Here is a 204,667-nt window from a genome sequence, read left to right on the forward strand (position 1 = left end):
GTTTGACGCATCGACATCCACTAGCACTTCACAGGAGTAGCTGCTAACATACCTCAACTTCAGATCAGGTGGACTAGGGACTGATATACGCGCTTCGGTGAGCTTCCAAAATTGAGTCTGGCGGAAGTACGGTCTTGCTGCTTCTTCGATTTGCAACGTGTTTCGCAGAGCCTGGAGCGTCTCGACAACGTTGAAGTGTCCTTCATCACATTGGTTCTGGCTTCCAAATTGAAAGATCAGCATTATGATCGCAAACGCCAGGACCGCTAGCCAATTGTCATCGTTGACGCTAGGTGTTGTTTCTCGGAAGATTCTCGAGGCGAGGAGTTGGTGTTGGTAGGCAGTCGTTGACGGCCAACGTAGCCCACTGTCGGTGTGGTACTTCATGTGTCCTATTGCTTGCACACAATGCTGCAGGTAAGGATACTTGGGTGCCGCTTCTGCAATCGCTCCAGTCCATAAAGCTATCTCCGGAGAGGAAAACCAGGACCCAGGACCTCCCATAAGACTGTCTAGCAATTCGCGAGTCCTTACACAGTAAGGTGCCTTTTTCTCTGTTGGGCTCGATAGAAAGTCTGGGAGAAAAGGAGGAGAGGCAAAGACTACACAATCCGAGGAGGAGCCATGCGAGTCCTGGAACTCAGGTTGCGTTCCCAGAGCCCAGGAATTCGTGGATTCATAGTCCAGCCCCAAATCCGCCGGCGGTGGAGTGGCCGAGCCTTCATCTATCTGAGGCGGATACTCGCAGTTTTCGTTTCGACGCTGGCAATTTGCGCAGGTAGGCTGCTCCATGCCACACTATATATCGTCAGCACCGTGTGTCTTGCAGTCCCGACCCACACGAGATCTCGTACGTACCTTGACCCTTCTTCGTTTACATTGAGCACATCCATTTCGAGACTTGCGATGGTACACTCGTAGACCCTGTTTCTTTCGAGGCATGCGGACCGGCGACTGGGTCGTAGAGCGCTAAGAGAGTGAACGAAAACCGGAACGTAGCGTTATCGAGGACTTACCTGGAGTCGACAGCCATGACTTTTAAGGTACCTATGGTAAATTTAGGATGCTATCATTATCTCAAGACCTGAGTACTCCAACTCAAATGGTGTTGCAAGGCACGCAAGGCCAAGCTGGATAGAATAAATGCAGTGCTGGCCTCGGAAAAGGGAAAGCATGTAGGAAATATGCCTGTTTGGGGATACTACGCGAGAACGAACAGGGTTCATACGAGCAACCCTGCAGCCACGCAGCCACTCTGAGTGCGCATTCTCCGTCCATTCTCCAACCACCCACGCATACATACCGAAATATTGTGGACCGTCTCAGTTCAGCTTATAGGCACCTTTACCACAGTTTGTCTAGCGGGCAGAGCCTCATCGCATGACGCCCCGTCAATAGCCTAGCTGCCGTCGCCTAAAATGTCAATGTCAACCTCCGAACCCCCTCTTTCTATCGACTTGTCGCCACGAAGTACTAAAATAGAGCGATAACCGGCATCTTCGCCCCAATTGGAGCTCTCAGACCCCATCTTTGCGGGATGCCTTTGGACCCGCGCCGGAACTACTTTTGGCTAGGCGACATACACGAGGAAATCCTCCGGCGTTCCAGCTTATGATGAACGAATTAGCGGCCGCGACTGCCGATTACCGACTGAGTTATGGCTGTTACAACCGTCGTTCATTGAACGAGTGTTATGGACCCAGCATACGGCCGTAATCTACCAGTCTTACGAGACAACAATCTTGTTGATATATCGAGCAATGATGGCGAGTATCTATTAATTGCCTTGTTCGACGCGCTTGACATAGTGAGCTCGCCCATCATCCTGTATGTCGATCACACCTCTACGAACGGCCACAGAGTATTTAGTGCGAAAGAGGAACCTGTAGCACTGGTTACTTTGGGGTCGGAAGCGAAGTTCGCGCATCTAAAAATGTAAAATTTAAGACACTCAAGTTCTAGTATCAGTGACCCCCGTGGGTTTTACTGGGACAGCTTTCCGGCCACAGTCAACATCATAACATGGGTCGAAGAGACCATGAAGCTGACAAAGATGGGCCGGGCTTCTTTCAAAGAGGTTCTTCTTGGCCACTGTATGGGCAACCTCACTTTCAATGTCTATCGCTGGGACAGAACTTCCTCCTCTTCTTCTCGTTGGAGTGAAAGCATTTACCGGAAACCCGCGCTTAGGCTTAGCGGACGGCCTTCACAATGGCGGAACATTCTCGTTTTATTCTAAGACAATGACGTCTAGCCTTATCATCCGTACAAGGCTCAGTCGGGTTTCAAGGTACCTAGAGAGAAGAGCTGATTTGAACTGAGGTCCGCCAGCAGTGACTATTGTGCTATACAAAAGTTTCAAGCCACCTTTCCATAGCTTCCTCGTAGAATTTCAGCCAATCTGTGTACTGTAGGAGGCTGATTATTGGCCTATGCTCTTTGGAACACTTATTTTGATAGCTTGGTGCCCTATTTTAACGTCTACCAGGCCCAAACTGTATCATTTAACGGAATTTGGCCAATAATCTACCTCCTATACTATATAGATTCGCTGAAATTCTAGAGGAAGCTATTTTTGCCATGGAAAGGTGGCTTGAAACTTTTGTATAGCACCGATAACGACATGAACTGGTCTTGAACCCGTTATGCAACGGGACCGCGATCAAGATCATCTCCGGAGCATTAAATGACAGTGAGCCACTTGGGCGGGTGCTGTGAATCACAATCCTCGAATGTCTGGCATTCGAAACCGGGTCATGCTGTGTCGAGTGCATCGTCCTCTAATATATGCAGATTGCACGACAGCAACTCCTACTCGTGCGATTCAGGGTCCGACGGCGATCCTGCTCTGTGTGACTGAATGCCATGCTCCTGGCGTGAGCACAATATCTCCTGGCACTAGTCGCTCGCTTCCCCGCATTCACCTTATTTATATCCCTGTGGCCGTCACTATATTTCCGCAACGCAGTCGGAGCTTGGCGGAAGAACAAGAACATCGGATTGGATCATTTGTTTTCGAAAGAAGGGTTTCGAACACTGTAGGTTCTACGCGCTTTCCTTTTACGGCTATATAACGTCTGTTATATTCATTTGCATTTCCTGGTTGGTGGGATGCTGCACCTGCTTGTAACTTTCTTCAACGTCTGTCGGAATATCTTCATCTTGGTCCCGTCTGGGTCACATCGCTTAGTTCGCAGACGGAGGCTCACTTTGAAGCAGACGTACGATACAGCCGCATGGAGGGTGTGGTGTGTGGCCATATCTTAGTGGGATACTTCGAATGGATGGAAATACCCCTCTTCACGGTCCGACGTCACTACGATCCGGCGACCCTGTCACGAGAGGCTGCGTAGACCTGCTTTCTAGTTAGTCGAGAGTAATATGCGGCGGAATACGTACTTGTGCGCTACGCAAAACTGAAGCGACGATGGCACATAAAAGGGGGGCGAGCTGCCATTCAGTTCGGTACGGTCGGACAGTCCTCCTTGAATACAGGACATCGCCTAAATATGGTCTCCTCTTACGCTATGAAGGCCCTCGTGGCATTCTTCTCGGCATCCACTGTGTCCGCTTTCGGAATTGGTACTCAACAGACCGAGACGCACCCCAAACTGCAGTGGAAGACATGCACAGGGAAGGGCGGAACTACCTGCTCCAACGTCAGTGGTGAAATCGTGGTCGACTCCAACTGGCGCTGGCTCCACACTACCAGCGGCACCACCAACTGCTATACCGGAAACACATGGGACACGTCCTTGTGCTCCACCAACGCAGCCTGCGATTCAAACTGTGTTATGGACGGCGCTGACTACAGCGGTGAGTAATTGACCGAGCCAGAAAACACATCACATGCAAGAATCAGACTAAGAAGTCTTCGCTAGGTACCTACGGAATCACCACCGGCACCGATTCGCTGACCCTGAAGTTCATTACGAAGGGTCAATACTCGACCAACATTGGATCACGTACCTACTTGCTGCAGGACTCAAGCAACTACCAGATGTTCAAGCTTCCTGGGAACGAGTTCAGCTTTGATGTCGATCTTTCACAATTGCCCTGCGGTCTCAATGGCGCGCTATACTTTGTGTCTATGCCGCAAAAGGGACAAGGTACCCCTGGTGCGAAGTACGGAACTGGTAAGACGCATCCAAAAGACTCGCACAACAATCGCTTACTCAACATTTAGGATACTGCGATGCTCAATGTGCTCGCGACTTGAAGTTCGTCGGCGGCGCGGTATGTTGCTATATCCTGACATGACCTACAATGCTAACGTGGCAGGCCAATGCCGAAGGCTGGGAACCATCCAGCAACGATGCAAACGCTGGTGTTGGTCAGAAGGGCGCTTGCTGGTACGCCCCATTCCACACCACCTTACCAATGATTCACTAACCGACGCACAGCGCCGAGATGGACGTCTGGGAGGCAAACTCCATCTCCACCGCCGTCACCCCCCACTCCTGCAGCCCCGAAGCCTACTCCGTCTGCACCGACACAAACTGCGGCGGCACATACTCGGAAGATCGCTACGCCGGAAACTGCGACGCCAACGGCTGCGACTTCAACCCGTACCGCGTGGGCGTCAAGGATTTCTACGGCCCCGGTAAGACGGTCAATACCAACTCTAAGTTCACCGTTGTTACGCAGTTCTTGGGTTCCGGCACGACCATCTCGGAGATCAAGCGCTTCTACGTGCAGAGCGGAAAAGTCATTCAGAATCCCCAGCCGACGGTTAGCGGTCTTACTGGCAACTCGATCACCCAGGCGTGGTGCGATGCCGAGGAGAAGGCGTTTGCGGAGGACAGGTATCCGTTCAACGAGCACGGTAAGTTTCTCGGTTCCGTCTTCAGAAGGCACACCTTCCACCTCCATACATTTCTCGAACCCCCCCGAGTCCCTGGCTTTAGCGCTAACTTTCACACAGGCGGTATGGCCTCCATGGGCCGCGCCGGCGGCGCAGGCATGGTCCTCGTCATGTCTCTCTGGGACGACCACTACGCCAACATGCTATGGCTCGACAGCACGTACCCCACCGACGAGTCTGCCAGCACGCCCGGTGCGGCGCGCGGTACCTGCTCAACGTCGTCAGGTGTCCCCGCTGATGTGGAGGCGAACAGCCCGAATGCTCAGGTTGTCTTCTCGGCGATCAAGTTTGGCCCCATCGGGTCGACCTTTGCGCAGCCTTCTGGCTCGTAGGTTGGTAACAATGGGGACTGTATATAGTCGGTGGTAGGGCGGATGGTCGCGTTGGAGGATCGTCTGTCGTGGGCGTGGGGTTGTCGCTCGTTCGAGTCTATCGCTCACTTATCAATATATTCGAAGAGGCGCTATGTTCCATCGTGTTGCCCCAGCCCCAATCTGTTGATCGATCGCCTGATGCAACAATGTCGTCTAAAGGCCCGCCGCAGACTCTAGGTAAATTCAAGCAACCCGTGATGCAGTGCAGTAACCTCAAGGGCGCGAAGAAAACGAATATATCTTGACACAAGTTTTCGTATTTCGTCATTCCTTATCGTTACGTGAATTGCTGGAACGATTTCAGTGGCAGGGGTGATACCCCACCTTGTGTAATGTTTCCTAATGCTTGGTCCTCTGTAGGCATCAACTCAGCCACGTCTATCATGATGTATACCTTCTCCGATTCAACCGATAACTCATTCCAAACATGGCTTCCACGCCCCAGCCACCGGTCCGCTCAGGAGGTAGGGCTCTTGTGTGGACAGGAGATGAGACCCTCGATGACGATGGGAGGAAGACTTATTCGGTCGCGCTCACATTACCGAGGGCGAGCGGTGATTCGGAAGTCAGAGTCAATCTAGATATCTGCTCTTTCTGCAAACGTTTCGAAGATTTCGACTTGAAAGATATTGAGCCGTCTAGTCACCATTGCCCGTTTTGCCGCTTCATACTTCAAGCCATGAATGAATGCCTACATCCACTGGCCCGATCCAATCAGTTTCAACTCGATTGGTATATAAAGTGGGAAGTGGGCTCGATCAATCCTCTTAGTCTTGAAAATGACACTCCGACTAGTTCTGTAGGGATATGTATGTTTCTCTGTTCCAACTTTGCTCAATTTTCATTAGTAACTCTTTAGATCTGGAATTCGCATCACAAATTCTTACCCCAAATGAGGTCGTTGGAGGCTCACCGGCGAGCATAGCGCTTGCAGCCAACTGGCTTGAGCAGTGTTGCGGACGAGATGCAACGCCTGGGCATGCTCGCTGCCCCAAGATAGACACACACTCTTTCAATCTACCTACTCGACTTCTGGAAATCAGTGGCCACGGTCAGCATCTGGAAGTGCGCCTGGTGGAAACAAAGACCTTAGTAAAGCCCTCTCAGCAACGCACGCTGCTATACACCACGCTGAGCCACTGTTGGGGTCCAGAAGGATCGCCTCGCCTGAAGACTACACCTGGCAACTTACGAGCACGGAGATCAGGGATCCCATGGGACACGATACCTCGAACGTTTCAAGATGCAATACTGTTCACTCATGGGCTGGGGGTGAAGTTTATCTGGATCGACTCATGTTGCATAATACAGGATGAACCCGATCTGTCGGATTGGCGTGGAGAAGCGACGAACATGAGTGACATCTATTCCGGATCATATGTCACCATAATGGCTACCAACGCTGCAGATGCCGGGTCAGGGCTGTTTCAGACTGTGCCTTCATATCTTAAGTCGCAGCCGACGATGCCAGTGAGAGTAGGAGAAGGGTATGAAGGGGATCAGGTCGTTCTCTACGCACGGCACTGTCCAGACTATTGGAAAACCGATCAATATCTTTTGATGAACCGCGCTTGGTGTTTCCAGGAGAGATGTCTATCACCAAGGGTGGTGTCCTTTATGGAAGGCGAGATAATATGGCGGTGCCAATCAGTCGAAGAAGCTGAGCTGAGCAATGTTGGACGTCCGGACAACAAAGAGGAGAATTTCTTTTACTTTGATGGGACGCCCAGGCTGTTCCCGGCTAAAGACCTGCCCTTACTTATCAAACAGTGGCATAAAGTCGTTGAAGAGTACTCCGGATTGGACCTGACTTATAAGGAAGACAGATTGCCAGCTATTGGGGGAATAGCTAAAAGGATGAGTATCGATCGCCATGGAGGTTATTTCGCTGGCGTCTGGCAAGATGCAGCACTATATGATATTTGCTGGTGTAGGCCATACGAACAAAAGACTATGAACGCAGGAGCATGGCCCAAGCGAAACCGAGGTCCTTCATGGTCTTGGGCTTCTGTCGAGGGTCGGGTCGACTTCAACTGGACCCAAGACGATCTCCAGGGTCTCGTCACACTTCATGCTGAGGTACTGAATCTAAGTTGTGACTACGTCGACTCGGAGAAGCCATTCGCAAGTGAGGCAACTGGCGGCGTTCTCAAACTTAGATCCCGTCTTCTGTTGTGCCCGGTAGAGCTATGGAATCTACCTCGTGGGGAATCGGAGGGATTAGGTGGTTGGTATATCTACAAGGACCCGGGTGTCTCCATTGTAAATGTTTCTACGATATATCTGGTGCAGATCAGCCGTGACGCTCGATGGGGGAAGTTGGTAGGTCATGCTGTGAATCTCATCGTTCGGCACTTAGGTCAGGCTGATGACGTGTATGAACGAGTGGGCCTCGCCGAATATTGGTGTCTTACCGAGGAATGTCGAGAATATCCAGAATTTGGACCAGAGAAGACTATCACGATCATCTGATTCGGTGGTATCTCGGGCTTTTGTCCACTCTTCGAGCACTTCAACGTTCGCTATACCCTTCTATTCGCTCAGTTTGGATTTTAAGATGTTATGCAAGGCAAAAGCTTGATCGATTAGTCCTCGGTAGACAGTAAACAATCTTTTTGCGCCCAGTAAGTGATATACAAGCATTCTAGCGACCCTTAGAAACAAAGCAAAGCAAACCACAAACAACAGCGGCTCTTGCGAATCCTACAGTGCATAGTCCTACCAGGCCGCTTTGAGGCAAATCAGATTAGATGTACAATTTCAGCGACGCTTACGAAAATCACTCTCTACATTCCTTTTAGTCCACTTTGAAGCAAAGCATAGCAAATGAAATTCACAATTTCAGTTGCGCTTGCGAACACTACGGCCCAGTCCCTTTTAGTCCACTTCACTAGGGCTAAAGTTCACCCATTCTATTGAAGTCTCGTTTTTGTATGGCACAGAAAGCTGAGTCGCCTGATTAAAGTACAGTACCCTCTGAGATAGATATCATGTATACTTGATTTTACCCTTAAAGGTTACATTCACGTCCTTTGGGCACATAAGTACTTGGGCAGGTACAGATTTTGGCCATAGTGTTCTAAGCAAGGCAGACCAAACCAACAGTTCCAGCGGCCCTTGCAAACCTTGGAATACTGCAGCCTTCAGTCCTTCTCGGCCGCTTTGGAGCCGAATAAGACCAATTAACAAATAGCCACCACACCTTCTGCGTGACACAGCGGACCCCACCTTCGGGCGTACCTCATCCTGAGAGTCGAGCGCTGAGCGTGTCCTTGCCTCCCTGTTTTCTTCGGCTCAAGCAGGCACGATGCGATAAAGACCAGCATTGCCCTCACATCATCATTAACACCAACACACGTATGAATCGACAGAAATTTATTCCCATCAAATATGTACATCAAGTACACCAAATATATACAGCGAACACCCCACCCACCCATCCCAACCACACTCCCCTACGCACGACTCATACGGCTCCTGCTCGCCCACCCCCAAGCACCCACACTCCGCTTACTCATCATGCTCACGCTCTCCGCATAGTCGCTCGTCCCCTTATCAGGCTCCGCATCAGTAGGCGTACAGCTCATCTGCTCGGTGCCCAAGCTGCCCGTCACCGCGCTGAAATGCATCTTATCCTGCGTCGTAGCCAGCATATTCTCGGCGGCCTCCTCCGTCCACCCGTTGATGAAGTCGCCGTGGCTGCAGAACGCGTTGCCGCACGCGAGCTTGATGGGGGCCTCGCCGGACCAGCCGTCGGGGAGATCGCTGCGGAGGTCCCAGCGGATGGAGAAGCGCAGCTGGGGCATGGACTTCATGCCGGTGGGGCAGGAGCCGCCGCGGCGGTCTTTGTACGCCGTCTCGAGGGTGTCGAGATTGACGCAATTTGGGAAGTATAGCAACTGCTGGACGTGCGTGCTGCAGGTGCTGGAGGGGAAACCGTTGGAGTCGAGGGCGACGTCCTCGGATTCGCAGCCCCAGCTGCTCTGGGCGTTGGCGTCCATTTCGGCTTCCGATGTGGCGGTCGCTTTTCCAGCGACCATTTTCAGGTTCTGCGGGATGGCGACCTCGGCGGGGGTCTCGCCTAGGTTGTAGTACGCGGAGAAGCGGAACATGCCCATGGGTTGGTAGGTCTTGCCGCCGTCGGTGGTGTAGAGAGGGGTAGGGACCCAGTAGGCGGAGAGGTCGTTGGGGTTGTCGGCATTGGTGCATCCGGCTTGGAGTTCGGCGGAGGTGTTCGTCGACGCGGTGATAGCATCAGAGCCAAAGATGGAGTGCAAATGAGACTCGCTGTAAGAGCCCGGGAACACAATAGGGTCGATGTTTTTGGTCATGAACGCGCTCATGAGGTTAACCTGCGTATACGCAGTCGCCATCTGAGCGAGCGCCGCAGCGCTGATCAACTTCGAGAAAAAAGGCATCCTGTGCACTTAACGAATGGATCAATTCAAATGAATGAAGAAAAGAGTGAAGGGTGGGGAAAAAAACGAATGTAACGGATGCGCTGAAGAGCTGAGGGCTGGAGAAGAAAAGCATGTTGTGAGGCAGTGCATATCTTATATGGGAGAGTTGGACGGAGGCTTCCGTGGGGCTATCTCCACCCCATGAATGGCAGAGGGACGCATCTCGTCCAGACTCGTGGCTTTCATCTTGGCACTGTTTCGCCTTCCTCCTTCCCAGGTCGACTTTTCTGTCTTGAGATTGCGCACCGCGAGCCGTTCCCGTTCGCTTCCCACAAATCTTTAAGCGCATAAGATCTCGGGAAGTCTTGCTCTCTTTGCATGGGCGTTTGTTACTGGACAGGGTCTGTTATTCGTGGAACCTGCGTAGCGCGTCGGACGTTGACGAAGCGAGGCGCTTAGTTCCCGCGATTGACAGCGTTTTGAAACTAAACGCTAGGCCTGGCTCATTTGGTTTCAAACCGTCGAACAACTTGGCGGGCGTCGTGAAGAGATAATATTGTGGAGATAAGCTTATGCGAATGTGCAGCGTCGCGAGCCTTAATCTCGTACATGTAGACGGCAGGAAAGATAGCTGGAATTCTAGTCCGAGATCTCAGAACGAGAAGCTCCTTGCGGAAAGTGCGCGGGATTGTAGATTTTTCGTTGTACGATCGGTTGACGCTTTGTCCGTCTCCTATCAGGTTCGCGCCACAGGAGCTATTGTTTCGACGCAGAGATCCTTTTAGCTCATCTCCCTATTGAGTAGGGGGATGAGCGTGTGGCAGTAAGACTGTAGCCGAGTCCTGGGTTTGACCCAAGCATGTTGGATCTTTTGCGCGATACATGCGAGAATGACATCTCGAAGATTTCAAGAAAAAAGTCAAGGAGGAAGCTGAGCACTCCAGACACTCAGGGCCGCTGACCATATATATGAGAGAATGTCGCAATATGCGCTATCTCGCTCGAATATGCTCACGTAGTATTTCCATGGGATGAGCGGACGAAGCGGCCTGGGCTTCAGAACTTGTCGATGTAGCGCGTGTCAAGCCATGTAAGCCTTAGGTTGGCAGATCCAGTATTACATGTACCGCTTGTTTATTCGCCAGTCAGGGTTGCCGTTTAGCACAAGTATCTCGTGCCACCACGAAGATTGACCAGAGATCCCCCGGATGGTGGAGCTCGCGAAGTTGGCTCTCCAATGAGACATCTTGGAGTGACTTGGCTATGGTGAGTCTCCAAACTGCTACCCGCTAGTGTATCGCCGAAGTCCTCACTTCGAGGAAGTCAGTTCAGCTGGCGCCTAATCTAGGTCTTCGTACACCTCATTCTCAGTAAAATCATCCTCATCCGCCGCCGCCGCAGCGGCAGCAAGCAAGGCCTGCGCCTGCGCTTCCCAGAACATGGCATCCTCTTGAGCTCCATTCCCTTCAAGCTCCTCTGCCAGCACGTACTCGATGTCACCCTCTTCGGCGTCCATCCAGTCCTCGTCCAGATCTTCGTCCAAGTCGTCAAACGGATCATCCCACAGAACACCGTCATCCGACTCAATCATGACCGTGAACGCCTGCGGCTCGTCGTTGTCGCTTTCGTCAGGGTCTGCTTTTCGCATACGGTCCCACAGCGCGTTGAGCGAACGCGCCACGTTACCTCGCCAGCACCGGACATCGGAATCCGTAAGCTGATCTGTTTCCGGCAGCTCTCTTTGCTCCTCCGGTACGGTAGTCGTCAGCGACTTACCTTTATATTCATCGTCCGGTAATGGCCTTCCCTGCAACCAGGCAGAAGTTTGGGCATATTCAAGATCGTGAGCTCGCTGCTCTGCTTCAAATTCTGCGGCCCAGTTGCGGCGGAACCCAATCTCCTCCGCATCATACATGCAGACTAGTTCTGGGGGAGGCTCGCCATGGAGGACGGGAGGTATTAAGCCAGCCCTCCAAGTAGCCTCCAGAGTGACCTTGAGATTGATGCCATGTTTGAACAGTTTGTAAGCGATGCTGTGACGCTCCCTGAGGGCCTCATCCTCGGCGATGTGGTTTGCCCTTGCTATCGGCATCTCTTGGGTCGCGCCTTGCACGAAATCCAAAGTTCTCAAAGAGGCAAGATACGTGTATGGTTCGTATGGTGGAAGAATTTCGAAGAAATCTTCGTGTGTAGGAGCACCTGAATATGCAAAACGGGTGACCCTGGGGCGAGGGTTCCGGATCTGCAGCGTGTGTAGGTTAGGTGGAGCTTGTGTATATGAGAGGGCGATACTGCGATGCAAGAACGAGCATGTGTCGACACGCAGTACCTTCAGACTGTGAAAGGCCCGCATACCATCGCCAGGAATCGGGACAGGCTTATGGTAGTTCGCATTGAGCCTCCATGCCGGATCATGGTGTACTAGGGTTTCCAGCGAGTGAGCGACGTGCTTCAACGCTGCAAGGGCAGCTTCTGGGGCCCGCGTCAGCCTAGGATTCGCGCTTCTACCCTCGTTAACGTTGTAGACATTCTCGCCCAGTGTGAGGTGCCTGAGATTCTTGGGCGTCGCGAGAATTCTGCCCAAGCTCTTCGGCTCGAGCTCGCACTCATCAAAGACGAGTTCGGTGAGCGGGGTCGACTTCGCATACGGCTCGAGCTCAGGCAGGTCTGATGGTAAAGCGAGGCAGGACACGTGAAGGTGGCGTAGGGTAGGGTGTCGAAAGAGGCAGTGGAAGTCCCCGAGGCTCCAGAAATCGTCGCTCACACCATGTGTATGAATGACAACTGCTATGCGTTAGCGATGCAGCACCAAAAGGTATCTTTGCGGAGGCGAACATACGGCTCTCCAGTCTGGACAGTCCAACATCTCCCGGCTCATTCATACTCCCTGCCACGGCTTTCAAACTAGCCTTCTCCAAGTGCATCCGGAAGTTCTCCATGTCCTTCAAGACCCACTCATCTCCGCCCTCATCCCACTTGTAGTTGTCATACGGGCTTTCAATCTCCCAGCTACGCAGCGCCCGCATGTGCCCAACACACGCATTGAACACGGAACGCTCATCAGCGGTAGCGCCGAGGCCACCGTGGAAACGGTACAAGATCTTGAGCGTCTCAACGGAAGCGACACGATCGAATCGGCGCGTGAATGCCTCGATGATAGCATGGAGATCGTCTGTAGAGAGGAGCCCAATCTTTGTATATATGTGCTTTTCGGCTTCGATCTGGAAGAAACGGCAGGTGCGTGCAAGGGCGCATAGCGTTTGCGCGTCGCTGGCGAGGTGGGACACGACGTGGACGAGGAGCTCGTCGGGGAGGTAGAATAGGCTGTTGGGTTTGCTTCGATCGGTGGCGGCGAGTTGAGGCGAGGCTGACATGGCGGGCTGTGCTTTTCTATTGTGCGACAGTGATCCTGGGTTTTGTGAGCCTGGAAGCAGTGGCGCGCAGATGAACGTATAGTGGTGAGGGGTGACGCGTGCGGTTGGCGCGTGGGGTAGTCCGCGCCAAAACCTGCCAGCTTAAGCTCCAATCTAAGACAAAGCTCGGGACAAACGCCGCGCAGGTTAACCAAGGGGAGATCTATGCGATGAGTACTTCAGGGGAATTGTCACCAGCGCTTGGCCTTCGCTCTGAGCATGACCTTGGTTTCATCGCTCGCCAGGTGCTACTAATTACTATGATAGAAGATGACGCGAGCAGCATGACGGGAACTCAGAATTGCAATTACGCATGAGCGAAACATTCAAACAATTTGTATGGATTTTGAACACTAACTGCTATGGCGCTGATGCTAGAATGTGTCCAAGTAAACCCCAGATCCAACCAGTATGAAAAGTCGGGCGGACCTTGTCAACGCCTAGAATGCAACATGAACGCCGTGAATGATCCAACAGTGAATACCGATGGGATGCAGGGGTATATACATAAGGAAGGTTCGTATGAATGGGGTCTTCAAAAGTGCGGCCTGGCAACAAATTCGATCGGAGGCCTGTATGTGCTGTTAGCCTTGATCCGGAGATTTGTTGCTTGGTGATGAGCATCGCCGTACTTGGTTTATCTGGCGCACCCGTGATATTGCGCAGAGCAATATACCTTCTCCCTGAGCGGGAGTGAGCGCTGTTCTACCGCGACGGATTATAAGATGAGGCTTACCTCGTGAGACAGGTCCCATCAGCCTTGGTCCTCCGAGATTCCAGTAGCGGCGGGACAAAAGGCAAGGTGAAGGCAGAGACAAGGTAGCCAGTCATTAGGGTGGCTTTGAGTCTGTAGCGTGGATCGCGAGGAAGGTGTGTCGAATAACGACGGAGCTGGTTGAGAGCGTGTGTGGCGAACATGTTGAAGTCGAAGTTTGATTTACTACCGCGAACGGTGGTGGTTGTTCAAAGGTGTAGCTGTTTCTTAGGTGCAATGCAGATGTGGATGCTGTGAATGGTGGATGTGGGGCTGCACGCAAGTGGGGTTTCGCGCGTTGTTGATGACTTTCGGCTGCTCCCGAAGGTCAGATGTGAATGTGCAAGCAAGAGAGCGGCAGCAGCTCGTATATGAATGAGGGAAGCCGCAGCTGCCTACGCGGCGGCGCGTATGCTTTAAAGTGTGCGACCAGGGTCCGCAGTACTCACAAGGCTGAAGCGGAGAAGTGCGACGAGTCAGAGCGCAAGGCTGTGTAAGGGCGGTTTGATGCGGCTCTGGAGGAGCTCCTCCTTGTTGACTACGAAGTACTGCGTAAATGGTCGCTGGCGAGTGGCTTTAAATACGGCTTGCTGTGTAAAGCGAGTATGTGATTGGCAATCATACGTGACAGCACAGGCGACGAAAAGCAGCTGCCTTGAATATGTACTGTACTCGGTTGTTGATGTGGGTACATGTGGGCAGCCGCCGCAATGTCAGCCCACCCTCATGTGAGAAGCTGCCCAACTCGGCAGCTCTGTCAGCCCCGGCTCGAACGACGGGAGTCGCTGGTAGGCTGAGTACCTTTCGAGACCGTGCCATCACGAAATCTTAGGCCTTCTTGCGTGTGCGAAACAATGGGCCACGCGTCAGCAGCATTATGCGTCCTGTGATTGGCTCCGCGTTTGGGGGCGTGCGACTTCCATTTCAACCTCCACGAGCCTCGCGCAACATTCTCGTGTCTTGTTATTCGGTCGGCGGGCTGAGTTGCTGCCACGAACACGTTGCATGCAGGGAATAGTTACCGTATAAAGAGTGTATTAACCCTTCTAAGAAGTAAATGTGCCTAATGGAACCTCACTCTTACTCGGAGTCGAGTTCCATACCATGTACTCATACTTATCCCTTCCGCGGCCATTCAGACCAGCCCCAAGCCTCGATCCCACCCATCAGCCCGTCTATCTCGTTCTTGACCTCCTGGAACCGCTGCACTAGATCAGGCCAACCCTCAACGTACGCAGCATAATCCTCTAGGTATGGGAACCGATGGCTCATGTCTAGTCGCAAGCCAAGATTGAGCCAACTATCCCAGTTGTCGAGTGTAGGCTCCATTGTGTGCACACTCTCCAACCAAGCCCACAAGCCCAGCTTGTTGGCGAACACGAGAGCAGAGAGGACTTGCTGCAGTCTCACCCCCTCTGCGTTCTGGATATGAATCAACCTAGGCTCCCTTTCATCTTCGGGCTCACGGTCCCTGATTATCCATTCGTTGGGTGGAATGGAGATAATGAGATCGGTAACCATCGGTTTGAAGCAAAGATCATGCTGTAGTCCGAAGCACTCCGCGACCTCTATAGATTTCTTGAGCGACTTGACATGGTGGATTTCCATCACCATGTAATCATCCCAGCAGCTCCGCGGCACTGCATATCTATGCACAATGTTCACATCCAAGAGCAATTTGCCCCCACTTCCCCTCCAACAGGTATCCACGTCTTCAAGGAAGCTAAGCATTGGATGCAGAACCTCGCGCCGGAGACGGGTGTGAAAACCCTCGCACATGTGGCAGTATATTTCTTGCAGAGAAATAGGCCAACCATTAGGAATTCTGACGTCTCGAAACGAGAAGCGCACCCACCACACATCGTTGCGGTATTCCTCCATTGCCTCGTCGGCGCACTGAACACAGAGCACTTGTCCTGTGACGCGGTCAAGAAATTTCTCGAAGTATTGTTGAGATGTCTGGAGAACTGGGAGAGCTGGCAACCCTTGGTAGTGAGTGCGTGGAATGACTGCCGTGGATGCTGCCAGGCTAGCAGTCTCGAAATGCGGATTTGGTTCCTCCCCTGAGATGGGCGTCGGAGTCTTATATAGCAGTATTTGCAGCTTGGTCGAGCCTTCGATGAAGGCGCGCCACGTCTCGGATACCTGGGAACAATAGAGAATGTCGATATACGGCAACTGGACGAGAATCAATTCCATCAGCTCGTAGATGCCAGCTAGAGTTGTGCCAGCGGATGGGGGAACGTCATCGTGGATAGTCCTGGGAGTGGTACTGTAAGCGTCGTGCGAGAGTTTCGCTCGTTTGTTCGGCGGCATTGTAGTATGTTTGAAGATGTTAGTGGTACGAAAGATAGGAAGTTGAGGAGCGGAGCAAGAGCCATCACCTATATGTAACGAGAAATGAGAGCGTGAAGAGGCTGTATTGTGATCCACGTAGTGACTACTTGCGAGTCAAGTTACGCGCTCGATAGAAGACGACATCAGCAATTGAACCTGATGTATTCGAGTGGTGATATGGTGCACTAATTGCATGTTTGTTCCTCTTCCATTACTGTTGCAGAAATTCCTGGCTCCGGCGTGTTCCACCAGAAGATATCGTACCAGTTTTATCGGAGCTGCCGAGTGATGTGACCAAAATGAATGGGATTTCTCAGTTTTTACTGACAATTTTGAACTATAATTTTCGGTTGTGCAGATAGCATAATCGGTTTGCATGTGGTGAGTTGAGACGCTGAGCCGTGATCAACGGTACAGAGGTGTTTGCCTGCTGAGACATTTCGGAGCTTTAGTGCAACTTAAAACATTGAAGGTTGAGACTTCTTCGCGATGTGTTATTTGACATAGCTTCCGCTCCAATGTGGCAGGCACGTTCCGATAAGCGGTCTGAGATCAACGTTGGAGTGTCCGTAAAGACTGGGCCAGTGCAGATATCGGCAGTATGAATATATCCTTTTCCTAAATAATATCCTGAAGACGAAGATGGCAGAAGATGGTTCGCGAAGGGAAGGACTTCCGATTACGTAATCATCCCACAAGCGCAGATTGGGCACTAGCGCGGCAGTCGTCACCAAGTGTCATCGTTCCTACATACCTTCCCTCCAACCTCTGGGATTCTATCGCTTCGTAGTGTCAACTATTACGTCTGCTTAGGGCCGCATTCATTTCCATTCATTAGAATGTGACACGGTTGCGCAATCACTCTAGCACGAGAAGGGTATTCTTCAGGAGCGATGTCGTCATCCGCTCATGTTGCTACCAGATATTCAACATCACGATTTGATTCTACGCTCGTTCAATAGGCAGCCTAAACATCATCAGGACCTGCAAGCCCAAGCGCCTGCCTTCTCGTTGGAGCATCCGCCTTGAAGAAAGGTTTTTCTGCCAACGCAGTCACACGAGTACCGTGTCTCGGCTCGCTGCCTTCATAGTCCCAACTCGCATTGTGGATGGTGATCCTGTTATCCCAGAGCGCTGAAGAACCTGGAGTCCACCTGAAGCGCACCTGAATGTCAACATTCTTTTCGTACACATCGTACAGGTAGTTCAGGATGACGTCGCTCTCCGCCTTGTCCAAGCCAACAATTCTAACTGTCATCGCTCGATTCACCCACAGAGCTTTCCAGCCAGTAGCAGGATGCACTCTCACGAGCGGATGAATGCGCTCGATGAACTTGGGACCCGCCTCCGGGTTGGTACGATCCAGGTATGGATGTGCGGACCTGTACACAGCTTGTTTCCCATCGATTATTTTACGGAAGTCAGGAGAAAGCTTCTCATACGCAGCGTATCCTTCGAGCGATTAGCTGCAAGTCGAATTGTACCACCACCATACGTACCTGAAGCCCAAAGTGTGTCTCCACCAACTTTTGGAATCGTGTCATTATGGAGATGGGTCACACCGGCCGGTTGACGCTCGTGAACGAGATCGGTATGCCATCTCGACGCGCCACCGGTCTGTCTGAAACTCGCTGGAAACTCGGTCGCCTGTAACGCAGGCCAAATGACGGTCGTTCCAACGACGCCCGGTACCGAAGGAACTTGTGGCTAGTAGGTCGTCAGCGAGAAAAATCATAACAGAGCAGTGCCTCCTTACGTGGACCTCGATCTCTCCGTACCACTCGCCAAGCGCCTTTTGTTGTTGCGGAGAAATGTCTTGATCTCTGAAAAAGACAACACTCCTCTCTGCGATGAGCAAACCGAGCTCATCCTTTTGCTGATCTGTAAGATCCTTCAGCTGCAGGCCGACAATTTCGGTGCCGATATGAGCAGTGAGGTGAATAACCTCTTTAGCTGCTGAAAGCAACGCCTTTTTCTCGGGGTCTGCACGAGACCCTGGGTCTACATGCTCGCGGTCGTAGTCGCGAATCTTGATAACATCATCTAGATATAACGGCTTCGCTGGACGATATGGATAGCCGTTCGACAGATCGATACCCGCTTTCTCGAGCCTCTTACGCGCGGCTTCAGGGAGACCTAAAGTATCTTTCTTTGGTTGAACTGCGTCCTTGATTTCTTCTGAAATTGGCAAAATAAGACCTGGAGCCATGGTGATTGTGAGTCTGATGAGAAGTGATGATGTGTAGGATAATTCCTTGAATCAACTTCCTTGGATTACTGTCGCTCATATACCTTAGTAGTCATACATTGACGCGATCAATTCCATACACTAGCTTGCGGGGTAGCTCCCACGCGATTCCAAACAGCTTCAATCACATCATCGGCTGGGATTATTGCGCGCTCTATTGATTTTCAATCCTTATCTCTTCGGCCCAATGTCAAGTCGTATGCAGTCTACGAATCCGCGAGAGTGGCGTGAGGGCGGAAATGCCGGAAGTTGCCATCGATACTTTGGATTGCGTTCGCAGCGACGCACGCAAGTGGAGTCAATCTTTGAGCCACTCGAGCCCATGTTGGACGAATTGAGCACCATGGAACATCTGTGGTGCTAAAGAATACCTTTGTTGGAATCCGCTCGTGTTGTTACACAAAGTCGCTCAGGCGGGAGGGTGTCAGCCTCCAGTGGCACGTTTGTTGTGTCCTTTAAGCTTGCTGCGGTACACTGAGCAAGATTTTGGCTGTTTTTGCGCTGTTCACCATTACGACATGTCCGCATCAACAAAGCGCGTTGCTGTGATAGGAGCTGGAATTAGTGGAGTGGTGTCTGCTGCTCACCTGAGAAATGAAGGACTAGACGTAACAGTCTTTGAACGATCAAGTGCTGCTGGTGGAGTCTGGTAAGTGTCGTACATCTGGACATTGCCAGCTCTGAAGTTTATTTCTAGGCTTTATGATGAGCGAAGACCACTCGAACCCGCCTACCCTTCCGTTCTGGCGTCTAAAGGAGAGCTCTACGCAGATGATCCAGCCCTGAAACTTACTGAGGCCGAGACACAGGCGGTACGACATGCTCCACCTGGGTAAAAGCATCGCCTTCAAAATAACAACGAGCATTCTAACCACCGACCAAGCGCAGACCTTGCTATGTTGGCCTGAAAAACAATGTTGGTACACGCCTGCTCACGACCACGCTCAATCCATTCCCAGCTGGGACTGAAGACTACGTTAGCCATTCTGTTCTGAAGGATTATATCCAGGATACTGCAGTAAAGACTGGAGTGGAACGTATCACGCACTATGACACGGAAGTCAAGCAACTGTTCAAGATCAACGGCAAGTGGAAAGTCGAGACGGTAGTATTGGAGCGTCGGCCTTCAGGTACCACAGAAAGCAGATCAACAACCTCGGTATGAATCTGATCTCACGAATATAGGATGCTTTGATTAAGCTTATTGCTCTATAGACATTTGACACTGTTTTTGTGGCTTCAGGTCACTACCACGCGCCAAGGGTACCCGATATACCCGGCATTGATGAGTTGAAACGACGATTTCCGACCAGGATACAACATTCAAAAGGATATCGGACGCCCCAGCGCTTCGCAAATCGAAACGTGCTTCTGATCGGTGCGAGCGTATCTTCAACCGATATCGCTCGGGAACTTGGTCCGATCTCCAATACCATCTATCAGAGCCATCGTGGTGGTGCATTTGATCTGCCAGCCACTCTGCTTCCTGATAACGCAACCCGGGTCGAAGAAGTTGTGGCTTTCGACTTGCCAAAGATTAATACCGCGGTGACTGATGAAAACGAGCCACTTCCGGTGACCATCAAGCTCAAATCCGGCCAAACACTATGCGGGATGCACGACATCTTGATATGTACCGGCTACCATATTACGATACCTTTCCTACCTGATCTGCACTCTGACAGCACACCTGCCGCTGACGCATCTCCCACCACACTTGTCACAGACGGAACACAGCTGCATAATCTTCACAAGGATATCTTCTATATTCCAGACCCAAGTCTGATCTTCATCGGTGTTCCATACTTTACAGCTACGTTTACGCTCTTCGAATTTCAGGCCATGGTCGCAGCGAAAGTTGCCGCAGGCAAAGTAAAGCTACCGAGCGAGAAAGAGATGAGAAAAGAGTATGAAGATAGAGTCGCACTCAAAGGCTACGGCAAGACATTCCACAGCTTAAGAGAAAAGGAAGTCGAATACGTCAATGAGCTCCTAGAGTTCGCCAATCCGCAGCTGGAAACGCAGCTGCTTGGGCACACAGAGGTTTGGCATGAGGCAAGAGCGGAGTTGGTCGCTCGGATGCAAGCCATGCGTGCCGCCGGACCCGGTCCTGTGAAGGAGTTGGGCGTGACCTGCGCGTAGGGTCAGGTCCTTTTTAATGCGCAATGATGATAAATGTCTGCTGTTCCTTGTATCGACAACGCTTCTCGGTCTACTACTAAAGTGCAAGCTGCTCGATTACTCGGTGTCGGTCATTTATCTATGGTTATCCCCGGGCACGCAATATGCATAGACCTTTGCGCTACAGCGGTCAGTACTCATTGGTCGCGACTCAGTAATGCGGTACTGCACAACCACCACGTTCGCGTCGTGTCCCCAAAGCAACGCGCCCCAATCGTAGGGACTGTCCCCAGCTCGCACTTGTACCCTGCAATGACGTTTCTCGGCTTCGGCCCGTTGCCATTCACATGGTCGCGGGGTTGTCACGGTGTGGGGAAGACTGCCCGACCTCCAAAAACTAGAGTATTGAGTAATACATGCTTGCTCTTGCGTCAGTGGTAGTGGCGTTCTAGCCCGAATTCAATCCCTCGAAGCTCTTCGGTGGCGAGACCATCTTCATAAACATGAGCCGCATTCTACTATGTAGGCTTGACGTTCTTGGTCGCCGCCATTCAACTGTCAACTGACGATAGCCTACACTAAGATGGGCCACCCTTCATTCCATCCCAAGACGTTAGACTCACCGAATGAGCTACCTCTGATCGTGGAAGCCTCTGAAGAAGTCAAGCAAAAGCCGCGAAAATGGTACTACTATCTGTGGGACACGTTGGACAAGCCAAAGGAAGAAAGATGGTTCATGTTCAAGCTCGATGCAGCGCTTTTGACCTTCGCGTCGCTGGGTACGAAATCGCTTTTGTCTAGACCAATCAGCACTTACCATTTCCTTAGGCTACTTCATCAAATACCTTGATCAGACGAACATCAACAGCGCCTTCGTTTCCGGCATGAAAGAAGACCTTGGTCTCTACAAGAACCAGCTTAATTACATGCAGACGTGCTGGACTGTCGGCTATGTGATTGGCGAGCTGCCCAGCAATATGATCCTTACACGGTTTCGACCCTCGAGATGGATCCCATGCATGGAAATCACCTGGGCTGTTCTGACTTTCTGTCTTGCTCGGGCTAATAATGCGACGACGATCTACGTTCTGCGGTTCTTTATTGGGCTCGCGGAAAGCACGTTCTATCCCGGAATGCAGTACATTATTGGTATGTCTATTGTTCTTTACATGTTGTCAACGCACTCACGTGGTCAGGGTCTTGGTACCGGAAAGAAGAGTTAGCCAAGCGTAGTTGCATCTTCCACACCTCATCTGCACTAGGCACCATGTTCTCAGGCTACCTCATGGCAGCAGTCTACAAGCTCGGAGGCCGCGGCGGAATGGCAGGCTGGCAGTGGCTTTTCATCATCGATGGCGTCATATCACTACCCATTGCCATCGCCGGCTTCTGGTTCATCCCCGACGTGCCCGAAATAGCCAAGCCATGGTACCTCACCGAGGAAGAAGTGAAGTTCGCGCAGAAGCGCATGCAGCTCGAAGGACGTCAACAGCGCAAGCCCTACACGAAAGCAAAGTTCAAGAAGATATTTACATCTTGGCATATCTACGCTTTAACACCTTTGTACGTGTTCTTCAACAACGGTGGTGTGAGTGCGGCACCTGTGTTCCAGCAGTACCTCAAGGCTTCGAAGGACCCGAAGTACACCGTCAGCCAGATCAACGTCTACCCGACGATTCAAAACGGCGTGCAAGTTGTGTCAACGCTGGCGATGGCTTGGATAAGCGACGGCGTGCTAAAGGGAGCGCGGTGGCCAATGATAGTCTTCGGTGGCTGTGTGAACATAATGACTGAAGTATCGTTGGCTGTGTGGAACATCCCTACGAAGTGGAAGTGGGCTTGTCTTTCACTGACCGGAGTGGCCGGCGGTTTATCCGGGTTGTGCATGGCGTAAGTTTCCCTTCCACACACTCTACGCTGGAAACCCTGTATTGACAGTGAAATTCTAGATGGGCACATGAAATATGCACACACGACAACGAGGAGCGCGCCATTGTTATTGCAAGCATGAACGAGATCGCTTATGTGCTGCAAGCATGGTTGCCGCTGATAGTGTGGCAGCAGGTCGACGCGCCGGAATACCGCAAGGGCTTCATCACCGTTAGCTGCTTGAGCTTTATGTTGATCGTCACAGCGTTGACGATCAGAGTGCTACATGCTAGGGAGTTAGCGCAAAGGCGAGATGAGGATCTTTCTGATGAAAATTTAGTTCAGTCGGACAGGGATGAAAGCACCGAAAGAAGCGTGGATGTGAAAGTGTGAGATAGGCAATATCCGGGCGGGGAGATAGTAGAATGCTACCGACGAAGGGCAGTAGAGCTGCAACTGAAACAATCCCTGGGGTTATCTGAGCTTATTTTTGCCCGTCCAATGCTTGCAGTCGTTCCGATTATAAGCATTGGACTTGGGATCGTATATCACGGATACTGAAATAGAACACAAGACTTGCTCCGGGAGCGGGTAAAGCAAAACTTCAAGGTACGCGCTCGGATAAGTCGTCCGGGTCTTTTTGGGATCGAGATGTCTGAGTGCTTGTGTTGTAGGTCTGTTTAAAAAGGCATTTTCCTATTCTGATCAGTGCTGCTAGCATCTTAGTATTGCCGATGGAGGCCATTTGAGGTCTGCAGATGGGACTAAAGCAAAGCTTGGTGCTGCGGGAGTGTTTGCGACGGGCCTACTGTGAGTGCCAAACCTAGGTGATTCCGGAGGGCGTGAGCGGCCTCAATAACCCGCCCAATCTACACCGTCCGCCTCGCCGCGACCCTGAAAGCGGCTCAAATGGATGTAACCTACAAAGAATCTCCGGAAGCATGAATGCAGCCGCCGAGTTTGTCACAGTCCTCGTCTACCACACCTTCCCGCGCTTCGTGACGAGGGTACGCAGTAGAGATAGTGACCACCGCAATACATTGCAGTACTCGTCCGACTCTGCTCCGCCTAAAAGGGTTCAGAGCATGTGGGGCGAGCAGATGAGTACCGAGGCAAAGATTGGGCGTATAATCACGCTGTGGAAGAGGCAGAATAGCTTTGAGAGTAGTGCGTTGGAGTTGAAGGGGAGCCGGGAGAGTTTGGGGCCAGGGAAGGGGCCGCAGAGCGTGGAGGAAGGGGAAGTGCGGAGGAGCGTGGATATTGAGACGAGCTCGGTGCATATTGGAGAAGTTTGAGTCTGGCGTTGCTAGGGCGTCGATACAGGATGCAGTGTTTATTGACTGAGTTTGTTTCTCGCCAGGTTCACTTGCAAACGGCATCGCTCCATTCAACCTCTCTGCAGAATTAAAGGAAGGCACACGGACCGTTGAAGAACCAACCTGACGCGCACAAGCCGCACTCGCCGACGTCTCTCCTGATATAAAAGTCCGCGCGTAGCTGTGACTCTGTTCTCTCTCTCCACCGGTCTCACCTCACCCTCAGCATAACCTGAGTCTTTTTTTCGGATAAGGTACAACAAACAACTTGCGCCCACGACCCACCATGTTTCGGGTGCCATCGTCAACAACGCCGTCGCCTTCGTCAACGCCTCCGCGAAACTCGTCAGATGCGGACCCACAAGGCCGGCTTTTTGCGTCGCCTTCCCGACACTATGCTTCCTCGGTGTATGGTGACTCGTCTCCGCATCAGTTTACTTTCTCGAAGTTTGATGTCTCACCGCGGTCAAACAATACAGATCTGCGCCCTTCAACTTTCACTTCTACAGCAGGTCCACCCGCTGCAGCAAGTGACATTGCTTCACGTCGAACTTCGAACAAGGTGTCGAGCGGCGGCGATTCTCTCTACGCTTCTCCGCCTAGGGCTGCGTCTACATCCGCCGCGCCAGCTCAGGCAATGTATCCTTTCACATGTGAGATGGAGCTTTCTTCGCCTTGCTTTGTGAACACAAAAGGCTCTCCTCATTCTAGTGACTCTGGTGAACAGTACACGCCGCCATCTGCAGCGTCGGCTGAACAAATCTTTGACATGACGATTAGTGGCGGTCCGGACATCGACGAGGCTCCTGATCGACCTCCAGCCTTGGGTCTCAGCTCCATCACTAAAGCTAAGACTGCTCCTGTCAGCAAGAATGATGTAAAGGATCGAATCATGCTTGATGAGCAAGAAGTTGTAAGTACACCAAACACTGCGAACGAACCTTCATGGATATTAACAGCAGTAGCGCCTACATGGGGAACGGCTAATCCTCAATTCGAGAATGATTTCTCTGTTGAGTGAGGCTTGCACGAAGATGGGTCCCGAGGCCTTTGAAATTATTAAGATTAACATGCAGAGCCTGAGGGGCGAGACGCCTAGTACCGTGCAAGAAGAGAATGCGCAACTCCGAGCGGACATCGAATTGTTGATGGACTGTATCGGAACAGAGGAGGACACACAGCGCCAGTCTGAAAAGGAGTCGAAAATGAATCCCAATAGAGGGGTTCCGGATAACTCGTTCACTGGTGTCTCCTATAAACCTATCATCGGAGGCATTGCTGGCAAGCAGCAGCCCTGCTCGATACCAAAACGCGCCGTGCGTTCGTATCTATTCTCACCACCTTCCGACGTGGTATCGAACAACATTGCGCCCGAGGATCAAGTCCACTTGCAACTCATAGCCAAGGACATCCATGAGCTAAAGGAGCTTGCGATGAACGCGTTCGAAGACCGCCAGAAAAACTTCATCGATTCGAACATGAAGGCGATGCCGCGCTTGCCGAAGCAAGTTTCTGACGTTCTTGGAAGCCTAGACGCGACCAACAAGGAACTCATCGAGCTCCTCAAGCCGAAGACACATACGCAAATTCCTGGCGATGTTGCATCTGCAGGATCTGGTGTTGATCCTAGAGCTCGTGTAGAACCTGGTCCTTTTCAGTTTGGGAATCATAACACAGTCAGTGCTGCTCCAGCCCGTTTCACCTTCGGTGACATCACCCAGCCTAGCTTTGGTGCTTCTTCAGCACCGAACGCAGCAGCTCCCGGTGCTGCAGCAGGATCATCCGAGCAAGAGCCCTCGAAAGACGATCAAATCGCAAATCTGGAGATGCAGCTGCATAGACTGCGTCGACTCAAAGAGGATAACTACGAACAATTCAAGAATACCCAGCATGAGGCTGCGAAAACTCTGCACAAGATTATTAGAGAGAAGGATAAGGAGATCAACCAGAAGAATATCCAGCTCACGCGCAAGGATCTAGACATCTCTTTCAAGAATGGTGAGATCGCACGCATGAATGCTCAAGTCTTGAGCAAAGACAACGAGATAAAGCGTCTTCAGGATGAGCTGAAGGTCAAGACTCGCGAGCAGCCCATCCCGGTTGGGCTTCTTGGTTCTTCGAAGCACGTAACTGGAGCTTCTTCATCCTCTGACAGTGGAATCTTCGGCACTACAGCTTGTCCGCCCGGAAAACAACCAGCCTCCGGTTCGTTGTTCGGGAGTGGAAAGGCCGTCGGAGAATCTGTCTTCTACAACCCTAAGACAGGTTTCTCGCTTGGTCCTCCTAAAGACCCAGCACCCGGTTTATCTAGCAGTGCAGCTCGTCACTCTGAGCCGCTGCCTACCTCAGGTCCGCTTTTCGGTGCCCGTAAGAAGCCAGGGTATGGTTCTCTTTTTGCCCACGTCGAGTCTTCCTATGTTTCTCCTTGCGACAATGATATTTTTTATCAGCATCGTGGGCAGGCCACCTTTGCTCAGTTACTCTTTGGCAGCACTTGGAAGCCTTCGACGGGAAGCTCCTTTGCCACCCATGGGGGGCTCTTCAGCCATGTGGCACGTCCGTCTGATGGACAGTACACCCCTGGTTCTGTCCTTGGCAGTGCTGAGTATCGCGACTCCGAGCCTTTCCTAACAACTGGTAGGGCGCTTTACAACAGCCTATCTCATCCACCTGCTGCCCACCGTCCGTTCTCGATCACGGACTCGACAACGTGGCATCTACCCTCTACGGGTGGTGGCTCCCGATTATATGGTGGTTTTATCCCAAACCGTGCAAACCATCGAGAGCGTCACGAAGATGTTGACTTGGGTCACCAGAATCCTCGCACGGCTCAGGCAGAGAGCGGGGAGAGCGATGAGAATGAATTGTAGAAGCTGGGTTGACGGAATCTGTAGGTGTGTATGCTTTTGGCATGCCTTGGAAGCATAAGGCGAGTTTGATAGTCTCATGATCGGTGGGCGGTTGAGTAGCATTGGCCCGCCCGAGGATGGCATTTGACATGGTTGCTCTCATCGTAGAACTGTGCGTTAGATCTTGGCGAACAGGACGATGGCATCAAGAACGGTTTCAGTGATAGTCCATAGTAATGCTTTCTTGGTCAGGCGTTGAGTTTGGCTGCGGCATGAGATGAAATTGCGTAATAAATTTGATTGTGAAATACTAGAAACTTTTCCTCAAACAGAAACCATGAAAGCCGATAGTAGGATTGAATGTCACTCGATCGCGAGGTACATAATTGGACGACGCAGAGCCTCCATCCAATCAACATTGATATATTGAGGTTATCTCGCTTACTAACGCAACGGTCTTGGCACTAAAGCTCCGAGCTAGCATCATCTCCAATACCACCTCCGCAACGGCAACGCCAATTGCCTCCCACCCACGCCCATAATGCTCGCACGCACCCTCCGCGCCCGCAGCGCCGCGCGCGGCCTTTCCTTCTTCCGCGCCTACTCGGCGCCCGCGACCTCGGTCAACCAGGTGCCCGCCAACGACCCTACGAAGCGCGACGTCAAGCCCAATGTCTCTGAGACTAATGCTGCGCCCACCTCATCCGAGGGCTCCTTCGACAAGGTGCTGCAGGAAAGCGTAGCGAAAGGCGAGGAACTGCGCACGAAGCAGGCGCCAAATTACCAGGGCACATGGAGTACAAGCCAACAGCCGAGGGCTGTTGCTATGCAGGGACCGCGATTCGAGCAGACTATCATGGAGGATCAGGTATGCCAGATCTCATTCGTCCCGCGAATTGCGGTGCAATTGAGGCCCCAGCAGCCTCATTGGGGCTGTAGAGGGGATCATGCGGCCAGCAACAAACAGTGGACGAGACGAGCAAGTGACTGACGAGAATGCTAGCCCCGCCCATATGCCGCCATCGATTTGATCCACAAGCAACCCGTCCGCTGGACACACGACCGCGTTGTATCCTGCGACGGTGGAGGCGGACCTCTCGGCCACCCAAGGATATTCATCAACGTGGATAAGCCGCAGATCTGCTGGTGCACGTACTGCGGTCTGCCATTTGTATGTGAACCCCAAAATTATCATCTAAGTCGGTTGGCTATAAGGTGGGCATGTCTGACAAGATATAGGCTCACGAGCACCACCGCGCACATCTCGAGTCCCTCCCGGAATCGCAGCTCTCATACCCGCTCGCACCCAAGGGCGACCCTGCTGAGGTGGATGTGTCGCAGAGGATCACAGATGAGCCGCTTGGACAGCGGTAAGCGGACGGTGGGGTTTTGTCATGTGTACATAAATGTAGCAGCAAGGAAGGCAACGTTCCATTTCACCTTGATTCGGTGTATCACACCCAGACGCTAGCTGCGTATACTGACACCCCAGATGCTTCTTCTAGCGATATTAGTGTCCGCAGTACATCTCGGAGACTTCGCCAATCGAGAATATTCAGGTCTATCACAGTAATTCAGGGTTTACGATCCTCACTAGAATGTGGTCTGGCCGCCGGCTACCCCTTTCAGCTCTCCATCCAAGGAATTAACTTACGGTTCTAGAAATAGACATAGTGAAGAACGCTACTGCTTCGTCTTAGGACAACTTTCTCGGCAAAGCTTACACTTTCAATACGTGTTTCTCATTCGTCGTTGAATATCTCATTTAGACCACAAAGGTGGACCACCACTTGGCCACCCAACGGCTGCTACCGTGCTACCTTCGGCTGACACGATGTTCTCCAGGTCACATGTCGACTCATCCAGTAAGAAATAACGCTCGAATCCTTCACAGCTATAAGATTGGCTTCCCCAACATGTGACTGAACAACATCCCGTCGGCCGAAGGTACTATCAACGGACTACCCCATATTGGCAATTCTGGCAGGCCCACGCCATCACTTCTATGCTTCGTCATCTCGCTTTCGCATTCAAGAGACCCCAAGTATAGCCAAGCTCCGCGGGTATGAAATCATAGCTTCGCCGCGTCCTCCATGAATTCCTCAAGATTGCGTACAGGTTTCGCGCCAGTGCTCGCGAACAGTCCAGCTTTGAAAGCGCGCACGTCAGTAATGATGATGGGTTGCTTCGCATCCGACTCTTGAATGTCCACCTTTTCAGCAGGCTTAACCTCGCCTACGCCGCTCTCTGCAAGACCCAATGCCGCGGCTGCCTCGTCGGCGATCTTGGCAACCTCCTCTTTGCTCAACTTTTGATCTTCCGCGAGGTGCGCTGATATCGCGCTTGGCAGCTTCGATGCCTCGTCGACTCCTTCCAAGCGTGCTTGAAGCTTTCCAGCATCCACGGAAGTCTTCTCCTCATTTGCAATGGTCTGCAGCACAGCAAGGGCTTGTGTCTTCGTCTCGTCGAGGGTGGGCTCTTTGGGCTTAGACTGCGCGGTGAGGTGGACAGAGAGTTTGGCGCGGTGAGGCGAGGAGGGCGAGATGTGACGCGCATAGAAGGCGATCATGTCGTCTTTGGTGATGGTGGAGACTTGGGCGGCGTCGTTTTCAGCTGCGGAGAGTCAGTGTTGGGCAGTTTGAAAGGTAATCTGGCAAGTAGAACTTACATTGCAAGAAGTCATACGTATTCCTGAACATATGATTCCAGAACCTGTTCCCTTCTTGCCCGAGATTCTTCAACGTCTCCAATCTCTTGGAGATAACAGCACCCTTATGTTTCTCAAACTCTTCGTCGCTCATATCCTGCAAAGTCGTTTCGAACTTGGTTAGGAAGTGATCAATACGGCCCTCCAGATATCCGCAGTCCCGCTCGCTCTGGATCAAAATGCGGAACCCAGCGTAGGTGATGCCGGCGGTAGAGCCACTAAAGACGACATAACCGAGCTGCTCGATGGTGCGCAGCTGGTTGAATGCTGGCTCGTCGACCATTTGCGCAAGGATGAATTGCTTCGCGCGAAGAGCGTCGTCCATGCGGTTCCCTAGGTAAAGCGTATATTCAATGCAGTGGTTTACATTGGCAGGATCTTTGAGCGGTTGTGAGTAGATGAAATTGCTGCCTTCCGGTAGAATCAGGCTTCGCTCAATCGGCCATTGGCTCGGAGGGAGCTTTTTCGGTTTGATGGTCTTCTCAACAAGATCGGTGAGCTGGAGTGCGTCTTCCTTGTATAAGTTCCCGTGAGACAGAATTTCAATGTGACATTGAGAGAGGACCTGTGGGAAGAATTGTTGTACTTCCTGTGCAGTGATGGTGTCTAGCTCTTGCGCGAGTTCATCATTCATGAAAGCGCTGTCAACGCGGAACCAGCGAGAGTACGTGCCGACCTGGTGGAATGGCTGGCCGAAGTGCCAGTTGCGGAAGCTACGGCTCGTCTTATCCATCACGATCTTGAAACGGTCTTCTTTAATATCGAGATCCCGAATTTGCAAGAGGACTTTCTCTAGCAAGACATGCAGCTTGTCATTATAGCCAGATACAGAGACTGACAAGCCACTCGCATGGGTGCTGAAGCCGTACACCAGACCGGAGATGTCTGCATCATAGGAGTACTCTACCAGCGCATCGTCAACCAAGCTTGCATACAGCGAAGCCAGGACGGCTGTCCTTGGCGTGACGTAAGTCATCGGAGTGCGAAGGTGAATATGCACATTGGCCTTGGGTACCCAAAACTGGTCGTCCTTCTTCCACCATGACCGCACAGCGTCGTCGTTCCGAATGAGTTTCGGCTGTGTCGCAGGCTTCTCAATCTCCTTCTTGTCCACGTCCAATCGGTTGGGAATAAACTCGTTTCTGTGCGGGAAGTGTAGCTCTTCAGGTCGCGCCTTGTCCTGGAAGGCTTGCCTGACCTCGTCTACGAAATCTTGAGGAATCTTTTCGGCCTTGTATTCGGTACCGTACCACTTTTCTTTCTCCGGCCAGTCTCCCGGGAACTCCTGGCTGACAATTGTCATCCTGAAGTTGTCGGGTCGCAAGTATTCCATGGCCTCGCTGATGCGCTGCGAATCGAACTTCTTGATGACCGAAGGCCCACTCAAAATCTCTTTGCGGCTGTAAGGCTTCTGCATGACGGAGGCCAGTGCACTAGTCGTCCTGCTTGGTGGGCTCTTTTGCTTGAAGCGGAAGCCAACTTCGCTGATTTTGATCTGCTCATCGACGACCCATTCTTGGGGCGGCAACTCGCGGATCATAGCAATGTATTGAAAGATTATCTTTACGATCTCCTTGTAATGCTGCAGGCCGTCTTCCGTCAGTTTGAGACTGATGTTGAAGATACCGCTACCAGGGCAGAGAGACGAGCCTCCAGCACCTAAACCATTCGCCCAACCTTTCGCCTTGATGTAAGCTAGAATGCTACCGGGACCTTCATGACCGATCAGATGGCTAAGATAGCGCGACGGGTGCGACTCGTAGAACTCTTCCTCGTCACGATACAAGAACGAAAGTTCCAGCGACCTTGACTCAAAGACTGGCTTTGCAAATGTCTGGATGAGCAGCTCCTTATCCGTATACACCGATACATCGTCCCATCGCTTTCTCGGCAGGTCCTTGTTTGGTACTTTCGAAAAGATCTCTTCTACCCATTCTTCCAGAGTGTCCAAGTTCTCCTGGCCCAACACAACGAGCTTCATCCTGTTCGCCGAGTAGTGCGTAGCATGGAACTTTATAAATTCATCCCGAATCTGAACACCCCGCGCAATGGGCTCATCGTGCAACGTCTTCCAGCTACCAGTGGAAAAGTGGTTATACGGATGCTTCGGATTGGAAAGGTTCTTGTTCAATTGGTGTAACCTCCAGGTATCACTCTGGAGGTTCTTTTTGTTCTCTGAGTCAACAGCTTTGATCTCACGGTCCACGGTATCTTCCAGGAACAGAGGGCATATAAAAAATTGACCAAAACGATCGAGGGCTCCCCAGAGAGGTGACTGTTCCTTATCTATCGGCAAGTGCTCCTGTGTCGCGCTGGGCGTGGCACTGTTGCTGTTCGAAGGCGTAGATTTAGAGGTAGCGAGCTCAAAGTAGTAATTCGTGGAGGTGGATGCCGTATATGCGTTCGAGTGGCCCGAATATGACGTTAAGTACTTGTTGTAGTTGTTCTCTTCTGGGTACTGTTGGTCGTGATTAGCAATTGCGCAACTCACACATTGTACGACTATATCTGAGACACCACGCGTTTGTGGCAGCCGTGTAAACGTGCTCAAAGATCTACGCCGCCACGTACCTTCTTCGTGCCCATGAACAGCAAGTGCTCCACGGCATGCGCTATACCTGGCATGTCCTCTGCATCGCTGAAGCTCCCAACGTTGACGTCCATGGCAGCGCTGGCCTTGTCGGTGGTCGCATCGTGTATCAGCAGAACCTCAAGCTGGTTCGACAATGTGATTATGCGATACGAGCGGTCGTCGACCTCGGCGCGCTCTAGGTCCTCTATCCGCGGTCGTGCGACACTCCGTCCTAATGGCTCGGCCATGTTGATAGGCTGTGTTTCTCGGCGAGGCAGAGTCGCGAAGAGCCTCGTGGTGTCTATGCGGAAGACGGGGCTAGGCTGCAGCGGCGAAGGTTTATATACGCGGCGTTGGTGGGATGAAGTGGCGGCCGCTTTGTAGCCTGAGGCCGGTGCTAAGGGTAAGTTTAAAGAGCACCCGGTAGGCGGTGACACCCAATGCGCTGGGCTTCTGATGGCAGTGGCACTGAGTCGTGGTCGCGGTGCAGTCCCCAAAAGGTTGGTGCGAATGAAAGCGGGCATCCACGAAGGTACTCGCGGGGTGATTGAGGCGGCAGGGAGAGACCAAGCACGCAAGACTTAGTTCGTTTGACAAGCTCGAATCTCCCTTTGGTTAATATTCACTTTCTTCTTCTATAGAATGGCACAAACGTCGACAATGCCAGGCAGTCTGACAAACACGTAGAATGCGAGGAGGTTGGGCCAGGGCGAATCTGGGGAAATCGGCCGTGATGAGGCTCATGTAAGATGAGCCACCGGCTCGGTTCCGAACGATCATCTCGGCATGCATAAACACCGGGCCTTTCTACCCGAAGACATCATAAGATCCCGAGCGTCAAGTAATCCTGCAATGCATCCACGCTGATCGCCATCATGGTATCTAAACATTTCGAGGCAGGCTATCCAGATACAAAAGGTTTCCGAAAAGTTGTCAAGGTTACGATCATGGTCAAAAAAAAGGAAGGCATGTCCGATGAGGACTTCATCCAGGTTGCTCGCTCCCGGGAGATTTAAGAATGAATGCATGAATGACGCGTTCAGTACTACAATAATCACCATGCACAGCGAGCGATGCCTATATTGCAGCGACATGGCATCATCAGCTACAGTCTTGTAACGATGTCGCATTGGATCTCCGCGTATACTAGGCTAATATCGATAGACCTATCACTTGGGCCGCGATAGAAAGATGATACAGGATATCATGCACAACCAAGCACAGCTACTAGACTACGACGCGATCTGCACATTTGTGTTTCCCGATTACCTGGCTCTGGCCAGGTTCATGTATGACAAGGAAGGTGCAGCCATGAGTGGGGATCATGACAACTTCATGGATGAGAGCCAGATGCGCATGATGGTAGGAGACGAATACATGTTGATAGAGGATGGAGAAAAGGTCGTGTCATGAGGTTTGAGTAGGAACTATATCCTACGCCTCCAATGGGTATCATTCAATTCATCAAAACTTTCTTGGAGACCGCAGAAACGCTCAATATCGCATGCGACCGCGATCTCGACTACCGCGCATCCCTGGAGGACCGGACGGCCTGCGGCCTGGGTTTGGACAGTCGGCCTTCGTGTGGCCAAACTTTCCGCATCCGTAGCACTCTACTTTGCTCATGTCGCGGCCCGCATTTGGTCGACCACCAGAGAGGGAGGTCAGACCTGCAAGGTCCATGTCCTCGTCTATAGGTGCACCGGTCCGTCTAACGGGGGTCACCGCAGCAGCCTTCTGTGCCCTTCGCGCATTACGCTCCTTTGCCGAGACTTCTCGCTTGGTCTCTCTGATGAGCTCCGCTGTAGGGTCGTCGGATTCGATTTCTCCAGAGGACGACTCCGAGTCACTCTCTGATCCCGATCCTGAGCCCTCTACCTTGACCAGATCTGGTTTCGCCTGCTAGCCATTAGCAAAAACACCTTCCACTAGACTTACAGTTCCACGTCAAAAGATCGGACACCATATTGTATATCCTGGGCAACGCAGGCCAAATAACTTCTCCAGCCTCTTGACGTAGTACTGTGTAGAAAGACCACGCACCGCCTTCTTTTTCTTCAGACCGCCGCCAAACTTCATTCTGATAGGTTTGTCCTCCTCTTCCTCATCAGAATCATTGTCCGCGTCAATAACCGCAAAACCCGCCTGTCGAACCTGCATCATAGGCGCTCGCTTGCCAGCATAAGGATCCTTGTAACTCAATTCCCATTTGGTCTCACCAGTATGCGCATACGCACGCGCAAGAGCCTCTTCGCGTTTCTTCTCTTCTGCTGCGAGCGCCGACTGCATAATCTCTCGATCTGAAGGCGCACCCGGTGTGCTTGCCGCCGAACCACTGTTGGACATTCGCATTCTCTTCGACGGCGGGCCATCGGGCGTTGAGGGTTCCGAGTTTACTGACTTGGCGGCAGAGCGCTGCATGAACTGGGCGACATGTTAACTGAGTAATCCCGAATCTTGCACAAAACACAAACCTTCATCGTCATGAGCCGACTCGACATCGTTTTGGGCGTATTCGACGCCATGTTGAGCGATTAACAAGAGTTCACAATGCTGTATGGTTAGTGGGGTAAGTGAGCAAGATCGCACGTGTTGTGGTGTCGCGCGACAATTGTTGTGTGGAAAGCAAGCAATCCGACAACCTTCAATGTAGAGAAATTCGCGCACGGGCGCCGTAGCCAAGCCGGGCGTACGATAGCTCCGATAGGGCTTCACCGTCTAGCACCAGATGCCAGTTTCTCTCTCCGAAACTGTGTTACAATTTTTCGGCAATGTAAGAAGTATGTGGGTGGCTAGGGCTTAGCAGACTTTGCATCCGGGAATCATTGTTGACCCTTAACATTGGTTCCCTGATCAGGTCTGGCAACGAGTGGACTTGAACTTCTTCGTTATGATAGATCTCGAACTCATCATAACGAATCCTGGAATCCTGCTTATCTCACCGTTAGAAATTGGGAACGGCTGAGACATGTTCATGCTCCGAAATAAGCTCTGACTGAGAAGTGTGTACCTCTTACCCTTCGCAGCGATCAGCCTCCGGTACATTGATGAGCCGACGCCGAAGACGAACGTCATCTCATTGATGGTGAGATATAATCTGTTATGATATGCTGAGCAGAACTCAATTCACGAACAGCCACTAGTATCGCGACAAGAGATGCTCAGGAGACCATTTCTCCGAGCGTTCCGCCCACACAATGCCTACGTACGCGCCCCTAGACAACAACGTTTTGCGACCGAACCACCACCAATAGCTCCAAACTCTCAATCGCGTATTGAACGCTTCAATCGCCGGCTACCAAAATTCCTCCATAAATATACAAATGCACTCGGCTCAGCGCCCGTCTCCCACATTACCGCCTTCCTCATCCTCCACGAAATCACCGCCATTGTCCCACTCCTTGGTCTCGCAGCGACGTTCCATTACACGCACTGGTTACCAGGATGGTTCACAGAAGGTGCTTGGGCGTTACAGGGTGTCGAGCGGTTCGGGAAGTACTTCAAGAGGAAAGGTTGGATCAGGAGCGAGGAAGCTAGCGAAGCGGAACTCGAGGTGGAGATGCGTACCAGGGACAAGGCGTGGGACATCGGAGAAGGCGGAGTGAGGTTAGTCGTGGAGTTCGCGACGGCATACACAATCACGAAGGTCCTTCTACCGTTTAGAATCGTGGCGAGTGTTTGGGCGACGCCGTGGTTCGCAAGAAAGACTGTGGTGCCGTTGCTGGCCAAGTTCAAGGACATCTTTCGAGGAAGGAACGGAAAGAGAGGCCAGGCAGGCGATTTGGGCACCGGAGCTACTAAGTCGGACGCCATTTCCAAGAACGGAGGCAAAGGTCTTGGGTGATAACATTCCTCTCTGCTGGTATACCACAGAGCGTTGCAACTAAACCATTAAGTCCATCAATCCGTACGTACAGCACGGGGACACTAGTATTGGTCAAACCTGTATGAACAGCTGGTATACCCGTGTAGACTCAAGGCGTCCTTGTCCATTCCCGACCGCTACACCAGCTAGAACTATAACTGGGATTACTCCAATAGGTTGATCATCTCCTTAAATTTACACTGCATGGACGACTGACCAGGTCTTGTGGCGCTAGTTGACAGAATGGAGCGTGGGCTTTCACCTTCACCGTTTGGCAGGTCTTGCGCGGGGTTCGCTACAGGTAGGCAACGAAGGCATTTCTTTCGTGGTTTGTTCTGCTTCCACCACACGTCACAACTCATTAGGCCATTCGCTTGATTTTGACTTTTTCATTACTGCTGTCTCTAGCCCTCCCATCCCGCCAGATACCCACATTGAACACTGTGGGCCCTACCACCATGTGCTTCGACGACGGCACGAACCACAAGCTGGACATCCGCGAGAAATCTAAAAACAGCTACCGCGACACTAGATATGGCCCGACGCACACGTACTACCCAGCGCAATACTATGCTCGGCCTCCCATCGGTAACTATATGGGCGGCCATCAGCACCACGCGCTCCAGCACAGGCACCAGTACCACGGCCACCAGGGACACAATCATCGTCACTCCTATGCCCTCCCTTCCCGCCATGCTCTCGTGCCCACTGGAGTCAATTATGGGCCTCACAGGTATCATGCCGGAGGTCGGGCTCTAATGCCGAGCAGAACAGCAATGGTAAGCTACACTTTCTTGCTCGCTTTCGTTTGTCCACGCAAAACACACCGCCCGCTCCGTCATCGGTCGAGCCCCGCTTGTGATCGATAATTGAGAGCTTGGACTACAATCTCAGGCCATTGCTGCCTGGTTACCGTCTATTTCCTAGCCTTCACCTTGCCTCTCTCTCCACCTGCCCCGCGACTTCTGCATTTGGCAGTGCTCGTTCACTCTTGCGTTTCCCTTCCCACAACAACCTCCATTTCTCAAATCAACCTCATCCAATTGCAATAATACCGCACCCTACAATCGTCGCAATACAACCCACACGATGGACAATCTCGGCCAGCCCAAACCCCGCCATCAGTACGTACTTTACCCTCAGGCCGGCCGCCGTGGGATCATGGTACACAATGGACAGTATCCCAACGGTGCGCCTTACGTCGGCAGTACTGGCGGCATGGGAATGGGCATGGGTATGGGCATGGGCGCGATGGGCTACGGCGGAATGGGCATGGGGGGCTACGGCTATCCTGGGGTAAATGCTCACATCTCACCTCTCTACTACGGCCCGAACGTCTCTCGCAGCACGTACAGCAACTACGCTGGTTTCATGGGCGGCTATACAGGCTTGAGCTACGGCGTGTCTTCTTATCCCACTTATTCTTACTCTTCTCCCTACATTTCCCCTTACGCCTCCACCTTCGGATACGGGTGTGGTATGTATGCTAACTACTATCACCCGTATCAGAGGACCTACTACGGCATGAACCCCACCATGGCTGGCGGCGCGTATTCCTACTCTTACCCCGGCATGCAATCGACGATCATCCCGCCGTCCACCACCACGTACACGACCGTCACGAACTCTGCTGTTCCCGTCGCGGTGAACCCAATGGCCACGACAACTACGAGTACGACCAGGATGCGTTCGCAAATGCACTCTTCGCCTGTGCATTCGGTTTCCCGCGACGACGTTCAATACGAGAACCGCCGCGTCGCAATGGAGCGCGGCTCCTACGCCCCGAAGGCAATCAAGCCGGCCAGTGCGCATCCGGACGATCCGTTTTGGTGCATGGAGCGCACCGGTGAGTGGCACCTGCGGACTTACTACCAGATCGAGAACGAGTGCTACCCTGGACGCTGGCTTATGGATGCGGAGCACGGTTTCCTCGTCTTTCACCGACAAAGGTAGGCGGACCAAGACGACATGCTGGATCGGCAGGCGGAACTTTGTGATACAGCTTCCGCGAGTGTTGGACAGCTATCGAAATCGGCCATACTCCCTTCTTGCGACCTGGGTCTCGGATGGAGTCCAGGCTCGCTGAATCGACAAGACTTTCGTGCACCATGCAGGTTCAGTTCCTCGCCCGAGGGCACAAGATCCAGGATCTGCTTGGCACACGATGACGCGCTCTGCTTTTGGAAAGAATACATTTGCGGCTCGGCTCAGGATATTCGGTGGCATTGGCAGATGTAGCAACATGGCATTTGCCGGCGTTACGGCTTTATGGTTCGAGGCTCCTTCCACTGGTCCCTTCGAGGACCGTTTCTGGAAGACAGGGACTGGAATGGCATGGTTCTCGGAACTGGCATGAACGAGATGATACCCATTACGACAGTTGATAGACCCTGAACTTCTTGAATTATTTCATTTAGTTTCATAATCAGCCTCTGCCTTCGACCCAACGTTTCTCACCCTCTAGGACCGTCCTCAAAATCTGATCAGCGGAAATGCACGCTGCTCTTCTACTCAGCTACCTGATATCTTCTAATGTGCCGAACCCTTCAAGCCTCCAATATGCATCACATTCACTCAATTCGTGAACCGCCCTCACCCAAAAACACGCGCTCACATCTTCTCTCCCTGAATCGTAGCCACGACCTTCCTACTATGCCTCGCCGCCCTAAACTCCAAATACCAAATCCCCTGCCACGTCCCCGTCGCCAGCCTCCCATCCGTAATCGGAATGCTGATGCTGGCCCCTACCAAGGCGCTCTTCACATGCGCAGGCATATCGTCGCTTCCTTCAGCGTCATGGCGGTATAATCCGCCTTTCCTGTCCTCGGGAACAATACGATCGAGCGCGTCGCTCATGTCAGCCCGAACATCCTCGTCCCAGTTCTCATTGAGGGAGAGCGCGCAGGACGTGTGCTGGATGAAGAGGTGCAGGATGCCGGTTTTGTAAGTTTTTATTTCGGGGAGGTCGCGCGTTATGGTGTCGGTTATGAGGTAGGAGCCGCGTGATTTGGAGGGGAGGGTGAGTGTTTTTTGAAACCTGTGGATGGCGTTAGCTTGGGGCTTTAAGGCATTGGGGGACCGAATGGCGTGGGAATGTTCATGGATCTAAGAGATGCGTACCAGGACATTGTCGGCGGCGCGGTACAGATATTTGGCGCAGAGCAGTAGACGTCAGGCGTGCGAGGTGGCGGCGGAGGGAAGATGTAGTGGTACGGGCTCCAAGTAAGCTTCACAAAGAGGCTGGGAAAGAGTGCGAGGATGAAGCCGCAGCAAATGAGGAAGGTAGTGCAGGGCGAGATAGTGCTGTGTGGTCGTGTGGGTGGCATGTTTGTCGAGATGCGGTTCGCGGGTTGACGTCAGGGTGCGCGAGGTGGGGCAGGGTTCAAATGTTTTGGCGAGTATGCAAGTGCTGAGCCGCAAATGTCTTACAGCGCGTGCATTATTCAGTGTTATTTGACCCTAATGCAGGTGAGAGTAGACTTGAGGGTTGGAATGTTTAATATGGAGCGAAGCCCTTTATTAATCCCACAGAGAATGCTTCCTTGCTTGACCAATGCGCTTCACATTGCAATCGGTGCGTGTAACTGATCAGAGAGCCTTCATCAAACCCTCATGCTTCACAACCAATCCTTCCCCTTTTGGTACACCCGGCGCATCCCCCTTCGATCCCGACCACCCTCCAACCACATAAGCAACCGCGTACAAAAACCCGGCATTACCTGGCATAAACGGCGGCGGCGTTCCCCCATCGCCACCTCTGATCGCAAACCCTGCATCATCAAATTTCCAGTAGTCGTATGCTGTAAGGTGATACATCGCCCTCGACGGATTCCCGATCCTGGCGCTATTGATAGCCAGAACAGGGCGACCCCATCCGCGGATCTTGTCGTCTGTCCATACCTGCGCGACTTTTTCTGCGGTAGCTAAAGCGATTTTAGGATCCACGGCAGGTGTGTCGGGTAAGATGCCTTGGAGCATGATGAGGCTTCGTGGGTCGCCGGTGAGCTTTGTGTCATTCCACCACGAGCTATTCAAGCCGTTATACACGGCATACAAGCCGTCGACTTGCGGCGGGAGGGCGAGGTTCGCAGCGACGTGTGTCCACTTCTCGGGGATGCGTTGACCGAGTTTGTGCTTCCATTCTCGTGCAGCATCGAGACCGTAGCGCCAATATGCGATTTCGTAGGCAAGGTTGCGGGTAGAGTTCGGCGGCGTGTTCTCTGTCACACCGTATGAGGGAGGACCGAGATCGTATTTTCCGGTGCTGTTATTGAGGCCAGCATAAGAAGCCATATAGTTTGCCGTCTCGGTGAGAACGCGGTCCCAACGCTCCAGAGTTTTGCGTGTCGGAGATGCTTGGTATGCCAGGTTAGCGAGATACATGGGATGAGGCTGTTGCCATAGTAGTACGCCGTTGATGTCGCCTGGTGAGTTGATCCCATAGATAGGGTCGGTCATTTTGGGCCAACGAGCGCCTTGCCAGCCCATGGCTTTGGCTCGAGCGAGCGAGGATGGGAGCAGCCTTTCGTAGAGCTCTGGGAAGATGTTGTCGAAGTACTTTTGTTTGCCCCATGTTGCCCAGTGCGCATTATGCCATATAACCATCTCCATGTGAAATTTACCTACACAACCGTTAGTTTCAAGCCAACTGTAGACCAGATCGTCAGCCACGTACCATACCACCCATTGTTCATCAAACCACTCTCCTGGGGTGACTGGCCATTCGCTGCGCTGTTTACCCTCACATGATATTGGGACGTAACGATCCTGCGCAACTCTGTCGCATTCAGATTAGATGACGCAGTGACGTCGACAAATCCTCCTTCTTGCCAATATTTGTTCCACTCAAGCTTATTACGCTTCTGGATGGTTGAGGGTGGAGATGGATTACGCTGGTCAGGTGAAAATTGCGCCGTGAAAATTAGGCTCGACGACTTTCGGGAAGCGGGCTGGAGAGTATAACGATGCGCGGTTGTGGAGTTCGAGCCTTCAAGCTCATTACGTGAGAGTTTTAGAGCCGTTTGTTCTGGCCATCTCAGGTTTGCGAAGTACGACGTTTCCTGCAGCTGGTGCTTGATGCTTACGGAGCCCCCCATTGTCATTCGTCGCAATAGAAGTTGTATGGTTTAGAGGGAAGTCGTAGACTCCTGCGAAAACCTATGCATACTCTGAGCGCCAACTCGCTTGGAAGATCGCATTCGCTCACCTCGTACTTGTAAGCTGTTGTATGAATGGGCGGATACGGAAAATCTAGTTCCACACCCAGATCTCCGCTCTTCAGTAGCTCTGACTCTACCCTGAATGCTACTGCGTCTTCTTCAAAATCGCCTTGGGTGATGACTTTTACATATTTCCCGTCGATTTCGAATGTGGAGGTAATGATTCCATTCCATAAGTCCTGAACCTGTTTCGGTTGAGTGATCTGTGATGCAGAAACTGTAGCGCCTTTGTATGTGAGCCCTATACGTCCCAAGTTGATACGATTGGGGTTGCCAATTAGCCACTGCGTTGCTTGCTTGAGGTTGGGATCCGGCAAAGCGTCGTAGTAAACTTGGCGGCCGTATGTCTCGCGCGGTACGCCGTGGTAGTCTGATGGTAGTTCACTGCATATGGTCAGTCGTCGACCTGAATTGGGCTGTGCAGGGATCTTGCCGCACCCGTCCGCAGGTAGTGAGTCATTATGCCATGCCCAGCTTGACAAGGTGTTGAAGGGCAGGAATGTCTTATTGTAAGTCAGCTCGGTGGGTAACCACAGTCGTGGAAGGCTCTCACCTGCATGCCAGTGTTGTCGACATTGAATGCAAAGTTTCCGTTTCCGATTTGCAGAGGCGTTGTTTCGTTATCGATCAATTTTGTGCGGACAATGTTAAAACGTGATACTATATGTTGTCTATACACAGTCAGTTGTAATCATTGGTGGTAAACCTGTCCACTACCTGTCGATTCGCGCAATGGCAAGAGACGGTGCCAGCAACAGACAGTATCCTGCCGCAACTTGATTCACTCGCATCTTGTCTAAAGATACGATCCCAAAACAAAGGGATTGCGGACAATGGAATATGCGAAGAACCTTGCTGTACACAAGACTAGCTCCCATGTTAATGAGAGCCAACTACATGTAGTAAGTATCCGATCCGGGGTAAATGCGACCGAATGCAACCGACCCCTCATCGCTTAAGGTCGATCGCAGCGTTGCAGGGCTAGCTGCAAACTAATGACTCAATGAGACAAATATTTTTCCGTGTTTGTCCCAAGTAACCGACCCTCAAGCAAGGTCTACTTCGCGACCGCGTCTCCGAAGGATGACTTGAATGCAATCAAGCTTTAGGCCACCCATGACTTCAGCATCTTTAGCAGCCCAGACATCCTCAATGTCCCTTAAAACTCTTTTCAAGCTGGGAAATTTCCTCGACTCGTACATCGCCAAGAATCGCTCGCGGACGAATTGTCGTTGTGTTGCGTCCATGGCTTCACATCCAGCGGTGAACAGAGGCCAAACATGCGAGGACACTAGTGGTGAGTCGACTGGAACTTGCTCGATGAACGCAAGACATTCCTGCACATGCTTGACCGTGGTAGGATTTGGCGAACCCATGTCAAGCCAGACGCGGTAAAGATATATGAATGCAGCGTGGCGATAAGCTTCCACAGTAAAGTTGACGTCTTGAGGTTCAAATGGATTCACTTCGTCCAGATCGACAATCATGTTAAGCAGTATTTGCTGAAGTTCGGCGCCCATATTGAAGTTATCGCCTTGAAGTTCCGACTGACCTGAACATAGCCTTTCCGCTTTCGCTACTTCGTGGAACTTGCTGATACGTGCGACAACTTGCATGATCTTTGCAATATTCTTCATCCTCAAAGAGCCTTCGATTGCAGTGAAATCAGACCCGTGTATGTCAAGAGGCGAAGAGCCTCTTGAAACTGAGGAGAGGATATCGTGGTAGGCGAAAAGACTGTTCAGGAAATCCGCGCTTGACGAGGTAGTATTATTGGACCGAGCTCTTCTTCGTGCGATCATGGCTTTTGCGCCGATGAGATGGTTTACCGCATGCGCCTCTTCCTCGTCACCAAAGAGTCGTGCGGATATCTGCATCATCATCACAGTGGCTAACGTGGGATCTGCGTCAGCCAGGTATGGGTCCTGGATAGCCTCCTGCAACAGACGGATAGCTTCGTGCTGATGTTTGTATGCCTCGAATCGGAGTGTTGTATCACCAGATACTAAAGCGAAGTGCGTTGCGGCCATAGACAAGACTGTTGACTGTAGAGCGCCCCGCGTGTAGGTCATTGATGCGAGATGAATTGTGAAGGAGCTTATGCCTCCATCTTTTGGAGCGGCCGATATCAGGGGAGATAGCTGCTCCAGCCAATAATGCAGAAGTCGTTGGTTTGTATAAGACAAGTCTGGGTAGACGGATGGGTTCACCATGGGACTTAATGCCCATTCGGAAGGATCCAGAAAGGGCGCACCGCTTAATGGCGTTGGTGCAGAGACGACACTGAATACGGAGGCCGGGCTAGTGACAGATCCAGGGCTCTCAACAGATAATTTGTCGATGGATTTGCTCCGCTTCGCATGACGTTTCCGTAGAGCTGGAGCGGAAGAAGTCGCGATCTTCCATTTCCATTGTACTCCGTAACCTTTGCACTCTTTCTTCAATCTCGTGCATCTTCCACAGTTCGGTTTTTGCTCATCGCATTTATAACCCGCTTCTCGACACGTCCAGCATCCAGTTCGAGATCTCGTGTGACCAGCCATGATAAGGAAGTCGGTGTTTGAAAGCGACTGTCCTCATCAATACCATCAATTAATCATCATCTGTTGAGTCGTTCCACTGGACATTACATGCAGAGGGAATACGGCATAGCATTTGATAAGGGTGGGGGTCGTGGGAAGTGGAAGAGTGCACATGCGGAGAACTCTCGAAACTGATCTAAAAGCGGCAAGTGGACCTAACCACGCGACCTCCGTGCAGAGTCGGGCCGAGCAGATCTCGAACATCACGAAAGTCTAGATGACTAGGAATTGCAAAGATTTTGAACTTTACATGAACTTTAGCAGCAACAAAAAGGCAAACACAAAGCTACCAACAATTTACAAATTCATTCATGGCACTGTCGTTCACAGTACAAGGCACCGCACCTGCCATCGGTCCACTTCGAGAGTCGCAAGGCATGCTCATAATCGTGGTCCTAGGGTCTAATAGTCCTGTGAAGCCTGCGTCTCTCTGAATATTGAGTACTCCTTTGCTGCATAATCAAAATATTGTTCTACTTGTAGATCGCATCGCAGCACTCACTCCGTCGGTTCATGATACGCTTGAAATGCGTATCGTCGAAGATGACCAGAAAAGCTGCCATCGTATCGTGTCAATCTGGCAGTAAGCCGAACCATCAGCGTAGGATCTTCATGCTTAGTCGAATCTCGTGATTGCAACAAACAGTGTCACTTTCGCTGGTTTTTTCCTGCGTTCCCACTTCCACCCTAGATAACCTCTGCCTTGGCCTTGTGAACGATCTACTTTGGTGCGCGGCCTCGCCGTTTGAAGCTTTGGTCTTCGCGACTTGACAACTTGCTTGCAGTGCTCGTGTACTATCGCCTTGTTCCTCGAAGGTCGACATATGTGTGTTAGCTGGGACTGACATGACCGAGGTTTCGTATGAAGAGTACTGCCACTTCTAGTGAAGATCACGTTGCCAATGGCGCGGAGTCGGAGTAGTTCGGCAATGTTCGTAGAAGCTGTGATCGAGTTCAGGCTACGAGGCGAACAGATGCATGCATAAACGACAAGAATGGTATATCTATCTGTCAACATCTCTTCTCCACATGCGTTCAACGGGTCGCATAAAACACCACCCAGGCTCGTGAAGATGACATAGTCATCAGATGTGCTCCTCACACAGCCAGCGTACGTATTACATATCCCCGCACCCAATCCACCTACAAATCAAGTCTACCTTCTCTATTGCACCTGGTTCACAATCTCGCTCGCCTTGCTCAACGATTCCACCATCTGCATGCACTCCTTGCGCCGCCTAACAGTGTACTCAGATTCCTTCAGCAAATCATCAAGCTCCTCCGTTTTGTACATGTTCTCGAGCAACTCGCGCTGCATCTCCTCTTTCGTCCACGAAACAAGGTTAAGCATGATGGCCTTAGGGACCATGTCGATCATGGTGCGGCGAACGATATTAAAGTAAGAGGTAATGAGGAGCTCTGTCATACATTAGCATGTCGTTTCACGAGAACAAGATAGAATACGGAACGTACTGATAACCTCGACCTCCTGGACTTCCTTCTCGCTCAGCGTTCCGCTCGCCTTGAGCGTGGATGGTGGCGGCTCCATGGCCGCCATCTTCTTCTTATTCTTGCTGGCGAAGAAGCTTCCGAAAAACCCGCCACCCTCCTCACCGGCCAAGCCCAAGCTTGGGCTTGCCGCGCGTGGCGGCACTGCTGGAGGCAAAGGCTTCCCTGTCTTGGGGTCGACCTGTTGGGGCTTGCTTGCATTGTGTCGCTCATGTACAATTGCCATGGCTCGCGAACCGTTGATGAAATCTGGGTGACCGGTGTTGATGTAGCACGATTCCATAGCAACAAGATCCTTGACGAGCTTGTTCGTGGGGTCCATGGCCTTTTTAAAGAACATGACGACGACTTGGTGGAGCTTCTCTTTGAGACCTGGGTACCGTCTGAAGGTTGACTTGTTGAGGAGCTGGCCAAGGATACGGATCAATTCGTCGTAGACCAGGCTGACGCATTTCAACGAAGGGTCTTCTAAGCGCTTGATTTGCTGCTTTACAATAAGCTCAAAAGCAGTGGTGCCGACGAAAAGCGCAGGTGAAGAACCAGACGAGTTGTAAAGCACAGTTCGAATGTCGACATCCTTGACCTGGTCGAAGGGGTCCACAGCTTTGACACCGTTGGCGTATAACTCGTGGTAGACGAAGGAGATACGTGCGCCACCTGAGAGCTCAGATGCCGATAGCTCCTGGTTGTTGCCCTCGAGGACCCCCCTGTATTCGTTGCTGAATTCCGTGATCATGTTCAATACGATGTTTGAGCTGTTGCCAAGTAACGAGTCGCCCAAGGAAGCTAATTCGGCGGAGTATTTCTGGAGCGAGGAGGCAATGCGCGCTTTGATATCGGGAAGTGTTTGCTTGATGTGCATCATAAGGATCTAGAGTTAAATTAGCTTTCTTCTATGGCCTCGGGTATGCAGCTAGATGCCTACCAAGTTCAGCTTGCGCGCTAGATAAGGCGTACCACAATAGGCTGCCTTGTTCTTGTATGCGCGGTGATTTTCGAAGAACGATCGTTCGTGCTCCAGAGCAGATGAAATCGCCTTCTTATTTTCGATATCACGTTGCCCTCGGTTCACGACTGGAACGTAGCCCAACCGTAGCGGAATGATGCGCCCAGCCAGAATATCCACGACATCGGTTCCATCGTCCATCAAGTCGACCTTTGTGAGGACACCGATTGTCCGCTGTCCCTCAGGGTCCACTTCTCTCGCCAGCTTCAGACCGTCCGAGTTTGCCAAATCCGTATTCGCTGCCGTGACAGCGAGTATAATGGCGTTCGGCTTGCTGATTTGCTTCAGCACCATTTCACGGATTTGGCGCTCGATATCGCGGGGCTGATCGCCAACGGGGACCTTTGTGAGACCAGGCAAATCAACGAGCGTAAGCGTAAGGACGTTTGGCGAGTATATCCTCAGATTGATGGGCGCGGGAGAGATACCGGCATTGCGACCCGTCTTGGACTCGGTTTCGCGCACGATCTCCTCTCGTATCTTGTTGAAGTCGTGGAACTTCTGGCCGGGAATGTGTAGGAACTCGCCCCACTCGTCCACGTTGGACTCTGCATCCGACGTCTTCACCTCTTCCTTCACGCCATTTGCCTGGGGGTTTGCCGATTGCCGATTGATAAGCTGAAGGATAAGCGGTCTTCGGGTCACGATACCAGTTCCTCGAGGAAGGCTGTTGCCTCTATCAGCTTGCTGCCCAACTTCTCCAGCCTAAGGTGTAGGAGCTCCCAGCACTCACAAGTCACGACCGACTATGTTCTCCAGCACCGAACTCTTTCCACTCGACTGCGATCCTACGACAGCGATCTGAGGCAAATCTATAGGGTTTTGGACCTGCGACAGGCATCAGCTTGTGCGCTCTTTATCGTGGCGGTGGGGTTGCGCTGAATGGCATTTCAAGAGAGGCGACGTACCCCTACGGTGGTGAAGACATCCTGAAGCTTGTTTACAAGCGTAATCAGAGTCGGGTCATTGACGTTGATGCTGCAGAGCATTCGTTAGCTGTGGATCCTGTGGTGGTACTCAAGCTCCACTATGGGGGATACCTACGCAGTTGGGTTGACCGACATGCCGGCGACGTGTTCTCTAGTGGTGCCTTCTCAAGGTGTGTGTATGTAGCGGAGACTGTGCGAGTGCGCTGTGGTTTGTAGGAGAGCGTGGGAGGACTCGGGGGTGTTTGGGGTCAACTGTGTTAGGGTGCGCACGCCCGCGGTTTGCGTATCGAGTGTCGTAGCTGCCAGGCAGGGATGCGCGCCACTGTGGCGCAGCACACAGTCGTCACCGCGCCCGTGGCCGTTCACTGGTCGGTGTGCTAGCGTTACAGAGCCTAAGATAACTCGCCCTATAATACTTGCACAAATTTGTATCCTGAACCTAATAGTCTATCGCCGACGTTCACACTAATGCGAGAGCCTACAGGAGAACGTCCAATCACACAGGAAACGAACCTTAAAGGCATGAGAACAGCACCCGGTCGGCCCCCTGTTACCTCACACGGTCTGTTCATGTGTGAGCGTCGTCAGCCAAACTAGGCATCAACATTTGTTCATATACAGACAGCTCAATCTATATCCACCATTCCAGAAAACACGCTATGCAATACACGAAACCTTACTCGTCTACCACAGACGCGAACTTGTCCGTCATCCGCTGGAGAAGTTCCTCGTACTAAGAAATAGTTAGCGGGCTATGCATGTGAAGGCTTGCGCAACGTACCTTTTTCGTGATCTTCTCCTCGCCTTCACCAGGCACCTCGAACTTCATGCTGCGCAGCTGACTCTGCACCTCTGATGTGCTCTCCCGGATTTTTGCCCACGGATGACCCTGCGCAACTGCCTTCTGTGCCTCATCATGGAACGCCATCATGTTCTTCATCATCCATTCCGTCTTCCACAGTGGGCAAAACTGGTCGTAATCAGAGTATCCGTTTTGCTGCAAGAAATCTTCTTTGAGTAGTGTTGCAACGTCCAGAGTAATCTTGTCGCCATCACCTAGGGCAGATTTACCGACAAGTTGCACGACCTGGTCGAGATCTTCGGATGTCGTCAGAAGCTCCTTGATGCGGTCGCGCAGGCGAGGGAACTCTGGGTTATGTTTCGCGTAGTACTTGTCTAGCGGTGTCGTGTACTTGCTGTAACTGAGACTAGTGTTCACAGACGGGAAATGTTTTCGCTGCGCAAGCTTCTTGTCGAGACCCCAGAAAACTTGTACAATGTTGAGTGTACTCGTAGTGACCGGGTCTGAGAAATCACCACCCGGAGGGCTGACGGCACCGACAATACTGACACTGCCGTGACGCTCAGGGCTACCGAGCGCAGTGACGCGACCAGCACGCTCGTAGAAAGAGGCCAGCTTGGCACCCAGATAGGCGGGGAAACCTTGGTCAGCAGGCATCTCTCCCAGACGACCCGATATCTCACGAAGAGCCTCAGCCCATCGTGAGGATGAATCGGCCATCATAGCAACGTCCTTGCCCTGGTCCCTAAAATATTCGGCAACAGTAACTTTAAGCACGTCAGTATTGGCCAATAGAACAAAGATTACGCCGTCAGATCCACAGTGCAGCCAGGTTGTGCTCTAAGGACTTCTAGTTGGACATGGTGAACTTACTGCCAGTGTAGATGGAGGCTTCGCGAGCGGCCACAGGCATGTTGGAGGTATTGGCGATGAGAGTAGTACGCTTCATGATAGGCTCCTTCTTTCCGTTGATGTCGATGGTCAGCTCAGGGAAATCCATCAACACCTCAGCCATCTCGTTTCCGCGCTCTGTGCACATTAGCCTTGCGCATACACAAAGGACCACCGTGGGTGGACTTACCTCCGCAACCAACGTAGACAATGATGTCAGAGTTGGAGAATTTGGAGAGCGACTGACTGATGACAGTCTTGCCGCATCCGAAAGCACCAGGAATACACACAGTACCACCCTGGACACTGGGGAAAAGCGCATCAAGCACACGTTGGCCGACAACAAGAGGCTGGTCGGACGAAAGCTTCTCGGAACTGGGGCGCGGTACACGGACGGGCCATTGGTGCACCATGGTGTATTCAGTCTTGACGCCGTTGAACTCGAGTTCCAAGATCTTCTCGTCTACGGTGTAGCTGCCCTTGTCTGAAAGGCGAGTAATGGTTCCCTTGGCGCGAGGAGGCAATAGGATCTTGTGATCGCTAAGCAAACTGTTCTCGAAGACGCTACCGAAGACGTCACCACCGGTGATGTGGTCGCCGACCTTGTATTTGCCGGGTGTGAAGTCCCACTTCTTCGTGCGGTCGAGAGCGGGGATGTTGATACCGCGGGGAATGTAGATGCTGTTCGATGCGTCGGCAATACTCTTGAGAGGGCGCTGGATACCGTCGTAGATGGTTTCCATGAGACCAGGGCCGAGCTCGACGGAGAGGGGCTTGCCCGTCCTCACGACAGGGTCGCCGACCGTCACACCAGCTGAGAACGATTAGACGATACCTTCAAATTCTGATTCCATAGCATACCAGTCTCCTCGTAGACCTGAATGGTAGCCCTGTCGGCTTCAATTCGAATAACCTCACCGACGAGGCTCTCATGACCGACACGGACCTGCATGCAACATCAATATTTGAATATGTCCAGGTTTAGACTGCACATACGAGCTCGTACATAGCACATCCAATCATGTTAGCGGCTACGATGACGGGCCTTCACATATCAGTATGAATTGCGAAAGCGCGCTGCGGTGACGTACCCAGAGATGGAGAAAACGGTTCCTGCATAAAGGTTAGTATCGATGCTCCAATTTCAAGATATGGATGGCGCATTCACGTACCCGTCTGTTCGTCATCGTCGGTCTTCTTCTGCTGTTTCTGCAACCCCACCGTCGTCAGCCATGGCCCGTCTCAACGCCCCTCCAAACCGATCACTCACAGGTGGCATCTTGTCTATTTTCTCTTCTTGCTTCAATACGTCGACTGGCGAGTAAGGCGGTGGAGTCTCGACGTCGTCGGATTCGTCCTGCGGGAGGAGAATCGGGCTCTTGGGAAGCGGAACGAGCTTGGGGTGGGTGCCTGTCTCGTGGGAGGTGCTGGGGCGGGGTGGCAGCTGTTCTTCGTTTTTGACCTTGCGCACAAGATCTAGGAGGGAAGGTCGAGGTCGAAGACGAGGCCGTAAACCAAGCATGCAACGGCGATAAGGTGGGCGAGGAAGCTCGACAGTCGAAGTACAGGCCAAGTGCAGCAGAATGACGCCGGCAAGAGCTCCACCAAAATGGTCCGTGCGCTGTCTGTGCTCAAGCTATCGCATCGCTTGCACCCAGCACGCCTCAACCCTCATGGCAGTATGTCGGTATTGATGCTTAACATGATGATCATCTCGACACATTGCACGCAAATATGACAATGGTAGCTGAACACGCCAGATATTACTTTCGCAGACTTATACACCATCAAAGATAACCTGGGCATGTTCTGCGATATCCTACCATGGGTACAAAATTACCAGACACCACAATCACCCTGTTCCCTCCACAAAAGCAAGCGGATACCAACTTCAATTCACACATTCTCCTTCTTTACGCGAGCTCGATCCTCTCCCGCACCATCACTGCTATCCGTCCACACATACGCCTCATATCGTGCCTCCACGGTTCCTTCCGTGCCAGTCAACGATTCTGCCAGCGTAGCTATACTCATCATCCTGCGGATTCCACTGTCCCCCTGGTGGGCTAAGGGACTTTTTCTTACGCCCAGGCTGGGCATGAGGCGCGCAACGAGTGGCTTCATGACGAGCAAAGAGGAACAGATGATGGCTACGTTGATTTCCGCCGTAGACCAGATAGCGGCGTAGCTTCCAGACTCTTGTGGAGAGGTTACGAACGCAGTCAAACAGCATTTGAGAGACGGGTGTACTTACTGCTCACGTTCCCCTTCTTAGCCGCCCCATGCACATGCACGATCCTCAGGATCGCAACAACACAAACACTGCCCTCCATCAGCCCATTACCCCTCCCCATCATCTGCAATACTCACAAAAGGCCCAACCCAAAAGGTACCAACAACCCCACCTTCTGCCGTCCCTCCAACTTCAGCCTCCCCAATACCGGCATCGGCATAACCCAGATGAAGCAATCCAGCACAATTCCAAATAGCGAACAGCTCCAGAAATGGTCTTCTGCATCCATACACGTGCCTGGTACCTCGGCTTGCCAATACTTCTGCACGGGACTGCAGAGAAATACGATGCCGAATACGCCCCATGTCATTGCGCCTAGTGTGGCAAGGCCGACAACGTAGATGCAGAGGCGGAAGTACGGCATGTGGTTGAAGAGGCGGTGGTATTGGAAGAGGATGGAAAAGCGAACTAGGTTTACAGCGGTGTGGTAGAAGAGGGAACTAGCGAACATCATCTAGTGGTCATTAGGAGAGGTAGACGGAGAAGGGGCATGGAAGCGTGCCTTCATTATGGTGGTGAAGAGCGAAGCTTTGACTTCGTCGTGCGTGCTGTTAAGGTCGATTGAGAATTCTACAGAAAGCATATTAGTGTGCCGCTGAGTATGCGTAGTCGGTTGAAAGGTTGATGAGCCTACCGCCACCCACAATGCCTGTGAAGGCCATCGAGAAGATCTTGTACTGTCAGGTCTGAATTTGAAAGCTGGACTGTTCGCATACCAAAGCAAGCGTAACGATCACATCCTCCACACCGTATACACCCGAAAGCTTCGCCCTAGAGTACCATCGCAATATTATCGTGAGGAGAGCGAGAGCTGTCAGCACCACCGCCGGAATCAAGGCCTCATAGCCGATGTCTGCCGTCGCCTTCTTCGACACAATGATCCAACTCGGGTTCTCGTGCATATCGAATGGCGCAGGTATTCAATTCTGAACCACACTGAAGGAAAGAACGACCAGTAATCTTCGTAGCTGCCGATGCACCAGTCTTCCATATACATATCGTTCATTTCTTTGTTGTCAGTCTGCATGAGCAAAGTTGGCAATCACGGTGTTGAGCACAACAGGTTCAGGAACGCGGGTCGGCCGGTTACCATCCAGGCGGCATTCAAGGCTCGAGCAGAAGATGGTCCAAAAGCATCAGGGACGGGTCATTGAGCGGTCATACAACGAGGAAGTCTGTGGGATGTTCACCCATGGTGGTGGATTTAATTGCGCGGCCCACAGTAAATTGATTGTGAAGCTTAGCATGTGAAGCTTCCAGTCTGTTCGACGACGCACGTTGAAATCGATTGTAGAGTGGCATGGAAGTCTATTTGAAACTTGAAGAGCTGAATTGGTGGACTGTGTTAGCGTAGTGCGGTGAGCCAAACGTAAGAACCGTGGCCGTTTAGTGGGGCTGTGACCCGAATGTCAAGCATGTCTCCGTCGCTGACCATCGATGTCTAAAGATCGTTTGTGGCGCACGTCTAGATGTGAGCATGGCACGAGGAAGACAGAAGAATCGAGGTCTATCCTGTGGGCCTATGGTGCGCGTGCATAGGTCCTCGCCTGGTCGTGTCAATCGTCGATAGCATTCGTAGGGTGTTGAGAAGCAACATTTGTATCACTTGACGTCTGTGTCATCATATTTTGTTGTGCTCTACTGCTAGTTCGTAGTTCGTAGTACGTTGAAGGTTTATGGTACTCAAACATTACGTGTGATTGCGAGTGGGAGCTAGTCGATCTTTAAGCCTCGTACGGCAGCGGTGGTGTCGGATCGGTTATTTTGAACGCAGCCACGGTACTTGCGGTTTCGGTCCATTTGCATTTGAGTATCCCTGAGCGACACGTGGTATGTACCAATGTGGATGCTCTCCTACCTGGGCATGATCCACCAGCTATATTCCAGATGCTAAGTCTCAATAGCCGCAATCTGTTTCCGGGGAAGTGAACTGGCATTTCAAACCATTTTCCTCAAAAAGTGCAACAGTTTCATCCTTTCCTTCCCATTCAGAGTACCCGAAATTGAACTGCTCCAACCGCGGCACTGACTCTCTCCAATTTTCTTCCCCAACAAACCTCTGTATACTAGGCATGAGGTCTTCCTTGTCCTTTTCGCACGTGTCAAACCATTGAAGATCGTCTGCAAGGCCAATGGAGACGAGGTTCTGCGGTAAGACACTGGCCAGGGCTGGGCAATTGCGGTTGAGCCATCCCAGAAGAACGCAGGCGGGAATGGTCACTGTTTCCAAGGCGGTAAGCTCTTTCAGTGAACAGTGTCCGATGACATATTCATAATCGTCCTCCAAGTCTCCCCTACCTCCGATCAATGGGTCTTCGCTCGACCAATGGTCATGTGCAAACTTGAAGTGTCGGAGGGAGTCCTTGATACACCCCAGTGCAGAGGCCAAATCGTGGGCTTGCAACTTATCGTAGCTCCACATCTTGAACTCGTACTCCAAATGGGTGACGAATGGCGTGTACTCGAGACAATAGTGCAAGTGATTGGGTGGTAGAGTGGAATCAGGTAAACGTAGGACTTGTAAGGCTGAGTATGATGGGGATTCGGCTGGCCATTCAAGCTCTGACTGAACTCCCGATCTTTTTAGGAGTGGAAGACTAATCTGGGCTTGCTTGAGCTCTGGTAGGTAGAAGAGCGTAAGATAAGATTTTAAATCCAAGATCCAGTCTTGTGTATTTCTTGGCCACGATACAAGGATGTTCGACCTAACATACTCAAAACTGGTGCCGAGCCTGATATCTTTCAGGTGTTGAAGCCGCGAGACGCGTCCTGTGCACTCTGTCGGTAAAGCGTACCCATGGAGTATAAATTTCAGGACTTTGTTGCACGCGAGGACGTTAAGTCCAAGTGTGATACTAATGACGTTGGGGCACAGAAGGATAAGTAAGCCAACAACAATGTCGAATTCGTTCGTTTCTAGACCGGCTCGGAACGCTTTACTTAGCCGCGATTGGTCCAATCCAATGCGGCGCATTGCAGCCAGGATCAGACTGCGGTACTCATATGTGTCTGGAGGCGGAGGCAATTTAGGCTTGTTCCCAGAAGGCGTAAAAATACGATATCCAACGCATTGTAGATCAATCCTGCGAACAAAAGTACCATATTTTGGATATTCCAAGATTGAACGGAGTAGTAGATCGAGCCTTGGACATTCGCAACCTGGGTCCGTTTCTGTCACATTGGGGTTTTGTCCACGGACATACTCTGCCTTTTGGATAGCATGCGCATTTTGCATCTTAACTTTATCATTTCCGGTCCATAGCATGGTAACATTCTCGAACACGAGCTCGGCTGTGAGTGACCGGATTGCTTTAGATGTCCTCGAAAGACAGGAAATGTCGGCGCGATCTTGAATTTCACATACAATGCTGTCGAAAATCTCCCGAGGAAGGCTGGTCAATGAAGGCGCGTTGTTTAACGTCATGCTTGATCTCTTTGAAATGTGGCGTTGTTCACGGGGCAGTTGCCGCGAAGTTGGGGGAGGTGGCGGCTAAACAAAGGGTTCCGATGCAGATGAAGAACAGGTTTGATATGAAAATAGTTGAATATAGTAAAAATTGAATTGAGGCTGTAACGGTGAGAATGATGTGCAAGACGGGATGTGGAGACTATAGGAAGAAGTTTGAATGCTGATAGGCAGCAAAAGGATACACAGCCACACTACCGTAAGCTGACACCGGATTGGTCAAAGCTTTTGAAAACCATCTTTCGTACAGAGCTTGGAAACTATGCAGGAAGATGTGCCGTCCGTACCACTGGGCCCCAAGTATAACGGCGCGCTGCGTTGAAACCTTCTGCTTTTGTTAAAAAGAAGAAGCTTTGCACAGAACAGGAGGTGACATGCCAAAGCATGATGTGATATCGCAGAAGATGGGAAATCAATCGCAGAAGATGGGAAATCAATCGCAGAAGATGGGAAATCAATCGCTGAAAGGAGCAGAGGTCGAGTTATGGCAGCAGAGTGCTCTCCCGTGAAATAAGTACGGTGTGATTGAGTAGCTGCGTCATATCTCAGAGAGCCAGTAAATCCTCTTCATCACAGGAGGAACGCATGGTGACCTCAGCTATTAGCATGTGAGAGAAGGCCCAATTCGGTGACGAAGACCAACTGAGATGAGATCACTCGATCAACGAGTGGACGCAATCGATATGTGCAAGGCATCGATTCCAGATCTGTCTTCAAGGCGGATGGAAAACGCAATGTCCCTCGTGTAGTGAGCTTAGATCTTGCGTCATAAGCATGCAGGGCGTTTTCTTTAGTAAGCCGCTGCAAGCCTTGCATATTTTGTCAACATCCTATGATCGAAGGGTATGCACGGGTATGCTTGGAATCGAATTGGAATGTGGGGGGATGACCTATGGTGGCCTTGCGTGCTCGAATGTATGGAAAATCAAGTTGATCCCTGTATGCCCGTTGACCAACAAGCGGTCAACTAGTTGTAGTCAACTTCCGCACGAGTATCTCACTGAACTATCAAGCATTTTCCAATAATGTGCTTGAGCAGTGGCGAGCTTCTTCATGGACTTGAGACTGCTATGCATGAGTGAAAAGCATCCCTCAGAGACAAATGGTTTCTTGCGTGCAAGACGGAATCACGTAGAGAGAGATGCTTACAATGACTGAGAATAGTAGTGTATCTATGGGGCGTTGACGTCGGAGCTACTGCTGACCGGGGTGCGTTAGCGCGGTTTGCCGAGATGCACTATTTGAAATACTCGTCAACACCGTGCGAATCCGCCGCCGCGTTTCACACTGCAGGTGCATATTGTCGCATTTGTTTGACCCGGAATTTGTCAAATGAATCATCGGGTGGCCTCATGGTCCTGGTGACCCTGCGTCTTATTGGCCACCCCTGCGTTCATCGAGTCTCAATTTCTGAATCTGATGAGGAATTATGTTGGACGTGTCAGTTGCAAATACGATCCATGCGCGATATGAAATCAGCGAGGCGATTTGATGTATTTGCAGTAGTCGTTTGCAATGTTTAGAAGGACGGGGCCTGATCTTTAGATATAGTCATGAGTGACTGCATCATTTCGCTTGCCCCCAAACTCCTCGTCCTTTCAGCACTGCCTCTTTCTGAGCGCTCAACATGTCGTCCTCCGGATGTTCGGATCTGCTCTTATCAAATGGTTCTGTATCTTCTCGAGGCACAGCCCCGACACGCTCCACGCACCCCTACTTGACACCTGGTCAAGCATCAACAATCGCTTCCTGGACGACTTCCATCCCAGACCGAAGCCCAGGACCACGCATTCTTACCGATGATGAGGTGGCACAAAGAGAAGCCGCTTTCGAGGCTTATCGACAGCTGAAGCTCGCAATGTTCTCGAGATCAACCAGTCCTTCTAAACCGCGACCAGCTTCCAGTTCCTAGACGACTCTCAAAACGGCTATACGTATGCGTCATGCAACTTCATACATGTCCAGCAAAAAATGTCTTCTCGTTAGACCAGCAGAAGAGACGAAGACGAGCAGCTTCACTCAGTGCTGAGCTCGAATGCTCCGCCAAAAAATTGTTCAAACGACCTTTGACAGACCAAAATGTTGTCAGGTGGTCATGGTACCCTGCGATATTATTAGAGAATAGCGGCTTTCGAGGACACCATGCTCGGCTAAAGTCTTAGCAAGCAGAGGATGATGTTCGGAATCGGATTGCCTTGTCCGTTTCCTAGCTCTTCACAATCTCGGCATTGTTTGGCGCTTATGTTGGGATAGAATGGCGTTTAGGCGTTTACTGGGGCCTGTTTATAAGTGATTTGGAATATATACCCGTTGGCAAGCGAATGTCAGCTAGCTTAAGGCATCATGGCCTCTTCGTACTACTGTGCAGCAGTGCGAATGCGAAAAGCTATCCTTTGGACAAGACATGCCCCGCATATCGTACGATAGTTTCAGGCCTGATGACCTCGGGAGATCCACTTCCACGTGTGAGTGAAGCTTCCAAGGCTGGGAAAATGTTCGTTCAGTTCCGTCGTGAGTCGGAGGAAGGCACCATGGGTGCTTTCGCGCTAATCCCGAAATGCACCTCTTGGCGCTCTCATCTTCACAATTCTTGAGCGCAGCAACACCAGCCGACGACACCCATCACAGCAGCCATGCTGCTCCCACGGATACTTGCGCCCGTCCGCGCAGCAGCCAAATCGCCTCTGATACCCTCCTCGCGCGTCCTCGACGTCATCCGCCACGCCAATGGCTCCGCCGCTCACGCTCCTTCACCAACCCTCTCCTTCGTACGACATGCTACCCATCAGGCCCAAGGACGAGCCAACGGCGCGAAAGATGGACCAGGAAAGCGTTTGGGCGCGAAGAAGGCTGGAGGTACGCTTGCGTTACAGACACCACTGCATTGAAGAGAGGATTGAAGGCTAATGCATGGCTTGTAGGAGAATACGTGATCCCAGGAAACATCATCTTCCGTCAGCGCGGCACGGCCTGGTTCCCAGGTGAGAACTGTAAATTTGGACGCGACCACTGCATCTTCGCCACCGAGTCGGGTTACGTTCGATACTACAAAGATCCCTCGTTACATCCAAAGCGCCAGTACATCGGCGTCGCGCTCGAGAAGACCGACAAACTTCCTTACCCACAGAACGCCGCACGACGGAGGAGGCTTGGATTTGTTGCCGTACAAAACGAGCCCCAGCCCAAGAAAATTGAGGGACAAGCTGTGGTTGCGGATCTGCAAGTTGGCGATGCACCCGGCAGCGAGACGAGCATTCGTGCAACGGTACGAGATTCGCAGACTTTGACGATAGGAAAGGGATATGCGTACCGCGCGGCGAACTGGGACATTGGGCGGGTGGCGGAGAGGGCGAACGTGCAGGTCAAACAGTTCGTACCAGGAGACCGATGGGCGGCATGGCAGAAGTCGCAGGCACGAAAGAAGCGCAATGAGGAGGCGAAGAAGTTGCGCAATGCGGGCAAGAAGTCTGCGAAGCCGAAGGCAAGGAAGAGAAGAGGACCGTAAGCATGTGTATACTTTGGGTGTATCAATACTTGTACAAACGACGACGGCTTAGACGGCCCAATTTGACTACAAATCTAGAGTTTTGCTGTGTCTTTCAGCACTAGACCCCCGCTTTCGATGTCGTATTGCCGGCCTTTCGTCCAGCCCAGCCATCGCCCGAGTGTCTCTTCTCCGCCGGCTCCGGGTATTAGACCCTTCTCATCCCAACCGCTACCCTCGACGCCTATGCCTTGCCCAACAGCGGCTGGTCGCTCTGACTCTCCTTCTTGTATGGCATAACCAGGCGTTGATGTGAGTGTGACTGCGGGTCTCTGGTCGAAGCCTTGCGCTTCTAGCTCTGCATTCGTGTAAACAGGGGTACAGCACGCGTCTGTGCCGTCGAAGATGGCCTCCCACTCAGCGCGCGTCTTCTTCTTGAATACTTCGGTGAAGAAGCCTGTGAGCTTCGCCCAGTCCGCTTTGTTATCGCGATCGCCTGGCAGATCCGAGGGTTTGAGACCAAGGCCCTGAAGCAGCGCAGCGTAGAACTGCGGTTCGATCGCACCACTGACATCGTCAGTATTGTATCGGGCAATTTCCAAGACCAACTCACACAGCCATGTACCTCCCATCCTTGGTTTCATACGTATCATAATATGGTGCCCCACCATCCAGCATGTTCGTCCCCCTCTCCCTCTTCCACACCTCAGTCTTAAGTCCCAGCCGCGGCATCGTCGCCAACACCGCACTCCCATCCACCATATTCGCCTCGACCACCTGCCCCTGCCCACTCCTCTCTCTCGCTAACAACGCCAACAATATCCCCAGAAAACACATTGCGCCTCCGCCCGCAAAGTCCCCAACCACATTCCCTGGTGGATACGGCTTCTCCCCCTTCCGCCCAAACAAGCTCAGCACCCCACTTACAGCAATGTAGTTTATATCGTGGCCCGCCATCATGCTGTATTTCCCGTCTCGCCGGAAGCCCGTCATCCGCCCCACGATCAACTTGGGATTTATCTTCATCATGACATCTTGGGGAGACAGGCCGAGTTTTTCCAGGACACCAGGCCGGAAGGGATCTATCACGACGTCGATTTCTGGGAGGAGTTTCTTGACGAGGGCGATCGCAGCGGGTGATTTGAGATTGACTGTTATTGAGGTTTTGCGGCGGGTAAGCTGATCAGAGGTCGGATGCGACGCGGGGGAGGGGCGGTCGACGCGGAGGACAGTGGCGCCGTAGTCGGCGAGGAGCATGCCTGCGAAGGGGCCTACACACCCAACATTAATGTGTCTCCAATTAATCTTGCGAAAGGAATGTGTACCTGGTGCCAGGCCGGCGAACTCGAGCACGCGAATGCCCGTTAGCGGTGGTGACTGGTCTGCCATGATGTCTAAGGCCTATTGTGTGAATACTTCCCTGGGTACAGGTGGATCAGAGCGCAAACTAGTATAAAAGGGTGCATTGAAGCTATATACATAGTCGACGTCGACATGGCGGATGCGACGCGAAGGACGGTTAAGCACTTCCCGGTAGGCTTCAAATGAACCGAGGCGTTGGAGGTGGGGAATCTGGGGAAGGAAGAGCGATTGGTCGCGCGTGGCGTTTTAGTCAGCTTAGGAACTCCCTGCTTTCATCAACACCACATTTAGCTTTCTAGCAATCGTCTCATACTCTCTTCGTTCGCAAGCTGGGTTTCCAACATGCCTTCGTTGCTATACCACTTTCACGTTCGGGCTTGATCACGGCGCCCATCTACTGGCGTTCTTTCGGTGATCTGCATCCTTCCCCTGTCACAGATTACATGCCCATGCTGGTTGTTTAAGTGGTATCTCTGGCTAGAAAGGGTGTGTAAGTTATATTTTCAGAAATTCGGTTGCCGCGATGTAATGTCAATGCTCTTTGACGCCCTCTCCCGGTATTGCTATATCAGAAAGCAACAATACGACCTAACGAGCGCAAGTGATTTGAGTACATGCCTCCGGCGGGCCTCCTGTCCTTCACGGACACAACGCATCAGGGCTCACAAATCTGAGTTGTAGCAAAGATTCCCAACCCTCAGAGGCAACGACTTCGGCGCCGAGAAAAGCAAGCGGCCGTGTCAAGCACTGGAGAGAATGCCGTTTCTGAGAGAAAACTTTCTGACAGGCCGGTTCCAGGAGTGCTTGAAATGCAGAACAACGAAACCCTTATTCTAGCATAGTAACGCAATGTCCAGATGAATTGAACTGCAGGTACATGTCAATGTGAATGTGCCGATCCTATGACACCGCCCACGCAACCGTGAAAATGCGCGGCCAGCTCTAATGGAGCGGTTATCGTCCCTCTCCGCATTGCTGAATCGCAACCGCCCAATAAGGAAACTCTATGGCTCAATACAAAACGTAAAGAGATGGCGAGATAGGCGGTTGAACTGTCTGATGAATGCGTTGAAGAGAGGAAGAAGGTGCAATCGCGGAATTTTCTATAAGCGCGTACATCAGGCTAACTTGTTCCGGTGCTAGTGCGCAGCAACAGGCCTTGGCATGCGCGTGGGCACACCCGCATAGAACAGTGTTCAATGTGACATGCAATAAAGAGAGCTCGGTTTGTTCTACTGATTGTCATCGGCTCAGTTTGATTGAGAAGCAGCTATCCAAGTCCACCAAGATGGTGTGAATGACTAACGCGCAGTGATTAGTCAGTCAAGCATCTTCCGCATCGCATTACCAACCTTCTGCAGCGACACATTGGAAAAAAATATGTTCCAATGGCTTACACCTTTCGTCCGTGTCAGTGGCATGTTTGAGGCGATGACGTACCGGCAACGCCGAGATACGATGTTTCGGTGCCCAGTTTGTGACCTCTAGATATTCGCCACGCATACCGAGAGGTATAGTCGCTTGAGGCGAAGGCTCCTAGTATATTAGCCTCGCGATATGCTGCAGCCCAGGTCCAAATCCCTCATTATAAGGAATACTAGCATCATGGACCGTTCAGCAAAGACCATCTTCAACTTTGTCAACCTATCACACCCCGACGAACTCAAGGATGAGGAAACTCAGCTTCGAATTCGGCGGCTGGCGATGAGCGAAGTCGGAAGAGCTCGAAGAAAGCCCAAAACCAAACGCGAAAGGAACGAGATGGTGCTTGAGTTTCGCAAACCAGCGGCAACCTCTGCTACCATCGACCGGTTGGGTAGAGGAGAAGTCGACCCGTTTACGCCTTATCCCATTGCTCTGGATGAAACATCACGTGCACTAGTTGCTTCCAGTAAGTTTTAGACGTGCAGCGGTCGCGTAGAATTTTGCATCCTGACCACGGCTGCTGACGCATCACAGTCTTCCGAGATGGCAGTGCGCATTCGCGTCAGCTCCGTGGTGCCTGGTGGCTTGTAGGGTTGAGCGACAAGGCCACCTTCTACAACGTGCTCGCAAATGCCCGTCTGTATCAGCTTAAAGAGTTGACTGGTACATTCGTTCAGAAGAGTGACTTGCTTGGCCTGTCCATGCAAAATCATGCACTTCGTTCAATGACGGATAGGATAAAGGATTCGGAAGGCCATGCCAGTGATGAGATGATAGGGGCTGTTAGCTCCTTCATGTGTTATCATGTAAGTCATTATCTGTTCTGAAGCTCCAAGCTCATCATGGAATAGTACATTCTGGGTGAGTTCGAAGGTTGGGAAAACCATCGCAATGCACTGGCGCGGATGACTGGCTTAAGAGGTGGCTTTAACAACATTGCTCAGGAGTCGCTTCGCATCACAGTTTCCTGGTAAGCTTGGTACATGAGTCACGCAAGTTGAACGTTGTTGGCTGATTTTCTCGACAGGACAGATCTCGTTGGTTCTTTCTCCCAAGACATCCCCTCCATCGTCCCTCTACCGCAACTATGGCAAAATAACTCCCGATCTCCTCCAGGGTCCCCACGACCGTTCAATGATATCTCGCTCAAATGGAAGCAACGCTTTCCGGCTATGATGGACTGGATAACCATCTTCGATGATATTAACCAGCTCATGTCGCTTGACCGGGGCTTCACGAAGGAAGAGAAGCATCTTGCAGAGACAACGGGCTGCTGGATGGAGCCTACCATGGTCCGCCTGCTTGCTATACGACCGCTTATTACAGGAAGCAAATCAGAGAATGTCATGGAAGAGGTTTGTCGCCTCGGCACCATGCTTTTCTTAGCACCCATCTGGCGCTGGCTCGGAGCAAGTCCAGTGTGGACCTTCACCGTCACCCGAAATCTTCTTTCCGTGCTTAATAGCCAAATGGTCGAATGGGGCGAACTCAAACCATTGCTGGTCTGGTCTGTTTATTTCGCCGCACTTGAAACGCGCGATCCGCGAGAGAGGAGCCAGTTCGCCTTCATCCTCGCTGTGCTGATGAACGGATTGCAAATTCGAGAATGGAGTGAGCTGACGCAGGTGGTGCAAAGCGTGCTTTGGGCGGAGCGTATATTTGCAAGCAGCGATGGTAGCCTTCGCGATGATGTTATGAGCATTCTGCGCTTGCCGGGTACTGGAGATGTTACACCCGTGCTGGAGGAAATTGAAGATGAAGAGGCCTAGCCTAGCCGCTTTGAGAAGGACTGCAACCCTGCTCATGCGTCTGTCGTTTGTAAGCTTGACTGCATCACATCATGCATCGGGAATCAACAACATCCGAGCCAACGTACGCCCCACTACTCCCGATACAATGGAAGAAAGCGGGACCGCTGACATGAGGCACTCAAACCAATCACCCGTGCATCCGTACACATGTAGCAATCTAATCTGACCTGCGCTAATACCCATAGCGCATTTTTCGGCCTTCAGCTTTGTCTTGTAGCTGTGCCCCTCTGATAGGGAAAGTCTTGATTGGCGTTGCTTCTTCATGGGCATGCGGTACCTGTCGAAAGCTTGCATTCCGGAACAGGCTCCAATGTGATGCGTAAGCACACTGCGCATCTTTATCATAGGGCTTAGAGACAGATCGAGCCACCGTGCCACCTCCGTACAGCTTAAGTATATAACCGATTGTCCTCGCCATACAACTGCCCCGCCGCATCGTCATTTCACAACACCCATATATCTGAGTTCAAAAGCATCACACATCAACCCCTCTTTTCAACAATGGCCGATCAAACTCCCGATCCCGACTACTTCGTCAAGAGCCAGCAATTCACTGCGCACACGCACCGCGATGTTTACCCCGCTATCAACCCCACCAATTCTTCTCTCTCTCAAAGTGGGAAGGTTATCATCGTCACAGGCGCAAGCCAAGGATTGGGCGCAAGAGTAAGACGAAACATCTTCACTCGACAAGGCTGTATCGCGGACTAATCTTCGTATAGGGGTTCGTACAATCGTTCGCCGCCACAGGACCAAAAGCCATCGTCCTGGTAGCCAGGAACGCAAAGAAGCTGGACGAAGTTGCCGCCAGTGTCAATGAGAAATACCCCAACGTCGACACCCTGACTGTATCGACGGACGTTTCAGATCCAGCGAGTGTAGCAGCCTTGTTCGAGAAGGTCAAGAGCAAGTACGGTCACGCTGATGTGTTGGTCAACAACGCCGCGGTCTTCAACAGCATTGCGCCAGTCAAGGATGTCGACCACAAAGCGTGGTGGGATGAAATGGTGCGCACACTTTCCTCGCTCCTCGCATTGTTCGTTCAGTGCGCCAGTCTTACACTTACCACAGACCATCAACATCTACGGCACGTTCCTCGTCACACAATCTTTCCTCAAATTGCTCCCCGAGTCTGCGCCTGCCAGAATCATCACCCTCACCACCGGCGCCGCCTACGAAGTCTTTCCCAACCTCTCCAACTACGGGCTCTCCAAGCTCGTTGTCTTCGAGCTCATGGCCTACGTCACAGTCGAGAACCCGAACGTTGTCGCTGTCGCAGTGCATCCTGGCATCGTGCCTACAGACATGCTCAAGGACGCGTTTGCGCCGTTCGCTCACGATAAGCCGGAGTTGGTGGGCGGGCTGGCGACGTGGTTGGCTGCGTGGGAGGGAGAAGACCGCAGCTTCTTGAGTGGGCGATATCTGTCTGCAAACTGGGATGTGGATGATTTGGTCAAGAGGAAGGAGGAGATTGTTGACGGGGGCCTGTTGAAGCTCAATTTGATGGGGCAGTTTGGCGAGAAGCAATTCAAGTAGGGGAATTGCGATTCGCAATGGTGTTCGATAGAAGATGTTATGACTATTCTGTGCCGCAACGGTGCCGCAATCTCAGTTTCCTTCCAGAGTACCATATTGAAAGGGCTTTCTCGCACCAGTCTAGATATCCACATCCGCCACGGGAGCCCAAGCGTCTGCATCTCCAAGCCTCTCGGGTACAAGTCCCGCGCTTCCAGCAGGAGTATAGCCTGCTTCTAATTGACGGTGGTACGAAATTTGACGGAGGCGATTCGACTCCCTTGGGGTCAATTGCAGCTGTTTCAGTGTCAGGGGGTAATCGATGCTGCGATTGAGGCACATACGTAAATCTCTACACCTGTAGCCTGAATGGCCATGCCAAGCCACAGTGCCATGCCAAATGGTGCTCCCAGAGCGACGGCAATCTCTTCAATCCGAGAAGTCATACTCGCAAGAACGAGAACCTGTTGCCCGGAGTTGCTTCCGTTGAAGTACGAAGCACACTCTGGATAGTACTCTAATGTATCAGTAGCAGATTCGAGCATGAATTCGATATGTTCGCAGAGACGTGGCTGAAAGTAGTTGCCTTGTTTGCTGATGATCTGCGCTGCGATGAACAGAATGAAGCGAGTCGTTATTGGTGTTCCCATCTTCGTATCAAGTCAGTTTTGGCATTCCTGAAGAATGGGAGCGGCGTACCAGGAACCAAGCTCTCAACATCCACGCACGATGCTGGTCGATTTGTAGCTTCTTGATATTCCACCACGCGAGCGCCAGCTCGACTGACACGGCAATCGCCAGGAAACCTGTCCCGGCCTGGATATCTAATCCGCCGCCTACTGCATGCCTTGCAATCATAAACGCTCCGATAATGCCAGCGAGAACCAGCAAAAAGATAACGTAGCCGTTCACGCGATGAAATTGGATCCACTTTCGGCGAACGGCTGGGACGAATTGGAAGCACACCAATATACCGGCGGGTAAGACTCCGAGTAGATGCATGCGAATGCCGACTTCTGAAGATAAATATTTTTTGTACCAAAAGCATTCACCAGGCAGTGTTCCGCCGTCACCTCCGCCGCACATTTTGCCGTTGAAGTCGAGGAAGTGGAGACGCGCAAGTGAGAAGCCTAGCATAGCACCAGCAAATATGACGACTGAAAGATTTCCATGTTAGTTCGAGGTGAGATGGGATTGGTTTGGTGGTCGGGCCTTACACAATGTAAAGTTATAACCTTTAGAGAATCCGAGAGGGTGATAGACCTTCCGCGCCATCGTAACGAACCCATTTGCCGATAGTGGTAACTTTGAAGCCATTTCCGGGCTCTTTCAAATGCGTCGGTGTGCTTGAGCGATCAAATGCAAATGTAGTTACGTGGCGCAGCGTCCTGCTATTTATCTATCGCGTATCGCTTCGGATGAAGCATCCTGCCAGTTCATCCGACTCTGTCGTACGGCGCATATAGACCTAACACGGGATAGCGTTGCTAGGCAGCCATCTACATCTCGCATCTTGAATCCTATGTTTCGCAAATTCTATAAAGATTGCCCGACTGTGGCATGGCGCGCACATAGATCCGCAAACGGTTAGACCGCCACGGAAGTCGGTGAATGGCATTAGCGTGTTGCGGAGAGTTCTCATCGACTGAAGGTGGAGCTCCTCGGAGTCGACGCGAGCTGCAGTTGACGCGAGTCGAACATTTCGTGAAATGACTAAAGAATTTCGTCTATGCTTCACGAAAAGTTTCGTGAGGTGTGATAGCTGCGAAAGAGGACTTTCGTTGAGGCAAGGCCATCCGTGCATGCCGTGTTGGAGCGATTAGCGCATTCAATATCCTTGGCGATGGCGTTGCCCTAGTGTAGGGCTGGAGATCGATCATCGACTTGCTGCACACGCTCCACCTCATGCATCACTTCGCGATACGCGTCCTTCATCGCTTAAAATATGGTCGGTAGGCCAGGTCGATCCAAAGGGTGTTTTAATTGCCGTCGGAGGAAAAAGGGAGTAAGTTGGCTTCAGAGCAGGGCACATGGGTCCAGGCAACCAGTCCACTCATGACTAACAACTTGTCAGTGCGACCTAGCACGGCCACAGTGTGGACAGTGTATCAAAAGCAAGTTCAAATGCGCCGGATACGATGACAACCTAGACATAGTTATTTATACGCCATTGGGTTCTAGATCATATGCCAGCTTGCAGAGCACTGCCGTGGAAGTCAAGTACATTGACACTTTCTGGGAGTTATTGTTACCTACCATGTCAAGAGCCTCGCGGACTTCCAACGGGGACTGGACTCGGGTCATCAGGGACCGCTATACATCGGACGGTTCTCTCAGAAACGCGATGCTTGCCTTGACTCTTTCAAGGGTCGGCCAACATGGCGGCAATAGTAGTGTCGCGAGGTCTGGTGCTGTCCATTACAACGAATGCCTTCGCGAAGTTGCCCGGAAGATCAATCTACAGAAGGGCGCATGCAACGACGAAGTCCTCGCTGTGTGCCTCATTCTGAGCCTTTACGAAGTCATGTGTAGCCCGGCGTCGCAAGGAGTCAACTGGCAAAGCCACATACGAGGAATAGGACTACTAATGCAGCTTCGCGGGCCGCATGGGTTCACATCCGGGATCAGCCATAATCTGTTTGTTAGCGCCCGCTTGAATGTGGTTAGTCTTTCCGTGACAAGCCATTATGCACCGCTCACCTAAAACGTTTAGATCTTCGCTGCCCTAGTTTCTCGTACAGCTACGTTTCTCGACTCATACGATTGGATGACCATACCGTGGAGTACGGGCAACACTCCCAAGTCACTCTATGATAAGATCGTGGATCTGAGCGCCCAGATACCACGTGTTCTGGACATGCTTGATCAGATGCACATAGCAAGGTCGCATCAAACAGGCGATTCAGAGTCCCTACTGAGCGCCTGTTGGAGAATCGATAGCGAACTCCAAGACTGGCACCGCGAGCTAGTCGTAACCTGCGCCCTGACCCATGTCAGCCCTGCCGGCCCTCCTCACGCGGCCATAGATTTTAACGAACCACTCACAGCAGACACTGAGATCAACCATGAACATGCACAAGCACTGTCTATATATTGGATGACATGCTGCTTCCTGTATACCACCCTCCGACTTGTATGGCAAGCAAGCGAAAACCCGCTATACCTTCTACCGCATCGCATCGACCCTCTTCGATACGCGAGTCTCATCTCCAGATCACTACCTTACTTTTCCGCGCCTAGCGCAGGTGAGGGTCCCTTGGTATATTACTCTATGAGCATAGGCGCTGCACTGCACTGTCTTTCTGTCTCAGGCCAACTCGGGTCATTAGACTCACAACGACTGACGAAGATCTTCGAAGAGGATCCAAGGGGAATTGGAAATCGAGTGGGTATGTTCTTGAAGACACTGGCGGCGGCCAATGTCGAATGTAAGATCAGCTTGGAACCCGTGGACTGGAATTATCCCGACAAGGACGAGGTAGTAAAGCTGGGAAAGAAATGGTGGGGTGGCGGAACGGATGAGGTAACTTTAAGACCGCGGACACCAGCAGCCAAAGTTACTGTAGGACCATGGCAAGGGCCCGAAGAAACAGCGTCGACTGCTCTATAGAATAGAAAGTGACTGTACACGGGAGCGATGCCAAGTGGGCACTGGCTCAGTGTCACACAAGGACAACAATCATCTTCATGCGAAGCTAGAGGTGCCAAAAAATAATTGATAAATATATCTGCGACGCCGAGCCTTTGTACAAATTAACCCTAGCACGTTACCTGGACTTACAGAAGGAATCACGACTACAGAAGACATCAACATCGCCAGCTTCAACGCCAGTCGCACAAACACTCTCTACTCTGCCACTACACCAGCCTTGCTCTTCGTACACACGACCTTCGCTAAAGCCTGGATGCTTCCTTGGGCCAATAACTCCAACACCTGCAAGTTCGCCTCGAACATCCTCGTGATGAAATTGCGCACTTCGATTGCCGTCAGCGAGTCAAGCGGGTAGTTGCTAAGCGGCCGGGTCACATCCAACTCCTCCTTCTCCATCCCGATGACCTCGGCGATCTTCTCCACGAGCCCGTTGCAGACAACCTCTTCAGCTTCGGCGCGGGAGGCAGATGCCGCCGTCTTGAACGCGGCGCTCCACGAGATGGCAACCGGACCAGTAGTAGACATAGCAGCAGCCTCGGCTTCCGCAACAGATAGCAAGTGCTTGAACTTCGCGTCGGTCGACCAGAAGGGACGCATGGTCGCGGTGATGCGCATCCCGGTGATGGCGTGGTGGTTGCACGTGCTTGCCATCTTGCCGGTGATGGCGGCGCTAATAAGGGCAAGCACTTCGGCTTCACAGATTGTGTCGCTCCCCAAGTTGCGCGCCACTTCAGCAGCCTTCTCGGCATCCTCAGCGAGATAACCGGCATCGGAGACGGCAGTTAGGTCGATCGACGCCGCTGGCAGGCCGTGGGACGCACGGTATTGGGTAAGGCCGTTGAGGAAGGTGTTGGCGGCCGCATAAGCAGCCTGTCCTCTGTTGCCGACGGCGCCCGCAGCCGAAGAGATGACGATGAAGAAGTCGAGGGGCGATGAGGCGAGCGCGTGGTGGAGGTTCCACGCTCCCTTGACCTTGGACTCAATGACTGTAGTGTATTGGTCGAACGTCATCTTTTCAAAGAGCACATCCTGATTATGTGGTCAGTAGATGTAGCGTCGAGGCAGGGAATGGTCACTTACGTGCAGCACCATGGCACCGTGGACTATACCTCGGACAGGTGGCAAACCCTCAAGCCCCGATGTTAGCAGAGTGTCGACATCAGCGCGATCTGCAACGTTGCAGCGGCGGATCACGATGTTTGCCCCAGAGGCATTGAGAGCGTCGACTTGCTCTTTCGCTTTGCCATGGACTGCACCACTTCGCGAAAGGAGGACGATGTTCTGTGCTCCTTTCGATACCATCCATCTGGCCATGCTTCGGCCGAGACCGCCAGTACCACCGATAAGCACATATGTTGCATCAGCGCGAAGCATGTTCGCTTCTTCCTTAAGACGCGGTACCTATGACTTGAGTCAGCGAGTAACAAGCCGAGCAAGAAAGACCCAAAGACTTACCAGGACCGTTTCGTCCTCACGCGGTACGATGACAACTTTGCCATGTGGCTCAGCAGAGTGCAAAGCTTGGAGCACAGTCGTGCTTTCCGTTATACCATAAGAGGCGATGGGATGTACAGGCAACACTTTCCCAAACCGGAGCAGCTTAGCGACGTCGCTGAGGACCCGCTTGAGCTTCTGGGGCCGGTCATGCGCGAGCGCAAAGATATCAACGCATGATATCGTCGCACTCTTCTCGAAAGCTACATATGCGAGGTCGTTACAGCCAACATGGATGAAGCGGCCAAACTTAGCGATGCACCGCCATGTAGCACGGAGAACTTCTCCCTCGGCCATGTCATTGAGGATAACATCCACCCCGAGGCCTTTCGTCGCATCGATCAGGTAGTCGGCGAATGACTCGCTACCAGCGAAGTAGATACTATCAGCGGGGATGTTGTACAGCTCAACTAGAGTGGCTTTCTCCTCAGAGTTCCTTACGGTGGCAAATACTTCCGCGCCGAGCATTTGCGCGACAGCAACAGCAGCTTGACCTACAGCGGTTGCAGCGTGATGAATCAAAACAGACTCGCCTTCGGAGAGCGACGCGATGTTGGCCAAGCTGTGGTATGCAGTGCAGTATGCGAGCGGGATCGTTGCGGCCTCTTCGAACGACAGATGATCCGGAAGTTTGAGGAGAAACCGGTCGTGAGCACGAGTAACGGTGGATAGCGAACCGTTTGGAGTGACGGCTGCAACGCGGTCACCGACACTGACCGAGGAGATTCTCGACCCTACACTGGTTACCACACCACTGCACTCCATGCCAAGGTCATCGCCACGAAGGTGGCCCATGGCTGCTTCAGCGTCTCGTACATTGATACCAACGGCCTTGACCTGGATCTCTACTTGATCTTCGGGTAATGGAGTTCGTGATATTTGGTCATCCTCGAAGTGGATTGTGTCGAGGGCACCGGGTGTGGCGATGAAAGCTCGCAGTGGTCGCTCAGCATCCATGAAGTGCGCAGGGGCAGTCGCAGACGGCTGCACCTGTTGATGAACATATTCGTTCATGTCCTGATCGTTAATTATGCGGGGAGTGAGCAGCGAGCCGCGCCGTTCCATGAACTCGGTCTCCTCACCCTGCCGATTGACACCCAGTGATGCTTGCAAGACCTTCAGTATTGTCTTGACCGCATCTGCCTGAGGCAACACCATCTCACCATCCAAGTCTAGTGTGACGAAGTTCATGAGCGTGCCTTCGGAACGTAGAGTCCGACTGAAACCGGCTATCATGTTCGCGTCCGGGTTTTGCGCATTTTGGTACGCGCCTTTGACAACCCAGAGCATACCTTGGATCGTGGTGAGAAGCTTCTTTAGTGCCTCGAAGGTCTCTTGGTCTAAGGTCGATAGAACCGGCTGATCAATCTCAGCAAGGAAAATGCAGATTTTGCTGGTGCCATCGACTTGAGCCAGGGTTCCTGTAGTTGGCGTGGATCCTGTTGCGGTAGTCAAGATGGTAGCTAGCTCACTAGCTAAGCTATGCTGAAGATCGCTGTCTCCGTGTACAATAACAACTTCGGCATCGAACTGAGCTTGTGAATCTTCCTTCAACTCCTCCAGAGCTGGTTCCCAAGTCTGCTTATAGCAGAGCTCTCGGCCACTATCAGCCTCAGCATCTGTGTCTTTCTCGAGGATAGGTGCTGTTGTAAGATCCTCAATAGCGATGACAGACTCAACCGCGTCGATTGCTGCCAATGCGAACATGGAAAGCTTATTCGATTTGACGTTACTGAGCACCGTGCGAGGCTCGCAGAAGGCTTGCAAACATCCTCCGTTGCTGTGAAGTGTAGATGAGGCTCTCGCTGACACCGTGAGCTTTCCAATCGATGATGGAAGGTGAATGTTGTCCAGGAATCCATTGGTGATGTCCAGAACAGGCCAATATGAGGAGATGAGCTGTTCCAACATTGTGGGATGAATTATGTAGTCAGACTCGTAGTGGTTCGGCATGTCAGTCGTAGTGTCAGCCAAGACAAGCTGTGACACGGATCCGGCCTTAGACACTCGACCATTGGTAAGACCTTGGAAGGTGCTACCATAGGAGACGCCGAGGTCTGAAAGACGCTGATAGAGAGCTTCGTTCTGCACACCCTCTCCAGCAGCATCTGCAATTCTTAACAGCTTGGACCTCAGCTTCTGTCTCTGTGCGTCGACGAGTCGTCCACTTTGGACGTCATTGACTTCAGTTTTCTTAGTCTTCACATAGCCTGTGCAGTGCTGAGTCCAGCCTTTCGCTGTTGCCCAGGAGGATATAACGAACTCGGCTCGTAGCCCCTTTGCTGTTGCATGATCTGCTTGAGGGCGCAGAGTCGTGGTCATCTCTAAGTCATCCTCCGACAAGATGATAGGTGTGGTGACATGCAAGTCGCAGACTTCCAATGTGTCGAACTCGATGTTGTCCCAAGAAGCCTTCTGTGCCGCAGCCTCTAAAGCCATGGACGCAAAGCCGGATATTGGGAAGATAGTCAAGCCTTGTACTTGGTGATGACGTAGCCAAGGGAGGTCATCAAGGCGCACAATGTTCCTCCAGGTGGGCTCAGTGTGGTTCGAATACATAGCCAGTGCGCCGATTATGTCGGATCGTCGGTCGTTCTGAAATTTGTGAATGTCAGTGAACCTCGATTGATGGTAATACCGGGATTGGTGGTTCCACGGATATCGCGGTATGTCGGTAAGCACAGCCGGCGGGTTCGTCATAGTCTTGGGAAAGTTGATGGCGCCCATGTCAAGAGCAGCACCCTTGATCCATAGTGTGCCAGCAAGTGCAAGGGCTGTTTGGAGAGCGTTCTTTTTGCGTGCCAAGGCCGATGCATACGCAATCTTACTTGCGGAGGGTCCAACCTACTGGATCAGTATACTTTCGGTCCCTGTACAGAGCATATCTGGACTACTTACTGCCTTGAAAATTTGTTTAATCGGGCCTTGAAGCGCTGCATGAGGTCCCAGCTCAAGCAAGAAGTTTACGCCACTCTTGTGACCGTCGATCGGCTGACACATGCTATGCACCGCTTCATCAAAACGTACAGGGCACGTCAAATTCTGTACCCAATATGTTGCATCGAGCTCCGAAGACTTGGCTAGGCGGCCAAGTAGTGATGAGTAGAACAGCGTGGTTGAACCCTTAGGGTGCTTGACAAAGCGCAAGGATTCGGTATACTCTTTCGCAACTAGGTTCATGTGATGTGAGTGATAAGCAGTGTCGACCTGCAGCTTTCGGGCGAACATTCCCGGATGTACCTATCAGTTAAGACGACAGTCAGTAACGCTCACGTATAGAAGGTATTACGAAGCCTACTCACTTCTTCGATGATTCGTTGAAGCTCGAGAATGGCATCTGTATCACCCGACACCGTGACGCTAGAAGGACTATTAATGCAGGCAATCTTAGCTTCACCTGCGGAACTAGGAATGCGTTCCAACAGGGGAGCAATATCTGCTTGGCCAGCGCCCACTGCCATCATGCTACCATCCAGAGTAGGAAATCTCTCCTTCAGTATTGGGATGAGACGTCCTCTGTGATATGCCACAGTCATTGCATCATCGAAGTCGATGATTCCTGCAGCATAAGCAGCACCGATCTCTCCACTAGAGTGGCCGGCAACAGCTGTGGCGGTTATGTTCCACGTTCTCAGCAAGTCGACGAGAGCCAACTGCACTGCGGTACATGAAGGCTGGCTCAGATGAGCAGCATTGATCTTTGTGGTAGTCTCCTCCTTTTGGAGTTCCTCGAGCAAAGAAAAGTTCGCACCAAGTGAGAGTAAGTGTTTGTCAGCTCGGTCGATCGCCGATGCATAAACAGGGTAGCGCTCGTAGAGCTCGCGGCCCATGGCCCACCATTGTGCTCCTGCAAGTACGCGATGGTTAGTGAAGAGCACTCCACGACGTGTATCAGTCACATCTTCTTACCTTGGCCAGTGAAAATGAAGCCCAAGCGAACCGATTCCAAGTCTTGTTTGACTGGACGGACTTTGCCACTTGAGAGCGCTTCGACAAGATCGACAGAGCTTGACGCAGTCACGGCTAAGCGCCACGGAAGATGTGTCTTGCGCTGCCCAAGAGTGTATGCCAAATTGCTCAACAGATCGTTTTGGAATACCTCAGGACGTTGCTCAAGGTAGATGCCGTAATTCTTCATCACCTGTTCAGCAGCAATCTTGTCGTTTCCGCTCAACAAGAACAACCTTTCAAATGCCTGCGTGTCGATCTCTTCTTTCATGGTCTTTCTTTCGAGTGGACCTTTGGTCAGAACAATATGAGCGTTAGTGCCACCAAAACCAAAACCGTTGACGCTCGCCCATCGCTTGCCTATCGGCCAAGGTCGTTGATTGGTCGGTACCTTTAGCCCCCACTCGTCGAACGGGATCTTCTCGTTTGGCTGTTTGAAGTCGTAATTCGGCAGAATGAAACCACGTTCGAGCATAAGGGCAGTCTTGATCACGCCTGCGATACCGGCTGCTGCCTCTAAGTGACCAATATTTGACTTCACCGAGCCAATGAACAGTGGCTTCCGCTTCGTCCGTCCTTCACCAAACACGGCACGTAGTGCGCCGACTTCAATGGGGTCACCTACTCGCGTTCCGGTTCCGTGAGCCTCAACGTAGCCTGTGTCTGCAGGATCCATGCCTCCGTTTTTATAGACGGATCGCATCAGGGATTCTGAGAGCGGTGAGCTTAGATTGACACAGGTGACAAACATTCGCATACCTTGTGCGGAACCATTCGGCATGGTAATACCTGGTGTTCTCCCATCTTGGTTGATACCACTGCCGGTGATGACGGCTCGAATAGGGTCATTATCCTTGAGTGCTTGCTCCAGCGTCTTAAGAACTATGATACCGCACCCCTCGCCTCGACCATAACCAGTGCCTCTTTGATCAAAGGCAAAGGACCTTCCAGCTTCACCAAACAGCCTAGAGACAAGGTGAGAGTGTGGACGGGGAGCGACACTAGATGACATACCTAGACATGGAATAAGAGATCCAAAACTCCGGTAACATATTGAGATGAACTCCTCCCACGATGGCTGAGCTCGATTCGCCATTTCGAACGCTCTGGCATGCAACGTGCATTGCAACCATACTGCTAGAGCAGGCAGTGTCTACCGTAAATGAAGGACCTCTTAGGTCAAAGAAATGCGAGACGCGATTCGACTGCATGGCGAAAGCGCATCCTGTCGAGGTTAGCAGACACGTCAACGCGCTCCAGTACGTCTACTTACCGGTAGCCTGATGCATTGGAATAGTCTCTGGGTCTCTGAAAAGATCTGCCTCGTACTCGGAGAACGTGCCACCAATGAAGCAGCCAACATCCTGGCCTACGATGGAATGTTTTGGTATCCCAGCACTCTCCAGGGCTTCAAACGTGCACTCCAGAAGGAGGCGCTGCTGTGGATCTAGACTGGTGGCCTCTTGGGCCGTGAAGCTGAAGAACGGAGCGTCGAAGGCTTTAAGGTCTGCCTGTATGAAATTGCCACCATGTGCGTTTGTTGTACCGCTCTTGCCAGGATTAGGATGAACGAATCGATTGCTATTGAAGCGGTCTTTTGGGATCTCGGAGAAGCCGGTTCGAGCACGTGCGCAGAGCTCCCAGAATTCATCAGGCGTCGAAACGTTACCAGGGAAGCGACACGCCATGCCAACGATAGCAATCGGTTGGTTTTGCAGTTCGACATGGCTCTTGCTGTATCCTTCCGTGTAGCCTTCCGTGTACCCATTCGTATATGCAGTCTCGTAGGGGATCGCTGGGGCAGCTGTGTCCAGTACCAGTTGAGGTGCTTCGGAGCTATCAGCGTCTGGTAGCGTGACACCGTTGCGGTGGACATCGTTATGGCCATTTGCAGCTCCATTGGAGTGCTCGTGAGCCACATTTCCATTTGTTGGTTCATGTACACCATTGGTATGTTCGTTCAGTTCTGCATCCAAGAGACTTCCCCGCTCCGACGTGGGGGTAAGAGCGTATGGCGCCATGGCCCGCTTCGGTTTGGTTGGTGCCTGCAACAGTAAGTCATACGATATAGACAGTCTCCGTTGCATTTGAGTGCTTGATACTTACTATCTAAAGACTGCTCTTCAAGAACTTCACAGTTGAACTGACAAGCCAAGTCCTCTACATCTAGACTTGCAACCTTGAAAGTCTATCACTTGCTTGCGAAGAAAAAAAAAGGATCAGGTTTGCGACTTAGTAGCCTCAGTGTCACTGCACTCTGGTCTTATTTTCGGATCTGCCCAGGTCGCAAGCCGAAGCATAAGCTTGTGATACGGGATTAACCGGTTGCGGCGCGCGTCATTTGGCGTACATTCTTCAACCTCGATGCGAGAACTCGTGCTGTTCGGTCCAATGGGTGATTGAGATAGGACCCAAAGCGCACTGAGATCGGAAACCATCTTCTATCTCCCCGCAATGAAATTGGAGAAGCCGGTGGTCGTCATCGTTATCATCTAATCGCAACGGCCGCAAAGTACATGTTATGCCGACCCCAGATGCCGCCGCAGCTCATCACAAACCACGATATTGTCCGTGAAGCTCTAGAACTATAGTGACCGGGCGGGTACTGCAGGAACAGGTAAGGAGCCCGGTTTGAACCCGATGGGGGACTCCAGCAGGACGGGTCATATCGCTAGAAGTGTTCGGGGTAGCGGATCAACGTTGCATATGGGGCAACTGGATGAAAAGATTGGTTTGATATGAGAGGATATGGATCCCTAGATGATATCAAAGATTGCAACGTGAGACGAGGCGACGTCAACGCAGGCTCCTGTCAAGCCTGGCAGATCCCTGTCTAGTGCGTCGTCAGGTAATCGCTACCAAGTGGCCAGATCGGGACACACCGCCGTGCATAAAACCGCCCAACCACATGAAAGCTCAACGCTTTTGTGCACGGACAGGGATGGTATTACGTCGATCGGCTGAAATCCTCCGACGCGTAGCACGACAGCGGCCACTGCCGCCTATTGTCTCCCGTCTACACACCACGTCCATTAATCAGTAACCGCCTTCCCGTGCTGCACTATGCGCGCGGAACTAGGTAAGGAGATGAACCAGCCTATTGGATTCACGATGCATTTCTGAACCCCTTCGCAGTTATTGCACCCCGCCCTGTAAAATGCCTTCCTTCTAACCTAATTGCTACACCGACCTCTCCCTTGCACTGCCAAGCCCGATGTCAGTGTTTCGATGCCGTGGGATTTGTTGAGTGCATAAGATATGTTTGGGCTTTGCTGTAGCGAAGCGCGGCGTGGCCGAGAGATAGAGCCTCTGGAATCTGTGCTCATTTTTCCTCTAAGTTTCCGACTGTACAGTACTCGAGGACCAAGCATTCTCGTCCCCGGTTTTGTTTCTGCATCATGAAACTTTTGTGTTTGCCCGGCGCCTATGGCAGCATTGAGGTGAGCCAAGTCCTACTCGTGTACCTGAAAGCTTGGTTGACGTCTATCAGAAATTCAAAGTGCAGCTTGCACCTCTTGTGAAAGAGCTACAAGAGGACAAGACCGCCGAATTCCATTTCATTCAAGGACCGTACGAGGTAGCGCCACCCGAAGGCTACGAGGAGTTTTTCGGAGGGGCGCCATACTTTCGCTTCATCGTGCCTGAGGGCGAGGAGGCTGAGAAGGTGGACGTTATCGAGCGTATCAGAGATTTTCCACAGTTGGAGACACCTGAGATGACGATGCGCGAGCTTATGACCTACGGTGTGGCGAGGACGGACAAGAGCGCTGCACATACTCTCCAGTACCTGTACGACCTCATGGAGAAGGAAGGCCCATTTGATGGCATCGTGGGCTATTCTGAAGGCGCAACGATTGCCGGTACGCTTCTATTGCACGAACAGCTTTTGCAAGAGAACCATGGTCGAACACCGATGTTCAAGTTTGCTTTGTTCTTCGGCGGCTGGCCACCCATGAAGCCGACGCTAGACGGCATTGTACTCGCAGATGAGAGTGAATTGATGATTGACGTTCCGACATGCCATATCAGTAAGTAGACTGCTGTCATCTCCCATAATGAAGTGACGCTCACGAGGATAAACAGTTGGCTCGCTCGATCCTTATCTGCACGGAAACATGGCTCTGTACAACGTCTGCGACCCGGATTCTGCGTACATTTTCGATCACGCAAAAGGGCATACACTGCCACGAGACAAACACATGGTCAAGGAACTGGGAGACATTGTTAGACGTATGATCGATGAGGTTAACGGTGGTGTTTCGCCGGTTTGATTGTGATTGTGTGATAGAGATTCAGTAATTAGATTTCACGTGCGCTTTTCAAGACAATCCATGTTCCATTGCAAGGAATGTTGTTCAAGGGATGTTTATGTAACAATACCTGACCTTCGGCCCGCGGCCTGTACTCCAATTGTTTTCTGGCATTCTTTCTGTGCACCTTCCATCTTCGACCCGACTCCATATGTGCTCGTGCACCGGGTAAAAGAACCTCATCCTGGTCTCTTATCTGGCGATAGAGGCCTGCATCCGAGCAATCTACTCGAGCAAAGGCCGCAGGGTTCCCTATCAGTCGCATCCGTTGGCCAGCACATTTGCAAGTGTGTTCAATCCTAGAGACACATTCACTCGCAGACTGACAATGTCGCAGCCCGGTAACAGTGAGGCGGCTGAGGCCTCGAAAATGTCCAGCCTTCATGCGAGATGGTCGTCGTGGTACATTTCTTCCAAGAAAACGGCGAAACTGGTCATTGTAAGCTACAAAGAGATGTGTACGTTGAGCCAGTGGTTGACCTGTAGCAGAAGATTCTCTCGTATACGTCGCACAGAGACAAGGTCTTTCTTGGCGCCTCAGTTGTCGCGTCTGTCCTGGCTGGGGGGACACTTCCGCTTATGAACATCATCTTCGGTAAAACGCGACCCGACTACGTCATACCTCACAACAACGTGAACTCTCTAACACGCACCAGCACAACTGGTGAAAACATTCACAGCTTTTGGGACGACTCCCACTGAAGATGGCTCGCGCCAATTTATGCGCTCAATCAATCAATATGTGTGAGTGCGCCCACATTCGCGATACGCTGTGCCTTCCTCGTGCTTTCAGCAACTTGAGCGTTGCGCCTCAGGCTGTACGCAACATACGGCTTCTAGTCTAGATCCCGTGAATTGGTCTTTATGCTGATGCATGCCAGCTCGTATACCGTGTACCTGTTCCTTGCAAGACTTGTTCTGGCTTACATCGCAATGGTAGGTGCTCTTCACATGGCGTTTTCACACTGTACATGTGCAGCAATGCATCAAACAGTATTATTGCCTTTACCTATCAGCCACCAGCTAGTGATCTAGAGAGGCTGAAATTTTCGCACTGCTCAACTAGTGGTATACTGACAATACGTAGCTCGGGTTTCGCATGTGCAGCCTCCGAGTCTCAGCAGCAATACGCCTCTCATACCTAGACGCTCTGTTCAAACAGCCAATCTCCGTCCTGGACGCACTGCCTCCTGGTCAAACCGCAGCCATAATTACAATCACCGCCAATGTCCTTCAAAACGGTCTATCCGAGCGTCTCGCTACTTTGATTCAAGCTATATCCGTGATCCTCACAGCGCTGATCATCGCATGCTACTACAGCTGGGCCCTTACGTTGGTCACTAGTTCAGGCCTCGTGGTCATCGCATTTTGTTATGTATTTATGACACCAATTGTTGTCAAGAGGATCCAGCAGATCCAAGACGTGGAAAAGGAAGCTTCCGGTGTTGCGAACGATGCGTTCCTCTCAATCAGGATGATTGCCGCTTGTGGTGCTGAAAGCAAGGTCGTAGAGACCTATAATAGGCTAGTGGATCAAGCCGCTGCTTATGGACACAAGATGTCTTCGATCGCGGCCTGGCAGCACTCACCTGTCTTCTTCAGCATTTTCGCTACGTTCGCCTTGTGCTTCTGGTTCGCGGTCAAGCTTTATCTGGGCTTCCATTTCGCCAGCGTGAAGACGCTCGTCATTGTGCTGATGTCGGTAATGACCATACTCGCCCACATCACCGCCATCGCTGTTCCATTGATGGCTGCGTCGCATGCTTTGAATGCGGCAGCCATCTTTTTTACTGTCATCGACGCACCTAAACCCAACGCTGGTGGAAAGCGAGACTCCGAAGTCAAAATGAACGATGATATCGTGCTTGAAAAGGTCAACTTTGCCTACCCGACTAGGCCAGATGTCAAAGTTCTCAATGGGCTCGATTTGATGATCCCATATGGAAAGACAACGGCCATTGTGGGCCCATCGGGGTCAGGTAAAAGCACCGTAGTTGGTCTTCTTCAGAGATGGTACCAGCTCGATGGAGACATGTCCACAAATCCTCTGGTATGTTTATGTCCAATCTTCGGCCTCCATATATATATAGCTGATATGGATAGACTCTATTCTTCCGTAATGGAACCATCAAGACGGAAGGCATGAACATCCATGAGATTGACCTCACGTGGTGGAGGTCGCAGATCGGGCTTGTCCAACAAGACCCATTCCTATTCAACGACACAATACTCAAGAATCTCGAACTTGGGTTAGTTGGAACTGAATGGGAGCATGTAGGAACACTCGAGAAGAGACAGTTGATTGAGCAGGCATGCAGAGAAGCATATGCACATGACTTCATCACTGCGCTGCCTGAGGTAAGCCCACTCAGTACACCACTATTCTTGATTTTCTGATCATGGCAGGGTTACGGCACCCAAGTAGGTGATAACGGTATCAAGCTAAGTGGCGGCCAACGCCAAAGGATCGCGATCGCGAGAAGCATTGTCAAGAACCCTAAGATTCTGATATTCGACGAAGCTACTAGCGCACTCGACGTAGCGAGCGAGCGCATTGTCCAGGAAGCTTTGGAAAAGGTGTCACATAATCGGACCACTATCATCATTGCGCATCGTCTGTCTACAATCCAGAGAGCCGACAATATTGTTGTTCTGGCGAAGGGCAGAGTTATACAACAAGGGACACACAAATCCCTCCTTGCGGACACAGACGGCGCTTATTGGAAACTCGTACATGCACAACAGCTCGTACAGGAAGCGAAGGCAAAACCAAGCCTTCCACCTTGGGAAAGATTTCTCACCGAAAAGAGACTCTCAATCCGCACTAGCATAGTCTCCGATATGGAGCTGCTGACGCCAATGGAACTATTGACGATTTCCACAGAAGATGATGCAGACAAAGCCGGCATGGAGGGCCGATTGTTCCGTAGCTTTGGAACACTCGTGATGGAACAAAAGCGCAACTTAGGCTGGTATCTGGTGATGCTCCTGACCGCAGCTGGTGCTGGTTGTGAGTACTTCCATCCTGTGCGCTCTAAACTAGACTGACGAAGTCCTGCAGCGAGCTATGCCATTCAATCGTATCTATTTGCACGACTGATAACGTCGTTCGGTCTATGGGGAGATTATCTTCGCAAGGCGACGAATTCCCTCTGCTTGATGCTCTTTGTTGTAGCAATTGGGGTTGGGCTTTGCTATTTCGTTTTGGGCTGGGTTTCGAATATGGTTTCTACCGTAAGTCATAAAGGTTCTGCGGTCAAATCATATGCTTATCTGCATACAGGAAACCAAGTCGCTTTATCGCAAGGAGTACTTCCGTAATATTGTTGCGAAACCAATCTCCTTTTTCGATAAGGAAGACAATTCGGCTGGTACTCTGACTGCAAGGCTAGCGACTGACCCAACGCAACTTCAGCAGCTCCTTGGGATGAATATGGCGATGGTCTTCATCTCCATATTCAATGTCATAGGGTGCACTGCCATCTCGATATATTTCGGTTGGAAGTTCGCGCTGGTAGTCATCGCAGCCTCCATGCCAATCATTCTAGGAAGCGGATACTATCGCGTTCGCCACGAGGTGAAGTTTGAGTCTCGAAACAACGAAGTCTTTTCCGAAAGTGCCAAATTCGCAACAGAGGCTATTCGTGCGATCCGTACCGTTGCGGCACTCACACTAGAAAAGACCATTTGTTCAAGGTACGAAACGTTGTTGAACGAACACATCAAAAAATCGTTCACTGAAGCACGCTTTTCGATGGTCCTCTTCGCCGCTAGCGATAGCATGGTGTTGCTGTGCATGGCCTTCGCGTTGTGGTACGGTGCAACGCTGTTGTCAACGTTCGAGTACCATCCTCTTAACTTCTTCGTGATTTACTACGCTATTCTACAGGTATCTGAAATCCCTTCTGTATATCAACACTGCTGATAAGTTGCAGGGTAGTACGGCTGCTGGTCAATGGCTCAGTTTTGGTCCGAGTAAGTAACATTCATTTCGAATGCCGCGCCGGCTCCTGACGATCCGTAGATATTGCACAAGTGACCGCGGCAGCCACGAGGATCCGCAACATGAGAGCCGGAGCAACACATCCCCACTCAAGAGTCTCCACACGCCCCACACGACCAGATACAGCTGTTTCCAGCCGTTATAGGATCCCACTTGCCACGATACAAAAAGGCGCCGACATCTCGTTCCGAGACGTTTGGTTCACATACCCAACTCGACCCAACCCAGTGTTGAAAGGAATCAGTTTCTCCATCCGTCATGGCCAATTCGCCGCCTTTGTCGGACCTTCTGGCTCCGGGAAGACGACAATCATCTCATTGCTCGAGCGCTTCTACGAAGCTCAATACGGAAGCATTCTGTACAACTCGGACGACATCAGGTTTATCTCCTTGAAAAGGCATCGTGGGCAAATGTCGCTGGTAGCGCAGGAGCCATCGTTATTCCGCGGGACGATCCGCTCAAACATTCTACTTGGTGTTGATGAGGAAACAGTCACGGACTCCATGCTTCACAGTGCCTGTCGCGACGCAGGCATTCATGACTTCATATCATCACTACCTCAAGGCTATGAGACTGATGTGGGCACTAGTGGGGTTGCTCTCAGCGGAGGGCAGAAACAGCGCCTATCAATTGCGCGCGCACTCGTCCGGGACCCAAGTGTACTGCTACTGGATGAAGCGACGAGTAGCTTGGACTCCGAAACTGAGCGGGAAGTGCAGGAGGTTTTTGAGAGGACCGCAGGAGGAAGAACCATGATCGTTGTTGCTCATAGGCTTGCGACTGTGCAAAGAGCTGATGTAATATTCGTTATGCAGGAAGGCAGGATAGTTGAGCGAGGAGATCATCAGAGCCTGCTCGCTGCTCGAGGTTGGTATTGGCAAATGGTAAGTCCTCGACTACTACTACAAGATGCTCTGTACTCACATTATTGCAGTGTCAAGCTCAGGCCATGCTTTGAACTGGGTTCATACCAGATTGGAACTAGTTTGTGTTCCCTTTGCATACACGTCTACCACGAGGCGGGCGCATTACTTGTTTGCCAAGATCTCTGGAACGCTGTCACATGTAACGAATTCTTGGAATGCATTCCTTCTCAGGAACGTGATCGCGATTCTACTGAGCAATCAAGGGACGTCTATCCTAGCTCACAATGAGGAAAAGTGGCCCGATGTTCCACTGGTGTTCAGAGTGGGGCATCAATGAGTGTACAGCCAACTCACGGCTCAAACACCCCGACGACTAATCAGTCAAGCGAAGATGCCCACGATGTGACGCGGCTCTTCGGCAAAATGCAAGGTCCCGCTATCGGGTGTCTCCAACTATCCCCGCGTCTCACAGGGGTCCCACTGGGCCAGTCCAATTAGCCAATCCTTATCGCGAGTCTGGTATAAACCCCCTCGTCAAATTCTTTCTATTCCCCTCAATCTAGAAGTTCATTTCGATTAGGTCTAGACCATGTTTATTCCCTGGAACTTGACGCGTCGCGTCTGCTCTATCATGATTGCGCAATATTCTCAACACTACTATGCAACACGCACAAATCATCCAGTCGAGTACTATCGATCGGCTGGCTCATTGCAATGCTTCGAGGAAGACAACAACCAGGTTCACCTTATCTCACATCATTATCCTTATTTTTAGCCTACGCCTTCCAGATTGCGTGTATATATCAACGGTCCTTAGCATCTGCTTCTGTCACTCCACTGCCACAGCTTTCCCTGGTCTCCGGATACCATGTGGGCCCAGTTGACGAGGCAGCTCCCAGCGCTGCTCGCGCTCGTTGTCCCCTTCGCGCAACTGCCGCTCTCTTTAGCAGCGCCCAACTGTCCACTCATCGGCCCTGAGTTTCCTGCCCCTTACAACCTCGAGTCACATCCAATTTGGCAGGCCGCTATCCAAAACATCACCAATGTCTTCCAGTTTATCGATGACTCAAATATCACAGGAGTAGACCTGTTCTCCTATTCGCTGCAAATTTTCTCAACAAACCCAGGGTCCCCAATCCTATGGGAGAGACATCGTACAGCCAAGGATCTGCCGATCAATACCACCGGCGTAAAGAAAGTAGATGGTAACACAGTTTATCGCCTTGGTAGTGTAACAAAGGTGTTCACTGTGCTCACGTTCTTGGCTGAAGCTGGCGATGTGTATTGGACCACATCCATCACAAAGTTCATACCAGAGCTAGCTAAGTATGAAGGTCGCTCGAGTCAGCCAGACTTCGATCCAGTAAGAGAGACTGATTGGGACGATATTACCATTGGCTCCTTGGCGAGTCAGGTATCTGGTCTGGGCCGAGACTGTAAGTCGCCTATCGGCCTTGGAGAAAAGATGAACTGCACTGACTCGAGGCACAGATGGAGTTCTTGGTGAGATCACAGAGACTGAAGACGCTCCGCCTGCATGGGAAATTGGACTTCCCGAGCTGTCTAACTCGTCGTTGCCACCTTGTGGAGCATGGCCTCTATGCACAAGAGAACGTAAGGCCACCCCGTACTCGCGCTACCCCAGTCGTGAGGATGGAACTAAGTTTTGCAGAGTTCTTCAAAGGGTTGGACATCATGTACCCTTCTTACGCGCCATGGCAGACTCCAACATACTCCGATGTAGCTTATCAGCTTCTGGCGTACGCTCTGGAAAAGATCACGGGCAAGAATTTCACGGACAGTCTCAATGACCGTATCATAAAACCTCTTGGACTCAACCGCACATTCTACGACACGCCACCTGAGGAGTACGGAGTGATCCCAGGCACAGTCAAGGATACCTACTGGGCTGTCAGCCTTGGCGAAGGTTCACCGTGAGTTACCCCTAGCTATTAATAGCACATGGACTAATCTGTCGTAGAGGTGGTAACATGTATGCATCTGCAACTGACCTGTCAACGCTCGGTCGTGCTATACTGTCTTCAAAGCTTATCAAGCCTGCTCTAACCCGTCGCTGGCTCCAACCCGTCACATTCGCATCTGATTTCCTCGCGTCTGTCAGCAGTCCATGGGGCATTCGCCGCATTCAGCTCGACAAGATTAACCAGCCTCATCGAACATTATCCGTCTACACGAAAGCCGGTACATTCAAACGCTACACCGCCTTCATCACGCTGCTCAAAGACTACAATCTAGGCTTCACTATCATGATGGCAGGCAACCCACCATTGAGCAACTTCTACGGTGCAGATCTTCTTGGACAGAGCCTGATCCCTGCATACGATGCGGTGGCTAGAGATGAAGCAGACAGGACATTCAGCGGCACCTACGTACAGCGCGATGGCGTCAACGGCACGGGGAACTCGAGTATCAGCATCTCCACATCGGCCAGCAAGCCAGGCCTCGGCATCTCGAGATGGGTATCCAACGGCACCGACATGCTCAGCATGGCGCTAGTGCTTCAATCCGGATTATCTGCGGGCCTGCTCAAAACGCCCGAAGCTCGACTGTACTACACGCTGCTCGATATCAAGACAGCGAACGGCACGCGTCAGTCGTTCAAAGCTGTGTTCGAAGACACGGGTAGTCCTGCAGTCGGACAGCAGCTGTGGAGCACGGATTGTGGGTCTTGGGTCGGCGTGACGGGTGTCACGTATGGATCTATGCCGCTAGATGAGTTCATTTTCGAGAGAGATGCGAGTGGGAACGTGGTTAGTGTGGAGAATTTGGCGTTGCGAGCGAAGTACTACAAGGTTACTCAGGAGGCTACGGGTCCTTCTGGAGGCTGGGCCTGGGATGGTGGGAGGTGGAAGGTGGCACGCAGATAATGGGGTTTTTGCACTGTATATGTTATTTGGGTTGCGTCTGTACATACATAAAGTTCTTGTTATATATGAGCTTGTATTCACTCAGTTCCTATTCATAGTTTCGAGATCACAAAGCGACGGTTCAACGTGGGAAACTGCGCTATTGTGACTGCCACTTAACGCTTTTATCTTGGGTCCAAAGGGGATACTACATCTGTTCGGAAAACCAACGCGTACTCTGAGGCTGAAGAGGCGTGCATGATCATTCTATTGTACGCCACGGCAGGACGTTTGCAAGTTTTTTTCTCGTGTTACTCGAGGTCACGGCGCAGGTAATTGTGAGTACCGGAAGTCTTGTCCGACATTGCTTCGGGTCGGTACATCTTTTTGCATTGCATCCGCGACAAGGCTTTGCTTGTGGAGACTTTAATGTTCAGCTCCGGCTCCACATGTCAGCCGTCTTCTCCAGCCGTGGGGTATTCGCAAACTTACCCCGATCCGACGTGGTCCATATCGAACTGATGCTTGCGTACAATACGAGCTGTGTGTAATTCCACACAAACCATACATGGAACTCACCTGAAGGATCTTGTGTTGTCTGCACATCTCCCTCTAGCGCGAGCGTTGTCACCATTTGAGTTGGGGCAATGTGCAAGGATCAACAGTTCCCTACCACCTTTTCTCCACTTCGGTGTCCATGGCACGCCGCCGTCAGCAACTAGCCCCCAAACCGATGATTCCGCGACGGTTAGCCTCCACACCTCGCCCACTTATTTGCGGATGACGCCCCGCATCCAGAAATCCTCCAGCACGCGTCAGGGCTGTGCCCTGCATGCAATCTATCGCTCTTCCATTGAGAGCAGCTCGACAGCGCGGTGTGTGTGCGACCCTGGGTCAGACCTCGCAAAGAGATGCAGGGCTTTAAGATGTAGAGTTCTCCAAGATGTGTACCTCGTCGTACACTCTGCACCTCCTCCACGTTCTCTTTGTGCGCGCACGATGATGTCGCCCTTGTGGCCATACGCGTTGGCAGTCGCTGCGACTGTCAAGGTCACTGCTGCCCAAAGCTGTAAGCCTCACCTGGCGCAGATGCCGAGTTCTCCTTATTGACTTGCAATAATGCAGTTACGAGCACCGGATTCGCAAATGCTACGAATTCTGGCTCCCCTTCGACGGCCAGCTCGACTAGCACGCCGCTGCCGACATCTAATAGTACAAGTGAGTCGCCTGTTCCAGCTGTTTCATCAATCGCGTTGTCCATTTGAGCCATACCTGCCATTTTACAATCGCGTGGTCGATGTGTACTAATAAATTGTATAGACAGAAATCCAATTCAAATCTGCGACGATCTGCAATCGTCTTACTGGAATGCGTCTTATTATTACGAGCCGACATCTTGGACAACTTCAATATCCACCATATACTATAATAGCACTAACTACTATACCACATCGACATGGAGTTGCACAAGTACCTGCGCGGAAACCGCACCGTATGGCAGCAACATCTGCTACGCCGATAGCAAGACGATCCTTACCACAGGCTCCAGTGTGGATGCTGGTGTAGTCACATCGACCTACTCAAGTGGGGAAGATTACCCCGGTCCTTCTCCCACCTGCAGCGTGGCTTTGTCGGACTGCACGAGTCTCTGGAGTAGCTACAGTTCGGCCGACAAGGCGTGGAGCAGTGCCCAATCTATTACTCCTCCACCTGCGGGGATTACTGCTTCGCCCACGGAACCCTTCTGCGATACTTGCAAAGCAAACAGGTGCACGATTGATCGCGCCAATGCTGAATTGTACTTCTGGCCTGTGCCGGCGAATGCCACAAGTCGCGATATGTGCGCAATCAACCCCACATCGACCTGGGCTTCGCGGCCTCCGGAGTTTCCCAATACGACTTGGACAGAAGTCACCACTGGGCCGTACGCCGTGGTCAATGGACATACCTTCTTCTCGGGCAATGTCTACGTCTCCATTTCCTCGATAGAGGCTCATTGGCCATGCCAATCAACTCACACAAGCTATAACAATATTCTAACACTCGCGTCGACCGACGTCTTTACCCAACGTGGGTATCCCATCAATAACATACCATGGTCCCTGAACTATGCCGATTTCAACGAGCCAGTGCCTTACAGTGCCTGGTATGGCGAGCCCGAATGCAACCTGGGGATCCCAGCTTGTTCTGTTGTTTTCCCCGGCGAATATAGACCTCAGATGGTAATGCCTGCTGCCATAAGGCAGATCGACCCTTCGTGGGCGGACTGCTCGCTGGGATTCTTTGGACTTGACGATCCGCCTATTGCTTTGCATGGTGCCGGAAATTTCTTGTCGAGCAGCAGCAGCGTACCTGCGTTGCCTATCACGACGCCGAACGATCCTCCAGGTCCATCATCCACGCCGGCTACGCCTGCTGACCCGCCAGCTGATCCGACAAGCCGACCGACTGCGCAGCCCCCGACGCCTAGCAATGACCCGCCGAGTGATCCGAGCGACCCGAGCGACCCGAATGACCCTCAAGATCCCCCAAGTCCATCATCCACGCCTGGAAATCCGCCGGCTCAGCCAACGAGCCGACCGAACTCGCAACCCCCGACGCCTAGCAACGATCCGCCGAGCGACCCGAATGACCCTCAAGATCCTCAAGATCCTCCAGGTGATCCGAACGATCCGACCGACCCAGGAAGCCCACCAAACAATCCGCCAAACACACCAACAAGACCAGGAAACTCTCCAAGTAACCCTCTGAATAACCCTCCCAGCAATCCAAACAGTCCTGGAGTTTCTCCCAGCAACGGCCAACCTGGAGCGACCCCTCCTAGTAACAACGCCCCAGCCCCGATCACCATCACAGATGCTCCTGGCGGTCCCATCGTCGCAGACCCAACAGGCGGCGTCATCATCAACCCGGGTACCACGCTCCACCCTGGTGATCCTCCACTCGTGATCTCAGGCACCACCATCAGCGCCGCTCCCACAGGTGTCGTCATCATCGATCCTTCCGGCACAAGAACCATCCCGTTCCAGACTGATGCACCAGGCCAAGTAACTATAACAGCAGGCGGTTCGACTCTCGTTGCGGATCCATCGGGTATCGTCGTAGCTCCCGGGACGACACTTCACCCAGGGGACCCCGCGCTCGTCGTTTCAGGCACGACGTTCAGCGCCGATTCTACGGGCGTGATTATAATTGGCCCGAGCGGCACGCAGACAGTTCCGTTCCAGACGGGTGCCGGACAAGTAACTTTCACGGTGGGCGGTTCGACGCTCGTTGCGGGTCCCTCAGGCGTCGTTGTCGCACCAGGAACGACACTTCATCCTGGAGACGCGCCCATTACTATCAATGGGACGACCATCAGCGTGGGGCCGAGCGGCGTTGTGGTCGTGGGGCCGGATGGAGTTAGCAGTACGGTGGCCCTACCGAGTGGGAGTTCAGGAAGCAGTGTGTTGACGATTACGCTGGGGAACGGAGATGTGGTCACGGCGACAAGCTCGAATGGTCAGGTTGTGATCGATGGTGTGACATTGACCCTGGGAGGGCCGGCTCAGACGCTGCCTGGTGGGCAGGTGGTGAGTCTGGGACCATCGGGCGTGGTGGTTGGGACTGGCACGGCGGCTAGCACGGCTATATTTGCGGATCCGACGTCGACGGATGCGGGTGGTCCCGGTGTAACCAACTTCCCCGGGGAAGCTGGCAGAGTCAGGGGGAGATGGGAGGCTGTTATGGTGGTGATGTTGGGTGTGGTTGTAATGATTGTAATGTGATGTGATAGGGCCTTACGCTTAGTGTGTAGGCTATGATGATACCCTAATATGAATGTAATGCTGAATGATCAAATTACTTTTACATCTCTTTCTATCCTATGCTCTCTGATGCTCAAAGCGACCTCTCGATCTCCGCCAGCTCAGCCATGACCTTCTTCACGTTGTCCTTGACCGCGTCCCCAACAGGCAGATACGGCCTCCTGGGCAGGAGCTTCTCCTCTGCACCTTGGATACCCGCATCCACAGCGCTGAACTGACTAATAGCATACTTCGTGCTCGCAATCCCCGCCTTCACCGGGCTCTCCGCCAGCGCCGCCTTCTTATGCAGCTTCAGCGCCTCATCCACCTTCCCTTCCGTATACAAGTCATAAACCTTCTTAATAGTCTTAGGAAACACATTCGAAAAAGCCGCCACACACCCCTGACTCCCCACCGCCAGCCCCCCAATAAGAAAGTCAGACTGTCCTCCAAACGTCGTAAACTCCTCCGGCGCCAACTCAGCCGTGAGTCTAGTAATCTTCGCCACGCTTCCACATGTGAGTTTCACACCCACAATCTTCCCCTTATTTCTCTTTGCGATCCCCGCAATAGTAACGCTATCGAGGTCCACGCCATTACACTGCGCCGGGAAGTTGTAAATCACAATCGGCAAATCGGTCCCTTGAGCTACCTCGTCGAAGAAAGCATTCACCACCTCTTTACTCGTAGCACCGCCATAGTAACTCGCGGGGAGCAAGAGGCCAAAGTCTGCGCCTGCGTCTTTGGCATCTTTCGCATATTCAAGGGTTTGAATGGTGCTGTAGCCGGAGATACCCACGATGAGGGGGTACGAAGGGCCGACGGCCGCGCGGGCGATTTTGACGAGTGTGATGCGTTCTTCGCGCGTGAGTAGGAAAGCTTCAGCATTGGAGCCTAGAACGACCAGGCCAGTGACGTTTTTCGACAAGTAAGTGAAGTATTGTTTCTGAGCTTCGATGTCGATGCGGCCGGTGGAGGGATCGAAGAAGGTTACGGCGGGGGTCCAGACGCCTGCTTGGGGGACTTTGATGGCCATGTCGACTGTAATATTTCTTTGATTTCGTGTTGTATGGGTGTAGCTGTGGCAATCGTGCTTTGTATATGAGTCAAAAGAGTGAATTGAAAGCAAGGAGCGTGAGGTGTTATGTTGATGTTGGGGAAACAGCTGCCCCTCCACCCCACCTTCCTTCCAATCGCGATGTTGTATTGGCGGCTATTGACGGCACCGTTACCGTAGCGCGTCTAGCTGGCGGTAGGGCGTCCGTAGCAGTTCTCGTAAGACATTCCTATTTGTGCTGTTAGAACACTGTCTGCGGTTCCGAGTTGTCGGAGATCTTTCGCCCTACTTCTTACAAATTGAAACGACCTACGTTCAGCAAGCGTCCAGCATGACTGTCGGCCTGTAGGAGCAGACAATGATTGTCAAACTTTGCATCTAGTATTGCAGTATTTTTCCCTCATATTGCAATGGAAAATTATCTTCCACTGGATCACCTGTTCCAGGGAGAACGACAGCATCAAGAGACAGAGCTGTAAGCTGTCGTAAATCTACCCCAATGGTGATGACATCTTCTGAATCCCTGTGAAAAGGCAACCTTTCACCAGGTCTTTCCCATTGCAAGTCATCTCCCTCTCCAATCATCGCTGCTCGACCGACGAGTTCGGGAACACCAGTAGGTCCTAGTCTTAACACAGCTGCCGCATCTGAGTCGAGGAACTGACAGATCAAATCCCCTTCCACTGCATTGGATGGTACGACTCCTGTAGTCAGTCCTGTACCCACGAAAATATTCGAATCGCCTGAAGTACCGTCGTTGAGGGCGACGACATGACGAACCACTTGATCTGCGGTTAAACCTAGAATTGCTCGAAGACGAATTGCTCGAAGACGCTCGGCCTGGCCTCTGGCCCTTCGAAGGTCTGTTTCATTAGGATAAAGAGCTGGGAGCCCTGCTGCCCATCGCTTTAGGCTGCTTGGATAGCCAATGTAGTCGACATGAGAAGGTCCGATGGAACGGATCCGAGACACAATCATACCACGTAGCTGTATATGGTCAGTCAAAGCCAGTACCTCAGGGTTCCAGCTCTCAAAGATTTCCTGATCAGGTTCCTTCCAAAAGTGATAGACGTCTGATGCGGGTGACACGAAGAACGATTCCATCCATTGTCCTGCAAATCGCATCCAATCTAGAGTTACCAAGTTCCTGGTCGTGTTGCCCGACTTGTCTGCATCACATATTCACCATCTGTCGTCCCCGCATCTGCTGTAAAACCATGTCTCTGGATCGTTCTGGGTTCCCCAATACTGCAAGTGCTTCGGTCTTGCATCGGCTTCTCGTGTTATCAAGGCGCGTACAAGGCCAGCGAACTGAACCATGTCTATCTGCTTGTTGATCGCATCGAATATGGACAGGTTCTGCGCCACGACGAAGTCTCCATAGACCTCTGCTACGGATCTTCGATAGTCGATTACGAGATTGTCGTCAATGTAGTCGTTTGACATACCGAAAAATGCATAAAGCTTGTCATGTACGACGGAGCAGAAGTTGTCACTAAAGCTGTTGAGAAGATGGTGCAATGCATATGCGCCACCGTCGCGGTACCTTGATTGACGTAGCTCTTCCAAAGCAAAGACGTGGCGCACCGTTGGGTCGTCAACACGAGAATCGTACCATCGCACAAGCTTGATGAATTCGGTCCATGATATGAACTGGTGTCCAAAGTAGACCGAAATAGACGAGGCCATCCCAATCTCTTGAACAATCCAAGCACGTTTCCAGTACTCCTGGTGCACGAGTCGATAGATCCAGTACTCAACCGGACCTGGATACCGTTTCGCGTGAGTAACTCCATAGTCGTCATGCCATTGCAATGGTATTGAGTTCTCAATCCAACGCGGCGGTTTATGTTGACCCAGCCATAGCAAGACTTGTCGTGCGCGGGAGTACGTGAAAGACATCAGAGGAACCTGACTGCTTTTTTCGTCTGCATCGGCCTGATTGATGCATATCGCATCGACCCATATGACCTGCGCCAGGTCTTTTCGGCGTATAGATTGAAGCGCATGCCATAGATTTTCTCTGATGGTCATGCGCTTGCCATTAATCACGATCCACTTCGAGCGCTTTGATTCACCCCAGGTATAGGATAGTGCGTCGTATCGAGGAGCCTCTTTGAAGGTTACCGAGTGCATCTCTGCTTCTAGCCTTCGTGCATCGCTTCCAGGCTTGATGCGAAGTAGTCGTATACTGTCTTGCGAGTCACTCAAAGGGAGATAGTCTCGCTCCGACCAGGACCTTTTAAAGAGAATTGCGACGTCCGAGCGAATGATCAAGAGACCAATTGCAGCAATGATGGAGATTGTGAGGACGAACCTCCGGTAATGCCAAATGGCACGAACCGATCTGATTATTGCGTGCCAACATTGTTCCAGGATATGGTATTGCGGTTCCTGGCGCAGAAGTCGCAGTTCCCGCTGTCGCAGCCTTGTGCGTTCATTCTCCGTATAGTGAAGACGATGTATGCTGAGTAGCGGGAGACGATCCGAGTCATTCATCGCAAAGAACTCGGTCTGTCCTAGTGCAATTACAGGCTTTTTCGATAGATCGTTGGAGAAGTCCAGGTTACCAGGAGAACTTGATGATCCAGTCGTCTGCGAGCCCACAGCCGCCTTTTGAAAGTATTTGTGGCACAAGGCTGTGCGTGGCGTCTCATGCCAGCTGTTCAGCAACTTGTTATTGGCCAACTGGATTCGTCAGCCTGATGCGCGGGCGCCAACCTCTCACCGGTATTTAGAATAGTGCGATTAAAGCCTGTGAGGAGGATTGAGAAAGAGTGAGGTCTAAGAGTGAGGGATTGTTTAGGGTGGGCGAGCTGGCTCCTTCCTCGAACAAGGAGAGCTTCGAAGCCATAACCTTGGAGCCAAGCATACAGCGTGACTTCTAGTCTGTGTTGCCTAGTTCAGAGCAAGACATCGTACCAGGAAGTGTCGCAAAGGAAGGAGTATCAGTGGAATTTTGGATCGATCTGTCAATGTGATTTAAGATGACCAATAGGGCGGACAATGCAAAGAGAGATATGGCACACTGTACTTATTTTTACTAAGCACATCTAGCAAAGCCGTAGCCTGATCAGGATACAGCACACAACCAAGTTCTCAAATTTAGAGACACTTGAAGTGGCATTTTGTCCCATGTAGATTGTACAGCAGAAACAGAGAGATAACATGATAAAAACAAGAGCATGTTGAAAGGGGACCATCAACCCAATTCGAGGTCCATTTACCCGCAATCCAAATGCCAAATGTCGAAGAACCCACGGAAGAATTATACAAGAAAGGGAAGGTATTCATCCAATGTCGTCGTTCATTAATGTGTTTCCATGAGCGGCAGTCGAAGAAGGACATTCGTCTTCTGTGGGCAAGCTTAGGTATTCATAATTACCTAGTTGCGTCGACGCCGTGCGCAGAAAGGAACAGCAAAAGCGTTACACGACGGTACGCAAAACGATACCATTCAAGCGTCGAAACAATCATCAATGTCTCATGCACGACTGTGGTAGCCTGTTTTCCCTGAGGCTCAATTGAGCAATGACCAAAGGTCTGGCAAAGTACTGTTCTAGCCGAACGGCGCATAGGAGAACATGTTTGCGACGGGAGCAGCCACAAACTGAGGAAGCAAAGGCATTTCGACAGGTGCAGATGTAACGTCGTCATCGTCGTCGCTTTCACCCAGATTGTCGACCTGGGAGACCGCTGGTACGTGCTCATCAAACAGGGAATCGAATGTACGATCTGGATCGTTTTGAGCCTGTGGTGCGGACTTCGTCACTTCTCGAATCTCCTGTTGAATGTCGAGCGCCTCTGGGGCTTCTTCAACGGCATCATCGGCGGCAACTTCTTCGTCTAGCACTTCGATCTCAATCTCCTCAATTTCTTCTGTGATGACGACATCCTCTTCCTCATCGAGTTCAGTATCGCTGGCAGCTTCATGTGCAGCCTGGAGCGAGTACGTTTCAACTTTGAGGTTGCCCTCTTCCTCAAGGTCATCCTGTTCCTCGAGCTCATCCTCTTCTTGGACCGCATACTGCTGGTCGTCGTCAATATCGTCTTCGTCCTCAACGATACGATTGAGCTCTTGTGGTTCGTTGTCGTCGTCGCGGACAACCTCTTCGATCACAAGTATCGGCTCCTCTTCGCCATCGAGCTCAGCATCAACTTCTTCGTCAGCATCGACTTCACCATTGAGGCCGTCAGTGGGCGCAGCCTCTGCGTCTTCTATGTCTGCGTCTTCCATCACAATATCAACATCAACTTCGACGTTCTTTTCCTCTGGTGTTTCCTCAGCAGGTGCTGCCTCGGCATCGATCAGTTGTTGGAGGTGGTCGAAGATAGCATCGGCGAATCTGTCCGGTACCTCGATGGAAGTGTAGCCTCTCTTCTTGCGAGGCTTTGGGGTGGATTTGGTGACGCGCGCATCCTGAGTCTTACGCTCAGCTGGCTTCGCAGGGGCCTTCACTGGGGTTGCTGTCGCACTTTTTGATGGGCGGCCTACACGTTTCTTCTGCTTCGGGGCTTCTTTGGGCGCGGCCTTCTTCGTCTTGGGAGCTGCCTTTGTTTTCGGAGCCGGTGCTGCTGCTGCGGGTGTCTTCTTCGTCTGCTTTGGTGCGCGAGTGCGGGAGGCGCGGGGGCTGGAGCGAATGCCAACGGCAGGAGTCGCGGTCTTCTTCGAGGATGTACGCTTGCTGACGCGCGAAGGGCCAGCGACGCGATTGAGGTCTAAGCCGGACGTGGACGGGCGACCACGACGTTTGGGGGTGGCTGCTGCTTGGGCGACAGCAGGCTCTGCTTTGCGCGGGCGACCAGCACGCTTCTTTGCGGGCGCATCTTCAACATCAGGCTCTGGCGCAGGTTGGGCAGCCTTGCGGCCGCGCTTCTTCGGGGCAGGCGCCTCTTCAACGACGAGCTCTGGTGCAGGCTCGGCGGCTTTGCGACCACGACCACGGCCCTTCTTTGGCTGCTCTTCGGCGGGCTCGATGGCGTGAGCTGCCGTGATGTCCTCTTCGACCTTTGCGCGAGCTGGGCGACCAGGCTTCTTCGGTGTCGGTTCAGGTGCGGCGGGTGCGGCGGTCTTCGCTGCGCGACCGCGCTTCTTCGGCGTATCCTTCGCAATGGCTGCTGAAGCGGCTGTTTTCGCGGCGCGACCGGAGCTACGAGTGGGGGTTGCGGCGGTTGGTTTGGCTGCCTTTTTGGGAGGCATGGTGATTGAGTGTTTGGTGTGTCGGGTTTAGCTATTGAAAATTTCCTAGGATCTAGGTGCGCAAGAAAGGCGCGAATGTCCAATTGCCAAAAGTGACGGTGGAAAGCTGACGATGGTTTGTGGAGGTGTTGTTTCGCGTCGCGAATGTGGAGAGCTTCGAGCTGGCCCAATCGCGCTAGTCTGTGCTCCTTCCCCAACCACGCCCCTCGTTATCGATAGTCGTCGTCATCGCCGCGAGCTTTCACCTCTGAGCTATTGGTGTGTGAGAACAGAATAGGAGAGACACTGCCTAACAACCACATCGCGCCGTCGACAGACGATCACTCGCTATACCATTAACATCATCCGAACCACAATGTTAACGCGTTACCTTTCCATTACTCGCCATCATACTGAGACAATTCCAAGCTCCCCAGCTTTACGAAGGATGGACTAATCATATCAATGACAAGACGGGCTATACGCTCAAGGAATCGTATCCTTTTTGCATCTTCTGTCCGAGTAAATTGGATCAAAGAGGGCAAGCTGCTTTCGATAAAGTGCTCCGGTCTTTGGCATACAGTCTTCTCAGTCAGACCGGCGATTGAGGCGCTACCCTCAGGCAAAGACTTGCTCTGACATCCTTGCTCATTTTTCCTACCATGCTCATTCGTTCCCGTCTGTTGCTTTGCGTTAATTTCCATAGCTACCACGGAGCATGCGGAGTGCATCGCTTACTACGTTTTCTGCAGCCTTATTGCTGCGCATACATAGGCTTACATGTATTGTTCAGGGAATGTGTTCCAAACATCCAATAATGATATAGCCCAAGGCTCCATATTGACTCATCCAGCAAGACGCAAGTACCTGCAGGAGCTGTGAGCAGTTGAGGATCACCACGATGACTTCTCGAAGAGCAAACGCCCCGCAGATAGATGAAGTGGGGCTTTCCGGTCTGCCCAACTACCTGACAGGCTCCTGTTTGAGGGCATGAAAGCTAGTGAGAGGGAAGGTGGTGTGGTGTTGATTCGACAATTGGGTTTGTTCTCGAAGAGTTGCGAACGCTCTGGGCGAAAACGAAGCATGAAGCGCGCTCGCATGACTGCTTAGACAGAGAAGAGCCATGCTACGACCATATAATAGTCTCGGCCGTCCACGAACATGGGAGTTAAAAGAGGTAATCACGGCCCGGCATACACCCGCATATGGCCTGGAACGACAATTATTTCAGTTTCTCAGTCTTAAAAGCTCCGCATAAAGAGCATTCGACCTCGATATCTCATACGCCAGCTCCACCTACTCACTACTTCCACGATGCTCCTCCTTAAATTCGCGGTTGCCTCGACAGCTGCGGCCGAATGCACCCGCGCCTTCCTCAAGACCGCCGCCGCAGACTATCTCGCAGCCCAAACCTCTGGCAAACCCTTTCACATTTACCAACCATGCGGGACCAAATTTTACCTACCTCGAGAACAATGTTGCGCTCAATCCTAATTCCACCAACAGCACCCTGGCCTATCCCCTGAAAGTTGACTACAACTACAGCATCTACGACACCGTCCGCTGCGCAACCTTCACCGAGATCGTTGCTGCAAAAGATCCACATCGGTGCATCATCCACACGCGCATCGAGTACGGACAATATGACGGGAAAGCACATCTGCTTGAAGCTGTCGTCACCGATCGTGGAGACTGGCTGTTTAACGCAACGACCGCTCTGCAGTACATCACCGCCGAATCCTGGGCCCCGATCCCTAAGGAGAAGCAGGAAACCCGAGAATACTTGCAGAAGATTGGCGACCTATACTTCGACCGCTTTGGCAACAAGTCAGTCGTGATGCCGTGGGGCTTGCCTTGCTACAGGGTTGAGGGCGGGCTGTACGCGAACGGCACCATGAACTATACCACTGGCATTTGCGAGCAGGCAATGCCGAGCACCATCATCGTGCCTTACCAAAGGTACGTCGTGAACGAGGAGGTGGGCGTTTTGGATGTCTTCGTAGGATTTCCTGGACTCGATAGGACGCAGGTGAAGGATCCAATGCCGGATAGTCACTTGATGAGAGTGGAGGATCATAAGATCAAGTTTATGCATATCGCGAGTGCGTGCGTGGTCCCTGGGTGTGGAGAGTTTGACCCTGATGATCCGTTCAAAGATACTTGAGGACAGCAACGACAAAAGAAGGGAAGATACGAAATCTTGGAAGCCTGGCAACTCCGCAATATCTATGCTGAAGTGGAAAGGAGGGATTGAACACTGATAGCAGGAGACGTTGCGCAATGGAGCTCTCTCTCCTGGTACTCGCCGCAAATAGAGTCTGTTCCCTCTTTGCTTTTGTCTTCGCGAAAGGTACTGAGGCCTTCCAAGCTCGCCTGACAGAAGTCAAGAACAGAAGTTGAGTTGTCATGCTCAAGGACCCAAGGTGTTGATGATGCGAGGCAAGAAGTGTGCCTTCCTTAGCAGAGCGCACGGGTCTCGGGTTCAAAATAGCCTCGGTTTACCGCTGCAATGCACTCTCCTCGACAATACCCCGCTGCCCGAGCAAACGCGTGTCGTAGAGCCTGACAACCATCCCCACGAATACAAAATCGCAATGGCGTTTCCTTCGCGACCTTTTTGCCAAGAGACATCGGATGCCATACCTTTTACGAAGGTAGCTGCGAATCCAATAGCACCTTCGTCTGTCCGACTCAATATCTTGGGAGCGCTATTGACACTGAATTTTGCTCATGAGCGATAGCGCATCCTCATGCGTGGGGAAGCTACCCCGGATTTTGGAAGGCGACATGCAACACACCCCACCTAGACCCAGTTTCTACTCTGCTCCGCCCCTACAGCGTGTTATTGTCGGAATGCTAACCTATATGGCTGGTGTCTAAGTTGAATATAGAAGCTTGTGGTTTATCCGCAAATCACAACAGCCGGAAGAAATCACAAGCCGAAAGAACCGGGAGCGTGATTGACAGGAACCAGGAACAAATGGGTATATTAATCTGAGTTCGTCGACCTGCGAAAATGTGGGACGCGAAAATGGGTTTCCTCTCTCGCACAGTGACCATTGTGGCCTCGCTGCTATCACTAGCTAGCGCCGTCTCGATCTTGTCGACCAAGACGTACAATATCTCTAACGATGTCGAGGGCTCAGTGCATATGAATGCCCTCGCATTTCAGCAAAGCCCGTTGAGCACTTTCGGCGATTATCAATATGTAGCGTTCTACAAGACTGCAACCGGCTATGGAAAGCACTACGTTAATCTCGGTCGAAGGCGCATTTCACCATCGCTCGGCGATTGGCAATCATTTGCATTCACCGACTACGTTCAGCAGACACTCGACGAGCACAACACCATTAGCATGGGCATTAGCGGAGACGGCAAGATTCACCTGAGCTTCGATCACCACGATGTGCCACTCAACTACCGCGTATCTACGTCTGGCATCGCGAAGACCATCCCGTCGGACTGGAGTATGAGCACATTCGGCGGTTCAGTCCAGCATAGCCTGCCTGGATCCACAGGGCCATGGACACCCCTCACCTACCCGCGTTTCGAGCGCCTTGCAAACGGCGACATGCTCATGGAGTTCCGCATTGGACAAAGCGGAGCCGGCGACTCGTACATCCACCGCTACTCTAGCACGTCTGGATCCTGGAGCGCAGTCGGCAAATACCTCCAAGGCGAAGACAACAACGCCTACATCAACGGCTTCACCTCAGCAAGCGGCAAACTCTACGTGAGCTGGACCGTCCGTGAGACGCCCGACGCCAGCACAAACCACGACTTCTACTTCGCGCTCTCGGAAGACGACGGCGCGACCTGGAAAGCTACAAGCGGGAGCACCGTCGCGAAGCCCATCACGCCGTCAACAGCTGGCATAAAGGTCTTCACCATCGCACAGGGCAAGCAGATTATGAACCAGGAAGCGCAGACCGCAGATGACAAAGGCCGCTTCCACGCTCTTATGCGCGATAATACTTCCGGAACAGCGCGCTTCTACCACTACCTTCGTATGGCTACTGGGACGTTCACGAAGACTGCGATCAACGCTGCGGGTCTTTCTAGCCCGCCTTATCTTGCTTATAGAGGTAAACTCGCCGCCCGCGGGGACAGTTTGATCGCGATTCTGCCGGATGCACCTAAGAATACTACTACGCTGTACGGTGCGACCGCTGGCGGGAACTACCAGGACTGGAAACTCCTGGCTACGATTCAGAATACGGCTGGCGAGCCCGGAGTGGACGAGGAGCGGTTGGCGCAGAGCAATGTCTTGAGTGTGTTCATTAGGCAGGGTGGGCCGTTTGGGGATCGGAAGATTCAGGTTTGGGATTATGATGTGCAGTGGTAGGGAAACAGTAGCCAGCGTAGCCATTACAACATATCATGATTATTATCAGTATACCTCCCTATAAAATCATCGTGCTCACTGCGACGTTGCCATATTCCCTATGATACATATTTGTCGTATCCGTCATAAAAGTCGTCACAGTCATGGTCGTAATCTTCGTAGCTCATGTAGTCCTGTCATCATCGCCCATAGAACGCCACTTAGTAGAGAGTGGGATCGCAGACCCTCTTGTGGACCTTCCAATGCTTCTTCTGGCATGTCGAGCTGCAGTACCTCCTATTCTTGCACTTTGCGCACTGCAACAGCGCCGCGCCACTCTGCTGTGCCTTCACACCGCAGCCACCACACGCATCCGGTTTGGCATGCTGAGCACGAAGCTCTTTGATGATCGTAGAAGTGGAAGAGTCACCCATGCCGGTGTTGAAGAACCCACCTGGACCAATGACGTTCAGGCTCACGAAGCCCGAGGCACCTGGCTGGCGATCCTCGTCGTGCATGGAATTGGCAGTCTCGATAAGATCTTTCGACTCGAAGTCGTACGGAACGCCATTGGTGAAGCCATCCGGTCCGAAGAGAGCCTTGCGCATTTGCATCAAAGCACCGGACATCAAGCCACCCTCGGTGTAGACCTTCTTGAGCATGTTCAGGTAGTCGGACGGGAGAGTGCAGCCAAGGCCCATGGCGCACGCACCGAGAAGAACATACTCGTAGCAAGGGTCCCGGAGAAAGTCCAACCGGTTTGGTGGAGCAAGCATCTTGGCCTTCTTCTTCTCGATGAGGTCGACAAGGACGCCGGAATCAAGGTGATGGCGGACGACGTCAGGATGCGATGGGCCGTATAGGTTATAGTAGATTTGCTTTTCGGCATCTGATTCACCTGCTGCCTTGGCTTTGGCGATTGCTTCCTCCTCTAGCTTATAGAGGCCAGCGTCATGGGTCATTTCGGAGACCATGTCGAGATCATGGTCCGATTGGAAAAGGTCTGCAACCTTATTAGCATGCTCTATGACGTTCTTGTCAGACAGATTACCGTGTCCCCAAGCACCCATGTTTGCGTATGTACTTTAGGTTGTGTGATGCGGACCTGTGAGAATGAGCACTCAATTAGAGATCAGTGACGGCTCTAAGGCGTACTGTTTGTTGATTGTCTTTCGCCTGGAAACAGCGAGCGGTGTCGAAGAGATAGATCAAATTAGTGTGAGTGTATGAGTGTGCAAGAGCAGCGGATTTGAAAGACTGAGTTGTGTCACGCTGTGCATGTTAGGGAAGTCGCGATGACGCGCAGTCACGTGCCAAACGCGTCGCAGCGTGCAGCCTTTCACAGGTTCTCCCACTCCGCCGGCTCATCGCTTCAATTCATGTAGTTCTTCATATATGCTGTTTGAGCCCACATAAGTTCCTGGCTTATACGAGCGGCATACTGTCCATGCTAGAGAGCCAATGTTACTACATTTGCGTACCTATATCAGTCACCATCGTGATGCCTCAGACTATATCACCCTACCATCGGTAGACAATATTCCATCTTCTGATCTGAAATCTTCAAACTCTGAGGAAGTCCGCCACGCTTGGTGCACCAGCTCGAGGGATTGGTTGAGACATGTTGGACGTCTCTGTGCAGGTGAATTTTGGCTATAAGCTTTCCCGCACACTAAGCGTTAGCAAGTATAACGCGATATGCCGTAGCCTAGGGTAACCCGCGTTACAATGAGTGTCTAAAGTTGTGACCTGATAATGTAGATGGAGAGCCAACATCTGAGTTTACGAGAGAGGTTAGGTCGCTTAGTGGGGCTTTTCTCCGCTCGGATTTGCGGATTCGGTTACGACTTCTCCGCTTCACGAGCAGGGATGCTACACCTGAATTAGAAGGAGGGCCAGCCAGCGATGTCTCCTAAACCTCGAATTACAAACCACAGGGACGAGATGGCGATACAGGATCTTTCTTTGGTCCAGGTGGCACTCTATCTGAGTGGCGCGGTCAGTCTTACTACGTCCGCTTGCTACATAGCCCTGACTAACGACATCAGTATCTCGCATTCAGTGCTTGTCGGGCGATTTACAACATCTACTTTCATCCGCTAGCAAAGATACCTGGGCCCAAGATACGTGCTGCGTTTTACTTCCCACATAACTTTGAGCTCGTCGCCGGTGACGTTGTTCATAACTGGCACAAGTTGCATGAACAGTATGGCGAGGTTGTGCGCGTAAATCCGTCGTGGGTTTCGTTCACCGACCCTGACGCATTCCGAGGTGTGACGAGCTTTTGCAGTCGTCTACGTTGATGCATTGGCTGACTATGAAGACATCTATGGCTATGGAAACAGAAAGCCAATCCCGAAGGATCCGGCCGTATACAATACTGGAGAAATGAGAACTCGTGCAGCAAACATACTGTGTAGATAACTGCAATCAAGGAAGCATGTATCAGGACTGACATATCACAGCTTCGAACGATGCAAATCACTCTCGCATACGCCGCTGCATGAGTCACGCCTTCTCCGATCAAGCTCTCCGCAGCCAAGAACCCATCATCAAATCGTACATTACGCTTCTGATCTCAAAGCTGCAGGCCAAAGCAAACACTGATACCCAAGTGGATATCATGCGCTATATCAACTTTACTACCTTCGATATCCTTGGGGATCTATGTTTTGGAGAGTCCTTTGGGGCGCTGGAATCGGAAGAGTACAGCGAGTGGATGGCCAATCTCTTCAAAGGCGTCAAGCTTGTCCCCTTTGTCAGATTGGCCAGGATGTATCCAATCATCGGTTTACCCTTCTGGCTATTGACGAAAATATTTCCGCAGATAATGGCAGCGAGGACCATGCATGAGAACCATACTGTCGAGAAGACGGCTAAAAGGATGGACACGAAGACTGATCGAAAGGACTTCATGAGGTGAGTACTCTCACCTTTTTGTCAGCGAGATGGCTCATATGTGCAGCTACATTCTGAAACATAACGACGAAAGAGGCATGTCGCGAGAAGAAATCATGCGCACCTCAGGCATCCTCATCGTCGCCGGTAGCGAGACGACGGCCACCCTTCTCAGTGGAGCAATGTACTATCTACTTGCAAACCCTACATGGCTCCAAAAGGTACAAGAGGAGCTCGACAATGCGTTCAAGACAGAGTCCGAGATAACATTCGCGCCGCTGGGCCAGCTGGAAGTCCTCAATGCTGTCCTCACGGAGACTCTCCGCATGTACCCTCCTGTGCCTGTCATACTTCCCCGCGCTACCGTGAAAGAAGCCGCAATGGTTTGCGGGACGTTCATCCCAAAAGGCTCTACCGTAGGCGTCACCCACTACGCCGCGTCTCGCTCGTCGCACAACTTCAAGCATCCCGACGTTTTTGCCCCGCAAAGGCATCTCGGTGACCCGGAGTTCAAAGATGACAAGCGATCGGTTATACAGCCGTTCTCTGTAGGACCAAGAAATTGCATCGGCCAGGTATGTCTTGTAGTGTCGCATGAAATTATAAAACTAACGTTCCGAAGACCATGGCGTGGCTTGAAATGCGAGCCATTCTCGCGAATCTACTGTGGAACTTTGACATAGAGCTTGTGGATAAGTCGCAGAAGTGGGATCAGCATAAAGTATTCATCTTGTGGGACAAACCAGCACTCATGGTCAGGTTAAAGACAAGGACACACTAGCGAGGTACGCTGGGCGTAGCAATGAAAACCCTTCCTTCGAATCGACGTGTGGGGAGAAGAGGATCCTCTGGACGCGGGGCGCATTCAGGGGAGAGCGATGTTCTTACTGTGGTTATACGTGACCGCATTTTGGTACGGTAGATACTGTCAACCTTGGAACGGTCTCAACACGTTTTGTCCCACAAGCGATGCAATATGGTAGCGAGCTATTGAAACCGCCCACAATGAGGCACAGAAATGTGATGAAAAAGCACCTCGCTGATCTACTTTGATCCATTGCTCGCATGAAGCTATGCCTATACATATCGCTGACATAGCGCAAATTGCTTCAGCCATGACTGCGCGTTCTGGCGAGAGCCACGATGGCCTGCGCAGTCAGAGCAACCAGGCGAGCCGACGGCAAGGTTCCGGCGCCCCTAAACCGCGGGATCACCCAGTCAAAAGTAAGTTAGAGCCAGCCCTGTTGCGTTCTGAGTGTGGTGCAATGGGGTTGCGCAAGACCGTATCACTGAGCCACTGCTTACATGTACAGATGGATACGTTCAGAAGAGCATACGAAAGAGGAAGCGTAAGTAGCTCCAGCACAAGCAGCCTTTCAGAACCATGACTTTCTCCGCGGCTTCTGATTTCCACGCTTTCGTCACGACAACCCACTAACATCCATAGGTCCTGATCCAATAAGTCCGGTCATCGATATGGTAGTAGCTCGACGCCTATGCGATCGTCTGCAAACAGACAAGCTGAAACACGAATTCTTATCCCTACTCACGAAAGCACACACCGGCCCAGAAAAGGCTCAGATTCGGGGACTAGTGAGACAGGGGAGAATCCTATGGGTGAAGCACGGCGCCGAGCACTTCGAACGCGAGATGGCCAAATGCATCCGGAAGGCTACCGACAAGAGGCGCACCGACGACATCTATGTGCGGCTCACCAAAAGCTTCCTTGACATGAAGGTCGAGGACGCGGACGCGGACGCGGATCGTGCATCATCCTCGATGTCCTTAATCCAGCCAATAGAAGATATTGACATGGTTGATGTCCCGGAATCCGCCGAAGACAACATGGATACGAATTGGATGTCTGAGGCTTAACGAAACCTGGTGCAAAAGGCAAGTTCGACTCAAGACACTCTCCTAGCGGTCTTTAATGGTCTATGCTACGATGATAAGTTGGAGGTGGTTGTGCCAAGGACAGACAGCCTTGGCAGAGATGGTAAACGCTGGAGACGCTGTGCATACGTACGGCCTATCGGCGAATCGGGTCTTCTCCGGTATACGAACAATTCACAAAGATGGAAGGATTGAGCGCTCATTGGTCATCTTCCTACCATTTACAGCACATACTTTACTCTTATCTCATTGGGGGCTTTTTCGGGTGTAAGGCTGATGAAAAGAGCCTATCTCAAGACATTATATTGTTGGCATAGTCCAGTTGGAATGGAAAGAGTACCGAGCGAATGGTTCTAGAATCGGGAAGGGTTCTCACTTAAGCCGCCTAAAACGCTGCTAGCGACCGCATATCGGCCCATTATTCTGCTTGGCAGAGCCGCAAATCTATACCTACTTCAGCATAGAATGACACTAAAAACCCAAAGACGTCGTGTAACTTGGACGCATCCCTACAGAACGTTTACGTACTGAATCCCCCAGACGTCGTCCGCGTGATGGGGATGCGGGGTGACTCGCGCAGACGGAAGCGAGACGGTGTCGCGGTTTTCCAGACACATAGAAATGTGCTAGCTCAGCCCAATTACCCCGGAGTGCTTTTCCCGCTCTGGGGACGGGGATTTCGTGCCCAGGATTGTTATCTGGACTGTGGAGAATCCATGTCATGTTGCTGGTGGCGTAGAGATAGTCCAGATAAGATGACAGTACCAAGCCGTATGATAACTCCCACGGCTGGCTCTAGGCTTGCAGGGCTGGCTATAAAGATCTCTTTCATCCCGCGGGGGCGCAGGCAGTAGACATTGGGAGGTTTCAACAATCACTTCTTCGCTCTCGCCTTTGTACTGGACCCTTCGGTCCTACCTTCGTTCATCATGGGCCATCAAGACGAGCCCAAGACTGATATCTCGCAAACCATAAGCCGCCCTGATGCCGAAGTCGGCGACGTATCAAATTACAAGGTCCAAGAAGCTCTCAACCCTGGCTCTGCGCACACCCACCGTGGGCTTCGACCTCGCCATGTTCAGCTCGCCGCCATCGCAGGTGGCATCGGTGTTGGCCTCTTCGTTGGTATCGGCAAAGTGCTAGTCAATGCCGGTCCTCTCTCTCTTCTACTCGGTTACTTGATATACGGAATTGGCTTCATTTGGCCGTGCAACTTGTGCACTGCTGAGATGGTGACATGGTTACCCATTCGCGGCAGTGTCTTCGGATTGGCAGCGAGATACGTGGACCCGGCTCTTGGCTTCGCACTCGGATGGACATACTTCTATGCAGGAGCAATGTTCGTGTGTACGGAAACTAGTGCTGTAGCAACTGTAGTCCAATTTTGGGATGTCGATGTAAGCCCAGCCGTCTGGGTGGCTATGGTCCTGATTCTTTGCACTTTCTTCAATCTCGTCGCTGTCAAGTAAGTGGACATCTCCGACCGGCTCACGTGCATTTTTAACCAAGGTGTTAGGTGGTATGGCGAATCCGAATTCGTTATGTCGATTACGAAAGTCTTACTGCTTACCGGACTGGTCCTCTTTACCTTTATTACAATGGTTGGAGGTAACCCTAAACATGACGCATATGGGTTCCGTGCGTGGACCAACGGAAATGCGATGCATCCGTATTATGCTGATGGTGCTACTGGACGATTGCTCGGAATAGCAATCTCGATCCGTTTTGCCGTCTTCACCCTTGCCGGACCCGACTTCATCAGTTTGTCCGCTGGAGAGATCCAGAACCCTCGACGCACTATCCCGCGACTTGCACAACTCATCTTTTATCGCTTGGTCGGGTTCTACATCATCGGCAGTCTGGCTGTTGGCATTATCTGTTCGTCGCGCGATCCCGGTTTAATGCTTGCCATCAAAGGAGGCGAGCCTGGTGCTGCCGCATCGCCATGGGTTATCGGAATCCGCAACGCCGGCGTCACTGGCGGTCTCCCTGGTCTCATCAACACCTTGATCTTGGTTTCTGCCATTTCATGCGGTAACGCGTTCGTGTACCAGACCAGCCGTACACTGTACTCGTTAGCGCAGGAAGGTCAGGCTCCGAAAATCTTCCTGACTTGTTCCAAGAGCGGTATTCCCTACTACTGCGTTCTCGCTGTCACAGGGATCGGATGCATTACCTTCCTGGTCGCAGATAATTCTGCCATAACAGTCTTCGGGTGGTTTGTTGACTTGGCAACTTCCGGGCTCATTGTCAACTTCGTCGCCTTCTTCTGGGTATACTTGGGCTGGTACCGCACTCTCAAAGCTCAGAACTTTGATCGCAAGAATCTGCCATATCACTGCAATTTTGCCCCGTATACCGCATGGTTTGGGCTGATATTTGGGTGTCTCATCATCCTTTTCCTGGGTTTTGATTCCTTTGCGCCCTTCTCGATCCAGTCCTTCATCACCACCTACTTCGGCATCGCGTATGCTGTCTGCATGTTTACGTTTTGGAAGATCTTCAAGAAGACTAAATTTGCAGATCCAGCGACCGTGGACATCTACCATGGAAAGGCGGAGGTCGATGCCGAATGCGCTATCTGGGAGGAAGGAGGTTTAGAGGAGAACGAGAAACAACGTCTGTCGGAAATGAGCGTTGTGCGAAGGACTTGGGAGAAGATTTGGTAGAGTCGACCACGCTCTCATATTTACCACTCCTGCTGTAGGATACACCACAAGCGGCGCCTCCGTGAGAATAGATGATATGGCAATCATTGCATCCCACTTCGTGTGAAATTGTGCATTATTCCAAAGGTGTGCAAGAGTCTGTCCGTATGGTATATTGGATTATTGAGCAATGATGTTGAATACGTGAAGAGGAAGGCAGGTAGGACAACATTTGTGGAAGCCACAGCCGATTAGTCATGACGTCTATCCTGAAACGGCCGGCACAGCAATGGCGCAGTCATAACCTTCATCCTTGATCGCAATGCCGCTTGAGCGGCGCAGTCAGACATTTCCTGTTGAACACACAGAAATGGCAATAGGCTACAAGGACCCTGCGCATCTCAACGGTGCGGCCCGTCGCAACCCCTTTAAATACTCGGAGACCAACAATTCGAATATGCGCCCGTGAGGCGTAGTAAACGTTTAAATCGACGGCGAATGTTGGTAACCCATTGTCGACTGATGTACTGCAGTTTCTACCCAGCCAGCAATTGCAGGAAGAACTCCCCGCATACCATATAAATAAATGGCGGTTCACCTTGTCCTCGATTGTGTTTGTTCGAAAATGAAGCTCTAGCATCTCTTTGACTTGACTTGCGACAATTCCCATGAGCAAACATTCCTAAAAATGTATCTTTACGATCATCAAAAGCCTTACCAGATCGATCCCCACGTTCTTGCGGGTTTACTTCCAGGACCCTCGGCAAGTGCGGCTCTGTCAAGGTTGTAGATACATGCCGCAAAATCGTTGAATGTTGTCAAAATTGCAGACACCGCGATTCCCTTGCAAGCTCAGCGGAAGCGCCGGCATTTTGATTTCGTCACAACGTCATGAACAGGCCGTACCGGCGCATGGAACAGCCGCCAGTGCCCGTATGCAGACATTCAAGAGAGGCAAACTCTTCCAGGAAGGCTCTACGACTACGTGTCGATGAACACCTTGAAAGGTATTCCAGATCAAACAGCCACCCATTGCCCGTATGCAGACGTTCTAAGTTAGGCAAACTCTTCCAGGAAGACCCAGGCTCCGTGCCTACCTATCGATAAGTCCCTTGAAAGCCGACCCAAATCGCCTTCCATCAAATCGGTCATTGTTCCGGGATCCTTCCAGACTCGCGGGTCCTATCACATGGGAATGTTAGGAACTTGATGATCTGGATCACACGATGCTTACTTCGCGGACAAAGAGAACGAGCAATCGAACACACATGCAGACCGGAAATAACAAATTCGCAAAATACAGTGCTCGCTGTGGCGACGATTGTGCAGGAGCGGCGTACGGACTTGGAAATTGCGATCACCCTTGTACGCGCATCACGTTCGCCGAGACCAGGGCTCCAGTCCAGCCGACAAAGCAAAGCAACACCGCAAAAACAACACACACTCACTGCCTCTCGCGCGCGTCTACCGCCGCCATCCATCCACACGCAGCATATCCACCCGGCGCACGCAAATATCTCGTCTCGTTTCAATGCCGCTTTCCGAATCTCTCCTCCACTGGCTCATCCCTTCCCATCCCATCCCATCCCATCCCATCCCACCCCTCGTTTCAATCTACAGCGGTATGCTATCTCTCGCTTGCCCGCCTGCAGCCTGCCTCCCTGCCCGCATGCACGTTTCGCAATAGTCCGTCCGTGATTAGCCAGCCCCACACAACCTGACGCCCCGTTTCAACCGCCTCCCGCCGCCGCGACCTGTCAATCTCGAACCCCCGCCGCTGTTTGACACCTGCCAGCCTGTGCCAGGAGTCCGAGACAACCGCTGCCGCCGCGAGATGAGAAAGCTTGTCTCTGGGAGGCATGACGCAAACGCGCGAGATGAGAGGGATTATCACATGCAGGGTGGCGCGCGTGGCGCACGCGAAGGAACCGTGGTAGTACGGCGGTGCCTGGCTTTAGTGCGTGCGCTGCGTGGTGGGTGGGTGGGTAGTCAGGCACCACGTTGTTAGGGGCAGGGTAGCGTCCGTCGAGCAGCTGCGGAGACGCGCACTTGAGGCACCGCACGTAGACTTGCTCAATTATGTATTAGAATTTAACGACGTAGTGTCTTTATGTATGGTACGGGTATGCCAGCCTAGGCACCCTTTTGCCCCCAAATGCCATATCATATGACCGCATGAACGATGCAAGGTATTCGAAACACCCGTTTAATCCCCAATCAATCAATCAATCATTTTTCCTCGATTCGATTCAATATGCAAAGGAAGATCAGAAGTGCGAAAACGCTAGTAAGGAGCGGTAAGAAACATGTGAATGGTATTTGTCTAGTCAAGAAAGATGCGAAACGAAACGAAAGGGTTCGTAGCAGAGTCTAGTAGTTGTACTTGTAGCACATGGGCGAGGCGATGGTGTTCATGACATCCCTGACCTTCATGTTGGGCTTGAGGCCGTTGAGGAAGATGTCCGTGTCCATGGTGAGGGCGGCACCCCCGGGGCCGGTGCCGTCGATGTAGCCGGTGCGGGAAGAGTCGTCGTTTTGCCAGATGCGGAAGTGGCGGTCGACCATGCCGTGGTGGAGCCAGAAGATGGGGTCGCCGGGAGAGGCATAGACGTCGCGCATGACGCCGCCGATGCCGTTGTGGCCGTAGGCGTGCGCGCCCTGCTCAGCGCACTTGGCGAAGTCCTGGTAGTCCTTCAACGCCCTGCAGCCGTTGACGATGTTGTTGTTGGTGTTGGCCGTGTCGGCCGCGTTGCCGTTGCGGGCAAGGCAGTGGTACTGGTTGAACTGGGCCGTGCTGGGACCGATGTTCAAGGCCAGGTTGGCGAATTGCTGTGGCAGGTCAGTCGTACATCCCTCGAGAATTCAGTAGGTGTGCACTTACGCCATTGGTGACGCAGTTTCCGCCGAGGTTGATGGCACCGAGCCACTTGTCGGAGAAGATGGAAGACTGCGAGAACTTGCCCGCATACTTGGTCTCGTCGAACCAGGGGATGGTGTCGGTGAAACCGCACTCGTCCCTCATGACCTGCTCGAAAGCCCACAGGAAGGCGCGGTGCCACACGATGAACTTGCGGTTGTTGTGCACGTTGTCGGTAACGGTCTGGTGGACCTGCACGAAGTCTTCGTAGCGGTTCTTTGAGCCGGGGTAGTTGCCCTTGGAAGCCTTGCCAAGCAGGCACTTGACACCGTTTACAAAGTTTTGCTTGGTGGTGTCTGAGCTGTCGTGCCACTCGGTGCGGACCCTCACGCTGCTGCAGGTGGCAGCGGCGGCGAAGGTGTCGAACTCGGGCTCGGGTGTGGGAGCATCGGTCTGGTTGGCAACCATTTCGGTGATGTCGGAGAGGGAGAGGGTCATGATCTCATGGGTGTTGAAGATGTTGACGTCGAGCTTGGGGCCACCGGTGGGGATGGGCAGCGAGGGGATGGAGAGCACAGCGGCAGATGCGCCGGCCGCGAGGCCGAGGAAGGCGAACTTGGTCATGGTGGTGTGAATTGGTCCTCAGTGTCCAGGGTGCGACTTTCAAGGTCGAATTAAAAATTACCAAGTGAATGGTTTCTTAGATGGTTAAACGAATGGCTGCTCTGCAAGGACTTGCAAGGGCGTTGGACAAAGAGTGAAAACGGAAGCGGAAGGGGACGAGGAAATCTTATATCCATCCCAATCTCCTTTGAACGCTGCGATACGACGCTGGTCCATGCCAGCTCCCCAGGCCATTCCGGTCTTGTACCCCTAGTCGCGCGCGGGTCCAAAGCGCTGCGCATGGATTAGGCTTAGAGCAGCAGCTTTCGATATTGGCGTAAGAGCGCCACGACCTCACACCGCGTGGCGCTTGCCTGCGTCCGGCAGACAAGGTGCAGGGATCGCCTCAGCTTGCAGCGACCTGCGCCCTGAAAGCCCGGATGCAGAGACTCGGGTTGCCGGTTCGCGAGATTTGAGCCACCAAACCGTTCGAAGGATCCCCACTCCACATCTTGTGCCGTCTGGTAATTGCAGGGTATGCACTGCCCCGTTTCTCACACGCACTCTTCTCTGCTTCTCGAAGAGCAGCCTTCACTCAGGAGCGCTGCGGAAATAATCAGCTTCCGCCCGCACGTGCGTCGCCTGGTGGTGACCTGATCTGGCGAGCGCCTCGTCAGATGCAATTTCACTACACGATAGCGCTGAAGCCACGATGCAGCGGACAAGCAACGCTGTTGTCCTTCCGACTTCAGCGCACACTGCGCCGATCCGACGATCGCCGATTCTAAGGAAGAAGGCGTTCAGTAGGCGACGTCTGCGGCTCAGTCACATCGCCAGTTGCTCAGCGTCTCCCTCCGAGCTTACCGTCCAATTCACCCATACGAGCGCGACAGCAGAGTATTCTCCTGCTGCGTGCTGACAACAGCTGCCTCTCCCACAAGGCGGCCAATGACATGCCGCTACGCCAGAACAAGCTTTGCGCCCGGTACTTCCAAAAATACCAGCTGCTATCGATCAGCTCACCACTAGCCCCCGGTACCCTTGAATCGACACTGAACAAATGCAACGTGACAACGTCAAGACCCAACTATCGGCCACGCTGTAGGCGGCCAGTAGTAAGAAATGCCACGTCGAAGGATCCAATAATTATTGCCTAATACGGACGGCTCTCGGCGTTGGAGTTAGATCGTGAATGCACAAAGTGCGGGGTTGTCCTCGGTGGTTATCCTGAGTGACGTCGGCAGAACGTTTGTGGGATGCGCTGCCTAGGAGAGGCTACAGTAGGGCAAGAGGGTCATGGGGTCGGCCTTGCTCTCGTAGCGGTGAGTATCTGACGATGCAGCCCCTGCGCGCAAAGGGTGGTGTTTTCAGCCCAGAGCGGAGTCTGCGGACCCCGCAACATTCTGTGGACTGTCGTACCGTAAATTCAATTTGCATGTGTTGTCGGCCGGAAGGGATTCTTGGTTTTGCTTAGGTACCACTCTTGGTATGCATCATCTGCTCGTGTACGCGGTGGACGGCAAGACGGCTTGCTCTCCTGAGGTGCTCTCCTGAGATCCCACTCGGTGCCGCTGCGAACCAGGCGCACGATCGGCCAAATGTCCCGACTATTTTAGACCGGCTTCACGAGCACCCAGTTTTCGTTTTCGATAACAAGGTCCCTGTTACTGACCAGAGTCCTATTTGTGGGCCAAAGGGTCCTAAATCTCGTGTAGACATGGGGCTTGCCGAGTTGCCGCAGCCGAGGAGAAGTATCGTTGGCTCGTCAGCCGGGTGCTGGATGCTGGCATGGGAGCACAACAACGCCTGCGCAGAGAGGGGCTGATGCCGTACGACGAGCAGGCACGTCGGTCATCAGCCGTGAGCCACAGCTACACCGGGTGGCGCTGGAAGGCGAACGCAGGGAAAGACGCACAGCATGCTCGAGGTCAGGAGGCAGCTGGTAGCAATCAGACAAGGGACAAGTTCGAACAGGTGTAGAATCATTCTTTGCGTAGAGAGCAAGGTACGCGTATTGTTCTTATACACGCACGGTTGAGCACATTTGAGCGAGTTCACGAGTATCCACTGAGTGTACCAAGGCAGTGTCCAACAACGTCACGCTAAGAGCTCTGCGAGAAACACTTGTGAAAACACGACATTGCTGCGCTATAGATGGCAGGAAGGCGCAAAGGACGATACCAGCCAGCAAACTCGCATCAACCCGAGTATATCTATTGGTTCACCTTCGCCCTCCCAATCGCATGCTGCCACGCGCATTCGGGTCTCTCTGCTTGGATCTGTAGTCCACACGTCGTCAAAGCGGAGTAAAGCTGATCACATACCCACGCCCGCCTCCAAATTCTATAGTAAGACTGATTGCATCCGACTCACTTCCAGCAGCAGACACATCACCTGGATCATTCACGAAAACCATCTCAGTCAGCGAAAACAGAGCTGGACGCCTTCACACTCCACTCTACGCCCCTTGACACCTCACCTGCGCCTTCCAACCGCATCCCAGCCAACTTGCCTACTGTAGGCTTACTGAGTCACTCCAAGAACCACGGCTACTGTATCACATCAACCCCACCATAATTACGCCTCGCCATCTCATCTCTACAGCCCCTCAGCATAGGTCTACATGTGTCTTACATGTGTCCAAGACAACGCCCAAGCCTAGCACGTAGCACGACGTCGCACAACACACGCGCGCGCCGCGTACCACAACGCTGATGCGCGCCCCCATGCACGACATCACATGAGATCGGCGCCGCTCCAACGCCTCGCGCGTCCCGACGCCGCTTCGGACCCTCGGGATCTTCGTGACGTGAACGCCTCTCTGTGCGACGCAGTCGGCGCGCTCTGGCACGCGAGGTTGCGCAAAGAAAATGCGAGGACGACGTGGCACAGGGAAAGACTGCGCTGCTGCTACGCTGGAGTGGGACAGTGGAGTGAGCATTCGCGCAGTATGGCAGACGTGGAGAGAAGTGGAAGGGAAATGCAATGATGAAGTGTGCGTGATGTGAAGTGACCACGTCCGATGAGATGCGTACGTTCCCGCTCCGTAATGATGCCGAAGAAGCAAGCCATGAGAGAGAGAGAGCAAACGCAACAAATGCCATGCCATGATATGCCGCAGGTACACAAAAATCCCGAAGAACGCCCGCAGTAAGACATGCTCGTAACGAAAGCATCTCCCGTATCATGCGTGACCAAGAGATAGATCAAGAGGAGAGGAAATCAAAAGGATCCTGGAGATATTATACCACCCGTCGCTCCTATTCAGCTTCCACCGACCCAACCCCTTAGATTCCTTTTATCCAAAGAAGCGCCCAACACCGTTTCAATCATCGTAGTCCGCGACCGCCACGCTATCCGTGTCGCTGATGTGGGGATGGGAATGGTGCGGGTGAATAGCCTCGTGCACGGCGTCCTTGACTATGTTCTCCACCTTGATCTTGTCCACGTGTTCCTTGGGCACCCAGATTAACTGCAACGCTCCGACGACTGCGCACGCAGCTAGGAAGAACCACGCCGCTGCGCTGCCTCCCGTGGCGTACACAACACCCACAAGCGGGCTGGAAACGGTTCGTGCAAGACAGCACGCCGACATTGCTGCGCCGTTGACGCGGCCCAGCACGAGCGGCGAGGGCGTTGCATTTTTGAGCAGGATGAGAGCGCACGGGAAGACGAGGATACCGAACAAGCCCTGTAGGAAGAGCGAGAGGTAAACGCCAGGCGAGACGAGCTTTTCCGGGAGCGCGCTGATGAAGGGGACGATGAGGTAGGTCGTCGGGTATAGGACGATCATGCTGACGAAGGTATTCCAGACGCCTACTTTCTCCACGAAGAACGGGAAGATGACGCCCTGTGTGAACAGCGCGATCAGGCCGTTGACGGCGAGGAAAGTGCCTACGTCGTGGAGATCGAGACCCAAGCCGCCGGTGAAGTCGATGCCGTCCTTGGCGGATTCATCGAGGAGATAGACGGGTAAGTTGGTGATGTACGCCATCTGGTGGAAAGCGATGATGGTCAAGGCGAGCGTGAGCATGACGACTGTTCGGTTGAACGTCTTCTTCGGGCCCGTGGGATCGGGACGAGTGATGGGCGCGGGAAGGACCTCATGGTGCGCAATTTTGATGCTGTGCATCGTACCGAAAGAGTCTCGACGGATATCAAACCGCTGGTCAATGGCTGACGGCATACCATCTTCCATGAATGAAGGCTTCTTGCGGATTTGGCGCAGGCCGTCCACAATGGAGAACGAGCGGGCACGGAAGCTACCACCAGAGAATGCTCGTGAGCGGGAGGCGCGCGAGACAGAGGCACGGGTTAACGAGCTGCGATCGCGAGCTCGTCCAGCATCTCGAGGCAACGTCGAATGACCGTTCGAGAGCAAAGGAGCTCGCTCGTTGATGGTGGGTTCGATGAGGGCCGCTTGTGTCGTCTCTTCAGGCTCTTCCTGCTCGGGCAGCGTCTCTTCCAAGAAAAGGATACCCTGGACGATGGCCAAAACGATTCCGAGGGCTGCTACGACGTTGGGTAGCAAATACGGATACCTCCCAAAGATACCATCCTCAGAGAACGTGCCGGGGTAGTATTTCGCAGGCTGCGCAAGGAAACCACCCATGGCCGATCCAATGATACCACCGAGCGTCCAAACAAATGGTTGCGTGGCGTATGCCTTTGCTGTTCCCGATTAGCTTCACTTTAATCCCGCGTCGACGTCGATACTCACGCTCGTGCGCCGGATTCTTGACCATTTCCTGCACCATAGTCTGCATGATGGCAACATTTCCGTTCAACGCGCCGCCGACAAAGCGTGCCAGCAGAGCAACCCAGTACGTCTTCGCAAAGCCGAACGCAAGGCTGCTCAGAGCCACGCCCGCCAAGCCGACCAGCGCCACGGGCTTCCTGCCATAAACATCGGAAATGGCGCCCCAGCCCAGCGCGGTGATGGCTTCTGCAACAGCATACGCTGAGAGGAGCAAACCCGAGTAAAAGGATGCATCTTTCTCATGAATGCCCAAATCTTTTACCATGACGTACGAGTACGCCAGGATGGAGTTGAACGCAAGGGGCTCGGAGAATCGGCATATTCCTGTGCTCCACCTATCAGCTTCGAGCGGGGCTTGTGGCGCTGAAACGTGGAGCGATACGCACCGACGATGATGAGCTGCTTGTAGGGAAAGGGCTCATCTTTTGGATCTAGAGGCATTGTATGTTAGTTTTTGTCCGAGACGATGTTGAGGCAAGGGACCGCGCGACAGGCTTTTTGAAGAACGCACCGATAACGAGCTTCATTAGCGCCAGGCGCACGTGCCCTTCCCGCCCCGCTCGACTTGACTTCGCTTCCTTCACCGCGGGTACATTGCGGTACGGCGCGCGTTGACCCAGGACGCGCCGTGTATGTTTTCTTAGTTGCAGGATCTTGCGGAAATTTAGAACGACATCGATTTCATCATGTCTGCATCTATTGAGCTCTTTCTGCATACTCGACAGCCTTAAACAGCCTTGCCTTCACCGCCGCGCAGCCTGATGCGAAACTGGACGGGCGCACAAAGCTGCAGTCAGTTACATGGCGGCTCGCGAACCTCATTATGACGTCAAGTACATTTCTGACAGGCCGGCCCATAGCGCCAACTGCGCCCCACGTGCTCGCCTATCTGGACCTTGGAACTACGAAGGAATCGCAAACGGTACGCGTGATCAAGTACCTCCAACATTCCCTTTGCCTCAGTGTCGCAATTATCTATGTTTGCTTGCGCCAGTAGCGCCAGTAGCAATGTATTTCCCCAGAAGAGTGGGGCCCCGCGCTACGAGCGTCATGGGTGCAGACGCGGCTCGTACGTTGCTCACCGCCTAATTGTTGAGTTCGGATGGCGCAAGGATAGTTGAGGCAAACCAACAGATCGTCGGGATTTCCACATGGGTATTTCCTCAAGCTTTCGCACATGCATTACGCTGCGCGAGCCGTGTACACGTCCTTTCGATAGGCTATGTCACCCCACGAGACAAACACGAGCGCCACATTGTCCAGTTTCGCCTTCTACAAGCATCATGACTCAACACTTCATGACACTCACTCCCTATATCGTGACGACACGCCGTCCAACTTGAAGTACCCAGGCTGCAACACCTGAAACACGCCTTGGGGGTCGTACTTCTTCGCCACAGCTTTCAACCTCGCGTGGTTCTCTGCCCCATAACTCGGGATGACATCCTGGAACTGGCTCGCATAGTTCATGTAGATGTACTCGACAAAGAGCCCCCTCTTCTTCGCCTCCTCCACCGACCTCTCAATGATCCTCCGATGCGTCCTTAGAATCCGCTCATCGTCCGCCTCATCCGCCCACATCGTACTCGAATCGATCAGGAGGAACGGCCCGTCCTCCTTCGATAAGCCAAGTGCGTTACCGCCGTGTTTGGCGAAGTTGCGCAACATGGGGATGGTGATGACTTGTAGCGTGATTGCGGGTATCAGCGCGTCGGCGTCAGCGATGGACAAGACTTCTTCAAAGAACACGTCTTTGATGAACGCCGTAAAGTCCCTGTCTAGCTTGAAGGTCGCCGTCCAGTAGCTTTCGCGCAAGCCGTTTGGATTCTTGTTGTTGAAATCCAGGGTTAGATTGGCCAGTGTGCGGACGCTCGTAGTATCACTTGTAGCTGGGATAGCGAGGTACTCAGAGAAGATGGAGGCGTTCGCAATAGGCTTCGCGTGCTGCAAGTCTGCCGACGCGCTCTTGGTATTCTGATAATATACGAACGAGAGGATTTGGGCCGCGGCGACGTCTTGGGGTGAGTTGACGCCGAGGTTGGAGAAGGCGTCGATTGCAGCGGGGAATTGAGGTTCAAGGAGTATTCGTGAGCCTCCCCACATCAGGCTCTGCGGAATGGTCTCGAGGTTGAACCTGGTCACGATGCCGAAGTTGTTACCGCCCCCACGTAAACTCCAGTACAAGTCTGCGTGGCTCGTTGGCGAAGCCGTGATGATAGCGCCGGATGCTGTCACCACTTCAAAGGAAGCCACATTGTCGCATGCCCAGCCATACTGACTTGAGTAGAAGGATATTCCTCCACCTAGGGTCAGTCCTCCTACGCCGATGGCAGCGACGCGGCCCCCAATGACCGCGAGATTATCTGATTCAAGGGCGTGGTACGCATCGAACCATGTGTTTCCAGGCTCGATGCTTGCGATTCTCTTGTCCTCTGATAGTTTTATGTTCTTCATGCTCTCGAACGAAACTGTGATACCGCCATCGATGCTACTTGCACCTGCAAACGCTGCGTGGCCTCCACTTTTGACCGCGAAAGGGCATCGCGTGAGCCTAGCTATCAGAACGAGACTTGATACGTCTTTGGCTGTGTTGGGAGTGAAAATGCAACGAGGGTCCACAGAGGCTTGTTGTGCAGACCAGTACGAGCCCGTGAAGGTATCATAAGCGGAAGTGTTCTGCGTAAGGATCTTGCTGCCAAAAAGGTGTCGGAGAGATGTACACTGGAGACTGGTGTCAGTTCAATCCAAACAGTGCGATTGATTTAAGCTTGAACACTGTATGGCCTCCTGAGTTGACACACGGTATTTGGAACAGCACTGTAGGAAAATGGACGCTTACAGCAGTCTCGCATGCATTTGTTCCTGTAGCAAGTGGATATCCCGACAACGCCGGAACAGTCGACACGTCGACGCCATTATCCAGCAGCGCCTTCGCGACGTCGAACTCTGGTGGTCCGAACGCGTTTGGATCTGATGCATGGCCGGGCGTTCCGATTCCTGCAACGAGCGCAGTCGCTACCGAAAGGGTACCCCGCATTGCACAGACTAGGATCACGCAGAAAGCGACGCAATACTGCGAAGTAAAGTCGCAATCGCGGAGCTCCCGGATCTAGAAATGGAGGGTAGGAGGGAGAGTTTTGCCCCTCTTACATGTAGGCATTTCGTCACTACGCTCTTTACGCCCCCGTTACACAGCACCTTCGGAAGTAAGATATACCATATGCAGGGCACATCATCGTGCATACTGCTCTCAATACACCAAAAGAATGACTCGCCTACCAACTCTACGGGGTGTAGTACGTCTAGTGCTACCTTGGTCAATCTCTGCCCTATAGAATCGCTACATAAGAGGTCCTATTGGCTGCGGAGAGCTCCCCGTGATTGGCTGGGTGAATTGAAGCTTAGGGACAACTGCACCAATATCACCCTATCACCCAGTCAGGTACTAAATAGGGAACTCAAAATCATCCTACGCGCATAAACTTTGCCTAGATCGTGTGGATCATTACTTTCGACTGCTGGTTGTAGATGCTTGTAGACATGTTATATGACTGAGTAAATAGCTGAGCAAGTCAGGTGCAAGAACATCATTTTATTGTTTAGTATAACCTCCTATTATGTGACAGAGACCACCTTATGATACAACAGAGACCTTCACTATGAGTGCCAGCTTCGGCAAGTTGGTGTGTATCAGCTAGCTTGTACGCGCCTAGGGTGATCGCCTCCACTTCGATGCACTATCATGTGAGAGGATTGCGAAGATTGGGTTGGGTGTCTTCTCGAGCACCGAGATTTGCGGGAGACGCCATGGTCATAGATTTGTGGAACGGTCATTTGTTGCTGCACTAGAGATCGCGGTCGATTGAATGTCTTCGGAGCATCAACACAATGACAACACAATGAGAGTCTCGACAACTGTGTGTGTACGATACCAGAGTTCCATTCAAAGAGTACTAGTCTCAGCCTTGCTACAAGGCCATGCAGCATGCCGTCATTGCTGCCTTGGAGATGACAGCGCGTGCATAGGAAGAAGGCGACAGATCGCGTAACTTAAGTGGTAATTTTCGAAGGTATAGTAAGTCTAGCGTTGGAGAGCCAATATTGTCGGCCTCCGAGACAACCGGTGAACGGTGCTCGCTAGTCTTCTCAGGGTGTTTTTCGAGTTGCCCGGTAAGCAAGCTCAGGGCCGTTCGCACAGTAGTCGAACATGATGCTTAGAGGGATTATTTTGCTTAACGGGCGAAGGTGAAGGGTAATAGGAGTATGATGGCCCGAAAAAGTCCACGATAGAAATTATCGTAATAGCGTATGTTCCTGCCTGAATGTTATACATTGCGCCGATGGATGGCTCTTGGTGTGGTCCTCGACACTCTACTCTTACAACTAAATGCGTATATCCAACAAGCTATTGTACAGCACCCCTTACCGGCCTTTTTCTTCTGCTGACTATTCCTCCGACTCCTCTGTATCCTCCTCACAAGCCTGGATTGCTCTCTTCACGTATCCCGCATAGCTATTAGGATCCCCACTCGCGATTTCTGCATTCTCTCTGTGCCTTAGCAGTTCCATAGCATCCTCGCCCTTCCGAAGAACCTCGCGTAACTGCCGCTGCATGCGTTCTGCGTCGTCCGCCATGGGCATCTCGGTGTCCAAAACTGTGCGTGCAGTGCTGAGTGCGTTCCAGATGGGAATGAGAGTGCTCAAGTTGTTGTGCAATGTAGTGAGGGCTTTGGTCTGTAAGTAAGGTTTTCGGTAATCGGCTTCGGTCGTCGCGGCAGAGGCTTCTATCTTCTCAATATCGGCCTGCAATCGTCAGCGTGATGTCACCAGAGAGGATGGGGATTACCTACAGCCAAGAAATCTTTCTGCTTCAAGGCATTCATCAAGCGCAGAGCGTATCGCTTGACCTTGTCCGCGTCCCCCTCGTGCCGGTATGCAAGCTCGGCGGCCATTTCCAAGGGCACGGCAACGACGGCCGGGTGTGTACGAAAGTCTTCTTGTGTTAGTTTGGGGTTGCCCAGGTGCTCTTCATTGTCCATGAGCTCGACGACCTGCTCGGCCATGCTCAGGGCCTTCTTGAGGTCCTCCTTCTCCCAGCCCGCTTGCCACGCCTTGTCCCTTGCACTGCGCAGCACGGCGATGATGAGGTCGAAGTTCCTCAGCCTCAAGCCTGTCGCCTTGGCCCTCTGGACCAACTTCAGAACTAGATGCTGCAGGCCCGCCCTGTTCAGAAGTCGCACAACCATGGCCATTTGCTCCGCTCGCAGACGCAAGCCGGCATTGGCGTAGCCTTCTAAGGCGCGCACAACATTTTCCCAGTCCTCAGGCGTCTTGCTCGCCTTGACGATGGTGCGGAGGTGGACCTTGTAGGCAGGAATGTCCTTGTTACGGTCGAGGTGTTCGAGGGGGAGCGTGACGTCGCCGAGAGTAATCTCGATGGGCTCCTGCTCGAGCTTTGCGCGATTCTCGGGCTTGAAGACGAGCTTCTCTTGCTCCGGCGTGAGGTGATGAGGAAGAAGCACTTTGGAGTTCAGCGTAGAGAGAAGCTGCGAGAGCTCGGGCGACGAGGCTTCGACGAAGACAGGGAGTGCGCCGCGGTGAAGGGCGGTACTTCGCGAGAAGGCGCGCCGCGAGCCATTGGCAAGGAAAGCTATCTGGCTGCTGTCGAGGAGCGCCGCACGAAAATTCCGCCGTATTGAATGCATTGTGTTGTGACGGATGCTCTTACGAGGCACTGGCCGCGAAGTATGAGAACCGCCAAAACTTTTGGCCAAACGGAACAAACGCGCCAAGCCTGGAACATAAACGCACCGACATCGCCCACTCACGTGGCTTCCTTTCCGTCTCTGCTACATCGGACACATTGCCGCAGATTCGGTGCTAGTTTTGAAAACAACACATACCGCCACCATGGACAACAGTGAGGCTACCTCTTACGTCTCTCAGTTCATCGGCCAGCCGCTGCGCATCCACACCTCCGATGGCCGCGTCTTCGGCGGACAGATGAAATGCACCGATAAGGTAAGCCTCCTTAGAACGTAGCTTTTCTCAGCCACCCCGAGGATATCATGCATACATTATTACGGTCAAGTTTCTATCCATTATGCTCATCGCTCATCGCACGATAGGGCCGCAACATCATCCTTGCTCTCACCTATGAGTACCGCGCACCATCAGCAGAGGTCATTCGCAAAGCTGTTGAAGAGTCTGGGAATCCGTCAGCGGCGGTCAACTGGAATAGCCGCTATGTTGGCTTGGTCGTCATACCAGGCGCGCACGTGAAGAAGATCGAGTTTGAAGAAAGCCAGCTTCTCGGTCAGCGAAGTGGAGTAGTCGTATGAACCCTCAACAGAAGCTAGGGTGTGATTTGGATGTTGGCGAACGTTTCGAAGCATTTCTGGCGGTGGTGCCATCATTGGAAGCGACGTATCCATGAGATCTGCTCGCGCCACTTCATGTACACGGCTGGTGAGCAGCGAACAGGTTCCGCGATGCGATGGAGTCAATTGCGTTCGCGCGCCTTCCGCCCTTCATATTCACGTAGGCAGGCCCCACCACTAAGCGAACATACGACCGCGGGATTGTTCGACCGGTCGATTCACCGTACCATAGTTCCACTCATGGAACGTTTTGGGCTGGTGTCAGTTCACTTTCACTCACCTTCGCTCCCTGCGCCGTATGAGCACGAGTGGGTACCATTCACCGCACATCACCGGCCTGCTATTGTTCAGCACCGCATAATAAGCGATCATCTTCACTCGCAGCCTTCAACTGTCTTGCGATCACAACCTTCTCGTCAACCAGACCTCGTTCGCTTCTGCGCACCGTCAAGCCATCACAACCCTACCAATCTGTTACGGAAGACCACCAGCATGGCACGAACCGTAAAGCCAACAAGTCACTCCAGGAGCCACGACAGAATCCGCAAACCCGCCTTGAGCGATGCCTCAGCACTAAAGCCCCACTCTCCAAGTGGTGTCACTAAAACGCCTCTTCGTCGACGTAAGAAAACACATCCGAAGATCCTCGGCCCCGTCGACGCCCAGTATGGCAGCCGCTCCAACACTGAATCTCGCCTGCTCTCCCTTCCCCCAGAAATTCGCCTCGAAATCTGGAAATACGCTCTTACCAACCCCGACAAGCACCTTCGTTACGATACCGCCGCCTTGCGATTCGACTTCTCCCAACTTGGGACAGGACTGTTCGCGACATGCCATCAAATTGCGCTAGAGACGACGTACATGCCGTTGAGGTTGAACAGGCTATGTTTCGACGTGCAGGGATTTCTCATATGGCAGAGGAAATTGGCGGAGGTGGAAGGGAAGCTGGAGTGGGGACTAAAGGTCAATGATGTGTGTGTGCGGAAAGAGAGCGGGAGGAATCAGGTCTTCGGGGATGAGGAACAGTGACTTCAAGAGGAGGCGGACAGCATGGAGGTGCATGCATAGGAATAAAGTCTTAGGAGGATAGCTTGCAAGATGTATCTGAAATTTTCCTGAGCTTTGCGGATACGCTTAAGGCCGATATGGCGTTGAAGGTTCCTGCATATAAATTCCATGACGTAGCCAAATTGGGTTAGCCATCGACCCCGAACCTATGACTCCACTTCCCCACACTTTACATATCCAAAGCTTAATCTCTACCTGTCGTACCTCTACATCTTTCAGGCTCCTCAGTTGGAACGCCTTCCTTTGTCTGGTGTCTCATTTAAGCTCACTTATTGTTGCAACATGCCTCCCTCAACATCACTGCAACGCAACCTGAATGGCAAGACCGTCCTTATCACAGGAGCCTCCTCCGGCATTGGTCGCAGTACCGCCCTCGAATTTGCGCGCACGTCACCCGACAACCTTAAATTGGTTCTCACAGCACGCCGTCTCGACCGTCTGCACGAAGTCAAGAGCCAGATCCAGGAAGAAGTCGGTGATGGGGTTAAGGTGTGCATCAGAAAGCTCGATGTCAGTAAGAAGGAGGCTATTGATGCGATGTTCGAGAACTTGGACGAGGAGTTCAAAGAGGTTGATGTCCTCGTCAATAACGCGTAAGTGCGTTACTCGACTAAAGAGGTGTGCTGAGAGTGGTGGTGTAGGGGCTTTATGTCCGGCGTAGAACGACCACCCGACGTACCAATTGATGTAATAACAAGCGTGTACGCAACTAACGTAATGGGCGTGATTCACATGACACAAGCTATACTCTCGATTTTCAAGAAGCGGCCTGAGGGTGGGAAAGGCGACATTATCATGTTGGGGAGTATGGCGGGGAGAGAGCCTTATGCGGGTGGTACTGTGAGTGCTCTTTTACTAGCTTGAAAGTGGATGAAAGAAGAGCTAACAGTAGGAGATTTACTGCTCTAGTAAAGGGGCAATCAGGGCATTTACAGAGTCGCTGCGCAAAGAACTGATCGATACGCGGATCCGCGTCATGACCGTGGATCCCGGCCAGGTACTGACTGTACGTGCTTCGCTCCTGCACGCGATTTGCTTCGCTGATAACTTGCAGGAATTTAACGATATCCGGTATCGGTTCGACAAGGATAAGGCGGATGCAGTCTATGCGTAAGTTCCGTGACCCGGTTTTGAGCTGATTCTGATTCTTAACAGTGGATGTGATCCGCTCACACCGGATGACGTTGCCGAAGTCATTGTGTTCGCAGCTGGGAGACGGGAGAACGTAGTGGTCGCGGATACGCTGTTGTACCCTTCGCACCAGGTAAGTCCCCAATCTACAGGAAAGACTTTGCTCAACTAACAACATCCAAGGCATCGTCGACGCATGTCCACCGGCGACAGTAGAGTTTTCCTCCCTGGTGGTTGCGCAGATGACGAAGCATGCACGTTGATGTTTCTGTACCTAGGCACTTTTATTATTAGGTTTTCTCTACCGCCCTGTACCTTCCCAATGAGTAGACCAGGACATTTACGTCATGACGTGCAGCATCCCGTTTGCTCTGTCATGTCTTCCAACAAGTTCCTCTCGCGATACCTAACTCTCAGCAAACTCTACTTTCGACAACCCTATACAACCAATTACCAACATGCGACTGCTGCTCTGTACCTGTAAGTGATGAAACTTGGTCTCAAGCTTCCATACTTTGCTACGCGGTACTCATCGCGTGGCCATGTACAGTTGTAGTAACACTGTTCGCCTCGCTTCCCAATGCCTTCGCAATGTCGCCACCCAAGAGCGTAGGCTTCGTGCCCCGCGAGAGTACTGCTTCAACCGATCCTTGCGTCCTCCAAGGCGACCCAGGCCTTAACGCTAGCGTCAGCCTCCAGCTTTGGACCGAGTGCCAGGTAACCCGTAAGACACTCTCCCTGCATCTGCGAGCTGCGTTCATAATACTGACCTACCGCTAGGCCTCTTTCCCATCCCAAGCAACGGCGCCTGGGACAAAGCCTTCGCCGATACATTTTGTCCTTCGCTCTTAGCCACATTCAACAATACCCACTACGACTGTAAGAGACCTTAACCTGCGATTCCTCCACACGTTGCTCATCTTAATACGTTGGGTAGACAGTGGCTGGCTAAATCTGTACAAGTCCTTCAACGCCACCATCGGCAAGACCTTCGCACACTTCGAGCACGGATTGACCAGCACACTTGCCGTACCTGACGCTAATGGTATCGGTGGCCTTGCTTACCTGATCGGCTGGGAGGGCGGGTACCACAATTATTTGAAGAAGGATCTTTGGTGCGTTTAGTTGTTTCAAGCTTGTGCATGGGGCTAAGGTGATGATTGCAGGTTTTCGGATGCTGCTTTTGCACGGGTGGCAACGGTCAATGGAGAGAGACAGATTGTGGAGTTCAGGGAGAGTTCGAATATCCCGAATACCGCGCCTTTGCCAGAGCCGAGAGAGTGGACGTGCGCATTCAAAGATTGAATCCGAGTATGGGGTGAGGGATCAGATGTGCCGGGTGGCGTATGGTATTAGCTCGACTGGACGAACGTGGGTGATATGGTGTGCGGGTGAGCGAGCCTCGCGACGACTAAGAATAGACGTAGCGTTAATGACTGACTGTAGAAGTGATTCTTTTTACAGCAAGGTACGACTAGTATATTTCGAATGGATGCTTACTGCACCTACACATCACCTGCGGGTAGGAGATGTTCGATCAATCCAAGACATCATTGGAACGCCTCCCGAGTGCGTCCGTGACCTAGTCCTCTAGCTTCCACGTAGACCATGACATTGCATTGAATGATTGAATCGAATCAGCACCTAAATCTTCGTTCATGAGGTACGTCATGCGTCCGCGATACGCTCTGCCTGTTCCTTCTGTACCTCCTCGGTTCCCTCTCCCAACGTCTCGATCTTTGTCTTCGCGAACCTCCTCGCCGGGACCTCATTGGTAAAAAGAATGTCCAGCTCTGCGTATGTCCTCCCTTTTGTTTCAGCTTTACCCCTTGTCAGCATTGACTATCTTTTCGGAGAATGGTACTACTTACGCATGCGAAACCAAATCCAAGCATTGAACAGCAAATTCGTGCCAGCCCAGAAGAATGCCGCTTTCGCACCCCAATCCCAGGCCAGGGGACTGAGTTGGCGAAAGGAGACAATGTTCACGAAAGCGACGTTGATCGCGTTGTACACATTGCGTGACAGGATGATGGACTTCGCGCGAAGACGGGTAGAGGGTATTTCTGAAACAATGGTATACACGATTGGGCCGATGGAGAAGTCTGCCGTGGCGGATATGAGGAGCACCATTGTCCCTGCTGCCCATGACGTTGCTGTTGTCTGTTCTTTGGGAATCCCCATGCATCCTGTGATTCTGGTTCCCTTGTTCAGTCTGGATCAAGAGGGAATGGCGACCATGGACTCACATAAGCAGTACAAATATTACACACATGCCGCTGAACATGAGTGTCTTTCTTCCAATTTTGTTCAGGACAAACCAACTCGCGATGGTCCCTACAGCACCGAGGGCGCTCTGTCCCCAGCTCAGCTTGAATGCGTCACGGTCGGAGATCCCGGCTTGTTCGTAGAAGAATGCTGAGAGACCACCGAGAGCGGTGCCCGACATGGTTTGCGCAAGCCAGGTCATGCATACGATCTCGGTGCGGCGGAGGTTCACGCCCTTGAAGCAGTCCCTGTAGCGCGTGCCAGATTGTACTTGCTTCTCCATCTCGTCTGTGTAGAGCATGACTTTGCTGTTTAGTGACACTCACTGCGCGGTAGAGCAAAGACTTACGGGCCATAGCCGCATCTGCATCTCTCTGCGAGAAGCCCGAGCTTCGTGCGAGACGCTTTAGCGAAACTTCAGCTTCTGCCTTTTTCCCGGCACGTATATACCACCACGGACTCTCTGGAGCGAGGTATATCCCGATAGCGATCGGAATCGGCCATACCCACTGTATTGCGAAAGGGATTTTGTATCCCCATTCATCCGTTCTGTCCACAAATCCGACCAATACACCCGCCTTGATGAACTGACCGATAATCCAACAAAGGTTGACAAAGCAAGTAAGATAGTGTCGCAATGGAACGGGACAGACTTCCGCGGCATAGGCTGTTGTCATGGTCTGGAATACTCCCCACGGGATGCCCATGAGGAGATTGCCAACAAGGAAGGTGGTAAGGGTATGGGCATAGAAGGGGATAAAGATTAGCCCGGTCAAGACAATGAGGCCGAGGATAAGGGTCCATCGATATCCAAAGCGGTCAGAGAGGATGCCGGCGAACTAAATTCCTCAATGAGCTCTGTTCATCATATGTACCTGCAAGGGTGGTCTACCTGAAGGCCAATGATCTCGCCAGCGTTTCGTGCACCGCTTATACCATTCTGCCAATCTGGCGGGATCTGGTGTGTGCCGTCTTTGGCGAGGATCCCGAATCTATTCATGAAGGCTGGGTATGCCGCATCTGTTGCAATAGTTGTTAGGTGAACCCTAACATTGTCTAGGGTCCTGCTTACATGATCCCACTACCGAAGTATCATATCCCTCCATGATGAGACACGAGGATAGCACGATCGACCAGGCGATCGCTTTCGGGTACACCCTAAAAGCCGTTTTGAGAGACATTTCACGTTCGCGCTGGTTCGCAGCGTCTGCTTCGGCGACGAGCGTCTACACAGAGGTAGTACAAAGTTCGACCAGCAGAATGACAAGGCATATACCATGAAGTCGTCTACATTGGCGGCTACTCTCCTTGCGATCGTCTCATCAACGTGAGCGTAGTGTTCATGAGTCTTCGGTTCCACGACCTCTTCGACATGTTGCGACTGCTCCTTAGCGCTGGAGCGCGTCAGAACTTGTTCCACTGGCGGTATCACGCAAACTTACATAGCATCATTCTGATGTTCCGAAGGCGATGTTACTGCCATACTTGATCGAATTGTGGCTTTGACACGCAAAGATGCAAGAAGCCCACTGTACATACAAACCAGAGATTAACCTGGCGGGGTAGCTTCATTTAATCATCGTTGGCTGGTTATATGTGTTGTGCAGGGTGGTCTTGTGAGCATGGGTTGGGTGCGGGGTCTTGTGTGATCTTTGCCGGATTGAAAGAGGACGCTCGCATCCTCCTGCTTGCTGTGCCGCGTAGTCAGGTCAGCAAAGATTCAGTACGTTAGGCCAATGTATGCATCTTCGAGCCTCGACAAAGCTGCAACGAAAGGTCAGCATTGTTTACTAGTATACCGGTATGTTAAGTCAGCATGAAGTTAGCTCAATCTCAGACAACTTGGGACGACGATGAATTCAAGATGATGCGCTGAATGAGATCATGGATGGGCTGGATCTCAGCGAAAGTGGGCGTCGTTCAACTTTGTTGTACCTTACGAATGATGGATATTAGTGTGAGACGTTAAGGATTCCGAGGTGACGCGCTATCACGTGAGCGCACAGATGAAATTGGTGCTGAATCAGCATCTCAGAGTACCCCACGTCACATCCCACACCTTCTTTCTGGGATAGTTGTGACTTCTTGAGAAGAGCGAAATCGGATTCCCGGGGCCGTCAATTGCTTTACGTGCTGTTGCACCATGTCTCAGGACGCGCCAGTACCAGATCTGTCGCAGCTCCCGCCCGAGATGCTCGAATTCGCGCTCTTGAAAACCACGGGCGCGCTCGCACCGCGCTTGGGTCGCTTGACTGTGCCTGGGAGGAAGCCCATCTTGACACCAGCGTTTCTCGGGAACACGTCGCGTGGCGTCATCCCGCATATATCGCCGGATAACTTCCGTAAATATGCTGGCAACAACGGTGTATACGTTGCATTGGAAGACTGTACGTTCAGTCTATCTCAACTCATACTGCACGTACTAACATGTCCACACCACAGTCGTAGAGAAACATCCCCAGAAAACGCCTCCAATCTTCGAATATGACGTCCCCGAGGCGCTGCGCAAATTTGTCGCCCTTCCGCAAGATACGCCGCTCGTTCTGGGCGCTCGTCGCACCCCACCTATACCCTCCCCTGCACCGCATACGAACACCGAGATAAGCTTGTTGACGTCTGTGGGTAACAGATCGATAAGTTCCGAGTATTACACCGCCGCAGTGCGGAAGCTGCAACCGGACATTGTGGTTGGCATGGCAGACATTCCCTTTGGCCAGGAAACCATCGGTATCAAGAGGAAAGACAAGATGAGTGATAGGACTGAGGCATGGCTGCGCGATATGGTAGCAAAAAGGAATGCCATTGGGAAAGGCGAGCCGCGGTTCAACATTTTCGCGCCATTACTGCCCATCGAGCGGGACCTACAATCGTGGTACCTCGAGCACTTGCTAGAAGACATGGTGGACAGCATCAGCGGCGTGGCCATCTACGACGCCTACCTGCTCGACGACTTGCCCGACGCCTTGCACCACCTTCCGCGCCTATCGTTCCATGTCCCCGCTAGTCCGCACGAGCTGCTCCGCCAGATCAGCCTGGGCATGGACATCTTGACCGTACCATTCATCTCTGCCGCTACCGACGCCGGCATAGCCCTCGACTTCACCTTCCCGCCCCCCGAGAAGGTAAATGGGAATGAAAGACGGGCACTAGGCATCGACATGTGGCACGCCGATCACGCCGTCTCGGTGACGCCCTTGACGAAAGAGTGCCAATGCTACGCTTGCACTAAGCACCACCGCGCATATGTCCAGCACCTTCTCTCCGCCAAGGAGATGCTCGGCTGGTCACTAATCCAGGTGCATAACCATGCCGTTGTCGAATCCTTCTTCACTTCCGTTCGCAACTCTATTGAGGCTGGCACCTTCGATGCTGATGTCGCAGCCTTCGAAGCTTTCTACGAGCCGCAATTACCGGAGAAGACGGGGCAGGGCCCAAGAGTCAGGGGTTACCAGTTCAAGAGTGAAGAGCATGCCAAGAAAGAGAAAAAGAACGTGAAGAAGTGGAATGGGGAGATAGGTGGGGGTGCGAAGGGGAAAATCGTGCTTAAGGGTGCGCACGGACAGCAGCCGGAGAAGAAGCAAGAGATGAGGGATGTCATCGATGATGAAGCGCTCATAGGCCTTGTGGGAATGGAGGACGAGACGGGACCGTTACAGCTGGATGACTTGAAGATTGAGGACGATGGGAAGGCTTGATACCTTCACTCGATGGCTTCTTTGCAAAGTCGAGTTACCGCGAAGCATTGCTATTCGCACGAACCCTCTGTCACCGCTATTGGCTATCTTCCACCAGATATGGTGTACCTCTCCCGGCGCCATCACCTTTTACGCAGTCTAGATCCCGGGATTAGCTCCGGTACAGCCGATCCTCGTACTTCTGTATCTCAACGCCCAAACCTTGGGACATGCGGGCGCAACTGATACAAATTCGTGTCGCAGAAGGTCGCTATACAGAAGGGCCGACACTGGCTTTCCAGAATAGTGATCAGGGGCATGATGCTACATCGGATATGTATAATAGTACGTTTGTTTGCTCGTGGCTCCTCGAATTGGCTATGTGGTAGAACTACAACAGTCAAGCGTAACACGTAACAATTGATGGAACGGTGATGGATTTTGTAGTGAGTGTTTGAATATCTATGATACTACCTCGTCTCTATCCGAGGATAGGAGCTGGAGAATCCAGATACTAGATACAAGACTCCGGGTTACCAAACCGACTTTATAAGTTGATCTTGCCATAAGGCCATGTGCGCAATCTCAAGCAACGGTATCGTAGGGGATTCGAGCATCTGCCACGATACTGCGCACGAGTTGTAGCACCGCCATGAAAACAAACTCTTGTAGATACCTTGCCTTGTGAGAAGACCACGATCTCCCACCACCTTCTTGAATGGTTGCGCCATGTCTGTGCTGAACTCTTGCTGGGCCACTCAAGAGAGAGGGAGGGGACGAGCAATGCTGTTCAGCATCGCAGTTCAGGCGCCCCAAGCAGAAGCGTCTCTCCAACCACCACCATCTGGACCCCAACCACCGCCATCATCCTTTTTGCCACCACCATCATCTGCAGCACTCGCACTTGTAATCGAACGATCGCTAGCATGCTTTTCAATATAAGCGTCCCAGTGCGAGATAAGGTTGGCGAAGTCCTCCTTCTCGGTAGAAGCGCGAGGGCTGACTTCGCCGAACGGGTTGTTCGAGCGCTGTCCCTGCGCCCAAGGGTCACAACTAGCTTGATTGCCATTGTTGGAGTGTGTAGCGCTGTCATGTTTCTTGTCGCCTCCTCCACCAGTTTTCGTCGCCCCGCCGTGCATCTTGTGCGCTAGGTCAAACGCATCCTGCAAGCTGACCTTGTCCCCGAGTCCCTTGTCTTGAACCCACTGCCAGACGTCCTTCATTCCGGTATTGATGATGTCCTTCTCCGGTCCAGCGACTTGCTCAGGCTCGATCGGGATATGCATTTCCTGCTCCCCCGACTCGACGGTGATCCAATACGTTACGACTAGATCATGACGGACAGGGACCCGGGGAGGCTCGTTGTCAAGCAAGCGGCTCCAAGGGACAGGAGGAGGATCCATAACGGGCCATGTTTGACATTTGGATATGTCATCTTGGCTGTCGGTAGAGACGGAGGCGGCGCTTGGGTTTTGCAATGGCTCGGGCTTTGAGGGACGTTGGGAGATGGCACAACATGCGCACTCCCCGGGATCACACTTCTTGTCCCCAGCGGAAGTACAGCAATTACCCCAATGTTCGCCACTACAAGCCCAGTTGCGAACCGTCTCGTGGGCAGCAGTTGCATCGTCACTCGAGCTGACGTTGTCTTTGTGGTTGCCGACGACGTCACTAGAGCTGCCAGCATCATGACCAGCTTGATTGAAGTTCTGCGCATAGTCATAAGCGCCCCACGGTGTGGTAGCCCAGTGTTCACCGTTCCAAGTTATATTCGGCCGGGCAAGCGCAGCCTTGCGTGCCTCCATTATCTTGCGGTGACCCTTGCGATTCATGTGCGATTCGAGGCCCTCAGGCTGGGCAAGCGCAGCCTTGCGTGCCTCCATTAGCTTGCGGCAATCAGGGCATGGCTGGGACCCGCGATGTTGATGACGGCCGCAATAGTACTCATTCCCGTAAGATATGTCTTCAACAATAGCATCGTCAGCAGGAAGAATCGTGGCGTCGGCTTCGGACGTAGCATCGCCAAGGTTGAGCATTTGATGTAAGAATTTCTTGCTACGGAGGGCGTCTTTCCCGACAGGGCGGCGGAAGTGATCCTTGCGTAGCTCGAGACCCCCAGGCCAGCCTTCAGAAGGAGAGAAGGTATCGGAAGCAGCAGTGGCCTTAGACGTATCGGTTGAATTGGTTGTGGGGCTCGAAACGATATTGTCAGCACCTTCACCAGCGAACTGGAAGCCCATTTTCTCAGACTGCTTGCGAAGTCGTGCCACGTTTTCTTTTCGCTTCCACTCGGCTAAGGTGAGCTCCCACGGCAGGTGGTCCGACAACGCCTTGTGGGTGTCTGCAGGCGACTTGTCTTGGTCTTTCTGAACTTCTAGGTGACCGGTATGAGAGGAAGGCTTGTCGCTGGACATTGTTGCCTTGTTGGGGTCTCGGCTGCTGGGCGAGTCCACGAGTCCATGGAGGAAGGCTGGAACCCGAAGTTTGACGGCCGTCTCAACTGTCTTCTGCGTCAGCGAGGATTCTCCTAGTCTCTTACAATATAAGTTCCGTACCGTTGTTGACGTTCATATTAGCTTGCTCGCTTCCGTTATCTGATTGATAGAACGGTTGGTAATGGAAATCTGATGGACGCAACGGTCGGAAGACGGCAGGGTTGATTGTAGCGGCTTTCTCAGCAGTGGCAGTCTTGATCTGCTCGGAACCCAGTGACTCGACCTTCTTGTCTTGCGTCTGCGCAAGTCAGTCAACGTTAACGTGCTAGCGTCGTCATCGCTTACTAGATCGACAGCGGCAGGACGCTTTGACTTGTTCTTCCTGCTCCTACGCTTCATCTTTAGCTGGGGCATTCGTAGGCAACAGTCCTTAGAAGTGACGCCTTGCTGTCCGCAGAAGCTACAGTAGACCTCTGGCTTTGACGAAGCTGACTGCTTGTGACAGTCGCGGCTGTAGTGGCCTGGCATATCACACTTCAAGCATGTGGGATACTCTTTAAAGCCGTTGGGCGTCTCTGAAAGTGGCTGAGATAACGCGGGGTCGCTTGGTGGGGTGAGAATCGACTCTTCGTCGGAGAAGCTGTCCTCGTACGTGGGTGGAGGGCGGGTGGAAGGTATATGTTTATATTTGGATTTGCGGGGGCCCATGGCGATAGGCGAAAGCCAACAGCGGCTGTTCTGATGATTTGATTGCTAAAGAGGCTCGAAGCTCGCGTTGAGACAAAGAGAGAAGCTCAGAACAGGGCGGGGGAGAAAGTTATATGAGCGGAGTGCGCGAGGTTGACTAAGCGAGAACCGCGGTCACCGGTGTAACAAGCACCGTGCCTACTATTTCGATACTTCGAATATCTCTCACTCACTGTGTTTGCTGTGACGTTACTGGGGAAACCGAAGTGGTGAACTGCAGGTGAAGGCGAAGCACCGCATTCAACTCAGCAACGGCCGGCTCTCATCAATTGTGATCCTCCCCTCGCGACGCCTAAAGCCATGCATCCACGCCCACCAACTCCTCTCCCGCGTCCCTCCATCGACCTCGAGAATCTCATCCTCCCTAGGTCGCCCAGTAACTCGCCTCCACCATCGTGCCCAGCTGTCACTCTTCCTGACCCAAACGCCCTCTCTCCCGTCACCATAAACTATCCAGCCACCTTTCTTAGCTTTTAGCACGAAACCGAGCCTATCACCCGCATAAACGAGGAGGTAAAGAATTAGAACACCGAACAACGTGCAGAAGATGGTGACTATGGAAGTCAGGAAGGTGATGGTCGACACTTGGCATCCTAAACCGCTGGTACGCAACTCGAAGCGCTCGGGTCCAGTGGCGCATATGAATTTGTATCTGGTTGGGGATAGCAGAGGGAAGGCACGCGACAGAGGGTCTATTGGCAGCGGCAGACAAGTGCTTGACTGGTGTATGTTAGGCACAATACGGAAGAAAGACATGTGTACTTGGACTCAGTTGAGGATATGATCAAGCATATGATATCCGGCAATTGTACTGTGCGAACAAGCGAAGAAAGTGGCAGAAGTGAATCGAGCGAAGATAGACTCACAATCGCACACCATCCGCAATGACCTTCGCTACGATGACAATCTCCACAATCGTTGTATCCCCAACAAAGCTCTAGCCTCTCTCTATTGTCTTCAGGAGTGTCTTCCCATCGTTGCCGGAGTATCTCTGTAATGTTGATCAGGTCATCTTTGGACCGGCTCATCACAGGACAATTGGCCGCCATTGAGGTATGAAAATGCAAGCTCGAATGACAAACAGGTTCCAAGTAAGAACCAGCTGCGATGCGCAAGGAACTCTATTACAAGGCGTGCAATGTTAGTGAAAGGTATGATGTTGGAAGGAGGTTGGGATGAGTGGGGTAGCGTAGACCAAGAGTAGCTAGCGCGCTTGCCAACCTCCAGGGATCACGGTGCTTTCCAGAAACATGCCGTACTTTCTTGACGTTTTGAGCATCATCTGAGTAAAATTGCTTGGAGGTCACTCCTTTGTAAACATGTCTAACTTGTAACCCTCCTTCAATCTTCCAGCGCAGATGTTAGACTTATCAAGATGGCATTCGAAAGAGACATTGCACTGAGTTCCATAGCAGACTTCTGTGTTTCTTCGCAGAAAACTTACAACGAAACCCATCTTCGTAATTGAAAGGTAGATCATAGACCCTTCTTAATAACTCATACCAAGCTTGTAAATCCTTAGTAGAATCCTCACGGCGGAACACGAAAAACCCGCTACTATTTTCTTGCAAAACGATAAATAGCATGATTGCACACCTTCCGAATTTCACATGCAAAATACTCGCAAGGTTTGATGCAAGCGGCGTCATATGCGCGAGGATTTCCATGCATTTATGATCACTTTGGAAGACTACTCAAATGTTTTGATATGGAGCGCTCACGGTGGACAATAAACGCATCCATTGACTTCGCAATGACGAGAAGCAATGAGCTGCAGGGCTTCATTCCAGAAGTCTCAAACAGAGTGTCGGTCCTTTGATGGCGAAAGCATGGTGTTTGGGTAGTGACGCGTTCACCCAAGCAAGCAGCGTGGTGGAGACATACAGTAGTGCAAGTGGGCCTTATGCGTGGCCGGATCATGCTCACTCTCATCTAGTATCAGAAGTCACCACCCGAGATGGGCTGACATATAGTTGAAACCTCCCACACAGTTTCATCCTCTCTTCATAGCCGCAGCACCGAGATCACGCTCTCCCTTCGTCCGAGAAAAGCAGTTTCCACATCACACTCCGCAGATGGATCTTCTTTGAAGTCAATCTCTATTCCAATCCTACATATCGACAAGCAAAAACAAGAGTGATATATACAATACAAATAAGCTCATGATGCAGTCCCAGCCTCTACCCTATGCACAACAGGCCTGTGCAGCTTCTATTTGACAGTTTCGATCACTGTAGCACAGCTACCGTGGATTTCTCACACCAGCATTCAGTTTTGTAACTCGACCAGACCGTCTCATCATGAACTCAATTCCAAACGGAGAATTGATCGATGTGCACTGGAAGCTAAGCCATGGCGTTTGGGTTGATGAAGCGAGCGAGAAACTTGCGGCTCTTTTCACGCTTGTTGTCACGCTTGTTATTCCTGTTGCGGCCACCCCTGTTGTTTCCCTGCTGTTGCTGAGCAGCGCCACCGTTCTGACCATTCGCTGCAGTTTGACCATTCGCTGCAGTTTGACCATTCGCCGCAGTATTTCCAGTGGCTGCGTTCGCGTTATTACCTGCGTTGGCGTTGGCAGCATTGCCATTATTCTTGTTGCCTTTGCCGTTCGCGTTTGTGTTCTGCCCATTCTGGGCACCAGTATTACCCGTTGCGGCATTACCCGAGTTTGCATTGCCTGTGTTTGCGTTACCAGTGTTACCCGTTGCGGTGTTTCCAGAGTTGCCGCCTGCTGCAGCAGTTTGGCTCGCCGCAGGTACAAGAGCTGATGAATAGTTAGCAAAGCCTCATGAGTAAGACGTATCGAGGGAAAGCAACGCACCGGAAACACGGCTAGCATCCGCGTTTCCTCCCACTGCGCCAGCCGCTGCGATAGCTGCTATTGCTGCAGGAAGATCCTTCTTGTTCTGGGCAATCTGCTTATTGATGCCATCTAGGGTCTGAGCAGTGGTGATGGCTGGGGCAGATGAGTCATTGTACTCATGGAATGCTGAGAGATGGTTGAAACTTACAATCAGCCGTAGCATTGTTTTCACGGCCCGTGCCGTCAGTCTGCTGGACAGGGAAGCAACCGCCAAAAGGACCGGCGACGGCAGTGTTGCGGCATCGAACAGTGCAGATATCTCCCGTAGAAGCACCGACGCAGTTGAAGTTTTCAGGCATCTGCACGTTGATGGTGAAATCTTGGGCTTCAGCCTGCGAGAGGCCGTTTGCGCCTGGAACGTTGTTGGAAACCTGGAGCTTGACGAAGTTGGTTGCTGCGTTGCTGGTCTCGTCAAGGTCGCATTCGTAAGGGCCCGCGCCATCGGCGTTGACCTGGTGGATGGTGACAGCAAGCTGTGAACCCTGCTGGACTGTGGTCACCGCGTTGGCTGCGATAGCCTTCTCGGTTTCACCTCCGACATCGATGTTACCGTCAATCTCTGTTCGGCCGCAAGAGTTCACAATGTTTTGCTGGATCTCGCTGTCCCTGATGATGGTCGTATCTTGCTGACAAGGGCTGATGCCTGTGCAGTTGCGAGCAAGACTGTCGTCGACCTTGAATCCCTTGCTCTCACCAGACTCGCCAATGGCCGACTCGATGGTTCCATGAGCCTGAACGGAAGAGAAGACAGCGGCAAGCGCCAGGATAGAGGTCTGGTAACGCATACTGAGTTAAATGTTAAAGCGCACAGCGCGACGAATCGAATCGAATAGGCAAAAGAATAAAGAAAGACTAGAAAGAATGGATCTCCAGTATCCCAAGAAGTGAATGATGATCAGTGGATGGTTCTTCCACAACAGACCGCCAGGTATCTTATATTGTAGCCTGAGTGGTCTGTCGAAGTCTAGCTTGTGTGGGCCTCGGGCGCTAAACCACGCATACTTGCTCCTTTCACACTTCAATGTCCCAGCCGGGCCCACTCCACGATGCCACTAGACAATGGAGTGGGGGTTGTAGGTGCCTGCAGAATCCACTTCCTGCCTCAGATGGTGTTCAAAGTAGGGGTGTGTAAGAACGGGCGGTCCGAATCGCCTGACAAACACGGGAATAAACACCAATGCGTGTGTTTCTAAGGCCTAAACACCCATGTAGTGAGGCACGTTGCCGCCGAGCCTCATGCTTCGTGTTTCTGTGCGCCTCCCTGCCAAGCCGCAAATGACGGACATCACGCCATGCACTGTTTGACACTTTGACATCTAGAAGTAGTCGCTGTTCCCGCGCGTAGTGCCGGTTTTGGCATGTGTAGTGCCGCAGGGAGGGTTTCGAAGGCGTTGCTTCGCGTTTCGCAGTAGGGCTCGCTAGCGCCCGCTAGCACTAAAACAGGCTAAGCAGCGGTCCATGGCACAAACACTGCTTGATCTGCGCCGCGAAGCTTAGCACTGACGATTCCAGAATGCGATATGCCTCATGTGGCAGGCCGTTCGGCTCTCATCCGATCAGATGTCTGTGCAGCCGATGAGATGTCGGGTGCAACTGCCGCAGACATGCGCAAACTTTTCGCCAAGGTGTAAGAAGAGAAACATGGCATCGTAGAAGTGCCGTGTCAGAGTCAAGGTTGCCGTTAAATCAACATGACAGCCAACAGACATCAGTCGTCATGCGGAGCTGGGCGAGGAGGCTGGTTCTCGTTGTTATTGAAAGCGGCAGGGGGATGAAAGAAGTAATGGACAAGAGCGCTAAACCCCTGCGTGCCTGTATTGCCGATCATCCTGGCTTTAAACATGGTGGAAATGCACTCCGCGGAGCGTGCTGGTTACTTTTCGCTCACCGTGAGCGTCGTGTTGATCTAGGGTATTATGGTATCTGGTATCTCAGTCGAAGCCCATCCAGCCGCCTTCGTCGTCATCTGAGCCGTCCTCCATGACTTCGTCTACACCATCCGCCCCGTCTTTCACGCTGAAGTCCAATTGCAGCAAATCCCCTTTCTTTTCAATAGGTTGCGCAAGCAAATACTCGATGCGGTAGATGTTCTCATCCGCCAAGCGAGCCAACTCCGATTGTATCCGCCGCACCGCCTTCTCTACACTTCGCAACTCTGCTTCCATGCCCACTCGATTCTCCTTCATCCATCGGCCGTGCTTGCTCAGAAGAGCCTCAATCCACATTAAGTTGAATTCGAGATGTGGCGACTCATCGGCCTGCAACGCCACGAAGCGGACCAGCCGTCCAAGATAAACTCTCGGCAAATCCTTGACGACAAGGGCTATGTCTGTAGTCGGTGTCGCTTCGAAAACGCGGCGGATGAGATTGCGCTCGTTGAGGCGGAAGGCCATGACAAGTGCTTTCAGATACTCCTTTTGGGCAAGGGTCGACAGAGTCGTTCCGGGCGTGACAGTAATGTCGAGATCGAAAGGATCGAATTGGAAAGTCGTGTCCAGCGAGTAGATGAGCAGACCTTCCGTAGAAGCGGCACAGAAGGCTCGACCGGTCGGTGAGAATGCTACAGCTGGTACACGAACTGCTGCTCGCGTTCTTCTTGCGCCCGCTCCGCGCTGGGCACCAGGAAGCGTAGGGTCACGTCTGTTCTCTAGATCCGACTCCTCACCTTGCTCATCCAATAAACCCTGGGGTCCAGCTTCAGTGAGCAGCTTGCTGTTCAAGAACTCCTGCGTACCATCAAGCGAGAGATTGACTGAAACGGTGAATTTTTTGATGAGTACACCAGACTGTACGTCGTATAGGCAGATGTACTTGCTCTTGCCACCAGCAAGTACGCATGTTCCGTCAGCACTGTATCTCACGGTATCGAAAGCTTTGGTTCCAGCAACGTTTGCGGCAGTCCGTCGATCAGTCATTCTGCGACCACCAGAGACGTCCCGTCGAGCATCAACACCGGACTGCTGGGAGGCTTCTGATATTGACCAGAAGGTCAGTTGACCATCTAAGGTAGTGACCGCAAGTTGTTTGTTGTCTGGCCGAACGGCGAGACAAGTTACATCGGCCATAAGCTGTAAGGGCTCGCTCGTTTGTGATCGCGCGAAAATGTTCCACAAACGGACGGTCCTGTCCCAGCTACCGCTGACAAGTGTGCTTCCGTCTGGTGAGAATGCTAGTGACATCACAGGACCTTCGTGACCAGCTAGCCGGTCTAACAACTGCCCAGTCTGGACAGACCAAATGTGAATATCGAACGAATCAAGGGATCCTGCGCACACGACTTCGCCACTCGGGTCGACCGCTAACGATGTGAACTGGATTTTCGAGGGTGCCGTAAATGTTCGGAAGTTCCGGTACCTTATCAGATCCCATGCTCTTACCGACCCATCCAGACTTGTAGTGAATAAAACATTCCCTCTCTTCGCGAATTCGCAGGCTGTGACCGCACCAATGTGCTCTGTGAAAGTTACCACACAGAATCCTGAATTGACGTCCCAAACTTTGATCTTTCCATCGTCGGCGGCAGTGATGATGCGTTGGCCCTCTGGTGAGTAAGCGATCGTGTTCATCACGTCGTGGTGCGCTTGTTGCTTCAGAATGTACGACTCCGACTGCCACTCCCACACCAATAGTTGTCCCAACTTTGAAGCGCCAAATGCGAGCCATTCGCCGGTCTTGTTTATCGCGATGTAATCTATGTCATTTTGCGAAATGCTGATATGATGTTAGCAAGAATGGATAGATATGCAACGTTGTGTACACATACCTAAGGTTCTGTATCTCGCTAAATGTAGGGAGCTCGTGGATGAAGAAAAGGCCATGCGAAAAGCCAGTTACCAGCAGTTTCGTCTCCGGGTGGAAGCTGGCGCAAGTAACGTGGGCGTTGTTCTGGTGAAAGTAGAAGCGCTCTGCGATACCCCATGCCAAATTATTGTCGTCTTCCTCATCCGCACCCTCTGGAGCGTCGTATCGCAACATGTACTTCCAAACGAAAAGCGCGCCGTCCTTGCTAACTGTGTATATCGTTTCTTGATCGGCACTGAACCAAGCGCCCACAACAGCCTGTTTATGCGCCGAAAGCGTAGTAGGTCTGAAACCTTCTTCGGCCTCCATGCTCCATATTCGCGTAGTTATATCTTTCGCTGCACTGAGTAGAAAGCGCGAGTCTCTAGACCATTCGATTGTAGTCACTGTATCGTGGTGCCCTGAGAATATCCGGTGTCGAACGAAGGGAGCGAATTCAAGGTCTCCGTCTGCGACGTCCGGAGTCGACGGTGTCCTCCATATTTCGATATTCCTTCCTAACCCAACTGCAAAGTGTCTACCGTCTGGAGCAAAGACCAGCGTATTTACTTCGCCGCGGAGAGAAAAGTGGTAAAGGACTATTCGGCGAGGGACGTTTGTGAGAATCGCATGACCATCGAGGTCTACTGTGAGGAGGAGGTTCCCTCTCGGATTGAGTGCGAGGCGGGCAATGTTTTTGCGATGCGCGAAGGGAAGCGTGTATGATCTCGAACTGTTGGTCAATTAGCCACTTATCCATTCTCCATTCCCACAAGACTGACTTGACTAGATCAAAAACACTGACGTGATTGCCTACAGGCGAGAGCAGGCACGTGCCATCGGGTGTGAATACAAGATTACCTCTGCTGTAGACGGTGCCCAACAGGTTGGAGAACTGTCGCAATGGTTAGCCAAGACTCACTAAAATGGCGCACGATGCTCACCTGAAAGTCAGTCTTCATTGTGCAAAGAAATAGTGGCGCTTCGTCGCTATCGCATGGCGGCGGGGGCGGGGATGTAATGGTCTTGAACTTTTTTTTGAGAAGGAGCTCGGACCGCTAGTGAAATCCCCCGGCGCGGTTCACTAGCGCGCCTTCCCCGTTCGGGGCCAGCGCTTGCCGAGAGAGGGCGTGCAGGAAAGGGGACGCCCAAATTATCCAGCAGCGACACCACGCACTCCACACCGCACCACCCATCCTCCGAAACAGGTCAGCTTGCCTCACCCCGCGCCCGCAGCTGCACGAGTTCAGGAACCAATTTTCGAGGTGCACCTTTATATTGTAAGCTTGCACATCCCAGCTGCACGGGGGTGCCTCCGCTAATACGCCGCACCAGACGCCCTCTTGACACAGCAGACGCACGCATAACAACACAATGGCCGACTCAGCGTCCCCAATTGGCATTGCCAACGTACGTACACACAGGAATACAGCTCTAGAAACCTCATACTGACCTATATTGCAGCTGCCCAACCAGAGGTATATTCTCAACAATCAGACAGCCGTCCCACGTATCTAACATGAGGCAGGCACAAGATTGTCGCGAAGCGCGGTGCTAACTTCACGATCATGGTATGCGCAGTATCACGAATATAGAAGTGAGGAAATGTTCTGACAGGCACAGGTTGCTGGAGAGTCTGGCCTCGGAAAGACGACCTTCATCAATACGCTCTTCTCCACCACCATCAAGAATTATGCCGACCACAAGCGCCGCCACATGAAGCAGATGGATAAGACGGTCGAGATTGAGATCACAAAGGCAGAGCTTGAGGAGAAATTCTTCAAGGGTACGTGCTACAATGTTCTGCGAGCGTTGCTGTATACTGACAGTGACAGTTCGCTTGACCGTCATCGACACCCCCGGCTTCGGCGACTATGTCAACAACCGCGACTCGTGGCAACCCATCATCGAGTTCCTTGACGACCAACACGAGTCGTTCATGTTGCAAGAGCAGCAGCCGAAGCGCAGCGATAAGATCGATCTCCGCGTGCACGCCTGCCTGTACTTCATTCGTCCCACTGGCCACACCCTGAAGCCCCTCGACATCGAAGTGATGAAGAAGCTTTGCACACGTGTCAACCTAATCCCTGTGGTCGCTAAGGCGGACACCTTGAGCCCGTCTGATCTGGCCAAGTTCAAGACTAGGGTACGTTGCACGCTACACACAGTTACACATGTGCTAATCGCAAAAGGTGCGCGCCGTACTTGAAGCACAAGGCATCAAGTTCTACCAGCCCCAGCTTGAGGACGACGACCAGGCCGCCATGGCACACGCTCAGGGCTTGATCAACGCTATGCCCTTCTCCGTCATCGGTTCTGAGAAGGATGTTCAGACCAACGATGGCCGCACCGTCAAGGGCCGCCAGTATGCCTGGGGTGTTGCCGAGGTTGAGAATGAGGAGCACTGCGATTTCAAGAAGCTCCGCGCTATCCTTATCCGAACCCACATGCTCGACCTGATCCACACGACCGAAGAGAATCACTACGAGGCCTACCGTGCACAGCAGATGGAGACACGCAAGTTCGGCGAGGCGCGCCCGCGGAAGCTCGACAACCCCAAGTTCAAGGAAGAGGAAGAGGCGCTCCGCAAGCGCTTCACCGAGCAGGTCAAGGTCGAGGAGCAGCGGTTCAGGCAGTGGGAGCAGAAGCTCATCTCGGAGCGCGACCGCCTCAACAAGGATCTCGAGGCCAGCCACGCCATGATCAAGAACCTAGAGTCCGAAGTCGAATCGCTGCAGAGCACCATGGGCAACCGCTCGCACGGCCGTCGTTGAGCGTGATCAGGGCGTCGTTGGAGTTGGCTTCAGCTGGCTTGTAGCACGAGCCTAATTACTTTGCATTTCGTGATTCCCCTTCTATTATCTCTCATATGTTTGTAATCGATGTGGTTGTTGGGGTGGAGAGTACCAGACAGCGTTTTGTTATCGATATATTGGCTTGGTATCGCACGGAGGCGTGCCTTTCGATTGGAGCGTTAGTTGCACCAGAGGTTCGGCAGAGAGCTAGGTTCTCGGACTCGTAGATTAATTTTTCATGGTTGCCGCCAGTTGAACAAGTGACTATGCCGTGATGTGAAACCGTGCCCGAGCAACTGCACAAGACAATTACTTCAGGTCCATACCTCCAAACGCTCTGTCTAATTCCTCTCCTTCACTAGGATCGGGCACGCCATCTCGCCGCTCAAGCAACGCGTTGATGCCTACGCGTGTCCGCTGCTGTGTCCCTAACGGTGCCTGCCCGTGTGCTTGCGCGCTTGCCTCACCCATCTCTGTATCCCCACCACCAACATTCTCCGGTCTCAACAACTTCACGTCCCCGTCCAACCACCCCGGCGCAACTCTCCTCTTCTCCGCCAATTCTTCCGCCTTCCGCTTATCCTCCCACGCCCTTAACGTACTCCTAGCCTCGTTCTCGAGACTCTGCAGATGCGATTGCAACGCGAGGCATGAGCTGAGGATCTGATCTGGCGTGGCTGTTGTACCGGAGCTAGAGACGACGTAGGCGGGTGGTTGTTGGGGCTGAGATTGCGATTGTGGGTTTGTGGGGTCGGAGGTAGCGTTTGAGGAGAGGATGCTTGGGGCAGCGTGGAGGAGTTGCTTGTAGGTGTAGGGGAGCAGGGTTGCGGTTGGGAGGGCGAGGAAGGGGATACGGTGAGGGGACTTGGGAGGAGGGGTGCGGGTCTGGAGGTTGTTAGTATGTTATGTACAGAGGGCCATATGTATGTGGAGGTTGGGGAGCTGGGTGGGTGTTCATGGTGGGGGAGTGCGCGGTCTACTGCGCGCATTGCGAGATAGACGCGACGCCGACGCCGCATACAACAATAGAACACCAATTCAAGGCCCCCATACGGCTGTGAATGCGCGCTGGAAGTGCGTCACAGAGGGAGCGAGGCGGCTCTGCGCAGCGTGCACCTTGCGGGCAAGCGCAACGTGGGGATTGGGATTGGGATCGGGATCGGAGACTCACGTTCGTCATGCATTTCGAAGAAGCGTTCACTGAGATTGCGGCGCAAGCGTAATCTGGTTCGGGTAAAGGGCAGCGAGAGTACAATGTTGTAGATCGGAGCGTAGAGTGTAGTGTGGAGGTGTAATGTGGAGTCCGGTGGCGGGAGCTAAGGAACCGCCGTTGAAGTCGTTCGTTCCCTGCAGATGATGCACAGGTGCGGCGCGGCGATTTGCACGTGACTATACTTCGTTGTGGGGCATGAAAGATGGAGCATTCATTTACATGGGATAAATGCCTTTTTCAAGCGTCAAGGAAGGCTAGAAGATGTGGAAATTACCCAGCACCGCAAACATGGCTGAGACTCGTTCAGACTTGAGGATGTTTCAAAAACAAACAACCTGTGTTTCGGGACTACCAGAAACATCTCGAATTGTTACGATTCCCCAAAACATTCTTTATCAGCAGTGAACGGTCGGAAGCGAGTATGGAGTTGGCTTGGGCCGATACAGCTGGAGCTTGATGCCAGCATCTGATCACTTATAGGCTTCTGGGAAGCTAACAGTCGGTGGGCTTGCGCTTCCTCTTTCAAACCCATTCGGCTGAGCACAATTCATATATAGCTGAGCACCAGGATAGTCTGCAGCGCCGTGCAATGCGATGATCTCAGCTCTCAAGACATACCGGTACAGGTGTAAAAGATGTGCGAGAACCAAGACAGCTGAAATATCATGGACGAAACTAGATGCACACAATGGCTGCTTGATATGCACGATGGTAGAGTGAAGTCCACCTTACCTTTATTGCTTCGCCATGGGGTCATACCGTCTTCGTATACCTTGGACCCTGTTTTCGATTAGACAAATTACTATTAAACTTCATGGAATTTACAGCCCAAGGCCGGTCAGCTTCCTCGTCAAAGCATCGTCGATGTTTGCGAGGAGGCCATCACAGGGCCGAGATGGCCTAGGTCGATAGGATCAACGGGATCGCTGCCGAACGTACTGTCCAGAAGGTGTGCCATTCCGCGGTGGGTTTGTCACCAGCTTTCACGTGTCTTGACTTAGCGAGCTCCACCGTGGCGACATCCTATATAGGCGTTTACACACATTGATTACGTCTTGGGGAAGCCAAAAGATTTGCGCTAATCGCATGCCGGAGTCTATCGTGGGCTTCGCCAGGGTACGCGCCCGCCATTGCAAACAACGTCGTTGGAGGTGACTTCCGTGATTGGCGTGCGTCCATGGATCAATTCAGGCCGAACTAGCGTCATGAAGGCGCGTACCTGTCGTAGGTCTACAATTCACAGTCAGTGACCGAAAGGAGTGCAGGGGTTGGAACACCTCTCACACAGGGACTCGGATGCCCTACGTGTGCCCTTGCGCCACTCCGTTCATATAAAGCTGTGTGAAGATGGTGTGCACGGTAGCACTAGCGATGGAAGTGCACGTGGTGATCCAATACCTCATGTTGGGCGTTACGGTAATGTCGGAAATGCCATCGACGTGCCATTCCTGTTCAACAACACACTTGCAGCCACAGTTGATCACGAATCTCATCGTCCAGTTTGGGGACGGAGCGATAGGGCGTTTAAAAGCCCCACTCAAATATGTACTTCTCTCTGCTGCTCATGGATCAGCCAGACGGATGAGAGCTTTGCTAATGAGTTCAGTGGACCAGACAATGGGTTCGCGGGAGCACGTGCAAAGTAACCGCACCAACATGTACTGGAAGCATCGGTATCTCAAAACTGCATGAAGTCCGTGAGTTTCGCCCTGATGAGGAAGCAAGTGCTTGAACCGAGCTGCCAGAGGGGATCTGGACGCAAAATGCCGGTGGGTAGAGGGAACTGTTCCGGAAGATTGCTTGTAAGAGAGAAGATGAAATTACCAAGATCACTGGCAGGATTCGAGATTTGGCATTGTCCGCCAATATCAATATAATCAATTGCCGCCCATTGGCGGGAGCCGATGTTTCAATCCTCAGCGTTTAAAAGCGGAAGAAGTCTGCTATTGACAAGGGGAGACTTTTCATCTGAAGGCCACGCCACGCGGGACATGCGGACCCTGGAATGAGTCCAGAAGCTTGACAACGAGTGCGACAGCTGGGCACGCTGGGCACGCTGTTGGCGAATCTCATGAGAGATTCCAGGAGGATTTGAGGTGTTGTGGTCTTAGAGTGTGGAGAGTAGTTCCGCCTACCACCGTTCGCGGCGGATCACCGCTGCCGGCTGGGGCGCCCAGCGCTAAGCCATCCAGGGGCACGCAAGCGACTCCAAGCCCCCAGGCCTGCCGGCAACTAGGCCTGTGTCCCGTCCTTCATCAATCAACCTCAATCTATTTCGTTCCTCGTCTATTCTAGCGCAGATTGCATGTTTCTTAACCCCCCCATCTGGAGTGCCATGTGATGTCCCAGCGAATAGCAAGCCTGACTTTTCTCAGCCAGTCCTTTACTTTGGAATAGCCTGGCAAGGGTATGTGATGGCGGCGATCCTGGTTCCTGGAGAGGTGCAGCGAGCCTCCGCGAGGGCTGTCACGCCCCTTCGTGGCCCGTGAGATGCACTCCACACCGAAGGCGCTTTCTCACGTCCGGGGTAAAAGCAAAATGTATATAACATGGGAGTTGGGACAGCATGGGTCGGGCCAGTGGCCGTTGACTGCTCTCCTTCCCTCTCGGTGACCCATCCAGTGTGTATCGCTTTGCGGTGCTTGTAACTCAAAATGAAGGGCTTTACCGCTTTCAAGGCAGCTTCGCTGCTGTCCGCTCTTTGTAGGTCCACAAGCTACCCGATAGCAAACTGAACAGTGACTTACAAGTATAGCTGCCCCATTGGCCTTGGCCCAGGACTCATTCACTCATGCTGGCACTGGAATCACTTTCGAGCGTCAGACTATCTCCACCAGCGAGACAACTGGCGGGCTTGAGTGGGGTTTCGCTCTGCCAGCGACTGGATCAGGCAACGCTGAGTACATTGGTTACATTGTGAGTGCTTGAGATCGTATGGATTACGATATTGTTTCTGACTGGTTACAGAAAGGATCTACACCAAGCGGAAAAGGATGGAGTGGTATCAGTCACGCAGGTGGCATGGCCAATTCGCTTCTGCTTGTAGCCTCGCCTGATGGCACAAACGTGAAGACGCAATTTGTTTGGGCAGGGTGAGTGCTATACCCGGTCTTTTACCAAATCATTTGCTGAAGTGTCGCAGTGGATACGTCGCTCCCGATGACTACACCGGCAACGCCACAATTACACAGATCTCGCACACTGTCAGCACCGACAGCTTCGAGTTGATCTACCGATGCCAGTGGTGCTGGGTCTGGGACCAAAATGGTGCAACTGGCTCGCAAATCCCCGATGAGACCCAGGTCATTGGATGGGCTCAGCACAAGGACCTTCCTTCGAAGCCGTGGGTCCAGCACAACAATGGACAAAGCATCTTTGGTATTCCAGTTGCGCCTGCCAGAAACGCTAGTTACTCCGACTGGGTCAAGCTTGGAGATGGAGGCGGTACTCCCACTGCCACCCCTACTGCCACCGCCTCTCCTACTTCCTCGGCCCCTGCCACCCCCACAAGCTGCGCTGGTCAGCCTGCCCCTACGGAAGCCTACGACTACATCGTTGTTGGAGCCGGTGCTGGTGGTATCCCGGTTGCCGACAAGCTTTCTGAGGCTGGCAAGAAGGTTCTACTCATTGAGAAGGGCCCACCATCGTTAGCCCGCTTTGGCGGAACTATGAAGCCTGACTGGCTCAAGGACTACCAGCTGACACGCTTTGACGTTCCGGGTCTCTGCAACCAGATCTGGGTCGACTCTGCCGGCATTGCATGCACAGACACTGACCAGATGGCCGGATGCGTTCTTGGTGGAGGAACCGCCATCAACGCTGCTCTTTGGTGGAAGCCTGTTGCAATCGATTGGGACACCAACTTCCCCTCTGGTTGGAAGTCGGCCGACATCAAATCTTCTGTTGATGCTGTATTCAAGCGTATTCCGGGTACCGATACTCCGTCTACAGACGGCAAGCGCTACAAGCAGGAAGGCTTCAACGTGCTTGCCACTGCCTTCACTGCGGATGGCTGGAAGCAGGTTACTGCCAACGACGTCCCCGACCAGAAGAACCGTACCTTTTCTCATTCGCCCTTCATGTACGAGGGCGGTCAGAGGCAAGGTCCTCTTGGTACCTACCTTGTGACCGCTACCCAGAGGACCAACTTCAAGCTACTCACCAACACCACTGTCAGGCGTGTTGTCCGTACTGCTGGTACGGCAACCGGTGTCGAACTCGAGAGTGGATACTGCGGCACCGTGAAGCTTAACACTGGCGGGCGCGTCATTCTGTCTGCTGGTACCTTCGGGTCCTCGAAGCTTCTCTTCCGCAGTGGTATTGGCCCAACTGACCAGCTCAACGTTGTCAAGAACAGTGTACAGGATGGTCCTTCGTTCATCAACTCGTCTCAATGGATCAACCTCCCAGTTGGCCAGAACTTGAACGATCACGTCAACACCGATCTTGTTGTCCAGCACAATAACGTCTCTTTCTACGACTTCTACCAAGCCTGGACTGACCCTATCGCTAACGACAAGAAGATGTACCTCGAAAGCCGCGCTGGTATCCTTGCTCAGTCCGCACCCAACATCGGTCCTCTTGCTTGGGAGGTCATCAAGGGTACCGATGGCAATGACCGCCAGTTCCAGTGGACTGCTCGCGTTGAGGGTCCCAAGACAGGTGACAACTACTCCATGACCATCTCCAACTATCTCGGCCGTGGTTCGACCTCGCGTGGTGTTGCTACCATCAACGGTGCGCTCAGTATGACTGTCAGCAAGCCTCCTTACCTTGCGCAGCAGGCCGATACCGACGCTGTGATTGCCAGTTTGAAGAGCATGCAGAAGGCCATTGCTAAGTTGCCATCAATTACCTGGGAGGTTCCTGCACCCGGTGTCTCGATTGAGGACTACGTCGCCAGCCTTCCTAAGACCCCTTCTGTTCGCCGTGCAAACCACTGGATCGGTACTGCCAAGGTCGGCACTGACAGCGGCCTCAAGGGTGGAACTGCCGTCGTGGACACGAACCTGCAAGTGTACGGCACCACCAACATCCACGTTGTCGATGCCTCCATCTTCCCAGGGTAAGCTATTCTTTCATTCCTCCAGTCTGCCATGTGTACTGATTTTGCGCAGCCACATCACCACCAACCCGACATCATACATCGTCACTGTTGGTGAACATGCAGCCAAGAAGATCCTGGCATTGAAGTAGGTGCTTAAATGCGCTTTTCTCATGGGATCGGGAGGTGGAAGGGACGGTCGACGCCGTGGCACACTGGGTCTACGCCGCATGAGTCAAAGAATCGATGTTGTTGCTTTCTGGGCAGCAGTGCGACAGAGCGGAATGAACAGACCCGACCCAGTGTGTTAGCGGCTACAGAGATGCAAGGTAAACTTGATACCCAGTGTTCCGTACTGCCTACAGAGCTGACACTCATGCAGAGTGCGAAGAAAAGCATGTGTTGAAGCATGAGTGTTGTAAAAGTCCGTCGGCGTCCCTGTCTGTCGCTTCGATCCTGTCACAATTCTCTTGTATATATTTCAATTCAAAGTTATCAACTTCATGTTCTGACGTACCGCCCGTACGACCGTCCAAAAAGGGCGCAGTCCATCTGTGAAGGAAGTAGCGCGTGCTTAGTCAACAAGGCGCCACTTTCAGGCTCCACACTGCCGCCTAACTTGATCGCTGGGATGTACTTCTATAAGTACAGTGCTTCCTTAAGAGTTTTGGTACTCTTTGATTTCCCAGTGCAGTACTCAAACTTCTGATCGAGTACTGTACGATTGGCCCGCGCATTGCGTCTCTGGTTCGGCCGGTCTACTCGAAGCTTTCGCGCCATTGCGCGTGCGACTTATAATCATGGAATTGCTATCACTGCCACCGGAACTCATTCATAACATCCTCCACTTCGTCGACTGGGACGACATCCTCTCCTTCATTTCGACCACGAAGTACGTCACAGACTCCATACTTTCCAAGTCAGACATATCTCGTCTACGGCGCAACTGTCGCGATCGCTTGTTGTTCTGGGAGACCGAACGTCGCATTGAGCGAGGATGGTCGGTCGAGCCCAACGTCAAAAGAGGTGCCTGGTCCCAGCATGCTCAGAGATACGGTCAACGTATGTACCTATGGCATGTGTCCCAAGATGAAAGACTAGCAGAAATACCTTGCTACACTTGTCTACGCTTCCGGAAACTCGACTTCTTCACGTCGAGCATGCGGTGCGGTGGGCAGATGGTTGGTCAGGCGCTTGCTAGTCGACGTACATGCATTCCCTGCGGAGTGAAGACAGGCTTTTATTATGGCGGGTTGAAGATGCGAGGGTGTTATTCCGTGTGCGAGAAATGCCAAAGTAAGTGGACGCCTGAGTGCCAAGTGAATGCGCCTTCCTGCAAGCAAAGATTTGTCTGTCTCTCGCTTGCGGAAGAGTCATGAGGTATCACTCTACCCCTGTTTTGACTCACACTGACTCTGTACCTGTGCCTTAGGTATCATGTCTCCCTGGTACGGTGCGAGAAATGATCCGGATACCCTGGAAGAGATCCCCGATACCCTGCCGGCACAATATGATGTATCGGCCCACGATAAATATGGCAGACAACCGAGAATCGAAGGCGATGAGTATTGGTGGTGGACATATAGCCACATCTGTGCTCTCTGTGCCGCTGAAGCTGGCTATACGATGGAGCAGGTGCTGAATTCAGAGCCCAGAAAAGATACCTTGCGAGCCAAGATGAAGCAACGAAATAGGCGGAGTATGTTAGCATCATTAGAAAGACGCCAGGACCGAGGGCGGAAGATGAGGGCTTCTCTGGGTATCCAAGAGCCTTGCGGCCTTTTGGACATTGAACGTATGAAGCTGGAGGACGACCCTTTCCCCAAATTTCAGCCTGCGCCTGTTCTCCTGTACCGGGGTCAGGCGCTAGACGAAGAATGGAAGGCGCAAATCCTGAATCACATGAACGGCAAGACATCAGCAGCACAGATCCAAGCGGACATTGATAAGAGGCGTAATACTATGCACCCTAGCGTGTATAGGAGAATGGACATAAATAATCAATAGGGTAAAGGTTATAGAATAGGTACTAAAGATATACAAGACTAAGTGCTCATTATACTATCAAGTTTTCTATGCGGCCTACAGATCTGCGTAAGCACGACAACCCAACGACACGCCGTCAGCACTAGCCCCCACAACGAAGTCTGAAAGCCGCAGGCGGAGACATCACGAAAGTCTCCGATAAGATGTAAATATCTCATTGTACCACGCACAAAACCAGAAGTAACATCTTCCACCATGGCCACCGCCCGCAGAACAGCCGGCCACCTCATTGCCATTGCAATCGCCGTCCTCTACACCCTAGCCGGACAAGCCCACTTCACGGACCGCTTCACCCCCGGCCTCGCTGCACAAGTACTCCATATCACACTACACCTGCAAGGCTTGAAGACTACGCTAATTGCATACGCGTGTCGCAGATAGAAGAAATGACTCCGCGGTCTCACCGCGCATACTGGTTTCTGAACCTCTCGTATCTACAGGTTTTTCATCCCCATCCCTATCACTAGCCCCCGTCAGTATGATGCTCATGAAGTGTAGCTCAAACAAGTTTTCGGCGCCTTCGATCTTCTCGCTGCAGCGGCGCTGTGGCGGTCGAACTCGAGGAGAGTTGGGTTGAGGATGGCGGTTGTGGGGTTCTCGGGTGGGTTGTATGGGCAGTGGTATACGGGTGGGGAGATGGGGCAGGTTGGGGCGTTTCTTGCGTTGGCTGCTTTGGGGACGATGTTATTGTAGGGTCGTGGTGGGTATATTTCCTGGCCTGGAGCGAGGATATGCGCGCGCTCTGTCGGGTTAGGCGCCTGAAAAAGGCGGTGGTTGGTTGGAGTTGCTTGTTGTGTGTGTGCGTATTACAAAGGGCTATGACATGTGTGAATATGTAGTATTTGATGACACTTGGTAGAGTAGAGAGTACACCTGCTTCAGGTGTTGATTGACTATTGTATTGCCCTCTCAATATTAACGCCGATATTATTCTCCAGCTGTCGCGAGGGTAAGCACGCGAGAGGCCGCGGTACCTTGGATTCCGTGAAGGGACAATTCGCAACACCAACACAGTGAGAAGAGAAGCTTTACTCCAACACCCACAAGGCCCAAACGCCAGACCTCTATCGAATTCATGACCAATCCGCGCAATTACCACATCCAAACTTCCGACGAAATCTCGCCACCAATCTTTCCTACACGGCCAGGACCGATTGCCCACCATCAGCGGTAATCCGCTTCCTCATCTTCACTTTCGTCATCGTTCCAGTTCCCTTCTTGATACTGCCATCGACATAGCCAAGAATGGAATTCGGGGAGTAAACGATTGCGGTGCCCGTGGATAAGCCCTCGATGCGCTCCATAAGCGCTTCGCGGTCTGCCTCTGGGATACGAATGTGCCTCTTGATTGCGGTGAACCACTCCGGAGATGAGAAACGGTGGATCACAGCGACGGAACACAGAGCGATCAGGTCGGTCAACAGAGTCGGCTCTTGAGTAGAGACGACCACGCGTGTTCCGGTGTGGCGTTGCATGCGGATGGTATCCACCAAGGCTTGGTTCAGGCCTTTGGCACCAGGAACGTCGAGCATGTACTGAAAGCAGTGTTAGAGACGAAAGAAGCGAGTGAGAATGATGTGGGCAGAATCGTACCTTATGAGCCTCGTCCAACACCACCAACTTGCCGGAAGCCCGAGACTGCAAATATCGCTGCAAGCCGCACCTGAACATGATACACGCAGTATTCACGTCCACGAAGGGGCAGCTCATATCCATAATGGTGATCTCGCCTGGCTTGAAGAGCATATCGTCGCGATTAGTTCCTTGCAAGTCGAGGAACGACTCCAGCAGGTCCAAACGAATCTTCAACATGTTTTCTTGGTCGGGCGAAAACCTCTGTCCCCGCACGCGTTCTTTGAACACCCTGTAGTCGAATCTATCGCTCGTTGTGGCCATCTCGCGGATGATCTGCAGGATCGCACCCATGTAGAGTGGCATTCTGTCTGATTCAGACACATTCATTAGGGTGAGCATCAAGTCTGCAGAAGTTTTAGTAATGTTAAAGCTAAAAGGTGGCTGGGTACATACCAATGTCGAGGTTCCTAGGGTTGAGTTTGAAAGCGCTAACCGTGACATTGGGAAGACGCTCATAAAGCTTTCGAATCCTCCGCAGGTTAGTGTCGCAAACGAGGACGTGGATTTTCTTGACGTGCGCATTGCCCAGTCGCGGAATAGGTGCCCCGAGGAATGCAGCTTCGCTGATGCTGAATCCAGCGCCATCGCCGGTGAAGAGACCGTAACTGAACACAAGAGCGGACAACGGCTCTTGGAGTACACCAAGATTCTTTGAAGGAATGAGACAATTCTCCAGAATGCAAGACGTGGTATGAGACTTGCCGCTGCCCTGAACGCCGCATACGAATGCGGAGAAAGGAACGTTGGTGTTCAGAAACAGTTTCGAACTCGCATTATCGATGTTTTGATCATGCGTTCCCATGAGACCGAACTGGGGAATAAGGCTTATAGTCGACCTGCTCCTGAAGATACCCTCATCTGCAAGTGGTGCATGTCGGATTTCAGCCTGGTGGTCGGTGCCACTACCGTCGGTGAAGCTATCATCGGTCAATAGGACGTCCATTGCGTCGAGGTCAACCATTGCGCCAGCGTTCAACGAGTCTTCTTCTGGTGCATCAGAACTATCTGCAGAATCCGGCGTGCAGAGTGAGTCAGGAGAGGAACGGTTATACTCATGAGAGAGCTTTCGCGTTGGTCTGTATGAACGTCCAATCGCATCTGGCCAAGCTGGCGTTGAAGCAAGTCAGAACGTTCAGCCAGAGGCGGACTCGGTGTTGTTGTCTCGGGAGCGCCGTGTGTTTCTGACCGGGCATGCGCGACGACGGAATTGGGCCCGGTCGCAGTAGATAATGGCACCGGCCTCTTAAGGAAAATTTTCTGGATCTCCCCTTCCATGGGCTTGCCATCACTGTCCAACATAGGCAATGAGTATGGTGCGGAGTCTAGATTAAGACGCAGGTTCTTCACCGTCTGCGAGATAGCCATAGAGCTGATCTGGTCATCGCTGAGACTGACCAAGTGTCGTTTCAACGAGTTCCAGCCCTTGAAAGTACCGTCGGATTCGAATGCGTTCGTACAATAGTGCCATTGCACCCATGCGTCACTACCTCTAGGACCATCCTGAGTTGCACGATTGAAGCTCGCGTCCGTCAGACTCGGATCGAAAGTGGGCCAAGGTTTCGGAAACCACGCACTTGGCCGTTGGCTCTTCTTTTTAGCCATCCCGTCCTCACTCTGCAGTTCTCCCAGGACGAGATCGTGATCAGAATCTTGCGCGCTCCTTTCTAATTGAAGGCGTTCGTCTTCCTTTTGGCAGACTTCCTGACGTCGACGCGTGCGCTGTAGCTGACGGTTCTCTTTTCGCCGTAGTCTCGCGTGTTCTACTTCTACACTGCTTGGTAGTAAGTATAGTGTGTATTCAGCCAGAAAAACGTACAGGAGGGCGATGTGGAAAGAGGTGAAAGGAGATTCTAGAGCTGTCGGTGGAATAAGCAGCCAGTTAAGTATAAAATAAATAAGATTTTCTTGCTAAGCCGGTTGAGTAATGCAGGAGTGAGAGTGAGAGGTGAAGGTGAACAGTGGGTACACAATCACACAGTCAGTACTTCGCGTGTGAATGAGACACAAGGATATCTCGTTGACTAAAAGAACACGGCACTTACTTCCTCGCCACGGCTTCAATATATTCCAAGGAAGTTCCCGCATATTTAAGAGAAAGGCCGTTGATGATCATCCGGCGATTGTCTTCCTGATTGCGGCTTGTAGTCCAGGTCAAGTTTGCAGCTATCGCTTGCGCAGTGTGGAACTTATCTCGGTATCCAGAAATACTCTTCTCAATACTTGCTTGTATTAGCAAACTGTCGGTACCGGTCTCAATATCGAACCGACTGCTTACCCAGCCACCGCATTTCCAATGGTCTCCGTGTATTCTGGACGGCGGCTCTCTAATTCGAGCCTGAAGGAGGTATAATTATCTATGGATTTGCGTATGTACCCGTCTACGTCGACGTAACGAATGTGGAATTCGGAGGTGATCCACTGATCAATTTGGGCTTTGGTGTAGGTCTTTGCAGAAACGGCCGCCTGCTTTGCACTCGGTTTGGTCTCGGCTTCAATTACAGGCGCTTGTGATGCGCTCGAAGGCAGGGTTAGCACACCATGATTCAAAACGGTCTTAACGGCAGCCAGAGAAGATGGGTAGAATGATGACGAAGCAAGTTCTCCAGGCGATGCATATGATCTTGTCGACAAGCAATCAACTCCTGTGTCTGTAGCTGCGGTTTTATCGGCAGCCTTGGCGGGAGTAAACGTCGAGAACTCGAAATCAGCAAAACTCGACCCCCCAAATTCGAATGGTGCGGCCATAGCCTCACCAAAGTTGAATGAAGGAGCCATTGTTTGGGTGGTGCAAGGTGAGGAAGCAGCGGAAGGTGTCGGGTTCGCGCTCTCGCTTCGCTAGTAATAGGAGAAGATCTTTTGGGAAACGCGATCCTGAACCTTGTAATGCGCGTGCTCACGTGATCAGTTTCAATAGGGGGAAGCGTGATTGGAGACCCCACAATTCGACAACCTGTTCCGCATCAGGTTGTTACCCTGCCGTTTGCGAGCCCATTCAAGAGCAGGATTTAATCACGAAGGCAGCAATGTGTACGATCGTCAGCCTTTCGACCGTCCACCGTTTTCGCACGTCGCCTTGACGTGTAATCGTTACTCCGGTTTTCTCCACCGTTCGACCATGTACGGCTACGCATCTTTCACGCCGATGGTATCCTGTCTATGCGACACCATCATTCTTAGCTTCATTTTGAACCCAGGCTGGACTCACTGGCACGCATTGTTGTAGGTGTGAAACGTGGATCTCCGTATCGTAATCTTAGTTGAAAGCAAAACAACAGAATGTGGGCAACCTATATGGTATCTGGACGACTCGAACACTAGATTTAAGCACGAAGAAGTGGCGACCAAGGGGTCCTACTAGTAGGCCGTCACTTACTATTAACCTGACAGACCTGACAACGAGTTCTTCGGCTTCTACGCTGTCTTATAACAAGCTCAAATCCCAATCAATCTGACTCTTCGCTGATTGAGTCTTATGAAGTGTTACGCTCTACTACTTACATACTATATAATCTGCTTCCCATGCTTCTGTCGCCACATTTCGATGACCTACTAAAATTACATACAGGGGTTCATAGTTCGCATCTAGAGATAAGGGCAAATGAAAACAACTTTCTTCTATTTTGTAGATACTGCGCGCTAATTCTCTGCTTATAGATTGAAGTCCTCGTCCGGATTTGCGCCATTGACATGGTTCGGATTCACCTTGTCCGGCCTAAAGTACTTGTACCACATATCCGCCTCCGGCAGCTGCTTCACGTCCTGAGGCTTTTCTAAAATGACGCAGTCAGCAGAATTCTAGACTCCGCTCCCAAAGACAGAACCTACTCATCGCAACGTATTTCACCGGGTCCACCTGGTGTTCCTTCCGCCACTCCGTCAAGGCATCAAAATTCGCAACGCATTGCCTGTTGATGCTCATGTCGGGAAATGGAATGGCTTCTTCATTCACCCAATGCATAGTGATAAGGTTGAGATTGCCGCTGCATTGAATCGTCTGCATCAACATGTCAATGCAGTGGTCCATGTGTATCTCGAACATGACCTTTGGGTCCTGAGCGTGCGGGAATTGCATCCGTGCCTTAGGGTAATAATCTGGGTAGACGAGTTTTCGCAGCATGTTTAGGCAGTGTAGTTGGTGATAGATGTCGAAGGTAGAGGCATATGCGTCGTCGCCGAGACCGTAAACTTCGTCCTGCACTGGTCATTAGGGGGAAAGTTTTGCGACTCAGCAACAGACGTACTTCAAGTTTAGTAGCTGTCGTGGGGTCTTTGCCCAACGCGCGGATCTGGTCCGCTGTGATGGCATAAACGCGCGTGATCTCCCACTCATTCCATACAGCATCCTTTTCTGGGCTGGGTGGGCCACGTGCCACTGAGGGATGATGGTTGGGATACAGTGTGCCATTCATGGTCTTCACCTCTAGCGGGAGATCGACTGCATCGATGAGAGGAGCTGTTCATATCAGAAGCCGAACCAACGAATCTGTAGAGCGACATACAGTATGAATGAAACTGCCTCAATATCGGGTTGAGCCTCCCATCAACGGAAAACTCAATCCATGACGAAGCATACAACGACAGCGTCGCGAGGAAGAACACCGCGTTGCATAAAGTGAGTAGCTTGAACGTTCTTGGTGAGAGACCGCGATGGTCGGAGCTTCGTTCATGTTTCTCCTCGTCTAGGAAGGTTGTCCGTTCGTCCACAGAGTCGTGACTATAAGACATCGTGTATGATTAATGAGGAGTATACATGAGGCTGCGCAGGTTTTCCTCAGAGAGGAAAGGGAAGAAAGGCTCCCTGCAACGAAGTATGATTCGACTTTGAAGGTCGGTATTTGGTGCACTTCCCGTGACGTAAACTTTCAAATTGAAGGATGTTCAAGGAGAGGAGATTCGCTAGTCGTGTCCACAGTAACAGGCGTTACCCATACGCAGCAGAGATCTTGAGCCTCTGCAACATGAACCGGATGCGCGGGGCAGGCTGCAGGTCTGATAAGGCCCACTGCTTGTCGCGCGAGTGCTATCTTCATTCTGCGGGGGTTACGACACCACCGACTAATTGTGAATCGAACATATGCAATTGAAAATCCTTCAAGTTGGCAGTTGACCAGTCAATTCCAAGGCGCCCCGCAGATCTCGAGCGTACTATCAAGAGTCGTTACGCTTCGGCAAGACTCACTAGGCGTAGGATCTAGGAGACCCGTATACGCTCGGCAACCACCCCACCTTCCTAGTTCGGCAGGTAGTCATGCTGTATGATGCCGAGTAGCGTACTCAGCCGTATAGGTGAGTATAGGCTTCTGGAATCAGGTGACTGCATAGTTGTACAGCATCGCGTTACAGCCCAGAAGCTGGTGCTTGGCGACATGTTGACATGCTTGAATTTTCAGCAGCACAATAGGCTGCAAAGCTCAATGCGGTCCAGTATCTTCTACCAAGATGCTATTACTTTGCCTCTTGATGTGTCTTGTAAAGTCAGCTTGAGTATTCCCGCCCAAACCTCAGCCTTACAGCTGCACGTGGTTGATGATGTACAGCTTTACATCTTAAGGCTTACTATGCATCAAGTCCGTCGTATTCCCGCGTAGACGAAGATGACGAACTTCTCACAGTAGGAAGGTGATCATCAGTCGTACTTCCACCAAGCATGCATTGGCCAGTCGTGTTTTGGCCCTCGCATACTAACAAACACCCCTCAAATCCGTCAACTCACCACCTGCCGAATGGAGTTTTCTATCCACCCGTCCCCACGCATCTCGCACGACTACACGCGGAACTTCAAGTGGAAGCACTATGAGATCTTCCAATAACTTGGCCCACACCTGATAATGTTACAACAGGTAGTCTCTGAGTATAAAGAAGGGATACGGTATCTCCCCATCTCAACCACGGCCACACCATACCCTTCGAAAGCTTACTCTTGGACCAATCTTCAACGTCATCATGAAGGTCTCTACGTTGGCTCTTCTTGCTACCGTGGCTTCGGCTGCCCCGCTCCCGGTAAGTCTACCCTCACCGTTTAGATCATTCTATGCCTTCATGCTAGAGACTGATCCATTCATTAGAAAGATGATGCTACGGTAGAAGCCTCGTCCTATGCACCTCTAGTGTATGTAGGCGGGCTCAAGAGGGCCGCGGAGGCTGAGGCCGACTCCGAGGCAGCAGCTACCTACGCTCCCTTGGTGTACGTTGGAGGTTTGAAGAAGAGGGAGGCCGATGCTGAGGCCGACACCGATGCCGCCGCCACATATGCCCCACTCGTCTACGTTGGAGGGCTAAAGAAGCGCGAGGCTGATGCTGACGCTGATGCGGCTGCTACTTATGCTCCTCTGGTGTACGTTGGCGGACTGAAGCAGCGAGATGCCGATGCGGCAATAGAAGCTGCGACAACCTATGCTCCTCTCGTGTATACTGGAGGGCTGAAGAAGCGCGAGGCTGATGCTGAGGCCGATCCTGAAGCCGCGGCGACCTACGCTCCACTAGTCTATGTTGGTGGACTCAAGAGAAACGCAAAAGCCGACACTGGGGCAGCGGCTACATACGCGCCTCTTGTGTATACCGGAGGTCTGAAGAAGAGGGATGCTGAAGCTGACACAGGGTCGGCAGCTACTTACGCCCCCCTCGTGTATACCGGAGGGCTAAAGAAGAGGGACGCTGAAGCTGGCACCGAGGCCGCGGCCACATATGCTCCTTTGGTGTATACCGGGGGTCTGAAGCGTGATGCGGAGGCTGATCCTGAGGCAGTGGCGACATACGCGCCTCTTGTATACGTCGGCGGCTTGAAGAACTAAGCCGTTATCGAAAATTCCGGCACTATGCGGGGAAAGTCGCGGTTCAAGTTCCGCTTTTCATGGTTGCCTGGAGCGAGTCGCAGGCCTGAAAGGGGATGTTAGGTGCCGCACTGTGCTGTTAAACATGGAGGGTATGTCGTGACGAACCTACCAGCAATACTCAAGCTTTCTCTTTGCATTGTTCGTACAGTCATATAGTGGTATGATTGTCTCAAACCTAGTAGCTCCTGCAGAATGTGACTATCTCGCCGTAAACCTCGACGATGAGCTCGTCACTTGCAATGTATGTGTGATAAAGATGCTAGCCCTTGCTGAAACCTTTGGTCGCGCAGTGGGATAAGAAGTGCGCAATGATCTGGTAAGAAAGTGGTCAAACTCTTGTCGCATCATGATCAATACCTTTTTCGGTCGCTCGTTTTGCACGTGTGAATGTGCGCTCTTATTTAAGAAGATCTGGAAAAGCGGACTTCATGTGCGACGAGTGGTTCGAGAGAAGTTCAACTGATGTTTGTAAGATATGAACGTGCGGTTGCAACTCGGCTCGTCTTAAGTGTTCTCAGCTCACAGACACCAGTGACTTTAGTCGGGATGGTGCAGCATCGGCTTGATCCTTGGTCTTCGGGTTTGGCGTCTCCACTCCGTACGAAAGCATGCGTGGAGTACATCTCAATATGCAGTCACGGCACGATGATTGCGCGGCGACACCCACCTGTACGAAAGCGCGTGTATGTGTATCGCCGTATTTGTTGCTACAGACACTTGTGAAATCTGGCTTTAGGTTTGCGTGCAGCATAATACTGGATCACGAATGGACTCGAGGGATGGCACGACGTAAGTCCTGATGCCGTCGTCCGGTGCTGTAATGACTGGACACATGGTGCGCTTTCTTTGTAACCAAATGAAGCGTTAGTGCAAGAGCGGTCCGCCTAGCGCTCACGAAATAGGCTACTGCTTGTCGTATCTATAGCCCGGTAGACACGAACTCAGCCCTTTGCAAGACCACACGAGATTTGGTGTCCTCAATACACATGCTTTCCGACGAGATAGGCGACTATCTTGATGATCAGACGCTGTTAACCTCGTATCTGCAGCCTAAAACTTCAGTGAATGCTGTCTTCGTGTTGCGCTTTAGGATGTACCTCCAATATGTGCGCAGGTCCTCTAAGCGATCTCACCTGTCATAGCTGGCCGAGTGACTCACGACCAACACTTCGAGTCAGCTCTATGCGATAGTTGGTTATATACAGAGCTCTATTATGAGTGTTTTCCGTTTGCTCCCTTACACTCACAATGAAGCCCAAAACTCTCCAGCGAGTCTGGAGAGAAATCAAAGAAGCCAATGCGGATTTCTTTAATCTGCGGACTGTGATATCTCCGGATCCTGACGACGATGCTACACGCTTTTACTTTATCATGATGCCGAACGACGGGGCCATGGCTCACCTCACCTTGGTTGGCACCTTCTACATTTCCGAGGGATACCCGGAGACTCCGCCAATTGTGCAACTGTACACACCTACGGGACGGTACAATGTGGATGCTTACAGGTCTTATCTTGACCGGGAGGACAAAAGATCCAGCACAATGTGTTTCGATATTCTTCGTTCAGAAGCTCAAGGCGGGACCTGGAAGCCACAGTACACTCTCAGCTCACTTTTCGCCTCGCTGATGTCTGCGATCGTCTCCTTCTATGTTGCACAGCAATTTGGGAACGATAGACCCGAATACGTATCTATGGAAAATCTCCGCAAGGTCAAAGAATCGGTCACCAGGACTTATAAGCGATACAAGGATCGATTGCCAGATGTACCCCGAATCCCTTTGGTCGAAGCAACCACAGTACCTGCTACATGCCTTTTCTCTCCTCGAAAAATCGTAGCCGGCAGTCCTGAAATTATCACATCAGAGCCAATATACCTGCAGACCGAATCTCAAGAGGTGCATTCATTTGCCGTTGACCTATCCAGTTTACATCCAGGAATTGTGTTCTCGGTCATCCTGAGCAACTGCAAAACCGACTTGTTGGGCAAGAAATCTGGAACAATCCTCGTACGGAATGGAGTTACAGCAACTGCAGCACGCAAACTTGCCAACGGCACAACCAGATGGTTTTATCACGGGAAGCCGATGAATGACGGAGACATGCGTTTGCATGTGACGATTGGTAGGGAACAGATGACTTTTGCCTATTACGAAGATGGTCATCTATATGTTCATGGGGATAGTCCGGTATCGCGCTTATCTGCGGACCATATTGGCGACGTGAGAGGGATCCCCTTTTATGTGCACATTTACACCAAAGACAAGACGGCGAAGGAGCCAGTCACGATAGACGTGCTTGACATTGGTGGGAAAGGCTATGTGCATGAGTCAGTGAGCGAGGACGAGCGTAATGATTTCGGGTTCGAGCTCATACAATCTTCAGAGGCTGAAGAAATCCCTGAGCATGTTGGAAAGCCAGACGCGGAGGAGCATGGATTGGATGATGGAATGATGAAAGAGTTTTCAGGATTGGTGCTTGAATAGTCAACGTCATGCTTGTTGTCTTTCGATCAGTAACATACAGCGCTACGTCAAAGGTTTGAGTATAGCGTGTTACCCCAGGATATGTAATACAAAAGCTGACTGTATTCGAACTTCTGCGTTAGTACTGCACGAGCAGAGTCTTGATAAGGGTGAACCCTATGTTAGAAGTTTCGTTAGCGGTTGTCTGTCATCGCAATGCTTTAGAAAATTTGCCACTTATGGGGTCTCTTTGCGATTCTTGTGCATTCATGAGTGGTTCTGGCTGTGAATAGATATCGTGAGCTGATGAGTAAGTGCTCTGGCGAATCGCTTCAATATATTGGTTTCCGAATGAGGAAGTGGCAACGCGTTATAGACTCGATTAAGCGGTATTCTGGTCCTGGTTATCTTGAAAAACTTGTGCAACGAGCGTCGCCTGCAGGCGCCACGTGCAGTGTTGTATCGTGTCGCAACCGCGGGTACCTGCTTTCACTACACCATCGCGCTTGGCTCGCTAGTCGACAACCCCACCAACGACCATGGTCAGTCCATCTCCGCTTCACTCCGTCATGGACAGCGAACGCTTAACATCCACCGTCGATGTCATGGATGATTCTTCCACCACATCCCCACGCGTGAAAAGCATGCCTGCAAATGAGGAAGGTGAGTCGCCCGCGGTCTGCGACTTGTCATGTGACCACTGTCAGCACAAGTCAGGCGTTATAGCCTTCCAGACAGCAGTCTGGTAACTTTTCGAACGAGGGAGAGAAATCAGTATCCCAGCTTTTGGGCCAGCATTTCATCGTTCGATTGTAAATACTAACGACTCGCAGCGCGCAGCCAAGTGCAACGGCGCCTCAACCGTCTCACTCAACTCCGGGCACTCGTCGACAATGTCAGCGAAGGTCTACTCCACTGCCCTATTGAACGCCTTTCCGACTGTTGGGAGGCCATGCATCCTCATACCACATTCCGTTCGAACACATTCGTTTCTGCAGAGCAAACAAGACAAGAATTGGAGCAGGCGCGATCCTGGCTCTTGCAGATCATCAGTCTACAAGCCCGCCATTTACCCAAGGGGAACATGAGTCACCTTCTTGGCCACGCCATCGAAAAGCCTGCGAATGTCCGGACCGATATGGAGAGATTATATATGGCGCTTACGGGTGAGGAGCATGGAAGCGTGAAAGAAAGCCTCAAATACGCTTTCTCCATTGTACTGCACTACCGGTATGCCGAGAACCACGGATACACTTTGAAACGTTTGCAAGAGCAGGATGACCGACGTATTCGTCATGAGAAGAAGCGTGGCCTGCCGCGCCGGTCAGAGGAAGCCATCCGCAACCGAATTTTCCTCAAATTACAGTCGGTCGAAGTCAATAACTTCACATGCGCGGTCCCAATCTCTTTCTTTGCCAACTCAACATCCGAGGGTTCTGGCGCTTGCCCTGTCTGCCGCAACGAGTACTTAGACTTTGCTTCGTTCCCGGCTGAGGACCTCATCTCCGACTATCCGGTCAAGATCAAGTACTGTGGTCATATCATCGGAAAGAGTTGCCTGGAGACATGGATGGAGACTCCGCTTGCTGATCCGGCGAAGTACCCACACCGCACCTGCCCGCTTTGCCGCAAGGCGATAGAAGGCGTGGCGCTCCCTGCCCCACCCCAAATGATCCAGCAGCACGTGGAGGAGAATCAAAAGGCCATCGCATTAGCTGATAGGATAGGAATGGAAGATGAGGAGTGTTGGGATGCGCTCCTTGGCTTGATGAGCGAAGAGATCCTGCTGAAAGAGTTGGAGACCGAGGTCAAGAGTAGGATGTTGGTTGTTGGGAAAGACGTGGAGTATCTGAAGAAAGCGCAAATGGTGCTGAGAAGCAAGCTAGAGGAGCTGGAAGAGGAAAAGGCTGTGTGGGGTTTCGGACGCATTCACCAGTCCTGGGCACAGGCCAAATCGGAGTGGGCAAATGCCTCAGTCCGACAATGAGGTGGCCGATTTGGCGATGTCCCTCGACAAGGATCTTACAACACCGTCCCATCAGATCCGAACGTACTATACATGATTAATTAGCTACTTTATTAAGTTTATAGAGAACATTGAGCAATTGGGGCGGCGGAGTGCTGAGCATCGGGCGGCGGCTGAGGTGCCTGTGTAGGTGGGCGTTTCTTTTTCACAGCATTGAACAATTACCATGGGGTACATAGATCAGACACATCATAAGCAATCATGATTTTCGTTGCGCAATACCAACGGATGGTGTTCATGCCCACTTTGAGCTCTTAGATCAGGGGACTGTTCGGAAATCCGCCTTGAGCTCCCCAACTAAGAATGAGGACACAAAAAGCAAAAGTCTACTTTTATGCATCGACTTGAGCTCTCAAACTTTTACCATACGCTTTTGACCTGAGCGTCTTTGTTTAGAGAATGTCCATGGAGCCGCAAGTATCCGCCTGGCAAGAGCGAAGAAGGAGAAATCGATAGACTGCTGGAGTCATTACAATTGTCAATTCCCGATACAACTAGATGAGTAGCTCACAGAGATCGCCTCTGTACCAGAAGATACTGAAATAATTTGTCCGCCATAACAGGGGTTCTCACACGGTGGGTGCGCAATATACTCAACCCTGGTACCGAGCGGTCCGCTGCAGGGCAGGGCAACCCCTACCGAATACCTTTTATATACAGCAACTACAGGCTTCTGTCGGATTTTAACATAGAAGTACACATGTAGGATGCGATTTACTATCAACGTGCATTTGCTCTCAACGTGCTCATTCTGAAGCATAAATGGACTAGTGGGCGATCATGGCTCACGCTATTGCCTGTTTGGCGCCTCGTGAGTGCATATGCGCAAGTTACCCGGCACGGGCGAGGAAAGGTCACAAATTATCGTCGAACGATGTTGGTGTTTAAACAGACTCGCGCCCAATTTATGGTGAGCACATTGCTCGCTCGCCGCTTGGCGATCCATTCAGAATGATCCCACCTTGTCCGATGGCGGGTTGCAGGTGTTTGTCGCACGATAGCGTGTTGGCTCGCCTACACACTGGGACAACGCAACCGCAACACATTGTTTCTACAAGCAGATCGTCTTCTGCGCTTCCGTCGCTTTGTTTGATAACATGAGCCCTTTCGCTCTCACGATCGGCTTTATCAACCGTGTCGTTCCTTCTTCTCTTGTCCTGTCACGACTGCATCTGTGCAGCACAAACGGTACCCTCCTGTACTTCACCTGAGCACCGTGAGCAAAACTTGCTCATTTCTGCGCGCTGTCACCCGTTATCTTTTATGAACGGCTTGCAGCTTTACATCCGTTCCGATTATCCTCGTCAGCTTCATATAGCTTTGGTTCGCTATCCGTCTCTAGCCCTCACGGCTATCGACCGACAACATCCCAACATCCCACACGATGACTATGTCAATGGATATGTCAATGTCAGGCATGGTGAGTCTACTTCCATGTCATGGCAATTGTGGCGAGCGTTGACTTTGATGTGTGTGCGGACAGGATATGAGCATGAGCACCGCGACGAGCACGGCTGCGATGCCCTCGAGCACTGCCAGCATGGATATGGGCGGGATGGACATGGGCGGCGGCGGTGCGAGCGCCTGCAAGATAAGCGTAAGTGACCTCAGTCTTTCGCAAGCTAAAAGGCTGAAAGTATGTTCTAGATGTTGTGGAACTGGTATACCGTCGATACTTGTAAGTCACTGTCGCGCAGCAGTGCGCCGATGCATACCCGCGTCACGACCGGTCATCCCCCAATACGTCGGTCTCAGGTCCAGGTTGTCATGAAATATAGCCAGTGGACGAAATCTTTAGTGCCGTCAGTTCCTATATTGTCTATCCTGGGCCAGCACAGAGGACTCAGGTTTGGCACTGGTGCGAAAGTTGAACTGGACTGCGGCCTGCCGACCTGAAGACTACACTGCGCAAGCTTGATAGCATATATACTGATACCAGCTAGGCTTCCTCTCCAGCACCTGGCACAACACTTCCAAAGGAATGTTTGCCGGCTCATGCATCGGCGTCATCCTCCTCGTCCTCTCACTCGAGTTCCTTCGCCGCGCCGGCAAAGAGTACGACCGCTACATCCTCTCCCAACACACTCGTTCTCTCGCACACGCGAGCCCAGATCCGAGCCCCTCTTCTTCCGACGCCATGAACAAGAACACCGCGAGCGCTATCACCCGCACGGTTCCTCCGCGATCGTTCCGACCCAACGTCCTGCAACAGGGTATTCGTGCTTTGCTACACATGCTGCAGTTTGCAGTCGCGTACTTCGTCATGTTGCTGGCCATGTACTACAACGGATACATCATCATTTGCATCTTCATCGGAGCGTTTCTCGGATACTTTGTCTTCGGTTGGGAGTCGTTCAACGTGTCGCAGGGTAGCAGAGATCGGATGCAGGAGGAGGTGACGGTGTGCTGCGGCTAGAAGGGGGATAAGGGATGACAGGAAGAGTGTGAAAATGGCAACATATTCCGGTTAGCTTTTGCGAAACCTGGCTCAAGCAAGACGTTTAGCACTTCGAACATTTGCTACGAAGGTGGCGACGCAAGAACAAAGTACATGGCACGCGCATCTGGACTACGTGACAGCTACTGGAGGACTTCCTCGGGACAATGCTTCTACACGTTGACGAGTCCACCGGTGAATGGATGTGGATGTACCACTTCAGGGGATCCTCGGAGGTCCCGAGGTCTCCCTTCAGACACGTGAAATGGGTCACCCCACTGGCGTGCTTTGGCTTCTGAAGCTCGACCTTAACAGCCCTCGTTTTGATCATACCCTTGTATGGCATCTGAAATCTTATGTTGAGAACGAGAGACGCTAGAAAATAAGACCACTCTCCAAGCTGCCACTAGCACCCTTGCCAATAATAAGTAGCTCAAGATAGCGAACAGATCACCACCCACGATCTTCTCTGTATCTTGGAGTGCAGTAACCTCACAAATGTTTCCTTCCAACTACAGAGACTCTTCCTATTTCGATTGTGTAACTCCATGACCTCTCCCGCGCCACTTGCCCTTCCCGCCCCACGCGCATTACCCGCCCCAGATCAATCCCAGTCCCTGTATTCACGGCCGCCATGACGCACGCAGAATCCTACCCCTCCAACAAACGCCCTGCACCCACGTAAAGCCCGTCGTATTGCAAACACTCGCCACCACACACGCTCCTGCCTCAAACGCCCAGTGGACCCACGCTTCGTACCCAGACGCACAATCCACGCACCGCCACCGTCTCCGCCAATGAACGGCGGCATGTGAAGTAATGTGCGGGGCTCTCCGGGCGCCGAGTGCGCGGCCTAGCGTTGAGGCACTTGTGCGGGCGTTAGGTCGTCCGCACAAACGGCGCCGAGCGCTGCATATAAGTCTACTCCAGAGCACTTCCTCCCCCTCACTCAACACACCTCGATAACTTCAAACTCACCTTCAAACTATTTCTATAATCTTCGATTTTCGATATCCAACACATACCTTATCATTCATCATGGGTAACTGCGGATGTGCTTCTTCTGGAACCTGCAACTGCGGATCTAGCTGCAGCTGCGACTCCTGCCCTGTACGTACTTCGTATACCCCCACCTTGAAATGAGTCTGACATTGTTCGCAGCACAAATAAGCGGCTATCTGCGACGGGATTTGACTGAGTCAGCTGTTATGGAGTGTGAGTCCCTTCGTTGCGATTAGCGTACCAGGATAGGTGCTAACAGACGCAGACAAAATTGTGTAGTGGTATCAGGGGATGAACGGTAACAGGTGGATGTCGGGCTGGAGCGGAGGCTGACGTTGGGGCGATGATACCTTTGCTATTCACTTGCGGTTGTTTGGGTCTGTCTGCACCTTTTAGATGACAATTCCAATGTTTATGAACATCTCATGAGATGGGATGTACTGTAACCCCTTATGCCGTGCCCGCCCGTGAGTCGTTGCCGACAATGCTACCGGAAGTCTTGGAATGCCTCTTTGTGCACCTCTACGGATCCCCTGAAGTTGATCCGCTGTTCAGGAGCAGATGCCGACCTTTAAAGTTGTCTTAGCTCGGATCTGTTGCAGCGGAGGTTTCTTGTTGCCATGTGCCCACCGCTCTGTAGTTTGGTAGACTAGATTTCTAGCGCGGCACCGCGGTTTGAGGTGCGGGAGGTGCCGAATAATGTCCCGATCACAATTCCCCAACAAAGCTCTTGATCACCATGCGTGGGTCCACTTGTACTGTCTCTGATTCTAGAATACGTTATGTACAAGACCTATTCTGTGTGAGTGTTTTCGAGCTCCAGCAACAGTTGTTACACAGGGATGGCTATCTGTGGCAGGCCCATGAACGGTAGTCTAGAGTTTGGCTTAAACTTTACTCAACAGCTTCGGTCCGTCGGTGCATGTATAGGATTTTGAACTTTAGTTGGGAGGAGTCACGGTCATATTTCAGGATGTATGTATGTGTATACATGACAGGAGTTTGATGAAGAAACTTATACTCTTGGTAGGGGCTCCCTCCCGCTGACAAGTACAAAGGATCCTATATCCTAGAGTAACCCGCGTTATCGCAGATGTCTGCAACCGTACTTCGAAACTATATCATTACTGTCCATGAAAGGGGTTATGGGCGAGAAGTTCGACTTATACCGTCGGCCACTGTGCACGTACACCAAGTAGCAGATATTCACTGCAGCTGAACGAAACAAGGAGGGAAGAATTTGATAGTAAATCTCGACGGTGCTCGCGCATTCTCTATCACGTACTATAGAGTCCTCACTAAACTCTTTGCTATTTCCTCAGCAAGTCGCCACCTTCGGTCCAGGAACAACATAGCTCTTGAAGTCTGGGCTGTAGATGTTCGCAGTGTACCCCGAATCCGTAGCCTTAACATGCCCAGGGATCTTAGTGGTCGGCGAGAGCGTCCCCGACCCTCCCCCCCCGTAACCTTCACCTGCGCGCAAGAGATGTAGAACTGAGGCGGCGACCCAGGGTTGTGGATACCGAGCTGTTCGATACGAAGCAGGTAGTCACCGGGTGCGACGCAGCTTGGGATATTGACAGAATATGTCTCTGTGAAGTTCGTTAGCAAGGTTTTTTTTGATTGTCAAATCTGAGGACTGCAAGGTGAGGTGCTTACGGCTCAAGTCCCATTTCGCCTGGCCGCCGCTGAACGTCGGACCAATCTCCTTTATCTTGAACCAGTCGGAGGAGCCATCAGCGGCTGGGGCGTCAGAGACCTTGGTCATGTAGAAGGAGACGGGGCCCTGGTGGTAGACTGCTTGGTCTGCGGTGAAACTGACTGAGGAGCCGGCGGCGACGGAGACGGTGGTAGTACTGCTTCCTGAAGCGCCTCCTACGTTGCAGCGAAGATTGGTGTCGGTCAATACGGTGACGGGTGAGTTGTTGTTCGTGTTCTTCCTGATGTTCTGGTACTGGGCACCCTTCGCACCGTTGGCGGTGAGGTATTGGAAGATGTCTGAATGGTTGTGAGTAGGTGGTGTCATGGCAGGTTGGGATCGACTTACAGTGGCCTTGCGCAACCTCAGCGAGGGTGGCGAGGAGGAAGGCGGCGGCAGCGAAAGACTTCATTGTGGTATGTGAGAGATGTTTTCTGTGGGCGCATTCATTCGGAGCCTCATCCACCACTTTAAGTACTCTGAGCCCCCCTAGCTCCCAACCTCATAGTACATCACATGGCAGCATCGGGGACTTGTGCATTGAAGTCCTAGATTATAAGGTACTGAAAGCCCTCTACTTCTGCCAAAGCCGCCGACAGACGCCCAGCCACGAACCGGAGCGCCAATGTCCGCTATCGATGGGTAATAACCGGCAGCCTTCTAGAGCATATTCGGTGTCGTGATTATTGAAGAAGGTTGTGACACGGCGCATGTGTGGACGAGCAATCAAAGTATATGATAATCGCCATCCACGCGACTTGAGCCGAGAGCCGCCATGCCCTCTACTGGACCAATGGGCCAAAGAAATTGACTGGGGTATGTGCGTGATAGAAACGGGTGTGGGGGGCATAAGCTGGAGATTCGGTTCCAAGCATAATATATTAATATCTCACCAATATTGAGTATACTGAAACATTAATCAGCTGGCGACCGAGAACAGAAAAGCCGAAGAAGACGCAATGGCATCGACGACGAAAGGATAATCGATCGATCGAAATGGAGACGGCAGAGAACTGTTCTTGGACCATGGTGGTTGGATGAGGCCAAAGTGGCCTTCGGTAGCTGGAAGGCACATCGCCGAATTCCTGGCTCACGGTAAAGATCGTCACTGATGTCAATGACAGGCATTCGAAAGGCTGAAAAACTTCAGATGCAGCAAAGCGATGGCTTGTCGTCGTCATCTGACTCAAGCACGGGCAATGCAAAGGAAGCGGTTGTGGAGCAGTGAGATATTGTCATTCTGGCGCCTTAGAGACCTCATGCGTGTCAATTTCGTCGGCCATTCCCCTCAGACATTGTTTTGGAGACAAGTAGCTGACTAGGAAAGAAGCATGTGAGCGGAGATCCGCGATGTAGGTGGATGAGGAGATGCTGTACTGATAGACGCTCGTGACGCTGTGTCGCCATGCTACACTGCTGTTAACCTTTCATCCACACTAGCAGCGGAAAGAAGAATCGACCCTCTACGCGCTTGTAAGCTACTCTCTTTGTACCTTCTGCCATGGTATCTTCTATGAGTCGTTCGTGGATATAGAAGAGAAACTTCGGCCAACTGTCCCACGTTCCGCGGGGGACGCAGCGACGGCCTAAAAGCGGGGTAGCGGCTTCCCTTGCCACCAGCCTCGCTTCCTCACTCCATACATTTCACCGCTCGCAAAAGCGCCTAGACCTGTTATGTTAGGTACATGCGAAGTGCAAAAAGGCGCGGCTTGTACTGATCAGTAAGATACCAATAGATCATCACTCCTTATCTTTGTCACAGCGAACATCGCAGGCTGGTAGCAAATGTCTCCACTAGCCAACGCTTAGTGCTGGTCGCCATCCGCGGGAGATATAACGTCTTTCAAGAACACTTCTTTACCGAATCCCTCAACTCGTTCCGACGTCAAATTTGCAACATGTCGACCGAAGTTGTCTCCGATACCCCGGCCTCACGCCTTACTAAGGCGGTGCCTATGCACCCACTTGCACCGCTCTCGGAAACAGAACTCACATCCGCAGCAGCGATAATCAAAGCTTCGTGGCCAGCGCACACTGACCTTCATTTCAAGGTTGTGACGCTACAGGAGCCACCAAAAGCGGAGGTCGTTCCGTACCTGGAGGCTGAGCACAATGGAACCCAGCTACCTTCAGTCAGCAGGAGAGCTTTCATAAACTATTACATTCGTAACACAGTAAGCGTACAAGCCTAATCATATTGAGCTTTAGTGACGTTTCGGCCGTGTAGAACAAGTTCCATGAAGCGATAGTTGATCTCCAATCAGGCCGTGTACTCCACAACGTTCTCCTAGGTCCTTTCGTCCACGCCAACGGTGATGGTGAAGAGATCGTGCGTATTGAGAAAATTGCGCTCGAAGATGAGGGCGTCAAAGATGCCATCGCGAAACTACAGCTTCCAGAGGGCACAGTAGTAATCAGCGACCCCTGGATCTACGGTTCCGACGGAGTCAACGATGAGGAGCGATTGTACCAATGCTTCCTATACATGCGAGACCCGCTCAATTCATCAGAAGCCGACTCGAACCATTACGCACTACCACTACCAGTCAGCCCGGTCATCACTACTGAAACCATGAAAGTCATTCGCATCGATACTTTGCCAACAGGTCCTGACAATACGATTAAGCCGCTAGGCAAATGGCCTGTTCATCCAGCAAACGAGTACATTCCAGAGCACCAGACTTTGAGGACCGACCTGAAGCCATTGAACGTGGTGCAACCAGAAGGCGCTAGTTTCTCCGTCACTCAGGAAGGGACATCTAATGTTCTGCAATGGCAAAAGTGGAAGTTTAGGGTTGGGTTCAACCAGCGAGAAGGCATGGTATTGTACGACGTGCGATACGACAACCGCAGCTTGTTCTATAGACTGAGTCTGAGCGACATGAACATTCCGTACGCCGACCCTCGACATCCCTTCCACAAGAAATCGGCCTTTGATCTTGGTGATGCTGGTGCTGGTATCATGGCCAACAATCTGAAACTAGGGTGCGACTGCCTAGGATCCATCTACTACCTCGATGCGGTATTGTCGGACGACAAAGGCGGCGTGGTTCCGATGGAGAACTGCGTATGCATCCACGAACAAGATGCTGGCATCGGCTGGAAGCACACCAATTACCGCACTGGTCGAGCAGCTGTAGCTCGCTCGCGAGAGTTGGTGCTACAGTCGATCATCACTGTTTCAAATTACGAATACATTCTGGCTTTCATCTTCAATCAAGCCGGAGAAGTCAATTACGAGATTCGTGCAACCGGTATATTGAGCACACAACCAATCGATGAAGGTGTAGAGGTACCATTCGGTACTGTTGTTCATCCTGGCGTCCTTGCTGTCCACCACCAACATATCTTCTCACTGAGAGTGGACCCGTTCCTGGAAGGCCAGAACAATCGACTAGTCTACGATGAAGCATTCGCTATGCCACGATCCGATTTCAACCCCCACGGCACGGGTTACTACGTGAAAGAGACAGTCGTCGAGCAATCAGGCGGCTACGACATCGACTATGACAACAATCGCACTTTCAAGATCCAGAACGTGAACAAACGCAACCCTGTCAATGGCAAGCCCATGGCGTACAAGATCCAAGCACCGCCGTTCCAGAAGATCTTGTCAGACAAAGACAGCTTCAACTACAAGCGCGCGGAGTTTTCAGACCACAACATCTACGTTGTGAAGTATCGTGACGATGAGCTGTACGCTGGTGGTAAATATACCAACCAGAGCAGAGGAGGCACAGGTGTTAGGGCATGGGCAGACCGCAAAGAAAACGTGAAGGATGATGACTTTGTCCTGTACATTCAGGCGGGTATCAACCACATACCGCGAATTGAGGTGAGTTTACGCGGCCTGTTTCTTTGAGACGCCCCTGACTTCGGATAGGACTTCCCTGTGATGCCGTGCGAGATCTTGAAGATCCACATGAAGCCCGTAAACTTTTTCGACAAGGCAAGTCTCCTCGATTACCCCTGCATATGAGTGAAAACTGATTGTGTACCCACAGAATCCGGCACTGGACGTACCACCGAGCGAGCAGAGTTTCAACAAGAGTACCTTGGTAAGCGAGCAGCATCACCAGCCTACAACAGAGGCGGTTGTTGGGCAAGGAGGTGCGTGCTGCGGGCCTAAACTGTAGACGATGTCCTAGAAAAGGCAGAAAGCATGCTGCGTAGATACCTGAAAGCTAGATTTTTCTGTGAGATACAAATTGTATGCATGCCAAATGCCGTGTCATCTCCAGTGAATCGACTATGGATCAGGGAGGCTCTTTCAGAGGGAGGTAGCATGCTAACCGATTTGGGCTAAGAACTGCATCAATGTGGCCCGAGCTTCGACGCGGTCGTCGCTCAATCGCATCTCATCGTGAACTTCAAAGAACCTCTCACAACTGCCACCACACACAACCGTCGCCATGGCACCCAACGACAAGGCCGGTCGCGTTGTGTTTATTGGTAACATTCCCTATGGTAAGTCGAATCTAATGGTCGTGCAGCGGCGCTGCCCTTCACTTGTCCTGCCCTCGTGCGCAACAGTTAACGCTTCGCAGGCGGCAATGAGGAAATCATCATAGAGACGCTGGGCCGCGTTGGCCAAGTCCTTAACTTCCGGCTCGTCTACGACAAGGAAACTGGCCGACCCAAGGGGTTTGGCTTCGCAGAGTTCGCAGACAGCGATTCAGCAGCCTCCGCAGTTCGCAACCTGAACGACCATGAGTTGATGGGAAGGAAACTGCGGGTGGATTGGTCGAACGACAATGGCGCTGGCGACAACGCGCCCGCGAACAACTCGGCACCAGTCAATGGACAGCTAGACGTTGCTGCTGCAGCAGCACCACAGTCCTCCGCGCTCCCTCCGCTCCCACCTGGCGCCGAGCTCCAGCCCAACCTTTCGTGTCCAGATTCGATATCTCTCACACTCAACACTCTTCCTCCACCGCAGCTGCTCGACATCATTTCTCAGATGAAGGGTCTGGTCATGACCGAGCCCGCAAAGGCTACGGAGGTTTTCAGGCAGGCACCACAACTCGCCTACGCGATATTTCAGGCACTTCTGCTCTTAAATCTTGTCGATACCAACGTCCTCGGCTCGCTCATCGATCCGGCCCCTCCAGCGGCAGCAGCTCCTCCGCCGCAACCACAACCACCTGCACCGCAGCCCGCTCGGCCACCGCAAAGCTATTCCGGTTACACTCCTCAGCCTGTCCCAACACCGCCGCAAGTAGTGCAGCAACCGTATGGCCAGCCGCCTCAGCCAGCCCAACTGGCTTTGTCTCCGGAACAGCTCGCAGCGTACCAGCAAGTCATGGCATTGACTCAGCAGCAAATCGATTCCTTAGATCCGGCGTCGCGTGCGCAGATTATGGCGCTGAGGCAACAGTTCGCCGCGTTGGCCGGTGGTCGCGTATAAGGATACGACTTCATACGGGTAGTGTGTAAAAATATTCACCAAACGACTTGAAGCGATGGGTCCAGCGGGCTATGCATTCTGTATCATATGGCGTCACAGGTTACGGAGGACATTCTAGATAACAGCGCGGAGTTTGGGCTGGGAAATTGTCTCTTTCGGGCGCTGTCCTCGGATGGGGTTGATCTTGGGCAAAATAGTCTACTAGTTCAAATCGGCGCTTTATGCGGCCGGCATGTCCCCTGGACAATTGATGAGTTGGCGCAGGTTGCACAACATTGCGCGTCTTTCCCAGTGCCAGCAGTCACCTGATAATTACCAAGGTCCTCCACTTGCCCAACAATCGGAAAGATGATTCAAATTCGATTTTGGTCCTCGACGGCTGTCGGTGTTGTTGGAACAAGCTTCCCGCCTGGAATGATCCATCACAGTAGAGTGAGGCTAGCGGGACCCAGTGCATAGTGATCCAGCCTTGAATGCATTCCTGTCCTTTGTCTACAACGACGGTCTTTTCCGTCTGTTTTGATGAAACATCAACAAGCGGTCAAAAAACCATGAACCACAACTGAACGCACAATTATGCCCAATTCATCTGTGTTTGCATGGCCACTGCGCCCAGACGTATCGACGTATCCACTGCGGACATGGTCATTGGCCCAGCCCCCACCCGCAGCTTGCGATCAGTTGCAGGGGCACGTAGCGCCGGTCAACCCTCACTCCAGCTCGGCTCGCCACTGAACAACAACTCAGCTATTCATCGCGCGCATAATCGAAGAGACGGTGGGCAGCTGTCGGCGTGCATATTTCGTGGCCTCTGTCTCCTTGTGCCTTTCCCTATATTGTATAATAACGACATCACGCCGTGACGACTCTCGCGCATCCGTTCTCCAGTTTCGATACCCCAGCATCCCACGTCAAGTCCACTCAAGCGACCGACCGACGAGCGTAATTTTTGCACAGCACACAGCGCATAGACAACAAGCGGTGCCCCTGTTTGAAAGTTGTAATAATGTGGACCCGACGCTCTAGCAAAGGCGATGGCGCGAAGGACCGCGACGATGAGAAGCGCAAGAGGAGCGATTCATCGGCGACGCGTCGATCGAAAACCTCGGAGTCTGTCGTCTCTTCTGCTTCCACACGGAGACCCTCGGAACGCGATCCGCGACCGAGAGCGTCTGATAGTCCCGCATCGAGCTATGCTACCTTTGCGACGGCCAGGGACGACCGCGACCGCGACGACATGAGGTCCAACGCCGACCTGTACGAGAACCCGCGCGATAGCGACGAACCCAGACGACGTCGCCGGGACGATGATGAGCGCTCGACGATATCGCGCAGAGATCGCTCGCGGAGTAGGGACCGCGGCGACAAGAACCGGAAGAAGGACAAGGACGGACGCGAAAAGAAGAAGAAGAGCCGGTCCGAGGCTGGTGGTTCCCGGCCACAAGAGATTGTAGAGGCACCGCGAACAGGGGCCCGGTCTGTTGCCGGGCAGGTTGAGAGCGGAGAGTCTTCGCGATTCCCAGAACAGAACGGACAGTACACGATGTCCGGAGGACTGCCCGCTGGCACCCTGTCATCCCATGTACACAATCAGTTCCCTGGACAGGATCCGCAGCAGTATGCGACACCCTTTATGCCCCCCGGTCCTGTGCACACCGATTCGTTTGGAGAGGCGGCAGACTACTACGGCGACCAAGGACAGTCTGTCCAGCACCAGCCCGGAGTACGGATAGAGCGTCCTTCAGTTATCATACCACAGGACCAACAGCACTTGATCACAGGTTCTGCCCAAGCCAATCCGGTCGCGGATACCGGAGCGGGCGCAGCTGCCGAATTTTACGGCACTGCAAATGCTGAACCACAACGACCCTCGAAGCCGCCGCGGCCATCTTCTATGCCCGGCGCCTTTACTGACGACGAGCCTTTACCTGCGAAACCACCAAGACCTTCTTCTAAGCCCAACAAACCAGGTAAATTGAGCTCCGCCGCTACCTTAGCAGGCGCTGCTGGACTCGGATACGCCGTTGGCCACGAGTCCTCCACCTCTCACTCCCAGCAAACCACAACACACATAAACGGCGTCTCCGGTGGTTCCGCCTCTATGTACTACCAAGGCGAAAATCCATCCACGGCGGCGACGAACGGTAGCCATAATTATAATGGGACCAACTACAATGGGACCAGCAGCTACATTCCCACTTACACCGAAGCGATGGAAGGCATTCCCCCACCGAAACCTCCTAGGCCTGGAAAACCCGAGAAGCAGCCGTCCGGCTCATCCAATGCAGGGCTGTACACTGCAGGCGCCGCTGGACTTGCAGCGTACGGTCTAGCCCATCACAATTCACACAGCCACTCTCACACACACGATCACACTCACACACATTCCATGCCTGGAGGCTTTCCCGGAGAGCATTATGGCGTTTACGGCTCTTCTCCTAATGCTATGATGCAGCGACACGAACATCAGGGACCAGTCTCCAAATTCGCAGATTGGTGGAAGAATTATGATGATGTGCGAAAGATGGAAGAGTACACAGAGTACATTGGGGTCTGCAAGTACTGCTTTGATCCGCGATCTTCGCCCATGGATGCACCTCGTCAACATCACTACAATCGCCGGAAGCGTTCAGGCGAGCTACGCCCCTCTGGAATCAAAGAGAAGCATTCACGTTACGGCTTGCATGAGAAGGCTTCACGAACGTCATTGTCTGGCGACGAGAGGCGAGACAAGCGCAACAGCAACAGCAACAGCGCAGCTGGTTGGATTGCAGCAGGTTTGGGTGGAGTTGGTCTTGCGAAAGCTGGACAAGCACTTCTCAACCGCAACAACGACTTTGACGACACCTACAGCATCAAGTCTGGCCGTGATCCCCGTTCCCGAACGTCTCGTCGAAGCCGGAGCCGCTCACGAGAAAGCAAACACTACTCTTACGGCCGATCAGGGATCCGACACCGAAGCCCCTCGCAAGATCGCATATCGTTCATGTCTACTGGAATCACTGGCAATCGCAAGGATCATAAAGACCGCAAAGACTACAAGGTCGTTCGCCACCATGATTCGCACTCGCGGTCACGCTCACAGTCCAGGAGTCGCAAGCCTGGCATCCTGGGCGCTGCGCTTGGTGCTGGCCTGGCGGCGTCAGCTGTTGGTGCTTCGCGTAAGAAGCACGATAGCCGGAGTCGAAGTCGCTCTTCTTCGCCTGGAAACGTTGTCGTGCGGCGTCGAAGAGATAGTGGTGATCGTGAGCGAAGATATTCAAAGAATCAGCGCTTGAAGAGCAAGTCGTCCCGAAGTTCAGTTATCAGTAGCGGCGCTTCTTTTGTTGACGTTTCACGAACTCAACAAAACCAGGGAGGCTTTCTGGGCGGCTTCTTCGCTGCTCCTGCTCCCAAGGAGAAGTTCAAGGAAAAGCGCCGGAAAACCCACAGCCACTCTAAGAAGAAGAAAGGGTTCTTCAACTTTGGAAACGCATCGTCATCTTCTTCCGACTCTGACATTGCGTTTGGTGAAGGGTTTGTAAGGAGCAAGAAGCGTGCTGAGAAGCGTCCCTCGCGACGAAGTTCGGAGGAAAAGCTCAATGCCACTCTCCTCGGACTAGGCGCGACCGCCGCGGCAATTGCTGCTGCCAAGGCTGGACGTAACAAGGGTCGACATCGTCCTGAGGTTGTTGCCGTTCGCGAAAACAGGCATTCAACGCAAGGTAGGTATCGACGCCAATCCGGTGCTTCTCGCTATGGTGATTTGGATGCGGATGGCTGGGAGGATCTTCCAGATGACGGTACGTCTGATTCAGGAAGCATCAGCTCTGGTCTTGCCTTTGGCGACCATGACTTGTACAAGACTAAGAGCAGGGAGTCTCTGAACTCCAATGGTTCGGGTACCAGCAAGTGGGGTTGGCGATGGGGCAGCAAGAAGCAGAAGAAGCCTTCAACTGAAAGCTTGTACAATGCTAACGCCAACAACTCACTCATCGGTCCTGCAGTTGGTGCTGTAGCCGGAACAGCAATTGGCGCTGGGCTTCATCGACAAGACAGCAGCGCCAGCAGCATTCCTTCACTCCAATATGTGGTTCCCGTTCAGGCGCCCGCCGACCCCAATTCTTTCGATGCCAGACGCACAAGCTCTAGCGCCACGCCCCAACCGCTCATTCATTCTCAGATCGCTCCACTGAGCATCCAGCAGCCTCAGCCAATTCAAAAGGTACCTGGTTCCATCTACTCAACGCAAGCGCCACCTCAGCCTGGCTACGCCGCTCCCAGCGGGCCTCCAGTCTTTTCGCAACCTCCGTACCCTACTGCCTTCGATTCCCCGCAGCATCCAGCTCCGCCTCGCCGCGCCAATTCATCTCCAGTGCTGTCCTCTTCCTGGAAGCGTGATGCTGCCATCGCCGCTGCTGCTGGCGGACTCGCCGGCGCTGCGATCTCTTCTTTGAAGAACCCGGATCGCCCTCCTAGCTCTCAATCTAATGTGCGTTTTGGCTTCACCGAAGATCAAGCGCGCAAAGAGCGGGAGCGCATGAAGAGCCACGACGATGAAGAGGACGAGCGGCGCCGCCGCCTTGACGAAACAGAGCGCAGGGAAGAGGAACGCCGTAGGCGTGAGCTACAACGCCAACAAGAGGAGGCGAGAATCTATCGAGAGGCTGAGCAGGCGAAGCAAGAGGCTGAAATTGCTCGCCAGGAAGCCGAGCGCCGCCGCGAGCAAGAAGCAAATGAGCGCCGGGAACAGGAGGAACGCATTGCTCGCAGGGCCAGGGAGAAAGCCGAGGAGCAGGAGCGCCGTCAGCAAGAAAATCGTGCTGCTGAGCAACGCGAGCGCGAACTCAGGCTTGAAGAAGAGCAGAAGCGCCAGGAACGCATCGAACAAGAACGCCGGATGGAAGAGCAGCGAAAGCGCGATCGCGAACTGGAAGAAGAGCTTGAGCGGAAGCGCCGGGAACGTAAGCGCGACCTCGACTTCGAAGAGGAGCAAAAGCGACGAGAACGTCGAGAGGCGGATCGACGAGCCGCTGAGCAACGGGAGGCTGAGCAGCGTGAAGCTGATATCCAGCAAGACTTGGAACGCCGGCGGCGAGAGCGCGAGGCAGAAGAATACTCAAGCCGATATGAGAGTGACCGAGAGCGCCGCGCTCTTGAGCAGCAACGTACTGGCAGCTCTGTTGCTAGCGATGTTCGACGCAAAGAACAAGAGCTCGAAGAGCGGGAGCGGGACATTGTGCAGCCAGATGTCTGGAAGAAGCCTGCCGCTGCTGCTACGGCTGCTGTAGCTGCTGCTGCGATCACGAGCGCTGCCATCTCGTCTTCGAAACACGATGATCGCCGCAGCAAGAAGAATGAGCCGTCTTCAAGACGCGATGACCGCCGCACCAAGACGATCGAGCCACCTTTGGTCAAGACCATAGAGCCAGCGGCGGTTAAGACAATCGCACCAAGCAATGTTGCTGTGGACTACGCGGACGATGACATTTTCAACCCCGACATATTTAAGAGGAGCAGAGCTTCTCCAATCCGGGAACCTGGAAGCGCGCAAGAGGTTCTTCAAGAGTGGGAGGACCGATACACTTCCAAGCATGACCCGGTGTCGCAGGCAGACTTCTTCGCCCCGAAGGAACTGCTCAACAAGACTTCAGCTCCCGTGGCTAAGGTTGACCCGAACGAAGGAGCTCCTGATCTTCACATTTATCGAGCCCACGATGATCATGACTTCGGCCCGCCACGACGCCCGCCTTACCCTACTTCGTACTCGTTCACAGCGACCAAAGACGGCCGCGGACCAGTGAACGTGCCTTATCAGGTCCCTGAGCTTAATCTCATTCAGCCCACCCCTCCTGGAAGTCGGGCACCCACACCACGCACTGCGTCGATTCCTCCCTCGCCTGCTGTCGAGCCTGTGCCAGAGCCGAAGAAAGAAGAATCTAAGCAGGACGAAGCAAATCGGCGGGGCTCAAGGGTTAGCTGGGGCGCGAATCAGTTCCACAACTACGAAGTCCTTACGCCAGACTCTTATCGCGAGCAATTCGTCTCTGACCGTGATGTCGATCAGTATTCGAGACAATCTCAAGACGAAATCTACGTCGAAGCAGAATCTCCTCAGTCTGGAAAACAGTACACAGCGTACCGGCCGGAGGAGCCAAGACTTCCCGAACCTGAAGTGCCCGCCAGCACGCAGTATGTGCCTGACCAGGACAACGACGATTGGAGCGGTACCATGTCAAAGAAGGCTAGCAAGAAGGACAAGAAGAAGGCCAAAGCTGCCGCTGCCGCCGCAACCGCCACGGCAGCAGCAGTGACAGCTGCAGCACTCTCTTCACGGGACGATGATAGACAAGTTCTTCCACGGCACGACACTGACAACATGTCTATCATGACCGACCCTTTCGCTGATAAGTATGCTGCTTCTACTATATCTGCGGCTCCTTCGACTATGAGCACCTGGTCGACTCCGTTCTCCGAGTCCGCCTCTGATGTCACGGTCATCCCGGCCAAGCCCCAGGGTCCCATTGTGCGCGAGATCACTTCGGAGCCAGAGTCGATGCATATGCCAGGCAGTTTCGACGAATCTGCGCCAGCAACGGAAACGCCTATAGAAGACGAATGGACTGCTCCTAGCAAGAAGGATAAGAAAGGTAAGAAGAAGTCGAAGAGCACTGACAAGGACACCGTCGCGGACCCCCAACCACCCAGGACAATCGAACCGACATGGGGACCTGAGCCAGAGCCTGAAAGGAAGGTCGTAGCTGAGTCAGAGAGCAAGCTGAGCAAGAAGGACAAGAAGAAGAAAAAGTCGTCCATGAGCTATGACGACTACGACTACACTGATCCTCGAGACACGCCCATCACGGTCATCCCTGAACCTGAGCCTGTGATCGTTGATGAACGCAGGTCGGAACCGGGGATACCTGCAGAAGATGACTGGGCTGTTCCTGCTAAGCTAAGCAAGAAAGACAAGAAGAAGTCGAAAGGAGCTGCAGAGGAATTCTTCGGTCAGCCTTCGTCAAGCGCGATCAACAAACGCATAGTGCCTGAGCCTGAACCCGTCGTTGAACCGTTACGAGAGCCTGAGCCAGAGAAGCCAGCAGACGACGAGTGGACCACGTCTGCTAAGCTTAGCAAGAAGGACAAGAAGAAAGCTAAGAAGGCCTCTAAGAAAGGCAGCATCGACAACGTCGATGATAGTGATACCAGCCCACTTTCTACACCCATGGTTGAACGCGACCCAAGAGATGTTGGCTCGACTTTCACAGGTGGTGTCTCGCTGGATGACTCTCGAGGAAGCGGAAGCTCAAGCAGTGCGACCAATGCTGCCATGGCAGGTGGCTTCGCCACGCTTGTAGGCGCTGCCATGAAGCAAGATCAGGACCGAATTGCCTCAGACTTCGAACAGGCCCGGGAAAGCATGGAACAAGCACGGTCTCTCCCTAGCACGGCCTTCAATGACGTAGAAGAGCTGGGCGACGTCAAGACACCTAAGAAGAAGAAAAGGGTATCGAGTGGCAGGTGGTCTCCGACCATAGGCTCTCCACTACGCTCTGAGGTCCAATACGACGATTACGTCGGTTCTCTCGTTAGGCGTCCTAATTCAGACGCCGCTATCAGGGAGGCTCCAAAACAGGTTCCAACCGATCTCGGGCTGAGCCATGTCTTCCCTGCGACAGTCCGAGATGTCAAGGATTCTGGATATTTTGCACCAGACGATCCTGTTCAAGAAAAACCCGCCGATCGCGACTCAGACGAGTTCTTCTCGGCAGGCTCAGACGAGCAACAGTCGGCTAAAGACAAATCACCTCCATCTGACAAGTACTCTGATCGTGAGAAATCATCTCTCGTATCGCCACCTAAGAAGTACGATGATGATGATTTCGACCGCGAAGAGCGACACCACCGTGTCCGCCATGAGACTCGCTCTCGCTCCCAGAGCCGGAATCGTGGCTACGAGCTGGATAACGGTGATTCGCCAAGCAAACGAAGGCACCACCGTAGGCGCGAAACAGATGAACGTTCGGACGATTGGGACTCTCGATCGATGATTTCCGAAGCGCGATCGGAGGCCACGGGTGAACGGCGTCGCAAGCACAGACATCGTGAAAGCGACCGCACTCGCTCACCGGAAGAATATCGTCGCTCAGCTGCTAGATCTGAACCGGGAGATATCGAGGACGAGCGCAAATCTCACAGACGTCGATCAAAACGGGACGACGATGACAACATGTCTGTTATATCCTCGCCGGCACGCTACGATGAGGAGAAGACTTCGAAGAAGGATAAGGAAAAGAAGTCATCTGGGTTATTTGGTTTGTTTAGCAGGTCGAAGGAAAATCTGGCGGAGACCTCCAGCAAATCTTCTAAGTTGAGAGAGGACGAAGAAGACGGGGAGCGTAGGCGCCGCAGGAAGAAGCATAGGGAAGGCTCGGCATATGGCTCTGACGACGACGATGCGCGATCCACCATCTCGTCGTCCAGTCGCCGTGAGAAGTCGCGGAGGAGTCGCACTGACAGTTGGGACGAAAAGGTATAGCACACTTTCTACTCGTTGTACTATTCTCCATCATGTATTATAGACGTTAATATACTGGGTGTTAGGAACGCTCCTCCCGATCACGCAATGACGACGAAGACCAGGCTTTTTTAGACGATCGGGCAGTGGCAGCCACACCACTGCCCGCAGGTGAGACTGCCGCTCGCACTGAAGAACCGCAGGATAGTGGCATGCCTGGCGAGAACCCTGATCGTTCTCTTCCCGTCCTCGACACCGCATCCGCCTCCCACACAGAGGCGCGAGATGTCGAACCTCCTACTACACCTACATTCGATGACCCTCGCGAGTTCTTGACCAAGCTTACTGGCCTGCAACCGTGGCAGCTGGAAGCGTTTCCTGATGAGCTACCTCCACTACCCGTCAGCAGACCAACAAGCCCTCTGCTACAGACCCCGGAAGCATCAAGAAGCCCTCTCAACGAGCGAAGACTATCATCCACATCCGTGCCTATCCGCTTTCGCCGGCCTCCAGGGAGTCCGAGCACAACACGCGACGACCTTAAAGTGGACTTGAAGAACGCTTCCAGCCCTGGTACCTCGCCACTCCGACCACCAGGCCCTCGACATGCGAAGTCGCATTCCGGCGAGTTCGTCCACTCGCGCGAGTACAGACCGCTGTACCTCGTGGAGCGCAACCGCAAGTCTCCCGAGACTATTGAAGAGGTGCTTCCAGCTCTGCCTTCAAGTGGAAGCCCGTCGCGAGCATCGTCGACCAGCGGGACAGAAGACGAGTATCAGTCAGCCTACGAGTCGGCACACGGGTCATCACCCAGCGCCAGTGTCAGCGACGCTTTCGAAGATGCGTTCGCAGACCCGTTCAACTTTGCGGCGCCTTCTTACCATGCACCTGGACCTGAAGTGCAGCATCTCGAGCTTGCGGATCGCGAGATAGAGGAGTTGACAGAGTCGCAGCAGACTACGCCTAAGGCTTCGTCGTTCCCGGCTGGTGTGCTGGATTTCAGGAGGGATGAAGCGACGTTGCCGGCTGAGGATCTGTCTGCTAGGCTGGAGCAAATGCAGCATGGAGAGGCGAAGGGCCTCGGTTTGTCGATGGATGAGCCTGCTGTTCCGCTTGCTTCTTTATCGTCACGGGTGCCCGATCAATTCCCCGGACATGATAATGCCCGCTTTGCTACTCCTTTCATGCCTCAAGGTTTCCTGCCTGCTGCTCCTTTGGCCCCAAGCGCACCCATTGACGACGTGCACTCGCGAGATTTCTCTACATCTCGCAGCAGAGACCCTTCAGCATCCCAGACATCCTCACGTCTACAAGATGCTGCTCTCGGTGCCCTGGTGGGAGGTGCCGCCGCGGCCGTTCTCGGCCATCGCTCGCCAACACCTAAAGCATTCGAAGACGACTTTATGGGCGGCGAACCCGATCAGGACACCATCGACGCCCTCGCGACGGAGTCCGCACCAGCACCAGCACCTGAGCCGGAGGAGTCCAAGCGCCCCGCCCTCGTGCGCGCTCCTTCCTCCACCTCCAATAAAACCAAGAAAGGCAAAAAAGGCTCCAAAGGAAAGAGCATCGACTTGGGCACCGAACCACCCAAGGAACTCACCGCGGAAGCCTATGCCAAGATCCGTGAAGACGATGCTGCGGATGCGGTGGATGGGTGGTTCAGCGCGCCTGTGCAGGAGCCTAAAGTTGTTGAGGAGGAGAAACCTGCGGTGGTCGAGGTCAAGCAGCCAGAGCCTAGTCCGGAGCTGCTCAGGAGGGAGAGCAAAGGGAAGGGCAAGGCGAAGAAGAAGAAGGGCAAGAAGGGTAGTGTCTCTGAGGTGGAGACGCCCGCCGAGGAAACTTTCCACCCTGAACTGCCCGATGAAACCAAGAATGTCGAGGAGGCTGCTCTACCCAATTCGTCTAGGGACGCAGCTGAACTTTATCTCCCCAGCTCCTCGAAGGATGTACCGAAGCCACAAGACACAGGCTACGTTCCGGGCTCCTCCTCGTTTTTCATCCCTACCTTCAACGACAATGAAGACGCTTGGGACCGACCTCTCGGCGAAGACGACGCCACGCTCGTCGGCGAAGGCGCCGGTGTATCCCCCGAGATGCTGTCCAAGGAGTTCCGCCGCCAGAAACTGCTCGATCACACGGTGCCGCGGGGCAATGACGAGATCGCTGTGCAGCGCGCGGTTATCGGGTACGGCGATGATAGTCCGCTGGCGAAGGAAATGCTGGCTAGTAAGCTGGATCAATTCGAACAACCCCCTGTGCCGAAACAGAGCAGTACGCTGTCGCTTGTCGCGCCGACGAGTATTGCAATTGAGCCTATCGCGCACGAGCCCTCGCCCGAGCCCTCGCCCTCACCAACGACGACCGAAGCCGTTGAAGACGTCGTTTCTTCGTCTAAGAATAAGAAAGACAAGAAAAAGGGCAAAAAAGGGAAGCGCGGTAGCCAGATCATCGAAGCCGAGCCTGCTACACTTCCCTCCGAGCCAGAGACAAAGACAGATGCAGATACGATACTACCTGCTGCGTTGTCGACCGCCGAACTCGTCGAGCAGGACGTTCTCAAGCCCGCGTTCGAAGAGGTGCCCACTGCGGAAGAATCCAAACCTTCGTACGACGCAGGCGATGTATCGCAATACCTCGTTCCGTCATCCAGTTCTCCTTCACGCGCGACTACGCCCATCCCATCCACTCTCCCTTCCACACTCCAGGAGTCGAAAGAAGTTGCCGAACCCGCGACCGCAGCCACGGACAAGAAAGCTAAATCTAAGAAGAAGGAGTCATCGCCTGAAGCTACGCCCGGGTGGGGCAAGAGCTTGTTCGGGGCCCTGGGCTGGGGAAAGAAGAAGGCGACTGCTTCTGAGGCGAAGGGGGTGGCTAAGGTGATGCCTGCTGAGGAGGTTGTAGAGCCTAGGTTACCAGCCCCTGGCGTTGGGGAAAGGAGCGCTGGAGCACCTGAGGTAGCTGGGGGAGGTGTTGAACAGTCGAAATCTATCTCCGAGGTGTACGATGCTGGCGATGTGTCTCAGTATCTTGTCGCTGGTTCAGGGGATGCTACGCCTGAGCGCGTGGAGACGCCTAAGGTTGAGAGGGGGGTTCAAGAGAAGGCTGAAGATGTCATTTCGGAACCTGCGGTCGAGATATCCACAGGAGCTGCAGCCCAGTACCTTGTCGCTGGTTCAGGGGATGCTACGCCTGAGCGCGTGGAGACGCCTAAGGTTGAGAGGGGGATTCAAGAGAAGGCTGAAGATGTCGTTTCGGAACCTGCGGTCGAAAGGTCGATCCAAGAGAAGCCTGAAAAGCTTGTTTCGGGACCCGCGGTCGAACCATCCACCGAAGATGCAGCTCCGTTGGAAACCATGCCCGAACCTTCTACACCCATCGAAGGAGACGAGTTTAGACTGTCGAAGAAAGACAAGAAGAAGGCGAAAAAGGGGAAGGCTAAGCGCGGCAGTCTTGCGGTGTCTGAAGCGGCTGAGCCTGAGGCTGCTGTTGGCTTTTCTCCTGCGGAGGATGATAAGATTGTGGAGAAGAAGCTTGTAGAGAGCGACGAGGTGCCGGAGGAGCGCATATCGTTGGAAGAACCGACGTCTGCTGTACGTGCAGAGTCAGAAGCACCTTCCGAGCGCGTTGCCGATGGCTCGCGTACACTCGGCGTGAGCGAGGAAATGCAACCGACCACAGCATCCGCGCAAGACAGGCCAATTGAAATTGTCCCAACGCTTGCTGAAGCTGAAAGTCTTTCTAATGAAAAGCCCGCGGAAGAGCTACCCACCGCCATGGAGCAGCCAATCGAAGACGAATCGACACCTCTATCGAAGAAAGACAAGAAGAAGCGGAAGAAGAGCAAGTCGGTCAGCTTCGTTGACACGATCGAGCCTAGCACCGCGGACGTCTTCGAAGAACAGAAGGAGCAAGAAAGGTCCCAGGCTGAGCCTGAAGCTTCCCATCAAGGCATGCCCAGTGAGGAAGTCCCGGCTCCGATCGACACATCGGCTGAGGATGATGTCACTGCTCCTCTTTCTAAGAAAGACAAAAAGCGAAAGAAGAGCAAGTCGGTCAGCTTCGACGACACCATCGAGCCTAGCACTGCGGATGTTGCTGAAGAGCAGAAGGAGCTCGAGCCTGAAACTTCCTCTCAAGACAAGCCCAGCGAGGAAGACCTGGCTCCGGTCGAGACACCATCTGAGGATGATGTCACTGCTTCTCTTTCCAAGAAAGACAAGAAGAAGGAGAAGAAGGCTAAGAAGGTAGCCAAAGATGCTTCTGTCGGTGATGACGAGCCCTCTATAATCCCTCCGACTGCTGGGTCTGCGACCGAGACCGTCACTCCAATTTTCAGGGAGCAGCCTAGGGAGCTTGGCCTGCCTGCTGGGCCGTTGCAGGATGAGCGCGAAGTCCTTGCCACTGATCAATTCCTTGAGGGAGCTTCAACACCTATGCAAATCGAATCTGAAGTGCCCAGCGAAGACAAGCATCTCGACGCAGCCGCCACGCCGATTCAAGAGCAAACCGAGGATGAGGGGGCAGCGCCTCTTTCTAAGAAAGAGAAGAAGAAGAGCAAGAAGGGAAAGCAAACGGCTGCTGAGCCTATCGTCGCCGAAACGACCGAGGAGCAGAAAGACGATGATACGCTTGTCAAGGTGAATGTGCCAGAACCCGCTGCAACGGATCTTCCTGCGGACCAAGACAAGGCTGAGATAACTACCGAGCCTGCTCAGATCGAGCCTATTACGACTACAGAAGAGAAGCCAGCCGATGACTCTTCTATTCGAGCGGACCCTTCACGCGAAGAGATCTCCACATCTGTAGAAACGCCTGTTGAGGAAGAGTCGACAGCTCTCTTCAAGAAGGACAAGAAAAAGGCCAAGAAAGCAGGAAAACGTGGTTCTGTCATCGATGTTGAACCTAGCACTACAGAAACCGCAGAGACCAAGCTACCTGTGGAGCCGAGCCAAGTCGAATCTTCTACCGTCACTGAGGACAAGCCAGCGGAGGAACTGCCCAGGGCCACCGACACGCCAATAGAAGATGTTCCAATGCCCACGGAACCTTCTCTTGAGGAGGAGCCTACCGTGCCTCTGTCCAAGAAAGACAGGAAAAAGAAGAAGGGCAAGAAGGGCGAATCTGTTGACGCTGATCCTAGCACCACAGAGACCGTTGAAGAGGCAGACACTAAGCTCCCTGTGGAGCACGCCCAAGTTGAGCCTGCCATCACAGAGTCTCTCGATGAGCATAGGCCCGATGTCCCTTCTGAGACTGTATCAACTGAGCTAGCCGACTCCTCTAGAGATCAGCCACCTGAAGAGCTTCCTACCCCCGCAGAAATCCAGGTCGAGGACAAGGCACCGGAAGATTCTACTACACCCGGTGACACTCAAGTCGAAGACGAACCGACGACGCCTCTCTCCCAGAAAGCGAAAAAGAAGAAGGCGAAGAAGGGCAAATCAGTTGATATCGAGCCGGTTGCGACTTCCACTGCCATCGAGGAGCCCGGAGAAACCTCTAACGACCAACATGCTCCCTCCGCGGCGATTGAAGAGCAGAAACAACCTGACGTCACCGAAACATCTGCCATCGACTCGCAGGAGGCGTTAGAACCATCAGATCCCTCACCAATCGAGTCTAGCGTGCACGTGTCCGCCGCTGATCTAGACGCGCCCGTGCACAGCGAGCCTGTGGAGAAACCTGCAGAGGCTTTGGCACCCGTGGAAGACGATGAGTGGGCGATGCCTTCGAAGAAAGACAAGAAGAAGAAGGGCAAGAAGGCGAATGCGGATGATGTGCAGCCGGCTGTTCCTGCTTCTGATGTTGTCGAGAAGGAGCTTGAGCCGCTTGCTGAGTCGCAGACTTCTGTGGTCGAAAAGACCGTCGATGTTGCTTCAAGCGCAGCTGCTGAGGCTTTGCAGGAGCCCATCGCGACAGAGCAGGTTGCTGAACCTGCGACTCCTGAGCCTACACATGATCAAAGTAGTCGCGATGTCCCAGAGCTCACTGAGTCTGCTCCTGCCACAGCTACCGAGCCAACTGCTGATGAGAGTGTCACGGCTACTTCTTCGAAGAAAAGCAAAAAGAAGAAGGGTAAGAAAGGATCGATTACCCTGGATGTTGAGCCTAAGACACCTGCTACGCCGACCACGGAAGAGCCCACTATTGAGGAAAGCAAGGCACGTGAAGTTGCGGAGGAGGTATCGCAACCTTCGGATACCATCACACCCATCGAACAACACGATGTGAAGCCTTCGGACACCACTGAGGGTAACCCCCTCGTAGATGACAAGTCCGTGGCTGCTGCTGCGGAGCCTGCTCTGAACGACGTCCCTGTTGATCATAAGACCACACCTCAACCTTTCGAGCCGGTCGAGGACGAAGAGGCTGGATTGTCAAAGAGAGACAAGAAAAAGGCAAAGAAGGCGAAGGCTAGACAGTCAGGTACAGTCACACCTGTTGTACCTGAAACCGAGCTCGACGGTCGTGGAGTTGCTGCTGAAGACAATGTTGCTACACCCGTCGCGCATGTGGACGTTCAAGATGCTTTTCAAGAAATTCCCGCTGGGCCAAAGATAATTTCACAGGATGTCTCCACTGAGCCTGAAACTGAGACAGCCTCTTCAGAAGTCCCTGCTGTGACTGAGGTTCAGCCTCCGCTTGATGAGTCGAACGCCGAACAGGAACCTTCTGCATCGCTTTCGAAGAAGGACAAGAAGAAGGCTAAGAAGACGGCGATGAAGGGTCCCAGTGAGACGGAAACGTCGCCAGTGTCTACACCTAGTGAAAAGGTGCCACCGCCCGTTGAGCAGACCGTCTTCGACACAACGACTGTCTCTGAACCGCAAGACATCGCCCGGCCGGACGAATCTCTTCAGCGAGAAGCCACTAATCTTGAACAATCAGCTTCGGAATCCACTACACTCGAACAACCAGTTTCAGAACCCACCATCCTCGAGCAACCAGCTTCAGAAGTTCAGCCGGAAACACCTTCCGTTGAGCCAGAGACGGAGCAGAAGGAGGTTGAGGACGCCACTCTATCCAAGAAAGACAAGAAGAAAAAGAAGAAGAGCAAGAGCGTCTCTGTTGTCGAAAGCGAGGCCACGACTCCCACTCAAGAGGTTCCAGAGCCTGTACTGGAGGCGCAATCGTCCGAGCCTCAGACCGAATCACTTTCAGCCGAGCCCGCGCCAGCGAAGACTGAGAATGTGTTGGAAGAGAAGCCCGGGTTCCAGGCTGCGGAAACAGCCGTCCAAGAGCTTCCGAAGAGCGTCTGGGTCGACTACGTTCCCCCTCCAGCTCCAGCCAAAGAGACTGCTACGGCGAGAAAGAAGAGGCTGGCAAGGGAGAAGAAGGAGAAGGAAAAGTGGGAGGAGGAGCAACGCGAGCGGATTGCTCGTGAACAAAGGGAGTGGGCGGAAGCGGCTGAGAAGGCTCGTGCTGCTGAAGTGCCCAGTCAATCATCGCTCGAAGCCGCCGTTGAGGAAGTCAAGGAATCGCAAGTGGTGGAGCAGCCCGCTGGGCCTATATCTGAAGCAAATACCGTGGACCAAGCAGCACCTCTATCGCCAGCCGGTGATGAGGACAAAGACAAATCCTCCACTCCGACGTCCACTGTCGAAGAGCCAACTATCGAATCGATTCAAGAAGGGATTGAGGGAGCGCCGCTTTCGAAGAAAGATAAGAAGAAAGCTAAGAAAGTGAAGCGTGAGTCTGTCGTCGAAGACAGCGAGCCCTCAACCCCAACACTGCCCGAGGAGCAAGCCAAGGAAGTACCTTCGGACGACCAAGTCCCTGTGACACCACAACCAGAGACAGAAACCCGAGACGATCTTATAACGCCAGCTCTTGATATCGTGAGGGACGAAGCGACACCCTCTTCAACTTTGCCCGTAGACGAGACTCTCGAGACCGAACAGACGCCGATCGTGAATACCAAGGATGAGCCTGTTCGGGAAGATGTAGCTGCCGCACCACTGTCCAAGAAAGACAGGAAGAAGGCCAAGAAAGCAGGAAAACGTGGTTCTGTCATTGACAGCGAGCCCTCTACGACTCCCGGGACGCCGATCGAGGAAGCCAAAGACCCCCTCTTGGTCGATCCACTGCCGCCTCCAGATCCAGATCCGCCTGCCAACGAGACGCCTGCCCCCGAAACGCTCGCCCCCGAAGAGCCCAGTGCGCAACCTGAGCAAGTCGAACTCACTGCGCCACTCTCCAAGAAGGACAAGAAGAAGGCAAAGAAGGCGAAACGCGGATCACTCGTCCAAGAGGAGCCTGCCGAGTCGCAGGAACCCGATGCTTTTTTAGCGTCTGAGACGGGTGAGCGTCTCGTTGGTGATGCAGAGCGCCACGAAGGTGGGGCTGCAGACACCATACAAGCCGAGCAGGCTATTGGAAGGTTTTTGGAAGAACCGCTCGCTGAGGAACCTATGGTAGATACGTCGATCGAGGTGGAACAGGGACTGGGACCGGAAGCCATTCAGGCTGAGCCGATAAGCTCGACAACTGTCAAAGATCATGTGGCTGCGCCTGTGCTGGATGGGCTGAAGGAACATCCCGAGGAAAGTCCGATTGTTTCCGCACCAGATGACACTCAGGAATCTCCCGAAGATGAATGGGCGTTTACATCGACAAAGAAAGAGAAGAAGGGCAAGAAGGGGAAGAAGCGAGAGTCTATTGCTGAGGCTGCACCTGAGCCTCCGACCGAGACTGATGTCGCCCTGGCGCATATTCCTGCTTCTGAAACTCTGGTCAAGCCAACCCACGATGACCCCCGTCCTACGTCCGAAACAGTGGCCGAATCAATTGCTGAACCAAATCCCTTAAGCCTACTTGAGCCCGAAGTCCAAGCCATTGAAGGACTTGACAAGGATCTTCAAGTCGAGCCCTCCGAAGCCACCACGGCGCCGCCTGAGGAGGTCATCAACGATGAGTCGGAACTTGCGTCGTCTTCCAAGAAAAAGAAGAAGAAAGACAAGAAGGGCAAGCGCGCTTCGACCATCGAGGAGCTAACACCCGAACTTGCAACCGAGACTCCTTCGGATCAAGTCACCGAACAACAGATTGTCGAAGAGCCTTCTGCTACCGTTCCCGGTCTATCAGCAGCCATTCCCGTGGCAGAGGAGCGCGGCGAAGATCCGAAACCACACGAAGACGTACAAGTTGCTGAACCAATTGAATCCGACGTTGCCCAAACATCTCGCGATATCGTTCTGGAAATTAACAAAGATGACGAGGCACATGAGCCTAACGTGCCCGACCCAACTGAGCTTGCCCAACCTGAAGAGCCAGCAGTCGACGATAGAACGCCACCAGCTAGGCTTTCCAAAAAAGACAAGAAGAAAGCTAAGAAGAGCAAGGATCAATCTGGTACTGCTACTCCGGTACCTGAAGTCGTTACTGAGGTGCAGCCTGAGATTGTTGTGGAGTCAGCTGCTGTGCCTAGCGATCAAGTTCAGCCCGATGCTGCTGTGGAGACAACTCCCGTGGTTAGCGATGAACTTACGGCATCTGGCGATGTCTTGCAAGCAGACGATATGGCACTACCCAAAGACAAGCCTATCGAAGAGCAACCGTTTACCCTTGAAGAGTCAGCACCTGTGCAATCAGAAGAGCTTCTACTTTCGCACGTGACCGAGCCTACAGCACCGCAATTGGAGACGACGATTCCACCCCAGATTGACGACGTCCCTTCGGCCCTCGACGCGTCAAAGGAACCCCAGGAACCAGCTAAAGATGACTTTGCTAGACTTTCAAAGAAAGACAAGAAGAAGGCGAAGAAGTCGAAGGCTAGACAATCGGGTACAGCAACGCCAGTCACGGAAGATGTACCTGAGCCAACTGTTGAGGCCGAACAACCTGTCGCCACGATTGAGGACCAGCCCACTGTACCAACCGCCGAAGCGTCAGTGGATTTTGCCGTCGAACAGAAGGCCTCCGAAGTGCAGAGTGACGATGCTAGTAAAAATGCTGCACTTAAGGAATTGGTGGAACCAGAGTCCGCGCTTCTTGCCCCCGAACCCGAACAAACTGCCGAAACAGTTGCATTCCCTGAACCCGTACAACATTATGTCGATCCCTCTCCTGAACCTGAACGACCTGTGGAAGACGAGTCGGCTTCGATCTCAAAGAAGGCTAAGAAGAAGGCTAAAAAGGGCAAGGGCAAGCTTTCCGAACCCGCAACGCCCCTTGCCGAGGAACCTCCCCAGCTCGAAGCCGAAAAGAACGACCCAAGCTCGCGTACTGAGGCCTCGGCTGAGGAGCCACTCAGTGCTGCAACTAGTGCTAAGGTTGAGGAGACAAGGGAGCTCGTCCCTGAAGTTCCGCTTGAACAAGCGCCAGTGGAACCTATACGGGACATCGTTGAGAAGGACGTACCTGCCCCCGACTCTACAGAACAACGTCACCCTACTTCGACTGCGCCTGGAACCGAGGTACAGACTGAGGAAGAGTTGTCCGGATTGTCTAAGAAAGCTAAAAAGAAGGCGAAGAAGGGCAAGGGCAAGGTTTCGGAACCATCAACGCCTATCGTGGAAACCCCTCCGGAAGTCCAGGCTGAGGGGTCGAATGATGTCGTACCTGCAATTCAGGAGACTGTGGATGTTGTTTTTAGCAGTGAAGTTGCGCCTTTCCCTGAGACTGCAAAATCAAGCTCTGTGCCCGCAGGACAAGACGACAAGATGGCAGAACCCATCTCTCAACCTACACCCGAGCAGGGACAGGCCGCCATCGATGAACAGTCTCCTCTCCCAGCGAAGAAGGACAAGGAAGAGAAGAAGTCTAGCACATCATCGGTGGTTGATACCCCAGTGGAGGAGATTGCTAACGTTCTTGAAGAGCCCCACAAAGACATTGCGCCAGCTGATGTTCGGCCAGAGGTCCAAGACATTGCTACGCCTTCATTTGATACACCGGAATCTCGCGAAATTGCTGAGAATCTCAAGAGCGACGAGGCTCAAAATGTCGTCATGTCTGCCGCCAAGCAGGAAGAAGCTGACGTCGATGAGTGGGCTGCTCTACCTGCCAAGAAGAAAAAGGGCAAAAAGGGGAAGAAGTCGGGAACAGCGACACCTGTTACCGAGACGGATGCGGAACGTCAGCCCGAAGAACAGCTTGCCCCTGAACCAACTATCGAGGACACTGCGGTTGTCGACGTCGTTGAAGAGCCCGCACAGGATCTTTTGGTACAAGGACCAACAGTTGAGCAGCCCAGTGAAGCGTCACAGTCGATGGATGGAGTCGAATCCAAGGCCGAGCAGCTTCCAGAGCCGCAAACCGGGGAGCAGCCACGTGTTGAGCAGCCAATCGAAGAAGACAAAGATGCCAATGATGTTCAACCTGCCATGGAGCCCGTCGCGGAACCCGAAGATGACTGGGCAGCACCCGTCTCGAAAAAGAAGGCTAAGAAGAACAAGCGTAAAGCCTCTCTTGCTACTCCAATCACGGAAGAAGGGCCTCCACCGCCAATCGAGCCCGAATCTTCAGCACAACAAGACCTTACCTCACCGGTCATCGAAGAAGCACAGCCAACGCCAACCGAACCCGAATCTTTAAAGCAAGAGGATGTCGCCCAGAGGAAATTCGAAAATGTCATCGAACCAATTTCCTTACCTGGTGCAGAGCAAGACATACCGACAGTGGACACATCTTCTGCTCCTCCAGTCGAGGCTGATGATGAATGGGCTATCCTTGCTCCGAAGAAGAAGGGTAAGAAGGGCAAAGGCAAGAGATCCGAACCGCAAACCCCCGTCGCTGAGATGAACGAGCCTGTTCTTGAGCCCGTTGACACCACTCGCGAAGTCCCCGCAGAGCTTCATCCCATCGAAGCCGACAAGGATATCGAGCTATCGCCAGCAGAGACGCCTCCTGAGCCAGTGCAGGTAGATCCGATAGAGACAGTGGAAATTGAGAAGCCTGTACTGGAGCGCAAGCTCAGCAAGAAGGAGAAAAAGGCTATGAAGAAAGCTGGAGGTTTCACTCCAGACGATGAACCTGTCGCTGAAGGCGCAGCTCCACAGGAGCAGTCACTTCCAGAGCCCTTGTCTACCCATGACAGTGCCGACCGATCTGCAGGTCCTATTATCGATATTCCTGCCGTTGAACCTCGGATTGAAGAAGCGCCGACACTCCTTAAAGATCAGTCCCTGTCAGACACTTTACCTGCGCCTGAAGCCCAGTCTCCAACCGTCGATAATGTAGCAGAGTCTATCAAACAACCCAGCGACTCTCTGCCGAAGGATGAGGAGGTGGACGACGAATGGTCCAATTTTGCACCGAAGAAGGGTAAGAAAGGGAAGAAAAACAAGAAGGCTAAGGATATTGAAGAGGTCGAGTCACAGATCCATGATCCAGTCGACCTGCCCAAGGAAAGTGTGAGGGAGCCCACCATCATTTCCGATGACCAGAAGGAATCGTTCGACTTCCCCATCATATCACAGCCTTCAGACAACAACCGTGAGCTCGCGGATGACCCGATTGCGAAGTCCAATCTTGGCAAAACCGCACCTCAGCTGTCGACAGAACCTGCCCAAGAAGGCCTTCACCAGCCTGCAACTGAGGCTGAAACTTCTCGTGAGGCGCCAACTACCACACTCGAGAGAGCCCCAGAACCCATGGAGCCTGTTGTCGATGATGAATGGGCACCCATTAGTCGCAAAGCTTCCAAGAAGGACAAGAAGAAGGGGAAGAAAGCCAAAGACACAACTTCTGAGGAAGTCCAGGCTATTATCGAGCCGATCATTCCTGCTACCGTAGAACCTGAACAGCAGACCGAATCGCCTTCCGCCATCGAGCCTGAACCGCAGCTCGAAAAGGCTGTTGAGATATTGCCCACCGAACCGGCTACGGAGCAAGTAGATCTAACCGAGGATGCACCGAAGGAGGAGCAAGACGATGATTGGGCCCTTTCTTCCAAGAAGTCAAAGAAAGATAAGAAGAAGGGAAAGAAGAGCAAATCTACTTCAGAAGCAGCCACGCCTATCATTGAGAAGGAATTCGAGCTACTTCCCGAGCCTGTGGCTGCAGATGCTCTTACCACTTCAACCGACGAAGAGCTCAAACGTGACGAACAACTTCCTTCCTCCGAGCAGCCAATAAGCGAAACGCTTCCTGAGCCTCTTGCTCCACGTATTCCCGAGGATGTGTCTGCTACGAGCGCAATCGAGCAATTCACTATCGATAGCCAAACATCCACTACTCAAAAACCTCCACTTGAGCCGTCTACTACTGATATCGGTGTCCCAACAGACCAAGCTGAAGCGGCCCAACTCTCACCTTCGCTTCAAGCAGTCCTGGATGAACTTACTGACTTCAAACAACGTTCTGAAGCCCTTGATCGACAATTGACGGAGGATGACGCTCCTGAACCTTCCGCTTCGAAACCTCCATCAATGTTCGACGTGGTTAGTAAGCTCAGCAAGAAAGACAAGAAGAAGGCCAAGAAAGGCAAGGCCGCTGCATCTGAACTGTCCGAACCTGTTACACCAGCCGAGCCCGAAGTCGTCATGGAGGCCAAGGACATCGCTCCTGAGCCCGTTTTCGAAGAGGAAGTACCACCACTGTCGCGCAAGCAGAGCAAGAAGGACAAGAAGAAAGCCAAGGGTGCCGCTCTTAGCTGGGATGAGCCCACTGAAGAGAGCACCTCAGCCTCGGCTTCCGAACATGTGGATACAATCAGCGAGCAGCCGGCCGAGCAGATTGAGCAACATGACGCCCCTCAGGGGGCCGCCCTATCGATGCCTTCTGTCGCTGCAGAAACCGACGTGACTCCTCCAGTGGAACAAGACGCCAAATCCATCGAAGCTCCTGCTCTGTCGCGCAAACTCAGCAAGAAAGACAAGAAGAAAGCGAAGCAGGCAGCTGCTGTGTGGGAAGAACCGAGCGAAGAGATCCCTGAGTCCATGCCTGCCTTCGAGAAGAACGATGTTATTACGCAGGACCCAGAGCCAGCTGAAGTTCCAGAAGTCAAGATGACGGAGGAACCATCGCCGGTGCAAGAGGAAGTAGGCGAAGCATCTCCCCTGACACGTGAGCTTAGCAAGAAGGATAAGAAGAAGGCGAAGCAGCAAGCTGTGCTATGGGATGAGCCGAACATTGAAGCGGAAGATCTTGCAACTGCGACCGAGGATCACAACGTTTCCACAGTGGAGCCTGGAGCCATTATCACCGATACAAATGTCCATACAGATGAAGTCCTACCTGAAAGTGTTGAAGAGGTTGAAGAGCCCAAAGAAGATGCCGCGCCACATTCCCGCAAGCTCAGCAAGAAGGAGAAGAAGAAGACCAAAACTGCAGCGCTGACTTGGGATGAACCTGTGCTTGAATCCCCGGAGTCTGCGGCCATGATCGACACTCGCGATGTCCAGCCAGTATCAACGGACCCGCAACAGCCAATTACCGGACAACAGAAATTTTCTGCCACGCAAGAGAACGAACCAGCCGAACCTGCAGTAGTCCTGTCTGAGCGAACCGTAGAGCCGGATAGTGATCTCATTACGCCTCGCGAGCCCGAAACATTGTCGTCGGTCGCACCTCCACCTGCTAGCGATGAATCGAATGTTACGCCTTCGGTTGAAGATGAACCAGCTGTTGCTCCCGCTCTGACCCGCAAACAGAGCAAGAAAGACAAGAAAAGGAAGGGCAAAGAGGCCGCATTCGAGCCTTCTGAACCTGCCACGCCAGTCGAGAAGCCGGCCGCTGCAGCCAAATCTGAGGAGCCAATACCAGCAGAAGTTGATGACTTCGCAGTCCCTTTGAGCAAGAAAGATAAGAAGAAGGGCAAGAAGAAGGCTTCTGCTTACGATAAAAATGAACCTACTACCTCCGAAGATCTGCATGTTGTGCAAGACGATAAGACTGTCGACTCGTCGATCTATGTCCAAGACGCTGATAGGGCCGAACCTACGCAAGAGCTTCCCACTGAGCCGGTGTCCCACTTCCCAACGACACCACACCGATCCATCCCTCTTGCCGATTATGAACACCAAGTACCTGAACCCAGTAACGTCGAAAACGTCGCATATCAAAGCCAGGGGCAGATGTCCGCTGCACTTGACGACTCATCGAAACTACCTGAACCTGAAGCCGAGGACGAGTGGGCACTTCCATCCAAGAAGAACAGGAAAGAGAAGCGCAAGTCAAAGAAGGTGGGAGCTGCTTTTGATGCTGAGCCAACGCAAGTCATTCAGCCAGTTTCTGAGGCGATCAACGCACCAGCGATCGAAGCAAATCCCACCGTGAACCTCCCCGAAACGACATCTTCCAGAGACGGCGGTGTCCCTGCACCTGTCCCTACTTCCACAATGGATCTATCAGAGCCGTCAATTTCCCCGAAGGCATCGAAGAAGAACAAGAAACATAAGCTTGCTGCCATGTTCGAGCCAGCTACACCCGAGGAGGTTGAAGCGTCTAAAGCTGGAGCGTCCAAGGCTGAACATCCGAAGGTCGAGGAAGAAATCGTCCGTGACATCCCTGAAATTATCTCCGAGAGCGTCCAGGTAGAGCGATCTGATGCACCGCAATCGTTTCCAGAACAACCACGCGCGAAGTCTCCGGAACACAACATCGACTTCGCCGCTACAGTCGCGGCAGGGTTAAAGGAGTCTGGCTTCGATACTGACCTAGTGCTCAACGATCCATTGTTCCATCGATCGACTTCAGCTCAGGGAACCCGCGACATCGCGCCTGACGATGACATAGCGGCTGCGCGCGATGGAGCCAGCAAGTCCAGGTTCGGCACTCTGGGTCGTTCACCTTCTCCAACATCTCCCAAGGCCAAAATACCCTTGGAGAAGAAGGACCCTCAACCTATAATGGCAGTCGCTTCCACAAGTGCCCCAACGTTCGATCCCATGGACATCCTCAACGATCCGACCTTTGCCCAACGCAAGTCCCCACCTGGTGTACTCGAAGAGGCCGATCCCGATGAGCTTTGGTCATCTGGAAAGAAAGGGAAGAAGGTGAAGGGCAAGAAGAAGCGAACTTCCTTGGCACAAGACGATAACGGTTCTCCGGCTGTTGAGGCTCCAGTGATTGAGGCTCCCACGGCTGTGCCTTTCGCTGTTGAGACTCCAGCTGAGCCGATCGTCAAGGAAGTTTCACATACACCATCTGGCCCATTCGTGACAGAGCCGACTGAAGCGACACACGTCAATGTTGACGAACGCCAACATGACCGACCCTTACCTGAAGCTACCTTGGAGACGACAGATGACTTCTGGGACGAGCAGCCGAGGAAGAAGGGCAAGAAAGGCAGAGCGACATCGAAGCGAACTAGTACTATAGAGTCAGTCCATGAGTCCGGGACAACGTCAGGTGCAATCACTCCGTTTGAGGAGGACTTCGAGCAACAGCAAGCAGTTGAGAAAGACGCAAGGGAGCTAGAGAAGGCTGTAGAGGAGGATGAATGGGCATTGGAGAAGGGAATAGGCAAGAAGGGCAAACAGGGAAAAAAGAGCAAGGCCTCAGCGGCAGTGGTGGCAGCAGCCGGTGCAGCAGCTCTTGCTGCGGCCTCTAACAAGGAAGAGGGGAAGAATAAGAAGAGAGAAGAAATGGAGCTTCCTCCTACGTTTGATCAGGTTCCAAAGTCTTTGAGTGGTGTCGAGCCGGAGGAGTATCCATTCCCTGTCTTGCCAACATTAGAGGAACATACACGCTCCAGCATCCAGGAAAAGAACGCGAAGGAGGTGGAGGTAGAGGATGAGTGGGCACAGCCAGTCAAGAAGGAAAAGAAAAGCAAGAAATCGAGAAGGAAACAAGAGAAGGAAGAGGAGGTCGATGTCTTTGCGAGATCGCTGGATGATACGACTGACAATGACCGACACGTGTCACGAGGAGATGCCTCTGATCCGCGTTCGGTCGATCTGTCGCTCAAGCAGGAAGGTGCAAGATACGCATCTCACCATCACAAGCGCCGAGAACACCCTGTACCTCCGGAAGCAGAGCCAGATGAGAAGCGTGTACATCTTTCAGGACCATCTCAGCACGATCTCTCACTTCCTGAAGACCCGATATCCTTGAACTCAACGCGCACACAAGACCTTGCACATCCAAGTACAGAACGATCAACTCCGGATATTGCAGCGCATGCTACAGGAATTCGAGGTCACTCACCTGTCATTGAACCTACCTGGTCATTTGGTGATGTACGCGACAGCGGAGTACACGTGGCAGACTCCCCCACAGCAACGAGCGCCCCGCAGCTGCCCACACACTCCGACATCCGCGATAGCGGCTACCATGATGCGGCTTTCGAGACACCCAGGAAGTCGAAGAATTCAATCCCGTCAATTGAAGAGGATGGCCGCAACAAGAAGCGACGTTCAAAGGAACCAGAGACGCCCCGACCTGTAGAGAGTCACGACGAGATGCGATCGCCGAGCCCATCGCTACCGGAGCTTCCGTCTCTCGCAGCAGTATCATCACCCAATGCCGTTGACTCTGCAACCCGGGAGCGATCTTCGTATCTCTTCGATTCCTCGCCTTCAACTCGTCAATATGGAGAGTCTCCACCCACCGCATCGAAGTCCCGCTTGGATAACGTTGCTACCATTGGAGCCGCTGCGATCGGTGCAACAGCTGTTGCAGCCGCAGCATCTGCCCGAAGTGCCCACGATTCGCCTCGGCGCGAGAAGCATGCGCCCTCGGAATCGCACAGGAAGCATTCCTCGCCTGAAAAGGAAGTCAAGCAGAAGGAGCCCTACAAATCAATCTTTGGCGATCCAACCGAAAAGAAACCGGAGCAAGTCCGAAAGTTGTCGACGCCCTCCAACAAGCACATGCGTACACCAAGCAGTATTCTCGACCCTATCAAGGAGGCCAGTCCAGACGAGTCACCTTTACAGAAGAAGCACGCTCGAAAGGTATCGGATGCCGGTTTGCCTGATCGAGAAGTCAAGTCAGCTCGACGAAGCCAGAGTCCTAAGCCTTTCTCTGAGCGTATGAAGTCACCACCACCAGTCACACCGACCCCCACGAGCCGCAAGAGGGCCCCTTCGAAAATCGACACTTCACCACCTCTACAGAGGAAGGGATCACCATGGCAGCAAGTTCATGAGAGTGTCGATCGTACAATGACACTGAGTCCCGCCCGCCGACTTCCACACGATCAGTCTCCATCAACCACTGATCCAATCAAAGTACGGATAGCAGAGCAGCGCTCGCCAAGTGTGTTCAGCGATCGTTCCGTCAACATGAGAAGTCCAAACGACCGCCCACTCAGTGCACTCAGCAATCGATCAACAAGTTCTCTGCGAAGGATTGACAGGAGCAGATCAGGTGACCTTCGATCTGCAGCCAAGATTGGCGAGGCCCGTGCTCATGACGCTAAGTCGCAACCCAATCTCGCAGGCATCGCACTCGCTGCCGGAGCAACCGCAGCCGTCGCCGCGGGTATCGCAAGCTCTAGTTACAATCCAGTGAAAGGCGAGGGCAAGGCTCGTGCCGAAATGCCCGATGTCTACGTAAGTTCAATTCTCTGTCGCGACAATGTTCAGACGATAGCTAACAAAGTTGTAGGAGGCATGGGGTGAGGCCCAAGGCTCGCCAATGTCACCGACACGGCCGCCCAGCGTGCGCAAGCGACAAAGCATCCAAATCATGGATCTACAGTCGCAACTTGATAACCTCGCGGCCCAGAACAGATCGCTCGAAGAGGCCAGACTCAAGGCTGAAGAGACGCTTCAGCACGCCTCCCAGCAGCGTGATGTTGACCAGCAAGTTGTCTCCGAGGCTGTAGAAGCACGTGATCGTGAACTGCACCAGAAGGACATCGACATTGGACAGCTCAGGGATACCTTATTGCGCCTTCAACAAGAGATTGCTAGACTTACTGAGCTCAACAACCAGCTCACGGATGCCAATCGCAACCTTACCAAGGACGCCAACGCGCGATATGCGCAACTTCAATCTGAAGGTCAACTTATACAGGATCAATGGCAGCAATCCACCAGAGAGCTCGAGCAGTTGCGAGCTCAGCACGACCAGCTCACTAGTGGAATGCAAGCTGCAATAGCTGCAGAAATTGGACTTGCCATCGACGAACGCAATGCTGAAATCAATCGTCTGAACACTGAGCTCAAAGGCGCTCAAGAACAAATCAAGAAGCTGCAAAAGCAAATACTGGAGACAAAGCAGCCAAACGAAAGCTTCCTCACGGTACGCGATGAGGACTACTTTGACAGTGCATGCCAACAGCTTTGTCAACACGTTCAGCAATGGGTGTTGCGCTTTTCCAAATTCTCAGACACTCGTGCTTGTCGCTTGTCATCTGAAGTTACTGCAGACACCAGGCTGGATGCCTCAACCCGACAAAAGATCGACACCCGCTTGGACAACGCCATCCTCGATGGTTCGGATGTCGACATGCTACTCGCAGATCGCGTGAAACGACGAGACGTATTCATGTCGGTGGTCATGACCATGATTTGGGAGTACGTCTTCACCAGGTATCTTTTCGGCATGGACCGAGAACAACGACAGAAGCTCAAATCGCTGGAGAAGACTTTATCCGAAGTCGGGCCTACACGCGCCGTGGCTCAATGGCGCGCCATCACCCTCACATTGCTCTCGAAGCGCGAGCCATTTGTCCAACAACGCGCACAGGACACAGAAGCTGTCGTGCACGAGATCTACAGCACACTCTCGACCCTTCTTCCACCCCCGTCGCATCTGCAACGCCAGATTCAGGAATCCCTGCGCAACGTCATGCGCCTTGCTGTATCGCTTTCCATCGAGATGCGCACCCAGCGCGCAGAATACATCATGCTGCCTCCCCTGCAGCCTGAATACGACACCAACGGCGACCTGGTCGCTAAAGTAACCTTCAACGCGTCCCTCATGAACGAGCGCTCGGGACAAGAAACTTCGAACGACGAATTGGAAGCGCGCAAAGCAGTTGTCAAAATTGTGCTGTTCCCCTTGGTGGTGAAGAAAGGGGATGACTTTGGAGAGGGAGACGATGAAATCGTTGTGTGCCCTGCGCAGGTGCTTGTTGCGCGGCCCAACAATAAGAAGGTGGTGAGGGTAATGAGCGGAGCGATGAGTGTGGATAGTCGGAAGAGGAGCGCGATTAGTCTTGCGCCGACGAGCGTTGCGCCTGAGAGCTCGATTATGGATTTGGATATGAGCAATGCAATTTAGAGGGATCTTGCATAGCGATGGGTTGGGTTTGGTTTGGGTGGATCTCTGTATAAGAGGGTCTTGGTTTTGGTTTGGTTCTGGTTCTGGTTTCGGTGGCGTTCTGGCTGCGATACCTCACTGACGAATTTCTTATGTTTGTTTGGGGGTTTTTTTTTGGTGGTTTGTATGAGCGCGCATATACCTTACCTTTAGCATTGTATTTCTTAATTGTACGAATCCAAGGTTCACTACATCTTCATACCATGGCTGACGTTCGAGTGGGGACAAGTCTCATATAACGTATATTCACATAACGGACTCAGAAGTGTCCAGTGTCTCCAGGTCCGGCCAAATCCCGATGAAGGGCCCCCTCACTAGACAGAAGACAGCGTGCAGGTATCGCCACGCCTCATGAGCATCGCCAATCCGTACGACTAGAACATGAGCATGCCCACGCATCCCACATCTCAGCCAACTCAGTGCTCCTCGACCAACACGCCACTCTCCTCCACGCCCTTCTCCCCCTGCGCTTCACTCGGCTGAGCAACCTGCCTCCCGTGCCACCCCTCCATCAGATTCTTCAATCCCTTCCGCAGTCCATACTGCATCCAAAGCGGCCAACTCCTTATCTTAGGCACAACACCCCAGTGGTTCTCCGGCAACATCAAATGCGCGCTCCTCCCCTTCAACACCGCCTTGACAATCTCCTCCGCCACCGTCTCAGGATACAGCGCGCTCCCCTTGAACCCCTCAAACAGCGGCGTCCGCGTGTACCCCTGACACATAACAATCGTACGCACCTTATCCGCTTTATAATGCGTGGCTAGTTCCGCGCTTATCCCCTCGTGGAAGGCCAGCGACGCGGCTTTGGACGCCGCGTAGTCGACCATTTTGGGGACGGGGAGGTATGCGGCTAGGGAGGCGACGGTGACGAGCATGCCGTGGTTTTGTGCGATCATGCTGGGGAGGAATTGCTGCGCGAGGAAGTAGTGCGCTAGGGTGTTCACGTTGAAGGTGAGACGGATGTCTTGTTCGGAGGCGTCGAGGACGGTTTTGCCGCGGGCGCAGCCTGCGTTGTTGATGAGGACGGTGGGGTCGCCGAGGGTTGTGCGGATGGAAGAGGCGGCGGAGGTGATTGCGTCTTTGGAGGCGAGGTCGCATTGGAAGTAGTGGACGGAGGGGGGAGCTAGGTGGTATGTTAGCTGTGCATTTGTGGATTGAGGGTTTGGGACGCACCCTCGTATGTGAGCTTCTGCACGTCGAGGACGGCGACCTTGATGCCTTTCTCTGCGAGCAGGAGCACGATGCTCTTGCCTATGCCGTCCGCGCCGCCGGTCACGACGACGACTTCCTTCTTCCAGTCCCATTCATCGCTCTTCCAGTTGTTGACTACCTTGTCGTCGAGCCAGCCGCTGATGGAGCCCAGCACACTCAGTGCAGCGAGCGACCTCAGGGCGCGGAATAGTGTCTCATTTTGAAAGGCGAGCTGCGAGCCCCGCGAGGTGTACTTTGCAGCAAGAATGAGCGGCACTGTGAAAAGGGGATTGAAAGCCGTGGCCTTGAGAAGGCGCGTGGTGGTGTCCAGTGTCCAGCCTAGGAGCGCAATGTTAGCATTCGTCGGTGAGATTTGGGGCGGCCTCTAGCGCCGAGGCACGGGGGCGAAGAGCGAGGTCGGATCTAAGCACAACTAACCTTCGCGCGCAAGCGTCCACTCGCTCCTAATCGGCATCTTGAATTAATGTGTCAATTGAGGCAGTCAGGTCAAATTGTGCAAGAGAGCCAGCGGTCCGGGTGTGTTTACGTCGAAGGAAGAGCGGCGCATGGGCCCGGCGGGCGATTGTACTACGGCAAGCGGCTTTGACCCTTTTCGATCGGTCAAGAAGGGAAACTGTGAAAATGCGGGGTCGCGAATCTCTCCTATCTGAGAGGACTGGTGCGTTGTTCTCCGTGAGAGCTCGGGGGGTTGGGTTCCGCGGAAGTTGGGTTGTCCTATACAAA

The 204,667-nt window shown here is 52.6% G+C and overlaps 67 protein-coding genes across 67 annotated transcripts; 34 read left to right on the plus strand and 33 right to left on the minus strand.

Annotated features, from left to right (window-relative positions):
- Positions 1 to 3,527: 3,527 nt before the first annotated feature.
- On the plus strand, positions 3,528 to 5,196 carry CEL1_2 (Esterase/lipase/thioesterase; the record flags this gene model as incomplete). Its single annotated transcript, XM_056219093.1, has 6 exons — positions 3,528 to 3,816; positions 3,882 to 4,136; positions 4,187 to 4,236; positions 4,282 to 4,352; positions 4,404 to 4,825; positions 4,925 to 5,196. The coding sequence occupies 6 exons, from the start codon at positions 3,528 to 3,530 to the stop codon at positions 5,194 to 5,196; spliced, it is 1,359 nt and encodes a 452-aa protein (XP_056066220.1).
- Positions 5,197 to 8,693: 3,497 nt separating this feature from the next.
- On the minus strand, positions 8,694 to 9,656 carry N0V89_010350 (uncharacterized protein; the record flags this gene model as incomplete). Its single annotated transcript, XM_056219094.1, has 1 exon — positions 8,694 to 9,656. The coding sequence occupies one exon, from the start codon at positions 9,654 to 9,656 to the stop codon at positions 8,694 to 8,696; it is 963 nt and encodes a 320-aa protein (XP_056066221.1).
- A 1,321-nt stretch (positions 9,657 to 10,977) lies between these two features.
- Positions 10,978 to 13,012, minus strand: N0V89_010351 (uncharacterized protein; the record flags this gene model as incomplete). Its single annotated transcript, XM_056219095.1, has 2 exons — positions 10,978 to 12,425; positions 12,478 to 13,012. The coding sequence occupies 2 exons, from the start codon at positions 13,010 to 13,012 to the stop codon at positions 10,978 to 10,980; spliced, it is 1,983 nt and encodes a 660-aa protein (XP_056066222.1).
- A 1,909-nt stretch (positions 13,013 to 14,921) lies between these two features.
- Positions 14,922 to 16,121, minus strand: N0V89_010352 (uncharacterized protein; the record flags this gene model as incomplete). The annotated part of the gene is made up of 1 exon (XM_056219096.1): positions 14,922 to 16,121. The coding sequence occupies one exon, from the start codon at positions 16,119 to 16,121 to the stop codon at positions 14,922 to 14,924; it is 1,200 nt and encodes a 399-aa protein (XP_056066223.1).
- Positions 16,122 to 17,109: 988 nt separating this feature from the next.
- N0V89_010353 (uncharacterized protein) lies at positions 17,110 to 18,351 on the minus strand (the record flags this gene model as incomplete). The annotated part of the gene is made up of 3 exons (XM_056219097.1): positions 17,110 to 17,594; positions 17,642 to 17,849; positions 17,899 to 18,351. 3 exons carry the CDS (start codon positions 18,349 to 18,351, stop codon positions 17,110 to 17,112), a joined length of 1,146 nt encoding a protein of 381 aa, XP_056066224.1.
- A 557-nt stretch (positions 18,352 to 18,908) lies between these two features.
- N0V89_010354 (uncharacterized protein) lies at positions 18,909 to 20,532 on the plus strand (the record flags this gene model as incomplete). The annotated part of the gene is made up of 4 exons (XM_056219098.1): positions 18,909 to 19,039; positions 19,088 to 19,138; positions 19,279 to 19,549; positions 19,606 to 20,532. 4 exons carry the CDS (start codon positions 18,909 to 18,911, stop codon positions 20,530 to 20,532), a joined length of 1,380 nt encoding a protein of 459 aa, XP_056066225.1.
- A 562-nt stretch (positions 20,533 to 21,094) lies between these two features.
- On the plus strand, positions 21,095 to 22,773 carry N0V89_010355 (uncharacterized protein; the record flags this gene model as incomplete). Its single annotated transcript, XM_056219099.1, has 4 exons — positions 21,095 to 21,290; positions 21,340 to 21,660; positions 21,708 to 22,401; positions 22,461 to 22,773. 4 exons carry the CDS (start codon positions 21,095 to 21,097, stop codon positions 22,771 to 22,773), a joined length of 1,524 nt encoding a protein of 507 aa, XP_056066226.1.
- Positions 22,774 to 24,568: 1,795 nt separating this feature from the next.
- N0V89_010356 (uncharacterized protein) lies at positions 24,569 to 26,566 on the plus strand (the record flags this gene model as incomplete). Its single annotated transcript, XM_056219100.1, has 2 exons — positions 24,569 to 24,573; positions 24,697 to 26,566. 2 exons carry the CDS (start codon positions 24,569 to 24,571, stop codon positions 26,564 to 26,566), a joined length of 1,875 nt encoding a protein of 624 aa, XP_056066227.1.
- A 520-nt stretch (positions 26,567 to 27,086) lies between these two features.
- Positions 27,087 to 27,919, plus strand: N0V89_010357 (uncharacterized protein; the record flags this gene model as incomplete). The annotated part of the gene is made up of 3 exons (XM_056219101.1): positions 27,087 to 27,413; positions 27,549 to 27,716; positions 27,785 to 27,919. The coding sequence occupies 3 exons, from the start codon at positions 27,087 to 27,089 to the stop codon at positions 27,917 to 27,919; spliced, it is 630 nt and encodes a 209-aa protein (XP_056066228.1).
- Positions 27,920 to 28,616: 697 nt separating this feature from the next.
- On the minus strand, positions 28,617 to 32,072 carry STE23 (metalloprotease; the record flags this gene model as incomplete). The annotated part of the gene is made up of 3 exons (XM_056219102.1): positions 28,617 to 29,158; positions 29,214 to 31,710; positions 31,824 to 32,072. 3 exons carry the CDS (start codon positions 32,070 to 32,072, stop codon positions 28,617 to 28,619), a joined length of 3,288 nt encoding a protein of 1,095 aa, XP_056066229.1.
- Positions 32,073 to 32,699: 627 nt separating this feature from the next.
- Positions 32,700 to 33,237, plus strand: N0V89_010359 (uncharacterized protein; the record flags this gene model as incomplete). Its single annotated transcript, XM_056219103.1, has 3 exons — positions 32,700 to 32,816; positions 32,868 to 32,939; positions 32,989 to 33,237. The coding sequence occupies 3 exons, from the start codon at positions 32,700 to 32,702 to the stop codon at positions 33,235 to 33,237; spliced, it is 438 nt and encodes a 145-aa protein (XP_056066230.1).
- Positions 33,238 to 33,318: 81 nt separating this feature from the next.
- Positions 33,319 to 34,325, minus strand: N0V89_010360 (uncharacterized protein; the record flags this gene model as incomplete). The annotated part of the gene is made up of 3 exons (XM_056219104.1): positions 33,319 to 33,723; positions 33,868 to 34,248; positions 34,299 to 34,325. The coding sequence occupies 3 exons, from the start codon at positions 34,323 to 34,325 to the stop codon at positions 33,319 to 33,321; spliced, it is 813 nt and encodes a 270-aa protein (XP_056066231.1).
- A 696-nt stretch (positions 34,326 to 35,021) lies between these two features.
- N0V89_010361 (uncharacterized protein) lies at positions 35,022 to 35,668 on the plus strand (the record flags this gene model as incomplete). Its single annotated transcript, XM_056219105.1, is given in 2 exon segments — positions 35,022 to 35,029; positions 35,044 to 35,668. The coding sequence occupies 2 exon segments, from the start codon at positions 35,022 to 35,024 to the stop codon at positions 35,666 to 35,668; spliced, it is 633 nt and encodes a 210-aa protein (XP_056066232.1).
- A 1,110-nt stretch (positions 35,669 to 36,778) lies between these two features.
- N0V89_010362 (uncharacterized protein) lies at positions 36,779 to 37,642 on the plus strand (the record flags this gene model as incomplete). The annotated part of the gene is made up of 1 exon (XM_056219106.1): positions 36,779 to 37,642. One exon carries the CDS (start codon positions 36,779 to 36,781, stop codon positions 37,640 to 37,642), a length of 864 nt encoding a protein of 287 aa, XP_056066233.1.
- A 657-nt stretch (positions 37,643 to 38,299) lies between these two features.
- N0V89_010363 (uncharacterized protein) lies at positions 38,300 to 38,817 on the minus strand (the record flags this gene model as incomplete). The annotated part of the gene is made up of 2 exons (XM_056219107.1): positions 38,300 to 38,726; positions 38,810 to 38,817. The coding sequence occupies 2 exons, from the start codon at positions 38,815 to 38,817 to the stop codon at positions 38,300 to 38,302; spliced, it is 435 nt and encodes a 144-aa protein (XP_056066234.1).
- Positions 38,818 to 39,277: 460 nt separating this feature from the next.
- N0V89_010364 (uncharacterized protein) lies at positions 39,278 to 41,699 on the minus strand (the record flags this gene model as incomplete). The annotated part of the gene is made up of 5 exons (XM_056219108.1): positions 39,278 to 40,311; positions 40,365 to 40,581; positions 40,857 to 41,411; positions 41,462 to 41,568; positions 41,669 to 41,699. 5 exons carry the CDS (start codon positions 41,697 to 41,699, stop codon positions 39,278 to 39,280), a joined length of 1,944 nt encoding a protein of 647 aa, XP_056066235.1.
- A 255-nt stretch (positions 41,700 to 41,954) lies between these two features.
- Positions 41,955 to 42,980, minus strand: N0V89_010365 (uncharacterized protein; the record flags this gene model as incomplete). Its single annotated transcript, XM_056219109.1, has 1 exon — positions 41,955 to 42,980. The coding sequence occupies one exon, from the start codon at positions 42,978 to 42,980 to the stop codon at positions 41,955 to 41,957; it is 1,026 nt and encodes a 341-aa protein (XP_056066236.1).
- Positions 42,981 to 44,655: 1,675 nt separating this feature from the next.
- VPS1 (vacuolar protein sorting-associated protein 1) lies at positions 44,656 to 47,069 on the minus strand (the record flags this gene model as incomplete). Its single annotated transcript, XM_056219110.1, has 6 exons — positions 44,656 to 44,909; positions 44,964 to 45,870; positions 45,925 to 46,672; positions 46,739 to 46,833; positions 46,914 to 46,983; positions 47,050 to 47,069. 6 exons carry the CDS (start codon positions 47,067 to 47,069, stop codon positions 44,656 to 44,658), a joined length of 2,094 nt encoding a protein of 697 aa, XP_056066237.1.
- A 541-nt stretch (positions 47,070 to 47,610) lies between these two features.
- Positions 47,611 to 50,149, minus strand: VMA1 (H(+)-transporting V1 sector ATPase subunit A; the record flags this gene model as incomplete). Its single annotated transcript, XM_056219111.1, has 9 exons — positions 47,611 to 47,667; positions 47,716 to 48,503; positions 48,610 to 48,765; positions 48,818 to 49,441; positions 49,489 to 49,573; positions 49,624 to 49,672; positions 49,719 to 49,740; positions 49,800 to 49,836; positions 49,898 to 50,149. The coding sequence occupies 9 exons, from the start codon at positions 50,147 to 50,149 to the stop codon at positions 47,611 to 47,613; spliced, it is 2,070 nt and encodes a 689-aa protein (XP_056066238.1).
- Positions 50,150 to 51,374: 1,225 nt separating this feature from the next.
- On the minus strand, positions 51,375 to 51,822 carry N0V89_010368 (uncharacterized protein; the record flags this gene model as incomplete). The annotated part of the gene is made up of 3 exons (XM_056219112.1): positions 51,375 to 51,490; positions 51,555 to 51,591; positions 51,637 to 51,822. The coding sequence occupies 3 exons, from the start codon at positions 51,820 to 51,822 to the stop codon at positions 51,375 to 51,377; spliced, it is 339 nt and encodes a 112-aa protein (XP_056066239.1).
- A 995-nt stretch (positions 51,823 to 52,817) lies between these two features.
- Positions 52,818 to 54,344, minus strand: N0V89_010369 (uncharacterized protein; the record flags this gene model as incomplete). The annotated part of the gene is made up of 2 exons (XM_056219113.1): positions 52,818 to 54,003; positions 54,124 to 54,344. The coding sequence occupies 2 exons, from the start codon at positions 54,342 to 54,344 to the stop codon at positions 52,818 to 52,820; spliced, it is 1,407 nt and encodes a 468-aa protein (XP_056066240.1).
- Positions 54,345 to 57,019: 2,675 nt separating this feature from the next.
- On the plus strand, positions 57,020 to 57,891 carry MRPL2 (54S ribosomal protein L2 mitochondrial; the record flags this gene model as incomplete). Its single annotated transcript, XM_056219114.1, has 2 exons — positions 57,020 to 57,242; positions 57,308 to 57,891. The coding sequence occupies 2 exons, from the start codon at positions 57,020 to 57,022 to the stop codon at positions 57,889 to 57,891; spliced, it is 807 nt and encodes a 268-aa protein (XP_056066241.1).
- A 74-nt stretch (positions 57,892 to 57,965) lies between these two features.
- On the minus strand, positions 57,966 to 59,259 carry N0V89_010371 (uncharacterized protein; the record flags this gene model as incomplete). The annotated part of the gene is made up of 3 exons (XM_056219115.1): positions 57,966 to 58,437; positions 58,484 to 59,141; positions 59,196 to 59,259. 3 exons carry the CDS (start codon positions 59,257 to 59,259, stop codon positions 57,966 to 57,968), a joined length of 1,194 nt encoding a protein of 397 aa, XP_056066242.1.
- A 1,578-nt stretch (positions 59,260 to 60,837) lies between these two features.
- On the plus strand, positions 60,838 to 62,426 carry N0V89_010372 (uncharacterized protein; the record flags this gene model as incomplete). The annotated part of the gene is made up of 4 exons (XM_056219116.1): positions 60,838 to 61,123; positions 61,192 to 61,463; positions 61,509 to 61,627; positions 61,685 to 62,426. The coding sequence occupies 4 exons, from the start codon at positions 60,838 to 60,840 to the stop codon at positions 62,424 to 62,426; spliced, it is 1,419 nt and encodes a 472-aa protein (XP_056066243.1).
- A 543-nt stretch (positions 62,427 to 62,969) lies between these two features.
- On the plus strand, positions 62,970 to 64,004 carry N0V89_010373 (uncharacterized protein; the record flags this gene model as incomplete). Its single annotated transcript, XM_056219117.1, has 3 exons — positions 62,970 to 63,134; positions 63,191 to 63,475; positions 63,540 to 64,004. 3 exons carry the CDS (start codon positions 62,970 to 62,972, stop codon positions 64,002 to 64,004), a joined length of 915 nt encoding a protein of 304 aa, XP_056066244.1.
- Positions 64,005 to 67,830: 3,826 nt separating this feature from the next.
- Positions 67,831 to 72,959, minus strand: N0V89_010374 (uncharacterized protein; the record flags this gene model as incomplete). The annotated part of the gene is made up of 5 exons (XM_056219118.1): positions 67,831 to 68,664; positions 68,716 to 69,036; positions 69,091 to 71,973; positions 72,028 to 72,369; positions 72,432 to 72,959. The coding sequence occupies 5 exons, from the start codon at positions 72,957 to 72,959 to the stop codon at positions 67,831 to 67,833; spliced, it is 4,908 nt and encodes a 1,635-aa protein (XP_056066245.1).
- Positions 72,960 to 73,024: 65 nt separating this feature from the next.
- Positions 73,025 to 75,098, minus strand: N0V89_010375 (uncharacterized protein; the record flags this gene model as incomplete). Its single annotated transcript, XM_056219119.1, has 3 exons — positions 73,025 to 74,042; positions 74,092 to 74,302; positions 74,351 to 75,098. 3 exons carry the CDS (start codon positions 75,096 to 75,098, stop codon positions 73,025 to 73,027), a joined length of 1,977 nt encoding a protein of 658 aa, XP_056066246.1.
- Positions 75,099 to 76,475: 1,377 nt separating this feature from the next.
- On the plus strand, positions 76,476 to 77,348 carry N0V89_010376 (uncharacterized protein; the record flags this gene model as incomplete). Its single annotated transcript, XM_056219120.1, has 3 exons — positions 76,476 to 76,517; positions 76,568 to 77,105; positions 77,161 to 77,348. 3 exons carry the CDS (start codon positions 76,476 to 76,478, stop codon positions 77,346 to 77,348), a joined length of 768 nt encoding a protein of 255 aa, XP_056066247.1.
- A 1,138-nt stretch (positions 77,349 to 78,486) lies between these two features.
- Positions 78,487 to 82,348, plus strand: N0V89_010377 (uncharacterized protein; the record flags this gene model as incomplete). The annotated part of the gene is made up of 8 exons (XM_056219121.1): positions 78,487 to 79,437; positions 79,491 to 79,745; positions 79,794 to 80,397; positions 80,449 to 80,621; positions 80,671 to 81,083; positions 81,277 to 81,362; positions 81,412 to 82,274; positions 82,325 to 82,348. 8 exons carry the CDS (start codon positions 78,487 to 78,489, stop codon positions 82,346 to 82,348), a joined length of 3,369 nt encoding a protein of 1,122 aa, XP_056066248.1.
- Positions 82,349 to 83,124: 776 nt separating this feature from the next.
- Positions 83,125 to 85,144, plus strand: N0V89_010378 (uncharacterized protein; the record flags this gene model as incomplete). The annotated part of the gene is made up of 3 exons (XM_056219122.1): positions 83,125 to 83,692; positions 84,001 to 84,190; positions 84,238 to 85,144. The coding sequence occupies 3 exons, from the start codon at positions 83,125 to 83,127 to the stop codon at positions 85,142 to 85,144; spliced, it is 1,665 nt and encodes a 554-aa protein (XP_056066249.1).
- A 2,198-nt stretch (positions 85,145 to 87,342) lies between these two features.
- Positions 87,343 to 88,890, plus strand: N0V89_010379 (uncharacterized protein; the record flags this gene model as incomplete). Its single annotated transcript, XM_056219123.1, has 1 exon — positions 87,343 to 88,890. One exon carries the CDS (start codon positions 87,343 to 87,345, stop codon positions 88,888 to 88,890), a length of 1,548 nt encoding a protein of 515 aa, XP_056066250.1.
- Positions 88,891 to 89,002: 112 nt separating this feature from the next.
- N0V89_010380 (uncharacterized protein) lies at positions 89,003 to 92,101 on the minus strand (the record flags this gene model as incomplete). Its single annotated transcript, XM_056219124.1, has 5 exons — positions 89,003 to 89,987; positions 90,141 to 90,194; positions 90,504 to 90,669; positions 90,946 to 90,952; positions 91,265 to 92,101. 5 exons carry the CDS (start codon positions 92,099 to 92,101, stop codon positions 89,003 to 89,005), a joined length of 2,049 nt encoding a protein of 682 aa, XP_056066251.1.
- Positions 92,102 to 93,524: 1,423 nt separating this feature from the next.
- N0V89_010381 (uncharacterized protein) lies at positions 93,525 to 95,165 on the minus strand (the record flags this gene model as incomplete). The annotated part of the gene is made up of 1 exon (XM_056219125.1): positions 93,525 to 95,165. One exon carries the CDS (start codon positions 95,163 to 95,165, stop codon positions 93,525 to 93,527), a length of 1,641 nt encoding a protein of 546 aa, XP_056066252.1.
- A 1,140-nt stretch (positions 95,166 to 96,305) lies between these two features.
- On the plus strand, positions 96,306 to 97,308 carry N0V89_010382 (uncharacterized protein; the record flags this gene model as incomplete). Its single annotated transcript, XM_056219126.1, has 2 exons — positions 96,306 to 96,311; positions 96,493 to 97,308. 2 exons carry the CDS (start codon positions 96,306 to 96,308, stop codon positions 97,306 to 97,308), a joined length of 822 nt encoding a protein of 273 aa, XP_056066253.1.
- An 852-nt stretch (positions 97,309 to 98,160) lies between these two features.
- Positions 98,161 to 99,489, plus strand: N0V89_010383 (uncharacterized protein; the record flags this gene model as incomplete). The annotated part of the gene is made up of 1 exon (XM_056219127.1): positions 98,161 to 99,489. The coding sequence occupies one exon, from the start codon at positions 98,161 to 98,163 to the stop codon at positions 99,487 to 99,489; it is 1,329 nt and encodes a 442-aa protein (XP_056066254.1).
- Positions 99,490 to 99,689: 200 nt separating this feature from the next.
- On the minus strand, positions 99,690 to 100,538 carry N0V89_010384 (uncharacterized protein; the record flags this gene model as incomplete). Its single annotated transcript, XM_056219128.1, has 2 exons — positions 99,690 to 100,471; positions 100,520 to 100,538. The coding sequence occupies 2 exons, from the start codon at positions 100,536 to 100,538 to the stop codon at positions 99,690 to 99,692; spliced, it is 801 nt and encodes a 266-aa protein (XP_056066255.1).
- A 1,433-nt stretch (positions 100,539 to 101,971) lies between these two features.
- On the plus strand, positions 101,972 to 103,147 carry N0V89_010385 (uncharacterized protein; the record flags this gene model as incomplete). Its single annotated transcript, XM_056219129.1, has 3 exons — positions 101,972 to 102,387; positions 102,434 to 102,941; positions 102,989 to 103,147. 3 exons carry the CDS (start codon positions 101,972 to 101,974, stop codon positions 103,145 to 103,147), a joined length of 1,083 nt encoding a protein of 360 aa, XP_056066256.1.
- Positions 103,148 to 103,481: 334 nt separating this feature from the next.
- On the plus strand, positions 103,482 to 104,241 carry N0V89_010386 (uncharacterized protein; the record flags this gene model as incomplete). The annotated part of the gene is made up of 3 exons (XM_056219130.1): positions 103,482 to 103,590; positions 103,680 to 103,715; positions 103,814 to 104,241. The coding sequence occupies 3 exons, from the start codon at positions 103,482 to 103,484 to the stop codon at positions 104,239 to 104,241; spliced, it is 573 nt and encodes a 190-aa protein (XP_056066257.1).
- A 947-nt stretch (positions 104,242 to 105,188) lies between these two features.
- N0V89_010387 (uncharacterized protein) lies at positions 105,189 to 106,928 on the plus strand (the record flags this gene model as incomplete). Its single annotated transcript, XM_056219131.1, has 2 exons — positions 105,189 to 105,724; positions 105,776 to 106,928. 2 exons carry the CDS (start codon positions 105,189 to 105,191, stop codon positions 106,926 to 106,928), a joined length of 1,689 nt encoding a protein of 562 aa, XP_056066258.1.
- Positions 106,929 to 109,277: 2,349 nt separating this feature from the next.
- N0V89_010388 (uncharacterized protein) lies at positions 109,278 to 110,388 on the minus strand (the record flags this gene model as incomplete). The annotated part of the gene is made up of 2 exons (XM_056219132.1): positions 109,278 to 109,736; positions 109,789 to 110,388. 2 exons carry the CDS (start codon positions 110,386 to 110,388, stop codon positions 109,278 to 109,280), a joined length of 1,059 nt encoding a protein of 352 aa, XP_056066259.1.
- Positions 110,389 to 113,692: 3,304 nt separating this feature from the next.
- N0V89_010389 (uncharacterized protein) lies at positions 113,693 to 115,567 on the minus strand (the record flags this gene model as incomplete). Its single annotated transcript, XM_056219133.1, has 3 exons — positions 113,693 to 115,038; positions 115,088 to 115,450; positions 115,513 to 115,567. The coding sequence occupies 3 exons, from the start codon at positions 115,565 to 115,567 to the stop codon at positions 113,693 to 113,695; spliced, it is 1,764 nt and encodes a 587-aa protein (XP_056066260.1).
- Positions 115,568 to 116,431: 864 nt separating this feature from the next.
- Positions 116,432 to 117,609, minus strand: N0V89_010390 (uncharacterized protein; the record flags this gene model as incomplete). The annotated part of the gene is made up of 2 exons (XM_056219134.1): positions 116,432 to 117,583; positions 117,604 to 117,609. 2 exons carry the CDS (start codon positions 117,607 to 117,609, stop codon positions 116,432 to 116,434), a joined length of 1,158 nt encoding a protein of 385 aa, XP_056066261.1.
- Positions 117,610 to 119,572: 1,963 nt separating this feature from the next.
- On the minus strand, positions 119,573 to 120,831 carry N0V89_010391 (uncharacterized protein; the record flags this gene model as incomplete). The annotated part of the gene is made up of 2 exons (XM_056219135.1): positions 119,573 to 119,929; positions 119,977 to 120,831. The coding sequence occupies 2 exons, from the start codon at positions 120,829 to 120,831 to the stop codon at positions 119,573 to 119,575; spliced, it is 1,212 nt and encodes a 403-aa protein (XP_056066262.1).
- Positions 120,832 to 121,036: 205 nt separating this feature from the next.
- N0V89_010392 (uncharacterized protein) lies at positions 121,037 to 121,467 on the plus strand (the record flags this gene model as incomplete). The annotated part of the gene is made up of 2 exons (XM_056219136.1): positions 121,037 to 121,147; positions 121,255 to 121,467. 2 exons carry the CDS (start codon positions 121,037 to 121,039, stop codon positions 121,465 to 121,467), a joined length of 324 nt encoding a protein of 107 aa, XP_056066263.1.
- Positions 121,468 to 122,856: 1,389 nt separating this feature from the next.
- On the plus strand, positions 122,857 to 123,921 carry N0V89_010393 (uncharacterized protein; the record flags this gene model as incomplete). Its single annotated transcript, XM_056219137.1, has 6 exons — positions 122,857 to 123,167; positions 123,216 to 123,414; positions 123,467 to 123,580; positions 123,629 to 123,684; positions 123,730 to 123,838; positions 123,889 to 123,921. The coding sequence occupies 6 exons, from the start codon at positions 122,857 to 122,859 to the stop codon at positions 123,919 to 123,921; spliced, it is 822 nt and encodes a 273-aa protein (XP_056066264.1).
- A 375-nt stretch (positions 123,922 to 124,296) lies between these two features.
- Positions 124,297 to 125,010, plus strand: N0V89_010394 (uncharacterized protein; the record flags this gene model as incomplete). Its single annotated transcript, XM_056219138.1, has 4 exons — positions 124,297 to 124,429; positions 124,486 to 124,584; positions 124,643 to 124,820; positions 124,872 to 125,010. The coding sequence occupies 4 exons, from the start codon at positions 124,297 to 124,299 to the stop codon at positions 125,008 to 125,010; spliced, it is 549 nt and encodes a 182-aa protein (XP_056066265.1).
- A 363-nt stretch (positions 125,011 to 125,373) lies between these two features.
- On the minus strand, positions 125,374 to 125,838 carry N0V89_010395 (uncharacterized protein; the record flags this gene model as incomplete). Its single annotated transcript, XM_056219139.1, has 2 exons — positions 125,374 to 125,525; positions 125,577 to 125,838. The coding sequence occupies 2 exons, from the start codon at positions 125,836 to 125,838 to the stop codon at positions 125,374 to 125,376; spliced, it is 414 nt and encodes a 137-aa protein (XP_056066266.1).
- Positions 125,839 to 125,950: 112 nt separating this feature from the next.
- Positions 125,951 to 127,456, minus strand: N0V89_010396 (uncharacterized protein; the record flags this gene model as incomplete). Its single annotated transcript, XM_056219140.1, has 6 exons — positions 125,951 to 126,276; positions 126,323 to 126,812; positions 126,866 to 127,054; positions 127,101 to 127,199; positions 127,250 to 127,367; positions 127,416 to 127,456. The coding sequence occupies 6 exons, from the start codon at positions 127,454 to 127,456 to the stop codon at positions 125,951 to 125,953; spliced, it is 1,263 nt and encodes a 420-aa protein (XP_056066267.1).
- A 660-nt stretch (positions 127,457 to 128,116) lies between these two features.
- N0V89_010397 (uncharacterized protein) lies at positions 128,117 to 129,668 on the plus strand (the record flags this gene model as incomplete). The annotated part of the gene is made up of 2 exons (XM_056219141.1): positions 128,117 to 128,360; positions 128,416 to 129,668. The coding sequence occupies 2 exons, from the start codon at positions 128,117 to 128,119 to the stop codon at positions 129,666 to 129,668; spliced, it is 1,497 nt and encodes a 498-aa protein (XP_056066268.1).
- Positions 129,669 to 130,450: 782 nt separating this feature from the next.
- N0V89_010398 (uncharacterized protein) lies at positions 130,451 to 132,790 on the minus strand (the record flags this gene model as incomplete). Its single annotated transcript, XM_056219142.1, has 3 exons — positions 130,451 to 132,174; positions 132,203 to 132,380; positions 132,428 to 132,790. 3 exons carry the CDS (start codon positions 132,788 to 132,790, stop codon positions 130,451 to 130,453), a joined length of 2,265 nt encoding a protein of 754 aa, XP_056066269.1.
- A 2,384-nt stretch (positions 132,791 to 135,174) lies between these two features.
- N0V89_010399 (uncharacterized protein) lies at positions 135,175 to 136,477 on the minus strand (the record flags this gene model as incomplete). The annotated part of the gene is made up of 3 exons (XM_056219143.1): positions 135,175 to 135,593; positions 135,651 to 135,785; positions 135,841 to 136,477. 3 exons carry the CDS (start codon positions 136,475 to 136,477, stop codon positions 135,175 to 135,177), a joined length of 1,191 nt encoding a protein of 396 aa, XP_056066270.1.
- Positions 136,478 to 137,623: 1,146 nt separating this feature from the next.
- Positions 137,624 to 140,434, minus strand: PWP2 (U3 snoRNP protein; the record flags this gene model as incomplete). Its single annotated transcript, XM_056219144.1, has 4 exons — positions 137,624 to 139,403; positions 139,456 to 140,205; positions 140,255 to 140,367; positions 140,417 to 140,434. 4 exons carry the CDS (start codon positions 140,432 to 140,434, stop codon positions 137,624 to 137,626), a joined length of 2,661 nt encoding a protein of 886 aa, XP_056066271.1.
- Positions 140,435 to 140,846: 412 nt separating this feature from the next.
- On the plus strand, positions 140,847 to 142,246 carry spn4 (Septin spn4; the record flags this gene model as incomplete). Its single annotated transcript, XM_056219145.1, has 6 exons — positions 140,847 to 140,882; positions 140,937 to 140,950; positions 141,001 to 141,043; positions 141,096 to 141,258; positions 141,308 to 141,618; positions 141,665 to 142,246. The coding sequence occupies 6 exons, from the start codon at positions 140,847 to 140,849 to the stop codon at positions 142,244 to 142,246; spliced, it is 1,149 nt and encodes a 382-aa protein (XP_056066272.1).
- A 330-nt stretch (positions 142,247 to 142,576) lies between these two features.
- Positions 142,577 to 143,256, minus strand: N0V89_010402 (uncharacterized protein; the record flags this gene model as incomplete). Its single annotated transcript, XM_056219146.1, has 2 exons — positions 142,577 to 143,152; positions 143,248 to 143,256. The coding sequence occupies 2 exons, from the start codon at positions 143,254 to 143,256 to the stop codon at positions 142,577 to 142,579; spliced, it is 585 nt and encodes a 194-aa protein (XP_056066273.1).
- Positions 143,257 to 146,134: 2,878 nt separating this feature from the next.
- Positions 146,135 to 148,676, plus strand: N0V89_010403 (uncharacterized protein; the record flags this gene model as incomplete). Its single annotated transcript, XM_056219147.1, has 5 exons — positions 146,135 to 146,183; positions 146,236 to 146,396; positions 146,448 to 146,572; positions 146,623 to 148,545; positions 148,598 to 148,676. The coding sequence occupies 5 exons, from the start codon at positions 146,135 to 146,137 to the stop codon at positions 148,674 to 148,676; spliced, it is 2,337 nt and encodes a 778-aa protein (XP_056066274.1).
- A 648-nt stretch (positions 148,677 to 149,324) lies between these two features.
- On the plus strand, positions 149,325 to 150,531 carry N0V89_010404 (uncharacterized protein; the record flags this gene model as incomplete). Its single annotated transcript, XM_056219148.1, has 2 exons — positions 149,325 to 149,586; positions 149,957 to 150,531. The coding sequence occupies 2 exons, from the start codon at positions 149,325 to 149,327 to the stop codon at positions 150,529 to 150,531; spliced, it is 837 nt and encodes a 278-aa protein (XP_056066275.1).
- Positions 150,532 to 151,706: 1,175 nt separating this feature from the next.
- N0V89_010405 (uncharacterized protein) lies at positions 151,707 to 154,980 on the minus strand (the record flags this gene model as incomplete). Its single annotated transcript, XM_056219149.1, has 7 exons — positions 151,707 to 152,105; positions 152,164 to 152,208; positions 152,260 to 152,549; positions 152,599 to 153,210; positions 153,258 to 153,976; positions 154,248 to 154,472; positions 154,580 to 154,980. 7 exons carry the CDS (start codon positions 154,978 to 154,980, stop codon positions 151,707 to 151,709), a joined length of 2,691 nt encoding a protein of 896 aa, XP_056066276.1.
- Positions 154,981 to 155,853: 873 nt separating this feature from the next.
- N0V89_010406 (uncharacterized protein) lies at positions 155,854 to 156,930 on the minus strand (the record flags this gene model as incomplete). Its single annotated transcript, XM_056219150.1, has 4 exons — positions 155,854 to 155,975; positions 156,031 to 156,397; positions 156,447 to 156,658; positions 156,705 to 156,930. The coding sequence occupies 4 exons, from the start codon at positions 156,928 to 156,930 to the stop codon at positions 155,854 to 155,856; spliced, it is 927 nt and encodes a 308-aa protein (XP_056066277.1).
- Positions 156,931 to 158,148: 1,218 nt separating this feature from the next.
- N0V89_010407 (uncharacterized protein) lies at positions 158,149 to 158,996 on the plus strand (the record flags this gene model as incomplete). Its single annotated transcript, XM_056219151.1, has 2 exons — positions 158,149 to 158,205; positions 158,271 to 158,996. 2 exons carry the CDS (start codon positions 158,149 to 158,151, stop codon positions 158,994 to 158,996), a joined length of 783 nt encoding a protein of 260 aa, XP_056066278.1.
- A 1,290-nt stretch (positions 158,997 to 160,286) lies between these two features.
- On the plus strand, positions 160,287 to 161,522 carry UBC6_2 (Ubiquitin-conjugating enzyme E2 6; the record flags this gene model as incomplete). Its single annotated transcript, XM_056219152.1, has 1 exon — positions 160,287 to 161,522. One exon carries the CDS (start codon positions 160,287 to 160,289, stop codon positions 161,520 to 161,522), a length of 1,236 nt encoding a protein of 411 aa, XP_056066279.1.
- Positions 161,523 to 162,040: 518 nt separating this feature from the next.
- Positions 162,041 to 163,488, plus strand: N0V89_010409 (uncharacterized protein; the record flags this gene model as incomplete). Its single annotated transcript, XM_056219153.1, has 2 exons — positions 162,041 to 162,164; positions 162,335 to 163,488. The coding sequence occupies 2 exons, from the start codon at positions 162,041 to 162,043 to the stop codon at positions 163,486 to 163,488; spliced, it is 1,278 nt and encodes a 425-aa protein (XP_056066280.1).
- A 1,423-nt stretch (positions 163,489 to 164,911) lies between these two features.
- Positions 164,912 to 165,943, plus strand: CTR3 (Copper Transporter integral membrane protein that functions in high affinity copper transport; the record flags this gene model as incomplete). Its single annotated transcript, XM_056219154.1, has 3 exons — positions 164,912 to 164,919; positions 165,157 to 165,163; positions 165,467 to 165,943. The coding sequence occupies 3 exons, from the start codon at positions 164,912 to 164,914 to the stop codon at positions 165,941 to 165,943; spliced, it is 492 nt and encodes a 163-aa protein (XP_056066281.1).
- A 2,307-nt stretch (positions 165,944 to 168,250) lies between these two features.
- On the minus strand, positions 168,251 to 169,077 carry N0V89_010411 (uncharacterized protein; the record flags this gene model as incomplete). The annotated part of the gene is made up of 3 exons (XM_056219155.1): positions 168,251 to 168,558; positions 168,626 to 168,964; positions 169,014 to 169,077. The coding sequence occupies 3 exons, from the start codon at positions 169,075 to 169,077 to the stop codon at positions 168,251 to 168,253; spliced, it is 711 nt and encodes a 236-aa protein (XP_056066282.1).
- Positions 169,078 to 170,563: 1,486 nt separating this feature from the next.
- N0V89_010412 (uncharacterized protein) lies at positions 170,564 to 172,801 on the plus strand (the record flags this gene model as incomplete). Its single annotated transcript, XM_056219156.1, has 4 exons — positions 170,564 to 170,839; positions 170,893 to 172,500; positions 172,549 to 172,614; positions 172,670 to 172,801. 4 exons carry the CDS (start codon positions 170,564 to 170,566, stop codon positions 172,799 to 172,801), a joined length of 2,082 nt encoding a protein of 693 aa, XP_056066283.1.
- Positions 172,802 to 173,077: 276 nt separating this feature from the next.
- Positions 173,078 to 174,072, plus strand: N0V89_010413 (uncharacterized protein; the record flags this gene model as incomplete). Its single annotated transcript, XM_056219157.1, has 2 exons — positions 173,078 to 173,132; positions 173,213 to 174,072. The coding sequence occupies 2 exons, from the start codon at positions 173,078 to 173,080 to the stop codon at positions 174,070 to 174,072; spliced, it is 915 nt and encodes a 304-aa protein (XP_056066284.1).
- A 1,006-nt stretch (positions 174,073 to 175,078) lies between these two features.
- Positions 175,079 to 202,690, plus strand: N0V89_010414 (uncharacterized protein; the record flags this gene model as incomplete). Its single annotated transcript, XM_056219158.1, has 3 exons — positions 175,079 to 182,584; positions 182,656 to 201,012; positions 201,068 to 202,690. 3 exons carry the CDS (start codon positions 175,079 to 175,081, stop codon positions 202,688 to 202,690), a joined length of 27,486 nt encoding a protein of 9,161 aa, XP_056066285.1.
- A 455-nt stretch (positions 202,691 to 203,145) lies between these two features.
- N0V89_010415 (uncharacterized protein) lies at positions 203,146 to 204,398 on the minus strand (the record flags this gene model as incomplete). Its single annotated transcript, XM_056219159.1, has 3 exons — positions 203,146 to 203,855; positions 203,906 to 204,262; positions 204,362 to 204,398. The coding sequence occupies 3 exons, from the start codon at positions 204,396 to 204,398 to the stop codon at positions 203,146 to 203,148; spliced, it is 1,104 nt and encodes a 367-aa protein (XP_056066286.1).
- Between the last annotated feature and the right edge of the window lie 269 nt (positions 204,399 to 204,667).

The sequence above is a fragment of the Didymosphaeria variabile genome (assembly GCF_027946475.1).
Source record: "Didymosphaeria variabile strain IMI 356815 chromosome Unknown scaffold_8, whole genome shotgun sequence".
In the NCBI taxonomy this organism is placed as follows: domain Eukaryota; kingdom Fungi; phylum Ascomycota; class Dothideomycetes; order Pleosporales; family Didymosphaeriaceae; genus Didymosphaeria; species Didymosphaeria variabile.